Source organism: Acanthopagrus latus, chromosome 15 (assembly GCF_904848185.1).
Source record: "Acanthopagrus latus isolate v.2019 chromosome 15, fAcaLat1.1, whole genome shotgun sequence".
NCBI lineage: Eukaryota > Metazoa > Chordata > Actinopteri > Spariformes > Sparidae > Acanthopagrus > Acanthopagrus latus.
Genome location: NC_051053.1, coordinates 17,664,126 through 17,870,265, shown reverse-complemented (window position 1 = coordinate 17,870,265; position 206,140 = coordinate 17,664,126). Strand labels below are relative to the sequence as shown.

General features: G+C 40.2%; 13 protein-coding genes and 2 long non-coding RNA genes across 39 annotated transcripts; 8 read left to right on the top strand and 7 right to left on the bottom strand.

The window, feature by feature from the left end:
* Nucleotides 1-7,214: 7,214 nt before the first annotated feature.
* Nucleotides 7,215-55,389, bottom strand: bcl2l11 (BCL2 like 11). Of its 12 annotated transcripts, none has more exons than XM_037123790.1 (11): nucleotides 54,785-54,970; nucleotides 51,545-51,654; nucleotides 49,822-49,994; nucleotides 49,592-49,697; nucleotides 46,644-46,673; nucleotides 45,189-45,271; nucleotides 34,866-35,012; nucleotides 32,665-33,210; nucleotides 29,846-30,279; nucleotides 23,992-24,113; nucleotides 7,215-11,775 (listed from the first exon to the last, which is right to left on the bottom strand). In XM_037123790.1, exons 8-11 carry the CDS (start codon nucleotides 32,679-32,681, stop codon nucleotides 11,611-11,613), a joined length of 738 nt encoding a protein of 245 aa, XP_036979685.1. In that variant the 5' UTR covers nucleotides 32,682-33,210; nucleotides 34,866-35,012; nucleotides 45,189-45,271; nucleotides 46,644-46,673; nucleotides 49,592-49,697; nucleotides 49,822-49,994; nucleotides 51,545-51,654; nucleotides 54,785-54,970; the 3' UTR covers nucleotides 7,215-11,610. The 12 variants fall into 12 exon arrangements, with proteins under 12 accessions (XP_036979685.1, XP_036979690.1, XP_036979691.1 ...); XM_037123795.1 differs by lacking the exon at nucleotides 49,592-49,697 and adding an exon at nucleotides 45,786-45,926; XM_037123796.1 differs by lacking the exon at nucleotides 49,592-49,697 and adding an exon at nucleotides 45,786-45,904.
* Nucleotides 55,390-56,451: 1,062 nt separating this feature from the next.
* On the bottom strand, nucleotides 56,452-68,304 carry LOC119033534 (monocarboxylate transporter 12-B-like). 5 transcript variants are annotated; one of them, XM_037123777.1, is made up of 9 exons: nucleotides 65,087-68,304; nucleotides 64,234-64,562; nucleotides 60,563-60,666; nucleotides 59,984-60,127; nucleotides 59,495-59,590; nucleotides 59,215-59,371; nucleotides 57,670-58,410; nucleotides 57,328-57,587; nucleotides 56,452-57,132 (listed from the first exon to the last, which is right to left on the bottom strand). In XM_037123777.1, the coding sequence occupies exons 2-9, from the start codon at nucleotides 64,368-64,370 to the stop codon at nucleotides 56,948-56,950; spliced, it is 1,824 nt and encodes a 607-aa protein (XP_036979672.1). In that variant the 5' UTR covers nucleotides 64,371-64,562; nucleotides 65,087-68,304; the 3' UTR covers nucleotides 56,452-56,947. The 5 variants fall into 5 exon arrangements, with proteins under 5 accessions (XP_036979672.1, XP_036979673.1, XP_036979674.1 ...); XM_037123778.1 differs by having other exon boundaries at nucleotides 66,123-68,304; XM_037123779.1 differs by lacking the exons at nucleotides 64,234-64,562; nucleotides 65,087-68,304 and adding an exon at nucleotides 61,124-61,211.
* A 1,127-nt stretch (nucleotides 68,305-69,431) lies between these two features.
* pank1a (pantothenate kinase 1a) lies at nucleotides 69,432-93,995 on the bottom strand. Of its 3 annotated transcripts, XM_037123784.1 has the most exons (9): nucleotides 93,067-93,186; nucleotides 92,510-92,672; nucleotides 81,255-81,401; nucleotides 80,730-80,935; nucleotides 80,048-80,301; nucleotides 79,030-79,206; nucleotides 77,976-78,099; nucleotides 75,290-75,415; nucleotides 69,432-75,155 (listed from the first exon to the last, which is right to left on the bottom strand). In XM_037123784.1, the coding sequence occupies exons 3-9, from the start codon at nucleotides 81,382-81,384 to the stop codon at nucleotides 75,096-75,098; spliced, it is 1,077 nt and encodes a 358-aa protein (XP_036979679.1). In that variant the 5' UTR covers nucleotides 81,385-81,401; nucleotides 92,510-92,672; nucleotides 93,067-93,186; the 3' UTR covers nucleotides 69,432-75,095. The 3 variants fall into 3 exon arrangements, with proteins under 3 accessions (XP_036979679.1, XP_036979677.1, XP_036979678.1); XM_037123782.1 differs by lacking the exon at nucleotides 92,510-92,672 and having other exon boundaries at nucleotides 93,067-93,995; XM_037123783.1 differs by lacking the exons at nucleotides 92,510-92,672; nucleotides 93,067-93,186 and adding an exon at nucleotides 92,284-92,502.
* Nucleotides 93,996-95,528: 1,533 nt separating this feature from the next.
* Nucleotides 95,529-98,640, bottom strand: zgc:65997 (uncharacterized protein LOC794398 homolog). The gene is made up of 4 exons (XM_037124112.1): nucleotides 98,309-98,640; nucleotides 97,316-97,493; nucleotides 97,148-97,242; nucleotides 95,529-97,056 (listed from the first exon to the last, which is right to left on the bottom strand). The coding sequence occupies exons 1-4, from the start codon at nucleotides 98,633-98,635 to the stop codon at nucleotides 96,865-96,867; spliced, it is 792 nt and encodes a 263-aa protein (XP_036980007.1). The 5' UTR covers nucleotides 98,636-98,640; the 3' UTR covers nucleotides 95,529-96,864.
* Nucleotides 98,589-106,796, top strand: nphp1 (nephronophthisis 1). 4 transcript variants are annotated; one of them, XM_037124110.1, is made up of 21 exons: nucleotides 98,945-99,651; nucleotides 100,195-100,256; nucleotides 100,458-100,518; nucleotides 100,894-101,027; nucleotides 101,231-101,429; nucleotides 101,949-102,050; nucleotides 102,288-102,445; nucleotides 102,580-102,628; nucleotides 102,760-102,847; nucleotides 103,049-103,143; nucleotides 103,267-103,395; nucleotides 103,540-103,614; nucleotides 103,777-103,887; nucleotides 104,007-104,089; nucleotides 104,341-104,417; nucleotides 104,932-105,031; nucleotides 105,191-105,303; nucleotides 105,398-105,471; nucleotides 105,670-105,714; nucleotides 105,816-106,122; nucleotides 106,778-106,796. In XM_037124110.1, exons 1-20 carry the CDS (start codon nucleotides 99,586-99,588, stop codon nucleotides 106,092-106,094), a joined length of 2,100 nt encoding a protein of 699 aa, XP_036980005.1. In that variant the 5' UTR covers nucleotides 98,945-99,585; the 3' UTR covers nucleotides 106,095-106,122; nucleotides 106,778-106,796. The 4 variants fall into 4 exon arrangements, 3 of the variants coding, with proteins under 3 accessions (XP_036980006.1, XP_036980005.1, XP_036980002.1); XM_037124111.1 differs by lacking the exons at nucleotides 98,945-99,651; nucleotides 106,778-106,796 and adding an exon at nucleotides 98,589-98,640 and having other exon boundaries at nucleotides 105,816-106,584; XM_037124107.1 differs by lacking the exon at nucleotides 106,778-106,796 and having other exon boundaries at nucleotides 98,946-99,651; nucleotides 105,816-106,584.
* A 2,052-nt stretch (nucleotides 106,797-108,848) lies between these two features.
* On the top strand, nucleotides 108,849-120,416 carry LOC119033702 (myelin and lymphocyte protein-like). The gene is made up of 5 exons (XM_037124113.1): nucleotides 108,849-112,913; nucleotides 113,514-113,630; nucleotides 117,512-117,676; nucleotides 118,585-118,749; nucleotides 118,913-120,416. Exons 1-5 carry the CDS (start codon nucleotides 112,911-112,913, stop codon nucleotides 118,985-118,987), a joined length of 525 nt encoding a protein of 174 aa, XP_036980008.1. The 5' UTR covers nucleotides 108,849-112,910; the 3' UTR covers nucleotides 118,988-120,416.
* Nucleotides 120,417-121,492: 1,076 nt separating this feature from the next.
* Nucleotides 121,493-127,132, top strand: LOC119033798 (myelin and lymphocyte protein-like). The gene is made up of 4 exons (XM_037124335.1): nucleotides 121,493-121,662; nucleotides 124,845-125,012; nucleotides 125,107-125,235; nucleotides 126,138-127,132. Exons 1-4 carry the CDS (start codon nucleotides 121,570-121,572, stop codon nucleotides 126,210-126,212), a joined length of 465 nt encoding a protein of 154 aa, XP_036980230.1. The 5' UTR covers nucleotides 121,493-121,569; the 3' UTR covers nucleotides 126,213-127,132.
* A 2,007-nt stretch (nucleotides 127,133-129,139) lies between these two features.
* On the top strand, nucleotides 129,140-136,605 carry LOC119034128 (NLR family CARD domain-containing protein 3-like). 4 transcript variants are annotated; one of them, XM_037124879.1, is made up of 11 exons: nucleotides 129,140-129,255; nucleotides 130,071-130,509; nucleotides 130,617-130,737; nucleotides 130,836-130,955; nucleotides 131,137-131,215; nucleotides 131,763-131,991; nucleotides 132,102-133,887; nucleotides 134,006-134,179; nucleotides 134,436-134,609; nucleotides 134,956-135,002; nucleotides 135,094-136,605. In XM_037124879.1, the coding sequence occupies exons 3-11, from the start codon at nucleotides 130,649-130,651 to the stop codon at nucleotides 135,633-135,635; spliced, it is 3,240 nt and encodes a 1,079-aa protein (XP_036980774.1). In that variant the 5' UTR covers nucleotides 129,140-129,255; nucleotides 130,071-130,509; nucleotides 130,617-130,648; the 3' UTR covers nucleotides 135,636-136,605. The 4 variants fall into 4 exon arrangements, with proteins under 4 accessions (XP_036980774.1, XP_036980776.1, XP_036980775.1 ...); XM_037124881.1 differs by having other exon boundaries at nucleotides 129,141-129,255; nucleotides 130,071-130,737; nucleotides 131,137-131,225; nucleotides 135,094-136,604; XM_037124880.1 differs by lacking the exon at nucleotides 130,071-130,509 and having other exon boundaries at nucleotides 129,155-129,255.
* Nucleotides 136,606-136,742: 137 nt separating this feature from the next.
* pcca (propionyl-CoA carboxylase subunit alpha) lies at nucleotides 136,743-147,430 on the top strand. Its single transcript, XM_037124842.1, has 23 exons — nucleotides 136,743-136,863; nucleotides 138,190-138,267; nucleotides 138,495-138,542; nucleotides 138,884-138,952; nucleotides 139,617-139,730; nucleotides 139,937-139,990; nucleotides 140,136-140,267; nucleotides 140,986-141,022; nucleotides 141,237-141,315; nucleotides 142,018-142,120; nucleotides 142,347-142,441; nucleotides 142,741-142,891; nucleotides 143,069-143,212; nucleotides 143,745-143,819; nucleotides 143,957-144,025; nucleotides 144,167-144,242; nucleotides 144,319-144,532; nucleotides 144,651-144,753; nucleotides 144,965-145,063; nucleotides 145,252-145,305; nucleotides 145,580-145,720; nucleotides 146,076-146,153; nucleotides 146,359-147,430. The coding sequence occupies exons 1-23, from the start codon at nucleotides 136,810-136,812 to the stop codon at nucleotides 146,425-146,427; spliced, it is 2,136 nt and encodes a 711-aa protein (XP_036980737.1). The 5' UTR covers nucleotides 136,743-136,809; the 3' UTR covers nucleotides 146,428-147,430.
* Nucleotides 147,431-148,352: 922 nt separating this feature from the next.
* Nucleotides 148,353-171,501, top strand: vps8 (VPS8 subunit of CORVET complex). The gene is made up of 45 exons (XM_037124379.1): nucleotides 148,353-148,518; nucleotides 149,341-149,409; nucleotides 149,904-150,034; nucleotides 150,520-150,616; nucleotides 151,039-151,071; nucleotides 151,341-151,395; nucleotides 156,521-156,645; nucleotides 156,811-156,897; nucleotides 157,012-157,079; nucleotides 157,163-157,316; nucleotides 157,426-157,485; nucleotides 157,907-158,014; nucleotides 158,321-158,401; nucleotides 158,637-158,807; nucleotides 159,652-159,726; nucleotides 160,197-160,232; nucleotides 160,508-160,598; nucleotides 161,000-161,046; nucleotides 161,139-161,228; nucleotides 161,578-161,624; nucleotides 161,823-162,045; nucleotides 162,485-162,574; nucleotides 163,011-163,062; nucleotides 163,185-163,227; nucleotides 163,358-163,430; nucleotides 163,725-163,844; nucleotides 164,383-164,454; nucleotides 164,704-164,823; nucleotides 165,488-165,544; nucleotides 165,768-165,850; nucleotides 166,128-166,212; nucleotides 166,427-166,525; nucleotides 166,893-166,982; nucleotides 167,131-167,177; nucleotides 167,310-167,454; nucleotides 167,688-167,777; nucleotides 168,052-168,237; nucleotides 168,352-168,433; nucleotides 168,578-168,660; nucleotides 168,900-168,980; nucleotides 169,204-169,373; nucleotides 169,561-169,729; nucleotides 169,871-169,924; nucleotides 170,074-170,154; nucleotides 170,336-171,501. The coding sequence occupies exons 1-45, from the start codon at nucleotides 148,447-148,449 to the stop codon at nucleotides 170,453-170,455; spliced, it is 4,212 nt and encodes a 1,403-aa protein (XP_036980274.1). The 5' UTR covers nucleotides 148,353-148,446; the 3' UTR covers nucleotides 170,456-171,501.
* On the bottom strand, nucleotides 151,544-154,660 carry LOC119033821 (bryoporin-like). The gene is made up of 3 exons (XM_037124382.1): nucleotides 154,523-154,660; nucleotides 153,179-153,292; nucleotides 151,544-153,091 (listed from the first exon to the last, which is right to left on the bottom strand). Exons 2-3 carry the CDS (start codon nucleotides 153,244-153,246, stop codon nucleotides 152,665-152,667), a joined length of 495 nt encoding a protein of 164 aa, XP_036980277.1. The 5' UTR covers nucleotides 153,247-153,292; nucleotides 154,523-154,660; the 3' UTR covers nucleotides 151,544-152,664.
* A 200-nt stretch (nucleotides 171,502-171,701) lies between the features above and the next one.
* On the top strand, nucleotides 171,702-176,035 carry LOC119033820 (calcium homeostasis modulator protein 2-like). 2 transcript variants are annotated; one of them, XM_037124380.1, is made up of 3 exons: nucleotides 171,702-173,154; nucleotides 173,455-174,077; nucleotides 174,630-176,035. In XM_037124380.1, the coding sequence occupies exons 2-3, from the start codon at nucleotides 173,526-173,528 to the stop codon at nucleotides 175,041-175,043; spliced, it is 966 nt and encodes a 321-aa protein (XP_036980275.1). In that variant the 5' UTR covers nucleotides 171,702-173,154; nucleotides 173,455-173,525; the 3' UTR covers nucleotides 175,044-176,035. The 2 variants fall into 2 exon arrangements, with proteins under 2 accessions (XP_036980275.1, XP_036980276.1); XM_037124381.1 differs by lacking the exon at nucleotides 171,702-173,154 and having other exon boundaries at nucleotides 173,194-174,077.
* A 728-nt stretch (nucleotides 176,036-176,763) lies between these two features.
* Nucleotides 176,764-191,064, top strand: ncapd3 (non-SMC condensin II complex, subunit D3). The gene is made up of 35 exons (XM_037124806.1): nucleotides 176,764-176,874; nucleotides 177,312-177,481; nucleotides 177,859-178,021; nucleotides 178,376-178,539; nucleotides 179,126-179,290; nucleotides 179,372-179,433; nucleotides 179,517-179,604; nucleotides 179,773-179,906; nucleotides 180,388-180,460; nucleotides 180,571-180,696; nucleotides 181,047-181,299; nucleotides 181,520-181,558; nucleotides 181,653-181,745; nucleotides 181,921-181,994; nucleotides 182,429-182,563; nucleotides 182,722-182,942; nucleotides 183,102-183,293; nucleotides 183,391-183,488; nucleotides 183,561-183,670; nucleotides 184,319-184,426; nucleotides 185,129-185,243; nucleotides 185,549-185,644; nucleotides 185,792-186,030; nucleotides 186,815-186,894; nucleotides 187,147-187,284; nucleotides 187,472-187,605; nucleotides 187,813-188,021; nucleotides 188,300-188,410; nucleotides 188,606-188,773; nucleotides 189,007-189,119; nucleotides 189,218-189,282; nucleotides 189,806-189,853; nucleotides 190,028-190,090; nucleotides 190,184-190,232; nucleotides 190,796-191,064. The coding sequence occupies exons 1-35, from the start codon at nucleotides 176,823-176,825 to the stop codon at nucleotides 190,863-190,865; spliced, it is 4,218 nt and encodes a 1,405-aa protein (XP_036980701.1). The 5' UTR covers nucleotides 176,764-176,822; the 3' UTR covers nucleotides 190,866-191,064.
* Nucleotides 191,065-191,576: 512 nt separating this feature from the next.
* Nucleotides 191,577-192,580, bottom strand: LOC119034091. Its single transcript, XR_005079469.1, has 2 exons — nucleotides 192,238-192,580; nucleotides 191,577-192,148 (listed from the first exon to the last, which is right to left on the bottom strand). It is a non-coding gene; the product is annotated as an uncharacterized LOC119034091 (long non-coding RNA).
* Nucleotides 192,581-197,714: 5,134 nt separating this feature from the next.
* On the bottom strand, nucleotides 197,715-199,543 carry LOC119034090. Its single transcript, XR_005079468.1, has 3 exons — nucleotides 199,278-199,543; nucleotides 197,909-197,989; nucleotides 197,715-197,819 (listed from the first exon to the last, which is right to left on the bottom strand). It is a non-coding gene; the product is annotated as an uncharacterized LOC119034090 (long non-coding RNA).
* Between the last annotated feature and the right edge of the window lie 6,597 nt (nucleotides 199,544-206,140).

Genomic DNA, 206,140 nt, shown 5'->3' with positions numbered 1-206,140 from the left:
GTCCCAGCCACATTTGCTTGGGTCTGCTGTGATTAGTCTCACAGAGCAGCCTGGTCCCCTGCGCCTATCGCATCAGTTTGGACTAGCTTGAGTTAAATTGGTTGTGTCTGTCTGTGCTCGTACTTTTCACCGCTTCACTTTGCTGTGGGCTGTTTAGGTTGGTTTTATTTCCTTTACTCTGGTTGACTTGCGGTCCGTCCCCTCTTTAGCTTGGGATTTGTTAGGTTGGCTCTGGAGCTGCTGGCCTGATTGCCTCGATGACTCTGGTGGGTACACAGCGGTCTGACCTGCTGCAGAGCTGCATATCTGCCTCACTGAGGCTGATGTAACACCGAGCCAAAGAGCGGCAACGCGGCTCCTGACACTGCAGCGCTGCTCACATGTACAGAGGCTTTGATGCAAGACAAAAACAAGCTGGTGTACTGTATGCACGCGGACACACACAGATTCTCTCAGAAAAGCCACAGCGGCCCGAAGAGAGGGAAGGGAAACTTTTCTTTTTTCACTCATCAAAGGGACGTCACATATCATAAGACGCACTCTACATTTTAATGAGGGCACTTGAAGAACATTTTAAAAGGAGAGGAGCAGGGTCACATGGGTGTAAAGAAACAGGAGATGTGAAAATAACCAGCTGGCCTGCAAACAACTCAAACGGTGTTACAGCATGAGACACGCTCTGCCCTCTCCCCCAACGTTAACATATATTTGACTTCTACCAACAACAGACCAGTTATCACAGCAACACAATGTGACAGCTCAGACTTTTTTTTTGTTTTGTTCCATTTATTTATTTCAGTTTGTCTTTAAAAAGGTCAAACTCCCACAGAGGAACATGACGTAAGATCTATAATGTTGAAATGTGTCTTGTGACTTTTGCTGTGTCATCCCTCTCATTACCCAGCACTATAAAGAAATGGATGGCTGAAAGCAGAACTACTATCAAATCTATTTTAAGAGTTAACACTACATTTGGTTTGCTTCAGATCATCACTACACTCACCTCTCATATGATCTATATTTCTTTTTGCAGCACTGCAGCAGTTTCAGTCTGTTTTTCAGCTGATGTCAGTTTGCATAAACCATCTTCTTGCTAAATTTGTCTCTTTGGCTGTTTTTCTCTTTTCTTTTCTTTTTTCTTTTTTCTTTTTTTTTTGCTCTGCAGTCAAATGCAGTCTGTGATCTGAATTATGTTAAGATGATTTTCTCAACCTGTTTAGTTTCTTCCGGACTTTTCATGTTGCTTTTTAGTTTGAGGTGGGACACAGTCAGTTGTGGGGCAATTTAGATAGCTGAACAATAAACATTACCGTAATAAATGACGGTAATAATAAATGTAAGATGGCAGTAAATCATCAAAATTTAACTACACTAGGTTTAACATAGTTAACATAGTTTGAACTGGCGGAAGTATGCCAACTCATCAGCTCCTGAGCCAAGTTGGACTTCCTGAGCTGTCGCCGGAGGTTCAACCATCTGCTGGGCGTTTGTCTGGACCGTATGTTGGAGGACCTCTCAGGTCCCCGGAGGTTGTGGTTCCCAGGAACCGGAAGGTGTCCACAGTAGGGGGGGTGAAGTGGAAATGGTGTCATCTCCGAGGTCTTGAGCGGGTTCAGTTCCAGATGGTTCTGACCACACCAGACGAGCCAGCTGCTCCACCTCCCGTCTGTATGCAGACTCATCACCATCCCTGATGAGACCGATGACTCTGGTGTCGTCTACAGACTTCAGGGGTGTCGCATTCTGCCCAGATTCCACAGATTATACCTTTAATATGCAACAATATATTAGACAATATGTGTAACAGAGGATCACAACTCTGTCTCTTCAGCTCTTCAGGCCGTGCTTCAGGGAGGATGACAGAAAATGTCATCGAAAATATCATCCACAAATGTTGGGAAATGAAACTACTGAGCTACGGTGTCCTTGGCCTGAAATATGCTGAAGGCACCTGTTCTGTACAATTTGCATACGATAACATTGTTTGTCCCTCTCTGTATTCATTTATCTGAATCCTGCAGCTAACTGAGTTGGTATCTTGCAAAGAGAAAGTGTTTTTTGTGACAAATTCCAAAACACAAATGATAATCTCTTACGTTAGAGGTGTAGCAGGAAACAGTCTCTGGCGCGAGTTAAAGCAACATTAAATGGCAACAACAAGTGTGTGCACCTGGTTAAATGTGCTTAGCCATTCTCCACCTCGACCACCAGAAAACACACCGATCCTGACGTGTCAGTGACGATTTGTGTTGGTTCCCACGACAAACTATTTTAAGTGTGCCTGTGAACCGAGATCAAAAATCTGTTTTGTATTTCCATATGCTTTTCATAATGTCTGCTGTTCCATATTTGTGTGCAGATAGTAAGCGGCTTTGTGCGGAGCGTCGGCAGTGTTAGTTTACTGATCCCTGATGAGCAGGCAAGATTTGTTTACAGCCACCCTCTTCTATAGAAACACAGAAGATCCAGTAGAAGATACTATCTGTCATCCACAAGTAGGGACTGTATATGAAGAGTCACGAGGAAGCGAGTGTGTGTGAGTGTGTATGGGAGTTTGTTATCATCACCAGTGGCACATCTAGTCTTACTGGACGTCTTTTTGATGTTGTACTCCAGCCATCATTGTCTGATGTCTAACTTATCCCTTTATTTGCTCCCTGTTATTCCTCCTCTATTACATTTCCAAGGGGAATCCTGCACTTTTCTCCTCCACTACAGTTAAAGTTACAAGTGACTTTGCAGATGAAGTTTGTATGATTATCTTCTAAAATACGATGCATCGTTTTTGAGGAAACAAAAGTACCAAAGATGAGTTTCTGCTGATAACGCTGAAGAATGCAGGACTTTGACGTGTTACAGCGTTTGTGCTTTTTCTTCGAGTGAAGATTTGAATACTTCCTCCACCACCGGCGGCTCACACTATCTCACACACAAGTCAATAGAGGAAGAGAATAGTTTGGGGGTCTCTGACCACAGCATCCTGAATGTGTCTCCTCTTGGCCCCAACACTGCACACACACCGAGCTGCTGCACTGGTTTAGGTACATGTGTAAGGAAATTATGAGCACACCTGGTTCCTGCTGTGTTTCACACAATACGGCTGTGGGAGTTCGGAGGAGGCAGGTGTTGGTCGCGCCCAAACTACTGAAAACCACAAAGTGTTTCCTGTGCTATCCTAACACAAGTTCTGCTGTTAGGGTCAGTATTATTGTGTGAGGCAACACAGGTAGGACTTCCTGCTGGGAACTGTTGCAACACTCGGACCAGATCAGAGGTGGAATCTGTTGGGCATCTTCTTCACAACTTGAGTTTGAATTTTAAAACACCAGTAGTCTGAGCTCACCCCTAGTGTTGATCAGACATTTAGATGACTGACAAAAGCAGCATCAGGTTATTTAAAGTCCACCTGAAATCCCTGTTTTTGGCGTCAAAATTGCCCCCTGCTGTGAGGCCCTGGGATGATTGGGCCCAGTATGCCCCCACTTCCTCTTTAAGAAATACTGCATACTGATCATACTTTGAAATAGCTGGTGCAGGTCCGTGGTGTGGTAACTTGATGACACACAAAATAATTTTGGAAATATGCAACAAATAACGAATGCTTGAGGTGTGTTCCCACGGTAAAGCAAATGTTTCATGCGTCATTGAAAGTTGAAAAAACAGACCTTTCAGTGAAGGAATGTGTGTGCCACAGGTCTTGTGGAGGAATAAACACCCAGTCACATCAGATCCTGGTCGGAATTCAGATCCAGTGAAAAAAACCAAACAGTCCCCCAGTCAAACTCGCATGAGTAATGCAAGGCAAAAATGTGTTTAGTGTTCAGTATCTTAACACTGTGGCCTCAAGTGTAGGCAGTACAGTAGGGCCCTGATCAGCACACATTTCTGTGTTTACAACTGACAGTTAAAAAACCAATTGCTCCACAGGAAACATTTCAGTAAGTTTAAAATCAAATGACTTGATTGATATATACTAAACAAATATAAATTGTATCTATTTTTGAGTCATACTGTTTTTAAATCTCTGCACAACACATTCAATTCACAAAGCAGATGTTTACGCTGGTAAACATAGTGATCATTTTTTGAAGGACTCAAAAACAAATGCACTGTATGAAAGTAAATTTAGAGTATTTCTTCCCGCTCACCTTGAAACCACAAAGGGTTAAACAGTTACTTCTCTCTTTCTCTGCAGATGGAGGAATCCACCCTGCCGGACCGCTGCTCTGACTCATAAACACATGTGTCAGTGTGTGTGTGTGTGTGTGTGTGTGTGTGTGTGTGCGTGTGTGCATGTGTGTGCATGCACGTGTGTGTATGTGTGTGCACGCCGGAGCCATTTATGCGTATGTGTGTTAATGAGTTTGTGTGTCTGTGTGTGGAAGACATATAATTATCTGCGCATGTGTTTGCGCCAAGTTGTGGAAGGCACCGTACTTTCCGTGTCCTGCAGATGAGCATGCACGCACACACAAACACACACACGCACACACAAACACACACACATACACACAAAGAAGACAGGCAGAAGGAGAAAAAAAGAACAAGAGAGTCAGGCTCAGTCGATACTCAAATAAAAAAAAAAAAATCTGTCCTCATTTCACCTAAACTTTAATGCTCTCACAGTCCAATGACCTGAGGTGACCTACAGGGCTGATGATGCACCACTATGAGATTAAATACAGAAACTAATCTGCTACTCTTACATCTCATTAACTGAACACAAATATACATGTTTTACTTTATATACATGCGTTTATGTTTGCGTTTTGTGAGTGTGTTGAAAATAAAGCTGTTGATTCAACTTGATGTTTTGAGTTTATCTAACTTGTTTTCGCAGTGTCAATTAAAGGGCAATTCTGCCATTTTTGCACATTAAAGTGTGTTTACAGGTACCACTGCATATGTGAAAAAGTAGCTGTAGAAGCTGCACGTAAACTGATAAATTCCCTCTAGTAATGTCACTTACACCATATTTGCATTACATTTGCCAGCCTGGCTCCACTCTGTTTCACTCGGCACTGCCAGATTTTTCATTTCCACCGCAACTGGGCTGCCTGCTCGAAGGTGTGGCTTAAACCAATGACTCACTTGTCTCGATCTGTGTAAAACTATCAAAGAATCACCGCTAACAAAGCAGCTCAGCTAATTCAGTTGCGAACACGTTTGATTTACTCTAAATGACTAAACAGTAAACACGAGTCCTAAAACAGCTGAAAGTGAACACGATGAAACAGTAAAACACAGCAGATGTTTGAAAGTACAAACAGGACAAGGCCGCAGCACAAGTAACAGCCAATCAACACTGTATATTCTAAATCTGCAAAGTAACAAGAAACTAAATGTTTCTATTCAAAACCTGCTGCCTACATTTCCCACAATGCAATTTAGCTACTGATAGACATCTCAGGAGGCAATATATCAGATCATTGCAGCTTCCTAAAGGCTTTATATGACTTTTTTAACATACACATTGGTACTCAAGATCTGTAAACCTCCGTGAAGTGTGAAATTGGCAGAGTTACCCTTTAACTCAACACTTACTGTCTATGTACTTATAATGTAAAACAAGCCACAAGGCAGACTGACTCCTTTCAGAGTTTTAGCAACAATGTTTGGATAATTGTTATTTTTAATGGAATTGACAGCAATTGACTACAGTTGTCAGATAAATGTAGTGAAGTAAAAAACGAGTAGAAGAAGCATAAAATAGAGCGCCTTCTGTGGAGAAAAATAACTGAGGCACTTTTTATGTAAAAAGATGCAAAATCTTTATTTACAACAATTTAAAGCAATTAAAAACAGCATAATTACAATATTTTCAGTGTACAATAACAGTATAAACAAAACAGGTTGCTACAGTTGTACTGGGTCATTTGGAGTCATTCAGTTTGTTTCTGTTTCTGGCTCCAACAGTTGCAAATTCTGTACAGCATTTCGCAGCAAAGCACAACACACCAGTGTCTCTGTCCCCTCCGAGAGTGATCTTTTTCAACAATGCCAATGAAAAGATAAAATTGATTACTCTCCTGTTAACAGGTCACAGAGCTCAAATACAGCGGCTCCAGCAGTAAAACCCTGAATGCCACGCAACCGTTTCTGTACTGTGACACCTACAAATGACAGGCGGTGATTCTACACATTAGCAGGTTTCCATATCAGTTTCAGAACACTGTAATTCATCTCTCGGTTTCCTCCCTGCCCATGCTCTCCTCTCACACTCCAGCTGTAATACAGTACTTCTAAATGAGGTCTAAGGTTTCACATGGCATGATATCAGAAATCAACATGCAGTCACGGCACTCTCAATGTCGCAGAGAAGGAAGAGCAAAGCAAGCAAGTCTGAGACTTTTATGTCATTTTTTTGTCCGGAAAGGATTAACACGGGGCAGAACATGAGACGGAAAGTAGAGTGATAAAAACTAAATGTGGAAAAAATGACACAAGACGTTTTCATATCTGACTTAAGCTTTACATGTTTAGCAGGGGCAAGTTTTCAAACCTTATAATGGGGCAGTGATGGTGTTAAAGAGGGGATTTGTAAAATGAGTAAAAAATGTGTTAAGACCTAATGTGTTAAGCTTGAGTTTCTGGAAGTAATAAACTGTTCAGTATAACAGGTCCATTATTTTTTCAGTGTTATTAAGGAATGCCAAATAAACAACTTCATAGTACTATCAATAAATATCTGCTGCTTGTAACTCTGAATAGTCAACACTCATGGACAGATTATGAAACAACAGGCTCTCTTTTTTTGAGCTTTTTTACAGCCATTTGTGGTTGTTTTGAGTCGTCGTGATCATTTTGCGATGCTTTGTGGTTGTTTCGCATCTCTTCATATTCATGTCTAGTTCCTCTGTAGTCGTTAGTGGGTCTTTGTAGTCAGTGTGTACCTTTTTATGGTCGTTTTGCATCTCTTTGTGGTTGTGTTGTGTCTCTTTGTGGTCGCGCTGTGTCTCTTTGTGGTTGTCGGCGTCTCTTTATGGTGGTTTTGTATCACTTTGTGGTCGTTTTGTGTCTCTTCATATACGTTTTAAGTCCCTCTTGTAATCCCTATGTGTCTCTTTGCAGTAAGTCCATATTTGTTGATGTTCTTTTTGCATCACTCTGTGGTCGTTGTGTATCTCTGTGTGGCCTCTTCACATCCCTTTCTTGTTACTCCGCATGACACTGCAGTTCTTTCAAGTCATTTGGATGTAGTCATATTGTGTGTCTTTCTAGTCAGTGTGTGTCTCTTTGTGGTTATTTCTCTCTTTGGTTGGTTTGCATCTTTTTGCGGTCACGTCGACTCTGTAGTTGTTTTGCGTCTCTTTGCCGTCAACTCTTTGTAGTTATTCTACATCTGTGGTCATTTTGTGTCTCTCTTTGGTCAATCTGCATCATTTTGTGGTCGTTTTTGAGTCTCTGTTTTGCATCTCATGAAGTTATAAGTCATGGCTGTTGTTGGTGTTTTGCATCATTTATGGTCGTTTTGAGTCTCTGTAGTTGTTTTGCATATCTTTGAGGTCATTCGGCGTGTCTCTATGAATGTTTGTGTGTTTTTGTAGTTGCTCAGTTGTCTTCTTTCAAGAAACGTTTGCAGTTACATTCAGAGGCTGTGTCTGTGCCCAGTAATCCATCCCTGATACCAATAAGTAACCTATCACTTTACGACTCAAGTATTGGGGGCCAATCAGATTCCAGGAGTTCTGGCTTTACCTATTGTTGCTGTTGTCTATTAATATGTCTGGTCCGCTGTTTACAGCCAGTAACTTTATGATTTCTGTTCACGGATTTTAAGGATGGATCTGTACAAAAGATGGTTCTTCTGTTGGGTTTACGCACTGAAACGAATCACCTATCATTCCCGTTTATATTAAGCGTGCGATAACAAATGTAACAAATGTCAACAATCTTCAGTCACTGAATAGACAGTAATCCATCGTCTCATTGGAGGAAGGTTGAAAATGAAACTGTCAGGCTGAAGAGTTAATTCACTACTATTAAAACATGTGATTACACAGACGACAGAGGAGCTGCAGTGAGAGTTGAGGAATGATGAAAGCCAGGAACACACTTGGTCTGCGATGCACTCCTGTTGACACAACTGTGCAAACATTCAAGCTGGGCTCACACACATACTCAGATGAATTTGGTTATCGATCGCGTTACAACAAACTTCTGTTGCTGCTGCTCTGATTTGCTGTTGTCATTTGAATAACCTTACAGGGAGCAACATTCAACAGTTATGAAACGTATTTGTTCAAGAAGATAAAATCCAACACATGTAACACTCACAACAACACGGTATGTTCAATGCTGCTAACAGAGACTTTCATTTGAAACAGATAAACTTCCATTGCATTCTGGGGGATTCAGGAAAAAACTCTCAGGTCTTCAACAAACTGTTTCATAGTACTTTTCTGACACTTAATGATGGTGACACGTATTTCAAAGAAAAATAAATGACATTCCTGTTACCATTCCAGCCTGGCTGTAGCACACACTCATTGAATCTGATGTGATTTTATGATCAATTGGTGCCGATCAAAACAACATACAGCATGGCAGAGAATTTGTTAGAATATCATTTATACCACACAAAACAAGCCAGAAAACAAAAACTTTGCACAAATCTTTTTCGGTCAACATTCACACTGCTTTTTAAGACATAATGTTTGATGTTGTGTTGGGCCGGACACGGTAAATCAAAACCCAGTCTGGGCTATGGCAAAATCTATTGCTTTGGAAACTCGGATGCTTCCATAGAAAGCTCAGGGAAGTGGACAGGACGTTACTCTCTAACACAGGCAAGGTGGTTAACCAGATGTACATTTGCCAGACCAACTAGTTAGTCTCTATCCTTGAAGTCTTTCCTCTTGTAAAACCTGAAAAATACTTTCAAAATACAGCCTTTGCCCAGACTCTTGAAGCTATCGATCCAATTAACAAAAAAAGAGCTAACAGAATTCTTCTGTGTATATGTTTTTGGGGTTTTTTTTTTGCGATTACTTATTGGTATTTAGAGCTACACTTATTCAGATTTGAGGTGAACAACGTGAACATTTGAATTGTTGAGAGATTTTTGGTTTACGTGAATGTAGATAAAACCCTGAACAATGCTGAAAATCGAGCATTAGCTACATCTAGCAGTATATTCAAATTCATAAGCCTTACCTTCAAGACTCTGCAAGAAGTCTGACACTGTTTGAAGACACTTTCTATAAAGGTTCAATTGCACCACTTTTTGAATATGATGTATTCTGGTGTACCAAAATGTAATGAGCTCGTTAGTGCCCCCTGAGGCCAGATAGTAACAAACCACAATCGAATTCAGGTGCCCAAAATAAACTTGGACAAGCAATAAAGAAATAAAATATATAAACGATATTGTAAGTGTTTTTCGAAACAGCATGATTTGGTTCTACAAAAAAATAAAAATAATGAGAATTAACAGTTCTGTTTAGCAAACGTACTTTTCTGGTTAAGCTCGTCATCTCCCAGAAATGACCAGGTCAGGGCTGTTCCACATGAGAACTGATATGTTTTAATGCATCTAAATAGTTCAAAGTATAAATGTATCTAATCTCACCACTGTTTGACTCACCGCTGTGAGCTAAACAGTCAGTGACAAAACCCTCTTTTACTCTGCATGATTCAGTGTTTGGTTGTAGTCCAGAAACCTCTCTCTGAGAGTGTTTAATGACCTGGCAGGCACGAGGAGACTTGGCCCGGTCTGAATCACTGCACTAATAAATGGATAACACGACCTTGTCAACAAAACAATACTTGCCAGCTACATTCAGTCTGGCCGCTAATGTTGAATCCAGACACTGAAACAAAGAACGGTGGAAGGCGGTCCTGTTAGATCAAACTGCTTTCTGTCGGAGTAAGGCTGGTGAACGCAACACCTAGATGACGAGTAAACAGGACAACTGGAAACGACAAAGTTTAATGGTTTCAGTGACTTACATGATTCATCTTGTTCATTGTCTTGCATCTTTGAGTTTTACACTGCAAACTGACAGTTTAGTAACAAGTACTCAAATCTAATTAAAGTATGGATAAGTGAAGTAATCTGCTCCTGCTTTTCCTTTTCAATGTGCAAAATCTTTTGTTTTATGTTGTTTGTGAGTGTTGTTTAATGTTGAATAAAACCACAACGAGGACGGAAATTAAACCCATTAATGCTTTTGCTCTTACTTTGGCCTTTGATTTTTTTTTTTTTTTTTTTTTAAACTTTGGCTGAAGTTGTTACAGAAGCATGCTGGCTTTTCTGTACAGAGGAAGGTTGGTATCAGTTACATGAAGGTTGGTTCAGTATCATCTTACTAAAACCAATGGGGGAGGAGTTTTTTTTTTTTTAATCAATACAAAGGGTCAAATCTGTCTGGGCAGGTTCGGTTTACACATTAACAATAATGTCTTTGTCTTTGTGTATCAATTGCTGTTTAATAAGTGGTATAGTAGTCATGAAATACATGGATGAAACATTAGTTTTGCAATTTTCCAACAAACATAGATTTTTAAAACTACTGGAAAGAAACGTGTTCTTATTATTTATCTAACGGCAGAATGGGTACTTTTAAGGGGATAACAATCCGGATCACAGGGTTTAGAAATTTACCCAGGTATTGAAATATGACACAAAACAAAATGGACACTTTATCTTCAGTGTATACAAACACAGCAATAAACTGCATTCAGACAGGATTAATTTCTCCTTGGACTTATTTACATTCCCAAATACTATGTATTAGAAAGGAAAGCTCTCCTTGGAGTATTAATCCTGTCCAAACAGGTCTTAAATTGTAGCAGTCTGAAAAAAACAGTATGTCCTGGCATTTGATTATCTTTCATGTGGATACCTACGTCATCTGACACTCAACACAATTCATTTCTGTGGGAAAAAATGCTGGCATACAGCTGGCTCTTGAATTACAACTCAGATACATGTAATTCATGGTAACAAAACATGAAACAGCACAGTAGTTAAAGAATGTGATTAAAATGATGGATAAAAATGAACAATTTGGCCCAGTTGGTTCCCACACAGGTCACGAGTCTATTGCGTGCTTGATCAGGACCTGACAGGAGTGCAAGATGAATGTTCCCTGCCTGAAACCTTCAGGAGAAAAAGGATTGGGGAAAATGTTGTGAAGTGGACCCGCGTATTTTAACAACCCTGGGTCTGCAGAGTTGATCAACCAAATAACTTGCAATCTCTGTACAAAAACAAACAAACTTAAAAGAGGCTAAAAAAGTAAACAGAAAACTGTACAAGGCACTTTTGAATTTCCACAGGCATAATTTTCCACTGAGGCAGATTTAGATGATATGAGCGCCTCTGGGCTGGAAAGGAGTGCAAAATCCCGGCTCTTTGGTGGTATTGTAAAAGATCAGAGACCGCAAAGGAAAAACAGAGGTGAAAAAACAAAAATTCTAATGTTTTAGAGTTCCTTAAAGGTGTTAACAAATCATCTCCAGAGTCAAAAGTCTCCTTCCTCGATAGGTGGAAGAGAGGAAGTTGAGTAAAAATTAGGTCCTCATACACAAAAAGGAGTTTCAAGGTTGGATAGATCCGACACATTATCAAAGAAAAATGCTACGTCTGCTGGGTTTCTCCAAAGACTAAACCTGAGAGTGGTCCTGGCTGTCCGTGCTGCCTTGCAAGTAGATTATCCGTCCGATCAGGAGGAGCAGGAGGCCCACGCAGAGCAGCATGGCGGGCTCCTGGTGGATGTGCGGCAGCTGGTTCGGATTGATCACAACCCGCCTTTGTCCGCCAGCCACCCCCTGGAACAGAGAGGAGGGAGAGACAAAGATATGTTTCAGTTTCAATGAGAAATATGTTGCAAATATACAGCATGGTGGCACCAAAATTAGAGATGTTCCGATACCATTTTTCCTTCCCAATATCAATTTCAATACCTGGGCTTTGGGTATCGGTCGATACTGAGTACTGATCCGATACCAATGCGCGTTAACAGCTGTATATACTACTAACCCTGTATGGACGTGCTATGATTGCTATCATTGCAGTATAGCCTGGCTCAGGTAAAACCTCACAGAGACTGATAGAACCGTTTAAACTGTAGCAACAGCAACTTTTATAAATCTTGGAATAAATAATTCCCTTATAACTTACTCACGGAATCTGTTTGCTTGCAGCACCGCACTTTGAAAGGCAAATCTTGACGGCAATACTGTGTCCACCCAGTGTGCAGACTCAGCAAAGTCACAGGTCTTTCAGCCTACATGAAATGTGCTCCCTCACCGTCTCATAAAGTTTGGGGAGAGCAGTTTCGTAGTGCTGTTTTGTGTGATGTGTCTTCAAGCGCTTTATAAGGTTGCTGGTGTAGAAATTGGCAACACTCGTGCCATCCCTCAAAATCGCAGCCTTGCACACTAGATGTTGTTGTTTTACTGGTGGGGTTATCCAGAAGAGAATGATGCCAAATAGTTGAACTTTTGCTAGCTCCATCTGGACTCCTCTTGGACATTCTACCTCCTCTTGTTTGATACTTTGTTTTAGCTTTTGTGTTTTCTACTTTGTGTTTTTGTCATTTCACACTTCCTGGATTTTGGGATTATATGTTGTTTTATTATTTTTTATTTCATTATTTCAGCTTTTTATCAAAAGCCTGTTTGTAGTTTCCAATCCTGCTTCCCTCCTTGGTGTTCTGCATTTGGGTCTTATTCATGTGCAGATGATGCATTCTCATTGGCTTCTGCATCTCATGCTCTCATTTCACTCTCATTTGCGAGTGTGCTGTGAGAATATATACATCAACTGTTAAACACCCTGCAGTCCCTTGATGATTTAAAATCAAAGAGAGACACACACATACTGTGTGTTTGCATCCACAGGAAGCAGGTAAGTACAGTTCTCTACATCCTGCCACACATCTCTTTACTCTGGCTGTCTCCAGGTGTGATTTCTTTACATCAATGTGTGTATAAATGCATATGAGCAATATGTGTTGATGTTTAAATTCGTCTGAAGGCTTCTGGTCTTATAACTTAACATACAAATGCATACGTTTTTTAAGGCTCTCATTCAGTGCTGTATGTCAAAAGCAACTGAGGCCAAGATATCTTGATATATACTCTTACTGCTTTCACAAATGAATCCTGCATTTCCAATTAGTCATAAGACTGACTCAAGATGATGACTTCATCAGGGCAATTATCAGACTTTAAAACTCATCGTCCAAAGCCATAAAAGACATACAACAGATATACAACTGTAGTATACTCTTCATTATGGTTAAACACCACCAGTACCAACAGGCAACAAGAGCTGAGTATGCAGAAAGTCGAATCAGGTCATGCTGAGTCTGGCTGGATTGTCCAGTCCTCAGGCATTTATTCTACTGAACATTACATCACCTACAAGAGGAGGACTAAATCAATAAGTGAGCTCATCTCTAGTTTCAATTAGGACCCTAATTGTTTCTTTAAATTGTAGCCTCAACTGTCTTTACTGTCTCTCGATTCTAAAAGACTTCTGCAGTCATTCTGACACACTTGGCAGGCTGTTAAGAGAAACAGGTGTTTCTTTTCTTTTCTGCTCTCCATCCCTGCAATCAAAATCCCTGTGCATTGGCCTCTGGCCAGTGATCCAGCAGCGGCAACTTTACACCAATAACAGATCAGCTAGATGAATATAAGAGAAAGTGTATTTCCCCTTGGCTGGATGCAGACCGGGGAACTTGGGTCAGAGAACAGCCCTCTCCAGACACTACATGGTTCCTCTGGCTGAGTAAGGGTGTAAAAGTGGATGGTGACCTCCAGAAAAACAGAAAACAGTTTCTAGTGGCCATTGGTAGAAGGCTGTGGTTGTACTATGCAGCTCTCATGTAGAAAATCTTGTAGATGTTTGAATGTAAAGCAAAGTTGTGCTTTAAAAAATATCCTCAGCTACTATTGCTAAAGTAAATAAAGGTCTAGAGAAAAAACCTTACACTCTAACTGAGGTGTTTACAAGAATAACTAAGGAATTTACAAGAGCAGATTCAAGAATCAGTTTTTCCGCTGGAAGACAGATGTCCTGTTTTGGCACGAGAATTTAAATACAGCCCAGCCGGATGTACTGTACAATACCATCCAGACATAGACCGGCACAGAATGAGCCCTTGGCCCTGGGGCGATACTGTTCTCTGAAAAACAGGATCTTTATGGACGAGAGCAAGAGAGGAATATCAAAGCTGTGTGGTTTGATTCGAAAAGTGAGCCAAAAACCACAGAAACCCATAATGCCAGAGGAGGAAACAGGTGAGAGGAAGAGAAGTTAACCCTATGATTCATCAGTGTGTTTCAAATTCTGCTTCTGAGCTGCTAGAGTACTGATTTGAACCAGGCTTGACCTTGGGGTTCCTGTATAAAACCAATCTGACAAGCCTGATTGAATCATGGAGATTAATAGACAAAGAAATCCATTGCAGAAGAGGCACCCACAAAAACAGACCACAAGACCCAATATGTCTTCTGGGTGTGCATCATCAAGAAGGCCGGTCTGGCCAGTGATAAGCTGGTACAGGTAACTGAGAGGCCGGTGGTGGGAAATGAGGACCTGGTGTCATGTGTCTAACCTAGCAACCCACCGGATCAAGTACTGGATCAGATTGCCATTGACTTTTATTGGCTGGTAAACAGCATGCCTTGGCTAGCTATGTTAACTACCAACTACTATGGTTTTCTTTGTGTTTATTTTATCGGCAATTTGGAGTCAAATACGCCACATTACTGCCACCAAGTGTTGTTAAATTTGCTACTGACATTCATGTTGCTCAGGAATTGTAATAATTAACTATGGTTAATGATGAATATTTGGTGCTAATTTGCAATCGAGACCTAAAATGGTTAACATGGTGACCACTGTACCTGCAAAAGCTCAGGATGTCAGCATTGTGCCTGCTATACGTAACGTCTCCTTACAGAGATGCTGGTGTTGCTGTTAACTGTTTTAAATGTTGGTGGGAAGTTTAAATTAAATCCAACATTAAAGAAGAAAAATTGACTGCTTATAAATCGTTGAGGAGACACCAGTGAAGGAAGCAGACCAAGAGATGTCATCAAGGAACTGTTGTGTTTGGCAGTGAAGTGAAGTGCAAACTCTCTCCAAACACTGATTTTTTGGGGGATTTGGTTTCATCTCCACAACCGAAACTTCTGCTATTATCATAAATCAAGATTAGCGTGGGTGCAAAAACTAAAGTGCACACCATTTAGTTCAGCCTCCCCTTTCATCTGGAGCTCCAAAGTTTGTCGTTTGACATCACAGATTCAAGTTCTGTCTCTGTTAAAGGTAGAAAGTTAAGATGGATTTTGAAGGGCAATTTGTGTAAAAGCAGTAAAGATTGCGATCTTCGTTCTCTGATTTATTACACCATTTCTTGCCCTTATGTAATTATACATTTCTGTTGTGAAAACTTTAGAGTTAGTGTTATTAATATCAATTTGCTTGCTGCAGCGTTTATAATGTTGCACATTAGAGACTATTCTCTCCTCAAAACTGCTCTGGAAGTCAGACTCAAGCTTTGTGGTTTTTCAGTTGGCAGAGTTTCGGAGCGCTTTCCTCACCTCACGAACCGCGCCATGATTTAACTGTCAAGATGGTCAACAGTTTGCAAAGTGGGGGAAGAGACCACGTTGGAAGATTTATGAATCTCAAGACAAAGAGCAAATTTACTGAAAGCTTGTTTCACTAGAACATGTTTAATTTGTTGATCTATTTATGTATACATACCTTATACTCAAGAAAAACAAGGAAAGAGGGGTTCATTTCATACATATCAGTTTCAACATCCTTCCCGAAATCCTCCCACTTTATTGTAAATCCAGCTGTGTAATCGTGGTAGGCACTTATTATATTTTACAGCTCATGAAAGTGCAGAAAAACCTCGGAATGACAACACATAACAGGAGGATGTGATGAACCTGGGAGGAGCCAAGTCTTCATTTATGTGGTTAAACACAACTCAGGCACTGACATCTGACCAACATCTGTACACAATGTGTCTCAAATCACCTCTGGAATGGTTAATGACTACTTCAGTGCACCTGGCTCCATTTACACCTGGATTCACTTAGATTAATCATCATCAGATGGTTGTCTGATAACAGAAGGTGCATGCTCAGGGTAACTTCAAATGATTTAAAGGAGAGTTAGAGTTCTTCAAACACACTTATTTGCTTTCTTACTGACTGATCAATGAGAAGATCGATCGATCAATTGATCACTCTCAAAACTGTGTGTACAGTATGAAAACAGAGTGGCTTACTACTCAGTTAAAGAGAGGGTACAGAGTTATCTACTTTAATCATTTGTTGAAGGAGATATCAGAGCTTGGTGTCTGTGTGTTGTGTGTGTGTTTGTGTTTGTGCGCGCGCGCGCGTGTGTGTGTGTGTGTGTGTGTTTGTTGGGTGATTGGTTGTATTTCAGTCAAGAACAGGGAGTTGGATTTCCACTGCAATCACAAGCAGATGTGCTCCTCAGCTGGAAAACTCCATCTGAAGGACAGACCTGAAGCCAAAACCAGTTTCACTAACCAACACTCTTCATATTCAACATTACCAGGATTACAGAAAAGGAAATACACACACACGCACACAGACACACATGGGTAATCCTCTAATAGTCACCTCATTTAAACTCTTACCTCAAATAACCCCTTCCATCATTCATCACAGAAAACCTGTTGCCACAAATCGTTTTCGCGCTGTCACTGCAAATCTGCTGGCTTCTAACGACGACTTCAACTGGCGCATGCGCACACTCACACGCACCTGCCCACACACACACACACACACACACAAAGAAAGGCACCACCATGTGCAGTACATCCACAGCACAAGAGAAAAACCATGCAGGCAGATGGCCAATCAGCTTACAAGATAATCAGTCAACCAGAAAATCCACCAGTCGGAGAGTAAATCAATGCAACAATGAAACAACCGCACTGTCATTCAGCCAATCAAACAAACAAGATGCTGATTACGATGGCATGTTTATCAAAATTAGTCCAGACTGAGTTTGGTTTAAAAGCTTTTCCAATATCCAGTGTTTTATCTTTTATGTTTTACCTTTTCCACATTGTTATGGGCCGCTGTGACTCAGTAGGTACAGTGGATCGTGCAATAATAGGAAGGCCACTAGTTCAGTACCGTTTAGTTAAATTGAGACATAATATAAAGCTGGTCAAATATTGTTAGGAAGTGTCAACGTCTGAGATTTGCATCCATGCACTATAGTAGTAAATCATGTCAAAATGTAAATAAAAAAAGACAAGAAGACTTGCCGTTCAATGTTATGAATTACCCGTCTAAGGTTTAAAGTGTCTGCAGGTTCATTTCTATAAGATTTTGTTTTCACCCTGTTTGTTTTCTGGGTTGGTTCACAGGAAAAATTACAGAATGGATTTCCACAAATTTTGGATGGGGGGGATGAGTGTGGGCTCAGAATAGATAACAGTAATGAGGTGGAACAGTAGAATGAATGCATGGATCTCAGTGGAAAACAACCCAGCGTGTTTAGGTAGTTTAATACTATGAGTGAGTACAATTTGATTTGGCTCTTGGATCTGATGAGCTTAAATTCTTGTTAAGGACCATGGGGCCTTGGTGGAGGTGAGCAGGGTCGTTCCAGTTACATGACTCTGCCCCTCTTTCATCTGATATTTTTTTTGGTTGTGTTTAGAAACTATTGACTTTTAAACATCTCATCTTGCTCCTCTTCCTGTCCCTGTCTCTGTCTTTTCACAGTGGAAACATTGAGTCAGTCCGTTCCAAAAAGCTCATGTGATTTTGTTTGGTCACCACAACTTACTATGCTGCATCTCAAAATAGCTCTCTAAACAAGGCTACACTTACAAGAACACACACACACACACACACACACACACACACACACACACACTTACAATGTAAGCTGTTATATTGTTTCACTATCCTTCTCACTCTTACCTCTCTCTGCTTCTAAGTGCCACTTTGCAAACCTCCCCGAACACTATAATTTGAAGGTTTTACCTCTTAAAATGTTTTGGGTTTTTTTTGTTTTTTTCAGGGAATTTCTTGTTGTAGGAGCGTGCATAACAAGTTTAATCACAGAAGTTCGCAGTTTCTCTCACGTTTTGTACATGCAAACATCAGTCTGTACATCATTCTTTACATACAAACCCACACAACACATCATCACCCGCAGACAGAAGGAGCTTACATGACGTTGTGGTTTTTAATCTGACTAACGACCTTCATCACATCACCTCTACTATAACTCTCCCCCCCCGCAAGCTTTTCTCTGCTCTGTGTCCAACAGCTGTTACAGTATGTCCATTCCCTTCTGAAAGGCTGTGTTGGAATTTGTGCAATATGAAAACATCAGAAACTCAAGCACTGAACAGCTATCAGACTACAAACAGGGCTTCAACAAATCAGTGTTTAGTCCTGCATTGCACTGAGAGAAACAGCGAAGCACTCTTAATGGATAAATGAGGGTTTAAAAATACTGTCTTTCTCCCGCTCTTTGTCTTTCATGCACATTTGGACACACATAAACAAAAACACAAGCAGCCAGTCAGTGACACCCGGCTGGTCCACAGTGTTCCTCTGAGTTATTTCTGTCTTCAGGACAAAGGGTTTTACCTCTTACTGAAAGATGACAGAGTGTGTGCTGGAGTTTGTTTGAGTGTGTGTGTGTGTGTGTTTGTGTGTGTGTTTTGGCAGGATAATTAGACCTTGTGCTTTGCTCCCTGAGAGTTTTTTAACCACAGGGCTGAGCCATAATGAATCTACACTGTCACGGAGCCTAGACTGACACACCACACTCACATACACACACACACCAGACACCGAACTGAGCACGTTTACAGATGTTTGAAAACAAACGCACACATTGTGTAAATGTTTAACTGGCACACATAATCACGCACACATTGTGTAAATGTTTAACTGGATGAGTTTGTGCGGGGGGGAGGGGGGTGGTTGGGTGAGAGAGGCTGGATTAAATGAGGACAAAAGAGAGCGAGCCAGCGACAGACAGGAAGAAGACTATCAAAACACAAACAATTACTGGTCATTATATTGGTGATTTCACAGCCCTATGCATGTTTTCCTGGCAAATAGTCACCTCAATATGGTTTTTATGTAAAAGTATTTTTAAGAAGCGGGAACTTCTCAGACAGGACGGAAAGAAAACACCTGTGTGTTTGTGTGCGAATGAATTATCAGATGATGTGAGTCATTTTAAAGCCTGTGCAGTCAGGAGTGATGCAGCTCAGCCTCTTGGTCGACGCCTTCAGGCAATGAAACTGAACAGAGCTCTTCTGTCAACAGTGGAAACATGCTGGCAGTTCAGTATTTAACAGTAATGACAAGTTGGCATGTTGGAACTTTATCACCAAAAATTATTAATTTGATTTTACATTTTTCCCATCTGTCTTGCTGAGCTTATATGATAATGAAAATGACGTCCATTAAGTTGTTGAGAACTTGCCGATATTTCTTGTTATGCAGACGATTCTCAAGCATCACTTCTGTGATAAGTAAATCTAAATGTGAAAGCAGGAATGTCATTATTTTTGCATCAAGTATTTGATAACAACATTTGACCAGATGTTGGCACTACACTAGAATGCAAGCTAAGGGAAAAGTAACGTTATTACAATTCTTCCTGTGGGGAGCATGAATATAAAATTTACTAGCGATCCATCCAATTGTCTTCAATATAATATACCTACAAATGTCAACCTTATGGCGATGCTAGAAGAAAAGTCAAAGGGATTTATCCTCTGGGGGCCATGAATGTCTTTACCAATGTTATGGTAATCCCCCCAATAATTGTCAATATAGTTGACTTAAACTAACAAATGTTAATCTCGCGGAGTGTAAAAAGTATTCTCTTTGAACTGGTCACAACTAGTAGTATGCAAGCAAATGGTTGGAATGGACATAACTTCAATTTAAGTGGTGACAGGTCAAAAAGGTTAGAAGGGTTTGCAGTCAGACTAGGTGCCCGCATCACACCAAAGTCATGCCTGTCTAGCCCAGAGCTAGTTATGTTTCATACTGATTCACCTATCCTGCTGGGCCTGTTTGATGACAGTTTGAAGTTCACAACAGTGTTAAGAAATTCCACCAAGTTCTACTCACATCCTTCAGTTCTTCAATTCAAGTTGGAAGATGTAATCCCTTCAGTGTGTCTGGGTTTGATCAAGGTTTCCTGTTGGGTCACCTTTCAAGGCAAAGTGGTCTCAGATGAGAGACCAGACATGATGTCTCACACAATCATTAGTGAGAAAAGCTCAGAGTGCTGCCAGCAATACACTATGACATAACAGATATCTGCATATGAAAGCAGATAAATAGAAAACACTAATAAAAGGGCAAATTGTTGTCAGACAACAGCCGATGGGTTCCAAGATTGAATTCTGGTCAATGCGTTCCTCTTCTTTGTGCTTCTCCACATGTTTACCCACATGCAACCAAAGTCCACTCAAATGAGAGTGGTCAATACTATTATGAATTTAAATGGACTACAGACAGAAATCTTTTCCCTTAGCTTCAGATTCTACATTCATATGCAGACTTCTGTTTAAAGCGATTAACACTGGGGAATCAACACTATATTGTTACTGTGATATGAGACTGACAATTTGGATATTCTCAAATCCAAGCATTTATAAAATGCTTTTGAAGAGATTTAAAAAATATCAAGATAAATACTGTGTATCATGACATAATCTAAAGATGTTGTGATATTATTTAAAGGCCATATCCCCCAGCCCTACTAGAAAGTGGTGGTCTCAGCTAAATGGTTAGTTGTGGTGGGAGCCCTGTAGTTTGGCCATGCACTGCATGAAGTTTTCCATTAGAGTGATGCAATCCCTCACTAGCTTCCGGTAAGCGAATGTCCAAGTGTTCTGGCCTTATTTCAACCATAAGTTCATTTTTGAGTAATCATGGAAATATTGTGATTACGATAGTTCAGTTATTAATTTATCATCTAATTTCATCATCTCTAACTAAAAGTTTGTTGCTGCATAAAAAAAATGACAATAATAATCTTTTCTTTTTTTCTTTGTGATATGATGAGTAAGTATCTGATTCAAATCTGGAAAACCTGAAAAACATCCTATGCTACTGTGGTTATGAAATCATGCGTAACCCTGCACTTGTCCACAGCAACACCAACACCTGGCAAGAGAACAGGGAACAAGCGTCCATGTTCCTCTTTTGAACAAACACACACTCTTGGACTGTTCTTTACCGGAGTTCACAGAAGGTTTGCCACTAAGACGCATACAAAGAGACCCTGTCTTTCTGGTCGTGTGATTAAGTGTTGAGTCACAACCTCAACTCATCACGTTCTAACATATTTCTCGAACCTCCCTTTTGTTTTTCTCTGCTGCTTGAGTCACAGCTGTGAAGGCCAAACCAGCCTTGCACTGCATGACTCCTGGCACTCACTTCATCCCCGCTTGTGGGATTTTTTATATATGGAATGAATTTGAGTCTTCCTGACGTCGGTGACTGCCGTCAGCCGTTAAACTCCTGATTTTCCCAGACTCCTGGGAATAACTTGGTAAAATGCTCAGGCACAAAGTTGACAGTATATCTGATCATCCAGAAGCCAAATGAATGCAGAGATTGATTAAAACCAAAACCTGAAAGATGGATGAGTAACCCAGCTCTGTTAATGATGGGTTTGAGAGCAATGTGATGACTGCTGGAACCACAAGTGCACACAAATAACATCCCTTGAGGGGCTTTTAGGATACATACGCGTACGTAATTGGAGGAAGATACAGAAAGAAGAGGGCAGAAAGGGCTAAATGTCTTCCTGTTTGATGCTCATTAGCACCCAGTAGGTTAAACACAGTGGGAGAGGAACATTTCAGACTAATCAGACTGCTTAGCTGAAGAGTTTAAGATTCATAGCTGTTAAGCTTTTGACACTGAGGGAGCTTTTTAAGCTCTTCACTGGGATGTAACAGTCCTGTCATGCCTGTTCTCGACTTTTACTTGTTAATCCCTCTTCTCTGATGAGATTAAAGTGAATTCAAACCAGCTCTGTTTTTCTTCCTCTTCCCATCTGGCTTCCTAGTCAGCTCTTTGATAGAGGAGTAAATAAACCTGATGATGCAATATGCAGAAATGTTGCCAAGGAAGCAGAAGCCAAGAGGAAATAAACTCTTATTGCAACTCTACAACACTGACTGACCATTGGGTAAACTGCACCAGTCAGAGGGCATATAGTCCCTGCAACAAAGTGGTTATCTCTTCGTGAGGCAATAGTCAGGCTACTGTTACTGTAATTTCATTTCATAATCACAGGTTACTTATCCATCTTTCAAATCATTCATCAAGAATTCATACAAATCTGCATATAAATTGTTTTTGGTGTTTCTCACAGGTCAGCACATACCAACATTTTGGGTTGAAGGCTAGGTCCACACAGGTCTACAACAGTAAAAACCACAGATGTTGGTATTTGACAACCATGACATGAGACTCATAAATGAACCATCTCTCCTCAGCTTCATTACTCCAACATTGGAGTTTAAAATGTTACTGTAGCTGTGTCTCAGTTAGGGAGATACATTCTTTGAAGGCATGACCTTCCTAGACCAAGAAGCCTTGTTAAATGAGACGCTCTACTGAGAATATTCTTCATAACTCACCAGCTTACCCCAGCCATACCCTTGCATCACCAACTAGGTTGCTAGGTTGCCTAGCAACCTTGATAGTATTGGGGTCCCCTGTTTTTTTTTGTTGTAATTGTATTGTTAGCCATTCAAATGACTTTAAAGTGTTTTTAGCTGCTAATTCGCTCCTTGTAGTAGTACCATCTATACACACTTACATCTAACATTTACAACTTATCTTTATTAACGACTCTGATGTAAAAATGTTCATCCTTTAGTAAAGTTTGGTTTAAACTGCAGACCTTAATAACGTATTGTTCTCATCTGCCTGGGATAAACAACATTCACTAACATCTGTGTCAGTCTGCCTGCCAAGAAATAATCCACTTCACTGGTGCTACTAAGGCTGAGCAAATAAGCTCTGCTTTTATAATGTGAGCAGTCAATGGGCTTCTCTGGGTCTCACCACATTTAAACATCCTAAGTTGTACCACTAAGTTTTGTTTTTGTTTCTTTCCCACTGCTGGAAACTGGCTGAAGACGTTGCAGAGGAAAAGGGAGCTGCAAAGAGAGCCCCCCCCAACAAGTCCATCTTCTGCTCCTCCACTTGATGTTTTTTTGAGTCATATGGCTGTTTTCTTGTGTTTTTGGGGGGGTTATTTAACTGCAGTGGTTACTGTGGCATCTGGATTTTCTGCAGCTTCAGGCAGTCTGCTTTGTTATTTTCTGATCAAGAGTCATTTTGATTTTCTCACCCCGAGCATAGTGGAAATAACCAGCTGGTCACAGGCTCCCTCAGATCACCCACGGCGGCATTTTAGGGGCATGTTTGTCCCAACACCGCTCTGCCTTATTTCTTGATCTATTGAGCATGCTGCTAATTTTTCAACAACACTGTGCTTTACTTTCACACACTTGTTGTTTTGACTTGATTCTGGGTTTTTGTTTTGATTTCTTGTGGTAAACACTTATTGATCAACTGTGGATCTAACATTTTAATGGACCGTGTTGGATGGGATCTTAAAGCACTGAACAAAAAGTGATTTTACATATTTGTCTAGTCATTTAATGGATGGGACAAGTTGACATAAACCTTAAAAAAAACACGAAAATTTAAGATAACTTACCCCAGTAATAAAAAAAAGTCCACAAAAGTATGTTGAATTCTGTAGTGGTCATTTACATCTGTTAGTTAACCACAGTCTTCTTCTCAAAGCCAATCAGGCGACCTACCGCAGCTGCTGAGCATTCAACACTTTGCTGAACTTTGAGCTCCACAAATAGGGTTGCTGGCTGTTCCTCTCTATAACCAGATCCCTTCTTCCACACACATACACATGCAAAAAAAGTGTCTGTGATCACTGACCCTTAGAAGAAGCTGTCTATTGAAGTCGTCTCCAATGCGTCGGAGCTCTCGTCCAATTGCCTCTGCCTGCATGTCCCCTGCTGCGTTTTGTGGCCGCGTGCTAGAGGGGCTGGGAGAGTGTCCTGAAAAAGAGAGGATAAAAAAATGCCACATTTGCTATAGCAATACAGTTTTGCAATGATTAAAAGGTTTACAAGCTCTTCCACCATGAGAAAATGTTGAAGTCATAATATTCTGATGATGCTTAATTGACGTGAAGCACAAAATGTAGTCTAACAAGTATGCAGCTTTATGTATGGTTTGGGGTTTAAGCATGAAAACATTGTAAAACTTCCGTACCAATTTATTTGAAATTTTACTAGTAACATTAACAGAAAGCGGAGATGGACTCTGTGGATATATTTACGGCATTGTATACAGCAGTGGTTGTTAAATTGGGTTGTCAAATATACTTGGACATGCCCAAGTAAAGTATATGTGTGGGAAACACTGTTATGCATTGAATAGGTAACATGTATGAGAAGATAGTCTAGGGTTTAAGATGTCATGTGGGTGTTTCATATGCTTGCTGAAACAAGACTGAGTGCCAAGTACAATAAAAGGGCATCTTCCCATTATGTTACCATAGTCTGAACTAATTTTCACATCTCGAAGCAAGACGTTAAAATAATAAACATGTTAAGATCCAAAAGGACACAGAAAAAGTATTAGTGATGGGACACACACACACACACACACACACACAATTTTTCCCTGATTATGCTACAATGTGAGCACCAAATCCGTGTTGAAATCAACAGGGGGGGAGCGTTAGTGACATGTTAGCTGTCCAGTGGTGTGTTTTGGCTAAACTATGGTGCTAATAGCTAACAGCTACCAGCTACCAGAGACAATAGAGCTAACAACGAAACACACTACAGGACTGAAAGTTTCTGTTCAGAGTCACAAGAAACTGCAGTTTAGATAAATAAATGTATTATGTAGCAGTATTAAATTTAGTACATCAGAGTACAGTTTGGAGTACTTTGAATGCAAATACTTTCAGATAACAACAACAGATGACAAAAAAATACAGTTTAAAGCTCAATTAAGAACCTGCAAACTCGACTTGATTCATCCTTTGAGTTCCATTCTTATAACAAACAGCGAGGACATGCATGTAATGTGCATGTCCAGCTTTCACAACATCATCAATGACATGAATGCAGCATTAATGGTCAGTTACAAAACAGCATGTTCAGATTACCAGTAAAATCCTTCCTGCAGTAACAGTTTGAGGAAATCAAATAACAAACAGACAAAACAAAAAAAATAAAGCAGACAAGCGGAGTGTGATTCAGTGAGTGGGTGTCTCACAGCATCACACTTTTTTAGTTTTGACCCAGTTGAGTTTATTTGATGTTATAATAGATGCATGCACACAATGTTGTGCTACAAAACACAGGTGAGATGAAAAGTGTTAGCATTCATTATTCATTATTAGTATTCATGCAGGTGAGGGAAAAAAACAAGAGACACACAGGCATCCGTATACTTTTATGTTTACTCTGACAAACTATTGTTGTGCAGATAGATACCACAAAATCAAGAGGATTTCCATGTGAAATAACATCATCAAATGTGTGTGTGCCTCACTGGCATCATAACAAACATATAGAAGAATACCACTCCGCCAGCTGACCGGGTGAGTGAACGTGTGCGTATGCATATTTGTATTTTCATGGTTAATGTGTTATATTTTCAGTCTGAACTACAGTATGACTATGAAAGGCTCTGACCTCTTACTGATCTCCACTTATGACTCATGAACACTGTTATGAAACTCAGACTTAATATTTCTCACATCCTCCAATATTGAAGAGACCAACACAGTTCACTGAGCCAACAAGAGTGTTTACGGTGGAAAATATGGGATCGACAGCGCTAATGACTGCAGAAAACTATGTGTTGGATGTTTCATGGACTGTTTTCTCTATCACATCTCCCAGAGTGCAAGAGTTGATTTCCTTAAGTTATAAAGTCTGAATGAATATACAGAGATCTCCCAACTAAACGAACACAAAGGAGCTCAGATGAGTCAGTCATTGAACGCTGAGGTAATTTTGTATCCCAACAGGCAAACCAGTACTGGAATTTTTTTAAGGCTTGATATAAACACAATGTACACATAGAACCATGGTACAGATCCTTAGATTTTTAAAAGAATCTCAAGTGATATTCAGCGGTATAAATAAGTCATTTTGTTGACAAAGCTAGAGTTAAAAATACAACCCAGTACTGTTATGATTTCACTGGATATCCAACTTGGTCGGACGCATTATAAATAACTCCATATGTATCAACAATTTTCTCACTGATGGTTTCATTTGTTTAGGTAGGTCACGTGGTGGCATCAGTATTATGTAGAGACAACTGGTTAAAAGTTCATTGTAGTATGTTTAAGGGCCAACATATCTATTTATCTGCAATGAGCTAATTTTGTCAGATATATTGTTCTAGCTCTACTTTTTAATGTAATTCAGCTCTGTGGCACCCATCACACTGTTTTAACATCCTGTCTAACCGTTCAGAAGACATAAATATTCAGATACAGTCTTGGTTTAAACCAGAATACATAAGGAATTATTCCTACTTAGCTTTGTACAGAATATTCATTTAGATTTCTGTCAGAGGTTTATGTGTTAGATTGACGCCTTTGGCAATATCTATCATTGTGCAAACAGCCCCAGGGTTGTTGATAATGAAACTGCGTGAGTATAAATCAAGCTAAGCCCAAAACACTTTAAAGTTGACTGTTCCACTCTGGCTGAGCCTGAAGAAATACCACTGCAGGTGCGATCTTCCTGCCGCAGCAGGAGGAAGCGTTGTTATAGGATAGCTCTAATCACGCTGTCAGGGAGCGACAACAACAAGATGATAAACTGATCCTCCTTAAGCTCCGTAGCTCTATCTCGCTCTCTAACACACTATCATCCAGCCTTCTTGATAACTGAGACTTTTTCTGCCTCGAGGACAATGTGTGATATTTTGTATGAGTGTGTGTTTATCTGTACTATCTGATGGACATAGCAGACAGAATGAGAAGTGAAGAGTTTTCTGTCTGCAGCTTACAAAAGACCAACAGGCCTATTTTGACTGCTACACACACACGCACACACACGCGCACACACACTGAGGCCTGTTTTGATTGGTGTACTTAATGAATGACACATACATAGGCACGCTGCTCTGTTTTGACTAGTATCTTATCTGTCTGGTTGCAGTCAAAGAGAATAAGGAGACACAAGGCAATCAGTGAGGCTAATCAGATCTATTATAGAAAGCAGAGTCATACGTCCAGAGGTTACAATACACTGAGGCAAACAGATGTTTTATTCCAGTATCCGGAGATTATACTTTTTCACTTACAATGCACCTCTATTTTTTGTTAAAAAAATATACAAATCCAGATAGATACTGGTTGGCTGGAGTTTGTTTGCTGGGGTTATCATCCACTGTGAGGGGATGTTCTCATTTTCTTGTGTTTTTGTTGTGCCAAATCTCAGCCTCACGGCACAGTTTACTTTGTTTCCAAGCAACAGGATAGATAGGCAAATTTAGCCGACAGCGTTAGAGCAAACATAGCATGTCTTGTTCTGTTTTTACATCTAAATAAACAACAGGAAAAAAAAATATGAAAGCGGCGATGACAACTTGGGAGTCTATTTTAGACACCAAAGTTGGCAAATAAGCTGAACATGTGAGACTGAACTATTAGGGATTATATAAATGAAGACAACTGCATTTTTCATTCTGAGATAATGGTGCAGTCATTAAACAATATTTGACTTTAGCATGATATTGACCTTTGGAACCTGTCTATATCATGAAGTTATCTAAACTCAAAAAGGTGGATGCGTGGACTGACATCGCTTACTTTCTAAGTGAAACTCGATTTTCAAACTTAAAATCTTCATTTCAAGCTAACGCTGACTCAAGTGACATCACTTGAGTTTATTTATAAGATATCATATCACTCCCTTTGGAGCCAAAGAAGACTTTATCCAACTTGTTTCACCTAAACAGTCGTTCTCCCCATGACCAGTAAACAGACAGTGTATCGTTGCATCTATCCTGTTGCTTGAAAACAAACTTAGCTGTGACCGCTACTAGCACAACATGCCAACATCTCAGAGTTGCTCTGTGGGTAATGGAGGTGGAATGAGGAAGCATGTGATGAGTCCAACCATGATGTACAAGTGCAATGATACAGTTTCATGTTTCAGATTCAACTGTATATGCTACACATCTTTTTCAAAAGTTTAAAGATTTTGTTATATATTTTTTGTTGTTACATTAAGTTAGACTTATTTTACTTAATATTGGTTAAGTGTGGCAGTAATGTTGCCCTGACTGGTTACTGCATCATCCCATATACTGTGATGGTATACTCACACACACACACACACACACACACACACACACACACACACACACAGAGCCTTGGGTATGGTTAGTGCAGCCAGAAGTCAAGACCCTCCTTCCTTCCTGTAAATCTGACTCAGCAGGATTCCATGAAAACAGTGAATCCGGGACATCAATCAGCTTCAGCAGGTCTAAAAAGCTGAGACGCTTGAGTCAAAATCATTCACAAAGTGAGTGATGCCAAGCACAGAAAAAACAAGAAATACAACTTTCATAACACAATATCATGCCATTATGTGTCTGAGTCCAAGAGACTTACAGATATTTTCATACCAAGATTAATATGTTGGATTATTTGAATGCCACTTGTTACTGTTGATGTTAAATCATAAATATTTTGGACAATGTTGCACTTGTTTTATGGTAGTTACGGTAATGTCCAGCCTATCCACATCTTTTTTCAGTCCTATCAAATATACACATATTGGACATAACTTTTGTCCAATTGCGTTCAAATGTGTTCGGTGGGATTTTGGGAGAGTTTGACCCATTCAGAGGCAAGTGGTTATTACTCAACAGGAAGAAGAGAACTACTACAATGGAATGAAAACATGGGAGTCAGCAGGAATTGGTTTGGCAGCTAAAGAGTCACGTTAGTGTGTTTTGGATCTGCATGTTTCAGCCTGAAATTGTTGGATTTCCCTCGGAGGGCCAATGGAGCGAGATGTGCTGCCTATTAGTCAATAAATCACAATGTAAAAACAAGGCGAGCCCGATTTAGTCATTCGAGAGAGAAGCAAAATACTACAGAGTGGAAAAAAAGCCTTCCCTCATGACTACGATGTCAAAGGGGAGCGCAAAAACATCCTGAGTATGTTTTTGTTCACCTTTTTACTATCATTGGTAACATTCAACACCACCGCCGCCCAAACCCCCAAATCTTTGATAAAGGAAGCTTCAGGGAGCTCATATCTGGTTTCATATTTTGCTGTACACCCACACAGCAGCAGCAGCACAATTTCACAGTGAGAACAGCCAGAGCAGCTTGTGTTGGCTGTTGCTTCAGGGCAGAAACTTTCACGTCCAAGACAGCTACTGTGCTTTTTGTAAATATTGTGACAGGGTGTGAATCCATGTATTTAGACACAGTGACAAAGTGATTCTTAATGACATGATCAGTGGTGGGAATATTGATTCATGTAAAATTCTGAATCATTGTTAGACAACTGGGTGATGCTGCGGGTGCCATCGTGGAAATGGCAATGATGATGTTTTCTTCTCCAGAGATACAAGCTGTATTCAAATTCATGTTACTTTTCTCACTGACTTGCAGTTTATTCACCGTTTTTTTCTCTCCAACACTTGTCAGAAACTTGAACCTACTTCACATGCGTGTGCTCAGTGTGGGCGGTGAATCATCGGTTATGTATGCAAAAGTGCCTGTTCTCACCGTGCAGCTGGTGCGTCCCCGGTCCGCGCTCCTCAGCCATGCGCTGCAGGGCGTGTTGCATCACCTGGCCGGTCGGGCTGGGAGTCTGCGTGGCTCTATCAACCGTCAGTGGCCTCGGGGAGAGCGGAGAGCTCGGCAGCGAGTCTCCGTCGGAGGAGAAATATCCGCTGGAGGCGCGGCGAGGGAGGTGGAATATCGACCTCTTCTGAAACACGCCAAGACTGTCGAGAGGGGAGATGGGTTTGCCTCTGCGCCAGGACGGCGAGTCCGGCTCTCCTCCTGCACTGGTGCTGGGCTGGCCAGAGCTCGACGCGCTGCCGGTGTCGGAGCGGGAGGTTTGCGCTGAGGCTCCGGCGGCACCGGCGGGTGATGGATCTCCGCCGCTCCCCTGACCTGCCGTTACTGCGGTCGACCCATCGGAGCTGTTTGGTGGTCTGTTGGATGAGCAGAGCGGCACCGTCAGCCTGGGCTTTCATCACTCTGGACAAACAGCCTACAGCCTCACGTCTCTGCTGCATGTGGAGCTGCAGCTGGATCTGAAGCAGCGCGCTGCTGCGTCAGGACTTCGTAGAATCTGTTTTTCTCCTTAAGAAATGCGGGACTACTGTAATTTAAACTGATTATTTCCCCTGGGAATCGCGATGACCGGCGCGCCGGCAGGCGTCTTTTAGCAATAAAATAAAAAGCTGACGAGCCAACAATAACCTGACCGTATGAAATGCAAACACATTGTTATGTCCACTGCAGGTGATACCCACAGAGGCTCTCCGAGTTGTGTAGTGAGTGTTCGACTTGTTTATGTGAAGTGAACATGTTCCCGTGCAGGCGGTAGCCCAGGTTTCCTGCCCCGGTGCGTCTCCATTGTTGGACAGAAGTTGCTGATCGCAGCAGATCTTTGTTTGACTGGCGAGGGAAAATAATCAGGCATCAAGGAAGCGGCGGGAGTAACTTCAACTGCGTCACACATGAATTATGAAAGAAATGAGTCTCAGCGGACCAGAGTCCGTCTGGAAATCTCGTTTAGTTTTTCGAGTCAATCATTTGACGAATTATCGGTGTGTTGCTTATGGGCACTTGACGAGGGTTTTATTAATTCAGAGTAAAAATAATGGAAATGTTACTTCTGTGAATTCACTTTATTTATTACACACGGGCTTGCATTGACAACAGAAAATCTCGCACTTTCAACATCTTGAAACGTAATCACCTCAGAAACTCAGTGGGAAATTCTAGAAAATCATCAATATTGTGTTTTGTGCTGCGCTTCCTGTTTTGTCCAGACTAAACTTCAGCTTCCTAAACGCACGGATTCCCTGCGGTAATGACCTACTTCTGCGCCAAAACGACATAAAATTTATAACCAACCGTGTTTTCCGCACCAAGTCGCTATGCACCGAGACACACTTTCACGCACCTTTGATGTAAAAAGTCACCCTTTAGTGTTTTACGCATTTTTACGCACGGCGACAGCAGCCCTCACACTGGACGCGGCGTCTGTCCTCCAGCCACATGACAATGTAAACTGTCCCTGTGGGCTTCAGTGCAGATCGGAGAGCGTCGAGGACAGATTTTGTGCGTGTCAAGCCGCATGTAGGCACACGGCACCAAAAAGCACCGACTGCCGCCTCGCCGAGAGGCAAAAGTAGACAGAGGGAGGAAAAGGAAACATTCAACGCCAGTACCGGCAAGCAAACATGGCATTTAATCCGATGTCACGGGGCTGAAAGTTTAACACCAGCCCTTCAACAGTGCGTCTGCACCTTCACTGTATGAACATGAAGAGGCAGGCTGTAATATCTGAGCCTCCGTGGGCGAAGACACAAAGACTGACTCTCACCAGAAAACTTGACATTTCAGATTTCACGATAAGGTTTCACTCTACTATTAAGACACCAACATTAAAATATCAGAGCAGCTGTCACATGGACGGCGTGCGTCTCCTGGATTAAGTTTTCTATTTTTACAACTTTCCTTTCCAAAGCCCAATGGCGCAACTGCGCCTCCTAGAGTGTACCTCCTCACATAAAATCCTTTAAAGTCAGATAATTGCCTTTTATCACAAGCGCTAATACCAGAAAAGCTAAAAGTGAGCAAGCCTGGCTGCGTCTTAAAATTCACGCGAATTCATTACCAGTCAAGGAGTGGTAGGTTACAGAGTGTCTGAACTCAGTGACCTCGGTCATAACAACAGCAGCAGACAAAGTCTCATCCAAGAACAAGAACAGGAACACAAAACATCATCCTTTAGGTCCTGACAGTGTTTTATAGCGCTCCATGTCTGACTAAAACACTCCATTTAGCAAATAACATGCAGACTGAATCCGGACTCTGTCCCGGCCAAATGCCGTTTGCACAATTCATGGGTTTATTATGAAAGGGAAGGATCGCGGGGAAACACATGAAAAAAACATTAGAAAGATTAAAAAAAAAAACGTGCTCCTAAAGTTCTGACGATATAGTAAAAGAAACATCTTAAGAATAGAAACGCTGACTGGAGCATTACAGGAATGTAAGATGGAAAAAAAATCGTCGTAAAGTCAATTAAATTCTATGCAAGTCACTTTTTTACGCACGACAGTCTCTCTTCATCAAGATTCGTGACATTCACAATAAAAGAAAACATTATAATGGAAAGAACAAAGCTATTATAATTTTCCTGTATTTTAAAAGCACTGTAAATAAACAATATTTGCGGCGTGACAGCTGACGAGCCGGTAGTCAAAGAGGCAAGCTTGGGTTTTGTTGCAAGTCTAAAGAACAACACACACACACACACACACACACACACACACACCTCGTCTCCATCTGTCTCAACTCACCTGGACGGATGCTGCATGTCAGTGGCGGGACATCACCGCTGCCTTGTGAAAATAACACGACGATAAGTTGGTTGTTTTATTTAAAAAAAAACGTCTAAATAAAATCAACGCAACTGCAAGTAGGATCCACCGGTCCCAAGTCAGCAAAACATCAACTTGTAAAAAAAAGTGAAGAAATAAAGAGAAAAAAAAAAAAGTAAAAAGTGAAATTAAATCCCAGAGTTGCTGCTGAAGTCTCCCCGGGAGGAATGCTTGAATAATCCGCCTTGTGGAACCCGCAGCTGAGGACGTAAACAAGCTCCAGCGAGAAAAACTGCGCTTTTGTCTGCAGCAGAGGCTTTCCTCCCTCCCTCCCTCCGTGTCTCTCTCTCTGCTCTACAACATGAACTCTGTCTGCTCAGCCTGATATTGCCGCTCCTCCACTGAGACCACGGTCCACGTAGTGGTGGGTGGAGTTTGTATCAGCTCTGTTCTCTCTCCTCTGTCTCCCCCTGTCTCTGACTGGCACTAAGTGCTCCTGCGTGGGTGCCCAAAGAATAAAAGAACCTGAAGAAGCCACAACAGCTACAATAAATATTTCAATAGAAAAACATGCAACTGCTGTTAAACTCATTCTGCCTCTCACTGTGACTGTGTCTCTCTGTGAGCATGGCTGTGTTTCGGTTTCGCAGTAATTCCTACCAGATGTTGATTTTGATATCACTTCTCTATTATCACGATTAAGTTGATTGTGCAGTGCTTTGTTACTGTTGATTTGTTTGGTTTTGTTTTGTATTTGAGCCTCTTCGTCTCTGTCTATCACTCTCAGTGATGTGACACTTACAGGTCCAGCCTGCAGGATTTAGGTTGAATATTAATTGAATGCTTCATGCATACTTGTGTTTTTATGAGAACCCTTGTGTAATTGTTACCTGTGAATAAGCCTTTTATGTCAAACCCTGGCTCTAGAGAGAACCTTTCGTTGTCGTGTTTTCGTCAAGTTTTTAGTGGCCAGGGTAGAGGAATGGCATTTACTTGGTTGCAATCTGCATCCTCACCACAAGATTTAACCAAATGCTACACACCGGACTTTCAGTAATGAATAAATAAATAAAAGTTGCAACAAGTGTTATTAAATGTTTAGGAATGTGTCTAAATGTTAGCATGTGTATTTCTGCAAACCACATATGTTGAAACTTAACATTTGTGTATGTTGTTTCAGTTTTAAGTTCCTTTAGGTTCCATTTTCAATTTTATGTTGTGACAACACTTGTGGTCTTGGGTTAGGGTTAGGAAAAGACTGTGTTTTGGTTTAACATGCCTAATTTGGCACCATAAACATGGCTTGATGGCCGACGTCTCCTTAAAAATATCGTGTGGTTTCACACTTACAAGAGTTGAAACACAGTCTTAAACACTGGTCACAAGCTCAGCAGCCTCTTAAACTGGAACTCCATCACCATCTTCTCCACCTCCGTATGACAGTCAGGTCAGATACACGTAATGTGAACGTGACATGACACATCTTCTTGAAATGTCAATATGGCGTGCAGCCCAGTATTTTATTCTGGGTCTTGTGTCAATCTAGTTTGGAGTGCACTAATTTCTTGCTGTAAAACACCTCTGAGACTGACTAACTTAAATCTTACATTATATGTTACTTAATTTTCAAAATAACAGTTTAATTGTCAAATAACAACAAAAAACCCCCACAAAACTATCAAACCCTACGATGAAATGACATGTTGTACCATGTGGTTAAATTCCATTTTAACCTTATGCATAATTTGCTACTGGATGCTTGAATTTCCTCCGGGATCAATAAAGTATCTATCCATCTATCTATCTATCAATTTCAGACAGCTTGAATTTCCTCCGGGATCAATAAAGTATCTATCTATCTATCTATCTATATGATATTGAGAGACTCAGTTTGCATGAAACTGACGCCTACACTTGTACTATGACTGTTGGCATGAAAGTAGAACCCAGTAAAAGCTACTATTGCTGTTATGAATCATCCAAAGAGCTCTGCTGATGCCATGTTTACGCTTCTGAATTTTTTTGCCCTGTGTGTGCGTCATTGTGCACTGTTATTCACGTTATTTAGATCATCCCATCAGCTCTACCTGTTGTTCACCAATATAATGCAAGATATTATTATGAATATATATATATATATTAAAAAGTAAGTATTATTAATGACACAGTAGTCTACTTACAGGCCATCACTGTATTCAGACAAGGCTCACATCTTGCTGGATGCACTCAGCTCTGTGATGCTGCGGTGATGCTGCGCGGGCGTGGTCGGGCTGCGAGGGAGCAGCGACGGCCGCCTGGGAGCAGCAGGAAGATTGAACCCCCGAAAGCTGCAGGGGCAGAAGAGCAAGAGAGGAGTCGCACGCACACAGATCGATAGAGACAGACAAAAGGGTGAGACAATCAATACCATTTACATGTGATCAATACCGATCAATTCCTCAGAGTGTGGGAAAATGTTCGTGAGTGACTGTAAATATCTGCCCCCTTGATGTTAACGTCTGTTTTATATAGCAGCTGGTGTTTTGATCTTTCACTTTCTGTATGTCAGGCAGTTTGGAGCTCTGTTAGTTTTGGTGATATTTAAGACAGAGCCAGTGATCATGAAAATGTTAAATGGGTGGCCAGGCTGACACATATAGATGTTTCTATGATTTCTGTTGGATTTTGACAGTAAAAATTGTAGGCCTAAATAGTAAAAACTATTTAGGCTATTCAGAATATCTCCAGAGTAACCGACAACTACTGCTGTTTGCTTGTTATCCGTAGCTATAGCAGTTAGCTCATGGCTTGGTTAGCCATAGAGCCAGTGGTCCTAGAGGGTCAGACAGATACTTTGTCAGCACAACAGTGTCACAATCACACAAGAAACAATCACAAAACTTCTCAGTTGTATAGCTGAAGTCTGAATGAGTTTGATGGGTGCAGTCCAAAATGACTGAATGTCAGCATGCTGACAGTCAGTGCTTCTGATGTGATCCTATCACAAGTTGGTCGGTAGTTCATTTATATTTTTATATTTTGCAATTATATTTTTTTCCTGTGATTAGTTTTTATGAACACATTTTAGCATGCTTACAAGCTACATTGATATGGCAACCATGGTACACATTTTATTTGATCTTCATCAGCATGTTAGCATTGTCACTGTGAGCATGTTAGCATGCTGATGTTAGCATTTAGCTTAATGCACTGCACAAGACACTAGCATGGCTGTAGCCTGTTGTTTTGCAGCCTTTTTCAATTGATCATCTCTTATAGCATGTAAACTTTATGCTCATACTTCATTGAGGAAAGTGTCCATACCAGGTTCACTGGATTTCTGTAGACTGGATGTTTAATAGTCCCAGTTGAAATCATAGGAGCAAAGTAGAACTAACATGAACACATCCATGTGGACTGGTCCAGATGACTGAGATGCATCACGATTCTGAGTTGTGACTTTTGTCACGTTATCACTCCCATCAACTATCACTTCTGTTTAGTTTACAGAGTGGATGAGATAAGAAAGAACGGGGGTTTCTGCATGGGTGATTTTATACCAGCACAATTCAATGTCTCCAGCTTCATAATGGTGATTTGTGGTTGCCTGTGCTCTCGTCATCAAATTTGCCTTAACAGGCAAATCATTGTTGGAGCCCGACACCACTGGAACATCAAAACCTAACAGAGTTTTACGGCATCATTCAGCAGCCCTGAGGGAATTTAACAGTAATTACAGATTACTCACTACAGTAGATGCCATTAAACGCAATAGAGCCTAGAGAGCTGCAAATTAGGCTGTAGTACCAACCCTTTAATTCTGTGGGTGTGAACAGACAATTTGATGGCCATATAGGAGGTTAACAGTGACATGATGATGAGATAATTCAGCCATGAGGTGACAAGTCTCCTCAGTTAAACGTTTTTCTATAGGCAGTCCCCTCCCCTAGACATTAGTTCCCTATTAAGAAACAGTTTGACAGATACAACCCCAGTAGTAGCTGGTAATGTTAAGTAATAAACTAACTGACACTTAATTTACTGGTGCAATTGTGTGTAGAATATAGATGGAAATGTCTATCATCAACATTGCCTGTATCGCCTCAGGAGAAGCTTCGTTACAGCATATTGACCCAGTTGTAAAAGTCAGTGAAGCATTAAAAATGTGTGAGTTAGGCTGCTAAACAAAGTGTTTACTGTGTGAAGCATCCTCTTCATAACGTTGGACACATCCTCTACTCAGAGACAGTAATACAGTTAATATCAACATACTTTTGTTGAATGAATTTTTACTTGAAAAACTAAAATTCAGCATGCAAAGATGCCCAGAAAGCAACTAAGTTGTGAAATGACGTTAAAAGCAAAAAAAAAAAAAAACCCATAGAAAATTGTACTACTTTGGTGATAAGGACTGAGTAGGAGGTAATTTTTTAGGATGTAGTCCACAGACACAATGAATACAACTCTGAGTCGCAACAAAAATGTGTGTCTGTGTGTGTGTGTGTGTGTGTGTGTGTGTGTCCATGTGTTTAAACAGATATTGACTACTGGTCATTGAGAGCTAATGGAATGCCAATTGGTTCCCATGAAGTGAACCATGACACCCCTTTCTCCCCCAATAGGACAATACTGACCACCTGGACCAGCAGTGTGCGTGTGTGTGTGTCCATAATAATATTGACGGGCTGTAATGTGAGAGGTCAGAACACAATAGCACTGTGACTCTGAAGACCTAACACCATGCTGTGAGAGGTCACAGCTACATGTCGCACAATCATACATTCACAAACATGCGTGCACACACACACACATAAACACACACACTTTCTCTCACACACATGACTGGATATAGTGCATGGACATTAGAGATGTTGACGCCCATTGCTCCCAGTTTTCATGCTTTTAATGACAAGTGGTTGATTATGAACAAATACTCAATTATTTGTTTTGTGCAGGCTTTTATGAAGACTGCAATTAACCATAGCAAAAAACATCATGTGAAAGCTTGAAAGCAAAAATGGGATCATAAATTAAATCCAGTTGGCGCACTTGAGTTTTTAATGACAACTAAAAACAGCAGGCTAGTCAGCAGGATAAAATGTTGAGGGTTAACATTTCTCCAAACTATAGATAAATTTGCATTTGTACGTGTTATAGCTTACATTACATTTTGATTTTTCTACAAAACATGTCATATCACAGTCAAATTACATGTTTACGACCTGACTTTCATATCATGAGGTGCAGGGGACTGTGGTGAAATTATCGCAGACAAGGCTGCCAAACCAGTGACTACAGATCAAGACTGTGTTTCCACATTTGTCAGTGCAATACCACTGGATATTTTTAAGGAGGCCTCGGAGCAAAACCAAAACATCACCTTTCCCTAACCCTATCCAAGTGGTTTTCTAGCCTAAACTAATCAGTCCATAACTGCAGCACTGCAATTCGCTGTTTTGTTGGTTAAAATTGGGAAAAAACACCAGTAAAATAAGTTTTATTAATTGGCTTAAATAGGTAAAACATTACAGCATGCACTTTCAGAGTGTTAGAAGTTCTATAATTCTTGAAAAGCAGCGATTCAGGCGCAGTTGCTTTCTTCATTTTTCCTGTACTGTAGCATGATATTATATTACTGTAGGTCTTGTCTCAAAGATGTAATATTGTTTTAGTGTGATTTGTGCAGTTATTCAGGTCAGAGGACCTTTTAGATTTTGATTTGTTATCTGGAAAATCTGTGTCTGTGTCTTTGTGGTGTGTTTGCCGCATGTCAATGTCAAAAGTTTCTGACAAACTACATTACCTTTTTACTGATTTGCTACTCACCCAATGCCCACAAATGGATAAGGCTTATTTGAATGCAAGGGCGAAATGTCCGTTGTAACCAATCTGAATCTGAAAAGCCCAACTAATCTCTCTGCGTTCGCCTGTTAGCCATTGTCTCATTCTTTTTCCTATCACTCCCTGTGTCTCGTCTCTCGATCTTTATCTTACAACCCTCCCTGGAACTGCATTTGTTCATTTCCATCTGGTACACTACTGTGAAAACGGATACGCTGCAGCAACTGAAAACACTGCTTGTTTGTGTGTGTGTGTGTGTGTGTGTGTGTGTGTGTGTGTGTGTGTGTGTGTGTGTGTGTGTGTGTGTGCGTATTCAGCTTGTTGATCAGTTCCAGCAGTCTGGTATTACAGTTGTTCTCACTTTGCTGTGATCAAACAGTAGTGACAGACACACTGCTGTGCACACACACACACACACACACACACACACACACACACACACACACACACACCCCTGATGTCATGCAGTGTGCTAATTAAATACTGTACTGGAGTGTTGTCATGTTTAGGCTGGAGTCCATTCAACACACTGTTTATCCTTCAAGTCCTGAGCAGAATAGACCTCACACACCAGCCCTGACAAAGACCAGCATCTTGCGTTAACGTTTGCCCTTGAACACTTCACAGATGCCGTTTTTTTTTCCACCAGCACTTTTGCGGCGAGTTGAGCTGTGCTGCACCCGCAATGGACCTGCTCTGGAGTAGTGCAAGGTTCCTACCACCCCGCCTCCAATGGGGCTGCGGTGACATCTCACGACTCTGGCCAACCCTCAACATGCCCCCATCTCACCCTCAAACGAATGTGTGTTGCAAATCGATACACCACTCCTGTCTGTACAAGAAACCTGAGAGAAAGACATTTTAAAAGTCTGTATACACTCTTAGTCTCTTAAGTTTCTCTCTACCTGTTTGTACTTGAAAAAATCTGCTGTGTTTGCCTTCCAGTGTTTCGAGAGTCAAGTTAAGTTGGTGCTGGTGAAAACATTTCTCATAATGCTGCCTCATAATGAAAGATACTACTATTGACTGCTACTGCTATTTTGACATCCTGAATTGGCCAAACTGACACTGATAAGGGATGACTCATCGTAAAAATAACAGTCGGCAGTTTGCCACATACACAGTCTGATGGCTAACTGTCTGCTTGCTGTGCCGGAACCCGTTTAAACATATTGCTGAGCAGTTAAACTTTGCTTTGACCTGATAAAATGCAAGCAAAGATGCTTTCAACAAACAACATTCAACAATTAGATAGTCTAATCAGTCTGACTGAAAAAATACCACCTTAATTTAGCTTGTTTCACATAATCAATAACATGTCAGTTTGAAGTTATGTTTAATGCAGTGGCCGCTTCAAACGATCTACAAGTAAACACAGGCATTCAAAACAGTATTTTGACCTGCTGTTGTGTGTTGCTCTGCACGCTGCGAGTACCACAACTGACACTTTTTAATCAGATGTGAGCGGCAAAGGCATCTGGCTTATTCTTGTGATCTGTGAATTTCAGCAGTTGATAATTTATTTCTGTCTCTGAATTGTTTCCAACTGGCTTCTTTTGCCTGTTGCAGCTACATGTCTTGGTGTTTTCAAGTCTCTTGTGAAGCTCTCCATCGCAATAAGATGGTAAGCCTTGAGTCTAAGTTACATTTTTAACCTGTATTAAAAATGTTGCATAAAAACAACATAGTTATTAAACTGTTCAGTCAGTAGAGAGTTCATATGCATATCTTCAATAGTGTGGGAAACAAGCACAATGAACAGTGCTTTGTGAGTTGAGACTCAATTTGGTTATTGGAAAATAAAAGCATGTGGTTAGCAAGTTACCTCAACAGCTCAGTGTGAACAGAGGAAATGGAAAAAATAGACACGGTTGTTTCTAATAGATGGTCTCTACTGTGCTTCTGTGTGATGGTCTCAACTGCCACATGAGGTCAAAGCAAAGAGTGGAAAAAAAACATCTTGAGGTGCACACACACCTTTGTGCTGTGAAAAATCTGCGAGTTTATCTGTCTGAGTAAATGCAAATGTTTTTCCATCTGTCTGTCCTAAACTCTTGATTTGGTTGGTGTTACTTTCACACAACTACTGTAGAGGATTTCATTCAAGTTTTGGTTATTTAAACTGTATGAAGCATAAACATTTGTTTCACATCATGGCTAAACCTATATTCTTATTAACCACATCACATGTATTTTATGTTTTGATATAATAAAGGGGCGGCTGTAGCTCAGCGGGTAGAGCAGGTCGACTAGTGATCGGAAGGTCACTGGTTCAAATCCCGGCTCCGGGCAGGGCTGAGCTGCATGTCAAAGTGTCCTTGAGAGATCCCCACATTGCTCACTAGTGAGGGCCCTGCGATGAGCTGGCGATTTATCCAGGGAGCACCCTGCCCTCGCCCTGAGACAAGGCTGGGATTGGCTCCAGCAGCAACACCCCTCAACCCCATGGAAAGGGATAAGCGGTTCGGACGATGACATGACATGATACAAATAACAACAAAAACACATTTTATTATGTCTATGTCAAATCTTTCTGATTGAGTAAACATTTGAGCATTTCTAATGATGCTAGAGCCAAATTACACCCAGATGTCACCAATAACACCAAAAATTATTATTTTCTATTCAAGTGTTCCAAGAAGCCATGACAGTATAATAGCTAGCCTGCATGCACAATACCAGGACCTTGAACCACACAGCTTAATGAGCCATCATTCATTTTATTTTTCATACCTGTGTGTTTCCTACTGTGGCATGTCACAATGTCCAACTGAGAAATGATGGCAACATCCAATTTAAATATTAAAACTCAGTTAGATGCACTTTTTACTTTGTAGATGTAATTTGCAAAGGTAAAACACAACACTTAATAGATTTACTAACAAAACACAAGCAAAAACATGGTATCTTTTGAGGTTTAAAAGCAAACATAGCGTTCTGCAAAAGGAAATGTTGCACTAAAATTAAATGGCATGGCATACATGACATGAAAAATACTGCGGGAGGAGTCACCTAACTTCAACAATATTACCTCATGACATTTCCTCCCCTGAAACGCTGAATTCTGCTGTTTTCTCTCACTTTCTTGCTCTTTATCTCTAGTCTCTGCAGCATAAGGCACGTGTATGCCTACATGTGCATCTAACACATGTAGGAAAAATAAAACCCACCACAACCACCCTACATAAAAAGAAATGAAAATGAGATATTTGAGCAGAGACACCAGAATGTGCACTCGGTGCTTCCCCCTGGGGCTGGTGGACTCCCCAGAAAACAAAAACTGAGTGTGGGTTTTGTCTCCACATCACCATAACTTAGCATCTATTATCTTAAAGCTTTTATTATGAATAAATGAATAACAGCCTATTAGTTATAATTAAAATCACATTAAATGCCAATCGTTATTGTCTCATCATCTCAAGTTTAGCAAAGATCAGTATGGCTGACTTTACCTTGTGTCAATAATGCAAATAATACATTTTGGTCTAGATGTGTACAAGGTGTATAGTGACCGTGAACTGCTTTAGTGTGTGGACGTGATGATCATGAGGACACATGACTAATTCCCAGGAACGAGCCGGCAAACTGACAACACTCATATCATCAGACAACAATGGTCATTGTTACGATCAGTGTAGTAAGTGTGAGTTATATCCTTACTGCACTTCCTGACAACACGCCTCCATCAAGCCACAAAGATAACATATTGATGCAGACAAGTAACCCTCGCAGGTTGATGTATTAGTTAAAAACAGGCTCAAATTTCTACAGATGAAGTGAGTTCACTTTCTATTTGTAAAATTTCTTATAAGACAGCAATAGTAGAGGTGTGCATTGGCACTGCTCTCACAATTCAATTCAATTACGATTCGGAGGGTCTCGATTCGATTCGATTCGATTCAGCAATGCATTGCGATGCAAAAGCCTGCCATGTATTCAAATTCTACTGAAAGCAAGACATTTTTTCATCACAAGTTATGAGGCAACACAAGCAGTCAGACATTCAACAACATTTTATTGCCTCTTGTGTCACGTCTGTGATCAGCTTGAGCGGACACGTCAGTTTGAGAATGGTTCTCTGGTTTTCCTCGAACAGGTGCTTTGCTTTCGGACTGCGGTGGAAGTATGCAGAGATGCGCCGCACTCTGCCCAGAAGCCTGGAGACCGTCGGTAACTTAAGCGCCCGCTGTGCTGCCAAATTCAAAGTATGCGCGAAGCGTGGGGAACCGGCCGATTTCAGCCGCACTTGTCATGTTAGCGGCGTTATCCGTGACAAGCACAACACCTTTATCCGTTAGCTGCCATTCATCCACCACATCCAACAGTAGCGTCGCCATGTGAGCCCCTGTGTGGCTCTCATGCACGGCCCTGGTCTGCAGCACATGGGACATCATCCGCCAATCTTCGCTAATGTAATGTGCTGTTATGGTGATATAAGACTCTGTTACGATAGACGTCCAGGCGTCACTGGTGATTGCTACACGAGTAGCTTGTTGCAGCGATGTGTTTACCTCCTCTCTCACTTCTTTGTACAGTAAAGGAACGGCAGAGTCAGCGAATGTGGCTCTGGCTGGCAACTTGTACCGGGGCTCAATGGTTTTCAGCATGTGGCGAAATCCCGCATTTTCGACCACAGAGTATGGTCTTAGGTCTTTGGCAATGAAACATGCCACAGAGCGTGTAATCTTCTTCGCTCTATCGGAGTTTGGTGGTAGTGGTGACACTATCGACTGTTGAATACTTGGTTGATTTTTAACTTGCTGCGGTGTGGTTTTGGATCCTGTAGCCAATTCGGGGTGCCAACGGATTATGTGGTTGGTGAAATTGGTTGTATTTCCAACATGCTTGATTTTGGAGCGGCATGTTTTACACACTGCATAACTCTGATCAAGTTTCCCACCAACCTCGTAGAAACCAAAATGTCTCCAGATGTCTGCTTTCCACATCTTTGGTGCATCGATAATCTCTCTCTCTCCATCTTTCTCCGCTTCAGCCATACTGCTGCTGATCTCCGCGCTCTCTCGATTTGACCGCCTGACTGCGCATGTCTATGACGTTGCTCCGATGAGGCAACTGATTTTCATTGAGTTGCCTCAGCGAATTACCCGCGGAAGACAATTTTATTTCTTTATTTTGAAATGCGCTGAATCGATTCAGCATGTTGTCGCATCGATGCTGAATCGTCCATACCCCTTGATGCAATGCATTGCCGCATCGATTATTGTTGACACCACTAAGCAATAGCCTCTTTCTCCTCCTCTCTTTCCTGAAGCTGTCCATGGTTCTGACATGTTCTTTGCAGCCCGTTTCACATGTGCACTGCCACCCTAAATTTTCCAAAAGTTGGTCTGAACCATAATTGGACCCTGCGAGCTCCCTCGTACCAGGAACGGGTAAGGTGTTTCTGACATCGCTGTGTTGATGTTGTTCCCCCCCCCCCCCAACCCCCAATCATTACCTTCATGTTACAACACCGCCATGTTTGGGTAAAAATTCCCCCTTTACAACGTTGAACAGCTGTCTGAAAGGATATTTCAGTTTCAGTCATGTTCCTGGAACAACATCAACAGGGCAATATCAGATCATGGGTCCACAATTTCCATGTGTGAATTTTTCAGGTAATTTCCAAAGAACCTGCAGCAAGTGTGTGTGTTGGTGACATTGCACAGAGAGTAGTTGCTTTGAACTCTTTTCTACTATTGCTTTCCACACTTTCACTGATATTGCTGTTGATTCCAAATACATGACTGACATAAACACATAAACAGTCATCACATGATCAAACAAATCCATCAGCCCAAACCAATCAATGCCAGGACATGGTTCTCCAGACACTGTCTAGAGTTTATATGCAAAAACAGATTACAACAACCCCAGTGCTATTTGACCACCGCTGCGGAACGGAACAAGATGAACATTATCTCATTGCAAAGTAGAAGCCAACTGTCACCCAGGCTGATGGAAAGATACACAGATTTGTTTGGATTACATGTTGCCGAAACTGTTGTGAGGCATGTGATGACTGACTTCATTTTGCTTGCAAATAAGCAAGTGAGCACAAAGGAACCAAGGACTCAGATAAAACAAAACAAAATAAGAATGTAATTTCAGGTGCAGACCTAAGAAAACTTAGAACACTTGTGATTGCACCTTTCAAGGTAAAACATTGTGAGAAGCGTTTCAAACATTTTTGCTCCCAGTCCTTTAGTGGTGACAAAAGCATTACAATCTTATTGTGGTTCTCGTCCCTGTTTGTTGCATTTTTATCCTTTTTAAAGACCTGTAACAAACCTGACAGATGCACATATGTAAGCACCATGTTCCATCATTGTGCCATGTCTGTTTGTATGTGTGTGTGAGTGTGTGAAGTTTCCATAGAGAACAGTGGGCTGACTCAAAATGAGAGCTCAGGGTTTCCTCTACGAGCCTGAGTGACAGAAGTCGAGTGGAAAACTGGTTTCACACACAAACACACACACACACACACACACACACACACAAGCAGAAGCTCAATATTCTACAAAACAATGCTAACATATACACACAACAAAGAACACACTGCTAAAAAGCAGCAATGCAAAGCACAGTAGTAAAAAACAATCGCATCATACAGTGCACACTCCAAGATAGAGGCACATGCATGCTGTACATTGTGAAACACACATGACATTACACCCACATACCTTTGTTAACAAGGTGTGGTAGGCACCGTTCAACAGCCAGAGCAAACTCCACCAGGGTAACTATGCAGAAACACTCAGGGGGTCTAAATAAATAACAGGATCAGCACAAGGGGTTACAGATCAAAACAAACAGGCACTATAATGAAAAAGCACCGGACAAGATTTATGTCTCACAACTGCATCAAAAAAGGAGCAACTGGGGATCTTTGTGTTTCAACAGTTACAACGAACCTGGAATAGTGAATTCAATTAATGTAGAAACTCAATAAAAAATAAAACAAAACATTTAAAAAATCAGTCTTTCACAGGCTGATTCTGTAACAGGGAAGAGGAAATGAGGTCCTTTCAGTTAAAAATTTAAGGTGGTCCAGTGTGTAGGACTTAGTGGCATCTAGTGGTGAGGTTGCAGATTGAAACCAATAAAACGCTCCTTGCCTGACCTGCCCCTGCAGTGCCCCAAGACCCTTGAAAAAAACAGTCTATGCTGCTGAAGAAACCAGGGTCGGACTGATACCGGCATCCGAAATGCCTTCAATACTGCATTAAAATGTGTATCTGCGAACATGTATGTCTGTGTGTCGATCTGATACCACCTACATTTTTCATCAGAAACAGCACCCTGTTAAATCAGCAGTATGCTTGGTGGCAGGAAGGAAATGGTATCGGAACCTAGTAGAGACCTGGTTGTGCAACATGGTGGATAAAGACCTGCTCCTCTGTAGACACAAAAGCCTCATGCTACAGTAGCAAAAACACAATCATTCTCAGTTTCAGTTAAGTTACCACTAAAGGAAACAGAATTATGAATATAGCATTCCATTCCTGCCAATAGACTCCCTCAAATCATTACAACTGTAGAATATATTGAAGAAAACTGAAATCTGAGTGTGGTGCAGCATTAAGCAGGCAAGGAAATGTAGAGGAAAACATCCTGCACAAAGTTTGAGTTGAGTCACCATCGTTCTGTGAAGTACAGTTTCATACAAGTATTTATAGTTATAATCAAATCTCTTGTGGTGAACATAAAACAACAGGTGAGAAAAGGCAACAGCCTGCAAGACAAAGAAACCTGCCACAACAAAGCAGCACACATTTTTACTCTTCTTTTTGTGTTTCTTTTTTGATAGTTTTTTCATCTGAGTTGTTTCTTGCACACTGTGAGGGTTTAATATTTAAACACAGACACCCTTTCACACTGTGGCTGTTTCAAAGAGCGAAACTGCCCCCAACCACCATTTTTTTATCTGTTTTCATTTTTTCCTTTCTTTATAATTACTTTTTTTTCCTGATTCTTAACTCTTTATCTTTTTTATTCTCTTATCCTATGAAGCAATCATTTGCAAAAAACAGTGTGTGTGTGTGTGTGTGTGGGTGTGGGTGTGGGAGGATGGAGAAGAAAGACTGGAAAGTATTGGTCTTAAAGGTGTGAAAAAAAATGTATGTGGTTTTCTTTACCTTGACTGGCTTCAAGAAGAATGCGAAAACCTAAAAAAAAAGAAAAAAGACACAATGTATAACAATTGGAGGCACTACACACACACTCACAGGTTCATTTAATCACACGCCTTCACTCTCTTCATTGAGAGGAACACATGATCCTTGTATTTTCTGTAATTATGCACTGTAATTTGGTTGAAGTGAACAGACACACTTCTGACAAATAAGTTAATGAATTGTATATGAGAATAATTCACAATCTGTTACTAGTAAATATGTGGATTATGTGGTTATGGTATAATACTATAATGTGTGTCAGGCTGTTCTGTGAACACAATCTTACTGTAATATTACTACCGCCACATTACAATTTTTACAGATTAATGATGCATCAGTCATATGTGAGACGATCCTTTGTGTACAAACTGTGTGAGCTGATTGTAAACTCGAGCTCCAGAAACTCTTCCAGCATGAAGGGTCATTCTTTTAATTTCATGGGGGAACGCATTTAGCACTGTAGCCTCTGCAAGACAAATGTCTTTATATACATAGAAATAAGAACCCTTGTTTCCCCTAAGGCCAGGGATCACACTGCCGGAGTATCAGGCAGATTTAAACCTGATTCAACCCTGACAACAATCAGAGGAGGAATCTGGGCAGGGAGCTTGGTCGGCCCTGAAGGTTTTATGGTTATATGGTATTGTGGGGGGTGTACAGACCATACCAGTCTTAAACCTCCCAAACAACTCACAGACTAATCGTAGCACTTCAGGCTATGGTTATCTGGCATTCTCCTGTTGACATATATTAAAATTGACCACGAGTGTTAGTCAGCTGGTGAAGTTTGATCACATAACACAAACACTTATATCTTTACATTGGTAACCCCTTCACGCAAGAGCTTTCTTTTTAAATACACATATATTCTGTTCTTTACAAACTCTCCTCACTGCACCGGCTGGGAACTCAAATCACGGACTCATTTTCAATCCTGATAAGTATACAATGTATGAACCTTGTTTGTAATCACTCACCTCAACCCGTCGTCTCATAGACACTTCTACTTGTGTTTGTGTGTATCAGTGCTTATGAATGTGGGTGCATTTTTACATTTACATGACTCTCGGGGTGATGTGCACTTTAATCAAACTGAAGTTGAAGTTAATAATGGGTCAAGGTTATACTAAAAGGTGGTATGTGAGATACTGCTTGTAACACATAATGTAGGTGGATGAACTAATCATGCAGCATGTCCCTTCTCATGTGACAACACATAGTGGTCTTGCAATGCATCATTATCTCATGGTACAGCAAGTAAGTAAGTACGTAACAGCCCTCATCTGATGGTAAATAAGTGCAATTTACACGGCCTGTAGCAGTCACAGTCTTTATTGTCTCTAAACGCTCTGTACAGTTTCAGTCAGTAGCATTCATGTGTTCAAATGTGATAAATTAACAGCAGAGGTTGAAAAATAAGCTCCACAGCAGCCAGGGGTGAAGTGGTTTTGTGCCTGAAAAATACTGAAAACAAATGCTGCACATTGCATTTTTCTAATAGTTTTGAACTTGCCTATAGGTTACATTTATTCCCAGCTCTGCTCATCAGCTTGCTCAGGCAACTTCAAGTCTACTGACTGCTCAAAGCGCTTTACAATACTTGTCACATTCACCCATTCACACTCCGTTGGCGGATCCAGGGAATTGATCCAGCGAACCTTCCGATGACTGGATGACCCGCTCTACCTCCTAAGCTACAGCCATCCCAACAGGTGGCAGCTAACAATGTCAGCATGTTTGCTCAGTGTAGCAGTATGAGTATGAGTGGATGTTAAAAGTCAGCTGATTTCAAACGCACATCTCTGAGTCTGAAGGGTGGGTTGAGCTGGCTGTAGGCTGAGAGTTAGCTGTAATAAGTCTGTCATCGTCTAAAATAGAGGAAAGAGGGAATATTTCGTCAGCAGTTGCTTATACTTCAGTTTTCTTAGTCAGATATTAGTTGAAATATTTTCTCTCTTTTTTTGTAGACATTAAAACTACCACTGTTATTGTCTATCTTCCTGTCCCATAATTGACTGCACTGCTCTCTCTGAACTAATGGTATGCAATTTATTTAGCAAAACAATCAAAAAAAAACTTTAAAACGTCATTCCTGTTTCCCCCTCTCTGTCCTTGTGTTTTGTGGCTGCATCGCCACTGAAACCTGTGCAAAAGTAAAAGACGCCAAATGACAGTCTTCAAAAACATGTAATCCTCCTTGTCCTTGTCACTGTCAGTGCTTTTTATTTAATTCCTTTCATCCGACCCATGGAGATCTGGTGCTTCACAACATTAATGTGTGTCAACATGCTACCCTTACTTTGCATGAAAATTATCTGTGTGTCACTCACAGCTTTTTCTTATTGAAATTAGCTTGACTTATTAGAGTTGACGTATATAACATATACAACATTATATTTCCACATATAGTGTGTTGTACACCACACTGTATGTGGATCCCGCTGGATCCCTGTATGACTTCAAGGCAAGAAAAATCACATTTTATCCATATTGATTGATAGATATTAATTTACATTGTCAAATAATGTAGACTGGTGGTTTGAGGTCACTTTCAAATGGTTTAAGGTCACTTTGAAAAGTGGAGCAAGGAGGTCTTGTGACTAAACACGACAACTGCTTTGCTTCAGATGAAGACAAGAAAGTTCAGTCTAGGACCAGACTTAAAGGCTGCCAGTGTTAATGCTTTTAGCCACAGTCCCTAGACAACATTAGCCATTAAATTTGAGCAGACGGTCTGCATCAGTGGTCTGTTGAACATGCATTTCTCCATTTGTGTAAGCAAGGAGAGACCAATTGTTTATCTTTATCCTAACTACAGTTTGTCTAACTGCAGCCCTGTGTCTTCCTATTCTGCTTTTGCATGTCGAACACTGGCTATTGCCACCTGGTGGTACAAAGAGTTATTTCACCTTTCGCAGTTGCAGAATGAACACGCTAGTTCGCTTTACCATTCATTTCTACACATTTTTGGGCATACATGAAGAACCGGAATGGGGCTTTTCTGCTGGCATAAGTCTGCAAAATATAAGTACATAAAAAAGAGAATGAGAGAGGTCCTTGTGAAATAGGGATTTGGAGGCTAGGAAACTCCATTATGATATTAGCACAATGTCTGTCCTCAGACAAAAGATGCACTTACATTTTAGTAGAGAGAAGAACATCTGCAACTTTAGTTTCAACAGTCCTTCAGTATGGCTTTGAAACAACATTGAAACTCCTGATGTGGATAAATGACAAGAGCTGTAGCTGGAGGAGTCGTCAATTTCAGGTGAATCTGGCGCTCTACAAGCATCACCATGGCCCAACTTACAACTGAAGACAGGGAGAAAAAGAAAAGGAATAGCCAGAATAATGTCAAGTCCTTCGGTTTCACACTTTAAGCTCTTCTCTTCACACCACTGTATTCAAAGTAATCCAGTCATGGTGAAATTGTTTATACCCAACTGACCAAACAAAATGGAATGGGAATACTTGTGTTTAAACAGAGTCATTGGTACAATATGACTGTCCTGCACTGTTATGTAACAGAAACTCGGAAACATAAACACTTGTCTTATAAAATACATTTTTTACAGTAGCAACAGTAGTTTGGTAAAGAGCCAGAGCAAACATGACAGTTAAAAAACGATAAGATAAAAGTCAGCATAAGAAACAAAAACAGATCATAAATAAAGTCTATCAGGCAGGTGAGATAAAGGTTTCATGAGGGAACATACAGTATCTGGGTGTGTGTGGAAGTGTCTACATGTGTCCTTTTGTGTCCTTTTCATCTGTGCTTCCTCAGGAGTGTCTTATGTTTCGTACAGTGTTTGTCTTCCCACAGAGAAGTGTGCATGAGTGATGTGGTAACACACACACATACACACACATGCACAGTGACATTATGCACCTGGCTGCAGCGTGACAAAAGTTTATCAGCGAGTGAATCTAGTGTAAACCAACAACGCAGGTGTCTTCTGTGTGTGTGTGTGTGTGTGTGTGTGTGTGTGTGTGTGTGTGTGAGAGAGAGAGAGAGAGACAGAGAGAGAGAGAGATCATCTTTCCTGGCTGACATCAGCAGTGCTGTTCTGCACTTCAACAGTATCTGCTTTTAATGTGGCAAAACTTGCTTTATGACATGGCGTGTATAAAGTTGAGGCCAGTAATCATGTTCAAGTTTTTTTACTGAAATAGCAGGTACATATTGGTTTGAATATGTTTAGAATCTTTATTATTAAACATATCTTTTAGGTTGCCAGGCTCAAAACAGAATAAACATAAATGGGAACATGTATCACACACTGCAGAAGTATCATGTGTGACAATGCAAAGGGCAAGCAAATACTGACCTACCATATGAAAATGTCTACTCCAAACCTTTCTCACTTCCTCTTTGAACAAATCAAAATCAAAGACGTTTTAGAAAAGAATCCAGAAGAATCAAATATGAATTCTCTTTCACTCTTGAAGAATGATTAAAAACACATGCTGGCGGCCATGTTTAAGTACCCTGCTCAAGTATCAGATTGGCTATACCTCCCCCATGTGGACTAGCATTCTGTGACCTCAGTGAACCCAGGATGCTGTTGTATGAGCACTTGGTACATACTTAGACAGAGATGGTATATACTGTATGGTTGCATACTCATGTATGACCGTTGATAGCTTCCCATAGCTGTGTGACATCTGATCGGAATATCCTAGTAGGATCAATTCAGGTTGGAGGTTTCTATCACAAGCAAAACTTAAGACAACTAATGACTAATTCTACAATGCGTTTTTCATTTTTGTGCACCTTACGTCAATGAAATTATCTTGAAACTGTGTGTGTGTGTGTGTGTGTGTGTGTGTGTGTGTGTGTGTGTGTGTGCATGCGTCATTACAGAAGCAGGGGGAAGTCCTTCCTCCTCTATGTTTCGGGGATGCCAACCTCAGAGGAAACCCCTCCTCTGCTTGCCTCCCACGCATCCACCTACACAGTGGAAACTTCTGTCTGAAAAACACACACAGTCTTTGATGAGGCTTTCAGGTGATGTAAAGCACCTTCTGGTGGCCATGCTGGAAGAGGAGGAAATTAAGCAGCTGTTTAAAACATCGCCCCATCAACCCAACCATCTCATCAGAACTGAACAGACATGGCTATTGATTCAAGGTTTGTGTTGCAGCCCTGAACCTGCTATTCTAAAAATATGGGCTTAGCAAGTTTGGACGATATCTTTTTCATCTGGAGGTGGAATCGACTCATTTTTTGGACAAATCACACAGGGCAAATGTATTCACTTGTCACCATCTTATTGTATGAACTTAGATCTAAATAGACCTAGATATTTAGATAATTTACTAAAATCATACAGTGAAAATACTCCACAGCAAGTAAAATCATAAATAGCACATAATGACAGCTGTTCTGCTGCTCCTGGAGAAACATGTAGTGCGCTTCATATTATTTGTTCTACAAGGTCTCGCAATGGTGGAGTGGGCACAGGGATTGATACAAGAGTAGTAGTATAAAGTTGTATAAATCAGAAAAACCTAAGCAAAGTACAGTGCTGCAAATGTGTACCTAAGTGCAGTAATTGAGTTCAAGTACTTTGTTACATTGCACCACTGCGACGGTCATCTGCTGATCTGTTCAAATACACCAGATCGGTTTTGAATTACAGAGTAAAAACCAAACTACTTACTGGAAACAACTACCGTATCAGATTTTTCACTTCCACTGAGACCATCTCTGAATTAATCTACATACAGAGACAACAACAAGCTTTACAACCCTGATCTTAACATTTTGCTACCAATCCTTTGGCGGAATTTATCATTCTATGAGGGCGACACAAATGTCGGTACCGAATTAATTTTCTTCTTCAGTCTTCAGTAACCTACACTTTTATTCAGTAACCTACACTGATATAGAGAAATCGATTGGTTTCATTTTGATCTGAAACTACAGATATACCTGCATAACAACACACAGTTCATATTATACAGGTATAATATGAACTGTGTGTTCATATTATACCTGCATAATATGAACTGTGTGTTGTTATTGACAAAAGTTACTTTGAGGAACTGAAAATGACTTTATTTCTGAGTGACACACCTTCGTGTCCTGCAAAGTTATTTCTGAGTTGATAAAGACAAATACAAATAAAGCAAAACATCACCTGTCGCAACACAGCAGCAGGACTGTGTGACTAGCAGGACACTGATGAAATACATCCAAACATATGCTGACATCTAATGTTTGATGTGGTATCAGGCAGACACTTGTCACGTTTGAGGATGCAGAGAAAAACACGATGCAACAGTGGTTGCAGCAGCGGAACAATGCAGGGCTCCCTGTGTGGGGGCAGATACATTCAGAACGGGATGTTCTCTTTGGTGAACATGCACACAAACACACACACACAAACACACACACACACACACACACACACACACACACACACACACACACACACACACACACACAATATACATACGTTTGTACAAACACACTCCTCTGAATGCACGGCATGCATTACAGTTGAGCAGCAATACAACACACACACAGTCCTAAATGCCAATGTAAATTACAGTATGCTGCACACATACGATGAACACCAACAAGCTGTATGTGTTTGTTTGTGTGTGTATCTGTAACTGTGGCAGTAATGAGGAACAAATGGGTTAACCAGTGCCTGCTCTAATGTGACTTTTCATTTGTGAAAAGAAATTGTGTTAATTCACACCAGGCAACCATTTTAATGACTGAGCTTTTGTCTTTGCATTTTGTAATCAAAGTCCAAATTCAAAATTGCTATTGGTATCTTACATAAACACCATGACAATGTTATATTTTTAACTTCACAGTGTTTAAAATGTTATTTTTCCAGACTAAAGTCATGATGTACTGTCACACAACATTAACTTGTGCTGCCCAATTGCTGTATGCAATCTTAGTTTAGATCTACTTAATAAGTCGTGTCTGTGGTTGATCTTAAGAACCTTTACATGTTGGCAGGGCATTTTCATCACTTTCTCTGTTCAACTTTAAACCTAGTTTGCTGTTTTCATTTCATCAAGCAGCATTTTCACTTCCTCACAGTCAAGTCACAGTCTGCTGGTAAAACATGTGTTTTGAATAACCTTCAAAAGCCTGTTTTTTTCTCTTTTTTTTCCCAATGTAAGAAACATCAACAGACTGACAGGATAATCTACTGTATGAGGCTGCACATGAGTCTACTGCCTCTTAGTGGCTACAAACATCCACTTCACCCTGATGAACCATCATCTTGCTTGCTTGAGCAAACCCAGTCTAGAGGGTGTGAGGGCTACCAGCATGCCCAGAAGTAGATAAGTCTTTACATAACAGAGAGCGTCTGCAGAAGCACCGCCAGATCTGCAATACACACACATAAACGGAAAAAAAGAAGAAGAGGAAAGAAGAACTAATGTGTTGTCCCTATGAGGAAATTCAATTTAAAGTCATAAACATGCACAATATTGAGCACACACTTACAGGAAGAGGTGACCATATGCAGGGGTAAACCAATTTTCAGCCTTGCCGATTATCAGGGGTCAATATTCAGCAATATCGGTTCTCGGTCTGCTTCATTTACTAATAACCAAGATCAGTAAAAAACACCTTATTGTTCCACCCCTATCAGGTAATATTATCACATCATCTATTACATGTTTTCTACACAGCCAAAGGGATGTCAGCTTCGTTTACATCAAAACGTTAATCAGGATATTCAAGTCTTAGTGTCTTTTACTGATCACATGGGTTGGTTAGTTATCCTTTGGAGAAACCTATGGTGCAGGCACAGATTTGGGTCAGGGTTGGGCTAGCATGCCACATTTTATGAACCTGAGTGAGATGTTTTAAAATTTCCAGTATGATAACCATCTAACATAATCACATATCATGCTAAAAGGGAGTACCCGGTTATTGTTATTTCTTTCATTTACAAATAGAAGAGGTTTTTTTTTTTCTAATATAATGTCCAGACCGTCATCAAACTTGACAGAAGCTTGAAAAATATATGATAGAATTTAATTCAATAGATAGACAGGCTAGGCTAACATTAGCTTTATGCTCATAACAAGTAGAAAAGTTCAGACAATATTATTATTTTTACCTGTTCTCCAGTAGTGGGAAGCATCTTCAAGGGGAGGGTTCGTGTTCGTACAGAGGTCTGTATTGTATATGAAATATTTGTCAGTGGCGAAACATGCCCATTACATTTGGTATTAATCTACATGTAAAATCTGTAGCTACAGGCTCTAACGGAGTTGCTAGCATGGTTGCTACTCGGTCAACGGCTGTTTTGGCGCGTTCCAGTGTATTTTTTCAGGGATATAAACGACCTCTGGACACTCAGGTAAGATCCCGAAAAACGACAATAACACAGATGACGTCACGGCAGAATGGCGGCGCACCAGGTGAAGAACTACTTCCGCCTCTTCATCACCTTTATCGTGTATATTTGTGAAACTTGCAGTACATACAAAGTTGCAGAAGTCTTTAAGAGTATGCCTCAGGAGCCGACTCCTCCTGGCTTTTTTCAGTGCGCTCAACTGTCAAACCAGCTGCGGTAGTTGCTTGTGAAATTGGCAGACTGGCCATTCAAACACCTGTTGGCGGCGAGCGTCCAGGTTTTTTGGAGCAAAATGCACTGACGCTTTCGGATTAGAAGTAATGAATACTTACTCGGCATTTCCAACTTGCAAGGGAACGCACCATTTCTCCGTGTCCTCTGTCGTCACCAAAACGCTGTGTTGTTATTGGTTAATGAATCCACTTGCTAATCCACGACTGCACTTGAAATTCCCAAACAATGATATCAAAATAATAAAATACATGTATGTTTTTGTCCAGTGTCATGACTTAATCAGCACAGGTGAAGCACATTATCATCACTCTGTCATTTGATAGTGTTTTCTGGTGACATTTTTATTCTTATGTGATTTTTAATGTAAAAGACATTTCTGGTCACTGTAAGAAACCACACAGTCTCAGATAGGCTCATATACTTCAAAACACAGACCCATTAGTCACCCATTTTTTCCACAGGAATTTCATGTTTCAATCCAAAATACTTCCAAGCTGCAGTCTCTATAACATAGGCCCGAATAAAACACAGTTTCCTTTTATAATCCTTCCTAAAAGTGGCTTAATATGAGCATCAGTCAACTTTCCAGGCATCTGCCTCAACCTGAAACTTTAAACTATATTTAGGTTCCTTTAAACAGATCCAAATATATGAAACTGCAAAGGATTTGTTTTAAGAGTTGGTAAGGTGATCCCATTATCACTGTATGAATATCAGCTGTTTTTAACAAATATTTAGAGACCAGCTCCGGTGGTGCAGGCTCAAAGTCAGCTTCCTGTTGTTACACAGATACTTATATCTGAGGTTTTAAAACGATCATTTTTTTATATTTATAGAATCAAACACACTTCATGAGAAATATCTGCTATACATTCTTCATGATGGTTCATAATAACTTGAGCATAACGTGATGACCCTCGGCCATTCTGTATTCAACTGGCCTCTCTGTGCTCCTCCCTTCCCAGGTTGTGCCTGCCTGTCTCCTTCCCACCTCATTTGGGAGATTCATCCCACCTGTGGCCTCATCTATAAAGTCATGGCCTTTCCAAGATGGCTCTCTGATTACTGACCTACACTTAAATTGTGTTCTTTAAATAAATGTATGGTTACAGTAATTTAACTGGTCGCTGTGTGGTTGACCCTTCTTGGCTGTGCTCTTGAACGAGCTGGGCATAACAATACAGACACAGAAATCATCATTAAATAAACGTTGTTGTTCTTTAACATGTTCATGACACGTTCAAAATAAACACATTATTCCACTTCTCAAAATAGCAACATGTTAAAATCTAAAATGAACTGGTATGAACAGTATTTACATCTCAGTATTGCCTGAAAGCATAACAAAAGCATGTGAATGTTACAGGCAACATGTTTCAATTCAGTGACAGCCCTTTGGTTTTTAAAAACAAAGATATCGACCCTCAACCTCAAACAGAAAACTCCTATAGGAAAAGTAGCAAGTCATTACAGCAACTTGTGTGTTTCATAGAAATGTTGCTCTTTTAAAAAAGAAAAAGGCACAGGCTCAGACAGCTTTGGATCTTCTGGGCTCTGCTCTTATTGAGCATGAGTGGGCTCAGTGTATACGTCCAAACACATCGCCTTTACTATATTATTTCTAATACCACATACCAGCAGTGGTGCAGGGCACATCTGGCAGGCTGAGTAGCACCTTGACTGGCATTGTCATATTAAGCCCCGCTGACCTGCAGTGATGTGACCGGGACTTAAATGTGTGGCTGAGTTAGACTTGGACCTCCGGCAATGTCTGACTAACATGCCCACTGTAAGGACCACAGAGCTGAACATGAAGGATGCCCCGCTGAGGAAGAAGGTTGCTTTGTAGTTTCCCGTCATGTCTACTAACCAGCCTGGAGACAGAGAAAGAGAAAACATGATGAATGATTTTATTGAGTTTGTTTGATTGATGGAGTGATGTCAAGGCATGACAATGTTTTAGGCAGAACACTGTTTTCACTTGTTTATGTCACAATCTCAAAATCAGTACCACCACGATGCCTACGTCAATTTTGCAGCAGTCTCAATATGAACTCCTCAACACTTACCGCCAATTGGTGGGCTGATCAGGTAGGGGATTCCATGAATGAAGTAGACCACACCCAGGGCAGAGGTCAGGTAGGTGGAGCCCACGATATCGGACGTCACCACTGGGATGAGTGCTACGTACGCTCCATCAAAGTACCCATAGAGCACAGCCAATGGGACCAGGAGGGGGAAGGAGTGAAGGGTGGGAATGAACATACAGCAGAGGCCTTCCATGCATACCGCCAGCATGTAGCTGAGCATGCGATACTTCTTCAGACACCTACAGGGGAGGAGATCTATCAGTACAGGGTTCCAATTAGAGCTTATTTCAAACAAAAACATGACCTCCATCCTCTACTCACTTCCTGTCTGTGATCCATCCGAAGGTGATGTTACCCACAATACTGGTAACTCCAAATATGGACATGAGGAAGGCGGCCTGCTGATGCGGCACCCCTACACTGAGCGCGTAAGGAACCAGGTAAACGACCGGAGCACTGCAGCCATACGCCATAAACAGGATGGACACGGACAGAATCAGGAAGTCGGGTAACAGGAGAAATCCAAACTCCTCCTTGGACTGGAGACAAAAACAACCTCCGGATGGAGCTTCTAATGGCTCTGGAGGGCTAACAGTTTTATCTACACGATAGGCATCTGTTAGTTTGGCTTCGGTGAGTCCTGAGTCTGCTATCTTTGCACCCATGCCTGCTTCCTTGTTGTTCGAGTCCATGCTTTCCACCAGTTTCAAGTTTTGATTTATGCTACCATCTTCTAGCTCAGGATCTGAGAGTTCAGTCTCCCCGAGCATTTTTATCGTTAGCTTGTTGCTAAATAAAATGCATTCAGCTATCTTCTGATCAGGCAGGCTCGGACTTGACAGCAGCGCAATGCTCCCCTGACCGAGTTTGTTGTTTTCAAGTTCAAACTTTTTGAGCGCTCCACTGGCGATGAGTAGCCCTTGAGTATCCTGGAGGTGGTTTATTCCCAGCTGCTTTGGCTCCACTTGGCTGCAGTCATCATGCAATTGTTCCGTTTCTTTGGAATCCAGAGCTGTCGTCATGCAGTCTCTCTCCAGGATCGCCATATTGTTCTCCCATATCCTTCAAAAAGAGTAGAACAGAGCAGAACTGAAAACATATTGAATTGCAGCCAAAAAAAATCAATTAGGTTTATATTAGTTCTGAAAGGATTAGTTCAAGATTTGGAGAAATGTGCTCATTTGCTTCAGGGAGTCTTTACGTTTTTAAGTCACCGCTTCCTTCAAATTGTTATTTGTATTTATTAATTAATGAGTGCCATCTAATGTGTTTCTGAGTGTATGCGATGTCAATTGATGTATTTTTAGCTCTTTCTTAATGCTAAACTAAGCTAACTGGCTCCTCATTCAAGCGTTAAGTTATGGTGCGTTCCATTTGTAGGTGGATGTTGGATGACTTGAAAAGTCGGATGCATCACATCAACTCCGACCTCAAAATCCAAGATGGCTGCTTCACGACTCAACAGCCGTGAAAGCTGCAAAAAAATATTCCTTACATTACTTTCATATATGTGTCTTGTTAAATCCGTCTTACAAACAGATGTGTCTAACTCCTTTCTGTGTATATGTTGCTTCAGTATTTGTATGCACAAAATACAATATAATACTTTGTTAAACAAATTCTATTGCTCACAATAGCTAACAATCTTTAACCTGGCTAGAGCTGGTATCTCAACGTGTTGTACAGGAAGGAAGTCAACTGGGAAGGAAGCAGATTTTTTCTGTGTGCTATAAAGCACTTGGGATCATGTGCTCTGTTTAAAGTGCAAATTAAATAAAGTTCATCAAAGTTAAATTTTGATGGCTGGTTTGTTTTTAAAGTTAATTTATCAAGCAACAATTTTTGCAGTAAATCTACAGCACCCACCTTTCCTTTCGTCTTGGTTCCAGCGGCCTCATCAGGGCACCACAGACACACAGGTTGGAAACAAATCCTCCCAGGATGAGCAGCGCTCCTCTCCAGGAGTAATTCTCTATCAGCAGCTGTACTGCCGGAGCCAGGATGAAGGTCCCAATGCCACTTCCTGAAGATGAGGTGAAATTGGGTTTCAGGGGATGAAATGACTTTGCAGAAAAAGAAAGAAATGGGAAAGTGAAGTATGAATGACAACGGAAAAAAAGTATCAGGTGAGTAAAGATTTCAATACCAGACAGGGCGATGCCATAGGCCAGAGCTTTCCTCTCATTGAAGTACCTCCCAACCATCGCTAAGGCTGGTGTGTAGCTGAGAGCAAAGCCAAGACCTGCAGAGGGTGGATAGAGGAGTTTGGAGTTTGGCAAAATCTGCCAAATGTTGCCAAATCTGAACCAATCTGACACACCCTGTTATACACCATACAGTACATACAATTTGAGAAATAAAAAACCTGAACAAGATTATATCACATTGCTATAGGCTTGCAGAAATGTACATTGCTAACATTTATTGTCACGATTGGGTTGCCCAGATATACAATTTTAGACCGTAGCACTGGTCACGTGTTGCATGTTTGTCATTGGTCAAGTCACCATCTGTTTTTTTCTCTGTCCTCCATCCTTGAGATCTTTTGTTTAGGAATCATGCTTTGGATGTGAAGTATTTGAATTACAGCATCGTGGAGTAGCCATTTATAATGGGCTGTGTGGCGCTCGTTTACCTGTGAGGATGCCCATGCAGATGTAGAGATGTTCCAGGCTTGAAGCGAAGGAGCCGAGGACAAGGCCAGCAAAAGACAGCAGCCCTCCGAGCATCACTGTAGCTCTGCAGGAGAGACGGTTCCCGAGGAAACCCCCCAGAGGAGCTGGAGACACAGTTGGTGTGGATAGCTCTTATCTCAATGATCACTGAGCAGTTGCCTATAGTTCTAACATGTTTAAAACTTGACTGCCACACCTGCAGCAGGAGGAGATGCTGGTGAACTTACACGTGAGAAGGTTGGCAAGCCACTGACTTCAGTTCAAGACTGTGTTTCAACAGTTGTAAGCATGATATTTGTGCCAAAATGTATCTTTTCTTAACCCCAACCAGTCTGCCATAACTGAACTGAAGGCATTGTTACGAAATCAAATAAAAAATTGAACATGACGAATCATATGTTGCCAACATTCATGTAAGGCCATCATGAGGAAAAGAAATCACTTCCAGAATCTCTACCAAAAAGTAAAATTTGTGCCTTAACAAATCCCAGTGAGTTTTGCAATGATCTGGCTTCAGATGCTGCGACTGATGATCTTACCACAGAGGAAAGTGACGGAGTCAATGAGACTGTGGATCCAGGCGGTGGTGGAATAATCCTTCTTAAAGTGCAGCTGGAACTCCACAAAGAACATGGAGACACATCTGAAGGCACAGACAGGGGGAGGTTGGATTTAGTGCTTTTTTATGAGTCTGCACAAATGTCATATTGATAAATGCAGCTAAAGGATTATAATCCTTTCATAAAAGCTTTTATATTTGCTGTTGAAATGCCGTCATTGTCTGGAGAACCTTTCTTTGAAAAAGTCCTCTGCCTCACAAAACATAATTAATTTTCCAGTTTGCTCGACACAACACAGTTAAAAGAGCAGATTCAGTATGAGCAGCTGAAACAAAACTTTTTTTGTGTTTAATTTATTGTGTTATTTCAAAGTCCACGCCAAAGAGAGCTACTCTCTCTCACACAGACAACACTGCTACTGCACTGCCAGAAACACACCTGGAATCAAGCCTTTACCTCTGTAACTTATATACATCACTATGTAATGGATATTATATAAATATATATATTTTCATATATCTATTATAGAATATGCTTTACCGCAGCAATGGTTACCAGATGTAGCTGCTTTATTTTAGGTCACACTACCTTGCTTGGCATGACCTGCACTATTCTGCCTCTGATTGGCTACATCCTGCCCATTGATTAATGCACATGTGCAACTCTCATTAAAGATTGAACAGGGGTGAGATGTCTCACTCTGTAGCTAAAACAGAGCGCTCAAGACACAGCGTGTAAAGCAGGGGTGTCAAACTGATCCAGTAAAGGGCCATGTGGCTGCAGGTTTTCATTCCAACCAAGCAAGAACACACCTGATCCAAATCAGGTGTGTTCTTGCTTGGTTGGCTGATTGGTTGGCTGATCCAAATCAGGCGTGTTCTTGGTTGGTTGGAATGAAAACCTGCAGCCACATGGCCCTTTACTGGATCAGTTTGACACCCCTGGTGTAAAGGGGTGCTGCTGCAGAGCACCATGTGAGAAAAATAATGTGTTTTTTGAAAATGAAAGTATGTAAACCTATTCTACTAGGACCCCCTAATAAAAGTATAATCTGGAACATTAGTGTGGTATGATAGCAAGAGAGGACTCCCGGCCTGATGCAATAATTACTGGATGACTGACACTAACTTAATTATGTAATATAATATAGATTTTAAAAAATAATAATAAAACAGTGACGGATTAAATAAAGTTAAAACTGTGAAATGGCAAGATTGGACTGATTAAACCAGGCAGTTTACAACTTTCTATAAATAAAGCTTTAGACAGAATTTCAAAGACGGTAATGAGGTAACCTAAATCTACCTAAACAGGCAGAGTGTGTAAGGTCTGATCAGCTGTCAGCACGTCAGAGAGGTGAATGGGTTTATCAATTTATGGCTGTTGACTGACAGGCAGATTTGATTATATCTGCCTGTCTGACAGCTCTGCCCTTTTGAGCCATTTTTATGACTCTTGTTGTCTATTATATAACCCCAGAGTGAACTCAAAGGTGTCAAGGCATCTGAGCGGAGCAGACCAAGAAAGCATTTCTGAAGTGGAGGCCAGAGGAGCAAAATGTATTTTTTTTTTTTTTACTAACTGTACTGGTCCAACAAACACTGATTTCATCCCTTTTGCAACGTAAATGTGTTTACAAGATTGTATTCCTTTATCAAACAAGAAGTACACTAAAGATATAATATGTAAAAAACATATTATGCCGCGTTGTGCCAGGAGATCCTCTCTTCCACAGGAAATGCCTCGCCCGCAGGCACGCCTTTAATCCCGTGACTGCATAACATCACAACGTGTCGTCACACATTTATAGTGGCTACTAAGGCTCGGAAAAATGAATTCGGCATGGTTGATCTGTTGGCTGCACGGACCAGCACGTTTTAATTGATGGTGACGGCCTTTTGAGTATTCCTACAGGATGTGTGTACCAAGAGATGGCCAGTGTAAAGTTAAGAGCTAAATATTTCATCATCTACTGGATGTCAAGACTCAGCGGATTAACTTTACCTTTAATAGAAATGTGAGCTTTTAATCTGGGAATAGATTGGTACTGGCTGTCTCTGACCCAACTTCAAACCAGGAGGCAGTAAGTTTTGCCATGTTTTATATTACTTTATTATTTATGTGTAGATTGTAGATTAGCCTGTTGAATCCAGTGTTAGCATGTGGCACGACTAATGTAGCTCCTACCGGTCTGGGATGATGTTGGACTAACGTTGTAAAGCTGAAAGGCAGTCGAGAAACTGTGTGAACGTTAAACCTCCTTTAAAGCCAGCGAAATAAACAATAGTAGGTTTGATACTGGTTACTGTTTTTTTTTTTTAATGTTGCTTTTGTGTCTGGTAACATTACTGCAATGTTAGCTCAGCTAGCGTTAGCTTTGTTATTATAAGAAGCCCTCTGGAGTCCTCAACAGTATAGTGTGTGTTGCTGCTGTTTGACAGACAGGCCTCACAGAAAACAACATAGGTATGTGTGGAAAAACTACTAATTAGCACCCAGCTTAGCAACTAGTTTACTAACACCATTCACAATGTTTATGATTTAGAAGCAGTTCTGGTTGTGATTTTCACAGTTGAGGTGAAGCTTACTGGAGGCTACTTATACCAGCACAACATTACAGTACATAAACAGCCAACATTAGAGGTCACCTTTGCAGACCATTGCTGCAGTCAGTTTGATAAACAGGAGTGAGGATGAATCCACTTTTAATCCCAGATTTTAAAAAAGTCATCTCTGAGCTCCCCCCGGTCAGTAAATGGATCAGAATAAGAGAAGATTCTGATAAGTTTGGTTCTAAAACAACATGAAATGGGTCAATAAATAACCCACATTTGTAATATTGGGCATTTACATGTCTTAAAGAAGGCACTTACTAAAAAGGTGTCTAAATGAGACTTTTTTGACAACGATTTTAACTCAAATTTTACAATTTACGGACTGATCAATTAATAGTTTATCTTGTATACTATCAGGCGGTATGATGCTTAGTGGTGGTATAACCACAATGTAGTTCATTTATAGCCTAACATGAGCTTTTTGCTTCAGCCGATTTCATTCATGCTTCAAAAAATCACAAAGGTGTTGTTAATTTTTGCTGAACAAAACGCATAAGAATCATAACGTTGTGTTCACCACTGAGTTTATTTTCGTATATAATCCAAAAGTCCCATAGGCTGTTTGCAGTTTTGGAGGCAATCTGCTGACTGTGCAAAGTTGGAAAATGGAAACACCTCAGTGGGACTCAAAGTCTTAGTGGAAAAAAACTTAAATATTGCTGATGAATTCGGCTTGTGGCTTAAACAATGTGAGCTGAGAGGAAATGGAGTCTTGCCAAGTAATAACATGGAGACATTAAGTACCAAAGCTGAGAACATGAAGCCGTGTTGAACGCAGCTACAGATGTCTCTGTTCAGAGTCGTGTCAGGTCATAGTCAGAAACACTCTACACTGAATGACACAAGCTCACTGTCTGATTTTGTTTTTCAATCCTGCAGTGTTCTTAAATACTCTTATCATGTGTTGGCCGTTGTACTTTGTGAGGTGAAAGACTTACTGAGTGACGACCTTTTGGTTCACCCTCTCTCTCTCTCTCTCTCTCTCACACACACACACACACACACACACACACACACACACACACACAATCCTACCTGGTCACTGCCCGGATGCAGATGGTGGCGAGGAAACAGCCAGCGACGATCATCCAACCCCAGCCTCCCTCTGGCGGAGTCGAGACCCCCTCCGCCCCTCTGCCTCCCTTCAGCTTCTGCTTCTCAGTGACTGCCATCGCTCCAGCCAATCACAAGCTCCCTCTCTTAGGGACGCTGGAAGTCCAAAATCCAGTCTTCTGAGTTCTTCTTTTGTCTCTAAATGTACAACATGTTTTCACTCGCTGGGCTGGCTGAAAGGTTTTCAGGAAACTCAAAGGTCCTCCTCCTCTTTCTGCTTCCACCCTCTTCCTCCTCCTCCTGCTCAGTCACTGTGAAAGCAGACAGACATCCTCAGCTACTAAGCACACTATAAGTAAAACTTGTCAAGTAGCATCTGGTGCATTATTTCATCCTTCACATTCAGTTTTCATTCACTCTTTAATGTACTTAAACTGCTTATCCTTCGCAGTGTCACGGGTGGGGGTGGGGTTCAGATCCCACCAGGGTTCACCCAGAGCAAGTCACCAGTTCATCGGGTTTCTGCAAACATAATTCTCCGCTTGCGGGTTGACGTGTGATGTAAATGCACTCTACACACTGCACGCCCTTTTGCCTTCGGTGGCAGCTCTGCAGTACATGTCTACAGTTGTCTCAGTGCCCCCCCCCAACTTAGTTCAAATACTCCACACTTTAGAGTTTGCTTTGTCTACATTATTAGCATTTTTGTTCTTAGCTAAACAAAACACTAAAAACGAGGTTCAGGAGTGAGAGGTAACTCTCTGGAGCTGTTAGTGGCTGGAAATGTTGACTGTTAGATCCTGTTTGATTAAAACATTTAATTGTCACAGGCTACCTGTCCTCCACTGAACGCATCTGAAGGGGCGTGTTATTGCGAACCAGCAGCAGTGGAGCAGTAGGTGTTTCCATTTGAAAAGCTCAGGGCTTCACACCAGCTGTGCTGCCTCTTTGCATTTCAGGTTCTTGACCTGAATTGGGCCATTACAGCAACCCATCATCAGGAGAAAGCCTGGAGAATCCTGACAAACAAGTTGTGTTAATAAGTAGGTGAGAAAGAGCTCAGGCTTCAGTCACAAGGAAGCAAACCTTCAGTTAGACTAAAACAATAGCAGAACCTGATTTTTTTTTTCTTTACAACTTTAAAAGAGAGGTAATATGAAAAACAATCATCTGAGTGCTGCTGAAACTTGTCCAAAGGTGTCTGGCAGCTTTTTTGCTTTGTCATCTGTTGCTCAAACAAAAACAGTTATCTCTACAAACATACAGGTTGTAAAGTTTGCATTTGTGTGTGTGTTGTTTGACAGCACATCTGCGTCATCATCAGAGAGTTTTCCTCCTACTGCAAAGTAAACTGGCAGTGAGCCAGCAGAGTTTACAAAGATTCACTGAAAAGGGTGCAACTCTTAGAGTGTGTAAGAGTTCTTTCAAAAAAAAAAAAGAAAGAAAAAATGGCCAGAAAAATGTTTTCACCTGAAATCCAAAACATTAAAATTGGTTTGCTGCTGTACAAATTAACTGCATCTGAAGTTAGACTCTTCTCTCTATTTGCAGTTAAACAGCGTCCACATGCGCATTTTCTCTGTGCTTTTATTTTGTAATATTTTCAACGCCAAGGCTTCCAACATATATGTCATGGTGCAGTATGGGTAAAATGTCATGGATGTACCCAGAAAATAATCTTGAGTTTTCTACAGTGTATTAAATATAATTTAGGGAGTTTATTACCCGTAATTATTTCTTTAAAAAATGAAAATATATGTCGACAAAGAGAAGAAGGCAGGGAATGCGACGTCGTCAAAGAGAGATAATTACAAAAACGTGTTATCTGTGCAAAGTCATTGAAGAAGTATATAAAGTGTGTGTGGACTTACATCAGGCTGCAGTCGGTCTGCGCTCCTCTGTCACCGCTTCATGACTGTAAACACTCTGAAGGAGCTCCGCAACCCCGGGAGGCACGAGGAGGAGGAGGAGGAGGAGGGAGCCAAGTAGACTTTCTCACAAACGCCAAGTGTGTCTTTACAGTATCTCTGTTCCTTTGTTTTTACTTTCTTTATTGCGACATTTTTTTTTTTAATAACAATGTATGTTGTTTTATCTCCTGTGGTAAAGATAACGTGTGACCTATTCATCGATCCAAAACAAAAAAAAAACAAAAAAACGACGTCGGTGTGTCTGGAGGATTTGTTTTTGACTTTGTAAGCAGGTATAATATTCGTGGTATGGAGGCCCGAGAGTGTCAAAAAGGCACGTGAGAGCCTTTTATCACAATTTGAAAGCAGTAAATCTTCTAATATTTATTTTTCAGATAAGTTTTTAATGTGGTAATCACTTATTTATTTATTTTTTATTTTCATTTTCATTTTTTAACCTTTTACTCCCTACAATTGAACACACATATATGTGCTTCCTTCTTTTATTGCATTTGAGGCCAATAATCAATTTTTTTCTATTTAGTGTTATTGCACGCCAGCTTTAATTTTTACGTATTTATTTTTTAAAAAGTTTAAAATTCTACTGTGTAAAAAGATCATCATAATGTTAGATGGGGTGGGATTGGATAAATTCACACTTATTATTATTATTATTGTTCCCGCTCCTTTTCAAACATAGTTAGAAAAGCCTGTTTTCATATACACTATTCTTAAACTCACACACACACACACACACTCCCTGAAGAGGAATAAGAACAAAGAACTGTGGAGTCCCTGTCTGGTTGTATTGTTAGTAAAAGTTGAGCGCACGTTCTTGCACATGCATGCTCATTAACGTTCAGGGCAGTGGCAGCGGCTTCAGAGACGGCTGGTCAGTTGAAAACAAAGAGAAAAAATAAAGTGATGGACAAGCGGGAGACTATTCCTGATACCTACCAGCCAAAGTGGCTGCTGCAGTTTAACTTGTTGGACGTTTCTTGAGTTCCAATTACTTATTAAAGTAAATATTTGATCATGGCCTCTAGTGGCCGGCCTGCAGTGGATTCATAGCCCACTAATAGACCATAAACCACTTTGGGAGTTACTGGACCTCTTGCATAAATGGGACAGGCTACCTTAAGACTGTTGGTAAAACAAAAGAAACCCTTTCAATTAGGATGGAAACACATTTTACTTTATAGTAAAATAACTTCTCATTAGTGGAACCTGAACCTTCTTTGAGGGCTCAGCTGTATGTTTTTTTTTTTTTTCTGTAAACCTTCATCACAAGCATCATGAACAAATGTTACATTTGTTGCTGATTAAACTTAATAGTCATTACCCAATTAACCAACAATGAGATGCTTTATAAACCATTCATTCAGCAAGAGACCTACACAAAAATCACCTACAGTTGACGTAAAGGGATGAATTAGCTCTAGAGACTGAAAATGTTTGTTTTGCACCAGGCTGTAAACATGTTTATTTCTGATGCGAAGTCAGGCTTATGAACACAGGGTCTGATAGGGATGAACTCACTTCTGCTTACTTTCTCAGCCCCTGAGACTCCCACTTTGACGATAAGAGAGGTGAGGGAGAGGTTGGAGCTGAACGATTGTATAACAGAGCTTAGAGAGATAACCTAAGATAAAGGGAGGAAAGAAATGGGATGTAAAGTGAGACTAAGGGAAAGATTAAAAACACCCACACCTTGACTGGACCTCACTATGCACACCCACAACATCTAAAGAGGTGCTTTCTTATATTATCCTTTTTAGAAAGTTCACTATCTTATCACAACTAAGTCCAACGGTTACATGAGCACAAAAGGAACACTGTGTGATCTAATTAAAAAAGTGATCAGCACAGCCTGCAACTTTGCACATGCTGATTTGTGCAAAAAACATTCTTTATATAACTAGTATATAAATATATGCATAAGAAAAAATATTTTTTAGTCCTGTTTATCTTCTTTATCAGTACAGGTGGAATGATAGAGAAGTTTATCTGGGCAGGTTAAAAAAAAAACCCATGTTTAGTCAGACCAAGCTATATGCTGCAAAAAACAAGGATTAGCACTGTCACAAATGGAGTGGTCTCATTTGTCATTGTCTTTATCTCAGCTATCTAAAGCTCACCTACCTAAGAATTAATAGAAGAGTTTCCTTTGGGATAAATTAAGTTTTTAAGGGTTAGGGTTAGGGTTAGGGTTAGGTTTTAAGATTAAGTCTGGCATTCATATTCTTGAGGATGTAATGGGAGATGTTGGATTCATATCCTTTAATGAAATTAAAAATAAATATAATCTGTGTAATTCCGAATTCTCGAGATTTCTACATATCAGAAATTGCATTCTCTCAAATAAGGAACATATTCAGCACGCTAAAACTGACATTCAGGAAATATCACATTAGGTAGGAGACAAAATCAGAGGAGCATCAAAATTCTATGAATTTATTAGATGTGCACAAGTGTCAAAACTGGATGGTCTAAAAGTACGCTGGGATAGGGACCTGGCCCAGGAGAAACCAGAAAATGATTGGGAAAAAAAAAACTATGTGCACCATGGTACTGTTACTCATGTGGTACATAGTCACAACTTATTTGTTACAAGATCTTAAATAGATCCTACTGGACTCCTTCCAAATTAGCTAAAACTCAGAAACAGTGATATATGCTGGAGATGTAATAGAAAGGTAGGAACTCTGGGGCATATGTGGTATGAGTGTGATAAAACTAATGACATGAGGAATGCAATAATTGTGTTCTTGCCGGGCACACATTTGATCAAAAACACCTCATTATGTCTTTTGGGAATACTTCCAGATAATGTTTGAACGCCAAAACAGCGAAATATCATGGCGTCGTGTTTGGGGTTCATTCCTAGATCAATGGCTGGATATGAAAGGATGACGCTACCTACTTCTGCATAATCTTTTATTTGGTTCAGGTACAGGATGTGTACACTCTGTTGACTTCCTAAGGTGTTGTGGAGTGGGTGTCAGGTGTTTTTGCTGTATTTTTTGTTTTGTGATCTATGTTTTGTGCTGGAGGTGGCTGGCTTGAGTTGTACGTTGCTGCTGGACTGCAAACTCCTTTTTGTTTTATTTATTTTTTTGTTTGTGAAGAAAAAAATAAAAGACTGGGCAGATACTCAAAAAGACACAATGTAACTCTTATTCATGTAACAGTTATTGTTTTGTATTTGTCTGACCAAATCATTAACAGAAATAAAGTGTGGGTGAGTGAAAAACATCCAGAACACACATGTATCATCCAGTTTTAGTTTAATTCCTTTAGAAAAAAAAAATCTCTTCACTTCAGTACATACGCATTGCACAAGGCAGGGAGCCGTTTCATTTTTTAAACTGTCTTTTTTTTTTCTTCTTCTTCTTCTTCCATTTTTAACCCTTTCCATTTTCAAACCAGAGTTAAAAGCAGCAGCAGAACTGACGCCAACAACCAGCACTGGGCTTCCCAAAAATGTCACACTCAAGTCCAGATCCTAGAGGAGCTGCTGTGAACGACCGGCACTGAAACTGAAATCCAGCAGACAGAAAACACCTGGACTTCCATTCAGAGTGAGTATGACCAACATGGTTAATCTCTAAATCAAAGCAAAATGGGCCAAAACTGGCTACAGTAAATGGAAAAATTCTAATTGCGGCCAAAATTTTATTTAAATCACAGAAAAAAAACATCTACAGTTGTGTTGAATCCTAATGAGGAAATCTCATTAATCATGTCCCAAAAAGACGTTAACAATTACTTGTTTGTGAATACTCTGATGTTGGAAAACGAGGACAGTTGTTTGTCTCGCTGAGTCTTCTGTCTGCGTTTGGATTGTAAATGAAGTGCCGGGTTGTGTTTGGGAAACCCCGATCAGCTGAAATAACTTCATCAACAGACAGATTGCTGGTGTAGAATATATCTTATTAATATTATTTACAAAATCTCTGTACAATCAAATACACAAGGGTGAAAAGGTCCGTCCTGCCGGTCAAGCTTTTCAGAGGACAGTTTAAAGGCCGGACGCGTTCACACAACAGGATGTTCCACCAGATTACCAACCAGTGAAGGAGAATTTTAGCAAATTTGGGCAAGAAAACGTTCCACAAGCAATAAGGTGTTTACAGGTTAAAGTCTACCCTAAACTCACAGGATTAAAGATACGTCTGAACTATCATCACATTACTTTTATGTACTGCATGATTTCAATGACCTTTTTAGCATGATAAGGTCACACAGATCACATGCTTCACACGCTCATTTTGGCGCAAAATTCAGCCCAAAACATCCTGTTTGCGAGCGTCCACCTTAAATAGTGTTAACATTTAATCAGCAGGACAAACTTTAGGAGGAGAAACTCTCTCCGTCAAGATTCAAACAGGATTTCTACGAGGGGGAAACTACAAGGGTTGCATATTTTTTGAAAAACATTTACAAACAAATCACCTCTGGTAGCGTTAGAGAGGAAGGTGAAGGTGTTAAATAAATCCAGAATGAGTTACTGCATAGCCTGTTGGTTAGATTACACTATGGATGACAGAAGTCAAAGCTCTCTACAGCACTGAGAAACACATACTGATTGGAGAACAAGTGGTCCTGGTCGGAGATGAACCAGAGTGTTAGTTAGTGAGGCATGAACCCCAAACTCACAACTCAGACTGTTAGATCATTTACATAAAGTCTTGCTTCATACTGTGTCTGTTGCACTAACACTTTGATAAAAAATGTCAACTGAATACTTATTAAGTGTTCAAATTTTTTTAGAATTACAATTTTGGAGTCAGACACACTGAAGGTTCATACTTACTAAGTTTAAGTACCTGAACTCGTGACTCTCCCATGAAAGTCTGTAACTTCAGCTTGCAACAGATTTTAAGATTAATTATGTGTGAAATAATTATGTTCTAACTTGTACTTAAAACATATAGGTACACTTTAAAATAAGCAGATTCCAAACACATCATCTATGTTATGCAGAAACCGACGTGTCAGCTTACAGATGTTCCCATATGTTCCCCAATAGGTCCTGACTCAGCTGCCAAATTGGTGAGCTGGGGTTCTTAGAAACCAAGTCAGTATGTTTGAAGAGCTGCGTGCATGCTGCTACATCAGGCCAATTGTCCTACAGTATCCTCCCAAATATGGACAAGGGCTGCCTCCACAGCCAAGACAATCCTGTATACATTTTCTTTTCAAAATAAAAGCCAGAAGATGCCATAACAGCTGTTCAATATTGTGGAAAATATCAAATATGGCTGAAACTATTGTGATGTTCGCCAGCATTTGATTCAATATAAGCTCCTTCTACCTCAGTTCTGCAGGACATTGATGACGTGTTTTAAAACTCGATCACTTTCATAAATGCTGAGAATCACAACATGTTTGAAAAGGCTTCATCAGTCTGACAGGGGATGACAGACTGGATTTTCCATTTCTACAAACAATCACACTGGTTCTTTTGTGCCAACCAAAAACAATCACACCATGAACAGTAAAGTCCGTACAATGGTATTTTCAAATCACATGGGTAAAACACATTAATGCACATTGTTATTTACTACTGGCCACAAAAAAAGAAAGAAAAACAAAACAAAAGTGAGTAACAATCATAAAAGGACACACACCTTTCAAAAATGTTCCCAAACCAAACTGTTGCCCAGAAACTTCATGAAAAGAAAAGTTGGGGAAAGTGTATTCCAGTTCTTACATTTAATGATCCATAAAACCAAACATTGTGAGTTTTCAAATAATCTAATTTGACATCAGATCTATTGAGGTGGTAGTGGAAGATAATGCTCACTTGGGACAAGCAGGTGAGTTCTGAATGCCAAACAGCCCGATAACTTCAAGTTCAGTACTTGTACAGTACAATGACAGAAAAAAACCATCACAAATCACAGAAAGCGAGAGTGAAACCACAAACCTTACAATAACAGTTCAGCAGGTAAGAAATTCAATCACACAGGAAAGTGAAGGTCACAAACATGGTGTAACCACAGTCAAGGCAACCGATCAGGGTAAAAGGAAAGCGTGGCACGAGATAACACACAGCTGATAGGTCGAGGCCACCATCATTATCCAAACATGATTTGGACCAAGGCAAATAAAAATACACAACAGAACAGAACACAATATCCGGAAACTCCGAAAACACTACGAGTCAATTAGTGTTTCATCACAGCTTTTCTTTGAACACTCGCACAAGTGCTGACATCTGGATTATTACAGCCAATAGTGATTGATCTCTTTTCCACTCATCAGCAGAAAAGAACTATTTTTTTTAACTTTCAGTATGTGAGCTACAGAGAAGTCACTCGGTACAAAAGAGATTACTCTCTTACCTGATGATCAATACTCACAGCAAAACTTTTTAACTGTTCGTGTGGATAATAACATCAGCTTTAAATAACTTCCTAATAACCATGTGGCCTATTATCCAAATATCCTTTTACACAATTGAACTGAAGAAGAACAGGACTGTACAGGAGCAAACATGTTGTTTGTCAGGGTCAAAGTGTAGTCCACGAGTACATTAGATGGCCATTTGATTTTGTCAATAAGACTTTTCACAAAAACAACATACTAGCAGAGGATTTAACCTTTGTTGTTTCACTTTAACACATCAGGCTCAGAAACACATGAAACTAACGCAACCCGAAAGTGTTGTTAGCGCTGATTTGGAGGTACTGTTTCAAGAGAGATGAAGGTCAATTACACAAAAAGCTACTCCAAAAAGCAAAGGAGCATATAAAGGCATTTAGACAGTTGTAGTTAATATATGAAGCAGTGGACGGTGGAGAGTACACCGTTCGGCTTTACAGTTCAGCTGCTTTGACATTAAACAGAAATGAAAGGCTGTAAAGGTCCAGGCTGGGAGGAAACTACACACTGATACTTGTAGTCCATGTTTCCAAGAACAGCTATGATCTAAGGCTCTTTACAGCTTTACAGCCAGGATGAGGTGTGAAGGTAAATTTACAATTCGAACTCCCTATTTTAATTGCAGATCAGGTAAGATTCCTCTTTTTCAGCTGCAGCTGTAAACTTTAAGAATATCTACTGAAACACAGTGGTTTGACATCTCAGACTGCTAGTTTGGGGTAAACTCAAGCTGGCATTTTCTTAAGTAATTAGTTAATTAATAAGTAGTGATTAACATTAGTGGAAGTGTTGTTATTAAGGAGACAAACACTGTGATTCAGTCTCTAAGATATCTTTCCAAAAAAAATGTTCTCATGGTTTGTGATGACAAGATGACAAAGCAGGGGGGATTAATATGTTTACCATCCAGCAGCGCTTAGGGCTTGCACAATAAATAGGTGCTGGTTGGCCTTGAAAAAAAAAAAAAAAATTAAAAAGTCATACAGAGGCCTCGACTTTGATTCCAGATTCTAAACAATACCAGATACAACGTCTATGAAATCTGGTCGAACAAAAGATTATTTTATACATTTTCCTGCATGACTCGTGACAGGCAATTACCAGATGTGCCGCTGATAAGATTAACTCCGTCAGTATTGAAATTTGGTATGAAATGACAAGACATTAGTCAAATAGTACTGAGACAATTTGGTTGGTGTCATAAAATTATCAAGGACAGATACCAAGCCGGAACACAACTGCACCATTAGACAGTAAAATCAGTCTAATCTGCAAAACTGATTCTGCCATTTTACAAAAGGGGCGACTCTTCCTGAAAGCATATTGGTCCTTCTTTTTAATGCCAGGATTCATATGGAGATAATTTAATCTTAGCCTGTGTTATCTGAGCCTGAACTCAACATCTGAAAAAGGCAACAGGGTGGCAGAGGAGCTAGAGGGTGAGGAAACAGGCATCCCACCCTGTTGAAGTGGGAGGGGTGGGAGAAAATCATAAGATGATTACAAAAAACAAACATCCCATAGTATTTCACAATATACAAACACAGGTCCAACTGAACTGTAGTTGTAGTGTTGCTAGTCAACAGAAATCAGATACAGCTGTAGCGCCATCTGTTGGAAGACAGTCTCTTGGTCCCATCATCTAACACTAAACTCACTAATCACTGCATGCGTGGCAATATGGTGTTGTTATTTTTGTTTACATGTACTGTAGGCAGACGGAGGAAAGACAAACAAAAAGCAAAAGGCCATGTGGAGCAGTAGAAAGAAGTAAAGACCGTGTTTCTGCGTCCCATCTGAGCTGAAGGAGGCACAAGTCTCAACAGGGTTTGGCTTCAGTGCACTCCTTAGAAGACTGGAGCATGGTGGGCAACTTGTTGTGCACAAAACACCTCTGAAACTCACTGCTGGTTTTCCAACTGCAGTTTGGAGCTGTTTGACTGCTAAGTGTAGTCTACAGCTTCAGCTACAGCAGGAACCATTCGTGATCTAAAGATGACTCTGTGGTCACAGAGTGTCTTTCAATCCCTGGTGGTAAAAACTGTTAATTCAAGAGTAACTTCCTTCCTGTGCAGACGTCCCATCTCAGAGAGCTGTTGCGCAAACAGTCACCCGGGCAGCACAGCCTCCAGGACGTAACGCTACAGTAGCTATTCACACAAACACACACAGTAACAAAAAACACTAAAATACTCTGTGCTTCCCCACACAGGACTGATTACAGAAATCAACCGCAGTGATTAAAGGAAACCATAAATTAAAGTTTACAATATTAAAACCTCTATGATAGGGGGCTCTGTTGGGGAGATTAAGGAGATGAATGTTAGAGGTTATCATTATTTACAAGAGTTAAATTATTAAAATGGCTTTTCTCAGTTTATGCGTCTCTCTCTTAGTGTTCCTTTAGTGGTCTCTGTGAACGAGACCTTTCAGCAGCGTCAAAGGGTTGATGACGTCACAGCATCGAGAGGTGATGACATCACAGCGCTCGGGGGTGTATGACAGTCTTGTTGAGGGGTTGATGATGTCACGACACGGTTTGCTTCATGGGTCTTCTGTTGTCTTGAGCAGCTCCATCAGCGCACCGACAGCCCCGAAATAACCCTGTTGCAAAAACATACACGCGTGTTTTACACTGTAAGTTGTAGCACTGAGGTCAAGCTTTAGAAACAGGAGATTTGCATAAAGGTCCACAGTTTTGTTAAATTTATCTTGAGGTTTATTAGTCAAGTGCTCACCTCATGTTCCAGGAAGAGCGCTCTGAGTTGTCCTTTAGACCAGAAGTCCATGGCATAGGCTAGCAGCTTTGTGGACACTGTGTTGATACGAAGGAAGTTCCCAACAAACACCACGCGCTCGATTTTCTGACAAGAAAAAAAAACAAACAAAATAAGGGAAATCAGGCCCAATTGTGTGTGTGACAACTATGTATGTCACATGAAACAAATATAACAAGACGTTTTTTAAAAAATATGAAAGGCCGGGATAATATCGTTACTGATTCACTCACAGCTAGGAGCCGTTGTTACATGTTATTCTCTACATTTCTCTTCCAAAAAGGACAAATGTTGCTCCACACTACACAGATCACATAAAAACATAGAGCACTGTCCTTTCTATGAAATGGACATTGTGAGCATCTCTTGTACAAATCTTTAAGCACATTTTCGAATAAAAATAATTAATGTATGTACTAGGGGTTACCCGACAAAGGGGTATTGATGATACCCATGGAATTCAAAACTTAGAGACTGTTATTAAAAATACACTATATCTACTCTCTATAACTACTCTCCACTTCCTAACATTTGTATTTTGTGCAAAATATATTTGCAATTTATTTAGACAAAACACAAAGCAAACAAAGTTATAGACTAACTGGACTGCTTGCACATAAATGAACAAGTGCTTGATGGATAAATTCATATCTGATCTGCAACAGTAACTGTGAATGAAAATGCAACATCTATCCCAAACACACGGTGGTGCTGTAGAGCTGGTAAACTGCCTAACTGTAGAGCCAATATGGAAAAGATCTAATGATTTACCACTGGTGGTGTAACCTCAGTAGGATTAACAATCAAATGCTGATTACATCCGGTGTTATAACAAAAACTAGCTTTTCACAAGTTTTCAAAAATGCAACAAAGCCAGAACAATTCCCACAACTGCTTAATATGTCAGAAAGTTTTCTTGTGTTTCATTAAACATATAATTTGCCTGAATACAGTATGTAATGTTATAAAAATACATTTGTATTAGAAAAATTCATTCGTCAAATACTAGCTTTACTTTCAAAAATGACTTCTTGCCTTCCACCTCCTGTTCGACATCATGTCTCCATATGTTTAAGAATGGATTGTGTTGATCTGATATTTGTCATAAATCCTGCAAAATTACAAGAAACAGCCACAGTGGTTAGTGGATCTGGGGGAAAGTGAATAAGTAAACCACTGTGGCCAGAAATATGAGAATGTTTTTCTGCTGTTAAGAAGACTGTCAGTAACAGAGGTTATCTTCATGCTGTAAACTGCATTATGTAATTTGATAATAATACACTTGGACCAAGGTGAGCCTGTGTTTAAGTGTTTACACGTGTTAAAGCTTGGAAGGACCAGTACACCGATATGCCTATACTTTTACGGCCATAATACAAGACTTAATGATAACCAATTATCAGGTCATCTAGTACTGATTGGATGGAGGTTCCTTCCTGTCCAGAAACAGAAGAAAACACTAGGAGAAAATACTTGTTTCTTGTATAATTGTGTCTTCAGAGGAGAATTTAAGTGTTTACATTCTATCCCTAAAACCAAAAAAGGGACACACTTCCCTACATCAACAATAAGGATAATTCAAATCCAAACCAGACCAATTGGTAAACCCCCTTGCAAAATAAGCAATATCTGCCCTCAACCCCTACAACCAGTGGACATATCTTCGCTGCAGCTCTGTGTGCAGTGATAGCCCTGTACAATGCTGCTTGATCGCCATGCCACAAGGCAACACTGTAAAGAAGCTCACAGCACACAGAAAGACTCCAGGCTGATCCCTCACTCCGGAGAATAACAAGTCTGACTGCTGTTGCTGAAAAACTCTCAAATAAATCCAGCTTTAGCTCCATTCAGCAAGGTATTCATTCAATTTAGCCATTAAACCAGTATTTTATTAGATTAAGTTGCTTACATATTTTTTATATATATATATATATATATATATATATATATATATATATATATATATATATATATATATATATATATATATATATATATATATATATATATATATATATATATATATATATATATATATGTAATATGTGTATATATATATATATATGTGTGTATGTATGTATGTATGTATGTATGTATGTATGTATGTATGTATGTATGTATGTAATATGTGTATATATATGTATATGTATATGTATGTATGTATGTATGTATGTATGTATGTATGTATGTATGTATGTATATGTGTGTGTGAGATACACTTGGCTGTTTTTATTGTGGCTGCCAATTAGCACCCCATAATCCCATATCCGCCTGCAAGTTCACAGTTGATTATTTAAAACTTGTCACCTAAACTGAGAGGGGGAAATTTAGGGACCTGTTTCAACACAATGTGTGATATTTTTGCTTCTTAAAACTGTGCAGTACAGTTAGCATAACAGATCTTATGTAATCTCTAACAATTAACCCATTCTACAAACCTGAGTAGAAATAAAGCACAGACAGAATTTGATTCATTTACATGTAGTTGTATGTATTTCAACACCTACATGTGCTAAAGGATCATACTGCAGTTCAGACAACCTATCGCTCATGTGTTTGTACAAGTATTACATAAACTGGCGTGGCTGTGTGGACATTAAGTTTGATGATAGTGGCCAGGATCTTGTGTGTGGATGCGTGTGTGTACCTCATTGACGGCACACATCCGTGCTATGGATCCTATGTTGTTAGTGATGGTGACGAGTGTGGCTCTGGCCAGGTCTTCCTTACTGATGCTGTCGCGCTTCTCTTTGCTCATCATGTGACCAAAACTGTAAAAATAAATAACCATATTAAACACAACATGTTCATAAAATCTGTAATTTTACATATACGTCACTATTCAGGGTTGATGAACTCTTAAGTTAAATAACAACACAGAGCATGTCAGAATGTCACAATAACCTCAGAACAACAGTAAACAAGGGTTGTTTGTGTGTGTGTGTGTGTGTGTGTGTGTGTGTGTGTGTGTGTGTGTTTTTCAATAACTGACAGAAAGGAACACGATAAGACGATTATAATCTGATAAAATGTTTTTCACTTTATGGATCAACCTTTGAACACAGAACGGCAACTTTACTGGGCACATAATAAACCCGGATTAGCCAGTAAACATCTGAGTGTGTGAGTAGCTGGTTTGTGTATTGTGTCATACACCAGGCTGTTTTGTGTTTTGTGTTTTGTGCAGTCATACATTAAATCTGAGCATATAACGGCTGTTAAAATACTGCTATGTCATTTGGATAGTTCATGATCTCGTTATCATGATCTGTCAGCAACTTTGAAGTGACTATAAGCCAGTAAGTCATTGCTTAAACTGATTTTAGCAGGCTGCAGGATGATTTTATCAACTTCACATGATTCACATGACTTGATTTATTAATTTGCATGTAAATCAGTTAAGGCTAAATATTTTAGAGGCAGTTTTTATTGTATTTTTATAATATCCCGACAGCAATCGATGAATCAAATTCTCAGACAAAAAAAGCTCTATGGCTGTGGCAGGCCTCTAATCGTTCCATCCAATCATTTAGTTTGGTCTACATAAAACATTTAGCCTTTTGCTTGTCTTTTGCTGCAGTGCACACTCTGTCCACACACTCGTTGTGCATTAACCGAGTCTTCTACAGAGCTCAGTGCAGATATATATTTCAAAGCTTTTAGAACTTTAGAGAAACTGCTGCCAAAATCATCACACTCACCTGGATGCCACAGCTGAACCCTGTAGGCCAAAGCGCTCGTAGTCTCCTCCATAGATATCTTTCACCAGTTTGTCCACGTTGGTAGAGTCGCCCTTGCTGGCCATTTCCAATGCCTCCTCAAATGTCTCGCAGCCCGTCAGCAGACAGCATAGGCCCAGGAAGGTACCACCTCCCAGACTGACAGAGGAAACAGTCAGACATGGAGTGAGAAGGAGACGAAAATGGAGAAAATGGGGAAGACAGGAATAAACAGGGAAAGATCCACATCTGTCCTCAGCCCTAAAATGTCCCCCCTGTACTTTACTCTTATGCCATAATTCAAGAGTTACAGGAGTTCTGTTTGGCTAATACAGACCTTTAACTTCTCAAAAAATAAAATAAAAAATACCCAGCCCTTCCAACCCTGATTGAGCTGCAGCAGGCTTGCTTAGTTTTGTAAATCAACTTAATTCTGATAGATCACGACGAGGCTTATTCAATTATTCAATAACATTAAATGGAAATGTAAAACAAGTCTAGATGGGATCACTTATTTTTGAACAGTTCATATCTAATCACAATCTAGTCATACTGTTACGCAAGTACAAAAAGGTACACAGGGTGATTATAGATAAAGAATGTCTGGAACACAAACCACTGACTCTATTGTGTGGATCTACTGACACTACCTTCAGGTGTTCAGCCAACTTCAGGTGTTCAGTCACCTTCACATTTTTTACATATTCATTCATTCAAAGCAGCTTCAAATTCAAAACTTGTTTTGTGACAAACCAGTTCTGTCTCTGTAACATTTCTGAGCTTTGAACTACTTATGACATTTCGCATAATGACCTTCTTCTCTACCTTTTCACCAGGTTGTATCCCCAGCATTAACATTTTTTGTATTATTTATTTCAGCCCATCTTAATTTAACAGTCAGGTTATACAAGTAACAGAATATTACCCTTTGTAATCAGTATACTGTTTTTAGAATTAGTTCTAAAACAACAATACAAAGATGCTTTTCTCTCCTCCTCACCTGGTCCCAGTCACCCGTTTGTAGTTGTTCTCCGAGTACACAGCCAGTATGGAGACCCCGGAGCCGATGTTGACCAGCAGCATGGGGAAGGGGTCTTCCAAGGTGCAGGGCTTCTTCACGCAGCTCTGTGTGTCTGAGGGGTTCTGGAAGTAGTAGCACTCTGGGTGTCCATTGAAGCCCACCCGGTCGACGTACAGCAGGCCATGAATCAGGCAGTCCAGCTCGTCGAGCTTCAGCAGCTCCAGGTCGGCCATCTGCACCGCAAAGGGAAGGGGGTTTAAATACTGAGAGGATGCTATATCAGTTCAACCCTAAGAAGCAGGTTATAACTGCTCAAGATAACTTAAACTAAAAGTTGATCATATTCTTCTGAAGCATCGATTTGTCATGTTTATGAAGCTAAAATGCTTCTAAAATAAAGCTAAAATCATTCTCAAAGCACTGAGAAATGAGCATTAGGTGTTAGTTCAGCTTACTTCATGCTGCAGTGCCTGGGGAGTGTTCATTGATCTTACTGCACTGCAGAAAGGGTCAATGAACTCAGGTTAACAGTCAGTGAGCTTTAAAATGCACCTACTTCAAATCATGTTTAGGAGCCACTACATGTATGAAAAGCTCAATCAACTCAAAGACATCAAGGCAGTTCTATGACGAGTGACAATTTCTCTGGTCATACACTCACCGTTCTGAAGTCATTCTCGAACTTGTAGGCGCCGCCTCCGGTAGCACAGAGAGTAGTGTGGAGGCTGGAGAAGTTCTTGTCGTGGCCCATCTGAATGAAGCGAGGCATGGCCTGTGTTGGGAAGCGGATGAAGTGCAGGTTCCCCGTCCTGCCGCACATTGTCAGGTTCCTCAGCTCCAGGTGGACGTCACGGACACCTGTTTTACCTGAGTGAGAGAGGAAGGAACGATATTTTACAAATACAGGATAGTAATGTTGATTTAGGAACTGCAAACACACTCACACTTATGCTGTGATGTAAGTTAATCTTAGTAGAACAAAACAAAACCCAAACTATAAAATATCTCTTGGTAACTTCTTGTAATATGTCCTTGGTCTGACCTTTTCGCACACACGAGTAAACACACTCAAATATTTGGGTGTGACCACATGTGCGTAAATGCGTGTGTGTGTGTGTGTGTGTGTGTGTGTGTGTGTGTGTGTGTGTGTGTGTGTGTGTGTGTGCCTGCGTATGTGTAGACCCACCGTAGGCCACGTTAGAGGTGAGGTATCGGCGGATGGATTTGAGGTTTTCTACTTCCTCCTGTTCTTCCTCTGCAGTTATGTCGACTGGCTCAAAGTACACCAACTTCACCAAGGTGCCACCGATGTCCATTCCAAACCAGGGGAAGGCTGAAAGAAAGGGAATGAAAAGATCATGAACCTCTGCACGAACCAATAGAACACATAGTACAGATCAAATTGACAAAACACAATATACAGTTTAATGAAGCTGAGATTAAAGAGAGGCCATTAACCTAACAGGCAACACACATACAGAAAAAAACAATATAACAATTACTTTTATTGCAATTTGTGTGCATTAGTCACTAAACCCGTTTTTGTTTTCTTAATGAACCTTGACTTCTAAGCACATATAATAGCATTTTGATTTGTTTAAAAGGTGCTATAAAAAATGTTTAATTGATTAATGGTTGTTGGCTGGACATGACCTATTTAAATATATCATCGTAGACTGTTTTTCACTAGTATCCAACAGAAAACATGACTAACCACGGAACTAATCTCCATCTAAATTGATACTATAAGTAACCATTAATTGCAGCCCTAGACTGGAGTCCCTGCTAACACTGACAACCAGAGATCAACCTGTAGCACCTTTCTGATATAAATAGGTTGAAACCCGGCATCATACATGCATCTCGATACTAGCAGTTCACTGTGCTGCACAGACAGGAGAGAGAGGAAACACTGGTCTGGATAGTTAGCAGGGTAGAACATCGAGTTCAGCACAAAAAAAAGATCTTCCAGCAGAACTGACCAGAAAAAAAAGAGCCACAGTCACCATGGAAACAGACACCCTCCCCCCTCCATCACCTCCTGTTCTCTCCATCTCTCATACACTCTCCTCCTTCGCCCATTTTCTCTTTCACTTTGCCATTTCCCCTCATCGCATCACTCTCTCTCGTTTGGTTTCTCCTGCTTCTCTTCCTCTTTCCTTGCTTCTTGTCTCTCGATCAATTTAATTCAATTAAAGTAAGACTTACAGGATGGAAGAGAACTGATACTGCAAGACGTTTCAAATGCACCGCAAAGCAACTCCTATATTAAATTAAGAGGTACATCAGCCTTTCTCACTTCAATTAAATCCAGTGGGCTTTTTTTGTGCTTTGTAATTAAATCTGAAACAACTGGTTGATTAATTAATTGAAAGATAATAAATTGGTAAGCATCTTGATTGTATCAGTTATTTATTAAGCAAAAATTACAACCATCAACTAGTTTCAGCTTTACAATGGTGATGATGTCCTACTTTTCTCTGTTTTACATCATTGTAAAATAAATATATGACAGTTAGTCCGAAAAAAACATGCGGTTTTCAAGTCTAGGCCATTTATTTATTTTTATGTTTTTCATGTTGTTTATCTGTAGGTCAATAAAAACACAGTATGCAAGAAAACACAACAAAAGATGAGCAACTGTTTCCAAGATGGCTGACGTGTTATGAGAGAGGTACAAAACATGTAACAAATCATTTAAAAATTAATTATTTTAATGTACAAGTGACATTAGTACTAACTGAACCAAAACAATACCCCAATAAACTGTATTTTATTTTGGCAGAAGGATATTTTCTCTTCTGGCTGTGCATATTTTGCTATTTTTAGAAGCCACCTGCATCGATCCACCGCTCTTCTGGTCAGGCAGGTCAACACATACCTGGCTCAACAGTCAGCCACATCAGAGACAGCCTCTTGTTATGCTTTTAGTCTGTGAAATGTTAATGTTTTACAACCCTTAGATAATACAGAGGTGAGAGAAGAATGACAAGGAAGGATAATCTGTGTGTCTAAATGTTCTGAAAAATGAAAAGCCTGTGTGATGTTGAAGACATGCTCACTAAAACATTATGTTGTTGTTGTGGAAACAACAGCATTCAACAAAAGAATGTGTTGAATCCAAATATTCATCCCAGGAAGAAGGGCCAGCCCACTGAGTTACACGAGACTCAAAACCATTGTGCTTCATACACATATACACAACCACCTTTGTCATGCTGGAGAAATGTTACTTTTTATACTTCCATCTGTAATAATTACAGACAAATCTGGAAGAAAGATTCTAAACTAAACTGTGGTCTCTGATCTTCTGACCCCCTTTGTCCAAGTTTCATGGAAATACATTCTGTAGTTCTTGTGTAATCCTGCTGACAAAACAACCAACAAACCAATGGACACAGGTGAAAACATGACCTCCTTTGGGGTAGGAAATAAATTGATTATTTTCCTGATTAATTGTGAAAACGTCTTGAGATGTTCTGTTATGTCTAAGCAGTCCAAAACCCCAAAATATTAACTGAAACTGGGGGACGTTTGATATTGTATACACTATTCATTTAATTGATTCATTTTTTAACATTTTTGGAAGTGAAGCACTAGTCAAACACTTTTGACGAACAACCTGTTCCGGGTACAGTCTGAGCTTTCATTGGCCTTGAATGACTATCAGGAGATGTGACCCTTTCACAACAGACTGTTAAAGGGAACTGAATGAGTCCATCTGGCTTATTGAGCCAAAGTCCACTTTGAGTTTACAGACAGATTTGATCCTGGGATTGGGTGAAACATGTGTAAACGGTTATTTTATGCAAATGTTAGCTTGTCATGATGTTAGCATCTAACATGTAACTACGGCTGGGCAATTTAGACCTAAATTCTCTGCATTTTCGGGCTGCATGGCGATACTCAATACACAAATGCCAGTATTTTCTATGAAGTGGGCGAAATAGTTAGTTTTAAGTTTTCTCTCAACATCATAAAATCCAATACATGATCCCAAAATGGCACCTCATGAAGCTAATTTTTGCATTGAAATTGTGTGCATTATATGTTCAAGTGTTCATGCTACTCTGTGAAACCTCTAGTTGATGCTACCACACTGCTGCTGCTGTTACCTGCTGATGGCAGAACTAATACATCTACACCTGCTACAGAGGTTGGTGTTTGGTTACCTTTAGCAGGAGTCACCTCTCACCTGCTTTAGTGTTTGGTTGACTTTTTGTTACCGTCGCCTCTCACCTACTGACCTTTTCGATGTCTGTAAACATGAACTGAGTAGTATAGATTTTGCAGTGATCTCTCCGGAAAATTCACTTAGATCAGATAAACTGTAATGAAGTGTGTTTGTTGCAAACATAGCTGCGAAAATAGACAATCTTTATCAACAGCTTAATCTTTTTATATGTGTTTTCTGGTGCAATATACATGTGTTTCCAGCTGGCATCCACCTTGAAGCCACAAGAGGCAAACGCTTTACAACAAGCATTGAAGCTGGGGCAAAACTGAAAAGCTGTGAACAGAAATATGATCTCCTTCCCCGATATAATGAAAGGTGTCAGTCTAAGCTGAGGCAACACTGTTAGAGGCCAGCCAAGGTACATGATGTTGTCTGCCTCAAGTGACAATCACATTTTCCTCCACAGCTTCAGCCAAAAACACTCTCACAACCAGCACATGACATTATCTGAATAAACATCACAACACCACAAATAAGAAAAAAGTCTTAAAATATCAGCACAATATGTTTCTATTTATATATTTGTGTTGCTAAGATACAGCATTTGGAGTGAATGCTAATGTTATAACCTCAAATTGAACCTTTTAAGTGCCAGGAAACTGAACACTTTTTTCTGCTTTACTAGAATTTAATGCTGTTATAAAGGAAACTCCTCAAATTGTGCTTACTTTAATAGGTCATGCAACGTTAAAACACTGCACTGAAACCCATCGTAATAAGGGACACATCTATTCACTAAGTGAGGAAAATATTTCCATTTCAGTACGACAGAGGATGTTGCACAAACATATTGACAATGACCTTTTGTTTCTTGGAGACAATAGTTTTCTATCTATAAGCTAAAGCTCTGACCTTTACCCAAACCCTAATCAAGTGACTAACTTTAAATGCCTTGTGGATGAATGCTTTTGCTAAGGAACACTGAAAATGGCAATCAATACACCACAATCTATATTGTATTTATGTAATGCACAATCAAGAATTAGTTGGGCTTTCATCACTGCAAGTATAAAAACATGTTTCCCCTTCTATTGGGGGATGGGAACCATTTTTTTTCCAAACTGACAAACCCAAGTTAATCTTCTCCCAACAGCCAGTTAGAGCTGCAACTTGTCAACTATCATATAATTGTCGACTATTTTGAGGCAATGTTGAGGGACTTCGCACTTACCGCTATAATTCCTCAAAAATGCATCTACAAAGCAAAACAGCAGCCTTTTTTGGCATTTGATGACACTGGATTTTTTAACTTAAAACTAGAGTTTAAAGGGAGTCATTTTATTCAGTCTGTGTGAGTAATGCACAAGAAGGAGCTGTAAAAAGAAGAGCTGTAGGCAACAAGCTTACTTCCAATTTTCAGTTAGGTAACTTACTCCTTTTCCTTGGGTTTCGTGTTAGCACTGGCCAAACAGGCTTTTCACTTTGACTATAAATCCTCTTCCATCATCTTGTCAGTCAACTGCCCAAACTACACTTATGTAAAAAGTGAAATGGGACTCAGCTGCTCAGCTGCAACTCTGCTGCTGGCGCTTGTGCTGCAAAGAGTAGACACGTGCAGTAGTTTGAATCTATAGTGACTGCAGCAAGCCTACCCACAGCTAAACCAATTTAGTTTGCCAAAAAAACAAGTATTTTGATAATTACATCTGGTTTGAGTTTTTTTTCTATATACCATTTTTCTTTTCTACATTTTCTGGTTTGAGCTTTTCTTTCTGTCTTTGTGTTGTGGACAAAACAAGACTTTTGAGGACATCAGCATAGGGTTTGAGAAACACTGGTTGACATTTTTCACAATTTATAGACCAAACAACAAATAGATTAATGAGACTGACAGATCAACTTACTAGTTGCAGCTCCATAGCCAATTATGTGTATATATGAAAATCAGATATGGAAGGAGGAGTGGGATGATGATGCCAAATAGGAGCTAGTTATAGTTATAGTTATTGTTTAGTTATAGTTTGATCTGAAGCGGACTGGTGTTCACTGTAGAACATGCTGAAAACCTTTAGGTTTCATTAATCTATGATGCTACTTCCTGAACAAGGAAGCTCTCCTGGGAAAGATTACTTTACAGCCTGAGAAGCATCCACTTGTGCTTGTAGAAACTGTTTCCACTCCATTCATTGATATATAAAATGTTAGAATGCTGTGTGGTAGTTTCTATCTTGCATGCAACATTTGAGTTGGGGGGAATTTGGGTTATTTACTGTTTCCAAGTTTAGTTTTGTAGTTTTACAGAATACCAAGAATGTCAGCAGCCTTCTTTATGTACCTGTGTGACTGAGTGGTATAATCACTGAGCTTGTGTTTGAACCAGAGGCGTTCTCTGAATCTGCAGAGTAATTTGTCAGGCTTTGTCATTAGTCTCTTTGACATTTACTGACTGCATCGCCCCCCCCCACCCCCCCCACCCCCACCCCCACCCCCATCCAATACTGATTACCGTTTGCAGCAGAAAAACAACACACACTGGAAACAGCACTGAAGCATGATGCCAAGGAAAACATCACTGCTTTCTTGTGGTCTAGCTGTTATGTCAAGACGTATGGCTGCATTGAATGAAGAGACATCAGAGGAAGACAATGTTCTGGCCTAAATTCTGTCTGTCATTCATTTTTCTGGAGCCATGTGGCTCAATTTACACATGCATCTCCAACAAAATCCCAGGAACTATAATGCAGTGGCCTTTTAGCAATTCCTTGACAGGGGCATTTAAATCCCCAACAACCGTAAATATTTCTAAATCAAAAGAAAAGGTTGCACAACTCCCAAACTTCCCATCATAAATGTAAAATTGATCACAAAATTAAACATCCTTTTTTCCTGCATGAGTTCATTAGCCTTTAGTGGTGCCTACTAATCCAGAGACATCATGCTCATACACACACTGTGACCAGCCAAAGGTCAGTGTGCCAAGGAGCAGGCTGGGTTGAGCAGGGAGTTATTTGTGTCCATGTAGTTTAAAGGTCTCTGACCAAACACACCTCTACCTTCATCAGGCGGTAGGTACACTGTGTGTGTGTGTGTGTGTGTGTGTGTGTGTGTGTGTGTGTGTGTGTGTGTGTGTGTGTGTGTGTGTGTGTGTGAGTGTGAGAGAGAGAGTGCGTGTGTGTGCGTACAGTATTACTTGAACGACAACAACAAGAAGACTTATTGTTAAGATTACTAACATGACCTCTGGGATTATAAACAGCTACCATTTCTATGAAATCTCATTTGCTTAACCTTTAATCTCAGGTTTCACACAGGTTACAAGTGTGTGTGTATGTGTGTGTTTGTAGATAGAGAGCACAGGACAAGAACAACACATGCTTGTATGATAAGACAAGGAAATAGTGGATCTTTTTATTTTTTTTTTCATATACTATTTGTAATCCCACAAGGGGAAATTCTTCAGTTGGCACCTGAACACTGAGTGTGTGTAGCAGATATGATAACACACTCATTACTAATCAGAACAGGATGTTTTGTCCTGTTATTCTTATCACTGATTTAATGTTATTATCTAACAGTGTTGTTATCCATCACTTTTAACAAATATCATTCTGATATTTATGAAAGTGCTAATCCTCTACTACTCACAGGACAATAGCTATAAGTACTTCCACTGCAGCTGTGTTTTTAACTACATATTTTAGTACAATATGTACGACTACGGTAGACTTAATGCAGTAAGTTAATTGATCGAATAGTGAATTGACAGAAAATAAATCAGCAAATACTTCTTTGAACTATGCTATAGTTAAAGATGCTAAACTAAATAAAGGCTACAATTAACAATTATCTTTATGATCAATCAATCTGAAGATTATTTTGCAATTAATCCATGAAGGTTTTGTTTCATTTCAAATAATGGTACCAAAAGATGGCAATCACAATTCCGTAAAGTTAAAGATGATGTCATCAAATTGCTCATTTTGTCAACACTACACTACCATTTCCTTGATTTTCCTTCAACAAGTCATTCTCCTGGCGATTACATCAAATACAAAGATTTGTGTTACCACAACCACTACTGTGATGCAACATCTGAATCAAATACATGAATACCAACTACTAGTACCTGCACTTCATCTACTACTACTAATAATAAAGGCTTTATCTGAATGAATGTCAGATGAACATGCAGATAAATTAGTTTTCAGAAACCTTTTTTTACATATATCTGGCATGTAGTTCTTATACTCAGTTTCAGACAGAAGTAGTTTTTTGGGTGTTCCCTTTCTGAACCCTCTTTGTTCACAATACAACTGCACCAGAGGATGGTAGAACATTGACTTGACCTGCGGCAGACTTTTTTGTTAAACTTCTATCCCTTTATGAGAGTTATTCTTTTACTACATTCTCACACACACACACACACACACACACACACACACACGAAAGTCACAGGATTTCCAGTGCTTCAACCATGATTATCAATAGCTAAACCAGACAGTAAACCTTTGTCTCTTTCTAGGAGGACTGCCAATCAAATGTACCCCTACTGCCCCACCCCACAAAAACCACTTTGTACCTGCAGCCAACGCCTAGTCTCAACACCAGTCTTCATGTAATCTCTCCCTACAGAGATTCCAAGTAAAGAATTCCTCCTACATCCTGTTATCTGTGACAAAATGTGAATTTCAGTCAAAACACTGAGTTACACAATATTGTGTAGACCAAACATGGGAGGCTGTGCATCAATCTGACTATGCTGCTGCACACTGTAATTTCTTGTTATAAAAAAATGCTGGCCAGTAAAAATGTTGTTGGTACTGCTGCTAAAATGTAAAACATCTGCACAGTACTTCTTCCAAAGGCGTTTCTGTGTCTTTTATCAAATTTGTTGTATTATTTCAACCCCTACAATTAACATACTGATAATAATACAGCCTATGAATACTGCTGAGCTTTCTGTTTTTATTTAAAGATCACCCCACACAACAGATGTGGTGGTGCAACATGCCTCCTTCAGAGACATGTCTGTAACTCACAAATGGACACACAAGCAGCACCTGTTCAAAAAGACACATTTTACCTGAAGTTGGCAGAGTTAAAAAGAGAAAGTTTCTTCCACTTTCTTCTACTGTTGTTTTTCTAATTACTTCCCTGTTTGCCCACCCTCCTTCTCTGTGACCACTGACCACACCCATATGACCACATACAGTATGACTTAACAGCAAGTGTCAAGTTGTCAACAAACCAGTTTCAGTGAAACAGGCAAACTAAGGTGACAAACAGAATATGTTCTGGGCATTGATTTAAAATAAAGCACAATTCAGCAACAGATGCTGTGCTCAGTTCATTAGAATGGACCTCTGTGGTATACAATCAAACCTTGGAAATTTAAATTACTGGTAAGTAATTATGTCTTAATTCTTCTGATTACCATGAAAAGTTTGAGAAGGTTGTGACCAAGCCCAACGCAAACTCACTTCTAGTCCAAACTTGACTTGAGTCCGATGCAGCTCATGTAAGGTGTAGCGCTGAGTCTGTATTGATACACAGAACTCCCATGAATGTTTGCCTGGAAATTAGCAATTGCCACTGTGTTGCTTTCAAAACACTGCAGTGTAAATCACCAACCCCAGCATTAAACAGGACAGTATAGCCCCAACACATACAGTGGGTCCATCACTTCTTTAAAAAAATGTTTCACACTATACTATCAGTAAAAAAACTTGAAAGCACATTGTCAATATTTGTTCCAACCCAGGTTTCTGTTGGTTATTCAGATTCTGGCTGGGATGCGAGAAGTCAGTCACACAATAAACTTTGTGAATTGCTATTTCTGACAAATTCTTAATAATTTGGGCCTTCTTGTAAATTCAGAATATGTCAGACCTTGTTTACGGGATGCTGCAGCCCCCTCAGCACCCCTAGTTCCTGCATCCATATGCTGCACATTTCTTAAATGACCTCAAAAAGTTTCTAAGTCATGGATCTTGAAGTTGACCATGAAAAGACAATGCAACATCTGTATGAAAAACACATGGCAAAATCTCATCAGGGTTTTTCCAATTGACTTTTAAAAGTTAACTTTTTAACTGGCATCTGTATCAGGACACAAGTGATCGAAACTGACACCACGTTGCTTCTAGTGTAAACAAGGAGTACTACAGTCAGTGTTATCCAGAACTCACCATGATTCTACACCACCTCAAACATTGAGTAGAAAAAAAAACTATCCAGGGACAAAAGTTAAAAAAAAAAACCCAAAAAAAAACCCCACACCCTAGGGGAAAACATTCCACGGTCCGATCTTCAGTAGGGGAAAAGCTTAGAGGGTTATCCGGGTTTATCAGGACGGCTGGCTTCCATCCAAGGATAACTCAGCCACAAGCAGAGGAGCTCTGAATGGACATTTCAAAGTTTACTGATGAGATGTCCCCTGAATTACGTAATTTAGGCCAACTCTAGTGCAGAAGGGCCTCTTTCTTTCAGGATACCAGGCATCACAGCAAATAACTGATGCATTAGGTTCAGCTGTCTGTTCATTGCAACATCACACTTCCCCAGTAAGTCTTCAATCTTTTTAATCAAATTTAGACCCCTTTATGCTTCATAATAACCTGTCAGATTTCCCACTTCCTGAGTCATTTATTTAGCTTTTCAACACTTAAGTGCATCATCTCACATACTGCACATACTGTACATCTACATCTGTGCCAACATGTCTTAACTACCAAAAGAAATTATTGTACATCTTAGCACATGTTGATTCTATTTTATCTTGTTGTGTTAGATATTTAGTTTGTTTCAAAGAATAAGCCACTGATAACAAAATTAAACATCCTTTGTCTTCCAGTAAAAGAGATAGCCATAGAGATTTCCACTGAAACTATACATATTAAAGTGGTTCTGTAATACTCAACACATTGCAAAGAATTACAAGCAATCCATCGGGCAAAAGACCAAGAAGCAAGGACAAAAATAATATTGTATGCTGTTCTAATAAGACAATATAACAAAATCTGTGAAAACAGGACAGCAAAGCAGGGCAGCAAACATAAACTAAAGTGAACAGGTCTTACAGGGGTATAGTCAGAGTTCATGCTGGGGATAGAAAATAAGCCAAATTAGAAAGGACATAACCTAAAAGGGAAATGTTGGAAATGCAATACATATTCATAGAACCCTGTAGTTGGAGTCATTAATGAAATGAACAACACTTCTGTTTATGGATTGGTGACATGCATTAACTGATGTAGCAATAAACACAACTTTATCACAAAACTGATGCTGTTATATTTACTTGAACACATCGAAAGTTTGAACTGATGCTTGTCACATCGAGTCAAATGATTTATTTGTGCTTCGCTGAAGCTTATAAGTTAAAGAGGATGTACATCTACTCACATGTATCTTGAGCCTTGCACTGAGATAAATGTGGTTAGGCCTAAAATATTGTTCATTTTAAGTAAAAATAAAATTTCAAGATCATATGGTGAGACAGTGAAATATGTTACTGAGCTATTGACCTGCTCTGCTTCTGACTGATGCTGCAATATGTAGGCTGGTTCTCAACGATGACAGTTAAGAAATTTCCCTGAATGCAGAAACCAAAATGATGATGTCCCAACCCTTTCTCCTTTCTGACTCCGTCACTCCCTAACACAGTATCTTATAGAAGTAAAGAATATTGACCTAATGACTTAGCAACAAGGGCCCTAAACTTGAAGCTGGTCTCTCTGCAAACATTTACAAGAAAGAAAAACAAGTTTTACCATGGCAGCCACATTCAGTCACAACAAATCCTGGGGGTTTGACTAAAACAGCCTCAAACAGGAGCTGAGAGATGAAGTTTCAGTGACAAACAGCCAAACAGCTGACTGCAAAAAACATTTCTAAGTATGTTTCAAATGTGCAACATTCTCACTATGAGGATAATTACTGATTTGTTTTCATACCCCAACACCAAGTTATAAAAAATAGACTTTAACAACCCTTAAAAACAAATCAATAGCAAAGACATAAACATTTTCACACTTACCAGGCTTCTTTTCACTTATAAGCTTCATAGTGATGCAAGATATCTGCTCACAGGTGCATATAAAAATAAAACTACAAAAATAATATTAAAACAAGCTCGTGGAATTAAAGCTAATATGGCCTCTGTCAGTCGTGGATATCTGAAGAGACTACACACAGCGACGAAAAGGACACTTTTCTACATTCTGCTGTAAAACTCCAAAGTTTCCTGGATGATCTTTACTCACATCATCCGAAGTACTCGGTAAATAAGGGGGCGGGGCCCCGGCACATTCAACCTTCCTACTGAAGACAGGAGGCGGTCGCTGATTGGCCGAGGAAAGCCAGGCCCACTTATCAGGAGCTTTTTCACCACCGGGAACCGGCCAATCACAGCGCACCAAATGCAACCTGAGGGTTCATACAAACAAGAGGGGGTCTCCCTGACGACGGCGGGCTTGGAGATTGGACGGATCTGCCTGACACTGACCAGCTAATCTAATCAAAATGAGGAGATGTGAAGTGACAGGATCGTAATGTAAAAACACACATTAACCACCAAGTTAATAAACACGCAGTCAGAGGTGACTACACGCGGGTTGTCAGGGGTTGTTGCTGTCATTGCGACATGGCATTGGTTGTGCAGACCCCGGCTGATCGGTATTGCACAGCAAAGATTAGCAGTCATCAGATTTGCTTGTCACTAAAACAAATCGCACCGCGTCCACCACTGATTCGGAGAAAGGAATCATGTCGGACAATGTAAATAACTGCACAAACAGGCTGTTGGCTTTTTCACACTTACGGGGTCTGCTCCGTCTCACCGACTCCGTCCTCCTCCGTAGCCTGCACCTCTTTGCGGGGGACCCGTTGCACTCCGCATCTTCCCCGCGGTGCAGATGATGCATGTTCTCAAAGGTGCTGCTGTTGGGTCCACCGCTGCTCGACCCGAATGCACTGCCGCTGCAGCAGCTGCCGTTCGCGGCCACAGCGACGTGACTATGAAATCCCCTCTGGCTCTGGCCGTTGTTGACATGAAAGGGTCCCGACGCTCCTTTCTTGTCCATCATTGACTTGGCTTTATCCATGGCAGCAGCTATCCTAGCCTAGCCTAGCCGAGCTTAGCTTAGCATCTGCCGCGAGAGCGAATGTAAAAGCCCGGCTGTTAGCTAGCTGGCTAGCTACGAGAAACCCCGGCTACCTTTAGCTTAGCTAGCTAATGTTAGTTAGCTCCTGCTGCTCGCAATCTAGTGAGACGCTAGACGTTACCCTCCTTCGCAATTTAACGTGCTCCACCTCAAAATACCAAGCTCGAATTGGACGTGAAATTGTAATTTAGTGCAATATAAAATGGAAATACGAACAGTCGCTAAAATACAGTGTTTCCTTTGAGGTCACTCGCGGTCATTTCCCCACATTGAGATTCTGGCAGGCGCAGCAGCAGCCGGTGTAAGTATGTGTGTGTTGGTGGACGGCTACGTCACACCAGCAGCTCTTCAGCAGAGGCCCGAACCCGTTCACCTCCTCCGACCGGTTTCTCTCTCTCTCTCTCTCTCTCTCTCTCTCTCTCTCTCCCTCTGCAGCAAAAATGACACTGTGGTTCGACACTAGCACACAGAGGTTTGGATTATTAGCGTGTAAACCGACGCGCACAGAGCCAGTCCGTGCAGCTGTGGGTGCTTTAATTACGAAAGTGGCTGCTCGCTGTCATCCTGATTCCCCGCAGTCCTCCACACACGTGATGGTGCTGTCAGCCACTCAATAATGTGTCGGTAAAGCAGATGAACTGTAGTAACACAGGGGTTGCGTGCAGAAGCATCAGTGGCTATCTAATGTCCTTCTCCTCAAATAGCAAGGCTTTCTGTTTGTTGATTTGTGTGTGTGTGTGTGTGTGTAAGATAATGCGGGATGTCTGTGATCTCTCCATAATGTGATGTCGAAGGTGCTCTGTGCAGTTTTGAGGAAGACCTAATCAGAAGAGATAGAGATAGATCTTAATCCATAAATGCCAAAATAAACTCTCAAACTGACCTTCAAGGGCAAAACGATTCCTTACTGGTTTGGAGAGGAAATTCAAGCTCGGAATTGTGATATTTTGATCTTTTCCATAGCAAGCTGTTCTCGGAGGGGGAAAAACGTTCCTCAGAACACTGTTTGCTGCTGGAAAAAGGTGGCAGCGTCGGCCACATATACACAAAGTAAAACTGTGAGAATGTGTTGTTCTTTAAAGGCACTGTGTGGAGGAAACGTTTTTTTTTTTATATAAGTGTCAGTTTTTGAAGAGTTGGGAAGGAGACTCTTAAATCAACTTTATTTTTGCAAATAGCACGTTTAAAATCAGTTTGTTTATTCAGTCATTGTTTTTTAGGCTAATAAAAAGTCTTCCCTAAAATGACATAGTGCAAGAACAAAGCAAAGAAATAGACCATTCACTATTCAAGTGTAGTCTCATTGAGATTAAAATGTAAACATGTAGATGTTAGTATTTAAGGGAAACCAGATATCAAACAGAGTGAGCCCTGTTCTCAAACCCATAGCAAGCACAGGTCAGTGAAGATACAAAGGTCAAGCAACAATCTCAGCTTGGTAAAGAATCAGAACATACATTCCTGGTGTAACTGTCAGCTTTCAATACCACACAGGACTCTATAGATGGACTGATTAGAAAGAAGAGGTCACACTTCAACAATGACATTCTTGGTAGAGAGGAACGGACCCAAAATAACCATCAAGCTAATCCCAACTCAAATTTTCCAAGTCACGGAGGATAAAACAAAAAAAAAAAAATTCACTGAACTGTTTGGTCTTGAACAGACGTTACTACTAATAATAATAATGACTTTTAAATACATTTCTACATGTGCAAAATGCAATGCAGTCATTGGAAACAGTTGCAATTGATCTGATGTACAATGAGAAAATCTAATGATTTCGACAAGTACTATAAAGAGTTGAAATGCACAATGATGATTCACGATGACATTTAAAGTCATTAGTTGAGCGATGCCATCATAATCTTAATCACTGAGGGAATATTATTGTATATCATGACATCACTAATACCACTGTATCAGACACTATTGATTACTTGTGATATATTGTAAGGAAGGCCATCATATGACAACAGATAAGCAGATGTGGGCTTCTGCATTTTCCATAATGTCAATCAGCCATAAATGAGAAGATTGTTAATACTACACAGCACTAATTGGAGTACTGAAATGCTGCCATCTTCTGGTCAAAAGTAATGACTGATGTGCAAAGAGGTTTTTTCTTTTTTCTTTCTTTAATCACACAAACAAATGTACAGGAAAAACAGCCATTTTATTTATATTTTATTCCTTTTTCATTAGATACCTCCAAGTAAAGTAAAATGTTACAGCAAACTAACTTTGGCCCACAGTCCCCTCTTTGGGCAGCCTTGATCAAAATAATGATTACATAGCATGTCATGTCATGTCATGACATGACATGACATGACATGAATGACATGACATAGTTTATTTATATTTACTAATGTTTATTGTAAAGTGTTACAGTGACTATTACACTATTATCACAAACTGTTGTAACACTAGTGTAATACATTAACCTGGTAACCTGGACTAGGTAAGAATCAGGTCACTGTTGTACACAAATCCCTTAACAGGATAAAGTTCAGTAATTACTCGGCCAATTAGTTATAGCCAACTGAGCATTAAATTAATGTCACCTTTAACCCTCCGAGTCTCTGACTGTGATTGAATCTTTCTGTGGTGTTTTAATACTTTGATACACAATTTAACTGTCTTATGATGATTACTTTTTATACTATTGTATGGCTACGGTAACACAACAAGGAATATTTTCAATGGTTTACACCTTACTTGAAAGATTAGTGCGACATTCTGGGTAAAAGGCTATTATTTGATTTCTTGCTAGGAGTTAGATGATCAGTGCCACTTTCATTTCAGCCAGGAGGGCGTTAGCTTAGCTTGGCAAAAAGACGGTAAACAGGGTGAACCAGCTTGATGTTCAAAAGCAAGACGCCAAAACAACATGTTTTGGTTTCAGAGGAAGAGGTTATGTGCATGTCTCAGCCAGGCCCAGTCAATTTCGAGTTTTGTCATCACAATGAGGATAAGGCAGAAGTCTCTGGGCCCCGGCCAAGAAACAGACTTGCGCATAATGCCCTGTAACGCCACAAGTTTTAAAAGTTGGGGTTTTGTACAGATTAACCTATCGTGGTGTGATGTTAATAAGTGAGCTTTAATAGTGTTGTCAGATTTATTTATCTAGTATTACAGCCATTCTAACTTTTTATGTCTTTATGCTAAACTAAGCCAAGCAAGTTATCTCCCAAAATGACCAAGTATTCCTTTAAAATAAAACCCCCAATGGATGATATTACACCAAAATGAGCCTTCTGCGAACTACCTTGGATCATGAGCATACTTACAATTGCGTCAAATCTTAAGGCCACGTAGGATATTTCTGTGATGATATTATTATTGTCATGATAAGTGTTCGAGGGTATTTAAGCATTTTGGCTGGTTGTGAGGTAGTAGAGGAGCCTCAAGAATACAGGTGTGAAAGTTCATCTCTCTTTGTCCATTCATTGATTCTACCAAGGGAGTTCAGTCCCGTCCCAGTTGTACGCCTTCCCGGTCTTGTCAAAATTCAGTGCCTCTATGATGCCCATTAGACAGCTGACAGAGTGCTCAGAGCTGAACAGTCTGTCTTTTGGCACGTTCCTGTGATATGGCCGGGAGAGGTCGGTGTTGACCGTTCCTGGATGTAGGGACACACACACAACCTGGAAAAATCAGAATCAAGAAGTCAGTGAAGCCTCTTTAAGGATGGTGACCATGGGTGTATACACATTTCAAAGGGTATCTTAGCGCTACCTTTGGTCGACTGCGGCCCAGCTCTATAGACAGATTCCTGGTCGCCATGTTGAGAGCTGCTTTAGACATTCTGTAGCTGTACCAACCACCAAGACCTGAGAGGATGGGGGCAAACATTAAGGGAGTGAAAAAACAGTGTTTCTGAGCCATCAGCAACACAATACCCACCATTGTCGCCGATGGATCCCACTTTGGCAGTGATGTTGACGATGATGCCGCTGTGCTGTTTGGCTTTCTCTGTGGGCTGCTGACCGAAACCACCTCCACCCTTCTGTAGGAGGGGGGCAAAGTACTTGGCCATGACCAGAGGACCCACTGTGTTGGTCGTCAAGGTGGAAATGATGCCCTGATAGAGAAAATAGGTCAATCAGTAGAGATCCAATAACATAGCGTATTTGCTGACTGTTTGATGAGCTCAAATGGATGAATAAGTTAATGAATAGGTGGTATAAATTAATCATATTATTCCTTCTCATATTCTGATTATTTCCCTTGTAACATATGGACAACTGCATGCATGAGCAAAGTTCAGTTTTCAGGGGACATTAACCACTAACTCAATAAATTAAGTAAGAAGCTCCGTAAGCTTTAGATGACAGCAGTTTATTCATCTTCAGATAACTTTAAGTGAGTAACATGGTAATTTTTTTTGTACTATGGAAAAAGGATCTTCCTACTGTAATGCAGAGAAATGGCACCAAAATCAGAACAAACATGATCCTTTTTAATGTTGAATATGAATAAACACACTTATTTGAAAGCAAATTTAAAAAAAAAAAAAGTCTGGTAAAAATAAATAAATAAATAAAAGCCTCTCTGCAGCTGAATGATACATTGAACAGCACCTCAGTTCAATAAAATCTCATTTTCTTTCAGCAAGATTAATTGACACTGCCACCTACTATCCTCGAGTATAACAGGAAAATGTTACATTATCTTGAAATGAATGTTGTTTTTTGTATTGCTTTTTAAGCCGACTTTAAAAGTAGACCCCTGCTCTTCTTGCAAAATAATGATTCCTTAGAAAGCATGTACTTTTAAGTCAATTTAGAGGGTGTCCTTTTTAAGTAGCAGAATTTGATAGGGAGTTTGGAATGGGAGGTTAGGAGTGGCCTGACACAGTCCCATGACCCCTAGGTAGTCACAATTATGGGTCATTACCTGAGCAGAAACATCTCTCAGGCTGGTCTCTCCTTTTCCAGACGGATGGAGCATCGCCGACGAGTTGACGATCAGATCCAGCCGACCGAAGCTCTCCTTAACTTGGTCCGCAGCTCCTCGGATGTCCTCCTCTCGGTTCACGTCCAGCCTGAGGACCGTCAGCCTGCCCGGGTGTTGGCCGGCCAGACCCCGCAGCTCGGCCGCTCCGTCCGGGTTTCTGCATGTCGCTATTACGGCAGCGGGGGTTTTGGTTTTCAGGATATGTTTGCAAAATGCAAGCCCCAGTCCTCTGCTCGCCCCTTGGATGAGTGCGATGGGAGCCGCCATGACAGGTAATTGACGTAACAGCGGAGGTGAAGGTAGTATAGGATGCCTTCATGGTCACCGGAAACGTCGTATTTTTGTTTTTTAGGGGCAATTTAGTAGGGTTTCCTAATTTTCTTAGAAGTAGGTTTTAGAAGATCTCTAAACATATTCTTTTATCGCGTCTGTATATAGAAGTTGCAATACTGTGAAGTCATAATCTAGATTTTTAAGAAACGTAAAATTGGAAGCTGACGAGGAGAACATGAAGGCAGCATGTTTCACAACAAGGAAAACGCCCCCTGCCGGTGATTACAAAGTCACTTACACAACTCTGCACAGCCACGTGTTTCATTGGACTTTTAATCGATTTACACAGTACTATGTGCTGTAGTAGCTGTGGAGTTGCTTTAAGAGAAAACACCCTGGCCGCTGTCCGGGCACCTTAGACCACCGACCAGTCTTTTCCCATCTACAGTCAGATGCTGTCTGTTACATGTAAAAACGTAAGGCAGCGACATTATAAAATACTCTCTAGGGAGGGATCATAGACAATATATGGCGTTTTCCAGTATATTTACTAGTTAAAACAGGCAATATAAGGTTTTCGTTTTCTGCAGATCGATCATCCAGTCCAGCAGGTGGCGGTAACTTGTTGTCAACCGCCAATAAATCCGGGCCAACGCATGCCAGAGTGTTTCTAGATTTATGTAAATTAAACGTACGTATGAATATTTAGAAACACATGCACATATTTTGTATTAATGTGTATAAACAATAGAATATATAAGACATGACTTCAAGACCTATAGACTAAAGTGCCTTAACTGCCTCTGGCAGCGCAGTAAATCCCAAAACTGAAGAAGAACTCGGTTGCCTAGCGACCAGTAGAAGAGTAGCGTCAGCTAGCTAGCTAGCCAGGCTAAACGATGTGCAGCTAACATAAGGATTTTACTCCATAAATCACGGTATAAATGCCTCCAAAAAGAAAAGGACCTCTGCAGCTTGTCAAGAGGGAAGTGGACGAAATCAGAAAGCAGGTTTGTCACAGAATGGCGCTTGCCTGAGTGTTTCTAACGGTGGTCCATTGAGTTTGGCATTGAATCTCAGACGTACAATAAGTTAACGTCACTGAATAGACAAGTTATTACGTTACAGTGATGCCATTAACCGACCACTTTACAGATACAGTGATACCAAGGCTGAAGCTAAAGCCAATTTTATCAAAGGTTAATATTCACTTATGTGTTTTATTTAAGCTAAAATATACATATAAATAGCTGGTCGGCCATTCGGTTAGCCTCGTACGTTTATTTTAATAAGCAACGTAAACAAAGTTGAGGAATTCATAGAAGTACGCGCTCACAGTAAATTAAATGAATGCCGAACTTTCCAGAGTACACGGATTTAATGCCTTGTGACTTGTTTAACCAAGTGTTCAGTCAAGAAGCAGGAAAAACATTAAAAGGACAAATGTTTAATAGAAATTGGCGAGCTCGAAGCACAGTCAGAGGACAGGCTCGGAGGTTTGCCTCTACTTTTGTTGCTAATTGACAATTAAGTTCGTTGTTCTTGTAATCCAGGTGGACAGTCTGGTGAAGGATGTGCAGAGTCAGGACGGATCCACTGAGGACTCATTTCGGAGGTAAACTGCTCCGACAGACACACAACAGGGCTCTCAGTAAGAACTAGAATGATCATAGAAGAAACATTAAGGGGGCCTTGACTTACTCTGCCTCTATTCCCATTTCCTTTTTCATCATCATGCCGCATTAAGTTGTTTTTAATTGTCTTTTGAAGTAAAGCTTTTAGATTTGAGTTCAGTCTAACATCTGATCCCAAACAGGTGTCAAGAAGTGCAGATGTCAGCAGAGAAGACACTGAAGAGACTGAAGAAACTGACCAAAGTGAGTGCTGTGCTGTCAGTAAACTCGTGAATTCCTAATTTATCGTTAAATATATAGTTTTTGTGGAGTCAAAACAATATTAGTTATCAGTTTTATTCTGAAAATCGACATTATTCAGCAAAATCATTACACTCATGTTGACACTCAAATTGCTGAGAGCAAAGTGATAGATTAAATCGGAGGGAAAACTTGGAATATAACAAAATTAACGCAGTATTGCACATTATTGATCAAATTATAGATATGGTTCAGTTTAAAAGAAATACGTTTATCACAATACGAGTCTAAACTTGCTGTTTTGTATTGTTCTGTTCTTTCAAAGTAAACTCTTGAACTAGCTAAATCGACATTTTAATTTGTTGCTTGATTTTGTAGGCTGATGAGCTGGCTCCAGTGGGGAACTACGATCAGAGGAAGCAAGAAGAGGAGAGACGACTGCAGGACATGTTGGAGCGTATAAACACACTCTCTCTAGAGCTTTCACCACCAGGACCAAGTACCACGGCAGGGTCAGTGACATGTGTGCTCTTGTCGAGTACAGTGGCTCATTTTCCCTGCAACAGTCCAGTGCATATGAACTTTATAGCTAGCTTTGTAGCTTTTTTTTTTTTCTTCTTTTTTTTCTTTTTAGGTTTTAGTACAGAAACATTACTCGGACATCTCATCCAAAATTTTTAAGTATTTTTTCACGTCAACATGTATCAATCCACAGTGATGTTTCCAAGGAAGATGGTGAGGACAATGAGGATGAAGATGATGATGATGATGACGAAGACGAAAGTGATGACGACGACGATGATGATGATAAAGAGGAGAAACAAGCCTTGAAACCGCCGTCTCAGTCCGGCCCACGTATCTACACAGTCCTCAGTGATTTCAAAGGAGAGCAGGAGGGAGATCTGTCTGTACAAGTGAAGTACTTGCTGTTTCAACAATAATAATATGCATGTCAGCAGCGTGTAGGAGTCTATAGAAGTGGTTGAAGTGAGTAGTCGGAGTTCAGCTGCAGTTTGCCTCCAACCACCCCCTTAATTCTTTTGAGTTTTAATCCCTCCGCTCAAACACAGGCCCAAACTTTTTAAGTGAGGAAGGTATTTAAAGGTTTAGGAGCAGGGGCCTTTTTCCTTGTTTCCTTGCTAATACCAAAATGTCTTTGTATCATGATGTCTACTAAACATTCTCAAGGCTTTTGTATTGAAAAAGAGAGGATGATAACGGCTTTCAAAATATAAAATTTGATGACAGCATTCATTTTTTGAAATTGCACTTCATTACATTTATAGACAGAGGGTGCTCTTGCACTCCAGATGTCCAGATCCATGATGCTACAAAGGAAGGTTTCCTTTAAATACAGGCTCAGCTTCTGACATGTTGTATATGCATAAATAACTTGAACTTACATGACTTGTTTGTTTCTGTGCTGTTTTCAGAGAGGGGAGGTTTTGAGGATTATCAGGATGACAACAGATGGATGGTGGCTGGCTCAGGACAGTAAAGGCAACAGAGGAGTGGTTCCCAAAACCTACCTGAAGGTACACAACCTGTAAACATCTGCACCACAGTCAAGTGTCAAACAGTTTTAATATTACTCTTAGTAGAGCTGCAATGATTAGTAGATGAATCGACTTGTTCATTGAAAATGAAACATTTTCTGGGTCCAACTTTTTTTAAGGTGTAGATTTGCTGTTTTTTTACTTGTTTATGATAATTAATTCAACAGTCTTTGGGTTTTTGACTGTTGGTCAGACAAAATTTAAATTTAATTTCAGATGGGCTCTGGTGTTGGTGATGAAGGAGAAGATGAGGATGATGATAATGATGAGGATGATGAAAAAGACAACAGTAATGATGAAAATGAGGAGGAGGAGTCAGAGGAGGAGGAAGATCAAGATGATGAAGAGCTGACTGATGACAAAGAGAAACAAAGGTTCAACATTTTAACCTATGTCTTGTAGATTTTATAAAATGTTGTGATAAAATTGATGCTAAAGTGGTATAACAGACAGCTCTGTTGATTAACACACTGAAAATGATTATTTGAATTCCTCTCTCATTCAACAGTGGTACATCACATTCAAACTGGGGTACTGTCAGGAAGGCTCTGACTGAGGTAAATGTCTACAAACTACAACCACTGCTATTGTTTTTTCTGTATTTTTTATCTTCAAATATCGAAGCTAAAGTTTTTAAAATTGTATGTACAGTACAATGTATTCATGGTTTTTACTGTGTATGTGACAGCTTGATGCAACAGATGTGCTCTCTGCCATGGGGGCGATACCTTCAGGGTTCAGACCATCAACTCTCAATAAACTGCTCGTGGAGGAAGGTGATCATATGCAAACACTATCAGACAGAAACACACACACTTGCACTTTAGATAGTACGTAAGTGACGTCTTCATATTGATGGTTTTGTCTGACCACAAGTCAAAAACTACAAATCATACAGTTGGATCCAGAGGATATGTTGCATATCTGTTAGAAAAATCACAGAAACAGTGAGTAAATGAGGGTCCTTCTTTTTCTAGGTGTAGCATACAGAGGGAGTCACTATGTTCAGCCTGAGCTCAGCCAATCACAGCTCTCTTTCAGTGACCTCTTCCTGGACCCGGACACTGGCAGGGTGAGACAATCCCTCTGTGAATGTGATGAATCAAGATGAAGTTTTTCACTGCAAAGCATCCATTCATGAACAAGTTGTCTGGACACTGATATTGATAACATCATATTTCTTTCTGTCTCATAGGTTCGTGCTCGGCAGGTCAGGATTTGTGTTTGTTTCACATTATGGAGCTGCAGGATGATTCCTACTCCTGGCGTAGGAGTTCAGGTGCTGAGCAGACACATCCGCCTCTGTGCCTTCAATGGAACTCAGGTGGGGGTTTTCAGATATACTTGACTTGTTAGGAAGCATCATGTATCACTTACCTTTTTTTACCTACTTTTTTACTTTTCACTTTCATGTTCTATCCCACACTTTATTTTTTATTTTTATAAATGAGCTGAGCTTTTGTTCCAGGTGTTGAGTAACATCCACACAGTGAGGGCGACATATAACTCCAAGAGCCCCAAGACCTGGAGCTTCTCTCCAAAGGTATGTTTACAGCATGTTTGTTTTTTCTTTCCTGTCCAGCATTTTCTCAAACTATATCCTGAGCTCAAACCTCAAAACTAAACAATATTATATGATTTAATATTGTGTTTAAAGCTGAACTTAAATCTGAAATCCAGTGTAAGTTTTGTGTATTTCCTCCAGATGACAGGTATCCTTCCTGCCCTCCTGGATGGAGACTGTTTCCTTCGTTGCAACTCTGCATCTCCCAACCTCGGAATCCTCTTTGAACTGGGAGTCACCTTTATACGGAATGTAAGGACAAACACACTGATGGGATTAAATTGGTGCAGATACGACACAGGAAATGAAAAAACACCATCGAGAAAATCTTTGGGCCGCAGCTGTGTACGAAAAATCTGTTTGTGTTTTAGTCCACAGGTGAGAGAGGTGACCTGAGTTGTGGCTGGGCTTTCCTCAAACTGACCGATGACGCTGGAAATCCACTCCCCAACAGGTCACACACACAAACATACATCCAAATAAATCAATTATATCCCTAAAAATATACTACATTATTTATGCAGCTAGACAATGATAGCTCACGATATGGACATACTCATACATGCAAACACAATCTTTAAATAGACAGACGTGCACATCGTGAGGTCAACACACCTACTCACTGTGTTAACAATGTTTAAAGTAGAGATGGACTGGAATCTTTCTGCACCTAAAACTTTAAAATCCTATCTAACCTGTGTGCAGGACCTACGAGCTGCCAGTGAACGGCGGCACTCCGTATGAGAAGGATGTCACAGTGGAGGCATCAGTCACCAGAGGATGTAAGAAGATGCCACATAGCTGAAAGCTGTTTGCCACATGAAGTCCAGTCAGAAAGTTTCTCCATAGAACTATTTCACAATTGGATGTTTATAGAATGTATTGTGCAAGCATCAGGTTTTCTGAATAACTTCCCACAGAAAACCATCATTAAGTACAGAATCTATCATCAGTTATTACAGTGATATAGCCACAGTCTTGACTTGACTTGTCTTGAAATAAATTCCAGAGTGCTGTTCATCTGAAAAACACGGGCAAGACCAAATAAAAAAGTGGACAGTTCCAAGACAAGACCTTTATAAAGTGGTCTTAAGACCACGATTGAGCTTGAGTACAACAGTCAAGACAAAGTGCTTGACTGATGGCACACAACACAAAAATTAATTTAAAGAAGAAGTATTTGTTGGATCATCAGCCAATTTGAAACTTTAGAAAATATTTATTTATTCTTCAATAAGACTGCTAAAAAATAAAGTAGATAAACTGGAGCCCCTCTCCTCTCTGCTCTCCTCTCAGCTCCAGCTGGTGTTTTCCAGCAGTTACTTCAGGCCAGGCGGCAACCCAAACTTCTCGTCAAGATTAAATCAGTCAACAGCCGGATCCGAGCGCAGCTCAGGTGGGAGCATCAGCAAAGAAACACTACCAGAATGATCTAATGCTATAACAATTAAACATTACTAAACTTATTTGAAGACACTAGTGCTCACCTCAGCCACATACATGTTTGAAAATGCATTACACTGTGTGTCAGTAACCAGCATGTTTTCCTCTTCAGTCTCCTTCCAAACTCTCTGCTGCACTGTCTGAGCTGCGTCCACCTGCTGGCTCTACACAGGCAGCTGCTCACTGACACACTGCTGATGGACAGACCGACCATGCAGAATGCAGGCAACACACACCTCCAATGCCTCTTATCCATCCATGAGATATTTATGTTCTTATAATTAGAAGTCTGTTTAAATAAGATGTCTCTCTGTTTCAGATCTGATATGTAATCCTGTACTCTCTACCTTCCCTGAGCTGTTGGATCAACCCGACCTGCTGGATGCTCTCAGGGTCAGTAAAGAGTGCACTAATAATAAGATCATAAACACTTCCTTTGTTAAATCAGTTTTTAGTTTATTACTGTGCCAATTTATAATATTCAGTGAGTTTGATAAGTCTGGATTTTTCTGAACAAAAAAAATGTACAAAACAACATCGAACAATAATTGTGCGGAATTTAAAATTAGCTTAACTGGTGTTTTCTTTCAGAGTGCCTGGCTGGATGCTGAGATCCACATGAGCAGAGCACACAAGGTCAGTTTGTGTTTGTAATACCAATACTGACCTGTAGAGGATGTGTGTGTGAATGCAGCGTGCACAGTTTATAAACAATTCCTTCCTCCGTGTGTTTGCAGAGAGACTTGTCCTACTTAAAACAGGAGTTTGTTAAAGTCTACATGTCGTCCGTCTACTTCCTCCTCCACTCACCCTCACTGCCCTGTCATCGCTGGGCGGACCCGCCCTCAGAGGAGCAGCGAGCCAGAGTCATCTACAGCACCCTGGATGCTCTCAAACACACCCAGCACACCACAGGCCAATCAGGAGGCCCTGAGGTCTTTCTGGACCCCATGCATCAGCATCTCGCATTTGATGTGTCAGAGCTGACCTTTGACCTTCTCTGTGTGGCGCGGTAACGATAACATCACACTACTCAGAGGAAAGGTACAATTTAAAGTTGATGATTATTTTTAATGTAAAAAATGAAAACCAAGTTAAGATGATATTATGAAAAATAACTCTAAAATGTGCCATAAAGACCTTTTTCAACTTAAATGATGAGGCTGGTTGTAATTTTTTATTGCACTAAGATATCTTTGTGTACTTTGTTATTACATGAGACACTGATCACAGCTGAAGAGCCTGTCAATACGCCAGAAATTAACTGCTAATCTAATGTGGACAATGGTGACATTGTTTTCCATCTTTAATGAAGAGTTTACTCTGCTCCTTTTTAAGTAAACACTGCAATAGAACACAGTAATAAGGGAGAAGCCTTTGTGCTGATACCAAAACGTTTATGTAATAAAACAACCAGTAGTGATGTTATTAGAAGGTTTTGATATCTTGCTTTTTCTCACTACATGTTGTTCTATGTTTTTTTGAATAAACATTCTGTTAAAATTATTACTTGTTTTCATGAAACCAGCCCTGTCATCTCTTTGGTCACTGAACTGTGCAATTCCTCTCCGCCCAGTAGTTCAACATTGGTTGTGTGTGTGTGTGTGTGTGTGTGTGTGTGTGTGTGTGTTTGTGTGTGTGTAGTGTAGAGTTACAGGGGATGAGGGTTAATGTTTAGTCCGCTGTCGTCTTTTTATAGCCCTGTATAAAAGACCAGGAGCAGAAAGAGGCTGGATCAGTGTGGACGCAGACAGGCCACGATATCAGTCATCAAGTGCGGTTTCACATCTGAAGTAACATTTATTATTTAGGTTAATCATAACAGTGAGCCAGCATTTTTCACATACATCATTACTGTCAACATTATTTATTAGCCTTCATGATCTCACTGGATGACTGAGTAGAAGCAGAATGTACATTAATAGAAATGGAAATAAGTCTATGATTGTACAACATATTATGTACCCATAAGTTCATACTCCTCATAGACATTTAGAAAATACAAACATATACATACAGCAATGAATATATTGTTTTAAATGCCATAAAAACCACAATATGCAACACATCTCACTAAAAAAAAAGATGAAAAAACACCCTCATACAAATTCCGAAAGCTTCATGGAAATCCAAAATCTTTGGAAAGCATACAGTTTGGTTAAATATTCATAAATTGTGGTTCATGAATTGCAAGTTTCTTAAAATGTTAAATTTTTGCTTAAATTTGCACAACTTTTTATGTCAAAATTTTAGGGAATTCAAGAAACAGTGCCCACAACACATCCTGACACTTAAATGAATAGTTCAGCATGCCACTACCTCTCCCTTTTATACCCTCAGTTCTTGTATGGATCAAACAAAGGGAGATGCGTTAGTTAAGATGCTGGGAGGCAGGCTTGCTGTTTCCAATCGTTATGCTGGACTAAGCTAACCAGCTGCTTTTAGAGGCTTCCAAGTTTGCCAAGCGGATATTAAAGTTAACGATCCTGTCACCCAAGATGCCGAACTATTGCAGTGCAGACCGCTCGAGTTATTCATTGTGTAACAGTCCTTCAGACTTTTCCACTGCAAACCAAAATTTCTTTGCTCAACCATAAAATCGAACCTTTAACCAGAAAACAGTTTCCTGCTCAACCGATGACTGAATTATAGAAGACCTACACATGAAGTCAAGTCGTCCTCCTAGGTGTGCACAGTCCTCGGTCCAGTGTTAACTGATGAATACTGAATATCCTGTATTTCCACATTCCAGCACTGTTACCATGATGCCCATGGTGACCAGAGAGCGTTTTGTGTTTAGTGCTGAAAAAACATCGTCAGGCTGATAGTAATAGAATATCTAAAGGCAGCAATAAACAAAGAGGGGAAAACTCCATGAGAAGATGCCTGTAGAATGACTTCACTGTAGTCGCTTTAATTACATAGAAACACCATGTTGACACAGAACCATGGAACAGATCGCCAAATAGTTTCTTCACTGCTGGCCCTTTTGATTCAATAGTAATGCGTGTGACGCTCATTCTTCCTTCCTTCAATATTCATGTTGATGAAATAAACAATATCAAATTCTGTCAAGATAACTTAAGCAAATTGAGTATTTTTCTGATATACAGCAAAACATAAATTTATGAAAGCGATTCAGTGCTCTAGACATTAGTCATTGGCATCAGCTGCGAAAGTTACACTGTAAAACGTTTATTAGACTCAATGACATTTTCTTTAACAATTATTTTCAGATAATTTTTCAATCAACTCATTAAAATAAATTAAAGACACATGATCAACATATGAGCAGACTTCCCAGCATGCACTGTTTGACAGGTAAAACTCTTATGAGACGCTTCTCTTTCATAGTTTGGATAAAACATCAGTATATGACAGAAATTTGATGTGTGCCTTCAGCAGTGTTGGGTAACATCACTTTTAAAGGTAACTGAGTTATAAGCCTGTGTAAGATGAATGAAAGACGGGTCTATGTTGGAATTCCTTTGTAGATAGATTTTGATAATAGTCTGAATAAAAATGCAGAAGGCTTGATATTTGTAGCCAGCACCAAATAAGTTACATCAGTTGGTAAAACCTGGCTTGTTTTATATCAGGTAAACACAGTACAGTACATTACAGGACACCCATCTGCAAATATTCAGACACTGAGCTTTACATGTGGTGAAATGATACTCAGCCACAGACAGAAAACCTCATTGTAATGTGCCTGCTATTATCACCTGGAAACGCTGAGACCCGCTCACCCACTTCTCTTTGTGCCCCAGGAGGACAACTGTGTCTGAGGAGGAGGAGGAGGAGGAGGAGGAGGAGGAGGAGGAGGATGAGTAAGAAGAGGAAGGCAGGTCAGGACCAGTTGAGCAGGAAAGATGAGCCTGGAGGCTTCTGACTCCTTGATTGAATAAGTAAACACTCATCCACCATGAGATACTTTATATGAGGAAATTATTCTGGTGGGGGGCGTGGGTAAAAATAAATTCAGTGTGATGACTAAAGATATGACAGAGTGCACATATTTTAGAAATTATGCCAAATATTCATAAAAAGGATGTCCACTTGATTCTTCATAAAAGGAAAAAATACAGATAACAGTGCTGATACAATTGGATATTATCTTGTACCGTACAATAGTTATGTGATTGTACATTATTTGCTCTGGAATATACATTGTGTGTAATTCAGAATGTTATCAAGACTTTTTAAAACAAGTTTAATGTCCTCTGGATGTATCCTAATGGGGTATATGATCTGCTCCCTTGTCAACAGTTGCTTCTTTACAGGTCCAGCTGACATGCTGTAAGATTAGCATAGTTTTAGCTCTGTTTTTGGTCTCCACCACCAACTTCTGAGGGTGATATCTGGCTATCTGCTCCAAATATTTTCACCAGTTTGTTGCTAACTTTTTCCATGTGCTCTTTGGCTAATGTAGCAGGTATTGAACTGACATCTAATAATATAAATCTGAGAGTGGTGAGAGTAAATTGAAACATCTGTGGGGCAAGAAACTAAAACAATGAAGTGAAAAATGCTGCGTAGAGCTGAGTTCCTGATTTTCTTTTTGCTCAAGAAGACACATATCTCCTTAAGATGTACGATTAAACATTTAAGTTTACAAGAGGGAGCATGATGTTTTGGTAAAGCATTTGTGTTTGCCCTCCCCCTGGGGGGGTCAGACGTCAGGTTCAGCCACAGAGCAGACCCCCTGGAGCTAAAAGGAACTTAGAGCAGACAAACAAATAGGGTTTGAACCTGGTTCCTCAAGTTGAAGTTCAGTTTGTCTGGCTATCAGAGGCACCTCAAGTTAACAGTGCAGTGGAATGAGGTCCTGAAATATTTTAACGTTTTTGCATTGATCTTTTTTTTGGACACGAAATGTGTAGTTTTGTCAGTCAGGATATAAAATACAATGCATCATTGTTTGTGTATCTGTGTATGTGTGTTACTACACCTGACGCTGACAAATAGCCATTGTGTTATGACAGAGCTGGCAGGGGTTCCCATGGAAGTGTGTGTGCGTGTGTGTGTCTATCTGTGTGTGTCTGCGTTCTTGTAATCAGATCCATGATGGAGGAGCTCGTCCAAAGGTGTGTCTCTCTTAATACTGGCCAAACACAGCTTGTTGGCTGCCTGGCCAGTGTAACTCTGTTTCTGTGAGTGTGTGTGTGTGAGTTTGTTTTTCTGACGGTTCAGACAGGGATAGTTTCACATTTCATTTCATGAGGAGGCAGACTAAACAATTAAATAGCCCATGGATTAATTGTCAAGCTTTTAAATTGTGAAACGAGTATAAACTGAAAATTGACCTCTTCCATTGAGAGTGTGAGGAAGACAGTGAGTGGATGACTAGATTATTGGTTAGTGGGAGTCAGTTTTAATGTTAAAAAGATACACCCGAAGTGACGACCCCTCAGAGAATCATGAACCGACTATATGATTTCCTTCTTCTCTCCAGAGCGTTTTAGCGTCTTTCAGTTCGTTGGTTTGGTTTTATGGTCTGCAGCTTCACTGTTTGGAAATGTTGTTTCCTGTTACCAAATGTTGTCAGCTGCATCAGGCAGCTGCTTTTGGTGAAAAATAACTCAAACAACCCAACTGTATGCTCTCTGCCCTCCATCAGCATGTTAAGGTAGCAACATAATTGATGCTAGCAGCTAAAGAACCAAGTACTTTCCATAGGAGTTAATTTAAAGCAATTGGTATTACATTCATCAGGTGGACACAAACACGATTCCAAGTTATTACAGTGATGCTCAATGGCTACTAGGTGAAAGCATAAGCTGCTGTTTGCTACCATGTTCGCGCTATTTTATGTTTTAAAACCTCATTAATTGATTTGTTTTTAGACAATCGGGGGCAGCAGAACAATCTAAAAAAGGGAAAGAAGACATTGTCCTGCTTCCTCCTTCTTCTTCTTCTTCTTTGCAGGTAAACAGCAAATGTAATACAATCAGACAGAACAACCCTCAGTCCATTTAGACTCCTCGGTGTCACCTTTGACCTTTAGCTTTTGAAGAAGCAGAGGAGTCTCCAAACACACTTAAGTGACCTAAGCAGCAGCGAACAGATCAATAAGTTGACTCGGGGTGTGTCCAGCATCTCCAGAACAAAGCAGGTTTCTCTCTCTGAAAGAGACAAACCCTCAATTGGACAACATGAAAGCTGCTCTCACAGAATGACTCACTACACTATACTAAGGGTTTATGGTGCCTTATAATTGGCTCGTTAGCTGAGTGCGTCATTAGCGCAAATCACAAAATGACTTTTATAAGAAGCCGGCACTGTTTTGAAGGCTGTTTCGTCATGAAATATCTATCATGGTGCAGTTAGTTGGTGAAGTAACTTAACTAAACACACACAAGGGTTATACATGGTAGTGAAATGAATGAGACATTCTTTGCCCTTTCAGATTATGTGAAATTTGAGCCCATAGCGGCGTTGTTTCCAGTAATCTCTAATTTGTGACTCACACATTCAAACGCTCACCCTGAAAAATATTGATCTAAAGCTCTAAAGTACATGTCATGTTCATTACTGATAGACATGGTAAAAACTGATGCTCATTGAACGAAACGCTGTGGTTTTCCTTAATAGGTTCAGTCTTTACAACTGCCCCACCTTTTTCTTGTTTTTAAACTTCAGCAACTCAGTGTCGAGCATGTTAACATTTGTCTCCAGTTGTAGTCACTCAGCTCACTGCAGAGCTTACGCAACAACTTCTGACTTAATTTGTGTAAATAGCATGAGAAACTCAAATATCAAACACAGAAAAATATGATACACTTTTATCAATAAAGATGATTTCAAAGGTGCATGTTGTTATGTATTTTGTGGCAACACATAGGATTGTCCGATACGAACTGAGACAGAGATTTAAAGGACTGTGAGTCATGTTGCACAATGGGTTTTGTATATTGTGCCGAGTTTGAATCCCTCAACCTGGAAACCATCACTGTGTTTGACAGTTTGAGTGGACGACACACTCGGAGACAAAAGCACAATCAGACTTGTAAGGTAGAGCTCGCCATCTCACTGTGACAACAAACAATAAACATAGTGTAATATTAGTGACATTTAATACGTTTATTTGAATGAGGTTGATGTCACTTATATCTGTGTGTAAAATAGTGAGCCATCACGAGGATTAATTCAACTTAGCACAAAGACTTTGCTGGCACGATCTGTCCAGTGATAATTGCTGAAGCTATATATGGTGTTAGCAAGCTAGCTCAGTTAAGATGACTCGAGCTGTGCAGACTGGAACCAATGGCAGTGGAACGGGGCTCAGCAGCCTCAGCCTCCGTCTTTCACGTAACACCAGACCTGAGTTAGTTTTAGACTGCACATTTTTACTTCGATCACACATATTGCACCTGAAGCATCCTTGAATCTCCTCTATCCGCTGGGTAATTGTTTTTCTGTTGTCAGGTGGAAAACTACAGTGTTACAGGTGATAAATTAAATAACAGCCACTCCCAGCCTACTGTATGTCTTTCTCTCTGTTTGCTTGCTCTCTTGTTTCACTTCCAAACCACTTCATTGACGTGTGTTTGCCCTTCTCCATCCTCTCCCTGGCTGTCATCCCCATGTGCACGCTATACATTAACAAACCAAACTGACCCTCCCTCTCTCGGTCCGTGTGTGGTAGCCTCGAAGCTGACTGAGCAGGAATGTGGTTCCGTGGGTTCCCATGTATCGTGTGATGGAGTTGGATGAGTTGCAAGCAAGAAGGCTCCCAAGCCAGTGACCGCAGTTCGAGACTGTGGTCCAACGTTTGCAAGCATGAAACCGCTGGATGATTTCAATGACTTCGGGACACCTCCAGCCAGAGCATGGTAGTTAACCACATTATTATTGTGCCTAAAGTTGCGACATAAGGTTTGAACATGTCTGTGGTTTGCAGAGATGTACATTGCCGACATTTCAGTCATCCAACACACTGTTACTGAGAAAAAACTGATGAGTCTCATAATTGAGACTGAAACTCTAGCGTAGAAGCGGTAGTCAGTGTTTTCTAATGACATTGGCAACGGTTTTTATTTGAGTGCAGATTAACTTTCAGGACCTAAGCTTTTATTTGTCAACCACAGAGAATGACGTTTACCTCCTTTTGTTCCCCCCTGCTGCATTAGTTGCCTCACAATCACTTTTGTGTGTGCATGTAAACGGGTTATCGCCATATATAGAGACACACACAAACACACTGGGAACGCATGAGGGTAGACACACACACACACACTACCTGAGACCTGAGACATCCTCCTGCTATGCACACAAAGCCTTAAAAATCACCTGTCAAACTGGTCGTTTCAAACCGGAGGGATGGATGTGGAGGTGGAGTAGAGGAGATAGAGGGAGGTGCAGGAGGAGATGAAGGGGGAGTGATAGACGGCCTTTAAAAAGCAGATTAAAATGTGTTGCGCATCTCATTCCAGGTGAATCGCACACAAACACAGGTTTGGACTATGGCTTCCACCACCTCGGGGGATGTTCTGCCCACAGGCGGCAGGATCTTCACCTCCATTCCTGACGTGTTCTTCATCCCTGAGTTTGTGAGTTTTCTCATCTGTTCATTCTCACTTTGATGTTCTTGGAGGTCCCTCTTTCCTCGGGCACCATTTAGATATTGATCTTGTTTCCTGCTTCCTCATCATTGCTCCATCGAGGCGAGTCAGTTTCAGATAACAAACAATCCGTCTTGTATTGTTGTGTTGCATCAAGTGTTTGATCAGTGAAGCCAACACAGAGCAGAGTGACCACAAACCACAAGGAGGAGTTGAAAGGTTTGTTTTTTGCTTGAAAATGACACAAGCAACAGACGATTGAGCTGGTTTTTATTGATAATCGGTGGCACAGATTCACAAGTTATTTATATCGAAGTTTTTTGCTTTCCGTTGGGTCTATATTAAGAGTTTCTCCCAGAAACCAAATCATCTCCAGTGGAAGACACGCTGTTGATATGGTAACAAGAAAACAGCACCTTCGACATGTTTTGACAACAAAAAGCAAAATATCAAGAAAAAAATCAACACAACTTTTTCACAGTGTGAGATGTAGCCCTGAGTTAAAACTTTATTATGAGTCTACATACTCTAAATTTTAAAAGTTTACATCACTTTGAAAAGATTGTTGAAGTTGTTAAAAGCTTTTTGATAATAAATTGTAGTTTATTATTCTACTCGGTTATTCTGAGGCTTTCCTTGCAAGTAAAGTCAACTTTTAATAATTTCAAAACTCTGTAAAAATAAAAACCATAAGATATCTTACATATATGTGTAAGAGCCATTCACAAGGGTAGGATTATCAAATATTAGTGATTATTCTATTCATTAGATTTTTTTCCTACTCCAATAACTGGTTCTAACCTGGTCATTCCAGTAGAGAAGTTTATTTTCTAAGGTGACTCCTTCCATGAACGAGTTTGATTAATTACAAGATAACTGAATGTACATTTTGAGGGCACACTGTTATTTTGCACATATGTTCTTTGGAGCTCCTGAGGCTTGTATTATTGGAAAAAGACTTCCTGTGGATAGCTTTCTGTTTGAACTTGAAAGTTTCAATGATTATGCATTAACTCCACAGTCTAGTAAGTCTTGTGTCTCTAGTCTTGTGTCTTTATTTATTAACTGAACAGTGAAGAGGTGACAGGAAATGAGGAGAGGATCGACTCATAGACGTTGCAGTCACAGTGGTAAACCTTGGTTAACCCCGATCTGGTATTGTTGTCCAAACTTGGATCATGTTGATGTATCAGATCTTTCTGTTGTATATATTTAGGGCACAGACTTCCTCCCTCAGTGAGAAGACTTTGAAAGCTCCCATGTCTTGCTCTTATCTCTTAAATCTGTCCTGTGGCTGTGGAATATGAGTGGAATATCCTGATGAAGGTTAAGGAAGTAATAAAACTCATTCAATAAAGCTCCTGTTTGCTTGAATCATTCAGAAACAACCACAGACTATCTGTGTTTTCTGCAAGATTAAATCCGTGTGACACAGGTGGAAAAACAGCTTTATTTGCAGATTGAGGTGTAAATCGAAACCAGCCATCATCTCCCATGGTTTACCTGCATGCTTGGGTCTATTGACTCCGTGCCAGTGCACCTTTTCATGAAATAATCTGCAGCTCAGGTGTGGAAATGTACTGGTAGTATTTACTACCCTGGTTCAAAGTTGTAAAATAGCACAAATTTTAAAAAGGGGGGGGGGGGCAGCAGGGAAAAGATTTTTTTTTTTTTGGCTAGCTTGTTAGCATGCTTCAACTTCAGGAGATATCTCTGCAACACTTACATGTCTTTAACATAACATCTGAAATGTTATATCTTCACATTTTGCTTATTATAACAATTAATATTTGAATATTTTTAAACTTATTTCAAGCTGAGGTCATATGGATTAAAGGAATAATTCAATGAAAAATCTTTAGTTATCTTGGATTTACACTAGTTATATCATATTCCAATGATAACTCAGAGTGAGACAAAGATTTTTTGTCAAATATATCTGAAAATGTTCTACGTTCCATGTGCCAAATACAGTTTCTTTACATAGCTTTGCCAAGAGTAGCACATGTAGCTTTTTACAGGAAATGCAAGGATTGTTTTCAACTTGAGTCAGATGAAGAAGTAGAGTGAATTAGAGTGGACATTTCTGAATCTTCCAACAGAGAGAATTTGATTTTAAAAAAAGAAAGATATTCAGTGGGAACTGAATCACCTTCAGACTAATTCACTTTGACCTGTGATGATAAGAATGGATAGGTTTCTCTTGTATGCCGATAGCCTGATATGAAGTACTGGAGATAAGGCTTACATAATATTTGCTGCATGTAATAGCTTCATGTTTTTATGAAGTAACAGTGTTTTCACAGTAATAAAATGTGGCCTCAGGTGTTTCCTTATAATCCTGATAATTCACTGCTTATCGACTTGAAAGCTCATTTTCACATTAAAAACATTATGAAAACCGTCATATCCTTATAGATTGGTAAAACATATATATATATATATATATATATATATATATATATATATATATATATATATATATATATATATGGATTTGTTGTGCTTTAAACATAAAAATGTATATCGACCCCATGAAAATAAAAAGTTTTTTCCATCAGTGAATCGACTGTTTTACTTTGCATGTGATGTGGACAAATGTTAGACCTACAGACGTCACTTTAAATTCAAGATTCTGAAATAAAACACCTCACACATCAAGAACATCGCATGAAAGTAAAGACATCCGTCAGTGTAAGCTGATATATAGCTCCGATGAAGTGATACAGTCATACGGAGAAGAATAAATGCAGTAAATATTTGAACTACCTGCAGGTGTATTGTTTAATCCAGGGCGTGTCACATTCTTTATGTGTGGTCAGGCTGAAAGTTGGTCTCCGAGTTACAGAAAATGCACAGCAGCTGATTTATGAATAGACTGGCCCGGCTTTGAACTCGCCGTGTGTACACAGCTGAGTGAAACCTGGTTTTGCCGTGTTTGTGAGACAAATTGCAAGAAATCGTGGTTGGTCTATAACCAGTTGAAGATTATTCCTTTAACCAACATTTTGAAGTCTTACAGGTGGTCAGTATCTCACTCTAACCTCAGATTTGGTTTCAGTAATGTAAACTGATTGATTTTCAATACTCATCAACATTTTGAGGTAAATCCTCTGTGATATATGGCTTGATTAAAGTAAAGGGGACCGTTTGGCTGTGGTGGAGGTATGTTCTCTACTGAGTGCCATTCTAGTTTATTAGTGCAGTTGTGTTCGTCTATAAGAAAAGGGCCTGTCACAACACAAAGTGTCTTATTGCACAATAAAGAATGCTAATGGTTTTCTCTGTACAGTAAAGCATCTCAAAGTGCCTCTTATCAAGGAACAAGTGCCGGTTCATGTTATATCTGAATGCCAAAGACTCCCTTAAGCACAGTGTTTGTCAAAGGAGGAGAGAGACTGAACCAAGAGTGCCAACAATGTGTGTGTGTGTGTGTGTGTGTGTGTGTGTGTGTGTGTGTGTGTGTGTGTGTGTGTGTGTGTGTGTGTGTAAGCCCAACCCTTACTTTAGGGGGAACGCCACAAGTTTTACATGAGAAGCACTGAAGGAGTATTCTGAAGAATGAAACAGGCTCGTTCATAACTATATTGGAAAGTTAAAATGGGTCCCCCCTTTTTTCAAAATGTGTCTCATGCACAACAGGTTTTGTTATAGTTCAACTTGTGGGGGAATAAAAGAGTTCATGAAAGTGCAGACTAGCTGAAAAACTCTGAAGGAAACCCTGAAAACATTTAAACACACAGCTTTAAAAACACAGCTCCAGTAACAAGGAACTATTAAAGTAAAACTCGACCGGTTATATTAATCGTCATGAGACTGTTGCTAAATACTAACAGGAACTGTTTCGCCTCCCCCGTGTGACCCTGCAGGTTTTCGGAGGTTTGGTGTGGATCCTGGTGGCGTCGACCCGCATAATTCCAGACAACCCTCTGGGCTGGGTGATGTTCGTGTCCGTGTTCTGCTTCGTGGTGACGACGCTCTGGTTCCTCCTCTTCCTCTGCGGAGCCAACGGGAGCAGCATCTGGCCCTCCCTGGTTAGACACGCCGACATATAACTTCAATTAGTGAGCTTTAAAGGGACTCGTAGATGGATTATGTTACTGTTGGATTCAGGCTAGCTTCTCTCAAAGGAATCTGTCGGCTGCCTGTAGTCTTACATATTTGATGATTATGATTATACTTGCCAAGGAAATCTACACTGCCTGGCTACGTATGCAACCCAGTCACCAGGCTAAATGTCGGTCATCTGCGTATCTGCAAACCAGCATATGTTGAAACCTTACGTTTCTTTAGGTCAAAGTTTGTGTCACGAAAATAGTGGTTTCACCTACAAATGTTAAAACTCAGACTCGAGCCTTCTTTGCTTTCTAGCCCTCCTCGCCACACGCGATTTTACACAAACACATTTGAATGTATCCGTGGTTTGCTGAAATGCATAGAACCAACATTTTATTCCGACACATGGGCTGAGAAGTGAGAAGAAGATTCAGTTCAAACAATTTTAGGAATTTAGTGGTGGTAAATCGACCACCGTTATGATTTGCAGAGGTTGTGCTTCACAACAGTAACTAAAGTGGACAGAACTGAGGAAATGGTTGGTTGATTGAAAGTTGTTTTCTGCCTCTCTTTGATGTCATGTTTCATATTTTGTGACCACGTCCTCTCCTCTGTATTCCCCCTTCATGTCCTCTCTTCTCTTCCATCACCTCTTTCACTTTCTCCCGTCTTCTTTTTCACGTGTCTCTTCCTTTTAACTGTGTCTGTCGTGTCTCTCTCACCAATTTCCTCCCTCATCCACCATTGTCCCGTTTGTCTTTCCATCCTCTCTTGATAAAATCTCTATCCTTTTGCCTCAATCTTCCCTTTTGCTCTTCTTCCCTCTGCCTCTCTTTTTTTCTCTCAATCCCTCCTTTCCCTCACCCTTCCCCCCTCCCCCCTGCAGGATGCGGGTTATCATTTTGTGGCGGTGGTTTTCTACCTCAGTGCGTCGGTGGATCTGGCCTATATCACTGTTTTGAAAGGGTTGATTGTGCCGGGTGTCGGGGGGATCGTGCAGCCTCTCACCGGTGACGCTCTCAAAGTCTACAGGCTGGACATCGCTGCAGTGGTATGTCAGACACACAGACGTTAACTCTGTAAAGACGAGACAGTATTTTCTGTATCAGCTTGTTCCAGCGTTTCTTTAAAGCTACAGTCTTGTTTTTCATTGCTACAATTTTCAATCAGACGGGGGGAAAAAATTGAATCTGTTTTCTGTCTGTGGTTTTCAGGTGATGTCCTATGTGGCCACTCTTCTCTACTTCCTCCACGCCATTTTCTCCGCCATCAGATGGAAGAGGTCCTAATGATCTGATCTGTCACTGGAGTAAACCGGGGATGATTTTTTTCCATTGTTCCATTCATTTTCACCAGCCAAAGTGCCAATACATCAAATGATTGAATGAGTGGAAAACAAACAGGTTATCAATAAATGTCACTTATAAATTGGACTGATTAGCTAGATATACCTGCACGTTATTAACCCGTAAACTGACCCTAAATTGTTCAGATAGATGTGAATGAAAACTAAAATGTGTTTGTCAGAATAAACATGGTGGATGAGTGTAAATAACTAATTTAACCACAGATCTGCTTAAATAGTTAGCAGCAGGTTCTAAATTACGATATCTGAAGATGAATTCATAATGAGGCTCAATTGCATAAAGTGTAATTGCACTGAATATTTTCAATGAGAGAGATGCCTTAAAGGGTCAGTTCACACAATACACAAAACATCATTTTCTCACCCATTCGTCAAACACTTTTTTACAGTTTTCATTGCAACTGTTTTTACATCAGAAGAAGTTCCAGAACAAGTTATTCATAGATAATCTGTGAGCACCACAAATTGAACTGAATTCACCCTCAGCCAAATCGCTCTTGTGGGAGGGATATCTCAAAATAGGGGTAAGTGAAACCAACAGAGTCCTTGAGGTTTTTATTTTTTTTTTAAATTGATGTTCGGCCATGTGTTTAAAATAAATTCTGTGGTCTCCACAGCTTAAGATATTTACATGTTTTGTTCCAGACATAAAATATGGAGTGGCCCTTTAATAGTGTCATGAGAAGCCTTACGTAGCCAAACATGGTGACATGTTTTGATTAAGCATCTGACAGAGAACAAGATAAAACCATTTACTCGTTGGCAGCTGAAATTCAGAAAACACTTGAGAGCGCAGAGAGTAATTAAAGTGTCATTGTTGACTTTGCTGTACAGGTGAAATAACCAATGACTCCAGAATATTTCACATTCTTTATGAAGCTGTTTTACAAATTAATTGCCAGAAGTTTGGTTCCAGCTTGTAATAAACATTTCTACAGTTCGGAGATTTTACAGCATTTCACTTAAATTATAAAACACATTCCGTCGCAGAACTTTGTGTGATTACAGTACATTTAAGTCAGTAATAAGTCCAAGGATTTGCACCCTTCACAACCTGAAACACTGAATATCTAAAAAGGTTTGATCAGCGAGAGGACTGTCCTTTGTTTCCTGCATGTTTTCTCCATGTTTACGATGAACATCAGATATGTAAATATGAATTGATCAATGGCTCTCCCTTCTGATCACCACAATTTTTTTCTATTCATATTTGATAGCATTAGTGTATGCTTGTTTTCTCTTTTGAAACGCTTGGTCCGATGTTCGGCATGAATGGCTGTTTTCACATGACTTATTGTTTGCATTTTTACAAGAACTCTCAAAACATTTGATGATGTAAATATTAAAAGGGATTTTTTTTTTGGAATCGATGAATTAATGTGAAATAAAATTAATTGGATATTCAGTCAGCGTGGCTTTTCTTCTTGGTCATTTTACATTTATGTTACTGTATAAACCAGCGCTGGTGGCCTGCTGGTCAAAGTTGTTCTAATTGTCTAAGCTGTTTCTCTACTAACTGCTGAGATAAACGTCTGGCTCTTTAGAATTTAAAAGCTCCACTATGTTCACCAGAGTGTCCCTAAAGTTGTCTTTTTTTGCGTTGGCTGTGGCTGGAAATGGACTGATGAGCCAAAGTTGTGCTGTAAAACCAAAACAAGCCAAAAGATGCTAAAATGCTTCAAACTGATCTGTTGTTCAAATTAGAATATTTATTACCTCACCTTTAAAGGTGCAACAGGTAAGAACCAGCTAATTCATACTCAAAACAAAGAGCAGTGTGACCACCAGTTAGCCCAGTTAGCGGTGAAGCTAGCGGCTCGGTCTGGGAGCTTGTGAGTCGGTGTTAGTGATTACACAGCAACACATGGACTCAGCAGGGCTTGCTGGACAGCATGCTGACGTCAGTAGATATCTCTTCAATACACAGACATGATCATGGTAAAAGTGCTATTTATTCACATTCTGCTGATAAGTTACATTTTCTTACATACAGCCCCTTCAAAGTAAAGCTGTGTGACTGTTAAAAGGGTCTGTGAGGTTGAGGTGGTTGAAATTAAATGTCTTCAGCCATAAAACCAATCATGAGCATCTGTATTTTGGAAAGAAACACCTGTGATAGCCCCCGTGTGCACCACAAATACAGGCTGCAGGCACTGTGTGGGGATCATAAAGTCAGAATAAACCTGAAACTCAGTGAACTCTTTCTTTACTCTGCAGCAAAAAACTGTAGACATTTCAGCCCACAGGTTTATCTGTAGCCACGGGGCACAAAATTCCTCTGATCATTTCAAAAATCCCTTCACAGGTCACCAGCTAACATTAAACACCAGGTAGCCTTGGGTGGTGTAAGATGAAGGGTGGTGCAAGGAGTCATTGTGGGAAGGGATCTCTCAACCACAGGAGCAGAACGGGTTTGTCTGGCCTCCCTATAAGAGTCAGAAACACCTGCTGCCACTCAGTTTGAGCTCAGAGGAGAGGGCCGGTCGCCAGAAGGAACAGGCAGAGATGGCTGCAACGACTGCTCAGGCGATGGGGAGCCTGCCCAGCGGACTGGGGATCTGCGTCACGGCCCCGGATATATTTTACCTGCCTGAACTGGTGAGTGCGACTGGTGATGGCTGAGGACAGAGCAGCTGACCTTCAAGTCAGTAATGGAGGGTATTTCTTTCCATTCTGGATAAATGTTTGGAATTCAGCTGATGAGTTTCCCCGTGTCAAGTGGAACTCATTTGATTTTAAAGTGTTTTAATAAAACACACATTGCAATAAGCAGTCAGTAATGTCACTCGTGGTAACAATTACACTATTTTATTCAATTGGTTGACAACAAGTCGTCAACTTTAACAAAATGAAGGTATCTTAAAGGAACAAAAGGCAGTGGGAAAACATTTGATATTGAAATAAGTGCATGTTATAATGTTATTTATGCTGTTGTATCTCATGTTTAACTTCAGGGACCAACTTGGATGTTAATGTAAAAAAAAAAAAATGAATTCCAGACTTTGTTGTATTTTGGCCTGAAAAACCAACAAATAAATGTGGTGTACAGTACGAGTTTCATTTTTGAGTATTTCCGTAGAAGTGCTCTATGAAAATGTGCATTTTGGTGAAAGGGGAGATGCTGAAACATATTCCCAACATGGGAGGAGCGCCTGGGTCTTTCCACCTCTCACATTTCACTCATATTGTGTCTGTGTGCTGATAATCTAAGAAAGAATGCGGCCAACTCTTCCTCTCCCCCGAACGACGACAAAAGATAGAAACTGCTCATATGACGGCGCAGGGGAGGAAAGTGTCTCCAGTTTATGTTGTATGTTAGGTTGTTTATTTGAGCTTTTATTTATCAAGGGAAGGGTTTTGATGAGGATCCATCAACCAGGCTGCTGACGCCCTGCTCCCACAGGGGAGTGAAATGAAAACAAGAAACAGATCTGCAGACGGTGTGACGATGAAATGTGCTGAAGAGGCTAAAGATATCTGCAAGTGTTCCGTTTAATAGAGCTCTGTTTGAAAGAAATTCTTGTCTGTTTTGAAAGGACAGAACAATAAAAGCCTTGTGTAGGGCACCGTGATGGTTCACTTCTTACTTCAGTTAGTCCAGACAGAGAAGGCTGTAATCATGATATAAATCATAAAGTGCAGGAAAAGTTAAGTTATCTCTATTATCTATTATCTATTATTTATTTGTAATATGCAGGTCAAAAGACAACAGGTTCTCTTAGCAGAAATATGTAGTCGCTGAAATGCAGGTGAAGCAGCAATTATGTAACCTCATCTTTGGATGGGCTGTAACCTATTTGAATGTGATGAGATGAGATGTGAGAGATACATGTGTCACATTAGCTCCACAATATACAAACACAACTGTATACATACGTATAAAAAACATCCCTAGGTTTTGGGTTTTTTCTGGGTTTCTGAGTGCACAAATCCTTGAAACTGTAACATGTGGCATTCAAGCCGACCCTCCCCTCTCTTGTAAAGTGCAAGTCTGAAATGCCCTTTTGTGTAAATGTTTGATTGGGTCTTGAGAGAGTCACGCCCATTCTTTATCATATCAACCTACAGATCACGTACACAGTATAATGAAATGTAGTTCTTTAATAGCAGAAAAAGAGAAAAATCCAAGGCGATGGAAGTTGAGCCAGAATCATTAAATAAGGCATGGCTTGTGTTTAAATCGACACAAAGGCTTTTTTACGTTGATCTCTGTTCACGTTTATACGCTTGTATATTCAGGCAGGTGGGTCATGACTCAGTAAAAGTTCATTCCAGAGAGTTTCGATCATAGGGATGTGGTTAACATTATCTAAAGTAACTAAACACCATCCACCCTGTGCTATTGAAAGTAAAAATAAATGTTTGTTTAGTCAACATGTGAGAGATGTGGCCTCTGATCCTGCTGACTTGTTAGTCTGACAGCTATTTCATATGAATTGTTGACTTCTACATTTTATGGTTTTGACCTCATTTAGATTTATTCATTTTTTTGCTATCTGCAAGTTCACTGTGCTGATTCTTGACTTAAATGGGATCAAAAAGAAAAACTGAAACTTAAACTTGCAGCAAATACAAAATCCAGTGATTTCTTTTAATTCCTAAATCATTTGACCCATGTGTAGCCATGTAAATCAGCCTGCATCCAAGTAGTGTTTGATCAATAACACACGTGACCTATAATATACCATCCAAGTCAAAATAATGGTGATGAAGCCTGAACAGCAGAAGGAAAAAAGTTTAATCAGAACTGGAATATTTTTATTTGACATGTCTAAACGTTTAAAATTATTCATTTGTTGTAACCTTTTTTTAAAATCTACTTTTAAACTGTCATGGCTACAGTGGGTTTGAAATAAAAATAAAAAAAGAGATCACAGTTAAGCCTATTTAGACTGAGAGGAAGTATGCATGTATGTCACAGGGCATTTGAGGGAAAATAGCTGGCCTAAGGAGAAGAAACCAGGAGTATCAAAATGTATTTCTGCTTGTAGTAGGATTTCATGTCATGCACTGGAAAAAATAATTTGTTTTGGCAAGTAATTAGCAAGTAATTTCAGGCTGCCTGCAGGAGTCATGTGACTCACTGTCACAGCAGAACAACGAAAGGAGACATTAAAGGTCCCAGTGTGTAGGATTCACAGGTGGTAGAAATGGAATATAACATGAACATTTATGTGTTAATTTGTGGATAATCACTTGAAACTACAAATGGTTGTGCTTTCTTTACCTTAGAATGAGCCTTTTGTTCAGACTTTATAAAAAAAAAAGGACACAAGACACACAGAGGCAGTAAGATAGAAGGACAGAAAGAGATCTTTAGTGACGTTGATACCCAAAATCCAAAACGCAAACAACAAAAGGCAGGCAGATGTAAGCCCAAGGAAAAAAACTTAAAGAGGGATGCAAAACTGAAGACACACCAGAAGCCACAGAGACAAAAAGCAGGAACAAAGGAGGAAAACAAACAAAGACAGGAAGTGGAAGGTAATGAACAACACATGAGAATATGATACAAAATAAAACAGGAAATGCCAAAAATTCAAACTATGACGTCTTTTTTATCTACAAGGAGAGAGCGGGTCTTCTTTCATCTTGTTACACTGCACTTTCTGCAGAAGTCCAGAACAGACAAACTAAACACTGGCTTTAGAGTGCCCTTGTAGTGCTGGACAAAGGTCTGGCTGCACCAGCAATCATCTGGTATAGCCAGTAGTCAGTTTGATGTCACTCTGGTACAAACAAATATCCCAAATATCATAAATCATAATCCATCTTTGCAGGTGTTCGGTGGTCTGGTGTGGATCCTGGTGGCGTCGACCCGCGTGGACCCCCCGATGCCTCTGGGCTGGGTGATGTTTGTCTCTGTCTTCTGCTTCGTCATGACTTTCCTCTGGATGGTCATCTTCGCAGCTGGAGGTCATAAGAACAGCTCCGGCTGGGCTGCTGCTGTAAGAGGAAGAGATCAGAATGAGAGAAAGAGCAAATGAAGCTGAGAGAAAAGTGCTGTAATGTTTTGTTTTTTTGATCCGTGTGTGTCTCCAGGACTACGCTTACCACGGCCTGGCAGCGTTCTTCTACCTCAGTGCAGGCGTGGTTTTGGCTTATATCACCTTCCGGGCCAAACCAGTTTCGGGCGTAACAAAAAACTACCAGATTGACATCGCTGCTGTGGTGAGAATTGGGTGCACACATCTATTCATCTGTACAGCACTGAAAAATTTACATTACAGGACTTAAATAACAAACAGCTTGACATTCTTTACATTTTTTGAGACAGTCTCCTTCAATAACAATCTTAGGTTCACTGTAGGATTTGCGCAATTAAAATGCCTTTATTTAGCATTGATTTATGTGTTTAAAATGACGTTGTGACCAACATAGGTCTTCATCAGGGGCAGCAAGATTGTATTGCCCTAATGAGTTGAATGGGAAGGCCTATTGGTCCAAAACCCAAGGAACCTGATAAAGAAGGAAGGTCACCGAGTCTTGCTTTTGGGCTAGACTGCAGTGTTGGTTGTGTTGAAGTCAATGGGGGTTTCATGGAGAAACATAATTAGACCAAACATATCTATATCATTTGACTTCTGATGCACAAATGCCCTCAGAAAATAAAAGGAGCCTTTCTGACAGAAATTTGCGTAGTAAAAATGTCTTCTTTTTTTTTTTTTTATCAGCCGTTAAACTTCTCTCAGAAGTGTGGTCTTTCATTTCTTGGAGGCATTTCTGCATCAGAAGTCATACGATGTATTGCGTTTCCATCTGCATCTCCTACTGACTTTACTGCTGCTGACAGCACTGTCTGTCCTCAAAGCTGGTGACATAGTGACCCTTCTTGTTTGAGTTCCTTCTCAAAAATTAGGAATTGAAGCGAAAAGAGAAGAAGAAATCAGTGATTAAAGAAAAGCTATATTGTGGCTACTAAGTCAATCCTTTCTGTGTGAACATGAAACTATCAACTGGTCCACATGATCTGTTTATGACTGCAGACACATGTTAAGTAAAAACTTATGTTATCTTACCATCAATAGCTCCAAACATTGATATTTATATGTTTTCATTTGTGTGTGTTTCAGGTGTTTGCCTTCCTGGCCACATTCCTCTACTTCATCCACACCATCCTTTCCTCCATCCGATGGAAAAACTTCTGAAGAGCGACGCTGATTCGAAGATGTGTGTATGTGTGTCTGTGTCTGTGTGTGTGTGTGTGGTGGAATTACCCACAAATTACAAAATTGTACTGGTCGGATTCATTGTGGTTTTATGTTCGTTGAAAGTTGAGCAGATGTAGATTTGTGAAGAAGAACCATAAGATAAAATGAAAGCATTAATAATGAAAGTGAATGAAGAGTTGTACCCTGTAATCATGTTCTTATGAAAACTGTCATTTTTTTTTACGCATGAGGTCAATATGAAAAAAACAAAACAATCACGAAACACACAAAAGAAAAGATCATTGTCAGCGATGAGCAGAGTTATGTCATGTGAAGTAAATTAATTGCGGTGTTGTCAGAAAGAAGTTCCTGATCAATAAACAAACGCGAGTTCACCTGTAGCTTGATGGAGATGTGATGAACTGAATAAATTGGAAAGTGAAGTTATGAATTTAAAGGAACAGTTCAACATTTTGGAAATATGTTGGATATATTAGCTTCTTTTGGGAGAGTTAGATGAGAAATTTGAGAACACTCTCGCATCCTTCCCTAAAATATGAGGCTACAGCCAGCTGATGGTTATTTTAGCTTAGCTTAGTTTAGCTTAGCTTAGCTTAGCTTAGCTTAGTTTATCTTAGCTTAGCTTAGCTAAGCTTAACTTATCTTAGCTTACCGTGATGACCAGAAACACAGTTGTGATTAGATGGAGAGATGTTAAAAATGCTTCTCGTTGATTTTTAGATTTTCGACAACTGCTGCAATCATTTTTTTTTGTTAGGTTTTTTAAAATTTCTTTACAATGTAGAATTAATGCCATAAATCATCAGTACATGAATGACAGTGAACTCTATGTTTTAGGTTTAAGACCTCTGTTGAGAATTTGTGTAGTGTTGCCATTTTTTTTATCACAATATTAAAATAAGATATAGACGTAAACATGACGGAGTCCATGTTTTATTTGCTCCATCTTCTCCCTGAAACATTTGAACATCTTGAGCCCACTCAGTGCTTAACTTTCTGCTGCAAGAATGGATGCAATCTACAGCTGAAGGAGAACTCTGGAAAATAAAGTCCCCAGAAAACTGTGGGAAGCCAAACTGTACTCACTCCCTGTTTTGAATCAAGATCAATCCCTTATTTCCTGTGAAATCAGTGAAAATGTCATTAACAGCCCAATCTTGCAATGCTAGGAAGTAGTGAGAAAAGATCCCTGGATCCCTGATCCGTCACTTTCTTTGGATCAGCACTAAAAGTTAATGGGCTCCTTTCTGGATAGAGACCCATACTCCATCTAAGTTTTGTGGAAATCCATTTAATAGTTTTTTGTAATCCTGCTGACAAACCAACCAAAAAAAAAGAACCTAAAATGGACATGTGTGAAAACATCACCTCCTCTGCGGAGGTAATAAGCAAATAAAGGATCTTTATTTGAAAAATAAAAATCCTGCCTGGTGTTAATTCAAAGTTTCAATACATTAAGAGGCAGAACTACATTTTGGAAAGCGTGAACATGAATGATTCTGACAAACATTAAACCATCATAATGTACAAAATACAGGTGATCTGCAGAGTCTGTGAACCAAGATTTTTTTTTTGTCAAACATTGATAAAGTGTGTACCATTTTGCACCACATTATTATAGATTTGAAGATCAAACAACACAGGAACTCAAATAATTTGTCATTATTCCAAATAGTCTGGATGATATGTGACAGTTAATTGTTAATTGTTCACTTTCTCATGGAAGCATGAAACTTGGTATAGCTGGACAATTCGAGGCCATTGGAGCCATTGCAAAAATGTCAGGTGAACAGTTGATGATGAATCTGGTGACATTGTGAGAAGGAAACAACAGTATATGAGAAGCTCGGGGAGACTAATAATAATAATGATAACAGAAATTAATAATAATAATAATAATAATAAATAGATAAAATAATAATTTCTACATGACCTTGTCGGAATATAACTAATATTGTTTTACCTAGTTCAAATTTGACTGGGAATATTCTCCATGCCCTCAGGTTTGAGATGTTTAGCAACACACAGACGTGTTTTAAGGTACCAGTTTAAATTTTTATGATCAGGTTTGCACAACATTTGACAGCTGTTGGTGCCCTCTAGTGTCGAAGGCATTTTCTTTCTATACATGACTCAGAATTAGGATATAGGGATATAGGTGCATATATGGGTGCTTTACTCTTGAGATTGTCTACTATAGTATTTTATTTTATTGTCTACTTTACCATTGTATTCATATCTTTATCTCTCGTTTCCATTCATGCATATTTCTGTTTTCACTTTGCATGAAGCATCCGGAACAAAAACAATTTCCCCCGGGGATTAACGAAGTATTCTGAATCTGAATCTGAATCTGAATCTGAATCTGAATGCACATGAATGGAGTCACATGAAACATTTTTCTTTCCCCCGCTATTATCAAAATTATGAGATAAAGCTGTTTAATTAATTTACTGTATTCACTCTGTATGCGCTGGCTGAAATTGTTGTTTTCACCCGAAATCTTTTTCTCCCTAAAAGAAAAATACAAAGAACATAATGAATTACTGATATTTGGATATTAGCTTTTCTTTAGCTGGTAAAGAAACAAGTACATCAATAGAACTTCTGGAATGTTTTGATGTACTTGAGTAATTACTTTTCTTGCCTCTTATACTCCACTATTTACAGAGAGAAATGCTACTGTTTACCTGACTACATTACCAGACAGATGACTTCAGAAATGAGAGTCTCTGAACACCCTCACAGGTGTTCTCGGTACTCTGGCTGTTTAGACCTTTAGTCAGGTGGGTGATGATGGGAGGAGCTTTCCAGGGAATTGTGTGACAGAAGGCATGAGGGACCTTTTTCTGTTCAGATGGCCTCCACCTGAACATCTAACTACAAATCTTATTCCGGACTTAATTAATTAATTAATTAGTAATTTCAACATCCCTGTGAAGATCACGTATTCTGAATGACCTCTTCACCTCGTGTGGATTAGAGGTCCTGCTGGTTACTGACACCTGGCTGAACGCAGGTGAGCTTTGTGAGCTGCTCACACAGCACCGTTTTACTGCCACCATTCAGCTTTGTTTCATTCTCAAGGTTTCAAAGTACAGCTGACTAAATTAGAAACAGCAAGTCATTTTGTTATCACAGATCAGGCATAACTTTGCTAGAGTCTTGACTCTTGGTAATCTTAATATCCATGTTTACTGTTGCTGAATTCAGGCACTTGATTAGATCTTTTAATTTAATTGAATTCACAGTTTACAATCAGTGATGGAATAAACAACCAAGTATATTTACATAGGTAATGTAGTTTACTTAAGTATTAATGAGATACTTTCATTTACTACAGTAACTTCATTTTGGAGGCAATTATTGCAGTTTTACTCCACTGTGTGATAACTTTAGTTACTTTGCAGATAACATTACATATTTGATGAATGTCCCATAATATACTCATAGTGTAGCCTGTTGTTTATTTGTACTTTAAAGTACATTTATTGCCAGAAAGTTAATTAAATATCAGAAATGGTTTAAACTTTTACTCAAGTACTATACGTATGTGTGACTTTCAAAATAAGTATTTTTACATGATATTTTTCCTCTTACTCAAGTATGATGACTACTACTTCTGTGTGGAATTAACTGAACCATGCCTGTCAGATCATATGAATGCTATCATATTTTCTTGACTGTTTTGCCTTCCTTCACTCTGTAACTTTGCCACTGCCTTCAAAGCTGCCCCAAATATTTGTCCTTGAAGCCTCACCTCCCCCAACTCAATACAGAGGAACTAATTTCCTTGCTCAATGCGTGCTCCTCCATTCTCAACTCCCCTCACAGAAACAAAGCCTAAACCTACTAACCACCTTCGGCTAAACGACACCACCAGAGCCCTCAGGAGGAGATGGAGGAAATCTGAGCGCAAGTGGAAGCAGGATAAGCTCCAAGTTTCCTCTGACATCTTGAGAGCTCAGCAGAGCAAAACACTTCTCATATTTCATCTCCAGCTTTGACATAAGATCCGTTTTGGTCGGCTTGCTATAAATTCTCTTACCTGTCTCCAAGACGCCGTCCAGATGTGTCATACTAATATGTGAAGAATTCTCATCGGACGCAGACCTTGCTTATTTTCAGGGTTGTATTTTTAAAGTGGCATTGTTTTAGCATTGTCTTGTTAGACATGTGAGGAGGTTTTTGTTCACATTAACATTTGACCCTGTGAACGCAGCTCAGACTGAGACTCACTTGAACCAGTCAGACCTCATACTTTCATTATGAAGTAAGGAGAGACACATGTATGCACAGAACATCCACACACTCACAAACTCACTAATGTAGGATAAGACGTGACATAACTATGCTTCGTCTTGGCTACATGTTGAACAGCAGGCTGTTTGTGTAAATGTGAGGCCGCTGCTATGAATGACTGTGGACGCAGAGAGAAGGGAGTCCTCCCCTCTAAAGCCACTCCGTGTAGGGAACATGACCGTCAGACTAAAGTTCAGAGGTGAGGTGACGATCTCTAACTATCTCTTCTAGAGGAAGCTTGGCTCTCAAATCACTCCAGAATTGCTCACAGTTAATGCTTTGTGTATCGTGTTGAAGACCAGTGCAGCGACACACACCGGAATGTCCTGAACCTGGACCTGGACCAAGCTGTGTGTCCCTGAAGAGTTATGAGTCCATGGAACCTCCTATACTTTTTAGAGAATCTGATAACAGAAGGTGAGGTGTTGACACCAAAAAAAACTAATTTGTGACCAAGTTAGTACAAATTTTTCACAATTTCCTTTCATATCTGCTGATCAGATGTAAGCTGTTACTGACAGTAAGAGTCAGTATGCTGGCAAAGTTGGTTGGATCAGCAGCACGAGTAAAGAAATATTTCTGCTTGATTCCTCCACAGAGTCGACCAGGAATGCTCAGAGTTTCCTGGTGATCAGTCCATCCAGCAACATCAAGCAAACCTGGAGACCATATTTGTGGTCTGTACATGTAAACCAACTTTACATCTGTTCTGTTCTACAGTATCCCCATGCTTCACTTTTTAGACCAGTGGATTTTTAGTGAGCTTGACATCAATCTCAGGATCAGCTTCTGGGGGGCGACAAATAATGTTTCAGGGCTTCTTGTGGCTAATGGATAACTGGATAACTGATCTCCAGGCAAGGACTTCCTCTTCCATGCATCATCATTGTATACTGTCTGATCAATCTCAGAACCCACCGACTATTGTCCGTCAATGATGTACTGTAGCCCTTATTTCTTAAGAATTATATCTACAAACGGAACAGTGTTGTAGTCAATACAGCCTCAACCAAGATCAGTTCATTACCAAGACCAAGAGTACAGATCAAGACCAAGGTAGGGTGAGACAATACACAGTAAAAATTCAGTAGGGCTGAGATAGAGACCATCAATAAATGGTCTTGAGACCAGTCTTGAGCATTTAGAGATTAGTTCGATATTGATCTGATGTTTGTTTCCTTGATTATAGTTTGATTGGCTCATTTACAAAGTTATCTGTTGTAGCTGCTGGAGCAGAACATTGTCACTTTTGCGAAGAACGAGCTGAAGAAGATCCAGAAGGCTCTGTGTTCAGATTACCCAGAATGCTTAGACAGTTGGAGGGAGGATGAGGAGGTGTTGGATGGTGAGGATGAAGACCAGAGGAAGAGCAGCAGAGAGGCGTTTCTGAAGATCACACAACACTTCCTGAGGAGAATGATGCAGGCGGAGCTGGCCGATCGTCTACAGAGCAGTAAGTGAATTTCTCCAAAGAGTTAACATACTGAATAAATTGGACATTTACTTATGTCCGAAGTGATATCAGATGAAAGGAAATTAAATATTGCTTTGTTTTTTGTTCAGGACATCCACTGTGTTTCCAGCGTAAACTTAAATCTAACCTGAAGAAGAAGTACAAGTGTGTGTTCGAGGGAGTCGCTAAAGCAGGAAACCCAACCCTGCTGAATCAGATCTACACTGAGCTCTACATCACAGAGGGAGGGACAGGAGGGGTCAATAATGAACACGAGGTCAGACAGATTGAAACAGCATTCAGTAAACCAGGCAGACCAGAAACAACAATCAGACACGAAGATATCTTTAAACCCTTGCCTGGAAGAGAAGGATCGGTCAGAACCGTGATGACAAAGGGAGTGGCTGGCATTGGGAAAACAGTCTTGACACAGAAATTCACTCTGGACTGGGCTGAGGACAAAGCCAACCAGGACATACAGTTCACATTTCCGTTCACTTTCAGAGAGTTGAATGTGCTGAAGGAGAAAAAGTGCAGCTTGGTGGAACTTGTTCACCACTTCTTTCGTGAAACACAAGAAGCGGGACTTTTCAGGATTGAAGATTTCCAGGTTGTGTTCATCCTTGATGGTCTGGATGAGTGTCGACTTCCTTTGGACTTCCACAACAATGAGATCCTGACTGATGTTTCAGAGTCCTCCTCAGTGGATGTTCTGCTGACGAACCTCATCAGGGGTAAACTGCTTCCTTCAGCTCACATCTGGATAACCACACGACCTGCAGCAGCCAATCAGATCCCTCCTGATTGTGTTGATATGGTGACCGAAGTCAGAGGGTTCACTGACCCACAGAAAGAGGAGTACTTCAGAAGGAGATTCAGAGACAAGAAACAGGCCAGCAGAATAGTCTCCCACATCAAGAAATCACGAAGCCTCCACATCATGTGCCACATCCCGGTCTTCTGCTGGATCACTGCTACAGTTCTGGAGGGTGTGTTGAAATCCAGACAGGAAGAACAGCTGCCCAAGACCCTGACTGAGATGTACATCCATTTCCTGGTGGTTCAGTCCAAACGGAAGAGTGTGAAGTATGACGGCGGAGCTGAGACGGATCCATTCTGGAATCCAGAGAGCAGGAAGACAATTGAGTTTCTTGGAGAACTGGCTTTTGAGGAGCTGCAGAAAGGCAACCTGATCTTCTATGAATCAGACCTGTCAGAGTGTGGCATCGACATCCGAGCGGCCTCACTTTACTCAGGTGTGATCACGCAGATCTTTAAAGAAGAGAGAGGGCTGTACCAGGACAAGGTGTTCTGCTTCATCCATCTGAGCGTCCAGGAGTTTCTTGCTGCTCTTCACGTCCATCGGACATTCATCAACTGTGGTGTCAACCTGATGTCAGAAAAACAAACAACCTCAAGAAAAGAAGATTCTGCAGCAGCATTGTTCTATGAGAGTGCTGTTGACAAGGCCTTAGGGAGTCCAAATGGACACCTGGACTTGTTCCTCCGATTCCTTCTGGGACTTTCATTGCAGGCCAATCAGTCTCTCCTCCAAGGCCTGCTGACACAAGTAGAACATGGCTCACAGACCATTCAGGAAACAGTCAAGTACATCAAGAAAAAGATCAACAAGGATCTACCACCAGAGAAAAGCATCAATCTGTTCCACTGTCTGAATGAACTTAACGATTGTTCTCTTGTGGAGGAGATCCAACAGTACCTTAAATCAGGAAGTCTCTCCACACATGAACTCTCTCCCGCTGAATGGTCAGCTCTTGTATTCATCTTACTGTCATCAGAAAACGATCTGGCCGTGTTTGACCTGAAGAAATACTCAGCGTCAGAGAAGGCTCTTCTGAAGCTGATGCCAGTGGTCAAAGCTTCCAGCACAGCGCTGTGAGTATAGAGATACATGTCAGGATGTATCTATGTAGGAAAGTTTTGTTTTGTCACATTTATAGCGTGCTAAAAATAAAATACAACTTTTGTATTTCCCTTTCCACATGTTCCTCAGACTGATTGACTGTAACCTCTCAGAGAGAAGCTGTGCAGCCCTGTCCTCAGTTATCGGCTGCCAGTCCTCGAGTCTGATAGAACTGGACCTGAGTAACAACGACCTGCAGGATCCAGCTGTGAAGCTGCTGTCTGCTGGACTGGGGAGTCCACACTGTACACTGGAAACTCTCAGGTCAGGATTGATCAATCTGTTGAACTCTCCTTTCCGTATATGGATAAATTCATCACCTGAGTAATGATTGGCTTGTTTCAAGACTGTCTGAATAACTTTCCGTGCAACCGGAGGTTTTGCGTCTGTTTTCTTACTGAAACCTGATTGTTCATGGATGTTAGCAATAATAGTAATGAGCCAAACCCCACAGTGGCCATCGGTACTTCCAGCTCACAGTCTCCACACATATTGAAACTTGTACGTTTTGTGTTTGCAGGTTGTCGGGCTGTTTGATCACAGAGGAAGGATGTACTTCTCTGGTCTCGGCTCTTACCTCCAACCCCTCCCATCTGAGCGAACTGGACCTGAGCTACAATCATCCAGGAGACGCAGGAGTAAAGCTGTTGTTGGCTGGACTCGAGGATCCACGCTGGAGTCTCGACACTCTCAGGTATGAACAGGATTAATACAAACAGAAAAAAATGGGAACATTAGTAGTTCTAGTCAGTGTCTTTTCATCACTGTCGAGCAACATAAAACTGAGAACAGCTGTGTTTTCACTGACTTCATTGGAATGAGCATTTTGTAACTACAGAGGGAGCTGGGGTCCTCTTCCACAAAGTCTGCTCATGATGATCATCAAGATAATACTGATATTAATCTGCCATGAATTAGTGTGAGTAATGGGTTGTTGTAACTCAGCAAGTAAGAAACTCGACTGAATTGTGGTACATGTGAACTTGCAAGTATAGGGTAACAAACTCTGTATGATAGCGATGTAATGTCTTTGTTTTCAGTGTGGAGCCTCGTGGAGTCCGATGGTTGAGACCAGGTCTGCGGAAGTGTAAGTGTGTTTCACTCCAAATCTCTGTTGATAGATGAGGAGATGATCGTGTAATGACTGCAGCTGTATTGTGTATTCATATCTCCACCAGATTCCTGCGAACTAACACTCGACACAAACACAGTAAACAATCGGATCAGACTGTCCGACGACAGCAGGAAGATGACACACGTGGACGAGGATCAGTCGTATCCTGATCATCCAGACAGATTTGACCACTGGCCTCAGCTGCTGTGTGAAAACAGTCTGACTGGTCGCTGTTACTGGGAGGTCGAGTGGAGCGGAAAGGTTGATATATCAGTCAGTTACAGAGGAAGTAGAAGGAGAGGAGATAGTGACGACTGTGTGTTTGGAAGGAATAATCAGTCCTGGAGTCTGACCTGCTGGGATGTCCGTTATTACGTCTGGCACAATAACAAAGGAACGTCCATCCCCCCGTCCTCCACCTCTGTCTCGAACAGAGTAGCAGTGTATGTGGACTATCCAGCTGGCATTTTGTCCTTCTACCGGATCTCAGCTGACACTCTGATCCACCTCCACACTGTCAACACCACCTTCACTGAACCTCTTTATCCTGGGTTCAGGTTCTCGGCAGACAAGTCCGGTTCCTCGGTGTCTCTGTGTTCTCTGTAGCAGTTCAGTTTGTACACGATCACACACAGTAGATGTTGGTGAGAACCCCACTGATGGAGGTGGAAGAGGCGGTTGAGTGAGCTGCACAATGATTGGCTGAAGTAAGAGGAGAGCAAAGGATGCTGGGATGAAAGTATCTGTGCTTAAGGGTAATGTGTAGGGTTGGGAATGTATATACATGCATACATATGTATACTTGACGATTCAATTCTGACTATAAAACAATGAGCAATAAATCCTGATGCGTGAATTTTTTTGATTCACTTATTATTCATATCTGTATTTAATTTCATCTCCTTCTTCAGAAATGATGTTAGTTATTTTATTGAACTGAAGATTTCTGACCTTTTTAGTTATGACAACACATTTATTATGTTGACTCCTGTTGTTGTCTTTTTTTACTGATTATTCCTCTGCTAATGCTAATAACTTCTTCATAATGAACTTGATTTTTTTTGTATGCTGAACTGTATTACTAAATGGGATAAATAAAACACACCAGTTTATATTGGATTTTACTGCTTCTTCTATTTTGTATTAATATTTAGTATGAAAACTTCAGCACTTCTTTTCAATAGCTTACATGTGACCCAGTGAAGCAAAACCAATGTAAAATTGTGTTACTACCCAGGTCACATAGAATTCATCTCTTTGTATTGGATTTTATGGCTTCTTCTGTTTTATATCAATATTTGTATCAAGATTCAGGAGCTATTTTTCAATAGCTTCCATGCCATGTGACCAGATGTCTCCAAACTGATGCCGAATTGTATTACTGCACAGGTCACATAGGACACACATCTTTTAATTGGATTTTGCTGCTTTTTTTTTATTATTATTATTTTATATGAATATTTATTTTGAAAATCCAGCATTTCTGTTCAATAGCTTCCAAATCATGTGACCCAGTGGCTGCAAACTGATGCCGAATTTTATTACTAAATGGGAGAAATGAGACGCAATTATTTGTATTACACTTTACTGCTTTTTCTACTTTATTTGAATATTTCTCAAGAAATTCATTTCTTAAGCTTAAGGAATAACGCTTTTCAATAAAGTTGAGAGAAAAAAAAAACGTGACTGGAGTTGACGCCTCTCTCTCCGCCAGTCCGCGCTCTCTAAAGCTATGTCGTCATCACGTCGGTGGCGTGGTTGACGGTCACAGTTGGGCAACATGGCGGCATACAGACTCTCTCCATCACTGCACAGGCTGCTGTTCGCTGGAAAGGTGAGCTGACCAGAGTCAGTCTGCACGACACGAGCTCGTTTAGCAACCTGCCACCTGTGTGTTTACCGACAGCACGCGGCCGACGTGACAGCTGTTTGTATAGCTCATAACCTGCTCGTGACAGGTTAACGGGACTGAATGCTCTTGACGGTGAAGGCAGAAAGATAACACAAAACACTATCTGACACGTTAGATATATGATACACACAGAGGAACCAGCCACATTGTTGAAGTTGTGCAAAAATGAGTGCAGAAGCTCCGGAAATGAAAAAATGTTACCTGGCGTGTCTTTTGTCAGAGATCGTCAATCAAGTGCAACTTTGACATTGTCTCAGACAGGCTGCGCTCCAGACGACTGTTAGAAAGTCATGGTCTTTGTTACACAAGTCATTCTTCTTCATCGCACAGTGTAAATATACAACGCCAACTCTATTCTTCAAACCCGGAACTTATTTTCGTCTGACTGCTGACTCCCATCTTAATGTGACTTTGGAACAGTGTGTGCATTTGGTCTAGTTGTGACACACTGACAGCTGAGGTCTGATGTGTGTCAAATTATTCTTCACATTTGAGAATGTTTGAACTGTTGCAATTACAGATTAAATGCAAGACACACAGCGCGGTCACTCAAGTTTCAATGGTGCAGACAGCTCATCCAAAGTTTCATTATTTTATTTTCTTAACTGGATCCTATAAAAGGTGTCATGCTCCACCAAACTAACCCACTAGGGGGCCCCTAGGGTTTAAAGGTGCTCTATGTACTTTTAATCAGAGAGTGAGATTGTCATTTTTTTACTCTAGTTTTCATGACTGTATAAACTGAATAAACAAACTGACCTTAAAATACAACACAATTTCATGCTGTTTTACTTTGTTTATATGTGGTGGACCCTGCCACCTTTCCAGCTGCAAACAGTTATCTGAGGACCTAATTTTCCTCTGAGAACAGCTTGTTTAGTCGCTTATGGGGGAAAACAACTCTAACCCTATTCATTCTAGTGAAGTTAATCATGCTGAAATGACAGCATCTGGTAGCGATGGCATAATGTCTGATTTTTAATCAAATCCCATTCTGAGTTTGAGAGAGAAAGTTAACCGTTCGACAGTTAGAAACACTGGCTGAAGTGGGACGTTTCCATTCAGTTTACTCAGCAGAGTTTAGTTGTCTGCCTTCATCATGTTTAAAAAGCTGCTGTGGATTATTATCAGTGACTGTCTGAAAGGAGAACCAGATGTGCAAAACTCCTAACTAAATCCAGGTTGTTGGACTCATTACTACATCACTCTGTAGTAGCCTTATATAGTGTTTCTGTCTGTGCTTTGCAGTATGCCGCATTCCAGTCAAGATGCTGTATGCTGCACTGCAAAACTCAGTATTCCACCGTTTACAACCCTGATGAAAAGGTAATGCACAGCTCTCTGTAACCATCAGTGTATTCAAAGACTTGTGTTTTATGTGTTACTTTTGATTTATATCTGTGATTTCTGACACAAAATGCCTCGCTCAGGAGTGAGGGGTAAAACATTTTAAAGTCTTGTTGTTAAACTTATGATTAACAGGTGAAGTAAAGAAAAGCTGTTGTTGTGTCGGTGATAAACAGACCAAATCTGTCTTGTGTTTGCTTCCACAGACCTTTGATAAGATCCTTATCGCCAATAGAGGAGAGATTGCTTGCAGGGTAAGTGAGGCCAACACTATGAAATATACTCTGCATGAAATCCAACTGAAGCTGTTGTAGGATTAGTGTTGAACACCTAAAAGACATGCACTCACTGGAGCTTTATCTCACATCCAACCAAATGCAGGAGAGTGTAATAAAAACCCCAGAGGGCATGATGGGACAGCCCTGCAGTATTATCACCTGGGCCACAAACTTTGCTTTGCTCCTTTTCCCCCCCAGTTTTGTTAATAGTGCTTTTTCACCATGAACAATATAATTCATAGTGTTCTATTTGACATTGACCAATACAGTGAAGAATCAGTGTTATGGTAATGTTGTGTGTTTTTTTTTCCCATCAGGTGATCAAGACTTGTAAGAAAATGGGCATCAAGTCTGTAGCTGTCCACAGCGATGTAGACTCCAGTGCTGTAAGTAGCCACTCATGTTAAAGAGTCCAGAGTTAAAGATTGTAGTTCAGTTTAGATCTTTGTATTTCCCAGGAAACTTCTGTCAACTTCAAAAGCTACAAAACACCTTTACTAGATGCTTCCTAGTTTCAAGGGATAGTTTGGCCCAAATCAAAAATGCTTATTTTTTCTCTTAACTGTAGTGCCGTTCATCCATGCAGATTGTTTTGGTGCAAGTCACAGGGTTTTGAAGATATCAGCAGTAGAGATGCTTTCTCTACAGTACAGTGGAACTCGATGTCACTGTGCATGTGATCCTCAAAGAGCCAAAAAAAAAAAAAAAAGTTTGAAAAACTCATCTGGAGTGTCTCCTTCCAGAAATCATAAACAAGATCATCCACAGACATTATCATGAGCAGTTTCATGTAGGAACAATTTACTTTCCATATCACAGTGCAGAAGAAAGCCAGCATCCACTCTTGGTTAGCTTTGCTGTCTAAGCCAGCTAACTCTACAGCTTAGTCGTGAACAACACCATAAATGCTCCCGTTGCTCTGAATCAGATACAGTCGAAATCAATATCATATCGAAAAGAACAAATCATTTCAAAATCTCAGTCTCCTTATCTCTCTTCTACTGTTGAGATGACATTTGGATTTAACTTCCTGTGTTTGTGTGTGTCCAGGTTCATGTAAAGATGGCAGATGAAGCGGTGTGTGTCGGCCCCGCCCCCACCAGTAAGAGCTACCTAAACATGGACGCCATCATGGATGCCATCAGATCCACTGGAGCTCAAGCTGTAAGCATTTCTGTTACTCCTTTCATCATGTGACTGTGATCAGTCATCCATCAGTCTGGTTAGATGTTGGTGCCAAATATTTCTCTACCATTTAATCCCGAGAATACATCTATGGATATGTTATTTCAAAATTAAAATTATGTATTTGATAATACATAATTAATTTTGTGAAACAAACCAAATAAAGTTTTTTTTTCTCTGTAAAGGTTCATCCTGGTTATGGGTTTCTGTCTGAAAACAAAGAGTTTGCAAAGCGCCTGGTGAGTAATGTGTAGAATCAGGTGGACTCTTATTTGCTCAATGTTCATAGATATAAGAGCAGTTGAGTATGGAAGTTTCTTCTGGATCTTGGTATCAGTATGATCTGATATGGTAAATTTCACTGCATTGTTTTGTTGTTGCTAGGCGGCAGAGGGCGTGACATTCATCGGCCCAGACACCCATGCTATCATGGCAATGGGGGATAAAATTGAGAGCAAGCTGATCGCTAAAGCTGCTAAGGTCAACACTATCCCGGGATTTGATGGAGTGGTCAAGGTATGGGCACAAATACAAAGCTCTATTTATAAGCACCTCTTCCTATTTTTTAACTGAATATTGATTGAAAAAAGTGTGAATGATCTTGTAGGTATTAACAAATGCATGCTTAGTTGTGTCCTGTAACAATAAGATGTTTTGTCATTCATATAAAATACTCTGCACTCATATTCTTTGCCTCATTTTGGTCAGCCAAGCCATAATGGCTTCTCCACTGGCATTAAAGGGCAAGAATGAGCCCATTTGACACTCAAATTTGGACACACAATGACAAAGTATAGACAAGAATCAAGTTCTGAAAAGGAACATGTGTAAGAACCTCGCAAAGGTGAGAGTTGTGCTTTAGGAATCTCTATCAAACGATATGTTTTATTTTTGGAGAAGCTGGTATGAGAACTAACCTCTGTTTTGTGAAATGCATGTTTTCATGATTTTCTGTGGGAAGCATCTTGTCCCTAACAAGACAAGTTACTGTGTTTATTACTTTGACTACTGACTAATCCATCATCCAAGTCCAACTCCAGTGTTATTCTAGGTCTGGATTTCAGTATCCTGTTGCAATTCAATCAAACAACACTACACAGTGACAGATTAGTCAACAAATGTAACTACTTCATATTTAAAACCATCAAGACAGATCTTGGTGAGGTCATTCTTGCACAGTTGTCAGTGATGTTTCAGTTCATGATCACTCAACATAAACCTCTCTTTGTGTCAGACTGCTGAGGATGCTGTGAAGATCGCACAAGAAATTGGTAAGTCACCACTTTTTCAACACAGTGTACAATACTACTACAATGCTGTGTGTGTGTGTGTGTGTGAGAGAGAGAGACAGTTCCACTGTTCTTTTACTGCAAAAAAAGACTTTCCTTTGACTTGTCAAATCTCTGGTTAAAACAAGTCGAGGATTCAGTTTTACAGATGCATGTTTACAATTGTGGTGTTAATTTAACTCTGTGTTGCTTCTAGGCTACCCAGTGATGATCAAAGCATCTGCAGGAGGAGGAGGGAAAGGAATGAGGATTGCTTGGAATGACGAGGAGACGAGGTAATGTTTGTATCAGACAGACCTAACAGCAGTGAAGCTGTCATTTTACTTATTCTATAGTACCTCAGGAAAACGTTCAGTCAGAACGGTTTTGGGTGGTGATAGTAAAATTCCTATCCTAAGATAAAATAGGAAGGATAGTTGTTCACACACATCATCATCCTTAATTAGTTATGAGTTAAACTGCGATGGCAAGATAGTAACTGAGGCAAATTGAGAAGTTTTATAAACACTACAAAAAAACAATTTTGATATTTCTCAGTGATGGCAAAGGCTAACAACTGGATGAGAAGTCCATTCAGCATTGAATCCTCTGAAATTCCCAGGTATCACAGTTGAGCAAGAGACTTTAATGGTGTTTTCTTGTGACGACACATTGAAGTCTGCCTTCCAAATTGTTAGACTTCTTGATACATCAATACAACGTATACCCTGTGCTTTCAGACAAGGCTATGCTGCTGTATTTTAACGACAGTCAAGGTGGTACTTGGTATTTTCTAAGGTGGCGCATGGTGTTTTAGTCTTTAGTCTTGTAAATCATCTACTTCAACTCCCTAAACCGCTGATTCACAGTCTACTAACTACTGAGACCTACTTTTACATTTAGCTATTACTATTGACCACTGCATGTTGTAAGACGTGATTTTTGTATATGCTGCCTTTATCACAGCTGCAACTTTGTGTGCGTGTTTGCTGTTACAGGGAAGGTTTCCGATTCTCATCCCAAGAAGCGGCGTCCAGTTTTGGAGACGACAGACTGCTCATTGAGAAGTTCATAGACAACCCCAGACATATAGAGATACAGGTACGACTCACATGCACACAAAGAGTGTGAGGGGAATTCTTTGCAATATTCCTGACCCTGACGTCTGTCATGTGAATGCAATATTATTTTGCAGAGTGTGATTTGGATATATGGTTTCAATTATTACACTGGATATCAATAATGGACTTTTGTGACGTAAACTGTAAATCACAAATCACCTCTCATTCACCAGAGGTAATCAGGGTGCTCTGTGTGCTTGTTGCAGGTGCTGGCTGATAAACATGGTAATGCTCTGTGGCTGAATGAGAGGGAGTGCTCCATCCAGAGGAGGAACCAGAAGGTTGTGGAAGAGGCTCCGAGGTAAGTGACAAACTCTGGCACTATGTGGTGATTGGATTTTCAATATTAGTAATATTTATTTTTTGTGTATTGTATGCTGCAACTGAATTAAAATATGAATGTGAATCATATCTCAGTAGTACTGTAAGCAAATGCTATAAGGAGTGATTGTATAGAGTGCAGTGCAGAGCATCCACCCATACATTAAAGAGATAGGAGGCTTTGAATTCTTTTTCAAAGGTTTGGTATTTGTATTACATTACAATGCCCATTTGCACCACTGAGGTGAGTCTGAGTGTCTGGCGTCATGTCCTCTCCAGTACTTTCCTCGACTCAGTGACACGGCGGGCGATGGGTGAGCAGGCCGTGCAGCTGGCCAAGGCCGTCCAGTACTCATCTGCTGGCACAGTGGAGTTCCTGGTGGATTCTAAGAAGAACTTCTTCTTCCTGGAGATGAACACACGTCTACAGGTAAGCGTGGGGCTGTGTGGATGTGACAGCTGGGTTTAGATTCTCTTTATTTTCACTTGGAAAGACCCTCAACAAACACGAGACGCCTCTAGAAATCTAGAAAAAGAAATAAAACTCCAACCCTACCCCTTTTTCTTGATGAAACTTGTATCTGCTCTGTTTGAACTTTGACCCTAGGTGGAACATCCAATCACAGAGTGTATTACTGGCCTGGACCTGGTGGAGCAGATGATCAGGGTCGCGAAGGGTTACAAACTGCTGCACAAACAAGAAGATATCCCAATAAACGGCTGGGCCATCGAGAGCCGAGTCTATGCTGAGGTTTGCATGTGTGCCTGTGCTTGTATGTGTGTGTGTGATGGGTGTACAGCAAGGATGTTACATTAAAACCTGAATACAGTGTTAGAGGTGGACCTCCACTGATTCTTATAAAAGTAGTTCAGTGGCACTTGAAGCCAAAATGGCCCAACCTCCTCATACAGCTTAACAACCATTCACAGCTGGGCTCACCAAGCCCGAGCAACCCACATGACAGACGGTTGGGTCAAAGACCTACAAGCTGCCCAAACGACTCTGAGAATCAGAGCTCACACGTGTCCTTAACAACTCTGTAAGGACACTCCCACACGGAGTTTAATAGCCCACAACTCCCCTCCCGTTGGTTAGAACTTAGGAAGCCTCTTGGATGAGAGGTGAAATGTCTTCAAGAAACATCTTCAGTAGCCAACGATACAGCACATAGAATCACCATGACCTGGATGACTGAGAACCTTCATCAACATTTAAAACTTGATCCAACATTCAGCTTAAGGTGCTAATGAGAGTGAAACCTGTTTATTGTTTGTTCTGTCAGGATCCTTACAAGTCTTTTGGACTTCCCTCCATTGGACGGCTGTCTCAATACCAAGAGCCTCTCAACCTCAGCAATGTAAGTGCGTTTGTGTGTGCACGCAGTCCTATCCAGTCCTAACCCATACACTTTAGTTTGTAGTGTTGTTTTGGTTTGGTTTTCAAATTATATTCTGCCATATGAAACCCTTTTTTGTCTGCTCCTCCCTCTGTCAGGTCCGTGTAGATAGCGGCATCCAGGAGGGAAGTGACATCAGCATTTACTATGACCCCATGATCTCTAAGGTCAGAGATGTATTAAATATAACTTTGTTTTGTCAGTGATGTGTTTCAAATTTTTTGGAACAGATGGTCACCACCAGAAAGTTGATTACAAAACAATGGGTTTGTGGCTCTGTTATAATTTCCTCTGGTATGTGTTTGTAGTTGGTTACCTACGGAGCTACACGTGCTGAAGCCCTGTCCAGGATGGAGGACGCTCTGGATAATTATGTCATCAGAGGTACACTGACAGATTTTCACAGGCGACACACAGACACGTGTTGTCTTTCTGTAATGACGTTTGTTCTTCTCTACAGGTGTGACCCACAACATCCCCCTCCTGAGGGAGATCATCACCCACCCACGCTTTATTTCTGGCGATATCAGCACCAACTTCCTGCCAGAGGTTTACCCCGATGGCTTCAAGGGGCACCAGCTGGAAGTGGGAAACCGCAGGGAGCTGTTGGCCTCTGCAGCAGCACTCTACATTACTGCTCAGCTCCGTTCACAGAAGGTCTTGGGTAACCTGAGGTAAGTGCTTGATGTTGGGGAGGGTCTAGTTTGCCTTACATCATCCCTACCATCACCAGACATGTTGGTTAAATATATATCTGTATATAAAAGGAGTATATATGTGTATGTGTTGCAGGGTGTCCTCAACCCCTGTAGAATGTACACACTGGGAGCTGTGTGCAGAGCTTGGCGAAGGATTATATTCCATGGAGGTTACCAAATCAGGAAATGTTTATATTGTGAGTATTTAATGTGCACCCTTGAACAAATTGAATATACCATTATTCCTGTTAATAAAGGCATTGAATGTCCTTGATGCATTGAGTCTTTCTCTACAGGAAAGATAAGGAAAACATGTTTGAGATTAATACTGCAGACATCAACTGTCTAAACCAGGCACCAGGTCCCTTAAGAATACACTAATCCGTTTTTGTGTCTGTAACCCTGTAGGTGGAGGTGGATGGAGGAAAGGTGGAAGTCAGTGGGCAGTGGAACTTGGCCTCCACACTGCTGCCACTTACCATCAATGGCACAGACAGGATGCTACAGGTAACACACACACACCTCAAGTTGTGAAATTATGTCATATTTTTCATATTACGCTCACAGTAATAGCTGAAAAAAACTGTGCATTAAAAGAAAAATGGTTGACATACATATTTAGACTACTGACGTGGTGGTGCAGATGATGTTTTGCATGTGTTATCTAATATTATGTGTTTTCTTTGTTTTTTTAGTGTCTGTCCAGAGATGCTTCAGGACAGATTGTTCTGCAGTACCTGGGCACATCAGTAAGGCTGCCTGTCTGCATTTCATTACAAATACTTAATGACACTCACAAAGTGCTGTTTCTGGTGTTATGCTTTCTCAGCGGGCTCTAGTGTAGGTTGGGGTTATGTTAAACCCTAATTGACTGTAACTTGTTCTTTTAAGTACTTGGCGTACTTTCCTCAAGCTCCCTTTCTAAGTAGTAACTATGTTATTTTATAGGAACAATAACGCTTTTTTATCAGAAGAAATGGACACCTCCTTCCGGTGTTTCTCACACTGTGTATTCTTCTGTAGTTTAAGGTCCGCGTTCTGTCCAAGTTGGCAGCAGAGTTGAACTCCTACATGCCGGAGAAAGTTGCAGAAGACACCAGCAGCATCTTGCGTTCACCAATGCCAGGCTCAGTTGTGGCTGTGTCTGTCAAGCCCGGAGATACGGTAACACATCCAAATAAGCAGAAGTTTCTAACATACTGTACATACAGAAGACCATTACTAACGCATTATCCAGTGCATTTAACACAAAGAACATTGTCACAATGAGAAACAATATTTTCAGGAGTGATAGACTCCACAATTGGATTGTACAGGATTTTTACTGGATGTTATCTTTGTCAACTTCTCCTTGTTTGGTGAAGGAGGTTTATTCTAAAGCAATCAATTATGCCATCTTCATTTTATTAGCAATGTTTTAAGATAGTCAAGCTGCTAACGTTATTGGTCGAACTGTAATGCTACTAAACCATGGTTCTGACACACTGTCAAATGTTTCTCTGTGTTTGAATGTGTGTAGGTTGCAGAGGGTCAGGAGATATGTGTAATTGAAGCTATGAAGATGCAGAACAGTTTGACTGCTGCCAAGCAAGCAAAGGTAACTATCTGAAATACTCATTGTGGATTTTTTATTAGTAACTACTGATGTCAAGTTCAGAGAATTTAATGTGTGTGTTGCTAAATCAGTCAGTGAAATCAGTGCATCCCAAAGTAAAGCATATAAAGAAGCAGGACCCAGTATATGGTGGCTGATGTTTTAATGTTTGGCTGTGTGTGTTTGTGTGTGACCTCCTGCCCTTCAGGTTAAGAAAGTCCACTGTAAACCAGGGGAGACGGTGGGAGAAGGAGACCTGCTGGTGGAGCTTGAATAACACCACCTTTGTCCTTTTTGATGTATGACATCAGCACCAGGATGAGCCTTACTCCTTTCTGCCAGTGTGGATGTTCCTCTGTGGACACAAACAGACTGGACGTTAATGGATACTAGATTTTTCTTGCCTATACAGTGGCCCCCAGTGGAGTTTAGTTTCCCTGATGGTGACTCAGAGCTGAGTTGTATCAGCTGTGTTTGTGTCTTTTCCACATTTCAAACTCCTTTACTGTATGTTGGTGGGTTGGATGAAACTGTCTTGAAAAAACATTTGTGTTTTGCTTCTGCTTTTTGTATTTTCTAGACCCGATTTTTAGTTTTTGTTCACCTACAAACAATTTATTTTCTCACTTTGCCTCTATGCTGTCTGACCTTGCAGCGAGTTTTGGTTAATGTGTGAAGGTTCTGAGACGTCTACATAAGGAAATGTCTGCCATTTTCCCATGATTTAAGCACCAAAAAGTGGTAGTAATGTCAGACTGTAATCAAAATTTAAGGACTGTAACAACCATCATTAACAAATGGTAAATATGTACAGTTTATTACACTTTAGTTAATAATTATTTCACTGTTGACAATGAAATGCTTTATAAACCACTTGTTAAACAATTGTAAATGTTTATAAACATCAGTTGCAAATTTATAATGGCCATCCGAATAATGTTTATAGCCGAGCTAAACAGTATTTATTAACCATTTACAAAGTATCATAAAAATCATTTGCAACTATGCAATAAACAATTGTTTGATAAATGGTTGATGAAACATTTTATTGTTTGTTAACAATGATTTAACTATAATTGGTATAGTTAATATACTATAGTTTAATTAACTATAAATTCACCATTTATTATTATGATACAAAGTGTTACAGTACCAAATGTGTGTTGATAACACTGGAGGTAAATAGGGAAACATAGGAATATAGTTGTAAATTTGTCGAAATGAGACCCTACAAGACACTACACAAACAATAAAGTGCTCATTCTTTTCTACAAACAGTACCTCTTCTTGTTTCTGACTAAACTGCTGACTAAAACTATAGTTGTAATAAGAAAAGCGATGTCACAATATGACCGATGGAGTGTATACAAGGGACTTGGACATACAAATGAACACCAGTTCTCGTTTACAGATGGGTCATACACTGAGGGAAAAATCTGTTTAAATGAGTCAAGAAATGACGGTGAGAATGTCTAGTAGCGTAGTCATGCTTTGCATAGTTTTTCTCATATGGTTTGAAAGTCATTTGAGCAGACAGGCGCTTGGTGAGTGGTGACCCACTCTCTCTTTATTCTCCTCACTCCTTAGCCACTTATAAACGCTGTCTTCCGGATAATTGATGCATAATGTTGCAAATGAGAGTTCAATCCAGCAATATAGAGTTTATCAATTTTTAAAGCCAGAAACTTTTTTTGAAATTAGTTAGCAAGTTTATGTAGTTTTAGTATTTTGCTGTTTGAACAGGCTGTTTTTATACCCAAGCACTTGTTTCTGATTATTTTGTATGCACGAAGTTAGTGTTAATAAGGAAATAAAGAACTATAATGAGTTTTTGCCTCTGTTACTCTCAGTTAGGGGTATTTTGAGGAGATAATATGGCATTTTTTTCCCCAGGTGCCTGAATATTTCCTCATTTTTAATTATATTCCTGTTAAATTTGAACTTGATCTTTGTCCATGTAGACTACATGATGTGGATCCATTGTGTTTTCCAGTTAGGGGGCAGTTATACACCTTTATGTCTGGACGTTTCTTAATTATGCTATTACATGGCAATTTTTTATTTTGTTCTAAACACACATTGTACATTTATACTGTATTTTTTTTTAAATGACATTATGTTTTTAGGTATATTTGAGTTTTGTGTACGTTTAGGAACTTTTATTCTGAAAAGAAAAAACTCAACCGGAAGTTGTGATTAATGTGCTTCCGGTTTGTGAAAGAAACACAGGAGATCCTGGGGAGAAGCTAGGTTGTAGGAGAGCCCTCCGGAGCCCTCAGTCCGTTTAAACCCAGACATGACGGACTCTCCGGACGCCCGCAGCTTGGTGTCTGCTTCCTCTCAGCTCAACCTGATGGAGGTGGACACGGTGAGACACTTAATATACTTACTCTAATGTCATGGCGACTGACAACAGGGAAGATGCAGTCTGTTGTTGACACACTGAGAAGTGTGAAGCTAGCTACTGTCAGGAAGGCTGCTGGGTCTGTTTTGTCATAATATTGAGAGTTATTGAAGCTTTTTGGACAACGTTAGATGACGCCATTAATGTTACTGTTATAAGGCTGCGTTTTGTGACAGTTGTTCACACAGCAGTCCATCACACTGTCCCGAAGGCTGGACGTCATCACGTGATCGAATAGACGTTAACCGTTCAGCGAGACTTTCAACATTATTCAAAGGATTAATGTTAGCACCAGCTGTGTCTCAGACGACAACTTACTGTAATAATGTGTTATCATCTTCAACCAATTTTCATACAGTGAGTGTGAGGTTAGGGACTGTGGTGACACTCTTCGTCCGTGGTGCGTTCAAGTGCAGTCACCTCTTGTTATCACTAAGGAATCCTCGAGCCCTTAATTAGGTCATATTATGCTTTTAGGGGGATTTTCCTTTCATTTATTTTGTTATGTGGCGTTTTTGTGCCTGTCAAAGGTCTGCCAAACATGTTTTTCCTTTACCAATACAATAAAATAATAGTAGCTCAGGCTTATTTTTACCTCAGAGCTTCACAGCTCTGCTCAGGGAAGCTCGCCAACTACTTCAAACAGCAGAGTGTGTGTGGACTGGATGGCTGGTAACTTCTCTTGTTGTAAAGTGGTTTCCGTGGGGTAAAACATATGAAGGATATGCTGGAAGTCAGATAGAGAAACAATCTCAGTTTTCTAACCATCTCTGTTTTGGTTCTCAGATTGACGACAAGGAGTTTGACATTCCCCAAGTGGACACACCTCCCACACTGGAGAGCATCCTCAATGAGGTGAAGTACATGCAACTCTTTGACTGCTACACTGTTTTAATTTATACATTGTTGACAGTAAGATAAGAACATTTTGGAAATCATTTGAATCAGTTCGTCAGAGAGGCTGCTCCATGGAGACCCCTCAATTCATCCGTCACACGTCACACTATTAAACAGTTTGTTTTGTTTTTCTGTATTGCAACTTAAAGTGACTCAAACTCAGTTTTTATTTGCAACCCTGCTGTTACAAAATAATGAATACATTAACTTTTAACCTTATGTGGGACAAAGTTCAGGCTATCCGTGAGGCAGCCTGTATTCTTGTTATTTAGAAGATTATGTCTACAGCATTTGAACATCAGTTTAGGATTAATATATACAACAATGAGACACATAACTGGATTTCCTGAAGTACTTGCTTTGAGTCAATGGTAATGTCATACTAACCCACTACAGATGAAGAGGAGCCTTTATGAGATGTATGTTTGTTTTGTTGCCCTGTGTGTCTGCAGCTGGAGGATGAGGAGGAACCGTTTGTGTTGGAGGACACCTGTGTGCTCAACACTGACAACATGGACGCTCACTCCTGTGACACCTCGTCTCTGGCCAGCTCAGACAGTGGAGACCCAGTACACCTCAAACGGCATGAACACACACATACACACGCACACACACACACACTTCTATTCTGAGGCTGTTATGCTGATAATATAGCAAAATAGTTTGTTTGCTTTACTGCCTAAACTCTAGAAGAAGTCTGATGGTAATTAATTCCCTCTAACTTAACATGGTCATATGCTCAAGGTTATATATTTTTTCTTCAGTCAATTTAATTTCTAACACCTCATTTACGTTTGGGTAGTTTTCTGGTCAGAAAGTGGAAGACTGCTCACACGTGCTGCTGCAGTAACCAAAGCAGCACATGCATCAACAGATACAGATGCACATCCTTACCCTGCTACATCCCCAAGAAGAAGTGACTCGGAGCCAAACAAACAACACAGACACTCAGTATAACTTACTGTTGACGCATACCTTCTTGTCACAGCAAGTACAAGGTAATAAAATTGGAACTGTTTCTTTTTGTACGTGTGTTCTGTGTTTGTGTGTCTGTGTGCGGACATGAAGAAAGAGGAGGACAGTGGATCTGAATCCGACAGTTCATGGGTCTGTTCTTCGACACAGTCTGCTGAAAGGCATCTCTGCACAGATCGTCTCTGCTGCTGTAAGACTGTCACACACACACACACACACACACACACACACACGTACACACGCACACACACACACACACACACACACACACACACACACACACACACAGTGTGCCATTTCTATTTCATAATTGCTGATCATATAATGCATGTTTTTCGCGAGATTCTCTCTGCTTCTCTCATCAGTAGTACAGCTAAAATTATTGGATCATGAATGCAAACTCACTTGATAACTCACTTTAATTTTAATCCAATTCAATTTGAAAATATGGTCATCAGTTGTAACCTTGTATCTCTGCAGGCTTTGTTCTTAATTCAGTTTATTCAGGTCATTTAGGTGACAAGTCTTCAGAATTGTACACTTGTTTCAGCAGACCAATTTATTTAAGATTGTATCCAAGCACGATAAAAACATCTGTATCTTCCCCCTCAGGACAAAGTTGATGCTGGACTACCAACTGCTATAGTGAGTATTACTTCATTCAGCTGAATTGAAAAAGATTTAAGTCAAAGGAAAATTTTGTAACACACTCTGACATTTAATGGCTGACAGTGTGTGCCCTCATGATGCATTTTTATGAATTTAATAATTTCAATAGTGACTATATACTAGAGACATGGAAAATAAGTATATAAATTAGCCTTATTGTTTTTGTGGTGTCTGTTTTGCCCTTCTTCCATTTTCCTTGGTTCCCTCTTATCAGTTCTAAGATGTATATATTTTATTGTGTTCAGACAATGTCAGGTGTGATTGCTGTGGGAACGTCTCATGGTCTGGCCCTGGTCTTTGGTGAGTTTAAACTTCATGATCCTCTTTTTAAGCGCGCACTGGTTTAAATTATATTTTCAGATTTTAGACTTTGTTTTGTTTTTACGATGCAAATACAACACAATGAGTGTAGTTAAAGTCTATGTAGTGTAGTTATGAGTAATAAAACAAGTTTACATTGGCTGCTGTTATAGATTATATTAAAGATGTTTTTATTCAGACATTCTGGTACCTCAACGATAAATATATATACCACAAAAGAAGATCATAATTGCCCTGTTCACATTTGGCAACTGGAGGGGGTCTGTGCAAAAAGACAGTAGCATTCCAGTGAAAACACGGCCATTCATTCAGTTACAGGGTGCTGCCATGAGATGGCGCTTCCCTCACAAGAAACATACCCAGGATTTATACCCATTATACCTAAACTTTATTCTTCTACTCCAGTACATTTCAGAGGCAAATATAACAATTTTATTCCACTACATTTATTTTAAAGCTTGTGTTAGCATCAGACCTACTGGTTACTTTACTTAGTTTATTTATATTTTATATCAATAATCTCAAGTTGTAGCAAGGTTATATCACTAAAGGTTAAGCTACCCAATAGTATATCAAGTTATTAAAATGAGTTCATCCTTATCAAACATGTTAATGCATCAATAGTTATAATTTAAGAATATAACATATATTATGCTGAAATGGGCCATTTGTTCTTTTAGTTTATTCAGTCATGAAAACAAAAACTGAATGTTTATTTTGGTGTCTGCTGGTGGCTGTCGCTCAGGGGTAGAGCCAGCGTCTTGTTATCGGAAGGTCGCTGGTTCGATTCCCCTGGTCTGCATGCCAAAGTGTCCATGGGCAACGTACTGAACCCCAAACTACTCTTGATGTGCTGGTTGGCACCTTGCATAGCAGCCACCGCCATCAGTACATGAATGAATTACTTGCTTTAAGTTGCTTTGGAAAAAAGTGTCCACTAAATGTAAATTTTGTTTGTTTTGGTACATAAAATCAGTCTATGAAGATCTCTCTTTTTGATTAAAATTTCTTCTCATCATCAATCATGCTGATTGGAGCATGTTCTAAATGTAATTCCTTTGAAAACGACGCCTGACATAACCAATATTTAGTGTACAGTCATGCACTCATATTTAGAATATATGGAATAATGAACACCACTTGTGCTGGAGACCAACTTCTTCAATTGCCTGTGTTTCACACATATTTAAACATTTTATTAAAATGACTGTGATCATCTCACATGACTGACATAACAACAGTAGGATGTTAATACATGCCAGTGTCATTGACATCCACCCTCAGGACTGCTTCACCTGAGTCTGACATGGAGGCACTGACAATAATATAGTCTCCCTCATAAGAAATGCAGGAGCCATCAGCCTTCGCTCTTACAAAATTGTTTTCATCTCCATTATACATAATATCATACAGATTGTAGTCGCAGTCGATTCCTCTGTCAAAGATCCCCACAGCAAACCAGTTGGAGTAAAGGTTTCGGTCGTAGGGCACGGAGAACATGACAGCCATGACGTGGCTGTAGTCGTTCAGTTCGGGGTTGAAGAGGTCGTAGGTAATGACGCCGACGGAGCCAGTCGCAGCACCTTCATGCTTGTTGAACATTGCACTGCTGTTGGAGCAGGGACCCACCATGGGTGCCAGAGGCACTTCACAGTAGCCACTCTCAGTGAACACCCTGAAAACAAAGACATATTTTACCGCCTAAAAAATATTTTACCATTTGCTGTTACATAAAACAAGACAAGTAAAATAAGCACCTCACCTTGGATTGGCGAGAGTGTAGCAGCCAGAGTTGTTGTTAATCTCGATGTAGCATTTGCGATGAACCATTGTGATGAGTTGTCGAGTGGCCGCAAGGGAAGAGGCTGGCTGTGAGCTAGAGACAAGACGGCACCACGTTATTTTAGCATCCATGTAGCAATGCAGCAGTTTGTCAGTCTCAGTCCTCTCTACTGATTAATACGTGTTCAGTTAGAGTGTGACAGATGGCTTTCAGTCGAAAAAACATCACGTTACATTGACTGATATTACGAAATGAATGGTGACAAGTCAGGTTCCCCTCCAACCCCCACACTGATAGCTGGAAAATTACAGATGGAGCTAAGACCAAATAGTGATGGCTGTGTCTCACTTATCAAGGTGTGCCATGGCAGTGAGTCAGCATACACCACACTGATTTGTCTAATTATTAATGGCTAATGTTGAGAGGTTTGCATTAACGGTGTGAGTTTATTAAAGTATGCCAGCACACTGGAAAGGTGATCTCTGAGTTGGTGAGCAGACCAAATGAAATGGAAAAATGCCCATGTAGTAAACCAAAGCAGTGATTAAGCAGTTTGTAAAGCATGTGGGGAAGGCAGGACACATTGAACACGTATGACAAGATCAAGGTGGATGAAAGCTGTCTCCAGAAGTCACTTGATGAGCTTAGACCTGATTAGTCTCAAGTCCAAACATGTATTTCTTCATCACTAACTAATTACGCCCATCGTAATATTAACTGTTTGCAAAGGTCAGATCTCTATTGCTTCAGGTACATTAACTAGTTGTAGGGGTGTCACAGGTAACCAGTATCAACAACAACTGTAATAATCAAAACATGAAATAATGATATTGTGTTTTAGTAGACATGTGACAAAAACATCACGTAAATTGTCCAGCGCCTCTTGAATAGTTTGGGTTTCTTCCTGTTTTCAGAAAAAGATGATAGTCACCAAATGTGATTCTTTATCAAAGTCTTTATAACTCGCAAGATCATTCAAGTCCAACATATTTTGGTCCTATGATCTGCTGCTAGTAATAAATGGATCCCAATAAACTTAAGTCCAGTGTAAGGCTGTAACACGTATTCATCACTGTCACATCACTTAAGTTTGGTAATTAGAACAATTGATAGGTTTGTTTTGCTGTTCTTTATTTAATTGTGTAGTATTTACATCAGCTGCCTTGTATTTCTATTTTTATGTTTTCATCTGACTGATAGATTGAAAGGAATGAAACATATGGAAATTAATCTCAACATCAGCCTAGGCCAGTAAAAATGAGGTACAATCACCACTGTCCACTGTCTTAGAGACACACATTATGTGAAAATAGGAGTCTTTACCTTTTGGGATTTGCAGAGTTGAAGAGTTGAGTTGGTGCAGGTCTGAGGCAGGATGTGATGCTCAAGTCACTCTGCACACAAGCTGCTCACACACTGGGTTTTATTGACTTTGGTAATCAGGGCCTTTAGGCACCAGCCAACTCCCTCCTTATCTTCAGTTGAGTATCAGCTCCCTTCTCTGTTCCCGGACCTGGCCAACACATTATCACCACACAGGATTCAATCAGGCTTATTACATCAGTGCATGCTACTGTATGGACCTTTTTTTAAATTTCTAAACCTTTTGATAGTATTTGTTATTTGTCCAGGGCGGGTCTCAAGAGGACAGAGATTCACTGGACTGCTGTGTTCACAGAGTAACTCCACAAAAAACAGAAACACAAATTAATTCACTAGCAATAAAATTTAATTGCTGCAATGTGAACCTTAGTTTCGGTGATACGCCGTCCACCTGGAAGGCAAGAATCAAGACAGTCACCAAAATATCGACTCTTCAGTGCAGGGCTTTGCATACTGTGATTTTATGATCACATAAGCACTGCTCAAAAAATTCACTATCACTATTGTATGCAGAAACACAAACATTACTGTGTGTTCTCTCACTACGTCAAAATGATAAGGGCGATTTGAGCCTTGTGGTTGCTGGTCTCATGTTACATCAGTGAACTGAGCTCAGTTTGTGTGCATGTTGTAGCTTCAAGGATTTGTCTAATAAAATGTTTTTTAATCAGTTCATGAAGGGCAAATTATGTTTTTCATGTATGTATTTAGTAGGTCACGCTGATAACATGCAACAATTAAACGTTACCACTGTTGTAAAAAATCTTACATGTCCACACCCAGAAACACTGTTGGTTTAGAGCTCTGGTACATTCTCTGTTTTTATTCAGGCACTGAACCATTGTGATGACTCAAACTATACTAGATGCTAATAGAGTGCTGTAGCAGTATGTAGCGGTAGAGTCTGACAACACAGAGATTGGTTTGCATTTTTGCACTTCCGGCTCCTTCATCTCAAAGTGGATGGGTCTTTTTAATGAGTTTTACAGGTAAATGCCTGAAATAAGGTCTGTCATTACCACAGGCATACATTTTGTTCATGACATGAAATACATCATTAAATATCCAGTAATTTAATCATATAGCGCTTACGTGTCTTAAAAACGGTGGTTGCTAACAAGTGGCGAAATGAGACTGCAGAAGTTGTCAGGAACAGTGCGCCTAACACAGAGACCCCTCTACTCACTTGTCTTTTTTTACAGGTAGACCTGAGTTGCAGACTATAGTAATTGTGTGGTTAGACAGCAGGTATCATTGGCAGCCTAACTTGAATGTTGTTGAGCTGCAGTTTGGTGATCTAGTTGAGGTGAAGCTGAAGCTCCCCTGAAGAAACTATAAGTCATTTCAAAAGACAACCCTAGACATAATTTTTTTTATTGCATGTTTACTGTTATTTCAGAATTACAGCAATGTCAAAATATGCAAAGAACTGCTGGTCTTCACAAATCAAATCAGTTGATACTGAGATATTGTTTGGGTCTTGACTGGGATGTGATTGGGACTGAGGTTTCAGCAGGGCTGACCCATGTCTCTTTATATTGCTGACATAATGATGCCCCCACAGGAAAAGGTATGAACATCCCTGTCAGATGGGTCACTCATGTTCATTTTCTGTTCAGCCTGACTGCCCGTGAGACATCACCACTCATGTCCATTTTGGTTTGGCCGAGCTACTTTGGTGCATGATGTGTTGTTTGATTTGCAATGAGCAGATTTTTACTGCATCCCCAGCTCTTCATTTGGTGTCGGCGTGTTGTCTTTTGGTATTGATGCAATGTTAGATTTTGTTTATCAAATTTTAAATGTTTTGTTTGACTTGGACTTGAAAACCTTGAGTTTGTCATTTTTTTGAAAATTATTTGACCACCCATACCTTTTTTTAAGATCGGCTATGAGTGTGCTTCACCAGCTTAACGTCCTCTCCATCTTCATCTACAGATACCAACCAGGCTCTACGGCTCTGTCTAGGCTCAAAGGCAACCGGGGCAGAGTTTGGCGCTGTCTCTGCCCTCAGCATCAACCATGATTGCTCACGACTTCTGTGCGGCTTTGCCAAAGGACAGGTATATACTCAGACACACACATATACAATCACAGGCGTTTTGACTGGGTGTTGATTAGAGCTCATAAACTCATACTTTGTGAATTTGTATATCAAAATCCATCTTTACATCTTGTATTGAACCTCGTCTTTCTCTCTTCACCTGTTTATCTGTCTGCATGATTAGATCACAATGTGGGATCTAGCCAATGGGAAGCTTCTAAGAACTATCAATGATGCCCACCCTCCAGGGACAGCTATACTGCATGTGAAGGTACAGACACACACACACACACACACACACACACGTTGGCTAAAAAAGTATTTCACATATACAACCATTATCAAAGAAACATCTTATCTTATCTCTCTGTGCTTGTTTCTCTAGTTCACAGATGACCCAACTCTTGCAGTGTGCAATGACAGTGGAGGATCAGTTTTCGAGCTGGCTTTCAGGTAAATGACTCCGCATTTTAGTCAAACTTTATTCATTTGATTTTTCTTAGATTTGAGATAGAATTGTCTCTGTATGTTTCCAGGAGGGTGATGGGGATGCGGTCCTGTGACTCCCGGTGTCTCTTCAGTGGTTCTAAAGGGGAGGTCTGCTCCATTGAACCTCTACATGCCCCTCAAGACTTCAGAGACCATCCCATCACGCACTACTCACTGCTGGCTATGGCCTCTCTCACTAAGGTATACAAACACATAGCGCGCAGTTCATACCACATACTTAATCCTGTGTCCATCAGCCTACCATTGTGTAAGTTTGTGATGTTTTTGTCTTTTGGTTTTCTTTAACCAGATTCTGGTCATTGGACTGAAGCCCTCGCTCAAAGTCTGGATGACTTTTCCCTACAGCAAGGTGTGCAATTCTGTTTCCATGTTCATCTTGTTAATGAGTGTATATTATCCCCGATATATTGACATGAGTAATGCAGGTTGTAAATCGAAGGGTTATCTCACCCAATGTGCAAGCTAGTTGGCCGTAGTTTTTGTGGTGTGTTCCAATGCAGCTTTTTGAGACACAGGCTACCTGAGGTGACACACCAGTTGCAGGCACTGGGAAAATTTGCATTGATCAGACTCTGTTAGGTGAAACTAGCCACATCAGTACTTAGTATGCATTTATATGCTGCTATTGAGTGTTTATTTCCCAGTGGCTGTTGAAGGCTGGGAAGTGAACTGCACAACCACAACAGTGTCTCGTTGAAGCAGAGTTTCCAGCCTTATTTATTCCAGGTTAATTGACTGCTGATGTGATGTGTTGCCTTTTCTTTCACCAGTCTGATCCGTCCAGTGTTCCTCAGCTGGCCTGGCAGTTTGTTCCAGTACAGAAGACTGTAAACCCGGTCCTGGCTTTTTCCAAAGGAGACACAGTACACTTCCTCCTGGTATCTGCTTTTTTTTTTTTGTTCTTTTTTTTTTCCAGCACTTGAATATTTTGTTCAGATAGTATGATAAACAACATGTAGTTGTAAATTATGGCCTTTTTTCTGCTTCCATAGGTGATCAAAGTAACTTTTGATGTAACCTTGATTCTAGTAACCTTGATTCTTGTGCTCAGAGGAATTTTATTTAATGACGTGCATTACAAATTCACAACATGGGTGCTAAACTGCTTCAAGAGTGTATTCTGAGATAAGTAATGGGTGCAACAGTTTTTTGAATATTCTCTTGTCCACTGCTTTTTGATTCAGGTAAAGAAGGAGGAGACGGGGACCATCCATGTCATTAAACAAAGACAGCTCCACCTCAGCTGTGACATCATCAGCCTGAGTGTAAGTAACTAATTTAAGTCCCACCACTGTGACACCAACAAGCCCTGTGATATTATGAAAACTGTATATTATGTTATGTCAGACCCTCTCCTTTTACCCTTACACAGTCATGTCGTGTAGATCTAAATATACACCCTCCTCCACCTGTCAGTATGGCTTATGTGTAAATAAAGACAAATGTTTGCTGTTTTCTATAGTGCAAAGTGCTTGACTGCTTCTCTTCCTGCCTTTACAGTGGATTAACAGTAGGACCCTGCTCCTGGTAGACAGCCATGAAAAGCTTCAGGTGGTGGACCGGCCCAGTCAGGAGATTTTGGAGACTCTGGATTTGGAGCAGGTGCAACTGGTCTATAACAGCCGACATTTCAAATCGCTGGCCACTGGAGGGAATGTCTCCCAGGCTCTGGTAAGGGATTAGCTGATGCGGGGGGGTGGGGGGATAGCAGGATAACAGGTCATACTGGGTCAGAGGTCAAAACTTTAAACTGGTTATTGATCATAAATACACAGCTAATGTTCAAGTGAGTAGTTATTTGTATACAGAGCTGAGAGAACAACTCTGTATGCAGCTCTGTGTATAGAGCAGACTCATAGGACAGCTTTTGCTTGTCATCTGCATGGAAATTAACATTTGGGAGCCCAAATCACACAGGCTCCTGTAGAGGCAGGGAACACTGATTTGATAAATAACTGCACACTGTTTCCGTGTAGTATTTAGATGGTCTTTGTTTACTATGACTGCAATATTTATTCTGTTGTCTTGGTTCTTAGATTGTAGTACAGGTTCCTTTGATTTCAGAGACTTCAGGGGCTGTAGGAATGTAGAGCTAGTTGAAAACTGAGGTGGGTTCCTGACCTGCTATGGTGGAGTCTAGCCCTCCTCAAAATAACCAAATGCCCCAGAGATGCAGAATGTCTACAGAGGGCATTACACGTGAATTAATTAATTTCACTCAAGATGAAATCAGGGTACCCAGAAGTGGCATCATGTGAGGCACTTCAACAGATTTTGCACATCTGCCTTTGAAGCCATAAATGCCTATAGCCAGTTTGGTTCACACATGCAGTCACACTTTCCAAACACTGTAACCAGACTTGCATGTATACAATCTGTGTCTACTGACAGATTTGGAATTTTCTTAGAGCTGTACTCTCCCATGTGTAGGTTGGCTGCAGTCAATCTGCTGATGCTGATGCACTTTAAATCAATACATTTTAACTGTTTGTCTAACTGTGTGTCTGTCTTCCAGGCTTTAGTGGGAGAAAAGGCCTGCTACCAGTCAGTCTCGAGCTACGGAGGACAGATTGTCTATTTGGGCACCAAGGTACACTGTTGTTTGTGTACATTTGTTCTGTTCTCTCCCTGCACATTGGTCAGTAGTAATTGTTGGTGACCACTTTGAAAGATTATGCTGACTAATGTTGGAATAAGCTTGTAATGCAACACCAAAAACCCCTTGATGTTGATGTTTTACTATGTGGCACCAAGTAAGAAGACAACAATCTGATGTCTTAGCCATGACAATTTTTTCCTCAGTGTATCCAATAAGTATGTAATGATGTACACCAAATTTTGCGATATCACGATTTCCATACATTATGGAAATGCTGATTTCCTGTTCCAGCAGGACTTGGCACCTGCCCACAGTGACAAAACTACGAGTAATTACTTTACTGAACATGGTATTACTCTTCTCTTCTCCAGAGAGGCATACATGCTGAGTTTCTCTTTGAAAGTTAAGTGACTGTGGGCTTCCTGCAGTCTTTAACAGTGTGTTACTCTCTTGTTTTGCAGTCAGCTCACATTATGGCTCTACGGAACTGGAGAGAGGTATGTACAGCCCCTTTCATACATGCACTGTAACTCTGAAAAAAAAAACAGTTTCTTATGTATCCTCAACCAAGCATGTGTTTTATGTGTATTACCTGTTATACTTGTGATAGATAAAAATACTGTGTATCATGTGTAAACTATTTTATTTGCAGTAATGATGATACACTGAGAAATACATTAATATAATCTAATAAGATTTTAGTCATCAGTTGACCAACAACTACTTGCTTTGCACCTGACCAGTGTCCCTCCTCGTCTCTGTCTGTGTCCAGCGTATAGACTGTCTGCTGAAGCAGGAGCATTTTGTTGAGGCTCTCTCTCTGGCCTGGTCCTTCCATGAGGGGACTGCTAAGGCTGTAGTTGGTGGGTATAAGTTGTATTACACATCCTGCAGCGTGTAAAACAGGCCAAAATGTGTTAATGTGTTATCCAAATATGAAAACAAATTTCTGCATTTGGCCTCATCTACCATTATTTGCATGGTTAAATTTGTTGTATAATAAAAGCTACATTGTCAATGAATTATGCCGTCTTCTGATGTCCAATGACAACATAATGTTATGATAGAATTATTGAATTAAAGAACACCTTTAGTGTACAAAATAAAGTACATATACATTTCAGTAGATACATTTGTGGAACAACATTGGTGGTTGCTGACTCAAATGTGAGTCAGCATGCTGTTAATAGAATAGTATTAATACAAAAATCAATTGTGTGACAGATGAAAGTTAGAAGAATAACATGTAACGTGTTTATGCCAGGCCTTTTTGGAGATCCAGTGAAAAGGAAAGGAGTGGTCAGTGACAAGGTAAACAGAAAACCATTGCTTGCTACATTAAATCCATCTACCCTGGACATCTCTGGACATGTTTGAACTTGTACCACTCTTTGTGTCTCCAGATGGTAGAGATCATTTTCCAGTTTACAGAGCATGCTTTGAAGAAGTGTCCTGAACAAGGCAAGATTCAAGTGATGGAGCAACACTTTCACGTAAGTTAACATGCTTTAAAGACCACATCTTACAGTGTCCTGTCTGCCAGAGTCAGCACCCTCATGGCTGACAGTGGACTGTTTCAAAATAGAGAATACACAGTCAGGTTCACAATTAAAAGGACTAACTGGTGAAGCAAACAGCATTATACATGTTTTTACAGTGTAATATTCTGCTGTGAATCCTTGAGTCCTTACATTCATTTGGATGGCTCCTTACACATACCAATCCAAGTACACCCCCTCATGGCAACATGATGATAGGAATGGAAAGGAAAATTCTGACATGGTGTCAATAAATAGTTTGTTTGAAACTCTTTCTCTCTCTGTCTCTCTGCGGTGTGTTCAGGATGTGGTTCCAGTCCTGGTTGATTACTGCCTGTTGCTACAGAGGCCGTAAGTTTATACACATTTCATAGATACTCACAGCTAGCAAATTTTCCTGCTTCAACAAGTCAAAATGTCTGCCTATCAGGTTAAAGTTCTAGAAACCATTTTTTGCTGTCACATAAGTATTAATTGAATTATCATTAATTCTAGTGCAGTAATCTACAAAAATTAGATATGGGTTTCTGTGTGTTTGTGTGTCTCCAGTGACCTGCTGTTTAACCAGCTGTATTCTCGGCTCGTGGAGAACACGGTTGCTAAGGGCGTCTTCCTGGAGTCACTGGAGTCATACATTGTAGCTGACCGACTTGGTCACCTTACCACACCAATCATGAAGGACCTTCTGGCCCATTACCAAAGCAATGGCATGATGGACAGCCTGGAGAGATGCATTGTCCACCTGGATATCACCAGTCTGGACATACAACAGGTGAGTGACTGTGTGGCTGTGTAAAGAACGACTGTATGGTAAGTAAATTATGCTGCTCCAGCAGTCAACAGTAGCTGGAATAATTTGCTAAAACAGATGCAAATGTCAAACAATCTCTTCAGTTGATGGTTGGCTTCCCTATAATTGACTAGCTGTAAATCATTAATAATATATGACACATGTTGGACATTTTTCCATAAGAAAACTGCCAGCCAGAGAACTGTCAGCCACTAACTTGATCTATATTCAGTGCAAAATGAGAATATGTTACATCAGGTGTTAAAAGAACAGATGAAGTGAACATAAACTAATTAGCACAAATTGCCATGTTTATTTTAACTGTGGAGCTCCCATCTGTTACTATTCAGCAACTGAGCCGACAAAATCCAACCCATAGTAATTAATACTTTTTTATGTATTTGTGTGTGTGTTTTTGAAGGTGGTTCAAGTGTGTTGGGACAACCAGCTCTATGATGCCATGATCTACGTTTTCAACAGTGGAATGAATGACTACATCACACCTATGGAGGCAAGTCCTTTTTTACAAAATGATGTGCTTCAATCAATGAGATGACTTTCATTTCAGTTAAATTTAAGACATTTAAAAAGAACTGAGAGAATAGGAAAAATCTGATCAAGTTTAATGTCCAGCTCACCCACACACTGATGCTATGGTGTGCTAACATTTACATGTATGATATAACATAATATGTTATATATGGCAACATTTCTTTTCAGTGATACTAATGAAGTGCAAATAAACATTGCACATTGTGTAGGTGTTGTTCCGTCAGCAGCAGGGGGAAATATATATTACAGTCCATTGTAATCTTTAATGTTACTCTTACCTGTCCAGCAGAAAGCACTTCGGCATTAGTCTGCAAACATTTCTCTATCAACATTTAGACCCTGAGAAATAATTGATAACTTTACCCTCTATGTTGTCTCTCACATTTGTATTGTAGAAACTCTTTGCTGTGATTGGTTCACCAATTAGAGAGGGGAGAAGTCTAACAGGTAAGGCTGGAAACAAGTCCCCCAAAAGTTCATTGCACCAAATATTTCAAGCATCTCAGTGGTTCAGAAAGTTGGAAGAGCATATTTGAGTCTTTAATTCTGTTCCTTTTCTTCATGGACAGAAGAGGAGGTGATAATGGGAAACAAACTTCTGGTGTACATAAGGTGAATTCACACAGATGACAGTTTATACCACAGTCCATAAGTTTGTGCAGCTGACATACCTTATTGCAAAAAGTTTGGGGGTTTGAAGTAGCTGTTACCAACCGTGTGTGCATGTGTGCATTTTCTTTAGCTGCTGTCTTGCTGGAAGGGCATATCCACTGGGAGACATACCTGAAGACCTTGTGGTTCAAGTAAAGAACCAGGTATGTCGATTGTGTATGTTATACTGTATAAACAAAACAACAAAATTCTAAAACAGTGTAACTGTACTTTTCACAAGTATGTGTGATGATAAAAAAAGCTATTTTTAGGATTTTACGTCGTTGTTGAGCATTAAAAGTACAGCTAGTTGAATGTGTTGAGCTGAGAAGTGAGAGGCTGATGAGAGATAACACCACTGTTATGTCATCTGAAGAAATGTAACTGTAGTCATTAAAAGGAATCCTTTATGCACTTTGTTTTTGGGCTAATGCAGTGTCTTTGCGTGTGCATCTCAGGTGTATGAGTTTCTTATCCGTCTCCACTCAGCCGACTCATCAGATGAGGAAGAGGTTTTTCCATATATTCGTACTCTCCTCCACTTCGACACGCGGGAGTTCCTCAATGTCCTTGCCATGGTGAGATCTCTTCATATCATTTAAACATGCTGGTAAATGTGTGATTAGTGTGATGAAAGACACAACAATACACTGACTTTTAACAGCTATTTTCATTTTCATTGTCATAACAATATATCAAATGAAAAAGTGAAAAAACTATGCGACAAGATGAATCGTTTGAACCTCAAGTACACATAATTATCAACCTCGTCTGCAGCTCCCCTCAGCTAAATGGAGCCTTATAGTGATTTATAGCTCATTGTTTAGCGGCCCGGCCCGCAATTTTATTGTTAAGGTTCACTCTCACTGCTGTCATAGTCTCGTTTTAGGCTGTAGCAGGCAGCATTTTACCACAAAGAAGCTCTAATGACCCACTGTACTCTGACTGTAAAGCACCAAATGGAAGACAGACACAGTTGGTGAACATTAGTGTTTTGCAGCTTTGAGCCATAGTTTCCCTCAGCAGTTGGTTTTCATTCTCCACCTTATAAAAATGAAATGTCACAGATTGAATTAATAGTTTTTCCTGTCATTTAATATTTGGTTTTCATTCTAGACATTTGAAGACTTTAAGAATGACAAGCAGGCTCTTGAGTACCAGCAGAGGATAGTGGACATCTTACTACAGGTAAAAAAAAATGACAGAAAACTTCCATGTGTTGCATTTGTCCCACATACTTTTTGACAGTGCATGGAGTAGCATGGAGGATAAAGAGAGGCTTGGTAGACACTAGCCATGGTCCCATAAAATGTCAAGTAAATTTAAAGCAAAAATTTGGAAGTTTGCACAAAACAAAAAAAACTGTTTGTACAGTGTTTATTTTCTCTGTGTTTTTATCTTTTCATTGATGATTAATATATCTTTCTGGTTACCTAGGTGATGGTTGACAACCCAGACTTTACGCCTTCCCAGGTGGGTGGGCTCTTCACCTTTTTGGCTCGCCAGTTGGCCAAACCAGACAACACGCTTTTCGTGAACAGGAAGCTCTTTGATCAGGTAAATATTCCTCAAAAGTCTTCAAGTCATCAAGGATCATATTATCCCGATAGGTAAAGGTGCAGGGTCTGAATAACTTTGCAAATGTCAGTGAAATAAATCTCTCTCACTTTCATGTACATATTATTGCAAACAAAAGCAGAAAGAGCAGTTTTTGTGGTAGAGAGACATCCCGGATGGTGCCAGGCAGTTTCTCTAAGAAACAGAGAGGCTGATGGTATGTTAGGACTACAGCTTTTAGACAGAAAGCTCAGCTGCTTTTACACGTCACTCTCAAACAAGGCCTTGTTGTCTGCACACCACTAGAATCTCAACCTTGACAAGACAGCCACTCTTCCTTCCGGGGAAGGCATTTCCTATTCATAACGTCTCTCATTAACAATGAAGCCTAGCTGGTGTCTTGGAATGTGGTTTCACAGGAAGACCACCTGTCCTCACTGTGAAGAATATTTACTGTGAGAATATGTGGTATAAGTTTGTATACTAAAACAATCACAGTCATATTGTCAAATTGTTATTCACTGTCAAAGACGTATGTTTGGTCTCCTTCACTACCCCCTCATCCATTATTTTGTCACATCAGCACATCCCATGTGGCAGTATTTCTTAGAAATATCAACCTGACACCCCTCTCCATTAATCTTTGGTCTTATTGTCTTTTCAGGTGCTGGAGTTCCTGTGTTGCCCAGACGATGACTCCCGACACACTGAGAGGCAGCAGGTTCAGCTAAAAATTAAAATAATCTGCTATTAAAGTCCTATACCAAATATTTGAAAATAACAGATACAATCCTGTTTTTTATTAATGCATGAGAAATCATTCTCTAATCATAGTGACAGTCACAGGGAACATTTTTCCACATTTAGCAATTTGACTTTTCATACGTATTGTACACTTTTTAAATGTGTATATAAATCTGGTTTTTATTTTGACTGGTGTGTAGGTTCTGTTGGAGCTGCTGCATGTCGGTGGTGTGGTCCAGTTTAATGAAGAAAGGCTGCTGGCTTTGGCGGAAAAGGCCAAGTTGTAAGTAGCCAAGTGATTATTCCTGAGAGTCTGTCCCTAAGAGTCAATATAAAATATTGATTAGTGAAGCTTTAGATTTAAAAAATACTCATATTTACAAAAGTCTCTTATCTTATGTATCCAGACAGTCTCACAGTGCTGCTTTACATTGGTTTCTCATGTCATTCAGACAGTTTTAAAATGACTCTCTGTGAAAACACCATAAATGGCAATATGATTCAGTTATTTTAGCAACTTATTTATTCTAAGATATGTTTGTCTCCCTCTTGCCCCCCAGCTACCAAATCTGTGAGTTTCTCTATGAGAAGAAACATCTGTATGACAAGATAATTGACTGCTACCTGAGAGACCCTCTCAGAAAGGTAACATATATTTAGATTCATATCCATATAAACATCGATTTGGTCAATATATGTTAAATTTGTATCTGCGTTTTTGTGTATGCTGATTTACGTGTGATTTTTTTACAGGCAGCTGGGCTGTGTGGCTGTTGTTTCTTTGCTTTGAGTGTTGAAGAACGTAGAAGGTAACCCTAACCCTAACCCTGTAAATAATTGAGTCTTGTGTGTGTGTCAGGGGGAGATCTTCAGCTACATCCACAATCTGTTGTCCATGCCTGGCTATAGCCCGGAGGAGAAACAAACAGTCAAGGAAAAAGTACTGCAAAACATGCAGGTCGGTACATAACGGAATGACATTCACATACCTTTACCCCTATTGCATTACTAATGTGTTGTTTGTCTTTTTGCATTTTAAGTGTAACTTAAAAGTTACACAGAGGTTTGGCTAAAGTGTCTCTACTCTGGAAATTCCAATAATGCTGAAAAAGTGGGATTTGGTTCCCCTCTAACTATAGTAATTAATTTACGTAGTTGTGTAGCATAACGCAGGCTCACGATGACTGAACAAAGTCATGTAGTGTATCAGGCGTGATTTTACAAAGGCAAGGACTCACATGAAGGGAGACATTCTCTGGTTCTCAACATGTCTGTTGTCCGCTATACTGTGTTTTCATACAAACCTATACTATATATTTTCACAGGAGCTGGTGACCCTTGACCCCAGTAAGTTAGCCGACTTAGTGGTGTTTCACTTCGTAGAAGAGGTGCAGCAGATCATCTCTGAGTTTCAGGTAAGGTCAAAACAAATGATGATGTCACGATAAATCTTCTTCATCTTGTAATATTACACTATTTTGGCTGCATTCATCACAACAAAACAGTCTGGTTGGACTGTTTAATGTCTCCAACTGAATTTCTTAATTTACTCTTTCTCTCTAGGATGACGAGCTGCTCTACAAGTTTCTCAGCTGTCTCCTAGAGCCACGGTACAGTGGGCATCCTGTTCTAATAATACTTCTGCTAACTCATTTCTACATCTTATACATTTGCCTCTTGTCCTCCCTGTTTATTTACTCCCATTCTTAACTTCTTTAACTTTCATCTGCTCTGTTATACAGAGAGGTTCATCATCCGGGGACCATGCTCCTACTGGAACATGACCTCCATGAGCTCCTGTTGGACTTACTGTGCCGCTTCGCCCCCCAGAACCTGCTGAGCTTCCTCCAGACCTCCCAGCACTACAGATTAAAGGAGGCCATAGAAGTACTATCTGCTACACTCTGACATGTGCATTTCATGTGTTTGTGTATATGACGACGTATTTTCCATATGACAAGAAAGATGCGTTACCTCTCAAAAGTTTGGGGTCACCATGAAAACTCACATTTTGATTAATCAAATAAGTTGCAAAATTGCTCACTGTATCAAAGAATATGCTAACAGCCATTATTTTGAGAACAGCTTACCTTACTCTTTTTCCATGTCTTTCTCTCTAGATAACACAGAAGTATCACCACAATGAGGCTACAGCTTATCTGCTGGAGAAGAAGGGAGATACTCAAGGAGCGTTTGATGTCTTGTTAGAGGTAACTACTAAACACCCAGGGGATAATTGTTTATTAGATCAGTTAATGAGCTAATTATTCATATTTACCTCTCTTGCACATACTGATATCCACTCATACCTGTGTGCATTTGGATGTCACTTTTAGTTGAGGTGTAGAAATAAAAATTCATATAAAAATACTCAGTATTATTACAACAAACTGTACCTAAATACAGTCGGACTAAATGTTCTGTACAGTTGCTGTGTTATGTGGCCTTCATTGTCACAAACATGTTTTTATAATCTCTCTGAAGACACTGAAGGAGAAACTGAGTGTCCTCACTGCTGAGAGTGACAGAGAAGTTGAAGAAGAAGAAAGCCATGATGATGAGGAGAAGACTGACAGTGAATCCACGCTGACAGGAGTAAAGGATTCACTGAATGACATCATTGCCTTGTGTCATCGAAGCTCTCCGAACCTCGACCAGCAACAGAGAGAGGTAGTGGTGTGTGTGTGTGTGTGTGTGTGTGTGTGTGTGTGTGTGTGTGTGTGTGTGGGAAGGTCCAGGGGAGCTCTCTAGCTACTTAATCATGGCTTTTTTTCCCTCTCACAGGTCCTTTGGTTTCCACTTCTGGAGACCATGATGAATTCTCAAAGACAAGGGAAAGGACTTGGTGCCAAACACACATTTGAGGGTAAACAAATACACAGTTGTTTGTATGACTACACAGAATGGTGCCAAATTAACGTTGCACTACCTAAAACAGTACGACAAGCCCTTGACAATGAAATGACAGTGGTGACGGTGCTGATAATGAAGTTGATGTTATGTTTCTCAGTGCTGAAGGAGCTGACGATGAAGGTTCTCAACTGTATGAGCAGCTTCATTTCTCTTCCTGCTATCATCCAACAAATTCTACAGGTGTGTATTTGTGATTTTCTGCCGTGTTTCTGAATAACTCATTCTTCTTAATAATATACAGTCAATGTCTGTAGAAGTAAACATTTAAAAAAGACATTAAACCCTGTTTTAGTTCTGTGTGTGTTTCTGTGTATTATATGACACAGATATTGGACAGAATGTAAGTTTGTTGATGAGATTACCATTTGTACTGTACGCTTCGTATTCATGACATATGACGTGGCCCTTGTGTCTGTCAGGACCCGGTGTATGGGACAGGGAAGCTGGCAGAGATTCAGGGTCTCATTCTGGGTATGCTGGACACATTTACCTACGAACAGGTAAATCATCATGTGGTCGTGGGTCTGTGTTATGTGGCCCCTTTAGCTGGCTGATGAGGTTTGCGTTTTTGGCATGAATTGTAAATACATTAATCCTGATGCTTGACACTTTTTTTTGTTATTGACAAACATATTCACATATGCAGTAAAGAAGTGCATTTGCAATTGACATGATAGAATAACAGAGTGGTCTTTAATAATAATAATGTTGTTTCTGTTTTAGACTTTACTTGAGACAACCACCAGTCTTCTAAACCATGACCTCCACTGGTCCCTGGCTCACCTACGGGCTGCAGTCACAAGGGGACTCCACCCCCGACAGGACTACTGTAATATTTGTCTCCAGCAATACAAGAGGAGGCAGGACTCTGCTGAGGAGATCATTGTGTTCAGGTAACTCACAGTGGGGGTGTTAAACTCCTGAGCAAGGGTGAAGACCCAAATGACACAGAAACAGTAAAGTGTTCAAACAAACACAAGATACACATACACCATATATATGTTCCACTTTATTAACTTGATTATTCAGATACCTGAGATCTTTACAGGTGCTAACGTGTTTATGTCTGTGCCTTGTCAGCTGTGGCCATCTGTATCACGTCCAGTGTCTGCAGCAGAAGGACTGCGGGTGGGCTGTTGCCCCAGAGTTGCAACAGCGGTGGAGCTGCTACAAGTGTTCATCCAGCAAAGGAGGAAGAGGCGGGACTTCTTCTGAACCAAAAAGAGGCCGCAGCACGTCCTTGGCACAGGTGTGTAAATCACCACAAGCTCTGATCTATATTCACCCTTCACCAGCTCTTTTACACTCCAACATGTATGAAAAAAAAAGTACACAGCAACAGTAGCTAACTGTCATGACACAGCCCGCTCTGTCTTTCTCTCTGTATCAGACTCGTGTTACGTCAGTGCATCATGATGCAGGAGCAGAGGCTGACAGAAAGAAGGTAAAATTTTATCAGATCCCAGAATGCTGTGTTTACATTTACACATGACACCACAGTGAAGACAGGTGGGGGGGGCTCGCTATCTTTGTATCTGCTGAGGAATATTTCTGTTTTGACAACATTTTATCTGGTTCTTGGTCGTGATCCAGGTGTTTGTTGAGGCAACATTGGACCTTCACCAGGAACAGTCCTGGGATCAGCTACGCTGTTTATACCGAGGACCATCCAGGGTAATGACACCGTCTCTCTGTAGCAGCTGGAGAGCCTCCTCATTTACGTTACTTGATAGCACACAAATAGCAAAACAGATCACATCAGAAATTCTTAGTAGCTTTGTCAGTGACAAGACAAATAATACACTGTTGCCACAAATACTAAACATTTTCTCATTTTCTCTGTTGATTTTTTCAGCTATCCATCCTTTCAGAACTGTCTCACAGCAATGAGAAACCAGGACTTCTAATTACAGCCCAACCAGGATCAGAGAATTTCCAACTTAAACTCTCTCCTCCACCTCTGTTTGAAGAGTGAAGGATAAATGTCCATTAATCGTCTAAACGTCAGTGGCATTGATTAAAGACGTTCAGCTTTCTTCTGATTTCCTGCACTCCCCTGACTAATCAAGATCAAAGTGGACTGATGTTTTTTGTTTGTTTTTTTTTGCTGCTTTTGATATCGTAACACTTCTTTTGAAATGCTTATGTTAAAACAGAGTGTTTTAATTTTGATCACATTGAGTCACGAGCAATTCAACGGAATGTAGCTTTGATTTCATCCTTTGTACAACAGCTGACTGAACCATCCTGGTTTGCATATTGGTTCCGGAAAGTCAAAGGTGGATCCCAACGTTACCGCAAAGAAAGTCGAAACATGTATTGATACTGAATGTTTATGTGCAAGCAGTAAAAAGATGCTGAATGCCTCTTATTTCTGCACATTATTATGAGACACTAATAGCTTGATAATCTCGTGAATTTGTCAACTTGTAATTGACAGTGATTACATCTGTTGACAGATGCAGCATCTCAAGAGTTGTTTTCTGTGTGATAAAACTCCCGTCATTTACTTTGTTCTAGAGAAGTCATCCGGAGAAAATTAGGAGTAGTTGGGATGTCCAAAAGAGGTTATGTATTTTTTGTGTCATTTTATGAATTAAGAGAGGGTAGTTTTTGTTTTTAAATTTAAATTAAATTCATCCTTCCATTGCAGGACTTATACAAAACAATACAATGATTTAGTCGCAAATGATGACCTTGGATTCTGCGGTGGGCTAAACGAATTTTCTTGTTTTAACATTGTGTAAATTTGACCTTTTTACTTGATGTTGATCAATGCAGCAGATTAAATCTGTTTGTGGGTGTTTTTTAGTGAAATGCACATTGGATGCACCTCCTTCAGTGTTTACGTCTGCAGGCTTGTTTCTTTACATTTTTTTTTTTTTACCAAAGGACCATGTTTTCCAAAAGTTGATTCAAGCAGGAGGGTTTCTTCTGGAAGAGGTCTGTTGCAGTCACAAAGAGAAAAAAATGCTGCTTTATTAATCATGGATGCATGAAATAAATCCTCCAGTTTCTGTATCTTTTCAGTTTCAGTATCTATTTGTCTATTTTCTCATTAAAACAAGCTGTGACCTCGAAGGGAGAGACACTTTTCATCTTTTAGCTAATGCAGACACACCCACTGCTGCTGTGATTAATTTACTACCAATTTACCAAACAAATAAATATATAAATATATATATTCTTATGTGCTGATAAGTTGATTTGGTCCTGACACAGAGTTCATTTGGCAGGCTCTCGTATTTTTGCAGAAGCTCTTTTTTTTTCTCTTCGTCCTGTGCCTCGGTGGTTATACTTTCTGTTAATCTAAGGGGTTTCTATCAGTGCCTGTTTCTGTTTTGTTCTCTCTCCCCTTCCCCATTTGATTATGCTACAGCTTTTACTTCCTCTCCAGTTCTTCCCTTTATTTTGTTTTTTTAATGCATCTCATAACAGCCAACACACCGTCTCAACTCTCATGAGCACAACAATCTGAAATCTGAGCAAAATCAATCTGACCCACCAGCCCGATCAGCAAACAGACGTGGTGAGGCACGCCGGTTTTGCTATCCCGCGTTCTAACATGGACTCTGCTTCCTTTGAATTACATTTTTCTTGAGTATGACCAGCTGGTAGGAAAAATGAGTCTTCCTGTAGGAATAGACTCAGATTGAATCAATCCCAATCTTTATCTATTTAAAGACAAGGGCCTGAAATAGAAAAAAATACATCTGTATTCCTTACTAAACAGAAAAATACAACCATACACCTTCTGATTTCCAAGACGAGCTTAACTTCCTCATTAACTCATCATAAAACCCTGGTCTGTCTTTGTAAATCTCCTCTGGTCTGGTTGAAAATAAATCCCCAATTAACAGAGTGAAATGTGAAAATATTTCAGCTCTAAACGCGCTCGTCTGCTGCACATCTCCTCAGTCCCCACCCGCTGGGTGGTGTTGTCCGCAGAGTCACAGTCCTGTTCAGGGCTGCTGTAAATCACCTCCATACTGTCTTCAGTCTATGTTCTGACTTCAAACTCAGTCTTTGAACCCCCTCACACTCTGGCCACATTCTGCAGATTAAACCTTTAATATAGCAACAAACAGCTATTCGCTATGTAAAGGTAAAGTGGATTAATGAAGTCCTGAGCAGACATTAAAGTTACGCTCCCCCTGCATGCATTGTAATCTGAGTGTAACTGAAAATAAGACTCAATCAACCGTATTCATTAAAGAATCATACACTGCAACTTTAAAGACAATGTGTTTCAAAACTGTTATTGGAATTCTGATTTAAACTAAATCTGCATCAATCACTATCCTCAAACTCAGTTTAGCAGCATACTGAGTACTCAGGTTTCTGATGTATGATTCATGCAGACTCTCAGTTCAGGGGCAGCCCCGCTTTGTCAGAAGCTCTGCCCTGTGGTTCTGCAACAGATGTTTTCACTTACAGATCTTCTTTCACGCGGGAGGAAACTAGAGGGCAGTTCCTGACTGTGAGTCATCACTGGTGCCCCGGCTGCTAACACAGACACAAAAAGAGGGACCTCTCTCTTCAGTCTCGCATGTATAACGTGTTGAAGTTGGACATATTTTCACAGTTTTTTTTCCCTCCGATGCTGTGCGCTGGGTGTTTTTAATGGATTATAGGGGCTGAGTCACATGTCCCGCCTCAGGACACTGGCAGAGCGTGAGTTTGAATAGCTTCATTCTTTGGCGAACATTTGTTTTCAATCAAAGTGTGGATTGTTATTTAAAAAACAAAATGAAAAGTTCAAACTGAGTGTTTTCGACAGTCTTCCGCTTCTTCTCTTCATCGATTGCCATAAGAATGAATTAAGTGTAACGCTCATTTCCTGTATGTAAACCTAAAACAATCCATTCATTACATAAGTGTTGTTCACACCAACAGTCAGAGCAGTGTGTTTGAAACACACGTTTCTGAAAAGCGCTCAGCTTCTTATGTTTTTCTCTTTGCTTCCTCCCGCAGCCTGACATTGTAAACCAGACCCACAGCTCTTCACTTCAGTTATTCTCAGTCAAAAGACAAAACACCTCAACATGGCTGCTGCTGCACTCGTCACAGAGAACTTTAAGTTTGTGTCCCTCTTCTTCAAGAGCAAAGATGTGATGATCTTCAACGGTCTGATCGCTCTGGGAACGGTGGCCGGCCAGACTGCGTACAATGTTTTTGCCTTTCACTGCCCATGTTCCTCTGGGAGGAACTACCGCTATGGCCTGGCTGCCATCGGTGTCCCAGCACTGGCATTTTTCCTGGTGGGAATAATGATGAACAAGAACACATGGGACCTTGTGTCCGAGTGCCGGCTCAGGAACTGCAGGAAGCTGTCGGGGGCTGCTGCCTTTGCGCTGCAGGGAACCATCATAGGTCGAGCCGTGGTAGCTCCTTTAACGTGGGTGGTTATCTCTCTGTTGCAGGGCCAGGCGTACACATGTGCCCTCAGTGAGTTTGTTAACTCGAGTACACTGGTCGGTTTTCCCAGTGATCAGGGGTCAGAGGTCATGGCGAAATTCCCGTGTAAAGAAGATGTTCCGACAGAGGTGCGAGTCTTCTGGCCTGAAATTGAGCGGCAGCTGAAATATGAATCTCAGGTACTGGAGCACTTTAACTTTTGTTTTTGTCACACTGGTCTTGTTTAGTTATATTAGCTCCGCCCAAATAGGAAATGTAAAATGGTAACGAGGAAATCAACTAAGGAAACCTCACTTCCACTGTGGCATGTTATGTACCCGTGACAGCTCAGTCAGGCTGCAGACCCGAAAGCACAGCTGAGGCAAGGTGAAGAAACAAGTGAATCAAAGCAGCAGGTTAGGATTAAAAAAAACAAAAAACAAACAAGGCATGAGGACGTGAAGACTGGATTACTATAGTAGTAGTGGCAGAAAAGATAGGCTGGCAGAGAGCTCCAGCTGAGGCCTGAGGTTGAAGTCTATTTACTGCAGAGCTGATGAGGGAGTCGGATGTGGAGGTCAGGTGATGCAGTAAGGCAGGAACACAGCAGGACTGGAAGAGAAGGGTGCAAGAAGGAGTATAAACCAGCTTCTGCCATTGATTACTATTCTGACATTTGTGTAAGAAGATATTAATATGCTAACGACAGAACCTGAACATGTTTGACCTCAGCACTCTCTCATCTTTTGCAGCTGATAGGCTGGCTGCTGGTGGCAGGAACCTCTGTGGCTGTGTTCCTGATGCTGTGCATGAAGCGCTGCACCTCTCCTCTGGGTTACCTGCAGGAGGACTACTGGTCCGAGTACCGCTCGAGTGAAAAGGCCCTCTTCGAGCGCACGGCAGCCGTCCACGCCCGCCTCCTGGCCGCAGAGAACATAAAGAGCTTCTTCGGCTTTGTGGCACTGGACAAGGATGAGAAGGAGCAGGCGGCTGAGTATCAGACCGCCACTCCCATCTGCAGCACTAACTGGAACAGAGTGACCGGTGTCTACCTCTACAGGGAGAAGAATAAGCTGCCGCTGTACAGCAGGCTCAACAAGTGGGCCACATACAACCAAGAGCATAATGAGGAGGCAATGGAGAAAGAGATGGACATGATCTACTGATGGTAGACTTCTGGAAAGATGGTCGTTATCTACCCTGAGATCAGATGAGGGGATGCAGAGTGTAACCCCTGTGGGAAGCGCACGGTCTAGGTTCACATTCGTGGAGTTCCCAGTCACAACCGGAGCAAGTCACTGTAACATAGACAATATTTTGAAGTAGTTACATAATGATGCCTTGAGATTTTTTTTTTTTTAAGGAGAAAATTTACGTACAGGAGGTTAACCAAGTGTTTACAAAGCTGGGATGCTGTGTCAGACATGAAGAAGCACAAAACACAATCATTTGTGTGGTTTTTGGAAGTATTCCTGAAGCTCATGTGGTGTCAGTAGATCCAGGATGCCCCTTTTCATACCCGATCATGTGACTTTCTATGTTTACCTGTAAAAGGTGTTTTTGGAACATGACCGACATTTCCCAGTCTTTTGTTGCTCCTGTCCCAGCTTGTGTAAAATGTTCTGCTTGCATCAAATTCAGAATAAGCATATTAACAAAAGACTTTGTCTTACACAGAATCCCAACTCTGCAAGGAGGGTAAAGAAGTTCTCAGGATGCCACAGAAATATCCCACCTGCATATTTGTGTAGACATCTGTTGTCTTTGTCACTGACATATTCTGAATTAATAATGATCAAATGTACCTCCTTTACTCACTTCCAGTGCGATCTAAGATATAAAACAAAATTCCATCAATTGGAAGTTGCATTGATGTGGTCGGTCATTTTTCAACAGATTCTTATTTAGGAAAAAACTGTATCTAAAATACACCCTCATTTATAGCTGGTATCAATGTTTGTTTTGTTTTGTTCCCATAATGTTTTTGGTCAAGTGACAAACCAAATGAATATTCTATATTGCAGCGTGTTTGCTTTGAAAGAAAGAGCCACCATAATTGCATTTGTGTGTTTGGATGTGTCTCTGTAGCGTTCTTGCAGTGTTCTGTATATGCTAAATGTTTTTCAAGTGCTGCACATGTGTTCTCAAATTGATGAAGATGTTTTCTTAATCTCCTTGTGTTTTGTGTCTTTGCACTTCTTTTCTTCCGCTGCAGAGCAGCGAGCTCTCAGGGTCACCACACACTCTGCTAAATACTGTAGACATGCATCCATATAATGAAAACCTTTACTCAAGGTCAGAATTAAATGTCGTAGCCTAGTTTCACATTTCGTAAGGTGGATAGTGAATATGGATTCGGGAAATTTTATATGAAGGATGAAGAGGTTGACTTTTAAACAATTTGAATATATTGGCCAAACACTATAAACACACACACACACACACACACACACAAAAACTTGTTTTGTTTATCACACATTAACACATTTATAGTAAAAATTCATTACATTTTAATTTGAGTTAACTTGCCTCACATTTATAGGACACTTAATCTTGTATTTTTATAAATTTATATAACCTATTAATTTAAGTTATTTGATTTATTTGGTAGGCTACTAATATATTGGAGGCAATCGTATTCATGGCTGTATTGTATTGGGCTAAAGTTACACCTTTGACCTTTTTAATAAAGAGAGAGAAAAACATCCATGAGTAGCGGCTCAGGATGTTACTGCCGCTGTGGTAGATGTTCATACTCAGACCACAGCACGGCGGTAATCAAAGCTGAAAGAGACACAGGACAAAAGAACTCAGTACAGTAGGTGGCAGCATGCACCTCTACGCGTTGGTTTGAAAGCCGCTATTAAATAAGAGAAGAAGAAATATTCTTCTGCGCATGCGCAAAAGGCGTCGTTTCGGGCGGGCTGATTCAAAACATAAACAAGATGGACTTGATATCCGCGCTGCACTTTCTGAAGTTAAAAGAAATCCCAGAAGGTAAAATTGAGTGTGTCTTCTACCATGTGCACGATTTTTTTTTGTATTTTATTGATTGAAGGGAGGAATAACTTTGGATATTTTACGCCGCCCTGACCTAAACTCAAGTAACTCTGAAGTTAGCTAACGTCAAGTTAGCTAACTTCAGACTCCCACCCTGTCCTCGTGTAGTTTCACGAGAAACACAGTCACATCTCGTTCACAAATCTTGAAAGTTTGCCGATGCCGCCTGTTTTGAAAGTAACAAACATTAAAAATCAAACCTTAGACTGTGTCCGTGAATCGTTGGGAATCGGCTGTCAGCTGTCAACACTCACTGCAGCTTGAACTGTCCCCCTTCGTCTCGTGTTAGTAACCCAAACCAATCTTTACGAGATAACGTTAATGAGCTATTTGCCTGATCCAGTTAAGGATGTGATAACTTTTTTTATTTTCAGACTGGGTGGATGCAGTATGGGACCTCGAGTTTACAGAGAGAAAACCATTGGATGAAATCGCAGAGGAGGAACTTGCAGTCAGTGGACACAAGTCCTTCAGAGCTCTGTACCAGTGTTTACTGGCCCACGCTGCTGACCATCAAAAGCCAGGCAAAGATGGAGCTTCACAGGTAAAACTGATCTAACACAGAGACAAATAATACAAATACACATAGAAGGAATATTTGAGTTTTACACAAACTTTACTCAGACCCTCTTATATTTTCTGTTGCCCATTTTCCAAATCCTCCTCCTGCAATCACGTAGACTGGTGTCATACTTTACAGGCTGCCCCTCAGTTTTTCCCAAGTGCACTAAGAAAAAATAATGTGCAAAGACTAATGACTTTAGCTGTCATGTATATCTATTTTTTTGTTTTGAATGTACTGAAAATATCGGCTATCCGCCCTTTTTTTTTATTTTGACGCAAAACATTAGTCTGCTTGATATCCACTTTCCTGTCTAATCTCAGCAATGATAACATACTGTCTCCCATGTTGAACTTTAGAGCATCTGGGCGACTCTGGGGGTGAATGGGGTCTCAGTCAAGTCTCTGGTGGCTGTGCTATCCTATTTCATCTTGGCGGGAAAAGCCAAAGCAGCCAGTGTCCAGCAAAGAGTGTGTGGACTGCTCGCTGCATCAATCTACCTGCTGCTCCTAGGAATCCCAGGTGAGAAAATCAGCGAGAGATATGCATCTTAGAAGTATGGCATATTGCATCAGTGCAGCCACATAGCAATAAGGTTTTATTTATATTCTTCTTCTGGGGATTATTGAAACAGTGAGTAGATACTATTAAGCTTGTGTTTTCACTTTACTGCTTGTCGTTGAATCAGTACCTGTAGTATTATATATTTTCAGTTGATCAATGAAAAATACACAAAAAAAGGGAAAATCGTTATTGGGTTTCATTTTACTGTAATGCATTCCTAGATAGGTATCAGCCCTGATAAAGCAGTTGACCCCAAGTATGCACCTATCTTTGAAGCTAACTTTGTGTGTTTTGTGTGTTCCTTGCTTTCAGGGAGCATCGCCAATAAGGTCTTCCATGAGGTTTTGTTGGACACATGTGCAGACTTGACCTCTCACTGTTGGCCTCAGGACTCTGGAAAGAAGCGCAAGAAGGATGGCCTGAAGAGTTCCCAGACAGATGGAAAACGCTCCAAACCACAGCGGAAAGACACTGAGGTATGGTCATGAACTCAACATCACTAAAAGCTACAGGACCATTATAAGATGTGATGATGCAATAATAATAATTCATCTTGGAGGGTAAAAAAATCATCAACAGCAGGTCAAAGGCCACTGAAACGTTAAACACTACCTGTGGTAAGATTCATTACATTGTATCTATCTGCACCATTTGTTAACATTCAACACTAACTGTGGGAAGTGTATGTGTAATAATATTGGCATTAATTTTGAATAGTGTGTAATTACTCTTGTTAGTTTTTATTCTACACTTACGTTGAATGTAATTACTTATTTTCTTTAAGTTTTACTTGACTGTACTTCTTTCCTTGTGCTGCTTTGACACCTGAATTCCCCAGCTAGGAGATAAATAAGTGATTATTTTATTTGATCGAATTTTGATATGGATATGTAAAATAGGTAACTTAATGTTACTGCTGACTACTAATTTCCTTTCATCAGTTAATTGACTGATCATTGCAGCTGTGGTAAAGGATGATGTATTATTGAAATGACCAACAGTGGAATAAATAAAGTCTAGAGGGAGTGTGGAAATGATTTAAACTGTTGCTGTTGTCCTCAGATGGAAGTGGATGATGAAGAGGAGGAAGAAGAGGAGCTTCATTTCTCTGGCCAGGACTTGATGAAGATCAGGGATGCTGTGGTTCTCTTGGTCCAAAGCCTCCTCAGGCTCCTGGAGACTTTTCAACTCAAAGACAGACCACAGAGCACCAGCAACTGCATGCAGGTGGCAAAATCACCCCCACTTTATACCACACTGCACTGTCCTCATATTTGAGTTGTTTACATATTTGTGTTTTCTCTGCAGATCTTCTGTAAGCTACTGTACTTTGAGCCGGTCGTTGGAGAACTAACCTTTGCAGCTGTGCAGTGAGTTTTCTTATTTCTCTCTATGTCTTGTTCAAGAATCTATCAAGGATGTGATCGAGCTGACAATTTTTTTTTCTGCACAGAGATATCACCAAACTGAAGAGTGTTCCTGAGATGGCTTTCTATGGCCTGCAACTGCTCTGCTCACCAAAACATGGAGACCAGACAGAAGTAAGGCCCATGGCTTGTGATTATCTGAGAATCAGAATAGCAGGAAATTCAGGAAACTTTTGCAGGAAAAGTCTTGTTGTACTTGAAGCGTGGGTGATACCTATAGTTTAATATGTTCTTAATGCCAATCAACAGATATTTCTAATAAAACAGATGTCTCTTGTTCAGTCTCTGCGCAGGGTTTTCCACCAGCTTCTCTATGTGATCCTGATGATGAATAAAGGCAACAGAGGGAAGCCCTCCCTCCTTGTAACTAGCCAGGCCATCCTGTCCACCCGCGACCAGGCTGTCCATTTTGTTTGGTAAGCAGCCGTCTGTTGATCAAAAATTAAACCAAATGTTGAGTCTGATTTAATCAAGTGAGGAGATTAACATTTTACATACCTGCCAATCTGTATGCATTTTGCACGGCAGGTACGTATTTTCACATCAAAATATGCTGGTGCGACTATTGTTCCTGATGCAGCAATTATTTATTAATGAAAAAGAACCAATTAATTTTATGATTTTTGGCTCCATGCACATAAACTTATTTTTCATTTTCTTTTTTTTTTTATTTCTCAAAAAAGTTGTCAGGTCTGATTTCAATTCCTGTCACAGTTTTTGAAATGATGTACTGGACTTCAACTCTACCAACTGCAGTGAATGAAAATTTCTGCTCACACCGCAAAATGCTTGATGTACATTGAATGTGTCATTCCGCTCTGTCTTAATTATAAATGCTGACAACAAGAATCTCCATCAATATAACTTTGTACACGGTTTGTGTGTTTATGATTATAGTCATCTTGTGACTGAGCTGAAGGAGATGGCGCCTCCTTTCATGCAGATCCTCCTGCAGCATATCTGCTACCAGGTAAATCCTCCAGCAAACACTCAGCAGTGATGCGCTTCCTAGATAAGATAAAAATGACAGTCAATGATAGTCAGCTGTATGTGATATATTGTTCCTCTGTGGATGTTTAGATGGTGGAGAAGAGTGAGTATCGAAGCCATGGAGCCCAGGCTGTGGCTATGTTAACGTCTCAGATGGAAAGTAGTGACTATGCCTGCTTCATCAAGTGGCTGTCTAACTTCTCCAGAAGCTCAAAGGTAACGCATCACACTCGTTACCTCTTTAATTCTGTGATTCAGACATTTCATGATGATTGCAGGTTTTTGCACATGTTGTTGTTCACATGTTGTACAAATGAGTTTAAACAACTGATTTCCACAGTTCAGATTTTAACCCCCTGTGATGTTCTCATGACGTTCACAGTCTGACAACTAAACAGACTCAAAATAAAAGACGATCAAAGTTTCATTGTTTAATCCCTACAGAAAGCAAATATCCCTGACTGAATGTCAGGAATCAGTGGCTATAATTTAAATATGTGTCAGGCTTCATCATCTCCTATCAGTGGATTCCCCGTGTGTACAGTCTGATGTTCTGGCTTCTGTAGATGGTGCACCGGCTTTTCTCCATCGATGTGGTGATGGTTCTGCTTGAGCAGCCAGAGAGGCAGCCGGAGGAGTGTCCAGACCCTGAGCTTGCTTGCTTCCTGCCACACAAGTTCCTGATCCAGAGCCTGCTGTTTGCTCGGCGGATGGACAACTCCCCGACTGTCCAAGGCCACGCCCTCAACTGCCTGGCACAGTGTCTGGAGCTGCCGTCTTTCAACGTCACCCGGGCCATCCATGACCTCTTCGCTGCCAGTGAGTTTGAAAAATTGTTAAAGTAGTTGTGAGGTTGAGTTGAGTTTTCGATCTAGGACCAGTTTCAATAGACAATACACTTTGTAGAGCTTAAGTATGAATACACATAACTTTTGGCATTATGTATAATCTAAGGGGAAAATGTTTGTATATTGAGAGCTACTGTGTTTGTTATTGCAAACTATAAATAGAAGAAAATCTGTCTCCCCTCTTTGTGAAGGTGAAACCCACACAGTGCTGGAAAGTGAAATCACAGAAGGTATGCATATTCTTTTTTAAAATTTTGTCAAGGCCTGCTTCGCTATGGTACATGTCTGAACTGTTGGTGTTTGTGATGTGACTTTGTCCTCCAGGAAGTGTTAGCGCTCAGCAGACCCAGAAAACCTACCGCACTCTGCCGTTCAGGACTGTGGAAATCAGCACCACGGATGGCTCCGTCTTTGACGGTGAGACAAACTAGTTTCAGCATGTCACTCAAATATTTGTATTACATGCACTGAGTACTGCCCATCAGTTTGGAAACAGGTGTAGAAGTACTGTTTACACTTTTGTACTTTTGGATAAATATTTATTTCGTCAAAGTCTGAGACTGATTTGAATTATTATATATTTATGATGCAGCAAAAGAGAATCTGGCTCTTCTCCTGCGGCGCGTGGAGGACTCAAAAACGAACGTGAGGAAATCGGCTCTGCAGGTATCAGGAACTGAGTTTTACCAGACAGCTTCATGTTTAAAATCCAAATAAGCACAATAGTCATTAGTACTGTATACAGTCATGGTCAAAATGTTGCTTCCCGTTTGGCCTATGATTACAGCTTATCATCAAAATTAAGAAAAAAAAGTCTTAAAACATTTCACTTAATGTGTAATGTAATGTAATGTAAATGTAATGAATCTAGAATATAGGAAAGTTTCACATTTTGAATTCAGTTTCGGAAAAAAAAAAAACTTTTTCCATGATTCTAATTTCTGAGATGCACCTGAACGTGTTCTTTACAATGTACGTAAAATTTTGACCACGACTGCATATATTTTTGACCCTGGTTTTCTGTGCAGCTTTGCAGTTTGTGGTAAACAAAGTCAGGCACAGGTGACCTTTAACCTTCATCCTTTGCTGTCCCTCCACAGGCCCTTGTTGGTCTCCTGAAACATGCTGTGATCCCCATGAGCTGGGAGAACTTGTCTACACTATCAGAGCGCTGCAGAGACTCAGCTGTGTCTGTGAAGAAGAAGGCCCTGCAATGTGTGGGAGAGCTGCTCGCTGTGAGTGATAATCAGCAGCAGAACATGGAATTTGTTTTTTGTTTTTTTTTTTACAAACGAAGCTCACAGGGCTATCAGCTTTAGAGCTGGAACGATTAATCATTTGTCTTTTTTGATAAACATTTCCAAAAGTATCTTTTATTTTCTCTGATCACCAGGCTAAACCAGAGTGCAACATGGTGCAGAGGGTGTGGCTACAGGGTGTAGTGCCAGCCGTGGTGGACCCTGAGAACTCAGTACAGGAAAAAGCCCTTGAAGCTCTAGACCAGGTGGTCCTCAGCCAGGTCAAGCAGTACTCTGCCAGCCGCCATCTAGATGCAAGTCAGAGGCTGACTTGGGACCTGCTGGGCCTGCTCTGTCATGAGTGCCAGAACCTCAGGTTGGACCAAATACATTCATTCCCTTTTCTGTCTATATAGACATACAGCAGACCATAACCAAAAATCAAACCATACCAGTTAAATGAAAAGTCTTTATTGTTTGGAGCATGATCACCTCACTGCTGTTGCTGATATTGTATTTTGCTCTGGGTCTCCAGCCGATATTTCAGCAGGGCCTTCACCATCTGGTCCAAACAGAACAAGTTTACACCGTCATTCATCACCAACCTGATCTCACACACCGAGGCAGATCACGCTGCTGGGGCCTGGCTGCTGCTCTCCAAGGTGGTCGCTTCATCACCCAAACTGCCCTATGGCAAAATCCTGGATGCTTGGGACAGCATGATCAGGTGAGTGGGATACAGGATAATTATTCACAACATTTACTTTGAGCTCATAATTTATTTTCAGCTGAGAATCCACAGTAAGATGTATTTTTGTTCTCAGTTCAAAGGCTGTATCTGTGCCAACCTGCTGTCACATCCTGTCTGTGATGGGAGACATTGCTGCACATTTGAATGAGGATACCAAGGACAGGATAGTTAGTAAGTGACTGTGGAACTGGGTGATGGATAAATTCACATGAAGAGTCTGTCATAATCCTTCTCTCTCTCCAGAGGATCTAATGTGTTGGTTGAAGAGCTTTACTTTGTCCCTGGAGGTGATCTCCGCTTCTGTGGAGACTCTTCTTCAATTTGGCCGCAGTGAAGACATCAAACAAACTCAGGTTGGGCTTCTTGTCTTGCCTTTATGGTACTACAGCTGTGGAATCAAGTGTTTTTTCTGCATAGTTTTATAACCAAATGTAACCCCACGACTAAAGTTCAGAAGACAGCAATGCTGGTTCAAGTCTAAGTGAAGGTTTTTCATATTAACTGATGCTGTTTACATTAGTGCATAGAATATAATGCAGAAAAAAATGCTAAAGATGATTAATATTTATGAAATTCATCGTGAAGTTAACTGTTTCACTGCACTGATGTCATTTTGGACAATAAATGGTAACATATCTCACCTGCATTACATATATGTGTCACGCTAACTTTTTATCAACCACCAGACATCTAACTAAGCTAACTGACAAAGCCAACCAATCAGTCAAGGTCTTATGAGCACACCCTGTTCTCCTGAGCAGTATGATTGCGCCCTCTGCTGTTCAAATGGAACAGTAGAATTCATTCATGCTGATTTCCCTCACTAGATCCATGAGCTTTATTAGTACAATAACTACATGTTTGGGATTTTCTACTGAATGTCAACTTTCCAGTAGAATTCCAGCAAACGTTAAAGTTAGACATACAGGGTGAAAAACTCATCTCCTGTTTCCACTTGTTGACTCTATCATGTGATACCTGATTTATTTTGTTTTGTTCAGGCTTTTCTGAACCAGCACTGTGGTGAGTTGGTGTCTGTCTGTGAGGCTTATCTAGCCAGCATCATCTTGAGTGAGAAGGGAGCCGAGAACCTCAATGAGGAGCTGATGGTGAGAACTAAGCCTTATTATTATTTATTCATTTTGCTGTTGTCTATACAGAATAAAAATAACAGTGTGACGGTTCACAACTACGGAAGCCCTTAATGGCCATACATTCAGATATTTTATTTCCTCTGTTTTCCCAAGATAACGGGATAATTATCTTGAGATAAAGAAATTTTGCTTTCACGAGATAACGGGATAATTATCTCGAGATAACGAAATTTTGCTTTCCCGAGATAACGGGATAATTATCTCGAGATAACGGGATAATTATCTCGAAATAATGGGATAATTATCTCGAGATAACGGGATAATTATCTCGAAATAATGGGATAATTATCTCGAGATAACGAAACTTTGCTTTCCCGAGATAACGGGATAATTATCTCGAGATAACGAAACTTTGCTTTCCCGAGATAACGGGATAATTATCTCGAGATAACGAAACTTTGCTTTCCCGAGATAACGGGATAATTAAGTGTGTGTGTGTGTGTATGTGTATATGTGTATATGAGTCAGTCAGACGCTTTCAAAATAAAAGTCCTGCATTTAGCGTCTACTATAATTAATGAAATAATAACCTGTCTTTTTACCCCAACACTTATTCACCTCGAACGTTTGTGTTGTTGGACTTAAAAACACCAGCCTGTAAGACGCCTTTTTTGTGCTTGTGATAAAACTATAATATATAATGTGTCTCTCTTTCAGGTAAAACACCTCCACACTCTGGGTGTGGCTTCACTTCACTGTCCTTCTAAGGTTGGCAAAAGGACAGTGCTGCTGGTGGAATCTGTCCTCACAACACATTCTGTCAAACTAGCAGGTAGGGAGGATGGAAATCTAAGAAACACAGTTCTGAGTGCTTTATTGTAGGTAACTGGACGTGTTTCAGTTTCTTGAAGATGTTTCACCTCTCATCGAAGAGGCGTCCTCAGTTCTAACTAACTGGAGGGATCAACAATCAATAATAATTATCTACATAGAAATTAAGTAACCATCTGATGTTACACATTGTATTGCTTTGGAGGAATGTATTACACTGTACCAAAGGGCTATTTCTGGTGATAGCAAGACAAATTAATTTATGGTTGACATGGCTGAGCTGTTCTTTATGTTGGTCACTGACAGAAAACCAGGAGGAGCTGCCAGCCTCGCTGCCGCTGTCCCAGTTCAAAACAAACTCTCTGTCTACCAAAGTCAGAGCGCATGGAGTCATCACCTTAGGTAAACTGTCCATCTCACAGTTTTTGTCTGAGAAACATTGCTCATAATTGCACACAAAATGATAGCCTCAAACTTAATACATTTATGCCATCTCATCCTCAAACTCATCAGACATGTTTTCTCTTGATTGGTGTCTGTCTGGATCAGGTAAACTGTGTCTGCAGCACGAGGAACTAGTCCAGAAGTACCTGCCAGTGTTTGCCAGGGAGCTGGAGGTTGGCACGGAGGTTGCCGTGCGCAACAATGTGGTGGTGATTATGTGCGATCTGTGTGTTCGATACACCAACATCGTGGATCACTACATACCCAACATCTCCACCTGTCTGCAAGACAATGAAGCTGTCATCAGGGAACAGACTCTGATCATGCTGACCAACCTGCTGCAGGTGGGAACTGTTGTTTGTTGTGTGTTACTATTCATTGCAGTTTAATACAAAAAAATAAATGGGGTTGTATGACCAATGAGGTAAAGCTATGTATTAAGGTCCTTGTAATAAATGTTTGTAGTTGATGGGCAATAAGGAACTTATAACACCATACACAATGCTTAAAAACATTAATAAGAGTATATAAGCATTTATAATGGCATCATACACACATTTATTGTTGGATTATAAGTCAATTAAAGATATCAATACAAACCTTATCAGTTTCTCATAACTGTTTTTTCAAGTCTCTCCTTTAACTTATACTATATTATACTTATACTTTGTAAGCAGTTAATAGTTGACTACACCTTTTACAGCTATCAGATTTAACACAAGATAAATGCGTTGTTCAGGTTAATCGATTCTTTTACATGTATTCACAGGATTTTCAGCTCGGTCAACTCAACTTTGAACACAATTTAAAAACAATTCTGAAACATGGATTTCTGTTTTCAGCACTAGGCACTGAAGTTTTCTCTAAATAGTTTAAATAGCTGTAAAATAAATCACTTAAGAAACATCTGATTGCTGATTAAACACAGGAATTAGTTTGACTTTGAAGATTCTGCACTGATCAACCCTGTTTCCTCTTTCATACTACTAGACTATTCCCTGAGAATCTTTCTAGAGGGGATGAGAATCAAGGTTAAGTTGTCAGCTCTGTTGTAGCTTGTCAATTCCCAGCGTTGGGGTTCCTCTTCTTCATTTAATGTTTATCTCTAACTGCCCCTGTTTTTTCTAGGAGGAATTTGTGAAATGGAAGGGCTCCCTCTTCTTCCGCTTCATGTCGGCGCTGGTCGACCCGGTTCCTGCCATTGCCAGGTAAATTACACTGTGCAAAGATAGAAAGATGATGACTGTAAATAATAATAATAATGGATTCTACAGTAACAGTTGCCAAAGTTGGGGCAGTGTTGGGAAAACAACACCAATGTCAATATTTGTGTCAGTATTGTAATGGCCAAGATAAAGATCATACATTACGCATGTGCACACACACGGAGCTTGGACCAATCCATTTGACCGCCTAATATCAACTGCCTGTTGTTGCTGCCTGCCTGTTTCCTGTCCCAGTCTGTGTGAATACTGTCTGGTCCACCTGCTGCTGAAGAAGAACCCGGAAATGTTCAGCGTGCACTTCATCGAGTGCATCTTCCACTTTAATTCCTACAACAAACACAAGTCTTACAACAAGTTCCCTCAAAGTGAGAGGTAGGAAACTGTCATGCATGCCACATCTGACTTCATTTCTTTTTGATGATGTTCAATGACAGCACTTTAACTAGATTGATAAACTGAAATAGTACAGTATCTGTCCTGTTATAGATCAGGATTATTTGTAAAGTTTATTCCATTGTTGTTTTATTCATTGGACTTATCTTTTCCAAAATCTGTCCAGAGAAAAGGTTTTGTTTTCTCTGAAAGGAGCTCATCATCGTGACAAGCGTTTTCGGATCTACCGCTTCCTGTTGGAGCACTTTACAGACACACAGCGTTTCAACATCACCAACAAGATCAATCAGACTGTCTTAGGTGAGCATGTGTGCAGAGTCAAATCCAAGAAATCACTCGCGCAAAAAATCCGTGATTTGATTTTATAGATAAACTCTAGTTATTCTTATTTCAATCATGTTTCTGGACTGTGGACTGACCAGTGTCTTTCACCATTGGAGCACTACTGACTTGAAATAGGAAAAAAAAAAAAAATCCCTTCTAACCTCTTACCTTTTCCTACCTCAGCATGCTTTGCAGATGAGGAGCTGCCTCTAGATGCAGATGGTGCTGCGATTTTGTCAGAGACCTTCAAGATCTTGAGTCTGAAGGAGATGAAGCTGCAGGCCATATCTGCAGGCGCAGGAGGCCCAGCAGGGGAGGAGCCAGAGGAGGAGAACATGGCCAACATGGCTAAGGCTGTCATACAGGCAGCACAGAAGAAGGTGGTGTCACAGGTTAGAAATACTCATAAAGAAAAAAATTACATACCATAACTCTGCAACAGACTCATTCAAATATTGTTGGTTTTTTCCTCTGATTTTAAACTTGGAATCAAGTTTCTCTTCTTTAGTAATGCCCATCTATGTAGTAGTCCAGCAAAGGTGTGGTCAACATCAGGCTTTAGATTGAAGATGAAATTAGTGACAGAGGGTTCTTGGTGGGAAAACACCAGCTGTTCAATAGTGTGTAATTTTGTGTGGAGCTCCTCTTAGCCTCCTGTTCTGATCCACAGGTTCAGAAAAAGGCCTTCATCGAGAACACAGTTCCCCTCATCATCAGCCTGAAGAGCCTGCTCGAGCAAAAACGCTCTCCTGTGCTCAGAGACCTAATGGCCTACCTCCAGGTGAGTTGTGCACACTATCTGCATGTTGGGAGAAAAAACAAAGATCTGACAGGTTGAGTGATGTTTATGTGTCCACTTATTCAGTTTGTAAATTATAGTAATCTTAAAAAGTCTTCACCCTAACCTAACCCTGAAGTGCTTACACAAAGTGTGTTACATATTACAAACATAACATTATGCTGTTGTTCCCATCAGGTGACAATGCAAGACTACCGTAATGAGGTGAAGGAGTGTTTCGCTGGAGACGAGCAGCTTGCAGCTGAGGTGGAGTTTGCTCTGAAGACGGCTGAGAAGGAGAGAGAGATGGAGGAACAGTTGGAGAACTGCAGCCTGACGGAAGACGGGAGGATTCCCACTGCACAGGTCAGACATTCACAACAACACTGAGAGTTAAGGTATTTAGTGAATCTCTGAAGCAAACTTACTGGGTTAAAATAACAATTATAATAATACAGTATATAAGTAGAAGCTGGAGTAAATGTTAGCTTTTAAATGTGTTTCAACTAGAAAGTTAGAAACTCTTATTTACTTATATCGATACAAGCCAGTGTCTGTGAGTTCCAAACAGTCATCTTAATTGTGCTCTCTCTCCTCAGTGTTCAGTCCAGGGCTCTCCTGTCAGGTCCAGGCCCCTCCTCCCCTTTAACTTTGCCACACCACAGGTGCCACGTCCAAACCCCATGTCTGCCAGACTGACAAACACGGACAGGTAGGTCTTCATCACAGCAGCTGTTGTCACTAATAAATTAAACACGGGATGCCTAGTAATAAACACAAATTTACAAATGCGTATGTATCTTTTATCAGTCGTGTGCACAGATCCAGGCTGGAGGAACCTGTCCAGTCTAAGTCGATCACTCTGGAAAGAACAGGTATGACACACTGGAGGTTCAAGAAAACTCTGAAGCTGTGGAAGAGGTTCCAGTTTGGAGTTCAAGGGTCATATGTTAACTTGAAAGGCCAATCTGTCTGCGCATCCCTACACGCACTAATACCTTCAAAAGGGTTTTCAGGAAAAAAAAACAAAAAAAACTTCGCTGCTTCTCAGATCAACAATCAAAAGAACAACTCAGTTGTTGTGAAGTGGTTTCATCTGGATCAGTATGAAACAGATGATGTCATTCTGGTCCATTCCGGAATAAAAACACCAGATCAAGATTTCAACACCTAAATTTTATAGTTGTTAAAGTAACCCCTAAATCCTGTTTGTTTAAAAATTCAAATGGTGTTGTCATGACACTAGACATTCTAACTTTGGTACCAAGTCATTGAATTATTTTATCAAAAGATAAATATAACAAGGCTTGTGTTCTGTGTGTTAAGAACTACAGCATTTAAGGTCATTTTCTTCTGAATAGTCGATCTATCCTGACTGACATGTGACTTTGTTTTCAGTGATGCGCAAAGGAGTTGTGGATGACCGAGCCTTCAGCACACCAGCAGGTACAGCCTCTGCGACACATCCCACACCACACAGCTGGTCTTCAACGCATGCTTTTATCCATATAATATTTCCGCACCAGACAGAACTGAACACACCACCATTATCAGTGCTAGGGAGAGTTCTCTGCTAAGACTATTTCTGACAACTGTCCACCTCTCCTCCCTATCATCCAGGTGTCAACGTCAACTTAACTTTTGATGAAGGACTCAGTGCGATCTTCAGTGAGCGAGGAACAAGTGAGTAAATCTGGTTTCAAGTTTGAAGTACGACAGTGCCTGTTTGTCAGAAATCAAGGTTTGGATTAATTTTTGTCTATTGTGTTCTTACAGGTCTTGGCGGAGAGACTAGTGTTCTTCATGTGCGGCAAAATGAGCAGCAGTAAGTGTGTTACTTTATCTATCACAGTCTATATTTCAGTCATTTGGGCATCTGATTAAGATGCTACCTGGGGTCTGTCCTTTGGAGGTTTTCTGTGAACTTCCTGAAGGGATCATACAGCATACACAGTTCCATGTTCTGCCCTTAAGTATGGTCTCGTAGCTGAAATAATTCAGAGGGTCTTTTCATGAAATTTGTTGTCAGTAAAATAAAGACATAAAAAACAGCCTTATCCTTTAAAGGGTCAGTTCAACCAAACTTCAAATAGTGTCTTTCCCTCAAGACAATTTCAGTTTTATTTGTCAGGGTTTGAAGATATTGTTCTCTTAGATTTTTTACCTCTAATGTCATTTAGTTTGCATTGCTCACAGCAATGATGTTATTCAACTACTTTTTTTTTCTTTCATTGGAAACTGTCTCTGTTCCAAGTTGTAATATATTGATCAGACTTTTGACTTTAATTTAAATAACACGGCTTGTCTTATGCTACACTGTGGCAAACACGGTTTTATATTTCTGTGGAGAAGGTGGGATTAATAACTTGGCTTTCTTCTGTGTTTCAGAGCTCCTGGACCAAGGCTGTGGAACGTGCAGTCTCCTCTCCGCCAGAAGAAAAAAACATCGAGAGTTTAACTGACATACAGCTTTGTTTCTTTGTTTCTGTTTTTTGTCTTTGCTATAACTACAGCTGTTACTGCTTCTTTCATCTTCATTTACATCTACTGTTGTTGATTGATATTCTGTCACCTTTATCTTTGATATATTTGTGTAACTATTGTCTACTTTTTTGGGGGGGTAATAAAGTGGACCTTGATTATTGGTCACCAGATTAGTTGCAGGTCTGTAGTATGTTGTTAAAACGGTTTCCTCTTCTAAATGTCCTCAGTTGGGGGCGTTAAGCACATAAATAGGTAATTTCGTGCAAATTCATCTAAAAGTGCCAAATTTAGCACAGATGTACCTCAGGTCATGCTGAACTAATTTAGCTAGGGCGCCGGAGCCAGAGACCCTCAAGCCAAGATGGCGGACAAATCCAATATGGCCGCTGCCCAAAAAGGGTTCCAACTATAACTTCTGAACCACATTAGCTACAAATACAAACTTGATGTATTTTTCAGCTTAATTGATCATGGGAAACATTATATCTGGACCGTTTAATCCTCCAATTCCAATATGGCCACTGTCCAAAAAAAGCAGTTTTGATTGTAGTATGGGCACCAAATTTGGCACGGATGCAGCTGAGGGCATATTGAAATGATTTAGCTAGGGCACCCAAGCCAGACAAATCCAATATGGTCACCGCCTGAAAGGGATTCTGTTTAACACAGTGAAGTCTCACTATCATCATCTGGACTCATGTTTTATTTGTTTCAATACTGGACCACCTCAGACAGTCAAAGCTCACACGACATCTTGAGACATCACAGTGATGCTTCTCATGTTTTCGCCAACACGTCAGAGAAAGTAGAATATTGCAGAAGACCAGTTCCTCACTGAACAGTATGACAGGATGTTAATGTCTTATATTCCTCGAAACATTGTAATATATTGATCCATTTGTTTGAATTTCTTTTCAGCTATATGTTGATGTTTAGAACCAGCGTGGAGACTGAAAAAGTGCAGGGTTATTGTTTTGTCTTCTGTTCGAGTCGTGTATCCACAAGGTGAAAACACAGAGGCGTGATGTTACGCTGTCCCTCCAGCATTCACTGACTGGATGCAGCAATATCCTCCCATCAAACTAGGATTTGATGACAACTATTCAACTTCTTGGCTTCTAATCTGTAAACATGCAAACTGTCAGTCCACAAAACTCGATTACAGGAAATCAGGATTCAGTTTAGGAAACCGTCGTCCAACTCGTCCTCAGCAGCCTGTTCCTCTGCCCACGCTTTCAGCTCCTGGCTGCTCTCGTTCTAGAGAAATGAACAGTCACCATTAGTACTCTGGCGATATATCAGCCATGTTTGATCCTCCTGGTAAAGTACAGGTGAAAGATACTCACACTTTGCCTTCAGGCTCCTGTGGCGGCCCCTCGCCATTGTTTGGCTCGTCTTGGTGATTCATCCTGTCAACCGTCCATCACCTGCAAGATGAGAAAGAAGAGCAGTGGTAGTTTCACGTCTCTTTGTGCAGGTTTTGTGTGGGTTTTTTTGGTGAATTTGTGGAGGTTTGAGTGGATTTGTGGAGGTTTTGTGTGTATTTGTGCGTTTTTTTGGTGAATTTGTGAAGGTTTGAGTAAATTTGCGGAGGTTTTGTGTGTATTTGTGGACGTTTTTTTGTGAATTTGTGGAGGTTTGTCGAGGTTTTCTGTGTCATTGTGGGGGTTTTGTGTGTCATTGTGGAGATTTTGTGCATCATTGTGGAGATTTTGTGAATTTGTGAAGTTCGGTGAAGTTTTTATATGTATTTATGGTTATTTTGTGTGTCATTATTTGTGGAAGTTTTGTGTTTAGTTGTGGAGATTTTGAGTGTATTTGTGGAAGTTAAGTGTTTATTTGTGGAGATTTTTAGTGTATTTGTGGAAGTTTTGTGTTTATTTGTGGAAGTTTAGTGTTTATTTGTGGAGATTTTGAGTGTATTTGTGGAGGTTTTGTGTTTAGTTGTGGAGGTTTTGAATGTATTTGTAAAAAGCATTTAACACGTGTATACACTGAGAGCCACAACATTAGAACCAGTGACAGGTGAAATAAATGACACTGATCATTGTGTTCCAACGCCATGTTCGGCTGTGAAACCACGAGTCCTAGCATTCATGCGGATGTCTCTTTGACAAACAGCAGTCACCCAAACACAGCTGCAGACCAAGTAATACCCCCTCATGGCAGCAGCACTCCTTGATGGCAGTGCGCCCCCTGCAGGACAACGGGCCTGCAACGCTGCAAAAACTGCTCAGAAATGATCTGGCCTCCAGATTCCCCAGATCTCAATCCAACTGAGCTTCCGCTGGATGCAGTCTGAGCCAAAAACAATCCATGGGGGCCCCAACATGGATGGGAGTTGGTTCTGGCGCATCCCGTGGATGCTCAACTGGATTGGGATCTGGAGGATGAGGAGGCCGGTTTGACACCTTGGGTTCTTTGCCATGACGGGGCTTAGTTGGTCTGAACGGGGTTTGGGTGGGTGGTGTTTGTCAAAGAGGCTCCACAGTAATGACAGTACTCAAGGTTTCCAAGCAGAACATTTGATTGTAACAAGATGATCAATGCTCACTTCACTTGTCAGCTGTTTTAATGTTTCGGCTGAACAGTGTGGATATACACGTTAATTGCTTTTAATATTTTGCATAAATTTACTTTTTTAACTATATTATTCATGCTTTCACTGCACTTTGTCTAACAGTTTAGTTATTAGTTACTTTGCAGATTCATATAATCCAAATTAAATATTCGCTGAGCCAACATTATATATTATTACAGATCAAGTTATCTAGCATTAAAAGCAGAAAGTTGAGACCTTAGAGAGGAAATGTCGCATTAAACGCATTATGGAGGTCTCTTATTAATCAATTGATTCATTGCCTGATGTTGGCATACTCATAAAGCAATTCTGTAGAAAGACAGCTGATTTTTGAGTCTCATTCTCAGGTTGTCAAATAATGCACTTTGTGGGCTATTAACAGGACTCAGAGTCGAGTTGTTGACAGTGAGAAGACTTGTATTTTCATATACATTTTATTTCAAGATATATATATTTTATATATATTTTTTGTGTTTATCCTATAGCTGTAAAAACGCTCCTTGAATCCTGTTGGTTCTGCCGCATCCCATGGCTGCTCAACTGGACTGGGATCTGGAGAATGAGCAAGCAAGTTTAACACATTGGGTTCTTTGCCATGAGGGAGTCCAGTTGATCTGCAACTCACACTTTCCTTTTGGGTTTGCTGCACTGCTTTGTACTTTCCTTTTCGGTTTGCTGCAGTGTTGTGCAGTTTGCCTTCTGGGTTTGCTGCACTGCTTTACACTTTCCTTGTGGGTTTGTTGCACCATTGTCCTGTTGTACTCTTTCTTTTTGGGTTTGCTGCAGTGTTGTGCAGTTTGCCTTTTTGGTTTGCTGCACTGCTTTACACTTTCCTTGTGGGTTTCTAGCACTGTTGTCTTGTTGTACGCTTTCCTTTTGGGTTTGCTGCACTGTTGTTCTGTTGTACACCTTCCTTTTGGTTTGCTGCACTGTTATACGCTTTCCTTTTGGGTCTGTTGCACTTGTGTACTGTTGTACGCTTTCCATTTGGGTGTGCTGCAGTGTTGTGCAGTTTGCCTTTTGGGGTTGCTGCACTGCTTTACACTTTCCTTGTGGGTTTCTAGCTCTGTTGTCCTGTTGTACACTTTCCTTTTGGGTTTGCTGCACTGTTGTCCTGTTGTATGTTTTCCTTTTGGTTTACTGCATTGTTATACGCTTTCCTTTTGGGTCTGTTCCACTTGTGTACTGTTGTACGCTATCCTTTTGCGTTTGTTGCAGAGCTCAAGGTGTCTGGCCTCCACATTCCCCAGATCTTAATCCAACTGAGCTTCCACTGGATGCAGTCTGAGCCAAGAACAATCCATGGGGGCCACCAACATGGATGGGAGTTGGTTCTGGCGGCATCCTATAGATGCTCAATTGGAATGGGATCTGGAAAATGAGGAAGCAAGTTTGACACCTTGGGTTCTTTGCCATGAGGGAGTTCAGTTGTTCTGTAACTCACACTTTCCTTTTGGGCTTGCTTCAGTGTTGTGCAGTTTGCCTTTTGGGTTTGCTGCACTGCTTTGCACTTTCCTTGTGGGTGTCTAGCACTGTTGTCCTGTTGTACGCTTTCCTTTCCATTCCTTTTGGTTTACTGCATTGTTATACGCTTTCCTTTTGGGTATGTTGCACTGGTGTACTGTTGTATGCTTTCCTTTTGGGTTTGCTGCAGTGTTGTGCGGTTTGCTGCACTGCTTTACAATTTCCTTGTGGGTTTCTAGCACTGTTGTCCCGTTGTGCACTTTCCTTTTGGGTTTGCTGCACTATTGTCCTGTTGTAAGCTTTCCTTTTGGTTTACTGCATTGTTATACGCTTTCCTTTTGGGTCTGTGGCACTGATGTACTGTTGTACGCTATCCTTTTGGGTTTGTTGCAGTGGTGTGCAGTTTGCCTTTTGGGTTTGCTGCACTGCTTTACACTTTCCTTGTGGGTGTCTAGCACTGTTGTCCCGTTGTGCTTCAGTGTTGTGCAGTTTACCTTTTGGGTTTGCTGCACTGCTTTACACTTTCCTTGTGGGTTTCTAGCACTGTTGTCCTGTTGTACGCTTTCCTTTTGGGTTTGCTGCACTGTTGTCCTGTTCTATGTTTTCCTTTTGGTTTAATGCATTGTCATATGCGTTCCTTTTCGGTCTGTTGCGTTTGCTGCAGAGCTCAAGGTGTCAACCTGGCCTTCATATTCCCCAGATCTTAATCCAACTGAGCTTCCACTGGATGCAGTCTGAGCCAAGACCAATCCATGGGGGCCACCAACATGGATGGGAGTTGGTTCTGGCGGCATCCTATAGATGCTCAATTGGATTGGGATCTGGAAAATGAGGAAGCAAGTTTGACACCTTGGGTTCTTTGCCATGAGGGAGTCCAGTAGTTCTGCAACTCACACTTTCCTTTTGGGCTTGCTTCAGTGTTGTGCAGTTTGCCTTTTGGGTTTGCTGCACTGCTTTGCACTTTCCTTGTGGGTGTCTAGCACTGTTGTCCTGTTGTATGCTTTCCTTTCCTTTAGGTTTACTGCATTGTTATACACTTTCCTTTTGGGTATGTTGCACTGATGTACTGTTGTACGCTTTCCTTTTGGGTTTGCTGCAGTGTTGTGCGGTTTGCTGCACTGCTTTACAATTTCCTTGTGGGTTTCTAGCACTGTTGTCCTGTTGTACGCTTTCCTTTTGGGTTTGCTGCACTATTGTCCTATTGTACACCTTCCTTTTGGTTTAATGCATTGTTATACGCTTTCCTTTTGGGTCTGTTGCATTTGTGTACTGTTGTGCGCTTTCCTTTTGGGTTTGCTGCAGTGTTGTGCAGTTTACCTTTTGGGTTTGCTGCACTGCTTTACACTTTCCTTGTGGGTTTCTAGCGCTGTTGTCCTGTTGTACACTTTCCTTTTGGGTTTGCTGCACTGTTGTCCTGTTCTATGTTTTCCTTTTGGTTTAATGCATTGTCATATGCGTTCCTTTTGGGTCTGTTGCACTGGTGTACTGTTGTACGCTATCCTTTTGCGTTTGCTGCAGAGCTCAAGGTGTCAACCTGGCCTCCATATTCCCCAGATCTTAATCCAACTGAGCTTCCACTGGATGCAGTCTGAGCCAAGACCAATCCATGGGGGCCACCAACATGGATGGGAGTTGGTTCTGGCAGCATCCTATAGATGCTCAATTGGATTGGGATCTGGAAAATGAGGAAGCAAGTTTGACACCTTGGGTTCTTTGCCATGAGGGAGTCCAGTTGTTCTGCAACTCACACTTTCCTTTTGGGCTTGCTTCAGTGTTGTGCAGTTTGCCTTTTGGGTTTGCTGCACTGCTTTGCACTTTCCTTGTGGGTGTCTAGCACTGTTGTCCTGTTGTATGCTTTCCTTTCCTGTCCTTTCCTTTCGGTTTACTGCATTGTTATACGCTTTCCTTTTGGGTATGTTGCACTGGTGTACTGTTGTACGCTTTCCTTTTGGTTTTGCTCCAGTGTTGTGCGGTTTGCTGCACTGCTTCACACTTTCCTTGTGGGTTTCTAGCACTGTTGTCCTGTTGCACGCTTTTCTTTTGGTTTACTGCATTGTTACACGCTTTCCTTTTCGGTCTGTTGCACTTGTGTACTGTTGTACGCTTTCCTTATGGGTTTGCTGCAGTGTTGTGCAGTTTACCTTTTGGGTTTGCTGCACTGCTTTACACTTTCCTTGTGGGTTTCTAGCACTGTTGTCCTGTTGTACGCTTTCCTTTTGGGTTTGTTGCAGTGTTGTGCAGTTTGCCTTTTTGGTTTGCTGCACTGCTTTACACTTTCCGTCTGGGTTTCTAGCACTGTTGTCTTGTTGTACACTATCCTTTTGGGTTTGCTGCACTGTTGTTCTGTTGTACGCCTTCCTTTTGGTTTACTGCACTGTCATCCGCTTTCCTTTTAGGTCTGTTGCATTTGTGTACTGTTGCACGCTTTCCTTTTGGGTCTGCTGCACTGTTTTAAAGCGCCAGTATTCAACAATTTGTGAATGAGATTCAACTATTCTCCAGAATCATACTCTTATTTATTATTTATTAGTAACAATACACTGCCGGAACCATTTATAATTAGACTGTTGTTGTTATGATACTAGAAAACAATTCAACGACCTGTGAATGAGACTTGACTGTCCTCTAGAATCACTTACCGATCCTAGAGTATTAATGAACAGCAACTGAAAATTCACACACTTTCTGCCTTTAATTTTTGCGCCTCCATTGCACTGACCTGACTGACTGCACTGTGTCTCTCCTGTCCTGGGCCGAGCACCAACCATGCAAACTGTCAGTCCACAAAACTCAATTACAGGAAATCAGGATTCAGTTCAGGGAACCGTCGTCCTCAACATCCTGTTCCTCTGCCCACACTTTCAGCTCCTGGCTGCTCTCGTTCTGGAGAAATGAACAGTGACCATCAGTACTCTGCAGATATATCAGCCATGTTTGATCCTCCTGGTAAAGTACAGGTGAAAGATACTCACACTTTGCCTTCAGGCTCCTGTGGCGGCCCCTCGCCATTGTTTGGCTCGTCTTGGTGATTCATCCTGTCAACCGTCCATCACCTGCAAGATGAGAAAGAAGAGCAGTGGTAGTTTCACGTCTCTTTGTGCAGGTTTTGTGTGGGTTTTTTTGGTGAATTTGTGTGCTAGCTAGCTGACTTTAAAGTTGTAGCTAGCTAGCTATCTATCGTGCTGTACTCAGATATTAGGCTGTAATAATGCTAGTATTAAAACCAGTTAAAATTACACAGCTCGATAATGGCGTCATGCCGGTACCCGGTTCGCGTGTCCTTACGCCGTAATAAATGCAGCTGAGACGATGCTAACATGTTTACCAAACCTTGCACTGCATCTCCAACAACTTTAAAGTCAGCTAGCTAGCTAGCTAGCTGACTTTAAAGTCGTAGCTAGCTAGCTGACTTTAAAGTCGTAGCTAGCTAGCTATCTATCGTGCTGTACTCAGATATTAGGCAGGAATAATGCTAGTATTAACACGTTAAAATTACACAGCTCGATAATGGCGTCATGCTAACACTCTCCAACAAACACACATGTTAGCTAACATGCAAACCTGTTTGTAAAAACACGACGATTAAATGACCCAGGCATCTCTGTAAGATCGTTCTAGTGTTAGTACCCGGTTCGCGTGTCCTTACTCCTTAATAAAGGCAGCTGAGACGATGCTAACATGTTTACCAAACCTTGCACTGCATCTCCAACAGCTTTAAAGTCAGCTAGCTAGCTAGCTAAAGTTGTAGCTAGCTAGCTAGCGGTTATGTTATGCTAGCTAGCATAACCACTCACTTCAACTTATCAGCAAACGTTAGCTTACCACATTTCATGCCGATTTTACCAAAACTACTGACTTGTTTTGAGATCGTGACCTACATTTAATTAACTGTGCGCTATTCATGTCATAAACAGGGCAGACAAAAAACGGCCAAAATCACAATGGAGTTTGGTGCACCAAGCAAAACGTAATGTCCACAGCATTGAATGTAATGGGAGGATTATGTTTGTACCGAATTTATGTCAACACTTAACAGTTAAATGGGATGTCTTCAGCTTTCTGTTGAGAGTTATTTCAGAAACATTTGAGGTAAAAACAAATCTCACCAACATAAGAGGGAGGCTGGCTCGCTTTTAACACACACCTATGTAGAACTTACTGAGCTTAGCCATGGCATGACGGTATGTGGAGCTCTCTGAATGAAGGAAAATCACCTGGGTTTATTACCTGAGATCTGTACATAATAAGTGATCTGTTCAGCTCATAAACAAACATGAATACACCTGTACTGAGCAGCTAACTGTACACATAAAGAAGATTCGTGCAGAATAGTTTACTTACCGTATTCATGTCCTCAAAGAAGAGCAGTTGGGACCAGAATGAAAGGTCCCTCAGGCATTTATACAGGCACCTACAGTTTTGGAGGGAAATGCACTAACTTCGCGCGGGAAACGAGAGAGACCGCCCATTTTTGCGCGTACCACCTGCATTCCTCAGAAAATCTGTGATTTATTGTGTGCAGGATTAAGAAATGCTCTTTAGCTCCTTTGGTAGAGCAGGCATCCAGTGAACAGAGTCTCAGCATTCACCCTGGGTTTGTGTCCTGGTCTTAGATTCTTTACTGCATCCTGTTTTCTGTAATCTCTCTTGTCATAAAAAATAAATAAAACAGATATTAACAGATACAGTTGTCTATGAAAAAAAGGTGTTTTTTGTTATTGATATGTCATCAAGTCATGTAATCAATTTACATTTCTTTGATATTGTCATTGGGTGAATTCAGGTAATTTGGACACTTTAGCTCAAGTGTTATCGATTTCTGTTCTGTACTTTTACCATAAAATTGATAGAAATTAAATGTGAATGATAACTTCATGGGGGTGATGTCACAGACATCATATTATGTATATAAGTCTCACAATCAGACCCATGTAACATTCAGTACTTTTACAATAATTATACTTCCTAGACTGTGCATAATAAGGAGTAGTTTATATTATGCATTTTCTCACATTGTCCTTTACTTAATCCAGAAGGATACCTTCATGATACCTTCAGACTGAAGGTATCACAAAGGCATATTTCATGGGTCTCACAGTAATTCTTACTGCAAAAGTATGGTATGTTCCATGGGTCTGATTGTGAGACTGCAGTCTGCCCCGAATTCACTCCCAGCAGCTCTTCAGAACGGTTTCATTACAATTACCATAAACATTAGTGCATTTGCATTGTAAATCGTGTAAAAAAAAAAAAAATTTAAGCACACTGTGCTGTTGGCCCACAGCAGTCTGGAGCTTTTTCTCTGTAAGGTTCTGAGTTTGAGGCTCATGTGTATAATTCCTCACGTCATCTTGCTCTCTGTCCTCTCATTAGAGTCTGTCGTCGTCCACTGACCACTGTTCAATGAAGCTTGATGCCCGTAAATATAGAAATCGTTCTGACATTACACTTGCAGCAACAAATAGTAAATGTCTATAGAGGCAGAACGTTTTATTAAGGATTCTTAAGACATTAACAGCTCTATAGACTTTCTGTTCAGTATTCTATACAAACAAGTGTATTTTACGCTCAATATCTAGGGAGCCGATTGTTTTAGGAAAGCAACTTGAGCAGTAAAGCTCCTTGATTATCTTTTATTGATACTTTTCCTGCATTTAATGGTTTATTTGATATTCCATAGCTGTGATAAGACTTTTCTTTTTCCTCGTGTTATGTTCTTCTTGTAAAAAGAAATCCACACCAGTGACAACATGTCTGGCTCCTGTCTACTTTGTGTAGCTCTACACAGGTGCAGCAGTTTGGCGTTATGAGCGAGAAAACAGTGTGTTTGTTCTTCCTCTCTGTGTTTATTGGCTGTTCACAATATTAAAGGCGCATGCCAGCCACCATGTACTGTGTGTAGATGCTGCACTTGTTCAGTCAACAAAAGTAACAGCAGTAACCTCTGTGAACCAGCAGAGGGAAACCTCACACCTGATACTGATGATGAATATGGTGTCAGCTGTCAAAAAGGAACAGTTCATGATCAGAATGTCAACATACAGGAAGCTTTCATGAACTGTCTGATGTCACATGACTGACTGACAGGTTTTGAATACAGAACAATAAAAGAACTAAATTAAAGCTTGATTAAATTAATTTTGACATTATTTACTGGGAGACTTATCATGGGAAGCTGATTGTAAGCTGCTAAAATGCATGGGCGTAACCACGCATTCTTCAGTATTGAGAAAATGGCAATCTGTCCCCCCGCCCAATATACAGTAGAAAATGTTAAATATGCACTCTTTTATAAACCCTCTCAACAGATGTGTCTCGTTATTTCTTATTTATTTTCAATTCATTCCTGTTTTTAAGGGAAACATAAGTGTGTGAAATTGCTCCAATTTGCATCTTAATAGCACCGAAAACACGCCTAGTCAGAGGACATGCGGACTGGCTTGAATGTCTTCACTCAGTAAACCCCAATAATAAAATCATATATATATATATATATATATATATATATATATATATATATATATATATATATATGTAGAGAGAGAGAGATGCATAGATACATATACATCTCTCTCTCTCTCTCTCTCTCTCTCTCTCTCTTCTCATTTCAACCATCACAACAAAATAGACGGCGATCCCGACTTATATAAGAATCACCACAGCTGTTCTCAGAGTATGATCAGTGACTGATCTGTTCAGATAAAGAGACACAAAAATCAGGAGTGGATTTTGACTTAAGCACCATGGGTCATCTCTGCTGGAGGAAGCAACAGTTTGATTAGTGAGTGGAGGGTTTGATGGACATCATGATGTTACTCTTCTTACCCACAGAGGACACCTCTGTTACTGTGATTGTGGTCAGGGTTGCTGTTGAATCAGTACGCTGGGTTTGGCTGTTTACAAGCACTCTCTGTGATAAGTGCATCCCATTGGATAAGCTGCAGTCAGTGAATTTGAAGCCTACAGAAAAGAAATAGAAAGACAAGTGATGTAAGCTAAGCTTCAGCATTATAATCATCAAACTGTTTTCCGCTCATCTTCTCACTCACCGCAGGTAGACATCCGACGGACATGGTTGCTGACTGAGCAGACCAGTTGTCTTGAGACGTCTTCTCTCAGAGTGATGTTGTTACTGTCTATTTCCAGAGAGGAGCTGAGAGTCTGTCAGTGTGTGTCCATCTAGAGTCCAGCTGTACTGAGGACTGTCCCCTCCCTCAGAGGAGCAGGACACCCTCATCTCTCCCTGGGACAGACACTCAGAGACCAGCAGGACAGAGGACACAGGAGCTGAAGGAAACACACTCACATCACTTTAGATATTAACATGATCTTGCCCATTCTGTCGATACAGATATATAAAGAATAAATATGTAGTTTAGAAATAAAATTAGTCATGTATGTTGTCAGTGTTATTTAATTCCTTGAAAAAAAGTTATTTACTTCGAATGTTCAACTTTAGAGTTACAGGCTTAACTTTGTATCCTTTCAAATCAAAGCTTTTCAGAATATATTCACCACCATCAGTCCTGCTCAGGTTATTGATCCTACTGAGAGTAAATGAGGATCTGGTTGGCATAATAAAGAAGAAAAATTTATGGCCGTTCTAAGCTTCCGTACTAAAGTACTAATTTTTCAGTGAAATATTGTTTTTAAGTCTCTTTCAGTCACTTTAAACTGTAACTGTTAAATGTTTTTCAACACTTTTATTTCTTACCTACGGAAGCCGAGAACGGCCATTAATTTTTCTTCTTTTTATGCACTATTATCTCGTGATAACAACTTATTATGTCGTTATCTCGATATAACAAAGATTGTTTTCTCATGACAACGAATTAATTAATTTTTTTAATCTCCATATACCAGAGATTGTTTTCTCATGACAACGAATTAATTAATTAATTAATTTTTTTTATCTCCATATACCAGAGATTGTTTTCTCATGATAAAAAATGTATTATTTGGTTATCTCGATATAACAAAGATTGTTTTCTTGTGATAACAAATTACTTAATAATGTGTTGCATAATATTAAATTAATTAATTAACTTTTAATTACGTTACACATTACATTGCTAAGTTAACTTTAGCCTACATTTACGTTACCTTAGCTGAAGCAGCCAGATAGATGAGAGTTTGTCAGCCTCTCATCTGCTAACCAGTAGCCCCATAACAAACCCAGTCAAGTAAACAGACTAACGTAAAGTGTGACTTACTGGTAGGCTACAGCTACAGCTGGCCATGGAAGCCGTTTCATGGCAACTCTTGTAGGTTAAAATCGAGACGAACACGTTATTAATTAAGTCATTATCACAAGAAAATAATCTTTGTTATATGGAGATAAAGAAATAAATTAATTCATTATCATGAGAAAACAGTCTTTGTTATATCGAGATAATGAGATGATAAGTTACACCGTTATAGAGGTAACAGTGCGTAAAAAAGAAGAAAAATCCATGGCTGTTCTTGGCTTCCGTACGAAAGTTCTAATTTTTCAGTAAAACATTGTTTTTAAGTCTCTTTCAGTCACTTTAAACTGTGTAAAAATGTTTTTCAACACTTTTATTTCTTATCTACGGAAGCTGAGAACGGCCATGGATTTGTCTTCTTTTTATGCACTGTTATCTTGTGATAATGACATATATTGCAATTATGTCATTATCTCGATGTAACAAAGGTTGTTTTCTCATGACAACAAATTAATTAATTTCGTAATCTCCATATATCAGATTGTTTTCACGTGATAATGAATTAATGGCTAATGTGTTCGTCTTGATATTAATCTACAAGAGCTGCCATGAAGGGCTTCTGCACTATTAAATGAATTAATAAACATTTAATTACGTTTCACACTGCTAAGTTAACGTTAGCCTACATTTACGTTACCAGAAGCAGCAAGATAGATAGGAGTTTGTCAGCCTCTCATCTGCTAACCGGCAACCCCTAAACAAACCCAGTCAAGTACACAAAATAACATAAAATGTAACTTACCGGTAGGCTACAGCTACAGCCAGTGGCTACAGAAGCCATTCGTGGCAACTTTTGTCGGTTGAAATCAAGATGAACACATTATCAATTAATTCCTTATCACAAGAAAACAATCTTTGTTATATGGAGATAACGAAATGAATTAATTCATTGTCATGAGAAAATAACCTTTGTTATGTCCAGATAATGACATATTATGTCGTTATCCTGATATAACAACATATTATGTCATATGGAGATAACGTCATATGGAGATAACGACATAACATTATAATGAGATATATACATAACATGTCGTTATCTCATTATAACAACATAATTATGTCATTATCTCGAAATAACAACATACTATGTCATTATCTCGAGATAACAACATACTATGTCATTATCTCGAGATAACAACATACTATATCATTATCTCGATATAACAACATATTATGTCGTTATCTCAATATAACAACATATTATGTCGTTATCTCGAGATAACAACATATTGTGTTGTTATCTCGATATGACAAAGGTTATTTTCTCCCCCCCAGCCACTGGCTCAATATAACAGAGCATAAAAAAAGAAGAAAAATCTGTTCATGGCAGTTCTCGGCTTCTGTACTTATCTGCTATTTGTATTTCAATTTCAGTAAAAAATGAAAATAAATTGATAAATAAAAAAGAAGAGGATGAAGAAGTGGAATATAACATCTTGAATTTCCATAAATAGTACTCACACCAGAAAAAAACTTTCACGTTGTTTCACTATCACAGATCTTTGGCAGTTAATTAAAGATCAAAGCTGATAAAAGCATATTTAATTAAATTTGATTCATTTATGTGTAACTTGTGGGTCAGTGATTGAGCTGCAAAAATTTGTCAAATCAAAAACGTTGCAGACATTCAAATGTTGTTGTTCAGTAAAGCCATGAACAGATATATAACAGAAAAACATCTTAGAAGAACCTTTACATGTCAAAGGAATTAGAGTTCTGGTGTAGCGCCATATTATGTCGTTATCTTGAGATAACAACATATTATGTCATTATCTCAATATGACAAAAGTTATTTTCTCCCCCCTAGCCACTGGCTGTTAATTAATAATGTGTTCGTCTTGATATCAGTCTACAAGAGCTGCCATGAACCTTTGTCATAATATGTCGTTATTGTGATATGACAAAGGTTATTTTCTCCCCCCTAGCCACTGGCTCGACATAACTGAGCATCAAAAAAGAAAAAAAATCCATGGCTGTCCTCGGCTTCCATACTTATCTGCTATTGGATTTCAATTTCAGTAAAAATGAAAATAATTTGATAAATAAAAAACAAGAGGATGAAGAAGTGGAATATAACGTCTTGAATTTCCAGTCATACATAAATAGTACTCACACCAGAGAAAACTTTCATGTTGTTTCTCTATCTTTGTCAGTGATTGAGCTGCAACACACCTGAAGATGATGACAAACTATACTTTTTGAAATTCATTCAATCTCACAACTCACAAACAAAAAGTCTGTCAAATCAAAAACGTTGTAATGACGTTCAAATGTTGTTATTCAGTAAAGCCATGAACAAATATATCACAGAAAAACATCTTAGAAGAACCTTTACATGTCAAAGAAATTAGAGCTCTGGTGTAACGACATGATGTCACTGTGATTGAGAATTTGGGGGGTCCTGATATACCCAGTCATAAATGTAAGTATTCAAATGGGTTTCCTATGGACAAAAAAGGTAAAATAGACATCAAGTTTGGCCATATTGGAATTGGAGAATTAAGGGGTCCAGATGCACCAGGTCATAAAAATTAACATTCCTATGTGTTCCCATGATCAGTTAAGCTGAAAAAGATATCAGGTTTGTATTTGTTACTCATGTGGTTCAAAAGTTTTAGCCGGAACCCTTTTCGGGCAGCAGCTATATTGGATGTGGCGGCCATCTTGGCCCCAAGGGGCTAAATCATATCAGTACTACCTTGGTGGTAAACACACATGTGCTTCAGACTGTTCACTGTAACAGGCGACAAAGTGTGTGATTTTCATCTAAGCCAAACTCCTTTTAACCGACTTTAAACTTTGAGCTCTTGCAGTCATGATGGACTGACACAGAATCCTTGGGAAGGTGGGGAGGAAACCACTGTGGTCTGGGACCTGAAAAGCTTCAGAAATTAATACAGAAGTCAAATATGAGGCCAAGTGATGGCTCTTTTTAGCAGAATTAACTTTCACAGA

What these genes read in the sequence shown, in the direction of transcription:
- bcl2l11 (XM_037123785.1), bottom strand. Translation starts at nt 31,297, where the DNA reads ATGCGTAAAACACTAAAGGGTGACTTTTTACATCAAAG. An exon ending in GGTGACTTTTTACATCAAAG is followed by an intron (nt 30,280 to 31,259) that starts GTGCGTGAAAGT and finishes CTCATCCAACAG; the next exon opens with ACCACCAAACAGCTCCGATG. An exon ending in GGGGACGCACCAGCTGCACG is followed by an intron (nt 24,114 to 29,845) that starts GTGAGAACAGGC and finishes TCTCTTTTTCAG; the next exon opens with GACACTCTCCCAGCCCCTCT.
- LOC119033534 (XM_037123777.1), bottom strand. Translation starts at nt 64,370, where the DNA reads ATGGCAGTCACTGAGAAGCAGAAGCTGAAGGGAGGCAGAGGGGCGGAG. An exon ending in TGCATCCGGGCAGTGACCAG is followed by an intron (nt 60,667 to 64,233) that starts GTAGGATTGTGT and finishes CTGTGCCTTCAG; the next exon opens with ATGTGTCTCCATGTTCTTTG. An exon ending in GAACCAAGACGAAAGGAAAG is followed by an intron (nt 58,411 to 59,214) that starts GTGGGTGCTGTA and finishes CTCTTTTTGAAG; the next exon opens with GATATGGGAGAACAATATGG.
- pank1a (XM_037123782.1), bottom strand. Translation starts at nt 93,349, where the DNA reads ATGGATAAAGCCAAGTCAATGATGGACAAGAAAGGAGCGTCGGGACCC. An exon ending in CACCTCTAACGTGGCCTACG is followed by an intron (nt 80,936 to 81,254) that starts GTGGGTCTACAC and finishes TCTCTCACTCAG; the next exon opens with GTAAAACAGGTGTCCGTGAC. An exon ending in TCGAGAATGACTTCAGAACG is followed by an intron (nt 80,302 to 80,729) that starts GTGAGTGTATGA and finishes TTTGCGGTGCAG; the next exon opens with ATGGCCGACCTGGAGCTGCT.
- zgc:65997 (XM_037124112.1), bottom strand. Translation starts at nt 98,635, where the DNA reads ATGGCGGCTCCCATCGCACTCATCCAAGGGGCGAGCAGAGGACTGGGG. An exon ending in TGAGAGATGTTTCTGCTCAG is followed by an intron (nt 97,494 to 98,308) that starts GTAATGACCCAT and finishes TTTCTCTATCAG; the next exon opens with GGCATCATTTCCACCTTGAC. An exon ending in GGGATCCATCGGCGACAATG is followed by an intron (nt 97,243 to 97,315) that starts GTGGGTATTGTG and finishes CCATCCTCTCAG; the next exon opens with GTCTTGGTGGTTGGTACAGC.
- nphp1 (XM_037124110.1), top strand. Translation starts at nt 99,586, where the DNA reads ATGCCTCCAAAAAGAAAAGGACCTCTGCAGCTTGTCAAGAGGGAAGTG. An exon ending in AGGGAGATCTGTCTGTACAA is followed by an intron (nt 101,430 to 101,948) that starts GTGAAGTACTTG and finishes TGCTGTTTTCAG; the next exon opens with AGAGGGGAGGTTTTGAGGAT. An exon ending in CGGATCCGAGCGCAGCTCAG is followed by an intron (nt 105,032 to 105,190) that starts GTGGGAGCATCA and finishes TTTCCTCTTCAG; the next exon opens with TCTCCTTCCAAACTCTCTGC.
- LOC119033702 (XM_037124113.1), top strand. An exon ending in TGTTCTTCATCCCTGAGTTT is followed by an intron (nt 113,631 to 117,511) that starts GTGAGTTTTCTC and finishes GTGACCCTGCAG; the next exon opens with GTTTTCGGAGGTTTGGTGTG. An exon ending in GGCTGGACATCGCTGCAGTG is followed by an intron (nt 118,750 to 118,912) that starts GTATGTCAGACA and finishes TGTGGTTTTCAG; the next exon opens with GTGATGTCCTATGTGGCCAC.
- LOC119033798 (XM_037124335.1), top strand. Translation starts at nt 121,570, where the DNA reads ATGGCTGCAACGACTGCTCAGGCGATGGGGAGCCTGCCCAGCGGACTG. An exon ending in GCTCCGGCTGGGCTGCTGCT is followed by an intron (nt 125,013 to 125,106) that starts GTAAGAGGAAGA and finishes GTGTGTCTCCAG; the next exon opens with GACTACGCTTACCACGGCCT. An exon ending in AGATTGACATCGCTGCTGTG is followed by an intron (nt 125,236 to 126,137) that starts GTGAGAATTGGG and finishes TGTGTGTTTCAG; the next exon opens with GTGTTTGCCTTCCTGGCCAC.
- LOC119034128 (XM_037124879.1), top strand. Translation starts at nt 130,649, where the DNA reads ATGAATGACTGTGGACGCAGAGAGAAGGGAGTCCTCCCCTCTAAAGCC. An exon ending in GGCCGATCGTCTACAGAGCA is followed by an intron (nt 131,992 to 132,101) that starts GTAAGTGAATTT and finishes TTTTTTGTTCAG; the next exon opens with GACATCCACTGTGTTTCCAG. An exon ending in AAAGCTTCCAGCACAGCGCT is followed by an intron (nt 133,888 to 134,005) that starts GTGAGTATAGAG and finishes CATGTTCCTCAG; the next exon opens with ACTGATTGACTGTAACCTCT.
- pcca (XM_037124842.1), top strand. Translation starts at nt 136,810, where the DNA reads ATGGCGGCATACAGACTCTCTCCATCACTGCACAGGCTGCTGTTCGCT. An exon ending in CCAGACATATAGAGATACAG is followed by an intron (nt 142,121 to 142,346) that starts GTACGACTCACA and finishes TGCTTGTTGCAG; the next exon opens with GTGCTGGCTGATAAACATGG. An exon ending in AATCAGGAAATGTTTATATT is followed by an intron (nt 144,754 to 144,964) that starts GTGAGTATTTAA and finishes GTAACCCTGTAG; the next exon opens with GTGGAGGTGGATGGAGGAAA.
- vps8 (XM_037124379.1), top strand. Translation starts at nt 148,447, where the DNA reads ATGACGGACTCTCCGGACGCCCGCAGCTTGGTGTCTGCTTCCTCTCAG. An exon ending in ACCTGATGGAGGTGGACACG is followed by an intron (nt 148,519 to 149,340) that starts GTGAGACACTTA and finishes TTTGGTTCTCAG; the next exon opens with ATTGACGACAAGGAGTTTGA. An exon ending in CCAGTCTGGACATACAACAG is followed by an intron (nt 162,046 to 162,484) that starts GTGAGTGACTGT and finishes GTGTTTTTGAAG; the next exon opens with GTGGTTCAAGTGTGTTGGGA.
- LOC119033821 (XM_037124382.1), bottom strand. Translation starts at nt 153,246, where the DNA reads ATGGTTCATCGCAAATGCTACATCGAGATTAACAACAACTCTGGCTGC. An exon ending in TACACTCTCGCCAATCCAAG is followed by an intron (nt 153,092 to 153,178) that starts GTGAGGTGCTTA and finishes CTTTGTTTTCAG; the next exon opens with GGTGTTCACTGAGAGTGGCT.
- LOC119033820 (XM_037124380.1), top strand. Translation starts at nt 173,526, where the DNA reads ATGGCTGCTGCTGCACTCGTCACAGAGAACTTTAAGTTTGTGTCCCTC. An exon ending in AGCTGAAATATGAATCTCAG is followed by an intron (nt 174,078 to 174,629) that starts GTACTGGAGCAC and finishes CATCTTTTGCAG; the next exon opens with CTGATAGGCTGGCTGCTGGT.
- ncapd3 (XM_037124806.1), top strand. Translation starts at nt 176,823, where the DNA reads ATGGACTTGATATCCGCGCTGCACTTTCTGAAGTTAAAAGAAATCCCA. An exon ending in GTTAAAAGAAATCCCAGAAG is followed by an intron (nt 176,875 to 177,311) that starts GTAAAATTGAGT and finishes TTTTATTTTCAG; the next exon opens with ACTGGGTGGATGCAGTATGG. An exon ending in ACTTCTCCAGAAGCTCAAAG is followed by an intron (nt 180,697 to 181,046) that starts GTAACGCATCAC and finishes TGGCTTCTGTAG; the next exon opens with ATGGTGCACCGGCTTTTCTC.